Source organism: Carassius carassius, chromosome 24, assembly GCF_963082965.1.
Source record: "Carassius carassius chromosome 24, fCarCar2.1, whole genome shotgun sequence".
In the NCBI taxonomy this organism is placed as follows: domain Eukaryota; kingdom Metazoa; phylum Chordata; class Actinopteri; order Cypriniformes; family Cyprinidae; genus Carassius; species Carassius carassius.
In genome coordinates, this window is record NC_081778.1 from 13,139,043 (window position 1) to 13,427,400 (window position 288,358).

At 39.8% G+C, this 288,358-nt stretch overlaps 2 protein-coding genes and 1 pseudogene across 5 annotated transcripts; 2 read left to right on the top strand and 1 right to left on the bottom strand.

The window, feature by feature from the left end:
- The first annotated feature begins 1,872 nt into the window (after positions 1–1,872).
- On the top strand, positions 1,873–235,339 carry LOC132102859 (FH1/FH2 domain-containing protein 3-like). 2 transcript variants are annotated; one of them, XM_059507550.1, is made up of 26 exons: positions 1,873–2,349; positions 17,835–17,941; positions 50,882–50,946; positions 151,523–151,590; positions 154,539–154,644; positions 190,633–190,727; positions 195,086–195,197; positions 196,158–196,252; positions 196,405–196,548; positions 196,748–196,989; positions 206,227–206,295; positions 209,816–209,932; positions 210,249–210,383; positions 210,882–210,932; positions 212,821–213,011; positions 221,705–222,202; positions 223,136–224,052; positions 226,310–226,468; positions 227,626–227,808; positions 229,052–229,171; positions 230,021–230,182; positions 230,612–230,802; positions 231,090–231,282; positions 233,962–234,142; positions 234,272–234,433; positions 235,206–235,339. In XM_059507550.1, exons 1-26 carry the CDS (start codon positions 2,185–2,187, stop codon positions 235,286–235,288), a joined length of 4,611 nt encoding a protein of 1,536 aa, XP_059363533.1. In that variant the 5' UTR covers positions 1,873–2,184; the 3' UTR covers positions 235,289–235,339. The 2 variants fall into 2 exon arrangements, with proteins under 2 accessions (XP_059363533.1, XP_059363534.1); XM_059507551.1 differs by lacking the exon at positions 206,227–206,295.
- Positions 235,340–241,807: 6,468 nt separating this feature from the next.
- Positions 241,808–250,838, bottom strand: LOC132102849 (retinoic acid receptor RXR-beta-B). 3 transcript variants are annotated; one of them, XR_009423295.1, is made up of 12 exons: positions 250,605–250,760; positions 249,403–249,603; positions 249,157–249,304; positions 248,030–248,209; positions 246,846–246,997; positions 244,143–244,272; positions 243,680–243,812; positions 243,558–243,599; positions 243,325–243,416; positions 242,709–242,814; positions 241,922–242,359; positions 241,808–241,878 (listed from the first exon to the last, which is right to left on the bottom strand). XR_009423295.1 is itself a non-coding variant. In XM_059507535.1 (11 exons), the coding sequence occupies exons 2-11, from the start codon at positions 249,547–249,549 to the stop codon at positions 242,221–242,223; spliced, it is 1,269 nt and encodes a 422-aa protein (XP_059363518.1). In that variant the 5' UTR covers positions 249,550–249,603; positions 250,710–250,838; the 3' UTR covers positions 241,819–242,220. The 3 variants fall into 3 exon arrangements, 2 of the variants coding, with proteins under 2 accessions (XP_059363518.1, XP_059363517.1); XM_059507535.1 differs by having other exon boundaries at positions 241,819–242,359; positions 250,710–250,838; XM_059507534.1 differs by having other exon boundaries at positions 241,819–242,359.
- A 13,977-nt stretch (positions 250,839–264,815) lies between these two features.
- LOC132103768 (uncharacterized) lies at positions 264,816–266,892 on the top strand (annotated as a pseudogene).
- The last annotated feature ends 21,466 nt before the right edge of the window (positions 266,893–288,358 follow it).

Below are 288,358 nucleotides of genomic sequence, written 5' to 3' on the forward strand. Positions count from 1 at the left end.
AAAAAGTTCGCGCGGCCGTCGTCAGCTTTGGAAGTCGCTCAAAAGGCTCTTTCGCGGTTGTGACTTCAGTCGAATTCAGTGAGGCGCGGTGGTTTATGGGATGAGTAGTTCCTTCGCTCGAAATGAAAATATGTACACAGTCTTGTAGCTTTGACTTTTTTTGGATTTTCTCTTAATTTTTTCACTCGAAATGATATGTTGTATGCTTATGAGTTCAGCCGTAGCTGGTTATCCTCAGACATGCTCTAAAACTCTTTAGATACGGATTTTTCCGAAAGTCAATGGGAGAAATGAATGGGAAATTTTCTTCCGGCACCAAAGCTCTCTCGGGCTGTGGGCGGGACTGTGATGCTCTATGTGCGTTAACCATAGACAGTAAAAGAAATGGACACAGCGACGCCATTGGAACTCAATTGAGACAAGTGAAGCCCATTTTTATTCAGATTAATTTTTTTGTATAGTATTTTAAAATGTAACGCCAGTACGCCATATTAAGTTAATTGGCTGCAAGCTTCTCCTCCTGTCTGTACGGTTATTTCTCTACTCTACTATCTTTAGAAATAAATAATGGACAAATGGAGTCTTTAAACGCCTCAGATGTAAAGTTATTTGCTGTCAAAGTGACGCCAAAATGAATGCAAAGTCAATGGGATGCTAACGCAAGTGAAGTTCTGCTACAAGATGGCAGCTCGCTCGACTTCCTTGCCGTCTGGCGTAAACGTTACTCCTCCGAAATGGTGTTACGTCACCATACGGAAGTCGGGGAGCCCCGCCATACACGGAGAGGCCTCTTGAATGACCAGGAAAGTCAAACAATAAATAACATATGGGAAGAAAGAACGCTGGATGGAAAATTTTGTTTACTAGAGTCATCGTGGGCGCGAAATTATATTTGCGAAGGATGAGATTAATGTCTTGCATATCCACCTGGGGTGAAGTCTAAAAGTTGCGTCCTTATTTGACACTGAAACAACATCTTATTTGATTCTAGTAAGCATAATTCATGTTTACTATCAGTGACGATATGCTTACACAGTCCCATTTAGCTCAAGTGAGTGACTAGCGGTACCTAGCGGTGTCTATTGCAAGTTACCATAACTGTGTTGCAGTTTGTTGTGAAATCCTTGCCTTATACGGTTCTATTCTGATAATAATTAATACTACTACTACAACTACTACTAATAATAGGCCTAATAATAATAAATGTAATTACAATTGTTAATTGCATGAAAGTGCTATTGTAGTGTAGCCAAGGCTTACTTCATATTTCATTTATTTATTTATTTTATTTTTTATTTTTTTTTATTATTATTAGGACAAATTTAAGCCTGCTTTGCAGATAGCCTACTAGGTGTATTAGTTTATTAATTATTATTATTAATACAATTTTCAAAACTTTTTGTAATAATATTAAATTAAAATATATATATATTTACAATCACACACACACACACACACACACACACACATATATATATATATATATATATATATATATATAGAGAGAGAGAGAGAGAGAGAGAGAGAGAGAGAGAGAGAGAGAGAGAGAGAGAGAGAGAGAGAGATGAAGGTGTAAATACAAGTATGTGTGTATTTCTGGCTACATATAAATATAGTACACAGATGTAAACACAGACTTTTATTTTTGATGCGATTAATCGATTAATAGTATATTATTTACGTATTAAGTACATAAAAAAAAGGTATACGTCTTCACAAAAGAATAAATAATATGTACACGTTTAGATATTCGTTAAAGCAAAAGCGCCGTGCTCTGAAATATATTTGATCACTAGGTGTCGCCAGAACTCCGGCTCATGACCTCATACCTTTAATGTTGTGACTGGAGGGAGTCCCCCAATCCCGCTCACTTACTGCATCGCTGTAGACATCAGTCAAGGCTGCATATGTCCCGTCCCGTCTGCAGCAGTCTGCCTCGGCACCTTGTCTGCCCGGCATGCCCTTGGATATTACCGGCCCTCCTCTTGCGAGAAGTACTGTGGAAATATAGAAATCACTAAACACTAACAGAGAACATCGCAGTAGGTCCGAGCGTACCTGGATTCTTGACACTTTTACGCTGCGTCTGTCTGATCTAAAGGTTTTTTTGTGGGTCTATAACGTTACTTTTTTTTTTTTTGTTGTCGTACCGACTTTTCCCAAATCGACGTGTATGGATCTACCATGGCTACGTTTGCATGCAGGGTGCAGTTCTTAGATGATACTGATCCATTTAATAGCACGAATTTTCCGGAGCCGACCAGACCCCCACAATTCCCATTCAGAGAGGATATTCCGCTCATCAATCAGATCGCTGGAGTTCACAGACTTCTGAAAGCCCCACACAAGGTATGGCACCCCTAAAGCAAACATAGTTTTATTATCTCTCTTTAAATTATAGTGTTTACCATATTATATATGATGCAGTGCACACATATTTTGTTATTGCAGTGTTTCTGGAGGGCATCATGCAGTTAGGCTATATGGCAAGCCTTTTTAACATTTATGCCATAAATCTTGTTACTAGCATTTACGTTACTAGTAGACTAGCTTTTTTTATTTTATTTTTTTATTACGCGTAAATCAGTGTTAATTTTGACAAGGATTTTTGATTTAGTCTCAGTCTTTATCTTGAGACGAAAATGCTTAATAGTTTTAGTCTAGTTTTAATCAATGAAAAGTCATAGCATTTTTGTCAACTTTCAGTCGTTATTTTTAGTCATTACTTTTAGTCAAGCTGCAGTTACCAACATTATTTGGTACTGATTTTTTTGTATGTCTTCAAACAACAATAGTCATTAATTCTTCTTTCTTTAGACCAAATCAATTAAGATTATAATACATTTGAATTTGGATTAAATTTGAATTGAATTAGGAAAGACTTAAATAAATGATGATATTTTTTATTTTTGGGTGAACTATTTTAGTAGTGAAAAGGGAGCAACTTATAAAATACTATAGTTGTTCATATATGCTATACTTAATATATATATATATATAATTTATAGTTTTTGAAAAAAAAGAAGCAGAATAAGACAATAAGACAAATACGAAAGAGATACAAATTAAACTAATTTCTCAGTAGGTAGGTTTACCTACTGTAGTATACAGTAGGTTTACTTATTTAACATCTTTAGATTTTCCAGGTTTTTTTAATTGAACAGACACTGTATCTATTACACTAGTAAACTGATATAATTTAACTATAGAATAGCTTATTTGACTGAAGAACTGTAAGCAACAATTGTAACTAGTTTGATAAGAAATGTTGGTAGTAGCAATTTGGGTAGATGAAAGTGTCTAAAAATAGGTACCAGTCTATTATTGCTAATAAATAAATAATCTGTTCAAAAAGCACTTGGAATGCACACTTGTTACACATAGCTAAAAAATACTAGTAAGTAGTTACTAGAAAAACTGATATTTGAAGTCTGAAGTACTGATTTTTCAACCACAGATTAAGTTGACAAGAACAGCAAGTAGCCAGAAACTAAAATATAATTACTTTTCACTGCTGGGATAGTGACTAATTGCAAAATAAGTACTAGTGAATAATTGAAATAGACTGGTTACTACCGAATAATCAGTAACACAATTTAGTTTAGTTTAATCGGTTTAGGGACCAATTCTCACTATTGAATAGTTGCTTATTAGCATACATATTACTGCATATTGGCTGTTTATTGGTACTTATAGAGTACATATTAATGCCTTATTCTGCATGACCATATTTTAGATCCCTTATCCCTATCCCATACCTAAACTTAACAACTACCTAACTAACTATTAATAAACAGCAAATTATTGAGTTAATTGAGGCAAAAGACTTAGTTAATAGTGAGAATTGGACCTTAAAATAAAGTGTTACTGAATAATGACTAGGGAAATAGTAAACAAATATACTAGTAACATTTGGTCTAACTAGTGCACTGTAAAAAGTGGTAGTCTGCATTGTTACTTTAGAGGTTTACTTTTATGTTTTTTTTATTTATTTTTTTATTTTTTTACTTTAAAATTACTTAACTTGAATAATACCAGATGATAAAATTTTCTGGTTACTATTTTTCACTGTAATTAGAAATATTTACAAGTAACATAAAATACATAGTATAACATCATTAATGTTAAAATGGCTTGCCATAGTATATATGCAGTGCCATTGCACATTTAGGGAGAAGTGATATGATGTCAGGATACTTTAATATGTCTTGGGCTGCGCTGCACCAAGGTCTGCACGTTCCTGTGCCTATGCTATTGTCTGTTCTTCTAAAGCACACGTTTCCAGACTCAAATAATTAGTTATGCTGTTCTGTTTAAATAAAGTCAATAACAACTATTTTAGCTGCATTGTTTAGAGCAGTCATGGACAATCATTTTTCTGATATTTTAACAGGAAAGACAGGTAACTGGTGTTGATAGTGTAGATATTCACAATATCTCTTCTCACAGTCTGTAACAAACCTTACCTCTAAATTACCCAGCTCTCCTTCATTACAGACATGAACCAAAACAACCAAGGTTATTCTCCAACTATGTAAGATATAATTGTTGTCTTAAACTTGGTTCATTCCCACCACATAAACAGTGTTATCCTTTAAACAGGTTTTATGAGTGCTGTTATTGTGGTCTTAGAGGAATGCACAGCAGCTGAGTGCCATACTTCGGTGGACTGAATGCTCGAACATGCCATGTCTACAGTACATGCTCAGCAATCTACAGCTGTCACTGGCACTGTCAGTGATGACCGTCCAGATAAATGGGTCCTCCAAGGGGCCAAACCGCCCTGTTTGGTGCATAGCTTATTCATTGTTGTTTGTGTAGGAACATTACTGTTCTCTTGTGTATTCAGAGGTAGGCTGTAGTTTCCAAACAGGTGAATGTCAACTCTGTGTTGCCATTAGTTGGTTTGTGATTGTCCACCAGGTAAAAGTTAACGTGGCTCACCCACTACCAGTCATCGTTGGAACTTTTAGTGCATCACAGCTGCTTTATTATGAGTGGACCTTTACTGTGATTTGAAGTACTGACCTTTCCAAAACAAACATCCATGGAATTATTTCTGCAACTCAGATCCCATCATTTAGACGGTCCCTTAAAACCACTTGAATAAATGCTGAAACATTTTCTACAGATGGATAAATAAGTCCAGATGCTCATTAGTTGTTTGACTTTTGTTTTAGAATTGGAATTATGTACTGCTTTATACTTTTGCAATGACCCTAATGACCCAGTGTCTTTATAGACACATTTCCTGTAAAATAACTTTAAGTATTAGTACTTTAATCCAAAAATTGGTCAAAATGTATAAAGAATTAAATACATTTATCTTTCTAAGGTCCAACTGCTGGAAGGGATTCTGAAATCATATAAAAAAAGTTTATAATTCAAACGTGTGGATCAAGGATGAAAAGGGGTTTTCAAGCTTCAATAAATAACAGTGTAAATACTGTTTTAATTCCCCCTTGACATTAGATTGTGTCCTGCTCTTTTTTTTTTTTCTTTTTTTGAGCAAAAAATAATGACTATCATACTTTTTTTTACCATGATTTACAAAAAATAAAAATAAATAAAATAAATAAATAAATTGCAGTGCCCCAAACAAATAATTTTTAATTTTAAATCTTTACCAGTCTTTGCCACTATCCTTCAAACCACTGGGTTTCACCCATTTTAATAATTTAACATATAATAAATTATTTTATATAAGCACAAGCCAGAATAAGTATGCTGTTGCATTTTTACATAAATATTTATGTTACCCTGAATGACGATGGAACATTATTTCACTCATATTTCAACATTTTATTTTCACAAAAGTTATTTGAAACATTAAAATAGACACGTCTCAACTTTGATACATACTGTATGTATTTGACAGTCTTAGTGTCTGAGAGAAATAATAATAATATTGTCTTGAGGTGCGCTGTTTTTGGTGAATTTTTTTTATTGACAAAATCCATTCATTTCAGTAGGGAAGACAGTAGGTGAAAGATTATTCCTAGGCAGATTTTGTAACAAGTTTAAGTTGGTCACATGGTTTTAACCGCATTGACCAACAGAGAGTAGCTTGATATGAAACTTCTGTCACTTCTGTGTAAGATGTGCTTTATTTATTGCTACAATATGGACAGTAGGACTTTTTGGTGACATTTTCTGGTAAAAATACATAAACAAAAACTAACAAAAACATTGTGACTTTTAATCTTGACCACATACTGTCTGCAATTCAGACACTAGATTTCAAAAATCAAATTATCTGTGTGACGAGTGGGGCGGGGCCGAGAGACGTGGGAACAGGAGCGAGGCCAGTGGAGTGACTGGAAATGAGCGGCACCTGCTCGACCCACCGGTCTTGCTCCTGTTCCCACGTCTCTCGGCCCCGCCCCACTCGTCACAATCTGTTTGAACATGCAGCGTTGATGCAGAGGTTTAGCAATCATGTTTTCAGATTTTGTGTCAGAAGTACAGATCTAGAGATCTAAACATGCATAATCAAACTTGGAGTTGATAGCTGTATTTACAAATGACTTTCACGCAAACAGGTCCTATCATGTGAGATCTGGTTCACTTCTGAAGGCGGCACCAGATCTAAAGGATTCTTTCAGTTACCAGTATCAATTATAACTTTAGATAAATTTGGGTATTTACTTTATTGTGATTTCTGAGTTGCTTCTATCCAGCATGGGATGAATCCTCAAGGGAATAATTTCTCTAGTGCATCAGAAGATCCCAGCAAAGCTTTTGACTTCCTCCACACAATTTTCAGTTTAAAACAATCCATTGTTGGCAGCTTAGCAACATGAGATATGATTCAAATTCTCTTTGTGCCAACAGTTTGTTTTCCCCAAATTCACAATTAAGCTGTTGATGGTACCTCAGAGATAATGAGAGCATCAGTGAAGTAAGGAGCTGTATGGTGACCATTGAAAAAGAGAAAGTCAAAAAAAAGAGCAAGAGAGAGAGAGAGTGAGAGAGAGGGAGGAAAGGGGGCCTTGATGAGCTGGCATGTTATTTAACATCAGCACAAGTGAGCCAGTTGGATTCGTTCAGTTGAACACAGTCCATCTTTGTCTGGATTGTTATTTTCATTTACAGCAAGCCTAACAGATGTGACATGCTTTATTGTGTGTCCAGGGTGTCGTACAAAGATGTCGTAACTTTTCTGTCATTAATCAAAAAGTGCTTTAGTAGAGTATTTTAATATTGTCAAACAATTCCATCAAGAACTTGGAACTTGGTCACAACATGGACATATTTGTCTGTTCATGCTTGAATAAAATTAAGAAGAGATCTAATATTTATATATAAGATATACAGACTTGTATTAGCAGCATTATACATAGGATGCAGGGGTTAGTGAAATTGATCTTGGCTGAGAAACATGTGAACCATGGTGTGACAAAAAGTTTCTTATGCTCGTCAAGTCTGCATTTATTCGATCAAAAACACAGAAAAAAAAATATTGTAATATCGTAATATTGTGAATTATTATTGCACTTAAAAATAATGGTTTTCTATTTTAATATACTTTAAACATAGTTTATTTCTGTGATGCAAAGCTTCCAATCCTCAGTGTCACATGATCCTTCAGAAATCATTCTAATATTTTGATTTGTCATCAGTGTTAAGGTGATGATCATTTCAACCAACAGCCAAAAAGCTACATACTTGGACATTGTTTTGGTACGAAGTAACACATTTGTCATTTGTCATGATCGAAACAATTCTAGACAGATAAAATATTCCCACCAATTATTTCTTTAAATTGAATAATTTTTTTTTTTTTTTACTTCAAAATATGATGCATTACAGAATTAAAATTTGCTTTGCCTACGTGGTAAAGATTTTAGGTATTTTTAATGGTTATGTTATTTGACATTAACTTATTTGACATTAATGACTGTAAAAAAGAAATTTGAAGCATTCCCATCTTTATAGTTCATTAATCTCTTTCACACACATGCACAAACACACACTTGCACACACACAAATCTCACTCTTACTCTTGATGCAGTAAGTAACCCTTTACTGAGTTACTTTTTTCGGGAAGCCTTTTCTGTTTGCACATGAGTTTTGCTGAAATTACAGAGTCTGGTAATGAGAAGTTATGCTAAATGTTATAAAATATAGGCTAGCTCTTCACATTTGCGGCTGAACTCTGGATTAGCCTTACACATTGTTATGCAGAGTTGAGGTTTTTGTAGCCCAGTGACTTTTCCTCTGTATTTTTCAGGCACCGTCTGCAGAAAAAAGCTCCACGTTTCTGGTTGGCTTCACACGCCCTTTGAAACACAAATGATTGCCGACGTGGTCACCATTCATGCGACAAACCCTTTTTAACATGTTTGCTAATTGCGCGCTGCACATTTAGAAAGCAACCACAGAGACTGTTATATTTATAAAATGGAAACAAACACGAAAATACTTATTGTTAACACACATCTAGCGGCTGAAGCGTGTCAACCAGTGATTCATTTAGCCGCTGCATATTGTCATGTCATTTATTTATGCCTTTGATGTAGAACGAGACTTTCTGGAACGTGCAGACCACTGTCTGTTTCACAGTTGACAGATTTAATAAAAACAGCTTGGTTAATATGCTACATTGCAGAAAGCAGGATGTTGTTTTGTATTTTATTCACCACGACCTGAGGAGTTCAGGGTGACTGCGGCGACTGAAAAAGAGCAATTTTTCTGAATGAGAAAAGTTTCTTCCCTTCCTTCACTGGCTAAAACTGACCTTGGAGTTGAAATTGAGGATTACATTTTGCGTGTGGATTTGGAGAGCGACGCTAGTTCCCAGTGTGCTCTTATTTTTAGGCCATCCCCATATCTGTGCTCGCTTGCCAGTGCTGTATTCTGTGGTTGGCAGAGGAAGTCCAGGCCTGGCTTTCCATCCCCATGACCACAGGTTCACAGGGTCAGTGGCCGGGTGGGGAACCATCAGTTAAACCATTAATCCAGGAACTCTGCACTCAGATTAACAGCTCTCCAGGACCTGCAGCCTTTGACACCGCTCTAATCATTTGCACTAATGTTGATTCAGGAGCTTGTTTATTTAGGACTACCTGTATATTTTGCATATTCACATATAGTTTCATATATTAGGGTAAATTGTGGGATTTATGTCACCTCAATGTCAAAAAGTGACAGTTTACTTGAATTCAGTGTTTGTAAGTATTCGTGTGTGTAAGTGTGACTGGTTGTGAAGGAGTTTGGGACATGTAGTTGAACAGTCGCTACATCTTACATTTTTGATTTCATTTATCTGGACTTTCTGTGTCAGCTTGATTAATCTAGCTAAATTTAGAGTAAAGTTAGATAAAATCTGAAAAGCACGCCAGCATAAATTATTGATAGCGGGTCTTATTTTGAATATTTGGAAAATTATAAACCAAGCAGTCCATCAGTTTATCTTTTCTTCCCATATATGGCTTAATTTTACACCAAAAGTTTAATGAATTTATGGCCGTCTAGGAGTTTTCTGTAAATTGACTGTTTCATTTCCATTATTATTGGAAAACTTCTTAAAGGGTTAGTTTACCCAAAAATGAAAATTATGTCATTAATGACTCAACCTCATGTCGTTCCAAACCCCTGAGACCTCCGTTCATCTTCGGAACTCAGTTTAAGACAGCGCTCTGAACCGGTTCAAGGAAAAAAAAAAAAAAAAAAAAACGGAAACGAACGAAATTTTGACAGCAGAATTTTGACAGGAACAGAACCAGAAACAGAAACGAAATCAAATTTTACAGTTCTGAACAGAATCAAAAAATTTAAATGGCCATTAACTGGTTAATAACGTTATTTTATCGTTCCATTTAATATTTAAAATTTGCTGTCAACCAATCACGAATTCCAGCAGTACGGCAAATGTGCTGAAGCCAACGAGGGAAATGTCCGCTCAGCTGTGAACTCATCATAGGTAAGTCACAATGGCAATGCACCGCCTTCAGGGCCGGATTAAGACCAAATTAGGCCTGATGACGCAGCGCAAAAAAGGCAAATTTGTTCTCGGCGTTGGTGCATGTGCATTCGACACTTAGCCTTTCCTGCCCAACTGAGGACCGCGGCTCTCTTTTGATTATTCCCAACTTTGAGAATCTCTGCTCACCGATGGCATTGGACATCATCATGCACAGATAGATGCGCAACTCAATTTCGACATTTCGAAACGTCTGAGAAAGATTTAACTATGACAAAAGCTTGTACAAGCTCTGCTGACTTGTTCACAAGTCACCGGTTTCTGAGTGCATGAATGCAGCAAACTGTATCAGCTAATTTTGACCGATTAATAAGCGGTTTAAAAAGTCATTTATTTATTTTCAGTAAACTATCAAAATATAAATGATCAAAATATATAATTATATTACTGTATATATATCTCAAAAAAAGTATGTTTAATATATATATATATATATATATATATATATATATATATATATAAACAAACTTTTTTTTAGAGAGAGAAAAAAAAGATTATTTCATTCAGAAATAGACATAATGCAGACACAAAATGTTTAAAAACATTACAAACTATAATAAACACTGTTAACATAAGCTATTTCTTATAAGCATTTGGAATTCAAATACATCGTGAATACTGAAACATTTGATTTTGTGTTGAATGAGACCCAATGTTGGTTTGAGTTTCGTTTTGGCATAAATTAATTCGTTTTGGTTTGTCGTTAATATGCTATAGCTTCTTATATTTTTAATTCCTGTTCTTTTCTTAATACTGTTTATTTAAATGATTCGTTGTGGAATGAGGGGAAAATAGCCTAGCGGAGCTTCTCAAATTTACCGTAAGCTGAACAATTTTCATTTGCTGTATTAACCTCAAAGTAATTCTTAGAATGAAATTTGGAGTCCGTCTTTCGGACGCAAATACAGCGTTACTTATTATACAGTAACTATTATTCTATATTCTTTGCACTGTGACGTTACTGACTAGGGATGTTAATTTCGTTAATTTTCCTAACCAACAACCGTTAACCGACAAGATTATTTTAAATAATAATAACTGAAAATACAAACGCTATGTAATAAATAACATTTTAGCATCCAGATATGTCGGGAACATGGAAACATTTGGATTCCTGCCAAATGAGAGAGGAAGGCATCAGCTTCACCTTTAATTTGTTTTTGGATTGACGTTTTTATAGCCTATAACTTTAGAGGATTTGCTTTGGAGATAAACTAATAACTGTTTTTATAATGTTTTAAACATTTTACTTTAGACTAGTTACAGGTATTTTAGCCTTCATTATTTCGGAAGTAATAGGGCTAATAAAATGCGATGTGAGCCGTGACTTAAGTTTTTTTTTTTTCACTCTCAAAAAGCAATCTTATACAAGTGTCTTTTTTTTTTTTTTTTTTTTTTTTTTTTACAATGCAGCAAACATTTTTAAATATCTTAAAAATAGTTTGATGTGTTTAAAGTGTTTATAGATTTATTTAATTAATTAAGTATCTTCCATTTGGCCAAAATCTAGAGAAGATGATGCTGTATTAGCTGTGACTAAGCATTAGATCTCAATTTTTTTCATTTTGAGTAAAGAATACACTTTGATTAATTTTCTGTTGTTTTATTCAGCACTCTTCCAGGTCTGTTGTGAGCACGTTCACAACACTGCAGTGGCGCTGCTGACGCGTTATCTTTGTTATTTCGATACCGGTTCCTAACAATACTTTTTTCGATACTATATGTTTTAAAATCCATTTCAACATCAACACAAATACATTAAACATAAAACTATGATTTTTCACCTTAATTTTAAAACAAATTCTGGTAACACTTCACACTCAGGATAACATTATTAATACAACTGGTTGTGCTTTTTGGATAGGGATGAGCCATTAAGGGGCGGACTGGGAACAAAAAGTGGGCCTGGACTTTCTGGCCCACAGCAGCCCACCACACCATAACGCAAACACGCCTGTTTTGATGTCATTTATTAATTTAATATTTAAGTAAACAATTTGGGGATTTTAACCAATAGGGCAACTGATCCTCAGTTTAAAAAAAAAAAAAAAACAGAACAGCAGCTGTTCATTTAGCGGCTCCCAGTGAGCGATACATGCTCATCAAGACACAAACATTCTTCTAGAACTCACACTTTGCATTCAATTAACAGATCCATACGAACCATGCATGAAATAGAAGTTTATAAACTCAAACGATAGCTTTTTGTGCTTTACAGATGAACTTGAAGTCTTTATTCATTCGAGATGTTCAATAATAGATAATCTTTGGCTCGGTAATACAAGTTCATGATCCGATTAGTGAACCGATGATTCTTTTGAGTCAATCTTTTAAAAAAATCATTTATTTTGTTTAACGAAACCAGTGTTTCACAAACTGGATAGATCTGAGGTGCAGGGCTCGTTAGCCCCACGTCCCGGGGCTATTGTGTTTTCCAGTCCGACGGGCTATCGTGAGTGATGTAAAATTCCTAACTTGATTTGCGTTGTTCACTCGCTTGAAGGGGGGAAACGGATCGTAGCTGATCGTTTGCACTTGTTTCTAAATATTGCTGATTCAAGCATTTTAAACAATTCGCGCGCGTTCGGAGCTTGCGCTCACTCATTGAAAGCACGCGCTGCGAGCAGCATTTCAGACAATGCGCATACAGAGAATGAATTCATCTTTCGCGAATCGTAAATTCTGAATGAACACAAACGCACACAATTATTTCAAAATAATTGTCTCTGCAAGTATTCTCGTAAACATTTTAAGTGAACGTATACAGTGGCCTGCTGCTCAGAGAAATTCGCTGTACCGGATAAATCTGTCTCTCTCTCTGTTATTTAGACGACGTGAAAGGGGGCGTGTTTCAAGATACGCAGTGGAGTAGACCAAACTAAACGGGGGGGGGGGGGTCTGGTGGCATTTATTTCCGATGCTTCAACAAATTCTAACTGATCCTCTGATGTCACATGGACTACTTTGAATATGTTTTTATTACCTTTTTGGACATTGACAGTATACCATCTACATTTTCAATGGATGGACAGAAAGCTCTCGGACTAAATCTAAAATATCTTAAACCATGTTCCTAAGATGTCTAGTGAGGTCGTACGGGTTTGGAACGACATGAGGGTGACTCATTAATGACATCATTTTAATTTTTGGGTGAACTAACCCTTTAATGAAAAATAGCAGTTGATGAAAAAAAAGCAAAAACAAAACAAAAAAAGTATGATAATACAGTTTTTTTCATCTCAATATCTGGTTAATAAATAATATATATATATATATATATATATATATATAAACACCAGTGAAGGGTGACTCTTTCCCACTAAATGCCAGCACATTACGGTTAAACCCTCCCCTCACCTTTTCACTGTCTGCTGAAGTCAGATTGATCCTGCAGTACAGCTGACATGAAAGCATATGGAACTGAGCCCACTGCTGGAACTCCAGCGCAGACTGAAGCGAGCGCGCTGGAGGCCGCATCCGTCTGATGGTTATCAGAGTCCCTGCCTCGCTCCCGGCTGGGTGACTAATCTGAAGTACCTGCACGGGGTCTCTTGCAATGAAATATCTGGGTTAACCTGAGAAAGATGGAGCACAGCTGGAGACTGAGAGAAGGAGAAAGAAAGAAAAAAAATGAACCAAACTGTTTTTTTTTCTGACTCATTTACTCTGCCAAGTTCTTAGGAAGCAATCTACGTTCTGCCTCTTGAAGTTGTAAATATATTGCAACTCTTGAGCCAAGACAAGAAAGTTCTGGCTCGAGAATGGAGTGCAACACTTTAGTTTAAGGGTCTAACATAAGGGTCTTATAACAACATAATGGGCTATATATAATGTTTGCCTGAGGATTTATGACCCGCGGTATCAGGTACTTTAATGTTTGCAATGTTTTAAAAGGAAGAGTTTAGTCTTAGATCTAAGTCTGAGTTATTTTAAGTTAACAGAACCTGAAGTTATGGGATGATTTAGGATCAGTTCTTGCCCTTTTAAAGGGTAAGTTCACTTAAAAATGTTAATTTACTCATCCTCTAAAATGTAGAAGAGTTTTAGCTGAAACCATGGTCCTTGGTTATAAAATGCAAGTCAACAGCCGACGGCACTTTAAAAAAAAAAAGCAACACAAGCAAAATAAAATGAATATCCATGGCTTCTTATGATATATTGAGGTCTTATGAAGTGAAATGCCCGAACTATGCAGGGAACTGAAAATTATTTACAACATTATTACCTGTAATCCAGAGCCTCTAGCAAATGGGAAAGACAGATTCTTTTTTCTTTCTGACAGTTTTTTTCAGTGAAGTTAAAATAATTGATTCACCAGTTTATTTACATAATCATGCAATTACACAATGTGTGTACACAGTTATATTATTAAAACACCCAATAATGATGTGGAAGAAAGTCACCTACTTCTTGGATGGCTTAAGGGTGAATAAATTAATAGCAAAAATTCATTTTGGGTGGACTATGTCTTTAAGAAGATTGAAATGAGTTGTCACTTGCCATGACAAACAACAGCATTTTGCAATAGAACATTTTCTCAGTTGCAGTTTTTTTTATTATTATTATTATTATTATTATTATTATTATTATTATTATTATTATTATTATTTTCAACATCTTGCCATAAATAGCACTGTCCACACTGAAATCTCATTGGCCCCAAAATCCTGTTCCACATAATTTTTTATTGAACATTAAAATTAAATATGATTTCATTGACTGTGATTTCGTTTTTTGGTCAATGAGGCCATCCTTAAAAATATTTTGGCTTGCAGTAACAGTAAAAAAGAAAAAAAAAGGGTCGGTAGGTAGGTCTATATATATTTTTTTTTAAATTTCAGTGTAAAAAAAAAAGTACATTTTGCTGATGGTGATTACGTAGGTATGAATTTAAACAAATTAGCATATCGTGACATCACTGACTGGGTCTTCAACCCATGCCTTCGGGCGCATAATTGCAAACCTCATTTTGATGCAGGTTATATAGACCACAAACAAATTGAAATCTTTGTCAAAAACATGTTTATTGCATGAATTTCAGGTGAGAAGAAAATTAATAAAAATTAGGTACTGGTATACTGTTTTACTTGCATCCACCGCTAGGTGTCAATGCAACCTACAAATGAGAGAATGTTTACTTTGCTTTCTTGGGTTGTCAATTTTGTGAAAAAAATCCTGTTTGATTTGAGAGACAAGTGTTCATTGAATCGATTGTAAAATCGATTTTGCATGTCTAAATACGTTTGATACGGCAAATAACACCAAATATAGGTAAATCCATGGACAACAGGCAGGACGAATGTAAAGATTCAATATATTGGTAAAGACCAATATTTCTGATGATTTATTGGTGTGAAGTTTCGTGCACAATGACAAACAGGAGTGCAACATTCTTGAAAAACAATCATCGGAGTGGACTGCTATAATGCAAAACATTTACTGCAGACTTCAACATGGATTTCGTGCAATAGATTTTCGAAATTTTAGACTAGACGGGAGAAGGAATGGGAAAAGATCTGGGCACAGTTTTTCCAGAACTTTCATTCCAAGTTAAAGTGGTGTCGAGCTGTTTTAATTAATTTTTTAGACATGTGTTAAGTTAAAAATTGTTTATCTTTTAAAAACAGGCTTTGAACATTCAGTTCCATTCTGTTTTGCTTGGTTAAGATGTCTTATTTAAACACCTCTAAGAAACACGTCCGAATAAGGTTCAGATGAACGGACGTTCAGCTAGCCTAATTACACATAGCCATTCACACAATTTAGTAAACAGTTGCCTTTAAAAATATAGAATTATGCAATTATATGTGACCCTGGACCACAAAACCAGTCTTATGTCACTGGGGTATATTTTTAGCAATAGCCAAATAAACATTGTATGGGTCAAAATAAAAAAAATTCTACTGTAAATATATCAAAACCTAATTTTTGATTAGTAATATGCATTGCTAAGAATTCAGTCGGAAAACTTCAAATGCGATTTTCTCAGTATTTTGATTTGTTTGCACCCTCAGATTCCAGATTTTCAAATAGTTGTATCTCGGCCAAATATTGTCCGATCCTAACAATCTATACATCAATGGAAAGCTTAAGTTGTAGTAGTTAAAATATATGAGTGATGTTTTGAATATTAAGTATATTGACTCCATCCCAGGACAATTGAAATCTTAAATCTAAAACTGAGACTTGATACATAATTTTTTTTTTCTTCAGCAATTCACTCTAGTTTGCGGCTATTGTCTTCTGTTTTGCATTTTTCTATACACACTTTCTCTAGCTCCTTTGATTGTTAGCTACTGTATATTGACATTTATTCCAGTCAAATACACAAGCGCAGAATAATTGAAAGCTCTGCCAGTGTGAATGACTGAATCCCAAAACACCAGAACAGTTGCCGGAACTCCTTTTCCAGGATTTCTGTGTGGAAGAGGCTTAAGGTTTCTAGCTGCCACACCTAATGGTTTTGACTGGTTTGTAATTCGCAGCAGTCAGTCAGTCAAAGGTGTTGGGAGGTGGAGAAGAGCGGAATAGAAAATGAAACTGAGACAGTGGCTTTATGGAAAACACAGCCCAAAACTGTCCGAATCTTTAAAAACATGTTTCAAAATAATGTTTTTTATTAAATGGTTACACCACAGAGACATTTTAGAGCCATTAACCATATGAAAATGGTGTAAACATTCATGAATACAAAGAATACATTCTAAGAACTCGGATTTCAAGTTTTCTTTATTGTAGATACTCTATTTTGTTATTGACCGAAATATATTTTAATTCTAACTCTTGCACATAATTCTGGGGTAGCTTTATGGTGATTTTAGCTAAACAATTGTCCAAGCATGTGCATTCATAGTGATACAAATTAAAACTACTATGACTCTAAAGATCTTACAGGTGAGGACAAAGACTCTTAGCGAATACCCCTTTGGTATTCTAGACATGCTGGTAACAGTAAACTTTTGGTACCATGCAAGAGGTATATTCTTACCTGTCCCAGGGGCTGGATGTGGGTAGGCAGGGGCTTAAAGGCCTGATCTGGTGTTGGGAGGAGTCAACTGGGAACAGAGCATGTAGTTAGCATGTTTAAAGTTGCGGGTGACCTTGTTCACACATTGATTGACAGTTCTCACACTGCTTCCTGGCATTGGCCCCCTGGGAGGTTTCAAATCCCATGACTGGGCTGTAATTGAGTGTCAACAAACAGGCAGGCCTCCAACAGAGCAGACCTCTGAAGACGGCTGCATATCTCCAAATGGTGTGGATGGGCTTCTCACAACACTTCTATAAATCAGATTCAGTCTGAATGCTTTGAATAAGAGTGCTTTGCCGTCAAAGTTATTACAATTTCTTTTGATTCCTCAGTTGCGATATTGATATGAATCAGACACGTTCTTGAAATTATGTTCTTGCAAAATGTGGCTATCAATGGGGGTAGTATAGAAACATGACAGCATTATGACTTTAAGCACATTTGGGCTTTAAAGACACCCAGTGTCTCACAGTATCTATGTCAATGAGTTGATATTAAAGTGAAATATGAATTAGAGCATGAAAGGACCGCTTGAGTGTGGTATATCAATGTTTATGAAGCTTTGTGATGCTATGAATAATAATAAAAAAGGTGCATTCGTGTAAAGCACATAGTTGACATGTTAAGGCTTAGCTTGATGTCAGCCTGATGTCATGCATATCCATTGCATTGGCATTACTGATGGTTTACTTGAATATGTATTTATGATTGCACTAAGATGTAATGTTTCATACTAATTATTTGTTTTAAGAAGTTACATTCTTGTGATTCTTGTTTCGTATGAATATTTATTTTAATTTTGTTTTGTCCCTCTCTCAGCTCGATGACTGTGCTTTACAGTTGTCTCATAATGGCAGTTATCTGGACTTGGAGTCCACCTTGGCTGAGCAGAGAGATGAACTTGAAGGATTTCAGGAGGATGGAGGGTAAGCAACAGCATCTTCATTTCATTCTCTCATATGACTGTCTTCTTTGGAACAAAAAAACACACAACTTTTTTTATACAACTGTTAATGTCCAAAAATGACATAAAAAAGCACCATAAAAGTAGATTGTCATTAATCTGATTTGTGAACTGAATCAACAAGTGCATTAAAGGGGTCATGAACTGCATTTATTTATCATTTTATACTGTTCTTTGAGGTCTATTTATAATGTTAGCAAGATTTTACATCAAAAAACATCAGAATTTAGAAGTAATAGGCTATTTACTGTCCTGTTTTTGAGCCTCGCTGCAGTACGATCTGCTTTATAAGTGGGGCGCATTCAAGACTCTGAAGTCAATAGCCATTTCTGTGAGTGGCTAACAGTATTGCCTATTAAAGTAATAGAAGGACGTACTCTAATTATGTATCAAAAGATCAAGGGAAATTTTATTTCTTAGTTCATGACCCTTTTAAAAAGAAACTGCTCAAAAGTACGATTTGTTCACTAATCCAGTTGCATTGGCTCTTATGCTCACTATAGAGAGAACATTTTTCAGTGAATACTGACTTAGGGCCATATTTTAACGATCTAAATGCAAAATGTAAAGCGCACGGCGTAGGTGCACTCAGGAAGTGTCCAAATCACTTTTGCTATTTTAACGATGGAAAAACGGTCGGCGCGCCTGGACGCATGATCTAAACGGGTTGTCCCTATTCTCTTAATGAGTAATGGGTGTTTTTTGGGCATAACGTGCAATAAACCAATCAGAGTCTCATCTTCCATTCCCTGCCAGCTGCGCTCATGCCATGACGGATTTGCTATTTACACGGCGGAATTTGGCAAGCGCAAAGACAGAACGCGTCTCCAAGATAAAACGGAGCTGCTCGTGTGCAAGCAAATAGCTAATTCTGATATAAGTGATGACTATCCATTATGACATGTAGGCATTTATATATATATATATATATATATATATACAGTACAGACCAAAAGTTTGGAAATCATTATCACATGATCCTTTAGAAATCATTCTAATATGATGATTCATTATCAAAGTTGGAAACAGTTCTGCTGCTTAATATTTTTTCAGAACATGTGATACTTTTTTAGGATACTTTGATGAATAAAAAGTAAAAAAAAAAAAAAAAAAGCTATGTTTTTAAAATATAAATATTTTGTAATAACAATATACACTACTGGTCAGTAATTTGGGGTCAGTAATTTTTTTTTTGCTTTCTTCTTTTTAAATAAAATCAATACTTTTATTCAGCAAGGATGTGTTAAATTGATAAAAAGTGATAGTAAAGAAAATATATTACTAGAATATATATTATTAGAATTTTTTTTTATTTTGAATAAATGCTGTTCTTTTTAACCTTTTATTCATCAAATATATTAGACAGCAGAACTGTTTCCAACACTCATAATAAATCAGAATATTAGAATGATTTCTAAATGATCATGTGATAGACTGTGACGACTGGGTGAAGGAGGAGCTGGAAGCAAGTGCGAGTTGAACAATGTTTAATGAGACTATGAAGACAATACAAAACTGGAACACAAATAACGCTGGGAGGAAGGTACTGTCCAAGATGGTGGAGAGGAGTGATGAATCCGGAAGGCGGAGGTGAGAAGGCAGCAGGAGAGGGTGGCACAGGAACTGCGGGGAAGCGAGCCGAAGGTAAGTTGTGTTGCTTGATGGTGGTTGCGAAGAGTGGACGGGGTTCCGGGGGAAGACACGGACATCCAACGCAGAAACACACAAGAAGGACACGGGTTACAAACAGGAAACAACGCTCTCACGAACACAAGACGTTAGACAAGCCATTATATAGGGATGAGTAATGAGTGACAGCTGTTGCTGATGACAATTAACGGAGACGCCCACAAACTAATCAGTGCTGACGCGTAACACACAGACTTCACCCACAAAGTGCAAACCCAGAGATCACGGTTTACCAACCGTGACAGTATCCCCCCCCCTCTAAGAACGCCTCCTGGAGTTCCCAGAAGGGCCTACCTGCTGATTGTAATCATCAATAAGGGAGTGATCCAGTATGTCCCTAGCAGGTACCCAACTGCTCTCCTCCGGACTGTAACCTTCCCAGTCCACCAGGTACTGGAATCCTCGTTCCCTCCGTCTTGAGTCCAGAATACGATTAACCGAATAAGTCGGTTCCCGATCTACGAGACGCGGCGGCGGGGGAACCGGGGCAGGCGGATTAATACGTGAATAAAACACGGGTTTAATTTTGGACACATGGAAGGCGGGATGAATCCTCCTGTACGCCGGAGGTAGTTTGAGGCGGACTGTCACCGGACTAATGATTTGATAATGAAATTGAAGCCACACTTTTTGACCCACGACGTAAACGGGAGGCTTTGACCGGTGGCGATCGGCCTTGGCCTTAGTGCACTCCCTCACCCGGAGCAGAGTCTCGCATGCTCTGGTCCAGGTGCAGTGGCACCTCTGGACAAATGCGTGAGCAGAGGGGACCGTGACTTCAGATTCCAGACTAGGAAAAACTGGCGGCTGGTAACCTAAGCTGCACTGAAACGGAGAGAGGCCCGTGGCTGACAATGGTAACGAATTGTGAGCGTACTCCACCATAGAGAGTTGTTGGCTCCAGGAAGAAGGATTTTTGAAGACTAAACATCGCAACTTCCTCTCTAAATCTTGGTTGGCTCGCTCAGACTGCCCGTTACTCTGGGGATGATAACTCGAAGACAGGCTAACCGACGCTCCTAGCAACTTACAAAATTATTTCCAAAATTTGGATATAAATTGGGATCCCCTGACAGACACCACGTCTACCGGGAGGCCATGTAGCCGAAAGACGTGATCTAGGACAGTGACCGCTGTCTCCTTGGCTGTCGGTAATTTTGGGCAAGAGGATGAAATGTGCCACCTTCGAGAACCGGTCCACTACGGTCAAAACGACCATCATGCCATTAGAGGGCGGGAGGGCGGTAACAAAATCTAGTGCGATATGTGACCAGGGTCTCGAACGGACAGACAGCGGTTGAAGGAGCCCATCAGGAGGCTGGTTAGATGACTTACCACTGGCGCAAACCGAGCAAGCCAAAACAAAATTGTGGACATCACGAGCCATAAGTGGCCACCAGAATCGTTGTTTAACTAACCCCTTGGTTCGGCTTATCCCTGGATGACAAGCAACGTTAGAGCAGCGACCCCACCGAATGACTTCCGACCGTAACTCCTCCGGCACAAATAAATGATTCGGTGGGCAACCGGGCGGAGGCGTTACCCCTTCAAAGTCCGTCTCGACTCGACCTCCCATACGAGTGCTGAGACGACTAATTTCTCAGGTAAAATACACTCGGGAGACACCGGGCGGGAGGAGGGATCAAAAAGACGTCACAAAGAATCGGGTTTGACATTTTTGGAACCCGGGGCGGTACGATAGAGTAAAATCAAAACGACCGAAAAAAAGTGCCCACCGAGCCTGCCTGGAATTGAGTCTTTTGGCAGTTCTAATATACTCTAAGTTCTTATGATCGGTCCAAACAATGAAAGGTACCCCTGAACCTTCCAACCAGTGACGCCACTCCTCTAAAGCTAATTTGACGGCCAACAATTCTCTGTTACCAATGTCATAATTGCGTTCAGCAGGAGATAATCGATGGGAGAAAAACGCGCAGGGATGCATCTTATCGTCCGAGGCAGCACGTCGGGAAAGAACTGCTCCTACCCCCACCTCTGATGCGTCGACCTCCACCACGAACTGCCGTGTGGGATCAGGGGCTACAAGGATGGGAGCCAAAACAAAGCGGCTCTTGAGGTTGGTAAATGCAGTTTCGGCTGCATCCGACCACCTGAACGGAGTACTGGGGGAGGTCAAGGCCGTCAGAGGTGAGGCTAGTTGGCTGAAATTGCGAATGAAACTTTGATAGAAATTGGCGAACCCCAGAAACCGCTGTAGGGCCTTACGGGAATCTGGAGATGGCCAATCTATCACAGCCTTAACTTTGTCAGGATCCATACGTATTCCCTCGGACGAGACGATATACCCTAAGAAGGGGACAGACTGTGCATGGAATACGCATTTCTCCGCCTTGACAAAAAGCCCATTCTCAAGTAAACTTTGGAGCACTCATCTGACATGTTGAACGTGTTCCTGGAGAGATGAAGAAAAAATCTGTATGTCTTCCAGGTAAACATATATAAACTGATCTACCATGTCTCTCAAAACGTCATTAACGAGGGCTTGGAAAACCCCTGGCGAGTTGGAGAGCCCGAACGGCATCACCAAGTATTCAAAGTGCCCTCTAGGGGTATTAAAGGCAGTTTTCCATTCATCCCCTTTCCTGATGCGGACCAAATGATAAGTGTTTCTTAAATCCAATTTTGTGAATACGGATGCTCCCTGTAACCTCTCGAAAGCTGAAGACATCAACGGCAAAGGATAGGTGTTCTTTATCGTGATGTTGTTCAGCTCTCGGTAGTCAATACAAGGTCGCAGAGAACCATCCTTCTTACCCACAAAAAAGAATCCCGCCCCCACTGGAGAAGAGGAAGGACGGATGAACCTCGATGCCAAGGAATCAGAAATGTATTTCTTCATGGCCTCCCTCTCCGGAATAGAAAGAGAGTAAAGTTTGCCTTTAGGCGGAGACTTACCTGGCACTAAATCTTTCGCACAGTCGTAGGGACGATGCGTAGGAAGAGAAGCAGCACGGGACATACTGAACACCTCCTTCAGGTCAAAGTACTCTGCGGGCATGTTTGATAACACCATGTTCTCTTTCTGAAAGACAGAAACAGGCACAACAGGACAAGCAGAAACCAGACAAGACTCATGACACATTTCACTCCACAATGTGACAGTGTTGGAACCCCAATCCACTCGTGGATTATGTTTGATTAACCAGGGGTGACCTAAAACAATGGGAGCTACAGAGTCCATGGGGTAAAAGGATATGGTTTCACTGTGGTTGCCTGAGTAGAGTAGAGTGATGGGTTCAGTGTAGTGGGTGACGTGTGGCAGTTCCTGACCATTGAGTGCGGTGACATGGATGGGATGAGGCACAGGAAGGACCGGAATGTTCAAGTGACGTGCAATGAGAGAGTCAATGAAATTACCTTCGGCTCCAGAGTCCAGAAGGGCATGACAGTCGTGAGTGTGATTCTCCCACCGCAGTTTCACCGGAAGGAGAGTCGATGATGTTGTTGAGGACTTCCCGGCGGAGATCCCACCCGATAGTAGCCTCAAATTTACTACCGGGCTGGCTCTTTTACTGGGCAGGAATAGATGGAATGCTCCGAGCCACCGCAATATAAACACAGTCCTTGGGACCTCTGCCGCTCTCTCTCCCTCCGGGACAGCCGAGCTCTACCCACCTGCATGGGTTCGTGATCGTCGACGGGACGGACCATGTTCTCTCAACTCGAGAGGCCCCTTTCCGGAGAGATGGGATGGCATGTAGGACTGACTTGTCTACCCAGGCGGTTAATCCGAGCATCTACCCGAAGGGCCAGGTCGATTAGGCCATTGAGCGTTGGGGGCAGCTCGAGAAGGTAGATCTCATTCTGAACACGGTCGGCCAGCCCATGCAGGAATCGATCCCACTGCGCCGCCTCGTTCCACTGGCACGCGGCCGGCCGCGTCTCGATCGAAGACCCGTTTCATCTCATCGGAGAGGGGGCGTGGAACGAGGCGCAACACGGATGTTGATTTTCCCACACCACCGTCCCCTATAAGGCGGCTCTGCCAGACAGTAAAGTAAGTGCAAACACAACCTTGGACTCCTCTGTCACGAAGGTGCGGGGCTGTAATGCAAAGTGCATGGAACATTTGTTAAGGAAAGTCTTGCAAAAGTTTGGCTCACCGGAATAACTCTCTGGTGCCGGAAGTCGCGGCTCTGACCGGAAGTGGTCCCGGGAGGTCTCATGGGGACGGGCGGCGCAGGCGGTGCGGTGGGAGCAGTGGGAGAGTTGAGTTGGTGAATCTGCTGGGTGGTCCTCTCCTGCTGCTGATCCATGCGGTTGACACTGTGATGAATAAATTCCGATAGTGATGGGGTGCTCGCTGCTTCCATGGTTGGTGAGAGCGTTCTGTGATGACTGGGTGAAGGAGGAGCTGGAAGCAAGTGCGAGTTGAACAATGTTTAATGAGACTATGAAGACAATACTTAAGGAAGGGAGGAAGGTACTGTCCAAGATGGTGGAGAGGAGTGATGAATCCGGAAGGCGGAGGTGAGAAGGCAGCAGGAGAGGGTGGCACAGGAACTGCGGGGAAGCGAGCCGAAGGTAAGTTGTGTTGCTTGATGGTGGTTGCTAAGAGTGGACGGGGTTCTGGGGGAAGACACAGATATCAAACGCAGAAACACACAAGAAAGCAAGACACGGGTTACAAACAGGAAACAACGCTCTCACGAACACAAGACGTTAAACAAGCCATTATATAGGGATGAGTAATGAGTGACAGCTGTTGCTGATGACAATTAACGGAGACGCCCACAAACTAGGCTGGAGTAATGATGCAGAAAATTCAGCTTTGCATCACAGGAATAAATTATTTTTTTAAAGCATATTCAAATAAAAAACTATTATTTTAAGTTGTAATAATATTTCACAATATTATTGTTTTTTCTGTATTTTTGATCAAATAAATGCAGGCTTGATGAGCAGAAGAAACTTCTTTCAAAAACATTAAAAATAGTAATGTTTCCAAACTTTTGGTCTGTACTGTATATATATATATATATTTAGCCTACAAAAACAATCTTATGCATTGCAATGATGTTTGTGTGCTGCTGTGCATCCCTGTGTTTAATAAGCAGCGTGTACGCTCTTTAAATAACAAAGAAAAAACATTGCGCCAGACTTTAGACCAGTTTGAGCTGGTCTATGGCGAAGTCTATTTTCAGCTCCTTAAAATAGTATTGCGTTAGCAACGTGCCTGAACACACCTCTTTTTTTAGACCAGCACGCCCATGGGCGCAAAAATGAGCGCAAATGCATTTGCTGATTAAACGACGTGGCACTGGACGGGAAAATGCGAAGGGTGCCGGACTGAAACTAGCAAACACTCTTGTGCTGCGCCTTGCGTCGCATTGCGCCAGGTGTATTATTGGGCCCTAAAAAAAAATCGTTTTTTTTTTTGTTTTTTTTGCAGCTTAAGAGCTGCCTGATGATTTCATGGTTTTATGTCGTGGGAAGTCGTGGCCTAATGGTTAGAGAGTCGGACTCCCAATCGAAAGGTTGTGAGTTCGAGTCCCGGGCTGGCAGGAAGTGTGGGTGGGGGGAGTGCATGTACAGTTCTCTCTCCACCTTCAATACCACGACTTAGGTGCCCTTGAGCAAGGCATTGAACCCCCAACTGCTCCCCGGGCGCCGCAGCATAAATGGCTGCCCACTGCTCCGGGTGTGTGCTCACAGTGTGTGTGTGTGTTCACTGCTCTGTGTGTGTGCATTTCGGATGGGTTAAATGCAGAGCACAAATTCTGAGTATGGGTCACCATACTTGGCTGAATGTCACGTCACTTTCACTTTCATGTTCTATGAGAAAAATAATAATAAATACAGCAATTTGGTGTGGAAAGACATGAGGGTGAATAAATAGTTATACTGATTTTCACTTTTGGCTAAATTATTCCTGTAATCATTTCCATGTTCGGAATTCCAAACTGTCAAAAACCAAATGAAGACTTCAGATCCTAAAGCCTCCAAGTGCCATCTGCAATTTTCTTCTAAAATTAGCAGCTTTATCAGGCTCCTATCTTTAGGTTCAGTAATTTTTTTATTTAATTTTTTTATTATTTTACGGCAATGTATAGGTTCTTCTTTAGGCCATTAATGTGAATTAACTGAGCACTAATAGTCTGACAAAATGCAAATTTTAGACGAAAGACGGCACTTAAAAGCTTTTGCATCTGAACTGTTCAAATAAACAAGCCACTTAAGCCTCACTCTTTAATAAAGACAAAGTTTAATATTACAGTAATATATGTTTACTTAATACTAATACTTACTTTTTCAGTTTGGATCACTAAGCCTGGATTTCAATTCATTTCTGAAGATAAAATATCTCCATCATTTCTCCTGCTCTCCCTCCATTCACACTCAGAAAATTCTTGCTTTGCTTGTAGATCAGAAGGTCAAATGATGGATAAATTACTCACATCTAACTAAAAACCTTTATTGACTTTGAAGAGGTTAAAATGGTTAGAAGGTAAAGGTTGAAGGCGTTGGCTTGATTCTCAATAGCCTCTGGGGGACTATTTTCTTAATACCCAAATTTCAGTCTGTATTCACATCTTGTTACATTGGAGGCAACTATAAGCACAATCCTGTCAAGTGCATTCCATAAAACATCCATCTAAAGCTATCAGAAAGACCTTAAAATCTCACAGCACATGTTCTTTTATCTTCCGCACATACCACAGACATTATATGACAGGCTTCTATTCAGCCAGCCTTTAAAATACCTGACTGGTTGGCAAAGGCACAGATGATGTCATCCTCTGGTCTTAAGAAAGCTGGCAAGATTCAGAGTTAATTGTCTTGTTGAGCAAAGTCCAAGAGTAGATGCTTCTTTTAAAATTAATAATGGTTTAAAACACTATTCCTAGTGTCCAACACTTTACTTCTTGCAATGTTGTTTCTTGTAATTTTGACTTTGTAACTCACAATGCTACTTTCATATCTCACAGTTGACTTTATTTCCCATAACTGCAACTTTATTTCTTGCAATGTGACTTTATATCTCACAATTGTGACTTTTTCTCGTAATTGTTGGGTTGAGCCAATTTGAGCCAACTTGGGTTGAGCCAATAGATGATTGCTGATAGACATCACGATGTTGCCGCAGCATCGTGACCCCCCCCCCCTTTCTGAATGCACGATCACTTTTTAGTTTCACCATCACTTTCGAGATTCGCGATCGCACTCACTCTATTTATACTATACTATTTATACTAAGATTATATGTATGTCAGTGGTACTGAGGATCTGTAAATCATTCGCTATAGTCATCATTCATTTTGATCTTCATTAACTGTCTACACTGGACACTACAAAGCGACCATTAAAAATATCATTTGAAATTTGTGTCAGCACATCATAAATAGAACGCGGCAGCAATTAATTGTCAGGGAATTGTGGTGTCATGCCACACTGCATCTAGTGTAGACAGCATCACTGATTATACTGAGTTCTATTGACAGATCTATATGAATTAAATTGTAGATCTGTGGTTCTATATTATTTTGTGATGTTGCACCATGCCACGCCGCTTGCATCCGATGTAGACACGTTGTTAGAAATCATTAGTTGTTTTCCCTTATAAGAATTCACGCTTCGGGCACACCCCCTAACCCAGTGGTTCTCAACCTTTTTTTTCCAGTGGGCCGCACTATGGTCCAATACAAGTCTCGCGGGCCGCACGCATATAATTTACATATTACGTCACCAATACAAACCAACCTGATTTATAATATTATAGCCTAAATATTATGATATCTAATCTATTACATTCATTGAAATAAATAAATAATTCTACTCCCCATAAATAAAGCACCTGATGCTGTCGGGAGCTAACCAATTATGTGAGATTCAGCTCGAAAGGAGTAACAGCACAAAGAAGTTGCGATTGTAAAGCCTGTGTTAAACTTTCCGGATGAGCAATCCGGATGCAGACACGGCCAGCGCGGACGCAGACTTCAATTTATACTTCTGAATGCGCAGGCTGATGGTTCGCTCTGCAACAAACATGTTAACAAACAATTGGCCAGAATTATTGCACATCGCTTTCTTTATATTCATTTATTGACGGATTGCACAGGTTCGAGTAGCAATGAGCTTCTTCACACTGCCTGCACATGTGCAATTGTGCTTTTGAAGCTTACTGTCCACACGCACCTGTACGCGCTGTCGTCTGCTCAGAGCCTCAGCACACTCTCCGATGACGATTTTTACATCATGCCTACCTAGCGGTCCATAGCGGAGGCTTTAAGATGCAGTCTGTAAGATGCGCACGGGAGCATGACCCTGACACACAATATTGCAGAAAATGTGTGTTCACAAATGTAGCCTATGTTGATCCAAATATGGAAAGCACTTTCGAATTTAATAATATGAGGTACTCTCCAGAGATGTTTTGCCACATTTCTTCAATTAAGGATTGCTACGTAGTATATGGTGTTATTTGCCTGAAATTCTTCAAGTAAGTTGCGGGGCAAACCGAAAATCCAGCACTTCTCCTTCACTACTGATACTGCGACTATTCTTGTTTGTACGTGTTCATTCGCTGGCATTTTTCACATTTCTTTTTTTCTCCCTTAAAAACGAATTTGTCCATTCTGATGCTCAATTTTACCTTAACTAATGGCTGTTAATGACTATTTGAATTGAATTCTGCCAAAGTGCGTGCTTGTATGTGTTCGTTAAATGCGTAATGTAGTCTGCTCATGTCTGAAAATAATATATGAAAAACTAAATAATTTCACATAAAAACCTTAGGATATAGCTTATATTTCATTAGGAGCCTACATTTTTTAATAAATGTAAAAAATAAAATTAATTGTAAAACTGAAAGTTTTTTTATTTTATTTTTATTCTGCATATGGCGGGCCGCATATGAATTCGTGACGGGCCACATGCGGCCAGCGGGCCGCGGGTTGAGAACCACTGCCCTAACCCCACACCCACTCCAACCCCCTCAGCTCGCCCCCAACCCTGCCAATGTCATCGTCCATTGCGATGTTTCACTGTTGACATCATCCGATGGCAAATTTGTAGACATCACCTGATCTCAAAATGTGAATTTAGATATCGCAGTTGTGATTTTGTTTGTTGAGATTGTGATTTTATAACTCTTAATTATACTTTATTGTAATTGTGAGTTTTCAGTTCAATTCAGTTCAGTTCAAGTTTATTTGTAAAGCACTTTTTATGATACAAATCGGTTCAAAGCAACTTTACAGATAATTAAGTTTCTGCAATGTATTTAGTAGTAGCTTATCAGTGGTGACTGTCAGTTTATATACATATGGCAGAAATTTATGGAACAATCAATTAAAGACGTAATCAAACAGACGATGAACACTATTAACAGCAATTATTATATGGTGCAATCAAACTTATAGCAAAATTTGGTAGTTCTATATGTTGTTTCAGGGTTGGCATCATCTGAGATCCTCTGAGGGGATCATCATCTGTTCATAGGTGTTCTGCAGGAAAAATATATTGAAATCCCTATAGCGGTTATGAATAAAGAGTAGATTTAAATGCTTTTGTTAATTCAACGTGACTAATAAACACATTACTATGACAATATATGGTTTATCTGAGTTCGTATTATTATCATTTTTATTATAATAACGTATATACTAATGCAATGCTAATCGACATATACTTTCAAAGCTTGGAATACTATGAAATATTGAAATATGAAACAGCATTTACTACACAGTGCCGTAGTTCATTAAAAAGCTACGCAAACAGCTTTCATAATAGCAGAACGATTTCTTCGATTTAATAATCGCATCATTAAATCGTCTGCAATTATGAAAGCGATTTGGCATAGCTTGACAGTGAACTATGGCTATGTGTAGTAAATGCTGCTCCATCTGAAAGCACTTGATGGAGATTTACTACTGATTTACAGAATCGGCTTTACTGATGTGCATGACAATCGCATTCGATTAATAGGGCTGCCCTAATTGTCGGGTCTCGGGGCTAATCACCTGTCTTTTTGGTGTGGGTGTGTGTGTGTTGGGATGGTTTGACAGCTCACCGCGTCTGTCTGTTTGTGTTTTCCCCGCCTCCCTTGTTTCCCCGTTGTTAACCGTAATTGCTCGCCACCTGTTCTCTATGTCCTTCTTATTTTTTCCCCTTTATTATTCCCTGTGTTTCTCTGTCTATTGTCAGACTGTTGTTATTCGTACCAATAGCTCCGATCATCTAGCAGCTCTTTGTACTCACCCGGTCGTGTCTTGTCCTCAGGCTCCAGTGTGTTTAGCTGATTTCTCTGCCCTAGTTCTTACAAGCCCAGAGTTTCTAGTAGCATCTGCTGTTCATCCTGTCACTGCGAGTGAAACCTGTGAAACGTGACTCATCTGCTGTTCATCCTGTCACTGCGAGTGAAACCTGCGAAACGTGACTCATCTGCTGTTCATCCTGTCACTGCGAGAGAAACCTGTGAAACGTGACTCATCTGCTGTTCATCCTGTCACTGCGAGTGAAACCTGTGAAACGTGACTCATCTTCTCTGTCTCCGCTTTGTGAATAAAGCCTTGAGTTTACCCGCATCTGAATCCAGCCTGCTTTCCCCTGACAGAACAGTCTGACCATATTATGGATTCAGCGGGATCTGATCCGCTTCGCTCAACAGGGAGTGTTGATCGGGCAGCATGCCACCCAGCTCAACACCACCGCGCTGGATGTGGAAGTTCTCAGTGCCCGAGTCTCCGAACTCCTCACATGGGTGGACGATCTTCAGCGAGAGGCAACGAGCCGGGGGCCCGTTCCTCACACACCGGTATGTCACACGAGTCCGAACCCCATGCCAACAATCCGCCGGTCCACGATGGCGTTCCTAACGCCTGTCAAGCGTTTCTCTCCCAATGCTCGCTGGTGTTTTCTCTGCAGCCCCGGCGTTACGCAAATGAAGAGACCAAGGTGGCTTACGTCCTTACACTCCTCTCGGGCCGTGCCCGCGAATGGGGAATCGCCGTTTGGAGATCGCGGGCTCCCTGTTGTGCCACCTTCGCGGATTTCAGTTTAGAGATGGCCAAATTGTTTGATCGCTCTGCTCAGGGTGACGAGGCGGCGGCCCAGTTATCACGACTGTCTCAGGGGAGGAGCTCCGTCACTGACTATGCTATCCAGTTCCAGACTTTAGCTGCGGCATGCGGCTGGAATGAGAGCGCGCTGCGCGCTCGTTTTCTTGAGGGGTTGGATTTTGCCATTTCGGATGGACTCGCGGCCATAGAGCTCCCGCGGGAATTGGATAGGCTCATTAGTCTCGCGCTCCGCATTGAGGGTCGTCTCAGCCGGCGCCGCAAACAACGGCAAACACCCACCCCGTGGCGCCACCTAGAGTCCTCTTCAGTCAGTTCAGCCAGCCGACAGCCCTTGGAGGAGGAGCCCATGCAGTTGGGTCGTCTACGGCTTACACCACGGCAGAAGCAGGAGCGTCTGTCGTCAGGGGCGTGTCTATACTGCGGCAAGGGAGGCCACTTCGCCCTTCAGTGCCCATTAAAGGGCCAGGGTCCACCAGTGAGGCGGAGAGTCCTGGTGGGCACGGTTCTCAGCTCAAGCTCTCCTGCAACACGCACTCAGCTGCCGTTCCAACTCTCCTTCCAGAGTCATTCTCACACGGGACTCGCCCTTGTGGACTCAGGGGCTGAGGGGAACTTCCTTGATGCTGCCTCTGCTCAACGTTGGAAGATCCCGCTTGTTCCTTTGGTTAGTCCCGTTTCAGCATGGTCATTAGCTGGCCGTTCCCTTACCACCATCACCCACGTCACTCCCAAGATAGACCTCCATATTGCTGGCAGTCATCATGAGCGGATTGAACTGTTTATTATTGATTCCCCTATGGCTCCTTTAGTTCTGGGACACCCATGGTTGCACAAGCACAATCCCCACATTGATTGGGTCAGTAATTCTGTTTTAGCCTGGAGTCAGTCTTGTCACGTGTCATGTTTGGGTGCTGCTTTTTGTCCTGTCTCTGTGTCTTGTGTTCCTCAGGAGGATCCCTCTGACCTGACTGGTGTTCCGGCGGAGTACCATGATCTTCGGGCGGTTTTCAGTAAGGCCTGGGCCACCTCGCTACCTCCGCATCGCCCTTACGACTGTGCCATTGATCTCCTTCCGGGCTCTTCTCCGCCTAAGGGTCGTTTATATTCCCTTTCAGGTCCTGAGAGAGAGGCCATGGACAAGTACATACGTGAGTCACTTCAGGCTGGGCTCATCCGCCATTCCTCCTCTCCCGCTGGTGCAGGGTTTTTCTTTGTTCAGAAGAAGGACGGCTCCCTGCGCCCTTGTATTGATTACAGAGGTTTGAATGACATTACTATCAAGAACAGGTACCCCCTACCTTTAATGTCTTCTGCTTTTGAATTATTACAGGGAGCTCGGGTCTTCACCAAGTTAGACCTGCGCAACGCCTACCACTTGGTGCGCATTCGGGAGGGGGATGAGTGGAAGACGGCATTTAACACCCCTTCGGGACACTACGAGTACTTGGTTCTTCCGTTTGGTCTGACCAATGCTCCAGCCGTTTTCCAGGGACTCGTCAACAGCGTGTTGGGTGACATGATTAATCAATTTCTCTTTGTGTATTTGGATGATATTTTGATTTTTTCTTCTTCTCTCCAATTACACACCCAGCATGTCAGACGGGTTCTCCAGTGGTTACTAGAGAACCAGTTGTTTGTCAAGGCGGAGAAGTGCGAATTCCACGCTGAGTCTGTTATGTTCCTTGGCCATATTATTTCTACGGAGGGGATCAAGCCTGATCCCGCTAAGATTGAAGCTGTTGCCCAGTGGCCGGTCCCTGACTCCCGGAAGGCTCTGCAGCGTTTCCTGGGCTTTGCCAACTTCTACCGGCGTTACATCCGGAATTTTGGTCAGATCGCTGCACCGCTGACAGCCTTAACCTCCACTAAGGTGTCCTTCAGGTGGAACCGGGAAGCGCAGGTAGCCTTTGACATTTTAAAGTCCCGTTTTGTCTCTGCACCTTTTCTGATGGTTCCAGATCCGGAGGCCCAGTTCATTGTCGAGGTTGATGCTTCGGACGTTGGGGTTGGCGCAGTTCTATCTCAGCGTTCCCTCCATGATGGGAAGGTTCATCCTTGTGCATTCTTCTCTCGTCGTCTCAGCCCTGCAGAACGTAACTATGACATCTGCAACAGAGAACTGCTGGCGGTACGATTGGCCTTGGGTGAGTGGCGTCATTGGTTGGAGGGGTCAGCGCAGCCCTTCTTGGTCTGGACGGATCACAAGAACCTAGAGTACATCCGTTCGGCCAAGAGGCTGAGCTCGCGTCAGGCCCGCTGGGCGCTCTTCTTTGCCAGATTCAACTTCACCCTCTCGTACTGGCCGGGATCTAAAAACACCAAGCCTGATGCCCTCTCTCGCCTGTTTGGTGCTCCGGGGGGGGGGGGAGTTTGCGGCCGAGGCCATCCTTCCTGAGGGGGTGGTGGTCGGGGCTCTTTCGTGGGGTATTGAGCAGCGAGTTGAGGAGGCCGGTCGAGGGGTGCAGGTGCCGGGAGAGTGTCCGGCGGGCAGGTTGCCGGTGCCGGCTGCGATGCGCTCTGAGGTCCTTGAGTGGGGTCACTCATCCAGGTTAGTCTGCCATCCAGGTATTCGGAGAACGTTGCCTGCCATCCAACAGCGTTTTTGGTGGCCTACTATGGCCGCAGATGTTAGACAGTTTGTGTTGGCCTGCCCCACATGTGCCCAAAGTAAGCCTGTCAATCGCCCTCCTGATGGTCTACTGCATCCTCTCCCTATCCCTTCCCGTCCTTGGTCACACATTGCCCTTGATTTCGTCTCTGGGCTTCCTCCGTCGAAGGGAAACACTGTAGTTCTCACGGTGGTGGATCGCTTTACCAAAGCGGTTCATTTTAATCCCCTGCCCAAGCTACCCTCCGCCCGGGAGACCGCCCAACTGGTGGTGGATCACGTCTCCCGTCTCCACGGGTTACCGGTGGATGTGGTTTCAGATAGGGGTCCCCAGTTCGTCTCCCGGTTCTGGAGGGAATTTTGTAGACAGATTGGGGCCTCTGCTAGTCTGTCATCTGGTTTTCATCCTCAGACCAATGGGCAGTGTGAGCGGGCCAACCAGGATCTAGGAAGAATGCTCCGCTGTCTAGCATCCAACAATCCGAGTTCCTGGTGTCAGCAGCTCTCCTGGGTAGAATACGCCCATAGCACCCTTCCTGCGGCCGCGTCAGGTATGTCCCCTTTTGAGTGTGCTGTTGGTTATAATCCACCTCTGTTCCCATCACAGGAACCCGACGCAGCGGTTCCATCCGCCCTGGCTTTCGTCCAGCGCTGCCGTCGCACCTGGGAGAGAGTCAGGAGGATTTTGGTCCAAGCCTCTGACAGAACCAAGGCTGCAGCTGATCGTTGCTGGTCCTCTTCTCCTACCTATGTGTGTGGTCAACGGGTTTGGCTCTCTACCAAGGTTCTGCCTCTCCGGGCGCCTTCTCGTAAGCTGGCACCCAGATTCATTGGGCCTTTCCGCATCACCAAGGTGGTTAGTCCGGTGGCGATCAGGCTCAAGCTCCCTCCTACTCTTGGTCGGGTTTACCCGGTGTTTCATGTTTCCAGGGTCAAGCCTGTGTTCTCTTCCCCCCTTAATCCTGCTTGCAGTCGCCCCACCCCCCACCCCCTCGTCTTGTGGATGGATCTCCTTCCTATACGTTTAAGAGATTACTCGATGAGCGGCGCCGCGGCAAGGGGTTTCAGTATCTTGTGGACTGGGAGGGGTATGGTCCAGAAGAGAGGTGTTGGGTGCCGTCCCGGGACATTCTGGACCGCTCGTTGATTGAGGACTTCCGGCGGCATCGAGGTAGGCCCCTTCCTAGAGCGCCAGGTGACGCTCCTGGGAGGGGGTGGTACTGTCGGGTCTCGGAGCTAATCACCTGTCTTTTTGGTGTGGGTGTGTGTGTGTTGGGATGGTTTGACAGCTCACCGCGTCTGCCTGTTTGTGTTTTCCCCGCCTCCCTTGTTTCCCCGTTGTTAACCGTAATTGCTCGCCACCTGTTCTCTATGTCCTTCTAATTTTTTCCCCTTTATTATTCCCTGTGTTTCTCTGTCTATTGTCAGACTGTTGTTATTCGTACCGATAGCTCCGATAATCTAGCAGCTCTTTGTACTCACCCGGTCGTGTCTTGTCCTCAGGCTCCAGTGTGTTTAGCTGATTTCTCTGCCCTAGTTCTTACAAGCCCAGAGTTCCTAGTAGCATCTGCTGTTCATCCTGTCACTGCGTGTGAAACCTGTGAAACGTGACTCATCTGCTGTTCATCCTGTCACTGCGAGTGAAACCTGTGAAACGTGACTCATCTGCTGTTCATCTGCTTTATGCTTTGTGAATAAAGCCTTGAGTTTACCCGCATCTGAATCCAGCCTGCTTTCCCCTGACACTAATGTGTAGGCAGGTTTTGCAAAATTTTATTTCCACTGGATTGGGCATTAAATTCAAAATATAGTTGAAGACATAGCGAGTGAATGGATGTTTTTTGCATGAGTGAAAGGCTGAATGGCCACATCTTTTGGTCTCTGAGAGATGAATGGTTGCGCCAACTGGCATGCTGTTTCTCTCTTCTCGTGTTCATGACCCCCCACCTTCCCCCTCCCAAGAGGGTATCAAGGGTGTGCATTATTAGACCAATGCAGAGTGTCTAGGTTGGCTGTGGAGTGCAGGAATGGAGGACTACATTACTGTTAATAACAGGTAATTCAGCACAGTGGGCTTTTATGGCCTGGATAGGCTGGAGTTCACAGCCCCCTCCATTTACTGCAGTTGTGCTTTATTACGGGGTCTAAAAACCTTGGCCAAAGTACATGATTAAAACCTAACCCATTTCTCCTACTTCTATTTTTTGTGGTTTTCTATCTTGCTACATGTGATGTGTCTGACCTACATTTCGTCAATTGCTGAAAACGCAAAAAAGTAGGCTAATTGGCTCAAGTAATAATTTGAGATCCTTTTGTCGCTGCCTCATTGTTTCTTCTGTATCTTCTTACTGTTTACATTAGGCCTGGAATGAATTATCAAGCTCTTCTTGATTCTCAAAGTATTCATTTTTCCCCCCTTTTTGCATTCAGTTTTTTTTTAACTGAGACCAACAGTTATAAAAACTGAAATAGTACATTTATTATATTGCTTTGATGCACATTGTTGAATAACATCATCATATACAAATGACTCATGTTTTTTATCTCGATGTGGAACCTGGAGGCCTGTGATGGGATTCCAAAGGGACAATAAGAAATGGATATAGATTACAAGTTTCATTCCATAGGTACCTCAGTTATATGAAGTAACTTTGGGCTCTGATTGAGGAATGATCCTCTAATGGCTCATTTTGTAAGGTGGATATCTATATGTCACAGTGGATTAATCATCCTAATCATTACCACACCATGTAGAAAAATCTGTTGGAGCTTGACATAGGACCTCAAATTTAATCTCACATTGTTAGTACGGACCCTCAGCTTTGGCAAACTACCAAAAAAATTTCTCTCTTACACCAGGGCTCAAAAGTAAGGATCGATTTTGTGGACAATTTAGATTTTTACTTGTCTTATTGGCCCCCTAACACAAATTATAACTATATTATAAAATATTTACATGTTACATTTTTCAGAAAAAAACAAAACAAAAAAAAACAACAACAACAACAACTAGACCTACATGTGTGGGGCAGTCATGACCTAATGGTTAGAGAGTTGGACTTGTAATCCGAAGGTTGCAGGTTTGAGTCTCAGGTCTGGCAGGAATTGTTGGTGGAGGGAGTGAATGACCAGCACTCTCTTCCACCTTCAATACCACGATTGAGGTGAGACCCTTGAACAATGCACTGAACCCCCAACTGCTCCCTGGGTGCCACAGCAATATGGCTGCCCACTGCTCCGGGTGTGTGTTCACTACTGTACACTTGGATGGGTTTAATGCAGAGCACAGATTTCGAATATGGGTCACCATACTTGGCCACACTTCACTTCTCTTCACTTCACACGTGTATATCTTTGCCATACAGACATTAAAAATATATCTATAAAAAGTGAAATGTCTACTTTCAAATGAACCAATTCAAATGGAAAACAAATATTCTTAGATTATGTAATCCATATGAAACATGCATACAGGTGCATCCACGGCTGCAGAGATGACGAGTCAGTATCACCGAATTCATCTCTTAAACTGAAAACAAAGAGAGCACTTGTTTATCAGTGAATTATTAAAATGTTAATGCAGTCTCCTTACTGTTTTCCCCTGACACATTCATAATCATAGCTTCTGCAGTGCAGAAGCTTTATGCATGTGGTTGAGTCCCTTATTAGGCTTTGTAGGCTATTTAAGGCTCATTATAATGATTTAAATGGTTTATTATTAAATATTGTGGTAATATATAACACTTACTGGCCAATTTATTAGGTACACCTTACTAGTACCGGGTAGGACCCTCTTTTGCCTTCAGAACTGCCTTAATTCTTCATGGCATAGCTTCAACAAGGTGTTGGAAACATTACTCAGAGATTTTGGTCCATATTGACATGATAGCATCACGCAGTTACTACAGATTTGTCGACTGCATATCCATGAAGCAAATCTCCCATTTTATCACATCCCAAAACTGCTCTATTGGATTGAGATCTGGTGACTGCAGAGGCCATTTGAGAAAAGTGAATTTATTGTCCTGCTCAAGAAACCAGTCTAAGATGATTTGAGCTTTGTGACATGGTGGATTATAAAGCGATGGACATGGTCAGCAACAATACTCAGGTAGGCTGTGGCATTTAAACTATGCTCAATTCGTACTAAGGGGCCCCAAGTGTGACAAGAAAATATCCCCCAGACCAATACACCACCATCGGCAGCCTGAACCGTTGAGGAAGGCAGGATGGATCCATGCTTTCATGTTCTTTACGCAAAATTCTGACCCTACCATCTGAATGTCATAGTAGAAATTGAGACTCATCAGACCAAGCAAAATTTTTCCAATCTTCTATTGTCCAATTTTGGTGAGCCCGTGTAAATTGTAGCCTCCGTTTCCTGTTCTTAGCTAACAGGAGCGGCACCCAGTGTGGTCTTCTGCTGTTGTAGCCCATCTGCTTCAGGGTTCGACATGTTATGCATTCAGAGATGGTATTCTGCATACCTTGGTTGTAACGAGTGGTTATTTGAGTTACTGTTACCTTTCTATTATCTCTAACCAGTCTGCCCATTCTCCTCTGATCTCTGACATCAACAAGGCATTTTCGTCCACACAACTGCCACTCACTGGATATTTTCTCATTTTAGGACCATTCTCTGTAAACCCTAGTGATGATTATGTGTGAAAATCCCTGTAGATCAGCAGTTTTTGAAATACTCGGACCAGCCCGTCTGGCACCAACAACCATTCCACATTAAAAAAAATAACTTAAATCCCCTTTCTTCCCCTATAATGTTGCAACGTTTTTACTTTAAAATTCCATGTTTAATTTAATGTTACTTGCTCTTTCTTTGTAATTATTTGTGAAATTAACTAGCAATTTCTGAGTGAAAATTGTCTAAAGTAAAATGACTAAAACTGGAATAAAAACAATTAATAATAATAAAAATGGGAGAAGCACATAATTACTTAAACTGAAATCAAACCATTATATACTATAGTAGTATATAAACAATACTACAATGTCTACAAGACATAAAAAAGTACAAATTCTGACAGATGACTCAAAACTCTCACATCACTGGCTCACTTTTACTCCCTATTACCTACTATTCTCTCTCTGTTCTCTTTCCCTGTCATCTATATTTTTATTGAACTTGTTTTTTTTTGTTTGTTTTTTTCTGGGCAATGTGCCGGAGGAGCTGTCGTTGAGCTCGGTAAAGCCTCTGGCACTGGAGAAACACCTAGTTCTTTTAATGGGAACACAACTATTTATGCAGATTACATGGATAGAGGGGTAGGAGGCTGCTCAGCTGGGCTGCTGGATTTTATTTTTAAATTTGCTGAAGTAAATGGCAAGCAGAGGAGCTGTGGTTGAAAGTGTGGAAACAGTGAGGTGCCATTCTTGATCTCTGTTTTTAGAGAGTCTTATGAATAGATTGACTGGTGATAGTACTTCAGCGGTTTTTTATATATTTTGGATGCTTCCAGCTAAACACAGTTCTCTTACGAGAGTTCTCTCGTACTGCGTCTTAGCTAAGACGCTACGGGAAAAGTCTCTTTTCACGAAATACTGAAGCAAAAAATTATCCTTAATTTTGAATTTTTGTAAAGTGCATTTGCAGCAGTACACAGCCATAGGCGAGATGGCTTGCTCGCTCATTGGCTGCTCTGCAGCAAGTGCACAGCCTATCGAGCGCAGGCTGATGCAATATCAGACCAATTAGGACACTTCGCGCCCATCACGCCACTTCCCGCCGAAACGGGTGTGGCCCAACCCTATAAAAGGAGCTCGAAAAGGCTGACTCACCTGATTTTTCATCTCTTCAGCGAAGCTCATGCATCGCTGGATCACGGAGGAAGCAAGCGCCGTCTGAGAAGCATCTCAGCGGGACGAGCCATTCTGAAGAGCCATTCTTCCACTGCCGTTCCTGCTGTGCTGTCCGGCGCCTATATCCTTTATATATATATCCTTGTGTGTGTTCGCCCTGTGACGCACACTCATAAAAGAGCTGCGTCTTTTTAGAGATGCCCTCGTGCGGTTCGTGCAGAGCCCCGCTCAGCGAAGGAGATCGTCACGTCATCTGCGTCTCCTGCCTGGGTGAGGACCATGCAGCGCTCGCGCTCGCTGACGGCGGCTGCCCTCACTGCGAGCTAATGCCTATGGTGACTCTGAGGAATCGCCGGGCATTCTTCTCGAAGCCTGCATGATCCGCTGCGCCGCAGCGCCGTAAAAAGCGCCGCTCGCAGCGTCTACCGGAACCGCCTCCAGCTCTGCCGAGCTCGCCGGTTCCCTCTGCTTCACCGGCCTCCCCTGCATCGCTTCCCGATGGTCAGCGTCCGCTGTCTGCCGCCGCGTCATTCGAGGAAGTGGATCTCAGGGCCGCGTCGGAGGAAGAGGACACGTGCTCTCTGCTTGCTTCGGGCAGTGAGGGTTGGGCGAGCTCCGTGGATCTCGCGCCTCCTGCTCAGAGGCCCAGCAGACGAGCGGATATCGATAAAGAGCTGAGGCGAGTGCTCACGCTGGCCGCGGCGAGCCTCGGCCTCGAGTGGTCTGCACCAGCGCCCCCTTCTCGTTCCCGGCTGGATGGTAGCTTTCTCCCGGATGAGCGTTTTTCTCCCAGCTCAAAGCACGCCCCCTTTCTTCCTGAGCTTCACAAAGAAGTGGCGAAAGCTTGGAATGCTCCATTCTCGGCGAGAGTTCGTTCATCTGTTTTACCAGCATTCTCCACACTGGACGATGCTAAAAACAGAGGCTACCTGTCACTTCCGCCGGTGGAACAGGCTATGGCAGCGCACCTTTGCCCGCCCGAGTGCTTCGGATCTCTCCCTCCGCGCTACTAAGTCCGCTGCACAGGGTTATGGCTTCCGCTACGGTGGCTGAGAGGCATTTGTGGCTGACGCTTACTGACATCGCGGAGTCTGAGCGTGCTGCGTTCCTCGACGCGCCGCTGACTCCTGCTGGCCTCTTCGGATCATCTGTCAACGAGTTTGTGGAGAGATTTGCCGAGGACCAGAAAGCGTCACAGGCGTTCAAGCACTTCTTGCCAAAGCGCTCCGGTTCGGCAGCTAGCCGCGCTAGACCGGCCCCACAGAGCTCTCAGTCACGCCCACCGCCTCCAGCTGCGTCATCGCGACAGCGTCAGCAACGCAGCTCGGGACCCCGTTCTCGCTCTTCCAGCCGTCGCCACGCGCCACGGGAGCCGCGGCAGAGGATTACGGTGAAGCCAGAAGCGCCGAAAACATCCTAGCTCTGCTAGGAAAACGCCGGTGTACGAGTTCCGCTGCGGCCGAGCTCTCACCCAAACGCGCCGCTGTTGCAGTTCCAAGAATTGTGACTGTCTCAGCGTCTTCTGCAATGCGCAAGCCTGCACGAGTGCCCGCTTGCCTGCACACAAAATCCGTTATCACGGCTACCCAGATATTTCCCGAAAAGAGTGTTATTTCTGGTGTTCCGGCCACGGCCGATGGTGCTATAAATGTAGTGACGATGCCCACTCCTCAGTGCCCATCTCCACATGTAAGTACAGCCCTGCACACAGGGCTCGCGCCTGTAAGATCGACTCAGATCGGTCACGCGCACCACATAGTAAACGTGCCCACTCCTCAGTGCCCACAAACACTATGTCACACACGGCATGTGGTTTCTGTAAAAACGAAACCCATGCGCGTACGCTCTGCCCAGGCAGACAGCGAGTCAAAAGCAGTAAATGTGCACATTTGCAGCCCACAGTTACTCGCAGACATCACGAGTCCCATGGGACCCGCTCAGCCCTCCCTCGATCGGTTAAGCGCCGGGACGGGGTCGAGGAGGAGCGATCTGCCCACTGTGATCAGCGCGCTCCCCGCCTCAAATGCCACAGGCGTGACGCCCATGTTACAGCACACAGAAGCGCCGCCGTTGCCCAGGCAACAGAGCGCGCTTCGCATTCAGCCCTTAGCCATTCATGCAGATGCATGGTAAGCGCTTACAGGGGTTTCGGATTGGGTGCTAGGCATTATAAAGAGAGGCTACTCGCTACAGTTTTCTCGACGCCCTCCGCGCTTTTTAGCGCGCGTCGAAACCACGGTCAAAACAGAAGTAGCACACCTACTTCGGGCCGAAATATCAAAACTGTTGAGCAAAGAGGCTGTAGAGCCTGTGTCTCAAGTTCAAAGCGAGGGGGGGCTGTACAGCAGATACTTTATGGTGCCCAAGGGAGACGGGGGTCTCAGGCCCATACTGGATCTAAGACAGCTGAACAAGGCATTGGTGAAACGCAGTTTCAGAATGCTTAGGACCAGGAAGCTCCTCGCGCATATTCGCAGAGGAGACTGGTTCATGTCAATAGATCTGAAGGACGCGTATTTTCAAATACAGATAGCGTCAAATCACAGGCGATATTTGAGATTCGCCTTCGAGGGCCAGGCATACCAGTTTACAGTCCTGCCGTTCGGCTTGTCCGTAGCTCCTCGTACGTTTACGAGGTGCATGGACGCAGCGCTCGCTCCTCTCAGACTCAGAGGCATGCGAGTGCTGAACTATTTGGATGACTGGCTAAAACTGGCTCAATCACGAGCGGAGCTCGTGGAGCACAGGACCGTTTTACTCGATCACCTCGAGAGACTCGGTCTCAGTGTCAACTGGGCGAAGAGTTCGCTGAACCCCAGTCAGACGGTACTGTTTTTGGGTTTAGCTCTGGACTCACTTTCCATGACGGTGCGGCTGTCACCACAGCGAGTTCTCTCCGCTGCGGCGTGACTGTTTCGCTTAGAGAATGTCAGAGGATGCTGGGTCTCATGGCCCCAGCATCTCCGGTTCTGCAGCTGGGCCTGCTCCGCATGCGCCCCCTGCAGTTCTGGCTGAAAGCGCGGGTACCGCGCGGAGCGTGGGTATCTGGTCGACTGCGTCTCAAGGTCAATCAAGGCTGCGTTACAGCCCTGAAACCCTGGACAGTAAACGACTGGTACCAATCAGGTGTAAGCCTGGGGACTTCCTCGAAAGTGAAGATGGTGTCGACGGACGCCTCCACTTCGGGATGGGGAGCGCTGCTCGAGGGCAGACCGTCCTTTGGCCTGTGGTCAGAACGGGAAAAGCTCCAACATATCAACTGTCTGGAAATGCTGGCAGTGGAGAACGCGCTGACGCGCTTTTGTCCCCGAATCAAGGGCCACCACGTCTTAGTCCGTTCGGACAACATGTCTGTGGTGACCTACATAAATCGCCAGGGCGGTCTCGGGTCCCGAAACCTGTACAGGCTGACGGAACGCCTCCTGGTTTGGGCTCAGTGCAACTTGCGCTCGCTGAGGGCAGTTCATGTGCCTGGGCTACAGAATCTGGGTCCAGATAAGCTGTCCAGAAACAACATTCCCAGGGGCAAATGGTCTCTACACCCGCAAACAGTCCGGCTGTTGTGGGAGAGATTTGGCAGGGCGGAGGTGGACCTCTTTGCGTCCCACGAAAACGCTCACTGCCCCGCGTTCTTTTCCAAGAACGAAAGCGCACTGTCACGGAGATGGCCGTGCTGCCCGCTTTATGCTTTCCCTCCCGTCTCCCTCCTTCCGCAGGTGATAGAACGGGTGAGAGAAACGAGATGTTCAATACTGCTTGTAGCACCTTTTTGGAAGAACCAACCATGGAGTTGTGGTCCCTCCATGTGTGGGCGCTCAACGGTTACCCGCTGATCTCTCAGTGGGAGTACTAAATACCATCACTCAGGCTAGGGCTCAGTCGGCGCGACGGCTGTATGCCTCGAAGTGGTCGGTGTTCTCCAGCTGGTGTACAGCTGATGTTCACCCCTTAGTTGTGAGGTGACGGAGGTTCTCTCCTTCCTGCAAGAGCTGTTGGATAAGGGCAGAGCCCCATCCACGCTCAAAGTTTATGTGGCGGCCATCGCAGCGTTTTCTGAAACAGCGCTCGGTCAGTCAATAGGAAGGAACGATTTGGTCATCCGCTTCCTTAGAGGAGCTAGGAGGCTGGAATCCTCCCAGACCTCCGTCAGTCCCTATATGGGACCTCGCGACGGTTTTGGAGGCCATGAAGGGTCCCCCTTTTGAGCCCATCCAATCGATTAGCCTCCAGCATCTGTCGTTCAAGACGGTATTCTTGTTGGCTCTTGCTTCAGTGAAGCGTGTGGGTGACCTGCACGCGCTCTCGGTGAGCCAGTCGTGCTTGGAGTTTGGGCCTAATGACTCAAGGGTCATACTCAAACCTAGGCACGGTTATGTGCAAAAGTCCCTCAACACGCCGTTTCGGGCTCAGGTTATTGCCCTGTCTGCCCTGTCGGTGTCAGGAGAGGATGGAGACTCGAGTCTTCTTTGCCCTGTTAGGGTTTTAAGAGCTTATGTGTCTCGCTCCGCTGGCTTTCGACAGACTGAGCAGCTGTTTGTCTCGTTCAATGGACATTCCAAGGGAATGGCTGTTTCGAGACAGACTCTATCCAGAAGGATAGTTGACGCCATAGCGTTAGCTTACGCTTCCAAGGGCCTTCAGTGCCCACTGGGCGTCAGAGCACACTCCACAAGAGGCGCCGCCTCGTCGTGGGCGTGGTCTACTGGGATCTCCTTGCAGGATATATGTATGGTGGCAGGTTGGGCCTCGCCGTCTACATTTATCAGGTTTTATAACCTGGAGGTTCCCGCCTTGCAAGCGAGGCTGCTGTCGGTATAGCCGAATCAGGGCCCTGATGGGAATTCTGAGTTCGTGAGCGTTATGCGCTGCCGACTCTTATATGGGCAGTATTACGTAAGACCCGCATCGCCACATTGGTCAGGCCTTACCTCGACTGTGTGATGATTGTATTGCCGCATCTACGGGTGCTGCTAGATATGGGACGGAGGGCATCCCCCCCTCTCCTGTCCTGGGCTCTCTGTGAGTCCCTTGGATGACTGTGCACTGTAAATCCTGGGCGTTGCTTCAGGTTTATTGGTGTGTGATCCCTGCGCGCACGGCGTTTTACATTGGGTTCCCGTAGCATCTTAGCTAAGATGCAGTACGAGAGAACTCTCGTAAGAGAACGTACTCGGTTACTAACGTAACCTCGGTTCTCTCTAGAAGAGGGAACGAGTACTGCGTTCTCTGCCGTGCGTACAATTCACTCTGGTTCGCTTCGGCGATGAAATAAATCAGGTGAGTCAGCCTTTTTCCAGCTCCTTTTAAAGGGTTGGGCCACACCCGTTTCGGCGGGAAGTGACGTGATGGGCGCGAAGTGTCCTAATTGGTCTGATATTGCATCAGCCTGCGTTTGATAGGCTGTGCACTTGCTGCAGAGCAGCCAATGAGCGAGCGAGCCGTCTCGCCTATGGCTGTGTACTGCTGCAAATGCGCTTTACAAAAATTCAAAATTAAGGATAATTTTTTGCTTCAGTATTTCTTGAAAAGAGACTTTTCCCGTAGCGTCTTAGCTAAGACGCAGTACTCGTTCCCTCTTCTAGAGAGAACCGAGGTTACGTTAGTAACCGAGTAAGTTTATGTGAACAAAATAGCAAATGACAAAATGTGTAACTTCAGCACCACCAGTGGCACAAAATGGAACAGCAGAAATAATTGTTTTCAAACAGGTTTCCTGGCATTAAAACAAAAATATGTTTTTCATGCCCAAAACAAACCAGATCAATGTGAATTGTGAATAAATCATTCAGACAGACTTTATCACTATATGATACATTCTTTTATCTCTGTACATTTTTTTTTTCTTAAACTAATAACTAATAATGGTAAGGTCATTAACTGATTCACCGCAATGGTGAGTTTAGAAATATTCATTCAAAAATTGGACATTGCTACTTCTGCCATGAACTGAAGACCTACAGGTATGTCAAGATTTCAGTTGTATGGACCACAAAATTCACCACATGTTGCTGTTTTGTCCTTTTTGAAGCTCAAAGCTTTACAGTCAATAATTGTAACTGCATGGAGAAAACATGGACAAATGTCTTCAAAATGCTACATTTTGTTTCCATAGAAAGTAAGTAAATGATGTCAATTTTTTTTATTTTTTGTAAACTATTCCCTTTTGTCTTGAGTGTGCCTGGCATGACTCCACAGACCCAGGAGAGACTGCATGGGGCCATGACCAGGGTTTATAGGGCATTTGGGAGTAAATAAAGAAAAGAACGCTGTGCTAGCTCATCTCAGAGGCCCGAGTCTGCTTTAAATGATGACATTCCCCACAGATATTGTAGTAACAAAATTTTGAATAGGTACGTTTGCTAAATTGAACTCTGTTGCAGATTTTTAATGGCAGATTATTAATGCCAAATGAACAAATACCTAACTTATCGACTGGTTTTTGGACTAGCTTTCTGCATCTATTGTTTATGTGCAGCAGTGTTTTATTAGTCGTCTCATGTAACAGAGCTGCTGTTAAAGGTCTTTTCATTCTTGTGAAATTCTAAAGTTGGGATAATTTGTCTTGCATAAGCATTAATGAGGCTGTCTGTGTCTTTTGCTGGTGTTACGTGCCTGATGTTGGAGACACTTTCTCCTTTTAGCCCCAAACAGATCTCAGGTTACAGGGGCTATTATGTTTCACAAAGCTGGGCACGTTTGTCTGGGTAACTCAAATCACTGGGCTGTGAGCTGTGGAAAAAGACTGAGTCATTCGGCTGCAGATCTTCTCTCCAGCGGAGATGCGCTCTGGGAAATGGTGTGGACAGCAGTGCAGGATGATACACACATGTGCTAGACCGTCCACAGCCATGTACTTGCTTGGCAGGCACCCACATGCAGAAATGCTCACAGTATCAAGCCAAGACATACAGCTTCACCCTCAGAATCCAGTTTTCCTGCACTTTTCTCCGTATTGGTCCAGAAATGCAAAAAAATGGAGTATCTCATGCATATTCTTAGGGTGCTTTCACACTTGGTTCACTTGCCTGGTCCGAACCCGAGTTCGGTTGCTCCCCCCTCCCCCTGCCCCCGCTGGACTGTGTTCATATTATAATATTTGAGTCCGAAACCGTGGATCGCTTGCATCATCAAGCAAGCAGCTGTTTACCCCGTTGCTTGGTAACGACAGCGCAGGAGAAGGCGGCAAATACACAACACTCTCTGCACTTTTATGTATTAAGTTTTGAACTGTTCGTTTTGTTTATAAAGCTTCGGTACATAACGGTGCTTGCGTCTGTCTTACGGATGTGCTGAAAATGCTCTAAAGAACATTGGAGGCGAACATAAATGAGATGTACAGCTCTCTGCTTGCAGCGCGTCAGTCACACTCATCAGGAAAGTGAGTGAAACACACACACAAACACACATTTTCATCAAATAATTTGTCATTAAAAGCAGTTCACTTCCGCGATTTGGTACGATTGCGTTCACATAAGCAGCGAACCGTACCAGAGTTCACATGAAGCGTACCCCAGACCACCGTTTTTAAACAGACTCGGGTAAGGTTCGCGGGTGCACATCCGAGTACGGAAGACAGCGTTCACATCATCCAAACGAACTAAACTGTGACGTAAATCGAACCCGGGTGCGCACCAAAAGTGCTAGTGTGAAAGCACCCTTAGACTTGCTGTTTAATTTGATAATGAGCATGTAGGGCACTGTAGAGTACAGTTTTGGTTAGTAGCAAGGCTAATGTTACCAGCGAGGAAAGCACAAGTTCATTATGAAATAGATCCAGTTACTCATTAGCTTCAATGGCAGAAAGATTAAGTTGCAAGTGTTGTCAAGTTGTTTTAGTAAAATTTGCGCTGACAGATGTTGTCTGTTGATTTTTATGTGTCACTGGCCTAGGCCTATGGCCATATTTTATATTTTGAAAATTGCATACTTTGAAATGCTTTGAAAAAATGTCAGGGAAAATAATTAGGAAAATTGTTGACTTTGTTGAATTGTTATCATTCTATTTGGTATTATCTCAAATGGTATTCTATGGCAGTGGTTCCCAAACTTTTCCATTCCACGACCCACCTAGTCAAGTGTAATCTATTTCACGACCCACCAAAATATTTGAGAAAAAAAAAAAAAAAACAACGGTTGACATTAGTTTAAGCCTAATCTTAAACTTAAAACTTTGATGACAAATTAAGTATTTAAGAAAAATAACCATTTTATTTTATAGTACAACTGAACAATTTCACTACGAATATTTAAGTTTTAATTTTTTGTTTACAGACGTTAAAATATGTAGTGTCCATAAAAACGTGAAACAGGGTCACTCCAGTGAACTATAATCTGCGCTGCTGAGTTTTGTTGCAGAAAATGCATTCATGATCCTTCTGTGTGTGTCGGCGAGAACGGAGCACAATCAAACACTTTTTTAGAAAAGTATAAGAAGCCAAGCAGAACTATCTAAAACAGTTTGGAGATTAAAATAATTGTGAAATAGGTAAAAACATTTTAATAAACAGATGTATCTCATTTTAAATAAACAAAAAAAAACAAGAAAAAAAAAAACTGGATGACATTAAGTTCAGGCAGAAATTTATTTTTGCAATGTTTAAATAAATATTCAGCAAGATTTATGAATTTTGGCAATTTTTTCTCTAACCAGAGATACGTCAAGGAAATATTGAAAATTTTCGTACATTTTGTTATGTGGAAATGTTTAAATCTTGTAGTGTTACAATTAACCCTGTGTTTGTGCCCTGCTCACCCTGTACATGTGAAATGCTTTTTACAAACCGTTTCCCAAACGAAAACCGTGCAGAGTTCAAACGGATGATAGAAATGAATGAACATGGCCTACTTGAAACAGTTTTAGTAACATTAGAATTTTTTTTGGTGTATGCAATCTCATGCAGAATATAGTGTATTGAAGTGAGCAAGTTTTTTTATCTTTAATAATGCAGACCGATTGAACCTTTTAATGACATTGCTCTGAGACCTTCACTGTTATTGTCCGCCGGTTCCCGCCTCCTTCCCGAAGGAGTCTGCCACCGAGGATGTTCGAGACGGAGGGCTGGAGTGAGTTTGTCCGTCCCCCTGGCAACTCACTCCAGCCCACCGCCTCAAGCATCCTCCTTCGCCCTGCTCGATTGCACTGCGGATTCACCCCAGTGGCGAGGGATCTTTGGCAGCGCGTCCCTCCTTTCTGCCAGGCTTCGTCACCAGTGTAACACAATAAAAACTTCATAATCACGGGAAGAAGGAGGCGGGAACCGGCGGACAATCTAATGAAGTTTTAATAACTAAATAAAGACAAAACAGCACGACAGCCCCTCGCGGACGACTGTCGCGCACAAAAACCAAAACATAAAATAAAAGCCAGGCCTGGTCCTCTCTCGTCCTTCACTGTCGTTGCTCCTCTTTTGTATCCTTCCGATCTCCCCCGTGGGACGCGAGACCAGCGAGTGGAGCAGGTGTCACTCATTTCCATATCACTCCACCAGCCTCGCTCCGTTCCCATGGCTCTCGGCCCTGCCCCACTCGTCACATTCGTGCAGCCCTAGACTTAACCGTGTGAGTGTGTGTGTCATTGAAATGCATATTTAGCTGCAGCCCAGTGACTTTGTGCCACCCACCTTGTTCCATTCTGTGACCCACAAGTGGGTCGTTTGAAAACAGTTTGAAAACCCCTGTTCTATAGGTTCTTATCAACAGTTTAAAATATACATTTTCATTCTAGTAACTTAAAAAAAAAAACACCTGATTAAATTAAATGTATTGATATATTGATTTTTTCAAATAATTATTTAATTTAAATAAAAGAAAATAACTCTGAAAACTAACTTGATATAAATGTAAATAAAAAATAAAAATAAATAAATAAATAAACTGTGTCCCAGGCAAGCCAGGCAATCTAGAATGTTTCCAATTATTTTGAACTGGATATTGTAGAGGTACCGGATATATGTCTACTCTGGCCTGAACAATACGCTTTGTGCTATATCACTACAATGTATTAAATGAGTAGAAGAGCATTTTGGAGACTGCTGAAGGTATAGTAGGTAGTCAATTACAGATTCATTCTGTGGCATGTTGCCATCCAGAATATCAAACTTTCATTGTATAGCTCACACAATGCTGCATTTGTTCACAGGTCTCAGTGTTGCCGTCCTGCTTTCGGGAAGCAAACCTGCAGTATTATACGCTGTAGGTTTGAGGAAGCTTATCTTCTAGAGGAAAAATATCTTTTCTCCCATCTACACGAGTTTCTGTTGTGTCTGCATTTCTTTACTGTGTTGCTTCTTGTCCACTCCATGTGTTTATCTCATATCTGGTAAATGGAGGCTTCAGCCCATGCCGATGTAACTACATACTCATGTATATAACCATAATCATGTAACTACAGAGTCTTTGCTGATCGGGATTGCGGTTGGTTGACTTGTTCTAAAGATGTATGTTCAGCATCCATCCATCGTCATCGGTCCTCCAACTCAAATGCAGCTGCATATCATTCCATTTTGTATTTACTTTCAGTTATTCATGAGACAGACAGTTCCTCTGTTCATCAGGCCTGATAATCTGTGGAAGAGATGGGGGTTTGGTCTGTGCCCGTCCTCATCCCGTCACTCTTTATACGGATGCCGTGAACTACAGTACATGTCATCCCCACAGCCACCTCTGCTCTAGGGGTCAGGGGAGTCCAGACACTATCTGACCCTTTTTTACCACAACATGGCTCTCTTCACCCAGTGGGTCCAGTTTCTCTCTCCCTTGAGTCTCCTGGCAGTTAGCAGTAAGTCACAGGAAGTCGGCTGGATCTTTAATGTCTTTTGGAGCTCAAGGCCACACATGGTTCTGGTCTCTCAAAACTGTAGAAGCTTAACTCACCCGACCTAAATACACATGAAGAGCAGATGCAACACAGAATGTTCGGTGTAAACAGATGTGCTGTGGAACATTTATTCACTTTCACAAGTGTATATAAATAAGGCAGGGTGCTTTGTGCCATGTTAAAATGCTCTCCTATATATGGAGTTCCAAATGAATGTTTGGGAGAAGCTTGTGTATCTAGTCATCAATCATAACACAAGGCTGTTTAACTTACAGCTGTAATAATCATCTAGAATTTGACTTACGATTTACTGGTTATCAATTAGTTTCTAAACTGTGTTTATGTTTTGTTCCGGTGTTTTTTTTTTTTTTTTTTTTTTTTTACTTTGCATTGCTTTTGCTTTTTGTTTCGTTTTTGTAAAAAATGTAAAAAAAAAAAATTAGTTTATTTTTATATATATAAAATATATATAAAAAACCAGTTATATATATATATATATATATATATATATATATATATATATATATATATATATATATATATATATATTTATATATATCACAACATAAAAGTAACATAATCTGACTACTTTTACCAAATGTTGTGATTATTTTGTCCATGTCACAATTTAATATGAATATATTTTAAACATTGTAATGTGGTTAGATGAATCATGATTTATTTGTTTCTTTGAATATGAATCGTCAGGATTTTTGAGTTTGACAGTAAAAATCACTATGATTTTGACAGTGAAAGAAAAAAAAAGTGCATTGAATTCAAGTATTAGGAAAGAGTAACCATACTTTGGTCCATCGTATGGACATATGGTCCATATCAGATCACATGGTCCAACATAGTTCTGTAAACTTTTTAACATTTGTTCGATTTACTGCATGATGTTCACTTGTTTTTGTGTTTTTTTTTTTTTCTTAGGAGAGGAAAGAAACACAGTATAATTCTGAGAACACAGCTGTCTGTCAGAGTACATGTCTGCATTGGTGAGTAACAAGATGCTGTTTCCCTTTAATTAAACTACAAATGGAGAGAAAAACATTTTGTACTTAATCTTCACCCTTTTAAATATCTGTCTCGGTCAGCAGATTCTGGCTGCGTCAGATTGTTAAGGAATTATTTTCTTATTTGTTGCTTGTTGAATGACGGATGTGTGAATTATACGTACCGAGACCCCTGCTTGATTTTTAAATGTGGTAAATTGTTCCTCTTGCTAATAGGCCCTTACGCCGCAACATGTATGCTCTAGTTTAAATATGTTCCATGCTTGACTTCTCAATCGATATAAAACAGCGAATGCAGCAACTTTATATGGAAGCCTGGGTAGTGCTTTACACACACACACACATACACACACACACACAAGTTGTCCAGCATATCTGAGTTAAAAACTTTAAAATCGAATTATATTTTATGCTTTTTCATTTATAACCTGTGTGATAAGTTTCAAAAACACTCACAAATTTGCCATGGAAACATTTTTTTTGCCAGAATATAAAAAATAGATTTTGACTGTAGAATTCTTGAACTCACATTAACTTTCATTGTTACTGTATACTGTATTTCTTCACAATCTCGTTGTTATCTCATGTGCCTTAACCCTGGTGACAGAATCAGGCTTCATTACCTCCATAAGACTTAATCCCAGATTAACATCTGTGCCACTGTGTGGAAGCAGGACGGCTATGGCTATCTCTGTGTCACGAAGGATTAAGTGTCACAGACAGCACCCACAAAACCCATTAATATATATACTGTGTTGTTTCTCTGGAAGTGCAGTATGCATGTTACTCATTTTAGGGGTTTGTTACCTCTGTGACTCATTGTCTCAGACAGCACACCCACAAAAAATACATTATATGGACCATATTATGCTCAGTGGACATAAAAAATGATTTTATCGGCGTGCTTGGAAGTTGTGTTTACAAGTTACCAGGCTACTACAAATGCTGGGTTTCCATCCAAGTGTGTTTTTGTGAATTGTGGAATTAATATCACAATAAAATTAATTTCTCAGTATCCCATTGTATGCTATTGTTTTATGAATGTGTTTATGAGTTTGATGAGTTATATTAAAAACTGTATAATTTGTATAACTAAGTTAAGTTTTTTTATACAGAAATCTTATATAAATGTATAAAAATACTTTTCAGTGGTTTTCCCAGTGGCGACAAATTGCCTTACTGTTTGTTTTTAGCAGCAGGTTTACTGGAAGTGAGATTTTTATTTATTTATTTATTTATTTATTTATTTATTATACTTCTTGAACATATGGGGTGAAATTAGTTTTTGCAATACACAGATAATTATTATTTTAATTTTTTCCTTAAATTCGTAACTTGGAAACATAACAATTTCCCTGAGGTAATAAAATGTTAAAATTATTAAATTTGCTAAAGGAATATATATATATATATATATATATATATATATATATATATATATATATATATATATATATATATATATATATATATTTTTTTTTTTTTTTTTTTTTTTTTTTTTTTTTTTTGGAAGTACACCCTATCTTTAACATTTTACTTTTAAAGAAAGTTTTGGCCTGGAATAATCCGCAATATGGAGCAGACTTCATGCTGACAGTCAAACGTCTAAGTGATTCACTGCTGTTGTCTAAAGGAACTGGAAGTCAGTGTTAAAGACAAGTGTGTGTCTGTAGCGAGCAGTATAAACTTAGTGGCCAAGCACACGTGGCTCGTACAGTTTTTCCTCTCCAGACTGCAGGGGAAAATATAACCGTCAGCCTGCAAAAGCCATTAAGCTTAGGACTGTCAGGTTTTAATTTGTACGTTTCGTAAAAGTGTTATTTAAGGATATCAGGGACAAAAATTGCCCTACGAAAGAAGTGCAGTTATCTCTCACAGTCAACTCCATTTACTGATCCTGCGTTCCTGGGGGATTGCGGAGCCATTTGGAAACTCCAAAGCTGTTTTGCTAGGGGTATTTTGGTCCAAAAATAAAGTTGCTGAAACTCCTGGCAAGGTCTGGGAATCTGTTGAGAGAGATTTTGCGAACCAGCCCTGCTCAGACACCTGCTCGTGAGTCGTTTTCCCTTTCGTTCGCGTGCAATTTGCGAACCATGAAAGAGGGCAGCAGCTAAACACAAGTACCTCTTGTAACAAACCCTTCCGAGAAGCTTCACCTATAAACAGCTCAGAACATTTGGTTATTGATTTATGTCTTGATAACATACTTTGAGTGACTACGTTGTTTGTCTCTGTGGAATCAATGTTCCGTATCTATGATTTCAACCCGTATGGAAAAGGCAGCTAGATAAGAGAACCACTATGATTTGCAGATGCTGCCTTGCCTCTCTACAGCTTGTTGAATGTTTTTCTGCCATTCTATCCTCTGTCCTGGGACATGTCCTAAACCATGCTGCATTCCTTGTAGCAATGATGAGATCGCTTTTCTGACCAGCTGTGTGCTTGTGTGATTGAAGGCCTATCTGGGTCAAAGGTGGGTCCTGTGTGTGGGAGGTAAGGGGTTGGTAAGACACTCTCTTGCTCTCTAAGCAGATGACCCAAGATGACATATCACATCCTTCAAGTGTCTTCTAAAGTGTTTTTTTTTGTACTGTAATAGTATTTATTCAAATCTTGAATTGGGGTTTTATGTTTTCATTTTTTATTTTATTTATAGTTTGTTTTAGTGATATTATGTGATTTTTGTTTTGTTTGACTTTTTATTTTATTTAGCTTTAATTTATTTCAGTTTATTAATTTTTAGTGCTTTTATGTACCGATTTTATGTCAGTTAGTTGCCAAGGCAACATTTCATATTTTCATATAGTTTATTCTTGTAAAGTTGAATTTAATTGTATTTTATTTTATTTAAACAAATAATTTTCAATGAATGAAAATCAGTAGTTCCTCTTCAGGAACTCGAGCTGCGTCGAACAAGCATGAGCGACTCTGAATATCGTGTGTAATCAGTCCAATGGAAGAGCGTGACGTCACAGGCGGGGTGACGTAAGTGACCAGGAAGCTATAAAAGCACATGCCGCGCAGCTGGCGTCAGCTTTGCGTCTTTCAGCAAGCGCTCATTGTGTGAATGTCACTTGTTTGTCTTGTGAGCCTTATTTACTGTCGTCTGTCCAGTTAGAGCTCCAAGTCATGCCGAAGAGCAAGGCGAAATCTAAGAATAGTGATGGCGATTCCAAATCATGTTATAGGTTGTGTGTTCCTCCCTGCCCGCGATATATAACGGGTGGGGATACACACAGCTTGTGCGTGGTTTGCCTGGGAGCGAAGCACGCTGAGTCGGCTCTCAAGGGGGCTGACTGTCCACACTGTGAGCGTATGTCGGTGCGGCTGCTTCGTTCCCGGAGGGCCCTCTTCGAGGAGGGGGCCTTCGCCAGCGTTCCCCGTGGTGCTGGTCCCGCTTCTGCCGAGGCAGAACGGCGGCTGCACTCGTGGGGTTTGCAAGTGGATTTGGTGGAGGGAATGGAGACGGGCCAGTCCCTATCTCCTTCCACTTCCGCCAGATCCGGCGCCCAATCTCTGGAGTCGGAAGCACGCTCTGCGGTTCCTTCCACCCAGGGAGAGGGATCGACGCTCCGCCTCTCTTCCTCCGAGGAGGTCGGTGTTGAGTCAGTCGGCAGGGATTCGCCACCCCATTCGCCGCAATATGAGGAGCTCTTGGAGGTGGTTACTCGCGCGGTGGCCAAATTAAGCATTGAGTGGCCCGCTGAAAAAACAACCACAGCGAAGCAAGCTCGATGAACGTTTCCTGCGTGCGAGTCAGCCACCTCCCAGCCGGGGCCTTCCATTCTTTCCCGACCTGCATGATGAGATTGCCAGGTCGTGGAAACGCCCATTCTCAGCCCACCTCTACATCCCCTCGTCTGACTACTACGGCAACGTAGTGGGGATGGGAGAGCACGGCTATAAAGCGATGCCCCGGGTGGAACAGACGCGTCGCCCAGAAACAGAGCGTCACTCTCGGCCGAGGTCTTCTAAGCTCAGTCATAGAAGCTAAGAAGTCCTCGGCCAAAAAACCCTGACGCCAAAAGCCCAGGGTTTCAGAGGGTAGTCTCTGCTGGGGTAGAGCGGTACACACCGCAGTACACGGTGCCCGTCTCGCCTCAGCGCCCTCTGGGGGCCGATCTGCCAACCCTGCCAGTGTTCCAGGGCGCAGCGGTCCCCAGCGAGCATCGGTCTCAGTATCTTGGGCGAAGCTTACTAATATCGAGTAATTCCCTTCGGCCTTGCACTCACACCCCGCACGTTCAGAAAATGTGTAGACGCGGCTCTGGTCCCCCTGCGCATGCAGGGCATACACATTCTCAACTATATCGACGATTGGTTGATTTTAGCTCAGTCAGAGCAGGTTGAGGCTCAGCACCGAGATGTCGTTCTCGCACATAAGGGGGAGCTGGGTTTGAGACTGAACGCCAAGAAGAGTGTACTTTCTCCGGTTCAGAGAACCACCTATCTAGGCGTAGTATGGGATTCGACCCGATGCAGGCACGATTGTCCCCTGCTCATATCGAGTCGATCCTCATCTCAGTCGAGAGAGTCAGAGAAGGCCAGTCACTTACTGTCAAACAATTTCAGAGATTGTTGGGTCTGATGGCAGCTGCGTCCAACATGATACCTCTTGGCCTGCTGTACATGACACCCTTACAGTGGTGGCTCAATACCAAGGGATTTTCCCCGAGGGGCAATCTACTTCGCACTATCAAGGTCATGCGGCGCTGCCTCCGTGCCTTAGACATGTGGAAGAAACCTTGGTCCTTGAATCAGGGCCTGGTGCTGGGAGCTCCTTGTCGCCGTGTAATGCTAGCGACGGACGCATCTCTCACCTGCTGGGGTGCAGTCATGAGTGGCCACCCTGCCAGTGGTCTGTGGAGCGGTCGCCATCTAACATGGCATATCAATTGTCTATAAATGCTAGCAGTTTATCGTGCACTGAAGCACTTCCTCCCAGACCTAAGGGGTCACCATGTGTGGGTACGCACCGACAACACATCGGTGGTCTCTTACATCAACCACCAGGGAGGTCTGCGTTCGCGCCCTTTGTACAAGCTGGCGCACCAGATCCTGGTGTAGTCCCAGAGCAAACTCCTCTCATTAAGAGCAGTATATATTCATGGGAAACTAAATATGGGAGCAGACATACTGTCAAGGCAGGGGGCGAGGCCCGTGGAATGGAGGCTTCACCCAGAGGTGGTGAAGCAGATATGGAGAGTGTTTAGCAGGGCTCAAGTAGACCTTTTTGCGACTCAAGAGAGATCACAATGTCCCCTTTGGTTCTCTCTAGTTCATCCAGCTCCTCTGGGACTGGACTCTATGGTACAGACCTGGCTGAGGCTTCGTCTGTACGCCTTTCCCCCTATTGCTCTGCTCCCGGGAGTTCTGGCGAGAGTACGCCGGGACGGGGTCCGTCTGTTATTAGTAGCCCCGTTCTGGCCGGGCCGAGTATGGTTTGCAGACCTAGTCTTGCTCCTCGACAGCTCTCCATGGGAGATACCGATCAGGACAGACCTACTCTCACAGGCGCAGGGCATGGTAATTCACCCTCGCCCGGAGTTGTGGAAGCTATGGGTGTGGCCCCTGAGGGGGCACAACTATTAGCAGCTGGTCTCTCAACCGAGGTTGTTGAGACCCTCCTCCAATCCAGAGCTCCTTCAACAAGGAAACTGTACGCCCTGAGGTGGAAACTCTTCACCTCATGGTGCAGAGACCGCCAGCTAGACCCAGCAAACTGCCCAGTTGGTACAGTTCTGGAGTTCCTACAGGCCAGGCTCTCTGCAGGGTTGACCCACTCCACGATGAAGGTTTACGTGGCGGCCATTGTGGCCTACCACGCCCTTCTCGATGGCCAGTCTTTGGGAAGACACCCCCTAGTTACACGTTTCCTCCGCGGTGCGCTGAGGCTGAGACCTCCTGTACGGTCCCATATTCCCCCGTGGGACTTGGTTGTGGTGTTAGAGGCAATGTGCAAACCCCCGTTTGAACCCACTCAAGATATTTCAGACAGAAATCTTACGCTTAAAACCTCCTTTCTGTTGGCTATCACCTCTCTGCGGAGAGTAGGAGATCTTCAGGCTCTCTCTGTGGCCCCCACTTATCTTGAGTTTGCAACTGGCATGACCAAAGCGTTCATATACAACCCGAATTCCGGAAAAGTTGGGACGTTTTTTAAATTTTAATAAAATGAAAACTAAATGAATTTCAAATCACATGAGCCAATATTTTATTCACAATAGAACATAGATAACGTAGCAAATGTTTAAACTGAGAAATTTTACACTTTTATCCACTTAATTAGCTCATTTAAAATTTAATGCCTGCTACAGGTCTCAAAAAAGTTGGCACAGGGGCAACAAATGGCTAAAAAAGCAAGCAGTTTTGAAAAGATTCAGCTAGGAGAACATCTAGTGATTAATTAAGTTAATTGATATCAGGTCTGTAACATGATTAGCTATTAAAGCTTTGTCTTAGAGAAGCAGAGTCTCTCAGAAGTAAAGATGGGCAGAGGCTCTCCAATCTGTGAAAGACTGCGTAAAAAAATTGTGAAAAACTTTAAAAACAATGTTCCTCAACGTCAAATTGCAAAGGCTTTGCAAATCTCATCATCTAAAGTGCATAACATCATCAAAAGATTCAGAGAAACTGGAGAAATCTCTGTGCGTAAGGGACAAGGCCGGAGACCTTTATTGGATGCCCGTGGTCTTCGGGCTCTCAGACGACACTGCATCACTCATCGGCATGATTGTGTCAATGACATTACTAAATGGGCCCAGGAATACTTTCAGAAACCACTGTCGGTAAACACAACCTGGCGTGCCATCAGCAGATGCCAACTAAAGCTCTATCATGCAAAAAGGAAGCCATATGTGAACATGGTCCAGAAGCGCCGTCGTGTCCTGTGGGCCAAGGCTCATTTAAAATGGACTATTTCAAAGTGGAATAGTGTTTTATGGTCAGACGAGTCCAAATTTGACATTCTTGTTGGAAATCACGGACGCCGTGTCCTCCGTGCTAAAGAGGAGGGAGACCTTCCAGCATGTTATCAGCGTTCAGTTCAAAAGCCAGCATCTCTGATGGTATGGGGGTGCATAAGTGCATACGGTATGGGCAGCTTGCATGTTTTGGAAGGCTCTGTGAATGCTGAAAGGTATATAAAGGTTTTAGAGCAACATATGCTTCCCTCCAAACAACGTCTATTTCAGGGAAGGCCTTGTTTATTTCAGCAGGACAATGCAAAACCACATACTGCAGCTATAACAACAGCATGGCTTCGTCGTAGAAGAGTCCGGGTGCTAACCTGGCCTGCCTGCAGTCCAGATCTTTCACCTATAGAGAACATTTGGCGCATCATTAAACGAAAAATACGTCAAAGATGACCACGAACTCTTCAGCAGCTGGAAATCTATATAAGGCAAGAATGGGACCAAATTCCAACAGCAAAACTCCAGCAACTCATAGCCTCAATGCCCAGACGTCTTCAAACTGTTTTGAAAAGAGAAGGAGATGCTACACCATGGTAAACATGCCCCGTCCCAACTATTTTGAGACCTGTAGCAGAAATCAAAATTGAAATGAGCTCATTTTGTGCATAAAATTGTAAACTTTCTCAGTTTAAACATTTGCTATGTTATCTATGTTCTATTGTGAATAAAATATTGGCTCATGTGATTTGAAAGTCTTTTAGTTTTCATTTTATTAAAATTTAAAAAACGTCCCAACTTTTCCGGAATTCGGGTTGTACCCTCAAGCGGGATATGTTCCAAAGGTTCCCTCTGTTACACCACCACCTGTAATGCTGCAGGCCTTCTGTCCTCCTCCCTTTCGGGAGCCCGACCAAGCGAAGCTAAATTGTATGTGTCCAATTCGAGCGCTGGATGCATACGTCCACAGAGCTGCCCTGTGGAGAAAAACTGACCAATTGCTTTTATGCTACGGTCCCCCTGTGGCGAGTGGGGCGGGGCCGAGGGACGTGGGAACAAGGAGTGAGGCCGGCAATGATTGGGCAAATCAGTGTCACCTGCAGCCCACCGCCAGTCTCGAATCCCACGTAGGAGATAGAAGGATATCAAACTGGAGCGACGACAGTGAAGGATGAGAGAGGACCAGGCCTGGGATTTTAGTTGTGTTTTGGTTTTTATTTGAGCGCACCAGTCGTCCGTGAGGGGCTGGTGCGCTGTTTTGTATTAAAATGTTATTAAACGCCTCCTTCTTCCGGATGAATATTAAGGTTTAATTCGTTACACCCCCCAAGAGGGGTTCTCCTGCTTCTAAGCAGACTATTAGTCGTTGGATAGTCGAGGCTATCAACGCCACCTATGAGTCCTCTGGTCGTCCCCCACTGTCAGGAGCCAAGGCTCACTCCACTCGGGGTATGGTAGCCTCCAAGGCCTTCCTAGCAGGTGTATCCATGCTGGACATCTGCAATGCTGCGGGGTGGTCCACGCCTTCTACGTTTGTTAAATTCTATGGCCTAAACATGCCAGTCACTCCAGGCGCTTCTGTCCTCTCGTCCTAAGCTGTGCTCTTCGGATACACACTAGGCAGGGGATTGGTAGTCTGGCGGCGTTGGTACTCGTTCCCCAAAGCGTTGTTTGACGCAGCTCGAGTTCCTGAAGAGGAACGTCTCTAGGTTACGTATGTAAACCTAGTTCCTCGAGGGAACGAGACGCTGCTTCTCGGAGCCATACCCCCGGCACCCCTGCCGGCGCTTGCTGGTACTCGAAGCTGAGGCCAGCTGCGCGGCACGTGCTTTTATAGCTTCCTGGTCACTTACGTCACCCCGCCTGTGACGTCACGCTCTTCCATTGGACTGATTACACACGATATTCAGAGTCGCTCACGCTAAGCGCGTTCCCCAAATCGTTGTTCGACGCAGCGTCTCGTTCCCCCGAGGAACTAGGGTTACATACGTAACCTAGAGACGTTTCAGTAGTTTTTGTTTCAGTTAACAATAACATCACTAGTTAATATTAATACAAGTATTTTAAACGCTCTGTGGTTTACATTGTTTTTGAATGAGGGAAAGAATCTGTTTCAAAATTCGGTATTTGAATTTGTCAGATGGTTAACTATATATAACATTAATAAGCTTTGTACATAATTATAAACTTTTTTTGGACTATTTATAAATTGATTTGTTGAATTGGTTATTTCATTTTTGGATTTCAATTTGATATTGTTAACACTAGAAGCATATTGCATTCTAAATAAATTAAAATATTAAATTTATCCATGAATTGCTAATCTAAAACATTTATTTTCTGGGAAAAAAATGCAATGTCACCACCCAATAATTATTTGTAACAGTAATTTAATGTATAGAGAGATGCATATACTTCCTATAAACATTGCCCATCTGCAATATCTTCAGTGAGGTCTGGCCGTGCTTTTGATTGCACATTCGGGGCCTTTTATCTTTACTTTGACGAAAGGAATGAATTCAAAACCTCCATGCTGCTGCTATTCATAGCGGGACTTTACACACCACACCATCATAAATCAACTCACCAGAGTGAGCTGTCAACCGACCTAATGACACAAAGCCATGAGAACTATTTTCATGCACTTGTCTGGGCTCATTAGTGAAACCTGTTGCACTTGTGCATGCCTGATTTATATTTTCCATGTCTATGCTAACCACTTCATTAAATGACAGGAGTGTTTGGCTACTGCTGTGCCCAGTATGGTTTCAATGACCTCCATGTTTTGACTGTCCATCATTATTATTATGGGAAGTTACTCGGGTCAACTGTGAAAGCGTGAGTCTAATGGGCTCTAGACCAGGGGTTTTTAAAGGGTTTTGGTGCCAAGGACCCCAAAATATGATAGGTATCCCGTGTGCGGGATCCCATTCTTAAAATGTAATGGCAGTTACACTATAAAAATAAAGTAATATGTGAGAAAGTTATTATGAAGACAACAAAAGTAATTGTTTCCAAAATTAAATAACTGGCGCTTACATTGTCATTCATCTAAAGCAAGCTATGTTAATAAATGAAAATATTTTTAGGCTGAATTTTGAATATGATAAAGTATTATATTAGCATTGATTAAATGAAATAGAATTATAAAATATTCTGAATCTGTATCTTTTTTATGTTATTTATTTTTATTTTTTTAGAGTTTGAAAATATATACTTTTGCACGTGCCTGGTCAAATACTAAAAGTGCGCCAGCGAAATGCAGTCTGCAAAAGTACTAACCAGAAATATATATATTTTTAATTCATAGTCCTGAGAAATCTAACAAATTCCAATTCGAAGAATCAGAAAAAAAAAAAAAAAAAGGAGTAATTTGGTTTCTGACTTCTGGTGTGATGAAAATATGTTCCTGGCTCTCATTATTACTCTTTATATGTAAGCTGGAAGCAGATCTTGTTGAAAAGGTGTCCAGGGTGGTTGTTCTTCCAATTAGTGATTATGTAATAGTCAAATGCTGCTACTACGCTCATCACAGCCATAAATTGATCAGAAAAAAGTTTGCAGTTTGCAGCTTGTAAGCCTGGCATCTGTGGGTCCTTTCCAGTTATTTCTTTATTGTGCCTCATGTTACAATGAGGAATCTTGACATTGATACTTCTGGAGCGGGAAAAGGATGAATTTTGACTGGAATGTATCCTGCAGGCTTAGCCATGGTGGAACGAACACAACTGTAAAGTCTGTCTTTCTAATGAATAAAATCTGAAGCTAGAAAGACAGTCGGCATCTTGTTTATCCATTAAAGAAGATTTGACTTTTTGCCTTTTGCGCCTCTGTAGGGAATTAACTAAATATGAATAACACCCACTGATAATAGTGTTTGTTTGTATCTGTGCACATTGTTTTAGCACAAGGTTCACTAGTAATTATGGCCAAACCAAGATCACTTGGTCACTGAATCCTCTGCAGTGAATGAGTGACATAAGAATGAGAGTCTAAACAGCTGATAAAATCTTTACAGTAATTGTGTTTGTATTGTAAACAATGACAGTTATGTATTTTACACATGACACAGCACTATTCCAGCACATTTAGCATCTGGTTAAACTGGATTGTAGATGGTTAGCGCTTGAAATACTGCGCATAAAAGTGGCTTAGAGTTTCTTTTTCTCTCTTCGCAACTGATGAAAACATTTTATCTACCTTTTATTCAAATTGCAACAATACGATCATCCAAATTTAAACAGGACTTCCTGAATGCGGTGACTTAAAGGCCCAAGTGTTAACATCAGAGGAAGCTGTGTATAAATAAATATAAATGGTGAGTCTTTTAGGCTCTTATATGCAATGCCTGCCATTAAGCGCGTTTGCGGAGAACCTCTGCGGTCAATTGCAGTGAGATTTAGCGGTGTGGTAATGTACACAACATAGCTCATGGTTGCTGCAGCAGTCGTGAAAAGCACCAGTCACCATCAAATGGCTAATTTTCAGATCCCAGAAACTCCCGTGCTCTCTGCGAGTAAACCATGGATTTCTGACAGGGCGTAATTCAGATGCCTTAATCATAGTCATTTAGTCACACAAACATTTGGCTGCAGAGGAGATGCTTTTGTTGGGCAGTTGGAAAGCCTAGGTTCTGGTTGTTTTGCTGCTTGAGCTAATGGTTTATTAAAGTTTGCAGGGTCGGTGTAGGTCTTGACGCTGATTTGCCATAATCATCGTGTCTGGGAGTCGGGGCTCTATAATGTGAAAATGAGGCCAGACTCCTGATTAAACTCAATGATGCTAACGTGTGGTCCCAATAAAACTGCTCTCCATTTATTACCATTAGCCCTCACTGCAAATAAAGCCATAATGATTTTTTTTTTAAAACATCTTAAATAAATCAAAAGTTACAGTATGGTCTCACACATAGTTCTGGGGGCACTGGTAACAAGCACAACCCTAAAAAGCCCCGATTGTGAGGCGACTTGAGCGACAAATTTTCACTAGCAACCCAAACCCCACCCAAGAGTGATATTTAAAAGCACACTGCGGTTATGGCCAAATTATAGACATATAAGTTAATGGAGATTGGAAATTTTGTGAGCTTCCGTTGTAAATCACTGAATCAGGTCTGGATACAAGGTACAGCATGTGGTGGAGTAAGTGCTTCATTAGCCATAGAATGCATCATGCATCATGTATGATACACGCTGTGCTCTCTAAACGTCTGCTGTTTTGACCGCAGATACTTACTGAGTTCAGTTAGGACTTGCTGACATTCAAGAAATGACCCACGAACACCTGAAATCATACCACAGAGTAGCAATCTAACCTACAGTTGAAATGCTCCTGTAGATTTTTGTCTGTTAAATGAGCTGATATGGAAACATCTCCTTCACTTGAACCTTTATCACTTGCAGTTAGTTGTGAATTATGATCCTTTGAAACATCACATGATGAATTTGTCACTTTTGGCCTATTGTTTGGTGCTTTGAAACACTCTCGTAGAAAGAAAAAGATTGTGTATGTGAGTTGTAAATTTTCAGTAATTCCTAATGCGTTTCCAAGCATGTTAGAGCAGGAAAAAGCAGAACAGTCTCAAGCCCTAAACTTTACAGTTCACTGCTCTTGGACCAGTTGTTGTGCTAACTGCTTTTTAAATATGCTGCATTGCTATTTGTCGTTTTCCTTTGCTATTTTACTTTGCATTTTTTTCTTTTCAGAGTTGTCATAAAAGCATGGTTGTGTTGAGACTTGAGTCTGTGTTTTAGATGGTAGATTGAAATTGTGAAAGAACCTGAATGATTTTTCCAGGACTCCAGCAAGTTCCTAGACTTTTTTTGTATTGGAAGTACATGTTATTCCATATTATTTTCCAGTGTTCTCCTCAAAATTATATGCATATATACAGCAAATAGCTGACCACAGTTTAAAATCAGCAAGAAACAGTAGTCACCATGGACAGATGTCTCCTGCGGTCATTATCAGCTATATAAATTCTGTGGTGATGTTTCCACCCGCCAGATGTTCAGCGTGAGAGATAATGAAAGACAATCATGTCCAATCTTTCACAGACTTTCTTTATCGTAGTCAGATTTGCATCTTTGGCATTGTCAAGTGCACACAAGTTAGGAAAAGATACTTCAAGAAAAGAGGGAATACAGAAGCCTCACAATAGTGATGCTTTCTCTGCCTCACCTGGATTTCTGTGTGCTGACAGCCTCAGACTACTAAAAAATATTCACATCCAGACAGCTGAAGTCCTACAGCTGATGAAACAACTCTGACCCAGCTCTGAACTCTCACTGCAGGAACATGAATGAATTGTTTCACAAATTTAAGTAATTTCAAGTAAGTACACATACATCTTTAAAAAACGCATTATCCTTGAATTACTGTTTATTGCTAAATGCTAACTGATAAACATCTTCAAAAGAGCGGATTCTGAATTATGAACCGTGGAAACATCTGCTGAATATCATTCTAGCATCTGACAGGGGACTTTCAGATATGTATTGCAAATGAGTAAATGCTTGACATCTTCCAGATGTAAACACAGCGAATAGACATCTGGGCGCTGTACGTGCGCGATTAGGGTTGATAAAATATATTTTTCACCAAGATGGATGGATGTGCATGTGGAAGTGTGTGAGTGTGCGAGAGAACACAGAAGGGACAGGGTGAATTCAGTTGAACCAGTGTAAACCTGTTTTTTTTTTCAGTCGCAGTCCAGTTTAAGCAGGTGTGAAATGTTGAAACAACGCTGTGTCATGAGTATTGACATTAAGTCATTCTTTTCAGCAGAAAAATAGTTTATATGTAAATTTGGATAAGTATGTGCCAATGGCTGCAAGAGGGGTTTCAGGAAGTCTGTGGCTCAGTGGTAGAGCGTTGCGTTAGAAGCACAAAAGGTTGTGGGTTCAAATCCCAGATATCACACATTTTGATTAAATAAATAAATAAATAAATAAATGTATAGCCTGAATGCACTGTAAGTTGCTTCGGGTAAAAGTTAAATGCATAAATGTAAATGTTTTAGTTTAATTTTACTTTCTAAACACTTAAAATGAACGAAAATAGCTAATTATTTTATTTTATGGAAAGATAAATAGAGAAAAAGATGACAGTGTTAACATAATAGAAAATACATTGTGACCACATATTATTATATATATATTTTGTAATTATATATTGTTTTGTTCACAATATGGGATATATATGAAAATCTTTATATATATATATATATATATATATATATATATATATATATATATATATAGTATAGGTACCCCTTATATTTTCATAATGGAGATCTTCATATCTGGAGGTCTGTGCATCCAAACGTTTGAAACCACTGATTTTAGGGATTCATTCTTGCATTTAAATGTGGATGTCACTCCCAGAATTTTGTACTGTGTTTGTGGCCTACCTGATTAGCATAATTCCTTTAGTGAATTGGTTGCTAAAGCAACCCAAACAGTGCATGCGAATAAACATCACTAAAGCCAGTGCCATTCTTTTTTTTTCTTTTTTTTTTGGTCTATGTGTGTGTTTTTTATTATTACTATATCCTACCTTTTGAAAGTGAATGTCTTTAAAGATTCGCCTGCCTGGTTGATGACCACAGACTTCTAGCCTGAACGTGTGTAACAATGGATGGATTATGTCTTTTCAGAGAGTGCAGACATGGGAAGCAGAGACTTACAAACATTTAAATGATGACAGACACATGACACGGTGTCCAGCCTATCCACACACACACACACACACACACACACAAATACATTTGTCCAGACACATTCACAGCATCTCCACCAAACCATCTGGTTTCTATTGGAACCCCCTCTGCGTCCCTCACTGCTTAAAGAGGAAAAGATTAAAACTGTCTACATGTTCATCTGTGGAGGTATTTTTATCCTAGTGTTCAGCAGTAACCTGACTCTGTTTGTCTCACTGGTCTCTGTCCCATCTCACGTTTTCTCAGCCGTTCTCTTACTCAAGTTCTCACACCAATTTGTTTCTCTGTCTCTCCTTCAGATTCTTGTAGTTTAGACCAGGTAGTTTAGATCCTTTCATTAGACCTCTTAGCCTTCTTAACACTAATTGTCATTCTTATTTGGCCAACCCTGGCCTAAAAAAGACAATGGCGAGAAAAATAGAGCTAGAAGTTCAAGTCTAATTCCCAATTCCAAGAAGGAAGCAGGATATTAAAGGCTCTTGAAAAGGTCAAAAGTGCGTTTTTCCCAGTCTTCACTTGGTGAATGTCCAAATAGATCCTTATAATAGAAGTCTCACTCTGCTTGAATTTCGTCATTATGTAATTTTGAAAGTCTCTGATGTTCAATAAGGCTGCAATGTATTGATAAAAAGTACAGTAAAAAAGTAATATTGTATATAACATTCAGGGTAACACTTTACAATAAGGTCCATTAGTTAACATGAACTAAGCACAAACAATACTTCTGCAACATTTATTTCTCTTTGTTAATGTAAATGTCAACATTATTAAAATTAAAAAAGTTGTATTTGTTAACATCAGGTAATGCACTGTGAACTAACATGAACAATCAATAAATAACTGTATTTTCATCAACTCACATAACAAAGATTTTTAAATACTGACAAATGTATTGCTCATTGTTAGTTGATACATTAACTGATGTTAACAAATGAAACCTTATTGTAAAGTGCTACCACATTCACCAGTCATTACTCTCGTCTTTATTTTCACATGATACTTCAGGAAGCATTTTAACATGCTGATTTTGTACTTTAAGAAATATTTCTTATTTTAATAAATTTTTAGGGTTATTTTCTTTGAATAGCATATTTTCCACTGACTCTTTATGGCAATAAAGATTTTTAATGTTTTTGATGACACAGCAAATGTTTAAATTACTCTTCTGTTCCAGTAAATGATAAATGAACGGCAATTACAGCGATTCCTATCTGGGCTTTCACAGGTGTAGACATCTTGTCGTTGGCTGTTCACCAAGGTAAAATCACCCACTGTAGCATTAGTCTAATTATCCTTACATTCAAAATTGAATTTTCCATGATTATAATCCAAAAACTTGGATTACTCGTGAAGTTTTTCAAAGATTCTCAACCTGCTGAATTAACTTGAACTTATTATTATTTAATTTATTTTTTTGTAGCAATTTATTCCCCCTCTGATGTTTCGAACCTCTTACGGGAAGTCAAATATCCCTTTACATTAATAATGTTGAAATGACTCTGCATTAGAAACTCTACAGCAGCTGGAGAGACTATAATACTGTCATTTGGCCAAAATATGTTGGGACACATTGCTGGTAGTTGCCAAGCATGTGGCCTTCATGTGTGGCAGTTCCCTTACCTTTTTTGTTCTTCAGATGTGTTTAAATGTTCAAAGAAATTCCTGTATTTTTGAATTAATCAACTAACTGCTATATTAGAATTGTTTTGGATGCCATATGTGTGCTGAATATCCAAAGGTTAACCTCACCTGGCATTGGAAGCACAATGGGTTTCTTTAGGAATTGGAGAGTTCTGTTGATTTCCTGTTGATTCATTGTCAAGCCAAAAACTAATTCTCGAAGAAAGATGCACTCTACAAAATGACCCAGGGGACCTGTTACAATAGAAATGGGAAATTCTGATTTAAATATTTATTTAAAATTTAAGTTGCAAACATTATTTTATTGAGTTCAGTTGACGTCCGAATGTTGGTCATTACATTAACTTAATATTGTTTATGTTTAACAAATTTATGTTAAAGGTCCCGTTCTTTGTGATCCCATGTTTTAAACTTTAGTTAGTGTGTAATGTTGTTGTTAGAGTATAAATAATATATGTAAAATTCTTAAGCTCAAAGTTCAATGCCAAGCGAGATATTTTATTTAACAAAATTCACCTACAACGAATGACCCGTTTGGACTACATCCCTCTAGTTCCTGCAGTAATGACGTCACTAAAACAGTTTTTTGACTAACCTCCACCCACTAGTGTTGTCACGATACCAAAATTAATGTTTCGATACCTATACCTAGACAAAAATTGCGATTTCGATACTTTTCCTGAAAAGGGAAAATACACTCTCAAATATCATTGATTTATTTTAAAATTGGAGTGAGCCAAGCATGTAAATCTCGATCAGCAATCAGCAGATTCAAAGCGCAGTTATAGGTGCTGTGCAGATACGCTCGTTTTCATATTTAGCATACAGAACATAACTCCACGTTTAATCCCCGATTAATGTGAATATTATATATGAACTGTCTGACCAAACAATTAAAATGTTCACTATGCAAGAAAACCTTGTGCTTTGTTCATCTGAACAACTTATTTAAACTATTTAATGCGATTATGCACACATTTTAGTAAAGCCAAATCAGTTTAGTAAAGCAACTAATGCAGCCATCTCACTGTAGTGCTTTTTTGCTGCTTGCGTGAGCAGAAAAAACACAGACGTCCATAGGGAGGCACTGGAAGTGTGCGTTGCACACACCAACATGAAATACGTCTCTTACAAATCTGGAACGCAGTCATTCTTTGAAGTATCGATACTAATAAATTTAGGAAACTTGACGTTTTTAATTTCAGAGAATCACGATACTTTTGAAGTATCGGTGCACCATGCAACACTACCGGCCACATGCATACACAAAAAAGGGGGCGTGGTCTTGTTGCGCTCCGACGGAGAAGAGGAAGAGTTGCGTTTGTGTTTGTCGCCATGTCGTCGAAATGCTGTTATTTTCATCTCGGAGTCCAATCACCTTTGTTTGGGCTTTCCAGGGACGCTGCACTTAGAGATCAATGGTTACAATTTATGTTTAACTCAGTTCCCAAAAATTATAATCCACATGTAAAACTATGTGCAGCACATTTTGCTGACGACAGCTTCCTCAATCTCAATCAGTTTAATGCTGGATTCGCACAAAGATTATTCTTGAAAGATGGAGCAGTTCCCTGTATGTCTGGAGAATGCGTTGTTTATGGACCAAAACCGGTAAGTGTATTTTATTATTTAAGTTGGTGCATTTAACAGTTTCTGTAACTTATTACACAAAGGGCAACGCTGTTTAGCTTTGTTAACTAGATGTTAGGGCTGTGCAAAAAATCAAATGCGATTTTCATGCGCATCTCGTCATTGAAAACACTCCTGTGATTATAAGTACATCTCTAGCACGTGCGTTCAGATCAGGATTGCCAGGTTTTCAAAACAAATCCTGCCTACTTGCTTATCAAAACTAGCCCAATCCTCTTTCCAGGAGGGTAACGTGCGCTAAGCTGGTGTCGAATCACAACACAGTAACTATATTTCTGAAGGAGGGACTTCATAGAACAAGGAAGACATCAGCCCGTTTTTAAGACAGTGAAAACAGCGGTATACAGATAGGTGAATTGTGTGAAAAATACTGTGTTGTTTTACATGCGAAACATGAACACATGTTATATTGCACACTGTAAACACAATCAAAGCTTCAAAAAAGCATGAAAAACGGGACCTTTAATTGATTTTTATTATTATTTTTTATTAAGTTGTAGTAATAAAATTGTCTTGTTAACTTTGGAAATTTTAGTTCCCTTTCAGTTGGTCACTCTCGACGTCACATCGGTGACCGACAAATTGGGATATCGCTTCGATAGACCAATCTACATCGAGTGTAAACTACAGTAAATGAGCTAATGCATACTGGCATGCAATTATTGCATCCAACTGCAGCTGATCACAGCGTTGAGTATAAGAAGGCAGCAGGTGCAATGCATAGCAGCTTTTTGCTTCAGAGCCGAGCGACAACATCGTTCTGCTTCATCCAAGTGTCTTCATTGAGCTACTAGTTTAGTGCGCTCTTGGAAGCTTTTGGTGTTGGCGGTACGTCGCTTCAGCAGTGGTCGTTCCTAAATGTATATCTTTGCCTAAATGAATAGTTCATATTTAAACAAATATAAAATAAATTATCTAGCCTAGCTAAAGAAACAAAGAATAATGTATAATCACACTGCTATATTTCAGACTTTCATTTAAAAACTCTCTTTGAAAATTCTGTCTTGGCATGAATAACTTTATAATGACACTATGAATGAACCCAGCTGTATCAATCACTGTATTTATATATAAGCAAAACATGAAGACAGATTGCTTTTTACTAAAACAGAGTGACTTTTTGAGTAATGGCAAAATGCATTTAGCAACATTGTTTTTTTTTACAGTTCTGGTCCTGCTATCAAGACGTGACCCAGAATATTTGACACAAAGCAGGCAGTGGCATAATGCAATGGGCTACACTGTAGCCATTACTCACCTATCGGTTGACCATTTATCAGAATCGGTTGTGTTGAAGGTCAGACTGCTGTTTTTAGGCTTAATGTAATGGGTCTGGGATTACACTTAGAGCTGAAGTGCGTCAGTCACCTCACGTTCTCTTTCTATCTGGGAACAGTTTAAATATAAACTGAAGAATTATTTTGGGAATGTAGTGACAAAGACAAATTAGACGAATCAGTGACATGGCACTTTTTTGTACTTACCATAAAAAAAATAAATAAAATAAAATAAAAAAAAACGTGCATTTATAAATTGTTAACTAAAACCACAAAAAATTTAAAATTGTTTTAGGTAATTGAATTGAAGGTAAAATAAAATAGAAAATTATTTAGAATAATTGTAGATGAAAACTTAAGCGGCAAAAAAAAGAAAGGAAAAAAAACCACACATACTAAAAAACATACTTAAAAAAGTACTAAAATATCTAAAATAAAACAAATGAAATGAAATGACAAAAGCACATAAGATAATTAATAAATTACTAATACTTAAACTAAAATTCAATATGAAAACTGACTATATGAAAATAAAAGCTAATACAACATAATAAATACTACAGAAGTCTCATTTTTGATTTTATGACAAGACAAGGGTAGTTCAAGTGGTAAAATGTCATGTGTAACTTACCAAAAACATAAGGATATGAAAAGATATATTTTTTAAATATATTAATAATAATGATGTGTACACTTGTAGTAATAGTGTAAGTGCAAATTATTATTACTTTTTATTGATGGCTATACCACATGACATATAGAGCATAAAATACAGCTTTATCATATGAAACCAACATGAATACATTTCAAGAACTTGGCTCATTTTAAAGTAGAATATGTAAAGGTTTTTTTCTTTTCTTTAGGTCATGAATGTGTCTGTGAATCAGCACGCCCTTCTGTGACCAAACAAAGGTGTCTTGTATCATGTTCTCATGGCTTTAAGATCCGTAACCTATTGAAGCTGTCACACACAAACTCTCTATCTGCTCTTACTTTTCTGTTTTTGAGTGTGGTACTCAGTCCACATAAAGGTTTTTCCTGTGTAGCAGACCCCTCCTCGTCCCTCCGCTCCTTTTGAAGATTTTCTTGGTGTCACCCAAGTGGCAGAAAATTGAAAACTCTTTGTTAGCTGTCACTAGTGAGAAGAAACGGATGGTGGGTGTAAAAAGACCCTGGCCCTGTGAGAATGTTGGGTAAGAGACACATTTAATCAAACCTGATTCATTTACTTTGTTTTGTGGATCATTGCAGTCATAATGAATGGGGACTTCATAAAGGACACATAGTAAAAGTACAATAAAAGTATTATTGAAGTGATTTTTGCATAAATTCCAAGTCTTCTGAAACCTGATTATCATATCAACCATATCGCGCTGCTTGAGGAAGTCATGATGACCGATTCATAAACAGATTGTTCTTTCAAGACCTATATTTGTTATTGTCTATATTTAGTTTTCAACCAGATTAATGCGTTTTATGTATAAAAGTCTATATATTTGATCCTGTTGGCTATTTAATTGTGCAGGTTAATTTTCTTTATTTTTTTCCCGCTTAGATTACAATTTTTGTCATCTGACACTTATATAAAGTGAATCTAATTATTTAATAACACTGTTAAATGTAATCTTTAACAAATCTCAAAAAAGAATATCCAGTTTTGTAATGTACTACATTATAATTTGTATGTCTCAATTCACTAGTAGCATTAAACGATTGATGTACATTATATTATTATATTGTTAAATAAATTATTTAGACAAAATAGTATGCAATACTTAATATTTGAAATGTATTGGTTAACAGACAAGGATTTCAATATTGTGCTTCCTTAGTTGATAAAAAAAATATCAAACTGATTCTTTCATAATTTGATGATTATCAGAGAATATCAACTCAAACATTGACAAAACTTTATTATGCAGCTTTAGAGGACCTGTAATATAGTGCACAAGTTGTATGGACTAGGTCTATGATACTGTACAGTATATCGCTTTCCTGCATCCTCTTTGTCCTTTTGTGCTTCATGGAAGAAACAGTCAGATTACAGAATTTACATTTTTGGGTGAACTAATCTAACAGATAGAATGACCTGACATAAAAACTTTTAAAAGAGCATGTTTGCGTCCATTTAATAATGACTGAACTGCCAGCATGAATCGGAGATGAAACAGACAGCTGAGGGAAACCATTTCTCATCAGTTTTTTGGTTGTGGCCAAAGATCTGTTGTATTGTTTTATATTGTGGTTGCGGTAAAACAGGATACATTAATACATAAAATGTTTTCCAAGTCGAGTTATAATACAGTTTTTATTCAGTGTAACCATTTTTGTTCTGTTTGTAAAAGTAAACAATGGTAAAAAGGGCAGAATAACTGTTTACTAAAATTGCACACAGTAGCATCATCCTTTTAAACTTTTCCATGCTAGAGTTTGGTATCGAGAGGCATATCCACAAGATGTTCTTTTTTAAACAACAATTCTGGAATACTGACATCCGCATCATATATTTATGGATTTGTGGCTTTTAGGGTATCAAAGCAGAACAACTACAGCTCAGTCGCACAAACATTGTCACTCAGTAGACATTACAGCAGAGATATATAGTCAAACATCAAAAGCAATTGAGCTTCACAGCCTCTGAACAGATGTTCCTTCGTTCTGTTTTACTGAGCCTTGATGTGGCTGTATAAAGACATCTTAAATTAATAGTTCACACAAAAATAAAACTGAAAAAAAAATGTACGTGCTCATGTATTTTTCAAACTTGTATTCTGTTATTTTTTCATGGAACACAAAACATTTTTTTTTTGGATAATATTTGAAGCCTGAAAGAATGTGATTCAGCAGCAATGCATTACAATATTGTGTTACTCCCTAAAAAAGTAACTAATTACATTACTTAGTAACTTTTATGGAAAGTAATGCGTTACGCTACTTTGGCGTTACTTTCACATTAGTTTTTAAATTGATTGTTTTTAATATAAGAAGTTTTATTTATAGCAAATAAAGCCCTTTCATACCAAAAAGTGTAATGAATAAACCTCAGGCTGAAGGAAAAGTAAATTCACAATCACGTCTGTACAGTACACTGTCACAGTGTCTGGGTTGTGTCCCTGGGTTTCCACTAGATGTCCTCCTTTCTCACGGTGTCTGTCACCTTATCACTTCCTGTCTCCTTATTTGGTCACCTTCCTCCTTGTTTAGGTAATTGATTGTTCCCCACCTGTCTCCTGTTTTCCCATCATCCTTTTGTGTATTTATACCTGGTCTGTCTGAGTCTTAGGGACGGAGTCCTTGTTTAATGTAATGTTAATTCATGTCCGTCATCTAGTCGTGCCCTTGCCTTGTCTTCTTGTTTTGTTTTTATGTTTTGGATTCTCTGGTTTTGACCCTGCCTGGACTGTTTACCCTTTGGATTTGCCCTTTAATAAAGTCACATACCTGCACTTGGTTCTATCTCCGTGCCTCATTGGATCCCTGCCGTGACAGAAGGACTCCGTCACACTGAGATCCAGCGGTATGTCTTTTTCCCGTTCCCCAGCAAAGATGGCGGAGCGGAGAGCTAAGTATCTCCGGCTGATCGCCCTCCGCCAAGAGGGCAATGAGGTGGGTGCCCTGGCACAGGTGTTCTGGTCCCTGGCCGAGGGCATGGGCTACAATGATGCGGCCCTCAAGGACTATTTTAATGGCGGGCTGGATGATCCAGTGTCTCAGGAGGAGATGGCGCAGTTAGAGACACTGGAATTCTGGGCATTTGTGCGCTACCTGCAGCATCGGCTTCGGTGGGATGCCCCAGCCACTCCTGTCTCTTCCGCCAAGATGGCCTCTAACCCAGCGCCAATGCCCAAGTCAGTCACTGATCCAGATTCATGGCCCAAGATGGCCGCCAGCCCAGCGCCACAGCACAAGATGGCCGCCAGCTTAGAGCCACAGCACAAGATGGCCACCAGCCCAGCACCACAGCACAAGATGGCCGACTCAACGCCTGAGTCTCCAGACAAGGTGCCACCGACTCGCCATCATAGAGGGCGGAGGAGGAGACAGGCGTCTACCGTTCCTCAAAGCCCGGAGAATGTTGCCGAGCGGACCGCTGCCGTCCAGGAGGACATTCCCGAGGCGGTGCCCGAGACTGTTCCGGAGGCCGAGGCGGTGCCCGAGACTGTTCCGGAGGCCAAGGTGGTGCCCGATGCTGTTCCGGAGGCCGATGCCGTCCAGGAGGACATTCCCGAGGCGGTGCCCGATGCTGTTCCGGAGGCCGAGGCGGTGCCCGATGCTGAGGCGGTGCCCGATGCTGTTCCGGAGGCCGAGGCGGTGCCCGATGCTGTTCCGGAGGCCGATGCCGTCCAGGAGGACATTCCCGAGGCGGTGCCCGATGCTGTTCCGGAGGCCGAGGCGGTGCCCGATGCTGAGGCGGTGCCCGATGCTGTTCCGGAGGCCGAGGCGGTGCCCGATGCTGTTCCGGAGGCCGAGGCGGTGCCCGATGCTGTTCCGGAGGCCGAGGCGGTGCCCGATGCTGTTCCGGAGGCCGAGGCGGTGCCCGATGCTGTTCCGGAGGCCGAGGCGGTGCCGGAGGCCGAGGCGGTGCCCGATGCCGAGGCGGTGCCCGATGCTGTTCCGGAGGCCGAGGCGGTGCCCGATGCTGTTCCGGAGGCCGAGGCGGTGCCCGATGCTGTTCCGGAGGCCGAGGCGGTGCCCGATGCCGAGGCGGTGCCCGATGCTGTTCCGGAGGCCGAGGCGGTGCCCGATGCTGTTCCGGAGGCCGAGGCGGTGCCCGATGCCGAGGCGGTGCCCGATGCTGTTCCGGAGGCCGAGGCGGTGCCCGATGCTGTTCCGGAGGCCGAGGCGGTGCCCGATGCTGTTCCGGAGGCCGAGGCGGTGCCCGATGCCGAGGCGGTGCCCGATGCTGTTCCGGAGGCCGAGGCGGTGCCTGATGCCGAAGCGGTGCCCGATGCTGTTCCGGAGGCCGAGGCGGGGCCCGATGCTGTTCCGGAGGCCGAGGCGGGGCCCGATGCTGTTCCGGAGGCCGAGGCGGTGCCCGATGCTGTTCCGGAGGCCGAGGCGGTGCCCGATGCTGTTCCGGAGGCCGAGGCGGTGCCCGATGCCGAGGCGGTGCCCGATGCTGTTCCGGAGGCCGAGGCGGTGCCCGATGCCGAGGTGGAGGCCATTCCCGATGCGGTGTCCGAGGCCGCTCCCAATGCGGTGCCCGAGACTGCTCCCAAGGCCGTGTCCGAGGCAGTGCCCGAGTCCGTTCCCGAAGCCGAGGCGTCTCAAGTCTCCACAGGCAGTCCAGAGTCGAGTCAGTTTCCAGTTGACCCTCCAGAGGCGAGTCAGGGGCCAGTGAACTCTCCAGAGTCGAGTCAGGTGCCAGTGACCTCTCCAGAGTCAGGGCTAGTCACCGCTGGTCCTCCGGAGTCAGGGCTAGTCACCGCTGGTCCTCCGGAGTCAGGGCCAGTCACCGCTGGTCCTCCGGAGTCAGGGCCAGTCACCGATGACCTTCCGGAGTCAGGGCCAGTCACCGTTGAACTTTCAGAGTCAAGTCAAGTCACTGGGTGGTCTGCTGCTCCGCCCTGTTGGACTCCGGCATCGACCACAGGGGCGTGGTGGTCATCTGCTCCACCCTGGAGGACTCTGGCCTTGACCACAAGGGTGTGGTGGTCTTCTGCTCCGCCCTGGGGGGCTTCCGCTCTGACCACATGGACGTGGTGGTCTTCTGCTCCACCCTGGAGGACTCTGGCCTTGACCACAAGGGTGTGGTGGTCTTCTGCTCCACCCTGGGGGGCTTCCGCTCTGACCACACGGACGTGGTGGTCTTCTGCTCCGCCCTGGGGGGCTTCCGCTCTGACCACACGGACGTGGTGGTCTTCCGTTCCACCCTGGGGGGCGTTTGCCCTGACTACACGGACGTGGTGGTCTTCTGCTCCACCCTGGAGGACTCTGTCCTTGACCACAAGGGTGTGGTGGTCTTCTGCTCCGCCCTGGGGGGCTTCCGCTCTGACCACATGGACGTGGTGGTCTTCTGCTCCGCCCTGGGGGGCTTCCGCTCTGACCACACGGACGTGGTGGTCTTCTGCTCCACCCTGGGGGGCTTCCGTTCTGACCACACGGACGTGGTGGTCTTCCATTCCGCCCTGGGGGGCGTTTGCCCTGACCACACGGACGTGGTGGTCTTCTGCTCCGCCCTGGGGGGCTTCCGCTCCGACCACACGGACATGGTGGTCTTCTGCTCCGCCCTGGGGGGCTTCATGTTGTTTTTTCCTTTTGTTTTTGTGTTAATGTCTGTCTCCTCCCTCCTGGTCTTTCTGTGTTGTGTTACATTCTGGTGCCTGTTCCCCATGTTTTTCTTTTCTGGCCCTCCGTCCCTCCCCCTGAGCCTCCACCTGTCTGCCTCCCTCCTGGTCTGTTTTATGTCTGTCGTGGAGCGTCTGGGAGCCGCTCCGTAGAGGGGGGGTTCTGTCACAGTGTCTGGGTTGTGTCCCTGGGTTTCCACTAGATGTCCTCCTTTCTCACGGTGTCTGTCACCTTATCACTTCCTGTCTCCTTATTTGGTCACCTTCCTCCTTGTTTAGGTAATTGATTGTTCCCCACCTGTCTCCTGTTTTCCCATCATCCTTTTGTGTATTTATACCTGGTCTGTCTGAGTCTTAGGGACGGAGTCCTTGTTTAATGTAATGTTAATTCATGTCCGTCATCTAGTCGTGCCCTTGCCTTGTCTTCTTGTCTTGTTTTTATGTTTTGGATTCTCTGGTTTTGACCCTGCCTGGACTGTTTACCCTTTGGATTTGCCCTTTAATAAAGTCACATACCTGCACTTGGTTCTATCTCCGTGCCTCATTGGATCCCTGCCGTGACATACACAGGAGAAGACGGTTTAACACTTCAGCAATAAATAAAAAAAAAACAATGAAGCACAATTGTTAGTTTATCTAAAGTCATTTTTGCTTATTAGTATGGCTATCCTGGATCATCAAGGGTCAGAAGCAAAGATATTAGTTCATAAAATGGGATTAGATACATTTGTGTTATTTAACATATTTAATTATTGCAGGTTTGCATCATATTCTGAGTTTGCATTTCATTGTTTTCCTTTATTTTGATGAAAACTAAATCATTTTTTATTTTGTTTTTTAATTTCACTAGCATTACTTGTAATGCGTTACCCCAACACTGTTCAGGAGTGGGTCATAAAGCAGGTCTGGGCTGTGTCTGTGTTAAACTAACCTGTGTGTGCTCTGCTTTGTGCTGTGTGTTGCTTTCATACTGCGGGGTGACAGTAATGACCCCCTCACCTCCACCCAAACACACATACTAGACATATGTACAGCCTGTGTAGTGTCAGTCAGAAATGATTTGTCACGTTGGGTTTTTATTTTTCTAGACACACCAAGCTGCTGTGCTCATGTTGGAGACGCAGGTTTGCTTCCAGTCAGAGTCCTGTCCCATTTGCCTTCTCACTCATGATTTCCTTTTTGATCTTCTCTCTTATCTTTTAAAAGGTGCCTATAAGAATCCTTCCACACAAATGTACAAACTATTCTTCATTAGAAAGGAGTATATATCTAATATTGTTTAATGCCAATGTACATTCTCAGTTCTGACTACCCAAACTAAACTATTAACCTTGTTGAGGGTAATTCCTGTGGCATTGAGTTCACCAGCTGAAGATAGTGACTGAATTGCAGTTTCTCAAAAAGGATCTTCCGTCGTTGGCTGCTTGACACCACAACAACTTTAAACTATTCACCGTGAAGAAATCATTAGGCAGAGAATTTACAGTGCTCTTTTCTCAATCTAAACCTCAGTTTTCCAGATCAAAACCTTATGAGCTGTCTCACTTCCTACTGTCTTCTGTGACCATAAGTGCCATAGAACTTCATAAAGAATGCTTGGAATGCTCTTTAACTTCGTGCACAACACAAATACACTGCCCTAGTACCACCCACTTTTTCAGTTTTTTCTATTAATTTCTCTCTTTAGGGATTTTTAAAAAGTCTTCGCTTAAATTTAATATGCCATGAACAAAGACAGTCAGCTGTAAGGACAATCACAACATAACAGACTTTAATTTGACGCAAATACGTATGTGAAAATGGGACAAAATGACTTAACGGCTTTAATAAGGAAAATAAGTACAATGGCAAGCTAATGGCACAATAGGTTTTGGAACATGCATTTAAAAGTGTAATGATAAAATCTTTCTAATCATCGGGAAGAAGGAGGCAGGAACCGGCGGACAATCAAATAACATTTTAATAATACTAAATAAACACAAAACAGCGCACCAGCCCCTCACGGACGACTGGTGCGCTCAAATAAAAACCAAAACACAACTAAAAGCCCAGGCCTGGTCCTCTCTCTTCCTTCACTGTCGTCGCTCCAGTTTTATATCCTTCCATCTCCTATGTGGGACTCGAGACCGGTGGTGGGTCGCAGGTGTCGCTGATTTCCCAATGACTCCACCGGCCTCACTCGTGTTCCCACATCGCTCGGCCCCGCCCCACTCGTCACATACCCCCATCGCCCCTCGCAGGCCGGGGGGTACCCTCGAGACTGCGCTCTAACCCCCCCTCCCCCCCTCCGGGGGGACCGCTCACGGGGACCAGCGGGAACCTGGGGGTAGGACAGACGAGGCGAGAGAAAAGGAGATGGAAGGAGGAGCGACAGAGGGGAGAGAGAGAAAAAAAAAATTCCGGTTCCCCGACGCACTGCTGCTCGGCCCTCCACCAGCTGGGTGATCTCTTCCGCGGTGCCTGGCGGTGGCACTGGACGGCCCTCGGCGGATGGCACGACACTCCTCCCACATCCCTCGGCCCCGCCCCACTCGTCACAGAAAGATTTTCTCAAAAATGATAATTTTGTTTCGTATCTAGAAAAAAAATCTGTGGCAATTAACTGATTAATCATCAGTTTATGCAGTTATATAACCATGATAATTGTTATATGGACTTTGGTTAGCAGCAAACTCATAGAAAAGTTTATATTACATGTGTTATGGTTGAAAAACACTTTAACGTAACGTTTACCTAATGTCAAACAGTTTTGGTCTAGGTCATATCAGTTCACTTAATGTAAAAAAAAAAATAAGAGAGTCCATCTCAACACTCTCTAATAACTCCTGTCGTGACCCTTTACAAAGGTCAGTGCTGTTTTCAGATATGACTCTGTTAGATTTTTCTCTTATCTTGTACTCATAAGGTCTAGAATGTGGGCTCTGATTCAGTGTCAGCTAATGTAGGATCTGCAGGACCTCCTAAAATAGCACATCTGAACCTTTGAGCCATGTGTCTCAGGCCACAGTGTCCATGTTTGAAGACTTGCAGGGAGGCCTGAGTTTTTGTTGGCAGTCAGGTGCTGTGCCGTCGACATGTGGCAGGAGCTGTTTTGACTTTTTCTGTCAGCCTTATACACTGAAGTAATGAATGTGCAAAAATTTGGAATGCTTTTCTTCTAAATTTACTATATGGTGTTCACTTTGAGAACTTCAAATTTCCCATCAACAAAGGGCAGTACTCAGACTAGAGTGGAGACACCAGAAGGTGAATAGGCTACTGTAAAAATTACTATTATTGTAAAAACACTGAAATATTCTTATGAAACTTTGATGTCTAATTTTTACAGTACTCTAGGAACAATTTTACTGGTTATTGGGATTACTGATGTTATCTTTTCTCTCTGTCTCTTTAAATTTCAAAGGACCAGATGAGAAAATCGGGCACACACAGCTGTTGCAAGAGCATTAATATATATAAAGTTATATATATAAAGTTATATATATAAAGTTTAGACACACCTTCTCATTCAAAGAGTTTTCTTTATTTTCATGAGTATGAAAATTGTAGAGTCACACTGAAGGCATCAAGGGCTATTTGACCAAGAAGGAGTGTGATGGGGTGCTGCACCAGATGACCTGGCCTCCACAGTCACCGGACCTGAACCCAATCGAGATGGTTTAGGGGTGAGCTGGACCGCAGACGGAAGGCAAAAGGGCCAACAAGTGCTAAGCATCTCTCGGGGAACTCCTTCAAGACTGTTGGAAGACCATTACAGGTGACTACCTCTTGAAGCTCATCAAGAGAATGTCAAGAGTGTGCAAAGCAGTAATCAAAGCAAAAGGTGGCTACTTTGAAGAACCTAGAATATGACATATTTTCAGTTGTTTCACACTTTTTTTGTTATGTACATAATTCCATATATAATTCCACATGTGTTAATTCATAGTTTTGATGCCTTCAGTGTGACTCTACAATTTCCATAGTCATGAAAATAAAGAATTTTTTCACTCTTTGAATGAGAAGGTGTGTCCAAACTTTTGGTCTGTACTGTATATATATATAGCATAAATGCTAAATAATACTATACATTATTAATTGACAATTATTCTGATTTATTATGTAATTAAAGAAGTAAAAAATATATAAATATATTTTAGTGCTTTGCTTCAGTATTGTATATAGAGATTGCATTACTCTGAATTTAAGCCTAGCATGGATTGGCTGCTCTTTTTGTTGTACAGAAAGAATGGTTTACTACTTGGATTTTTTGCTCTTTGTCAGAAGTCACAGGTGGATCTTCTCTGGATTACAGCCATGATCCTTTAAGGTTGTACCCTTTCACCTCCAAATGCTGCCTGGTGACTGCCTGGTGACAGACTGTGCTGTGAAGAGGATGTGAAACACACACACACACACTCAAGCATAAAACAGCATAAACAATCACAGATGGTGCTGCAAGCCAGTTTGTCATGATCACAGTGAACTAACACCAGAAAGCTAAAGCTATATATGTCCTCTTTTTTCCATTTGTTTACATTGCTAACTAACCGAAATTAGAAATATTATACACAGATACACTGATAATATTGCCTTTTGCAAATATTAAAATAATAATTATAATTATTATTATTAAAATATAAGTTAAGAATACTTTACATTCCTGAAAACACTTCTTGTTGTTTTCTTTTTTCTTAAGATATTTCTCTTTTTATGGATGTCCTAAATGCCAAAAGGTACCTGCATTCACAAACAACTCACATTTAAGCCCCTTTCACACTGTGATTTCGAAAAATACATGGGTAATGTGTCCCGGCAATTGTTCCCGGGTCGCTAGATTTTGCCCCTTTCACACTGCCAATGATTTCCCAGAATATGTGCGTGTGTTCACACACAACCCGTAAAGGTTCTGTAATGACACGTGACATCAGGATGTGACGTATAATGTACGAGTTGAAAATGCTAGGCATGTTAACCTTCCTTTAAACTGGCGAACGATCTCAGCTTCAGCGCGGATAGTGAGGAACTACCTGATCTCTGCTTCATTACAGTTTGCACACATCATTTTGTTCACACAGAGCTTGTTGTGGGACTGAACCCGGCAATGTTACTAGGTCCCCAAGCCGGGATCGATCCCTGAATCAATCCCGGGATGTGTTTGTGTTCACACAGAAGATAATCTGCCAATTTTCCAGTGTCCAACGTGCAGTGTGAAAGGGGCTTTACACTTTTTCAAAGAGGCAAAACATACACAAATGTAGAGACACACACACGCAGACACACACACCGTTTCTCTCTCCAGGGGTCCTGGAACAGGTCCGTGTGTGTTTGAAGGCTTTCTTAGATCATAGTGAAAGTGGGATGGGGGTGTTGTGCTGATGAGAGAGATTTGCTGTGCGGTGTGGTCTCTGTGAGAGCTGGGTGCTCCTCCATTGTCCCATTGACCACCAGAGGGACGTGCTCTCATTCCATACCGACCCCACCGAACCCCCTCAGACCAGCTCTGAGGGATGGGGGTGGACCCTTCCTGTCAACCCTGTCCTGATTGATGGCCCTAAGAAACAATCTCATGTCCCGTGAACACTGTAAGCTTTTTCTTTTTCCTTCTCTTCCTCTTGCTCGTGTGCTCTCTCACTTTTTCTGAAGGAGACCTCGACTCTATGAATAGAGTTTATCATGTTAAAGAGCTTTGAGAATGTCCCACAAAGCTCATGGCTGAAAAGAGATGCAGACGGGCCGCTGTGATTCTTGGCCACCGCTCATGACATCGGTGCCTGTGCAGGGGATGCAGATGAAAAGAAGTCTGGATTATTTTTGGACATCTGCTGAAATGTGAGCAGTTCACATTCTAAATTGAAAATATGGACTGTAATTTTAGCGTGCCATTTACAGCGGCTCTTTAAATTCAGACTCAACATGGCTGTTGATTAGTGCAGCTGATGTGGTTCCTATTAAGAGAAGATGCTCAAAGTTGCTAGCTCAGAGCAAATGCCTAACAGTGGTATTTGCAGCATAAAAGTCTTTGGATTTGTTCACGTAGTCAGATTGAACAGGTGTGACTCTCAAATTGTCCTGTTCATACCGTCAATTCACCCTTCTCTTTTTGCAACAGCAATTAATTAATTAACTGCATTTGCATTTACATTTATTTAATACAATGTTATTCATTTTTAACATTTAAAAATACATTAAAATGCATATTCATGCATATAGATTGAATACACCTCTTCCATGATAACCATTCTTAATTTATTCTTTAAAAAAATATCTATTTTGAGATATTTGAAGGGCATAAAGTATAAAATATAGATAGATAGATAGATAGATAGATAGATAGATAGATAGATATTATATATTATAATTATAATAAATATGCATACATACACTTCAGAAATATGTAACAACATTTAAGGAAGTCTCATCAGTTATTGTATCCGACTGTCACTCTTAGTAATCAAACTGTGTGAATCTAACTATATTCAGCCCTCTACAACAGAACTGACATCTGAATTCTGCTACTGTGTGAACGTAGTCTTTGATTTAAGCTTATTTTTCTGGTACAGGTTCTTCAGAAAACACCTTTCTTTATTTATAAGTGAGACTTCTTTTTGTGAATGGCTGGAATCTCAAGATCTCAAGATTTCTGTGGTACAGCGGCCAAAGCTTGTAAAGCAGAATTCGATTTCACATGTTTTTCAGAAAGTTCCTGACCTTGAAGAATGATTTTTCATCTGTTGTCTGTCTGACTCACACTGGTGACATTTTATAGCTTAACTTTTACAATTACTTGGCGACCCTGTAGCTCTCAAAACCAATTTTCATGTCCCCTGTCTTTCCCAACAACCTCCTGAGAGAAAGGATGGGCTTTCAGGAAGCAAGAACCTAAATGAAAGCACGAGGAATGTTCTCTAGCATGGGGGTCATGCGGTGTACGATCCTGCATACTTCCACAGCAGATTTCTCATTACATTTCTGAGTACTGCGCCTGCCTAGTTTTGTTTCCTGAAAATCTCAATTTTCCTTCTAAAGTAAACCTGGATGGTGATCTTTCTCAGACCTACTGCTTTTTAGACTTTGTTCATCTGGAATTCAGCTCTTCGTAAAGACTGAGGAGGAAATTCTTGGGAATGTTGCTCCAATTTCCTTGATATACAGTTCTGGAGCGTTTGAGTGGGAGCCACATTGTTGATTTACTAAAAAAAAAACAAAATAAAAAAACTAATCAACATATACCGTGTGGGTTCAATGAAACTACTTGAAGTGCTTATTTAAGCTTTTTTTCTTGCATACACAGTCCACAATCTCTGTTCACCTCCTGAATCAGTGCAGCCAGAACAGGGTTGTATTTTAGGCAGCACATAAAGTCCATTCTGCAGGCGTCTCGTATATTAAACACCACTGATCTCAGACCTGCAGGGTTGTGAGGTTTGGCCACTTGAGGGCTGCTCTGGAGGGCCTCAGCCTGGCGGTGAGATCCGGGGTGTTATCTTTGGAAAGTGTTGACAAGACTGAACCTCAGGAGCAGAGCGAAGTGTGTCTGTTCAGGAGACACACAGAGTTAGTATTACAGACAAGCTATCTGAGCACCAACACGGTGAATAGTGAGAGACAGAGAGAAAGGGGCACAGAGAGCCACCAGGGAAAAGAGAAGATAGATAAAAAGTAGATAAACAGACTGTAGTCAGACTATACCAAGCAAAGGAATTCTGTACTTTTAACTTAATGAACTCTGACAAGGCAGTTAACATAAAAATATTTAATTCTGCCCATTGTTCCAAAGCAATATTCTGTATCTGTACGTAGCTCTTGCCATAAAATTATACTTCTTAGCTTTTCTTCTTTAAAAAAAATAAATAAATAAATTTTCATCATAAAGAATCATATATAACATATATATATATATATATATATATATATATATATATATATATATTGCCATAAACTATTATATATATGAACAAAAACAACAACAGCAAAAAAACTAAAGCTTAAATGTAGGCCATGTTCTAAAGAATAAAATTATTCTCTTCTACATTTTTTTCTTATCTTTGAACTTAAAATTAACAAAAAAATCTTAAAACTTATCGCAAATAACCTCTTAAGTTTAGAATAGCCTCGAACCCGTCTTAAATACGTCAAAAAAGGTAGAATTTTTTATGAATTTATGGTACATTTTGATGAAGATAAATGTCTTTAAACTAACACACACACACACACACACACACACACACATAAAAAAGTTAAGAAAGTGACTGATTTACTAGTGTAAAGTATTGAATTTGTTGTATTCAACAATATAACAGCCTTGTATTCAGATGCTTAAATTTTTTTCTTAAGAACATCTACATTAAATATTTAAGAACATAAAGACGTAAATGTTTTTCAAAAAAATTGCTCTTAGCAATGTCTTTATTAAGTTCTAATAATTTATAAAAGGAACTTAACTGTAAACAATGTAAATATATTGCACCAATCATACAGACTACTATTACAGTGTGTTTTTGTCTTTCTTTAAGCTTGGCATTTAAACTTTTTAAGAATTGGAGTAATATAAAATTGGAGTAAATTATAGCCAAATATTTATTTTGGTTAAACTTTTCTTTAAAACCATTGATTCACAGTTATGATTTCTTACATTTATTTCTATCCTAATTCTCCATTGTTCAAAATCCACAGTGTGTTTAGTCTGCCTCTCACAGCCAGCTGGTTTAATCTGGTACCAGAGTATAAATGTTTTATCATTACTGGAGTTAATCCAGACTACAAACATAAAGACATCTTTTGTTTCTGCTTCTCACACCTTGTTGGTACAACAGATCACTTAACCAAACAGACATCTCCCAGCACTCAGAGCTTTTCTCACATGAACATAAACTGTTTGCTATTGAGTCTGGTTTTTAACAAAGAGCGAGAGAGACAAGAAAAAAAAGGAGAGAAGAAGAGGAAGTGAGCGCCCTCCATGTGGTGATGTGGGAGCTGAATGCAACCCAAGAGCCTGCAGTGAAGGCCTCATTCTCTCAATGCAGGAATTCATTCCTTTTATCCTCATCTGTGTGTCGTTCTTTATTACACCAGTTATCCGGCCCAAGGACCCCAAGGATTTGGATGCCCGATAGATAGTTTTTATGGTTTTTGCAGGTTGTGTGGTGCATGACAAATTAGCACTTGGGTGAAGTGGAAAACTGTATGGCCATCCGTTTCTTTGAAACAGCAAGACAGAGGGTTCCGGCAACGTAAAGCAGTGTTCGGTCGAGGGGAAGTCTCTCAGCTTGACCAGATTTTGTACAGAATACAAGCTTGTCTTTGCAGCTTGAAGGTTTTAAAAGGGATAGTACACCCAAAAATGAACATTCTGACATTATTTACTCATCGTCATCTTGTGTGAAACAAGAAAGACAGATATTTAGAAGAATGTTTTTATCCGGACAATGAAACTCTATGGGGTCCAATCGATGTTGACATTTTTTCTGAAACACTGAAACATTTTTCAAAATGTCTTCTTATGTGGTTTATGGAAGAAATAAAGTCATACAGGTTTGGAAATGTGAAGTGAGTTAGTAAACAATGAAGAAAAAGTTGGCTGAACTATACCTTTTTTAGCGCTTGCAAACTGCTAAACAGTCTCCGCTGAAAAAGCACCATTGATGTTTGCTGACAATATGATTCAGAATTTCAAAGTGAATTTTATTTAGTTTTTTCTCAGTACTTGCGTATTTATTTTTAGCTGTGTTGAGTCTGTTGCCCAGTGTCCTGAGATGCTCAGAAATGGGAGGTGTTTACTTCTCGTGCTTCCAAGACTCGTAAACTCCTTGCAGGAATGTGAATACTTTTGTTATATCCACTTTAAAAAAGGCACTTTTGACTGACTCATTTTCTTGCTGGCAAAAACTATTTCCTAAAGCCTGTACAGAAGATTTTGTCCTAATTTTTGAAAATATTATCCAGATAGTTATTCTTTTTAGCACCAAAAAGCCAAAACACTGAAGGAACTAAAGACGGCATGCTTGTAAGAAATGGTATATTTTTAAACTAATTCAAAACAGCTGTTCTGCGCTTTACATCAGCCACATGCGGCTTAATATATTTAGCAGAAGCTACTGTACTTACACTCTCAATTAAATTTAGCTCGACTCATCTTCCCCTGGCTTCTATTAGCGTGGTAAAAGTAATGGATAGGGTTTATTTTTCTGTCTAACCCAATTTTATCTTGTGCATAGTTAGCCAGGAAGGTCTACTGACACAAATTTCATTCATTTGTGTCACTGGTGGATTCAGGTTGCAGGTATAAATGTATGTAGTTCCTTCCATAATCTATTCTGGATCCCTTAGATCCCAATGCCAGATGGTTCAGTGGCCTACTCAGGTTTTTCTATTTGGTTAAAATAGTCTGGATCCATGTGTGCACTGTGCAACAAGTAGAACAAGTGTAAATTCATTTTGACCTATGCATTATAAACTTACACATGTACATTTATAAAAATACAATGCAATGCATCAGTATGGAATAAACATCTGGGAAGCAGATATATCTATTCTGCCTCATATGTTATTACTAAAAAGTCTGGAGGCTTAGGGACCAAACATTCTACAGTATATTAGTTCATCCAAATTTTGTAATAGTTCACCCAACAATGTGGATTCTGTCATCATTTAATACCCCTTATGTTATTCCAGACCTGAATGACTTTTTCTTCTATAGAACACAAAACGAGCAATGCTATTTTAATAAAGAATTTGTATCATTTACTATTATAGTATGTACTGTATTAATATTTTGATTTGGCTTATATTTTTATATTCTGTTTTCCTTTCAATTAAGTCTATAGTTTAGTATTCTTGTGCATTTGTCTTTTTTTTACATTTCTATTTAGCTTTAATTTATTTCACTTTTAGTTTTAGTAATTTTCTTATTTTTAATAGACATTTTTCATGTAGTAATTAATTAATTAATTTTATTTTATTACAATTAATGAAAATACATTTTAATAGTTTTAGCTAAAACACTAAAATTGAGAATTGTTAAAAATAAATAAATAAAATAAATACTTGTCACTGTTTATATATACCTTTTTTCTTTCTTTCTTCCTTACTTTTTTTTTTGGCAAAACTGGCTTTTATTGGAAGCAGCATAGAATGATAGTGTGAACTACTCACCCATTGTTTGGAAAAAACAACCAAATGTTTCACACGTAGTGCACACAAACAGCAGTTTCCATTCAGTAAATCTGACTGAATCCAGATGATTTCAGCAGTTTATAGCAGCATTTCAGGAGTTTGGCTTCCGTTCCATGATCATTTGGAGTTAAATGTGTTTAACAACGTTCGTAGATCAAGAAAGAGGCGGGAACATTACGCAATTACACATCACATGGCAAACATTTAAACATAAAACATTAATAAACAAATTAACAATCACAAAATGAAAGTAAAAGCGGCAGCCCCTCACGAATGACTGCGGCATAAAACATAACAAAACTACAACATAAGATCACTTCGCAGGCCAGGGGGTACCCACGAGACTGCATTCTACTTCCCCCCGGGGGCCTCACCATGGTGCCCGCAGCACCTGGGGTAAGGACAGATGAGGTGAGAGAAAATGAGATAGAAGAAGTGGAGAGACAGAGACGAGTGAGGGGAGAGAAGAAAAAATAATAAATAAAAATGATCGGGCCAGTTCCCGGACACACTGCCCCTTGGTCCTCAACCAGCTGAGAGGTTTCAGCTTCTTCCTGCTGCCCAATCTCCTCAGCACCGCGATCCCCCTCAGCAGCGAGGGCTCTTCTGCTTCTTCGTCCCTCCTTCTTCACGGGTTTTGGCACCAATGTAACAGTATTCGTAGATCAGGAAGAAGGAGGCGGGACCCGGTGAATATTTAAACACAATTTTAATATCCAAATAAACAAACAGAAAATAAAAGTAAAAAGTGGCAGTCTCTCACGGACAACTTAATAAAACGTCTATGTTACATATGTAACCCTCGTTCCCTGAAGGAGGGAACGGTGACGTTACGTCAGAAAGAGACTGACGAATGGGGTCTGCAACATCAAACGTGACCAACTGAAAGGGAACAACAACATATATAGTCCAAACCTGTTCCTCTCTCATCGCTACTTGCTCCGCTCCTACGTATCTCGGCCCCGCCCCACTCGTCACAATAACAAAACAACAACATGAAATCCAGCCGTGGGGGCTGTTTCATAAAAGACGGCAAGAAAAGTTGGGATTATAGTCCAAAACCTGACTTGAAATAACCTAACAAATCAATTGGGACTATTGCGACATAAACGACAATTTAATTCACGCAATCTCACTAATTCGATCCAGATTCTTTGAGTCAGGATAGTTTGACGTGCGCGCTTATTCTTAAGCAGCACTTAATGTCGATCATGGATCAAATCAATCCTCCATGGCAAAAGTGAATATTTGTGCTGTTTAATGCATTTGAGATGATGTGTTTTCCATAACTGACATGTTGCAGGTATTTTTTTTTAATCTGTAAATGTTAGAAAGTCATTCAGATATATCCATTTTGCTGTCAGGAGTGGATGAGGCTTATGCGAGAGAACGAACACTGCTGCACGCATGTGCATTAAACAGATGGAACGCAATAGAATAATGGCGCAATAATTCTAAGGTAAAATATGCATTCTGATAAATGATTTGTTGTTGGACATTAAATGTGAATTTGAATTCACTGGTTTTAACTTTTAATTAAGTGTTTTAAATGATTTAATTCTTTAAAGAGCAATTTTAGGTGGTAATGTTTTAATGTTATACTAATAACCATAAAAGGGACAGCTGTCATAAAACCTGAGAGAAAAGTTGCATGGCTAGAAACTGCTGATCAACTGAAAGGGCAAGTAGCAACTATGTTAAAATGTTTACATATATCTAAAAAAAAAAAAAGGTCATCAAAGGTTAGTTTCCCAGCATAAGTTGCCACAGTGACTGAGCTTGAGCTATGGTAAATTAGCCTTATGAAACCAAATCAAGTGAAAATAAGTCAGACTAACTGAAATAAACCTGGCTTATTCGGTAAATTTATTTTATGAAACAGCCCCCTGGTCCTCTCTCGTCTTGCACTGTCGTTGCTCCTCCTTTTTTCCTTCCGGAGCTCCTCAAAGGGACACGAGACCGGTAAGTGGCGCAGGTGTATCTCATTATTTACTCCACCGGCCTCGCTCAGCTCCCACGGCTCTCAGCCCTCATAACAATGTGGTTCTCCTCTTAACTGTAATAAGATTTCATAATGATCAAGTTTGTCATCTTTCCCAGTGACCTACTCCTGATAATCATCTTATACATTTTGGCAGCGAATAAAAGAAAAACATAATGTAATAACCTAGAAATCACTTTCTATTTGGTTTGGAAGAACATGAGGGTGAGTAAATGTTAAAGAACATTTACATTTTATGGTGAACTTTTGTGTCAAGTTTATATTCTGTTGTGTTTTGGTTTCTCTGCTTTCCAGTTTGCTTGTGTTCCCTAATTTGTTTCTATGGTTTTTGATTTGTTAATTAGTTCCACACGCCTGTTCTGTTTTTTCTTAATTACCCTGTTCTGCTATTTAAACCCTATCTGTTCATCAGTTCATCATCTGCTATTATTTGGATTAACATTGCTGAGCACTTGATACTGTTTGTTTGTGTGTATATTCTCCTGGATTTATAATTAAAAACTCCTTTTGGACTTTACTCCTTCGTCGTGCACTTGATTACTCAGCCAACGCCTAACATTTGTTTTGTGGTTGTTTCCCATTAACTATGGTGTCACAGTGAGCCACAATTGTGGAAAAGTTGCCTATACAGCATTTGGAGTAAAATGCTTGTTTTGCGTAGAGATCAGACTGGGTCCTTACTACCAGAAGCATGTTCACATCACAGGTTCTAAAGTTTGACACAGATGAGATTCATGAATGCTCTACATCTTAAAATGTTTGGAATAAATCGAGGAAAATGCAGAAAAAGGAAATAAATGTCTGAGTAGGACCTGAGACATTTTGACAGGGCAGTGTCATAGCAGCCCAGAACAAGTGCTTAACTCATCAGCCCATGTTTTGCTTAAGCCTCCCACTTTGGTAATGGGTCATACTTTGATTTTCCGCTTCATCTGTTTTCTCACTCAAGCTGTCAGAGTGATTTTTACGTTCTGTTGATCTGCTAAAGAGCCACGATCGATGTTGATCAGTTGTACAGGCTGGATGTACAAAAAAGAAAAGGATTTTTCTTGCTTATGATGGAAATTAATGGATCTGTCTGAATTTGAAAGCTTTCATTTACCATCCTAGACCTTTAATCACTATGCTACACCACCCCTAAGCCAATATACTACTTTATTTCTTTGAATCTGTTGATTTGGTATCTTATGATCTTAAAGCTTTTTTTATATTAGTTGTCGTATGTTTATCACTTCAGTTCAGCTATGAAATCAAGGGTCTAAAAGTGTAATGCTATTGCTTTTTGAAAATAATGTACCACCTGCACTATTTTTTTTTCTGTTTCTCGTATTGCACAGAATTTGTACCTCGGACATTTGTTTTTCACAATTCAGCATTGAGGCAAGAAAAAGGGGCAAAACCTTAGTGGTTGAGGTACATTCTCAGTTTTTTTGCGCTTTGTCACTTTCTTGAACCCAGTTAAAACTTTCCAGTTGACAGAGGTTTCATTTTCACATTTGCAAGTGTGAAGTTTACAACAGGCATTGTAGAATGGCATCAGTATGCTGGCAGGAGCTCCATGCAGATCCTCTGCTCCTGAAGTGTTTAGAGTGGTCTGGCACGAGGGACAGAGAGGAAACCTCAAACTTTCAACAAAAACCTTGATCAAAGCCGCTCTGCCAGGGTCTCCATTGTGTAACCATTGAATGGAAGGATGAAAATATTATCTGACACTGTCAACAATCCTGGAAATCTCCAGATGAGTCTACAGGGATATCTTATTGCCCGCCCCGTCCTCCAGGGGACCAATCGCCTCTGATTAAGCAGTTAGTAAGAGTTGTTGATCCATTTGGCGTCAGGTGTCACGGGTCACAGTCTGAAGATGGAGGTATCAATATGAGTGTGAACACATTAGCCTCGTTTTTCTTATCTGTGGACACAACTTGTGAAATGAAGACCAGATGGAGGTAGATGATGTTGATCAAAGGTTTTGAAAATGTTTCCTCATTTTGTCATGGTGCTAGGTCATCTGACATGATGAAATCTTTGACGATGGAATGCAAGTATCCTTGTTTTGTGGTCTTGCTTCATCCATAAATCCTTTTCGAGAGCTTTGTGTTCTTCCTCAGAGGCTAACATCATGCTGAAAAAAACAGCTTATACCAGCCTATTACAAGAAAACCAACATTCCCAAACTGACTAAATCACATACATTCGCACTAACAGAAGACCTTGTTTTGTGGGAAACCCAGTCGTTTTGAATTAATACATAAGTGCCTTGCAAAAGAAGTCATGCAGAGCCCGTGTATAAACTATGTGAAAAGATAAATGGATGTCATTCAAGCTGTTTATTGAACTTTTTTTAGCCTCGTCTGTCACCATCATGGCAACCATTTTGTTCAGCCTGAAGACTGTTTTGAGAATCTTCCCAATCCAATCGGTCATTTCCAATCATGATGATCTAATATTTACATTTGTGTTTTAAATATTTATTGCATTTGTGATTTGTATATTTCTATATACCTTATGTAAAGAAAAACATATTCGACACCCTATTGTAATATATGATATGTAATTATGCTAAATTAAATTACACTGCCTACGTAATTAGATGAAGTGGATAAAATGGCTCTTTAGTCTTCAGTTTGTCATTCTAAACAAACAAGGCTTCTTCACCTCCCAGTGAGCCTGACCATGTTTGTTTTACTCATTAACTCCTCTCTTCCGTCTTCCCCACAGTGGAATCATATGCAAATCATGATACATTATTTAACGACCACTGTACTCTGTGCAGAAACAACTCACATCACATAGGTTTCTAATTGTGGAGTTTACTCTGGCCCTGCCAATTGAGCCTCTTTTGTGTTTTAATCATGTAAAATCAGGGGGGTGTTGAGAGGGCAGCACTGTAAATCCTGCGGCTCTCAGAGGAAGATTGTTCCCTTCTGTGGCCCTTATGTATTCCAGCTGCATAGATGCACTAGTGTAACTCCAGAGAATCATGAGTTGTAGTAGTAATCTCATGCCTCGCAATCTCATGGTAACGCTGATGTTTCAGTCTTTGAACATTGAATTTGATATTTGTTTTTCAGCTAATTGATTGGGCATGGTTATTGATTTTCTTTTGATGTTCTTAATGTTTCTGGAGAAGAAAGAAAATTACAATTAAAAAAATGCTGAAATTAATTAATTAATTTAATTACTTATTTTTCAATTTAATGTCAAATACGTTCGTTCTTATTTTTTGTCATTTTTGAAGTTTTATCTGAATCAAAATAAAAATAAAAACAGAAATTAATAGAGACAATAATTATAATCAAATTGTGTAATTGTTCGTTTGAAATTTTTTTATACCTTATGATTTTAAAGATTTCAAAGTCAAACATATGAAAACAAGAGAAAGAGTAATGATGAGAAAATAATCAGGACAATCAAATAGTTTTTTGATTAATTGTATTTTTTAATATTTAATGAAAATAAAAGATTAATCTAATAAAAAAATATATATTTAAAATGAAGGAAGGCCAAATAAAGTTATTTTGCTTTCGCCTAGATACACACAGCATCTCCCTGATATGACTGCTTCAACACTAACTGTGGTCACTGAAACTATGCCTTCTTTCTTTGCATGAACATTTGGGCGGTATTACGCAAATATTTTCACATAGTGACGTAGACATGTGGGGCATGTTTGAATGAACCATTTTTTTTGGGGTGGCAGAGTCTTAACTTTGATAAAGAATATCTCTTTGGATTTGAGACTTTAGTCTTCGCAACTTTACAGATCTTCTTTATGCACCAAGAGCTTGTAACACTCCAAAGAGAAAGGAGAAATTGAAATTGCATCATATGACCCCTTTAAACATTTTAAGGAAATAAAAAGTCCCTTAAAGTCCCTTTGAAGTTACTGGCAAAGAAAAATCGAAATCAAAAATATAAAAATCAATACTATCAAATATTTCATGTTCTATTTTCTTTCTTTCTTGTTTTCTTTCTTTCTTTTTATTTTTAGATGCTTTTATCCTTATTAGGACAGGACTGGACAGTATAGAGCTGTACATTTAAATTTAAATTTTATTTTTAAAGGGAAAAATGATTTCTTATCACACATTTTGTTATTAATGTCAAATGCTGGACATCCAATAAAACATTAGTTCTTAATGTAGACCACTAACTGTATTGCTAGCTGAGAATCACAAGCTAGTGGATCAATTGTACATATAGATCTCTGATGTGGATGTGTTTTCTGTCACTAAGGCATTAAATGCACTCTGAAACGGTGCTATTACAACCAGGATTGAGTCTTTGATTTAGTAGCTGGAAGAAAAACTCCTACCAGCAGAGCTAAATGATCGAAATCTGGAGGACCGTCTAGTCCAGGTGGGCTCAGTTTCACACTCACTATGTCTCCTGTTAAGTTTTGCAGCATTTAATCATTTACGGTACATGAATCGTGTGATGCGCTTCCCAACGTTTTGGTCTGGTCTAAATGCTTTAAACTGCAACATGCTTAACTTGCTTTTTTCATAATAAAATAGTGCTAATGCTAATGCTAGCTAGTCTCACATCTCTTCGTTTTTCTCTGGTAGCGCATGATTTCATGTTCTCAGTAGTTGTGTTTGTGAGTAAAATGTCCTGCTGAACTCGTGTGTCCTGTAGAGTTCAGTATTGAGGTTGGCTGGCTGCAGTTTTGACATTGTGATGTGATTGAGCTTAACCACTAGCAGGTGGGCTGAAAAACTAGAAGCATGAATGACACAAGGTGGTGGCGTGTGAAGGGGCCTCTGGTGGGAAGTGAGGCCAGTGTGTGTGTGGATAGTGTAAAAACATAGAAGAATAAACATGTGTGAAGTTAGCATTTAACTAGTTCGAAGTGAGATTGTGCAGGATGTTTACTAGCCAGGTGTTTACATTCTATTTTATCAAAGCCAAGGATAAATTGTTAAGAATACACAACAATTTCTAAGCTAGCTAGGTCTCAAAAGGTTAAACAAGCATAAGGTAGCCACATCAAAGGTACATATAGGCAAGGTGAGTCAAAAGTAAAAAACAACAAGGATAGAGAAATTTCAAATGGGTACTTTTGTGTGCAATGAAGGTAGGCATGGAGACCGGAGGTGGCTGATCAAAGCGGCCGGTTTGGGGGTGCACAGCTTGATTAAGGGTGGAAAGTAAAGTTGGGGGGCTAGGCCATTTAAGGCTTCATAGACCAGCTACAGTGTCTGGAATTGAATTATACCAGATACTGGCAGCCAGTAACAGGACCTGAGCAGATGTGTAACCTGAGAATATTTCCAGAGGTTAAAGGCAAGTCGAGCGGCAGCGTTCTGGATGCACTCAAGGGTATTATGTGCTGGTAACCTAGAAAGGAGGGAATCGCAGTACTCATAATGTGATTATTTGTTCATTGCTAGGCATTTTTGGAAAAAAAATATACATGAAATCAAAATAAATATACCCTATTTACTTCATTATTGTGCTTGTCATTTCAAAGAAAAATGTCTTTGTTTGAAGAGACTTTGTTTTTATTTCAAATGTTTGATTGAAATATAAGAACTTGCTCCACCACTGAAACGACTTTTCATTCTGGGTGATGTCATCAAGGACAACTCCTCCTGTACATATAGAAACCACGCCCAGCTAGCTATGATTATCCCTTCTGGTACAGTATGAAATGTCTACTTTTCACAATCCAATACATTTTAAGTTAATTAATCAAACCTGTTTGGAAATTAAATGTGCGGTGAGTGGCAATAAAAAGTTACTGCTCCATCACATTTGAAAATAACGTACCACCTACACTACACTATAACCCAAATCAACAGCAATAACAAAAGATATAAACACATTAGCTGAAGAAACCATGCCATTTTAGCTTGATTCAACAAATCTTTGATCACTTTAATTGTACGGTAATTCTATGGTAAAAGTATTTTAAATAACTGACCCATAATCATAATTTGGGTGAAAAGGAATGAAAGCTATAGGCATTTTACAGCCTTTAGTGTTCATTTCAACTGGAAACTGCAATGAATTAGTACAGTTTGCAAAAATAGACGCACATTTTTCCAATGAGCCTAGGTTGCCTGTTGAAAATTCACATTATGGAAGCAAAATGGGTTGCAGATGCTGTTTCATGCTGTTTTTAAATAGATTTCTTATTGGTAGCATTATCAAAATTAGCCAAAATATTTAATAAAAAACACACAAGGGACTTCAAATCCTGCATAACTTTGCAAAACTTTCTAGTGACTTGTGTGGGCACAGATTCCATGTGTGGGACAAGTAATTGCTAGCACACTTGATTATTGGACTCAATCAATCCAAACACAATAGTAGTTTGGCATGATTTACCATAAATACAGATTTGAACAAATTTAAAGTTCTACGTTGCAAATGTTGAATGCAACAAGTGATATATTGTGATGTGAGAACTTTATTTGTTGTGTGAGTTGTATGAGCATAACTGGACAATTTTTATTCATCATCTCCTCAAGGGTTTGCAATCTCTCTTTGCTGCTATGTGATGGATTAATTTGTTTGATACTCAAGAATGTGGCCAAAAATAATGTTTGTTTGCATTTGATAATACACCAAGGCATCAGGAAGGCCACAGCAGATTCCTTGCGACGCTGTGAAATTCTTTGTGATTATCAAAGTCATACAAAACACGTACTGCATATTGTTATAACCTCTTTCTTTGTATTTCATTTTTTGTTCAGTGCTACCCCATGCAGATGTACAGTTGTGTGTGATAACTTCTTACAGGAATAACTACATAATCTCAGCTAGTTATCAGTTAACACATCAACACAAAACTCTTACTACAGGGATAGAGATCGTTAATTATCGCACTGAGGGTTTTTACGAAGCCAGGTCAAATTAATTTTTTTAACCAAGTATTTTTCTGTCTAAACAAATTTGAAACAAAACCCTTCTAAACACTCATAAATTAACTTTACTTCATAATAAAAATGTATTATATTACAACCCGAATTCCGGAAAAGTTGGGACGTTTTTTAAATTTTAATAAAATGAAAACTAAAAGACTTTCAAATCACATGAGCCAATATTTTATTCACAATAGAACATAGATAACATAGCAAATGTTTAAACTGAGAAAGTTTACAATTTTATGCACAAAATTAGCTCATTTCAATTTTGATTTCTGCTACAGGTCTCAAAATAGTTGGGACGGGGCATGTTTACCATGGTGTAGCATCTTCTTTTCTTTTCAAAACAGTTTGAAGACGTCTGGGCATTGAGGCTATGAGTTGCTGGAGTTTTGCTGTTGGAATTTGGTCCCATTCTTGCCTTATATAGATTTCCAGCTGCTGAAGAGTTCGTGGTCGTCTTTGACGTATTTTTCGTTTAATGATGCGCCAAATGTTCTCTATAGGTGAAAGATCTGGACTGCAGGCAGGCCAGGTTAGCACCCGGACTCTTCTACGACGAAGCCATGCTGTTGTTATAGCTGCAGTATGTGGTTTTGCATTGTCCTGCTGAAATAAACAAGGCCTTCCCTGAAATAGACGTTGTTTGGAGGGAAGCATATGTTGCTCTAAAACCTTTATATACCTTTCAGCATTCACAGAGCCTTCCAAAACATGCAAGCTGCCCATATGCACTTATGCACCCCCATACCATCAGAGATGCTAACTTTTGAACTGAACGCTGATAACATGCTGGAAGGTCTCCCTCCTCTTTAGCCCGGAGGACACGGCGTCCGTGATTTCCAACAAGAATGTCAAATTTGGACTCGTCTGACCATAAAACACTATTCCACTTTGAAATAGTCCATTTTAAATGAGCCTTGGCCCACAGGACACGATGGCACTTCTGGACCATGTTCACATATGGCTTCCTTTTTGCATGATAGAGCTTTAGTTGGCATCTGCTGTTGGCACGGCGGATTGTGTTTACCGACAGTGGTTTCTGAAAGTATTCCTGGGCCCATTTAGTAATTTCATTGACACAATCATGCCGATGAGTGATGCAGTGTCGTCTGAGAGCCCGAAGACCACGGGCATCCAATAAAGGTCTCCGGCCTTGTCCCTTACGCACAGAGATTTCTCCAGTTTCTCTGAATCTTTTGATGATGTTATGCACTGTAGATGATGAGATTTGCAAAGCCTTTGCAATTTGACGTTGAGGAACATTGTTTTTAAAGTTTTCCACAATTTTTTTACGCAGTCTTTCACAGATTGGAGAGCCTCTGCCCATCTTTACTTCTGAGAGACTCTGCTTCTCCAAGACAAAGCTTTTATAGCTAATCACGTTACAGACCTGATATCAATTAACTTAATTAATCACTAGATCACTGAAATCACTGCCCCCGTGCCAACTTTTTTGAGACCTGTAGCAGGCATTAAATTTTAAATGAGCTAATTAAGTGGATAAAAGTGTAAAACTTCTCAGTTTAAACCTTTGCTACGTTATCTATGTTCTATTGTGAATAAAATATTGGCTCATGTGATTTGAAATTCCTTTAGTTTTCATTTTATTAAAATTTAAAAAACGTCCCAACTTTTCCCGAATTCGAGTTGTATATTATATTATATTATATTATATTATATTATATTATATTATATTAATTATATTAATTATATTATATTATATTATATTATATTATATTATATTATATTATATTATATTATATTATATTAAATTATTTTATATTATATTATATTATTCATTTTATGCAGTTTATCTTCCACATATACGAGTGTGAAATTAGTATTTTTTGATGGCAAGCTGTACCTTAAGGCCGGTGACAGACTGGATGCATGGCGTAAGCATCTCAGCTGCGTGGCGTGTCCGTTTTTAATTCGGCTCTCATGTTAACAGGTTAGAGCTTGCAGACTGCCTGCGTGAGACGAGTGCATGCTAGAAATAGAACAGACGCCTATTTTTCACACGACACGCAAGCATGTTGGAAGCGTTTCCAGGCAAAATAGAATAGGAAAATATGTTTATACGTCATTTTGTACACAAATACATATTAATTAATGACATTTTGATGTTTGAAAGTCTATAGGTTGACTTAAATTCAGATATAAATGTAATTTAAAAAATAAATAAATAATTATCGATTTTCAAATATTGCACCTGTCAAACATAGTCTATTTTGCCGTCAATACTGTTGACGGTGTCCTTTATCAGTATGCTTTATATTTATGCTCAACATGAAGTATAGATATTGTTGTCGTGAAGACAAGAGCCTTGTCTGTCGGCAGTCTCCCTCTATGTCACCTACAGCAGCAGCAGCGTGCCAGCGCCGCGTCAGGCACGATTCTGGTGTGTAAAGACAAAGAAAACGCGATGCAGCCGCCACGCAGCAGAAACGTACGCTCACGCCACGCAGCCAGTGTGTCGACGGCCTAAATAATCTTTCAGCACTTCTTATCTGCCACTGAATCAGCTCTATGTAGTGACACACAGAGGCCAACAAGGGAAGTTATTTATCTCCAACATTACAAGAGGCTTTGCCTTTAATGATGGAGGTACTGTGCATTTCCTATACATCTGTGTCTGTCTCTTTCATCTTTCTAAGCTCAGTAATTGTGTGAACATACCAGGGCTCGGCTCTTTGCTAGATTTTGCCCCTTTCACACTGCCAGTGATTACCCAGATTATGTGCGTGCCTTCACACACAACCCGTAAAGGTCCCGTAAAGACACGTGACATCAGGATGTTACATGTATTGTCGAAAATGCTAGGCATTTTAACTTTTACTTAGACTGGCAAACGATCTCAGCGTCAGTGCAGAAAGTGAGGAACTAACTGATCTCTGCTTCATTACATTTTGCACATACAGTGGCATGCGAAAGTTTGGGAACCCCAGAAATGTGAATAATTTTAACAAAATAAGAGAGATCATACTAAATCCATGTCATTTTTTTATTTAGTACTGTCCTGAGTAAGATATTGTACATAAAAGATGTTTACATTTAGTCCACAACACAAAAATAATTGCTGAAATTATTAAAATAACCCCATTCAAAAGTTTGGGAACCCTTGGTTCTTAATACTGTGTGCTGTTAACTGGATGATCCACGACTGTCTTTCTGTTTTGTGATGGTTGTGCATGATTCCCTTGTTTGTTCTGAACAGTTAACCGAGAACTTTTCTTCAGAAAAATCCTTCAGGTCCTGCAGATTCTTCAGTTTTCCAGCTTCTTTTGCATATTTGAACCCTTTCCAGCAGTGACTGTATGATTTTGAGATACACCTTTTCACACTGAGGTCAATTGAGGCACTCAAACACAACTATTAAAAAAGGTTAAAACGTTCACTGATGCTCCAAAGGGAAACAAGATGCATTAAGAGTTTGGGGTGAAATCTTTTGAACACGATGAATAACTTTTTCTTATTTTGTTGAAATATATATATTTTTTCCATTTAGTTCTGAAGAATGTTTCCCAGAACTCAAATTAAGTACAATTTACCTTGATCTTCAAATTCCAAAAGTTTTCTTAGCTCTTAATGCAGCTCTTAATGCATTTTGTTTCCTTCTGGAGCATCAGTGAATGTTTGAACCTTTTTTAATAGTTGTGTTTGAGTCCCTCAATTGTCTTCAGTGTAGAAAAACATGGATCTCAAAATCATACAGTCACTGCTGGAAAGGGTTCAAATATGCAAAGATGCTGGAAAACGTCTCGGTTAAGTCTGTAACCTCGGTTCCCCGATAAGGGAACGAGACGATGCGTTGATAACGCTTTGGGAACGCATTCTGCGTGAGTGCGTCTGGAGCATCCATGTCAACTAGTCCAATGGCGAGAGTGAGCATCAGGAGTGACGTCACGACCAGGAATTGATAAAAACCCCAACCGGAGCAACCGGTGTTAGCTTCGACAGTGCCGAAGCAAGTCGATCACAGGAACGAAGGAAGTATGGCAGGGAGACGCATCGTCTCGTTCCCTTCTCGGGGAACCGAGGTTACAGACGTAACCGAGACGTTCCCCATCGAGGGAGAGACGATGCGTCGATAACGCTTTGGGAACGAGAATACCCAAACCGCCATATAACAAGTGCCTGAGTGTCAGCCAGAAAAAACCAACGGCTCAAGAATTAAAAACCTGAGACCCGGGAGTAGCATCCAGGTCTAGGCTATAAAACCTGACGAATGTGAGTGGCGAGGACCAGCCTGCCGCATCGCAAACATCCTGAAGAGAGGCCCCAGATAATAAGGCTCTAGAGGCCGCCATACTCCTAGTAGAATGAGCTCTGACCCCCAAAGGGCACGGTAGGTCAGAAGACTCATAGGCAAGAAGGATAGCCCCAACTATCCACTTACTAAGTGTCTGTTTAGTGGCAGGAAGACCTATCTTAGGTGACCCGAAACAAACAAACAGCTGATCGGATTTCCGAAAAGAAGAAGTCCGATGAACATAAGTGTCCAATGCTCGCACCGGGCACCAGAGGTTAGACTTTTCCTGGTCCGATGATGCAAACGGGGGAGGACAGAAAGCCTGCAGAACAATAGGTCTTGGAACAATGGTCGGTACCTTAGGGACGTATCCCTGCTTAGGGTAGAGAAATGCTTTGACCATCCCAGGTGCAAATTCAAGGCAGGTGGGAGAAACCGAGAGAGCCTGAAGGTCTCCGACTCTTTTTAGGGACGAAATAGCAAGGAGAAAGGTAGTCTTAAACGAAAGAAACTTCTCAGATACAGAATCTAGGGGTTCAAAAGGAGCCCTAGAAAGGCCTTCTAAAACTATAGCCAGGTCCCAGGCCGGCACTCTAGTACGAGTTGCAGGTCTCAGCCTCAAGGTGCCATGAAGGAAACGAGAGATAAGAGGGTCACGACCCAGAGATGCACCACCCACTGGGGCGTGGAAAGCCGAAATGGCCGCCACGTAAACTTTTAAGGTGGATGGACACAGACCAGAAGTGAAGCGGTCCTGTAAAAACTCAAGAACTGAGCCAACAGAGCAGTGGACGGGGTCACACTGATGTTGGTAACACCAAGAAGAAAAAACATTCCATTTGAGTCTATAAAGTTTCCTCGTAGCTGGAGCTCTGGAGCTAAGAATGGTCTCCACAACCTCAGTTGAGAGACCACTCTCTATGAGTTGCGCCCCCTCAGAGGCCACACCCAAAGCTTCCAAATCTCTGGCCGGGGGTGAAATATAGTGCCCCCGGCCTGAGATAGAAGGTCTTTCCTGATCGGGATCTCCAAGGGAGGACCGTCGAGGAGATGAATCAGGTCCGCAAACCAGATTCGGCTCGGCCAGTGTGGAGCTATGAGAAGTAGACTTACTCCGTCCTGGCGGACTCTCTCCAGAACTCCTGGGAGCAGAGCAACAGGGGGAAAGGCGTACAGACGTAGCCTCGGCCACGTCTGTACCATAGCGTCCAACCCCAGGGGGGCTGGATGAGTAAGGGAGAACCATAGTGGACAGTGCGTCGTGTACTGAGACGCAAACAGATCCACTTCTGCTTGGCCATAAGATTCCCATATGAGCTCCACCACCTCGGGGTGAAGCCTCCATTCCCCTGACCTCAGCACCTGCCTCGACAGGGTGTCTGCTCCAATATTCTGAGTCCCTGGTATATACATTGCCCTCAGAGAGCATAACTTCCCCAGGGACCACAGAAGGATCTGGTGCGCTAATTTGCTGAGTGGCTGCGAGCGCAGACCCCCCTGACGGTTGATGTAAGAGACCACCGATGTATTGTCTGTGCGGACCAGCACATGATGGTCCCTCAGGTCTGGCATTAAGTGCCTCAAAGCTTTGAAGACCGCCATCATCTCCAGGCAGTTGATGTGCCAAGAGTGATGATGGCTCTCCCACAGACCCTGAGCTGAGCGGCCTTCCATTACCGCTCCCCAGCCGGTAAGGGAAGCATCTGTCGAGATGGCAACCCGATGACAAAGAGCTCCCAATACCGGACCCTGGGACAGGAACCAGTGTTCTCTCCATATGACCAAGGCGCGGAGACACCGCCGCGTGATCTTGATCGTACGAAGTGGGTTTCCCCTCGGGGAGAACCCTCTGGTCCTGAGCCACCACTGTAAAGGTCTCATGCCCAGCAGGCCAAAGGGGATCACATTGGATGCTGCTGCCATGAGACCCAACAATCTCTCAAACTGTTTTACAGTGCGTGACTGGCCTAGCTTTAGCTCTGATGTGGCTGTGAGGATGTTGGCTACACGAGCGGGCGAAAGAGCGGCTCGCATCGTGACCGAATCCCATACCACCCCAAGAAAAGTGTTCCTCTGTAATGGAGATAGCACACTCTTCTTGGTATTGAGCCTCAAACCCAACTTCTGCATATGAGCGAGGACGACATCTCGATGCCGAACCGCCAACTGTTCTGATTCCGCTAAAATCAACCAGTCGTCCAAGTAATTCAGAATATGTATGCCCTGCAGCCTGAGCGGGGCCAGAGCTGCATCTACGCATTTCGTGAATGTGCGGGGTGAGAGAGCTAGACCGAAGGGAAGTACCTGATACTGGTATTCTTTGCCCCCGAAAGAAAACCTTAGGAACTTCCTGTGCTGAGGGAGGATGGAGATATGGAAGTACGCATCTTTTAGGTCTATCTTGACGAACCAGTCCTCGGATCTGATTTGAGTCACGATCTGTTTGAGTGTCATCATCTTGAATTTTAATTTCTGAACTGTACGATTCAACAGACGAAGATCTAAAATGGGACGCAGCCCTCCATCCTTTTTTGGAACAATGAAATAACGGCTGTAAAAACCCGATGCCCTGTCGGGAGGATACACCTGCTCTATAGCATTTTTCGCTAAAAGAGATTTCACTTCTTGCTCCATGACCAGAGCCTGCTCGGGATGCACTACTGTGAGCAACACCCCATTGTAGCGAGGGGGACGAGAACCGAACTGGATTCTGTAACCCTTCTCTACTATCTGCAGGACCCATTGAGATATAATCGGCAGACTTTTCCATTCTGTCAGACATTCTACTAAGGGAACCAGCCTCTCGAGGCTGGCCTCTGGTGTAATTTGAACAGCTAGTGCGGGGACCTGAAGCCGAAACGCAGGAACCACCGGAGCTAACTGCTCTTGAACCCCCCTCAGAGGGAGGGAGCCCGACGCAGCGTCTGAGAGACACAGCGCCAGAGACCCGCTGGAGACCGCTGCGCCCCGAGGCACCAAGGGTGGCGGGGTTGGCAGGACGGCCCCGTTGAGCACCGAGACCGGACGGGCACCGTATACTGAGGTGTACACCGCACCGTCTCGGTTGGGGCTGCCCTCACAGGTCTGACCCATTTGGCGTCAGGACCTTTTCTTCTGAGCCGAAGCTTTCTTAGCGAGAAGAACGGTCCTCAGATCCGGCTTCTGCTTAGATTGCTTTGGCTGTGAGTGCTATTTATTTTCTTGAAATCTTTCAACCACTTCATTCACAGCATCACCAAACAGACCTTCATGAGAAATGGGAGTGTCTAAAAGAAAAGATCTATCTTTATCTTTAATATCTGAAAGATTAAGCCAAAGGTGTCTTTCTGTAGAAACCAAAGCAGCCATAGATCTACCAATAGCACGTGCTGTTTCTTTAGTCGCCCTGAGAGATAAATCCGTAGCCCGACGAAGTTCGCGAATTTCGTCACGGCTGACTCCCTCACTGTTATCTAACTCCCCCAGCAGCTCAGCCTGATAAGCCTGAAGCAAAACCATCGAGTGAAGGCAAGCTCCAGCCTGACCTGCTGCTGTGTCTGAACCATGGGAAAGATAGCTCGCGAGCGTCTGTTCCGCCCGGGGCATCGCTTCATAACCATTTTCTTTCAGCCCTCTTATATCAGAATAAATGCGCACTTGAGGGCTGAAAAGACGTGATGAATATGGCTTATTCCACGATCTAGACAGCTCACTGTGAAGATCAGGGAAAAAAGGGAGACCCCGTGATGTAGGAGATGTTTTAGAAGACAGAAAACGCTCGTCTAATTTGCTTTTAGGACGAGCGCTCTGTTTATCAGATGGCCAAGATATATGTAACTTATCTACAGCTCGTGTTAATACATCAACCAACTCTTCATATGCTGGGGAAAGAGATGGCGAATCCTCTTCCCCCCTGATTGTGTCACCTTCACTGCCCGTTACATCTAACTCCTCGGAGCTAGAGCAACGAAGCAATGAGCTCTCCCCCCGGGCGGAAGAAGCCGCGGGGCGGGCTTCCGACACCGGAGTTTGAGCTATGGATCTCCCAGGTAAGGGAGGAGAAAGAGCCCTCGGACCCGTCTCCAACCCCGCTGAGAGATCCATTTGCGAACCCCAGGAATGCATTCTCCGTTCTGCCTCGGCAGAAGCGGGTCCTGCACCCTGAGGAGCACGAGGCTCGCCGCTCTTCTCATCAAAGAGTGACAAGCGGGAGCGGAGCATGCGAAGCGAAAGCTTCTCACAATGCGGGCAATCAGTCTCCACGAAGGCTGATAACGCATGCTCCACTCCCAAACAAACTACACAAAGCTCGTGTGTATCCCCACCCGTTAAATAACGCGGGCAGGGAGAAACACACTGTTTGAATAGTTGTTTCGCCATGATATATACACTTTGAACAAGACAACAGTAAATATGACAGACAGGTTTGACACAGATTGCTTGCTGAGGCACAGAAAGCTAACACCGGTTGCTCCGGTTGGGGTTTTTATCAATTCCTGGTCGTGACGTCACTCCTGACGCTCACTCTTGCCATTGGACTAGTTGACATGGATGCTTCAGACGCACTCACGCAGAATGCGTTCCCAAATCGTTATCGACGCATCGTCTCTCCCTCGATGGGGAACTAAAGAATCTGCAGGACCTTAAAGATTTTTCAGAAGAACAGTTCTCAGTTTAACCCCTGATAGCACACATACATCTCGGAGATGTCTATTTGACGTGTGCATTTACATCTGCAAGACGTATTTTTTAGAGTGTTTGCTCATCTGCAATACCTCTATAGGAAATTTCCTTTTAGATGTCAAATAGATGTCTATTAGATGTCTTTAAGAAGTTTATGATTTGGAATGTATGCAAAACTGACATCTAAAGAAGACATCTGTCAGACGTTTGTAGTCAGTAGATGCTTTCCAGACATCTTGCAGACGTATGTTCAGAACAAACAAGGGACCAGAGGTGGGTAGAGTACCCAAAAACTGTACTCAAGTAAAAGTAAAAGTACTTCTAGAAATATTTACTCAAGTAAAAGTAAAAGTACTAGTCTTGAATAGTTACTTGAGTAAGAGTAAAAGAGTATCGGATAAAAAAATCTACTCAAGTAGTTAGTTACTAGTTACTTTGGGTCATATATACTGAGCCTATTTTTATTTAGATATATAGATAAAATGTATGTAATGTATGTGTGCGTGTATAAATGTATATATTTCATCAGCCTTTACTCCAATTTATGTAATTTATTATAAAACCCTGTCTGTTTACTTAAGTAACAGATATAGGTGTCATGCCATAACATATTTTTTAATACGACTGTCTTTATATTAAATGTGAATTTAACATTGAAAGTTAATGTGATATAAATATCGCTACTAATCTTTCATTGTTCAGAAAGAGAGCAAATAACATTTACATTATTAAAGATAATTTTTACTGACAGTCTAGATTTCAATCACTCTCAGAAACTCCCATTAAAATCACTGAAACTGTTAATACTGTGAAATCAATATCTTAATTAAAGATTCGTACACACATCTGCACTTTGTTGTTTCTGACGAGAGAATTCGCCAGAAAGAGGTATTCAGTCAGGAGCGAGTGAAGGAAGCACCGGCATTTTAGCGATGACTCATCGGAACACCTCTGATTGGCCAATGCTTTAATAAGCTCAAAAGAATCATGTGTGATTTGTTATAATGGGCAGCGCTGTATAAACGCATCTATCTCTGGCTCAGCGCCAGCAAGCAATCACAGATCTGAATTTAGCAGCTGATAATATGACTCGCTGAACGTACTTGCACCAGTGTGATTGTATTAAAATTAATAAAATCTTAATCGGCTATTTTTTGTCTTTTGGAAGCTGCATTCAACTTGACTCCCCTCTGTTATAAGCCACACACGTACAACAAACTAATGTCACAGTGGTATCGTGTACTGTAATCGAATGTAGCCCAAGTTATTACCTGTTAAACAGTAGACAGCACATGCGGTGTTAATCTAATAAGGATCTCCATCGCTAGCAAATAATAACCTTTGCAGATTTCAATTCAGTGCAGTTCCAGCCACGTTTTCAACGCTCTTTCTGTTCTGAAACGTTACAACTCCGAGTGAACCACTTCAGACGCTCAGCGCGTGCGGCAGGGAACTGAAGGACTCATTCAAACTGATTCATGAACCAATTCACTCGTTTGCCAATTGGTTTGATCAAGCCTTTGAACAGAATTGACTCAAAAGAATGAATCATTCACGAATGGGCATCGCTCATTGCCCAGAGAAAAGTAGACGGCGCATTTGGAATAAACTGAAGCATTATAACATTTATTGCATTAAGATAAAGTAACGAGAGAAGCGTCGCTCACAGTAACGAAGTAAAAGTACAGATTTTTCCCCAAAAATTTACTCAAGTAAGAGTATAAAGTACCCATCTTTAAATATACTCCGAAAAGTATTCGTTACCCCAAAAAATTACTCAAGTAAATGTAACGGAGTAAATGTAACTCGTTACTACCCACCTCTGCAAGGGACTCATGCACAACCATCACAAAACAGAAAGACAGTCGTGGATCATCCAGGTAACAGCACACAGTATTAAGAACTAAGGGTTATTATCAGTATCAATATCAGCATTTTTTTGTCTTGTGGAATATATGCAAACATCTTTTATGTAAAATGTCTTACTCAGGACAGTATTAAAAAAAAAAAAAAATGCTGTATGATCTCTCTTTATTTTTTGAAAATTATTCACATTTTCACAGAATCTGCAAGGGGTTCCTAAACTTCCGCATGCCACTGTATTTTTTTTTTTTTTTTTCACGAATGCTGATCTGCCTTCAAAACACCTGGTAAAAGAGTTGCGCGGTAACATGCATCATCACTACGACACACCCTTTAGGGCATTAGTTCTGGGTTTTGTTTACACAGAGCTCGTTCCAGGACTGAACCCAGCAATGTTACTAGTGTAACGAACGCACACACAAACAGAGAGATCCAGTTGCAGTGTTTTAATAGGGGGAATCCAAAAATCTAAATCCAAACAGGCAAAAGGTCAATAACAGAAAGGCAGGGGGACATAAACCAAGGACTCCTTGAAACTGATAGAAATGAACAGGGTATATATGGACAGGAGAAAACGATGAAAGTGGGAACAGCTGAGTGCAATTAACAGGTGTGCAATTACCAGTGATGAATTGGACAAACGATTGTGGGAAATGTAGTACTTGCAATGGGTTGACAATAAGGGGAAGTGAGAGAGTAGTGGACACCCAGGGATACACAGACCAGACACTGTGACAACTAGGTCCCCAACCCGGGATCGATCCCGGAATCATTCCCGGGATGTGTTTGCATTCACACAGAAGGCGACCTGGCAATGTTCTGGCAATTTTCCGGGTCAAACGTGCAGTGTGAAAGGGGCTTATGTCAACATAGATCATCATTTTATCTGTAATACTTCAGCCAAATGTCTGTGGTCGAGATAGATCTTTTGAAAATCAATTTGTTGTAAATGTGAATTTTGTAAGGTAAAGCATATCTAATGGCCTTGGATATTACCATTCCAGCCCATAATGACACAGACAGAGAAAAAAGAATGGAAAAGAGCTGTCAAACCATAGCCAAAATTAAATAGAATGACCTTAAAATGGCTAAAAAGGAGAGTCGGTGTGTTTTGCTAGTCCTGGCTTGTTTTCTACGTTCCTAATGTTCTTTTATCTTTTCATATTTCACTTTTATCATCTAGGCACACAAAAGTTTTTCTTTTTCCTTTTTGCCCAAAGACGGTTATCTTTTCAGGAAAATGAGGTCTAATTCCAGGCAGTTTGTTCATTTCTGCCTTTTAAAGAAATTAAGGGGATTCATGATAAAAGCTTTTCATCATTCATCATCTGAGCAGTAAAGTTTTGTCATTATCACCATACCTTGTAATACCATACTCCTCTAGAGATAAAGGTATAGTTGGTATAGAAAAGAATCACCCCTCCTTTTAAATAATCACATTTTGTTGCTTTGCAACCTGAAATGAAGAAGGACATATTTTTTGTTTTAGCCATCTGTATTTACTCAGTGCAACTTGTAACAGCCAGGTGAAAGATATAACACACTTTAAAAAAGATTCTGAGGCCACATGGAAAAGTGTGTTATGTCAGATGAGTCAAAAATTTAATTATTTGTCCTCAACACCAAACTATATGTGCATCAGAAATCCAGTACAGCTCACCATTCAAATATCAGCATTCCTACAGTAAAGCATGGAGGTGGTAATAACTTATGGGTGTGTTTCTCTGCAGTAGGGACTGGAGCAGTTGTCAGGATAGAAAGAAAAATGGATGGGGCAAAATACCTTCAAATTCTTGAGAACAATCTGCTGCCCTCTACAAGAAAGTTGTCAATGGGTAGAAGGTTTACCTTCCAACATGACAGGGACCCAAAGCACACAGCAAAACTAGGCACACAGTGGTTGAAGGAGAAAAACTATTTTTGCTGGTCCTTGCATAGCCCAGTCGGAGCCCAGACTTAAACCCTATTGAAAATCTGTAGAATGCCTCGAAGACTGCAGTCCACAAACGGTCGCCATCAAATATAACTGAATTTGAGCAGTTCTGCAAAATAGTGTGTTGGCAAAATACCCTCAAATTCTAGATGTGCAAAGCTAATAGAGACAAAACAGACTAAAGGCTGTAATTAAAACAAAATGGGGTTAAACAAAATACTGACACAAGGCGTGTGATCCTTTTTCCATCTCAGTGATCCTGGTGTTGTACCTTTTTCACTTGGATGTTGCAAGTAAACACAGCCGGATAAAAGACTGTATCTGTCTTCATTTCTGGCAGCAAAGCAACATAATGTGATTATTTTAAAGTTGGGTGAATCTTTTCTATACCTGCTGTAACATCAAGTAAATATCGTTGGTTTTATGCCACATTAACTTGTTGGCCAGATGATTTGCACAATAAGGTGACAAACTGAAATTAGAATTTTCAACATTTTCTGTATTTTTTAATCTGTGACTCATATTTTATACAAAATACAATTTAAATAAATATACAATTATTTTAAATGTACATGCATTTTCTTAAATATTATATAGATTTAAAATGTGAAATATATTGATTATTCATGCTATTGCTTCCAACAAACACATGTAAACAACATTGATCAAATAAAAACTAAATAACAATACAACAAATTACATTTAATTAAAAAAAAAAAAAAAACTAAGTGTATCTAAAGTATGTACACAAGTCAGAAAAATGTATCATTTTTTATTAATTATTATTATTATTATTATTATTATTATTATTATTATTATTATTATTATTATTATTATTATTATTTTAATGACCCAGTCACAAAGGGGAAAAAATCAGATGACTAACTTGTAGGTCTTAGCAGTTAATGCAAAAGGACCCTGGTCTTTTATGCAATAAAGTGAAAGTGAAAGTAAACGTGACATACAGCCAAGTATGGTGACCCATACTCAGAATTCATGCTCTGCATTTAACCCATTCAAAGTGCACACACACACAGCAGTGAACACACACCCGGAGCAGTAAAGAACATGTACATGTTTTATTGGCTTACCAACACTCTAGTCAAACTCTTTCAAACTATTTTACACTTACCATGGTGGTCATGCTAATAGGCTTATGGTGATATTTAAGCTTGTTATCCCGGTTTGTGAGTTTTGTGGCCTACCCGGGTGGAGTGGGGGCGGTTTGTTTTGGAATGGAAAGCTTTGGCGAAGAGGTGGGAAGGGCAGATCCGCCGCAGGATGGCTTGCCCTGTTTCCTCTAATGTTTGGCACTTTTATGAGAGAGAATTTCTTCCCTGAGATTCAGGCGATCTACAGAGGATTGTGCGATGGTGGGGTGTGTGCTCTGTAAGATCTGTCTTCATAAATGTACACATTAGTGATTGTTGGGCCTGCCCCCCAGCCTTAGATACAGCAACCGAAGCTCAGGCCAGAAACTTGCATATGCCATCATAATGGATGCCTCTGGTATTCTCCTTGTGTGGTGCGGAAGGAGGAAATTCACGCTGCACTTTTGTTTTGCCCATAAATCTCTGCAGTGATACAATACTCTATGCGGTCAGCACATACTAATCATCATCCATCTCTCTCCCTCTTTAGCTTTTTGTGATTATCCTCAGAAAAAAAAGCTGAACTCTTAGCAAGGTCTTAATGATTCCTTAATGTTCGGAAAGTAGTAATAGTCGGTGGAGCATGAAGCTCATCTTTCCCCACCTTGACGCTGTTGTGTGTCAACTCCCAGCGAGGTCTGTTGGTAATCATATTCTTTACAGTCTTCTTCATTTAAGTTTATATGCTGTTGAAAGTCAGGTAGGTTATGCTTTCCACAACCAAGGCATTTTATATCTTATTTTTAAACATGTATTTTTCATCACCATTTATGTTTCTAGTTTGATATTTGAGTCAGTTAAAACAGAAATGTATTGTAGTTAAAGAAACCAGTCACTCATTAAATCAGATTGTTTAAATGTTTTCGAAAGATTTTCATGCTCACCAAGGCTTTATTTATATTTATATTATGTATATTGTTATATATATATATATATATATATATATATATATATATATATATATATATATATATATATATATATATATATATATATGTGTGTACACAAAAGGCCTACTTCTCTCAAATATAGTTCACAAATCTGTCTAAATCTGTGTTAGTGAGCACTTCTCCTTTGCCGAGATAATCCATTCACCTCACAGGTGTGACATATCAAGATGCTGATTAGACATATATAAACAGACTGACCCCATACTTTTGAACTGTTTGTTAGTTGCACTAAAAGCTACTAAAAAAAGGTAAACATAAAGAAGACCTTAAGCAGGTTGGCAGCAGCAGATTACAGATAAATGATCCAAGATGGCGCCGCACATGGCTGCTTCAGTGCTTGGCTCTCCAGTGTTTGTACTGTTTTTGTTCGTTTTTCCTGTTTTTTGTTTAACAAACACGATCAGTTTCACCAGGGATGAACTGCTGAACATTCGGCAGAACACACCACATGATATTTTTCCGGATTTCTATTATACAGACGTTTTACTGAACATTGTTATCGGAGGAGCAGCGGCGCTGATCAAGCGCTTCAGGACGCGCAGACGGGGAAAGCGAGCGGGAGCACTCGTCAGACTCAGGAAGCGCGGATTTCGAACGCTGTTGCCTAGCATCCATCTCGCAAATCTCCGCTCTCTACCCAACAAAACGGATGAACTCCTTCTGCTTTCTCGGACAAATAAGGATTTCTCTCACTCTGCTGCTCTGTGTTTCACGGAAACCTGGCTGAACGACGCCATACCGGACAGCGCGCTCCATCTGCCGGGCTTTCAGCTGTTCAGAGCGGATCGCGACGCAGAATCAACAGGGAAATCGCGCGGCGGCGGGACATGCTTTTACATCAATGAACGGTGGTGTACAGATGTAACTGTATTAAAGAAGATGTGCTGTCCTGATCTAGAAATGCAGTTTGTCAACTGCAAGCCGTTCTATTCGCCGCGGGAGTTTCACTCGTTCATTCTGGTTAGTGTTTACATCCCTCCTCAAGCGCATGTGAGCTCAGCTTTACAGAAACTCGCTGATCAGATCACAGACACAGAACAACAACACCCGGACTCTGTTTTAATCATTCTTGGGGACTTTAATAAAGCCAATCTCTCCCGTGAACTGCCAAAATACAGACAGCATGTTACCTGTCCCACCAGAGACAGTAATATACTGGATCACTGTTACACCACAATAAAGGATGCATATCACTCTGTTCCACGAGCAGCTTTGGGACGTTCTGATCACTGCCTGGTTCATCTCATACCGACCTACAAGCAGAAACTTAAATCTGCTAAACCTGTAGTAAAGACTGTGAAGAGATGGACCAGCGAAACAGAGCAGGATTTACAATCTTGTTTTGACATCACAGACTGGAGCGTTTTTGAAGCTGCTACCACCGATCTGGACGAACTCACAGAGACTGTAACATCCTATATTAGTTTCTGTGAGGATATATGCATTCCTACCAGGACTTATTTAACATTCAACAATGATAAGCCATGGTTTACAGTAAAACTCAGACACCTTCGTCAGGCCAAAGAGGATGCCTACAGAAATGGGGACAGGGTCTTGTACAATCAGGCCAGGAACACACTGAACAAAGAGATTAGAGCGGCTAAAAAGACCTATGCTAAAAAGTTGGAAGACCAGTTTACTTCCAACGACTCTACTTCAGTTTGGAGAGGACTGAGAGCCATCACAAACTACAAGACACCATCCCCTTGCACTGAGGCTAATCAACGACTTGCTAACGACCTGAATGAGTTTTATTGTAGATTTGAAACCCCCAACACCCACTCTGACCATCTCCCTACACAACCATTAACACCTCCTGCAATCCCCCTCTCCATACCTCCTGCTCTTCAAATCTGTGTAGATGATGTGCGCCAGGTCTTCAAGAAAAACAAAAGAAGAAAAGCACCAGGCCCAGATGGCGTTACACCAGCCTGCCTGAAAATCTGTGCTGACCAGCTGGCCCCCATCTTTTCACAGATCTTCAACAGATCTCTGGAGTTGTGTGAAGTGCCTTCCTGCTTCAAACGCTCCACCATAATCCCCATTCCAAAGAAACCCAAGATAACAGGACTTAACGACTACAGACCTGTGGCTCTAACGTCTGTCGTCATGAAGTCGTTTGAAAAACTGGTTCTGGCTTATCTGAAGGACATCACTGGACCCTTACTGGACCCCCTGCAGTTTGCGTACCGAGCAAACAGGTCCGTGGATGATGCAATCAACATGGCATTGCACTTCATCCTGCAACATCTGGACAAAACAGGGACTTATGTGAGGATCCTGTTTGTGGACTTTAGTTCGGCTTTCAACACCATCATCCCAACAACCCTCCAGACCAAATTGACCCAGCTCTCTGTTCCTAGCTCTATCTGTCAGTGGATCACCAGCTTTCTGACAGATAGGCAACAGTTAGTGAGACTGGGGAAATTCATGTCAAACAGCTGCTCCACCAACACTGGTGCCCCTCAGGGATGTGTTCTCTCCCCTCTGCTCTTCTCCCTGTACACCAACGACTGCACCTCTAAAGACCCCTCTGTCAAGCTCCTGAAGTTTGCAGACGACACTACAGTCATCGGCCTCATCCAGGACGGTGACGAGTCTGCTTACAGACAGGAGGTTGAGCAGCTGGCTGTCTGGTGCAGTCTTAACAACCTGGAGCTGAACACGCTCAAAACAGTGGAGATGACTGTGGACTTTAGGAGAAACCCCCCTGCACTTTCCCCACTCACCATCATGAACAGCACTGTGGCTGCAGTGGAGTCATTCAGATTCCTGGGAACCACCATCTCTCAGGACCTGAAGTGGGACAATCACATTGACTCCATTGTGAAAAAAGCCCAACAAAGGTTGTACTTCCTTCGCCAGCTGAGGAAGTTTAACCTGCCACAGGAGCTGCTGAAACAGTTCTACTCAGCCGTCATTGAGTCAGTTCTGTGTACTTCAATTACTGTCTGGTTTGGTTCAGCTACAAAATCAGATATCAGAAGACTACAGAGAACTGTTCGGACTGCTGAAAGGATTATTGGTGCTCCTCTGCCCACCCTCCAAGAACTGTACACATCCAGAGTGAGGAAAAGGACTCAGAAAATCACTCTGGATCCCTCACATCCAAGTCACCCCATCTTTGAACTTTTGCCATCTGGCCGGCGCCTCAGAGCCGCAAATACAAGAACAGCAAGGCACAAGAATAGTTTCTTCCCCCAGGCAATCTACCTCATGAACAGTTAAATGTTTCCCACTTAAACTTATGCTTATGCAAAAATGTGCAATATCCTTATATTTATTTGTTACCCCTCCATCCTAGAACATTCCTGCATCTCACTCAATCCTATTCCATTATCATCTATAGCACAATTGTTTATACACTTATTTATTTGCCAATTTGTAATTCTCCTGTAAATTTTTTTTTTTTTTTTTTTTTGTCTGTGTGTTGTTGTCTCTGTTTACTGGAAGCTTATGTCACTAAAACAAATTCCTTGTATGCGCAAGCATACTTGGCAATAAAGCTCTTTCTGATTCTGATTCTGATTCTGATAAATTCACATAAAATACTAATAATAAATTAACTTATATAACAAAGTTGAAAACAATGACAAATGGCAACATTAAACTAAATATTTCGCTGCCAAATAAACTGCAAGGGACTTCTGTTCAGCCACTCATATGAATCAAATTTTTAATGGGTTCATAAACAAAGTTTCTAAACAAACCAATTAATTACAATGAATCAAACTTCCCAATTTGCTTCCCAAGTGCTTGTCGATTTTTCACGTTTGGTTAGTACACAGTGTTACACAAGATCAACATCCTTGTTGGTCCTGGAATAACATACATATTGACCAATCGGTGGCCTCAAACTATTTAGGGTTAAAGCCAGTAACAACATTTTTATCAACCAGAGGTTGGCCTCTCTACTATAAGGTGTAGATTTATGGCAAGGGTTTGGTTAAGGATAGTGCTACATTGGCTGATTGGCTAATTCAGTTGTGTTCAATGATGCTATTGGCAGGACAAGTCCTGTTTAGGTAACCTGTTCTGTTAAGATTTTCCTGAAAAGGACCAAAAGCAGTTGAATTTGCTGAAGTCTGAGCTAATCTGAGGTGTTTAAGATACTGACCATAAATGGAAGACCGATATACCACTATAAATAATACACTTTGAGTTTGTTTAAAGGAATAGTCCTCATAAAAAAATATAATCATATCATTGTTTACATTCTATACTCTTTTGTCATGTTTGAATTGAGCAAATAATGACAGAATTTTCATTTTTTATTATCTCTTTCTCTGAGCATATTCAGCATAATGTCTCCTTTAAATACTCAGTATAATTATATAATATAGAATAATAATATAAGACATATTTCAAGTGTTATTATTCTAAAAATAAAAGTAATGATAACTCTAAGAGGGAACACTATTTTACGCATAGAGGTTAGCATTAAGACAAGTTTGTATTTGTTGAAAAATAACTTTTCCCTTGGGACCTGTTCATGAGAGGAGTGGACCAAGTTAAGTACACAGTGATTTGTTTTCATTTGTTTGACTGAGATGACTACTAATTAGGTATATTTTGCCATGTGAGGTCATTTCTTACCAAGCTATGCTGAGAAATCCAGATTGTTATTGAAAGATCTACGAGGAAACTTTATGTTGGAAGAACATTACTGGAAAGGGAGAGGAGGGAAAGGCCAAAGCCGACACAAAGAAGTCCCTCTTGAGTAAACAGGAGCATTGGAATTAATCAAAGAGCCTTTCTTTCTTTTTTTACATGTGAAATTGGCTGAAAAACTTGATCAATTCTAATTTGAGAGTTTACATGGAGGAAAACATTTAAAAAAAGAGCAGAACATGCAGATTTTTGAGGTTTGTTTCTTTCTATCTCTCATCGTAGGAACACATAAGCAAAATGCTGTTTTCCCACAGCCTGTTCATGGATTTACTGCAAATTTAAGCATTACTTTTTGTAGAGGATGAAAATATTGTGCAGCAAAACAGCAAAAGAAAGAATAAAGGGTTTATTTTATTCATTTTCTTTTGCTTATGCCATTTAATTGATTTACTTATTATTATTATTATTATTATTATTATTTTAAGTTTCCCTTTTATGCCATTTTAGGGTTCCTATTGTTTTAGGAGTCTCCTACAGTAAGTTTACATGCATGCAAGGTAAAAAAAAAATAAAAAATAAAAATTTCTTTCATTTTCTACAAACCCTATTCCAAAAAAGTTGGGACACTGTACAATTTGGGAATAAAAAAGGAATGGAATAATTTACAAATCTCATAAACTTATATTTTATTTACAGTAGAATATAAATAACATATCAAATGATGAAAGTGAGACATTATGAAATTTCATGCCAAATATTGGCTCATTTTGGATCTCATGAGAGCTACACATTCCAAAAAAGTTAGGAAAGGTAGCAATAAGAGGCCGGAAAAGTTAAATGTACATAAAAGGAACAGATGGAGGACCAATTTGCAACTTATTAGGTCAAATGGCAACATTATTGGGTATAAAAAGAGCCTATCAGAGTGGCAGTGTCTCTCAGAAGTCAAGATGGGCAGAGGATCAGCAATTCCCCCAATGCTGCGGCGAAAAATAGTGGACCGATATCAGAAAGGAGTTTCTCAGAGAAAAATTGCAAAGAGTTTGAAGTTATCATCATCTACACCAAGGCTCATTTAAAATTGACTGTGGCAAAGTGGAAAACTATTCTGTGGTCAGACAAATCAAAATTTGAAGTTCTTTTTGGAAAACTGGGAGGCCATGTCATCCGGACTAAAGAGGACAAGGACAACTCAAGTTGTTATCAGCCCTCAGTTCAGAAGCCTGCATCTCTGATGGTATGGGGTTGCATGAGTGTGAGTGGCATGGGCAGCTTACACATCTGGAATGGCACCATCAATGCTGAAAGGTATATCCAAGTTCTAGAATGACACATGCTCCCATCCATACGTCGTCTTTTTCAGGGAAGACCTTGCATTTTTCAACATGACAATGCCAGACCACATACTGCATCAATTACAACATCATGGCTGCGTAGAAGAAGGATCTGGGTACTGAAATGGCCAGCCTGCAGTCCAGATCTTTCACCCATAGAAAACATTTGGCGCATCATAAAGTGGAAGATGTGACAAAGAAAACCTAAGACAGTTGAGCAACTAGAAGCCTGTATTAGACAAGAATGGGACAACATTCCTATTCCTAAACTTGATTAACTTGTCTCCTCAGTCCCCAGACGTTTGCAAACTGTTATAAAAAGAAGAGGGGATGCCACACAGTGGTAAACATGGCCTTGTCCCAACTTTTTTGAGATGTGTTGATGACAAGAAATTTAAAATCAACTTATTTTTCACTTAAAATTAGGGGTGCTCCGATCATGACCGGCCGATCGTTGCGCATCTCGTCAGTAAAGCCAGTTGTCTAATCAGCGGTAAATTCCATCAGGTGGGTGATTTCACACAGAGCAGCTGTTACTACACAGAGCCATTGTTAACTGAGAAGCTGTGCAAATCCACGTTCATTTTCAGCATTTATTTGCCCATCTGTGTGAAATCACGCACCTGAGGGAATTTACCGCTGATTAGAGAACCGGCTTTACTGACAAGATTAATGATCGGCCGATCGTGATCAGAGAACCCCTACTTAAAATGATAAATTTTCTCATTTTAAAGATTTGATAGGTCATCTATGTTGTATTCTGAATAAAATATTGACATTTGAAACTTCCACATCATTGCATTCTGTTTTTATTCACAATTTGTACAGTGTCCCAACTTTTTTGGAATCGGGTTTGTAAAAATATGCATTTAATATCACCAAATTTTTCAGTGATTCTCAAACAATCTGTTGTAAAGCAGTTCAAAGATTCAGAATCTCCTTTTCATGAGCCTACTCTGCTCTGATTGGTCAGATGGCCCGGTATGTTGTGATTGGTCTACAGTGTACAGTGCTTGCCAGGAACAATTTCCGTAGCTTCATATTTCGAACACTCTATAGAAAATATGAACATCAGTTATTAATCATACTTACAGGTTGTGATTCATTGGAGCCAGCTGGTCCAAATAAACTGGGTACTTAGCCATCTTTCATCTTTCAGAGATTAGAGAAGCAGTCGTCAGGAAAATTATGCATATGTGGGTGGGGTCAAGTTTTTTGCGGCCGGCCAGCGTAGAATTTAGGCGGGAATTATGCAAATGTGTTACCCAGTGACATGTATGTTTCACGCTATTGGGATTCGAATACTAACAGCTCGTTTAGGCTGTACAGAGTCTATTATTTATTTTGGGAGACAATACATTTATTTATTGTGCACTTCTGGCTTCATAGCTTTGCAGATCGTTTACATTCACATAAAGCTACAGTAAATTACACACAGCATGAAAGGCAATATTGGAAATGGCATAATAGGGCCACTAGCACATAAATTGTGTTAGGTTGGTTCAACTTAATTTACTAAGTAACTGTAACTATGTTACTGTAATGGAATTATTTAACTGAATAAAACAAACAAAAGACATCTTACTATATTGCAATTCAAAGTGATTACCTTCAGCAATGTTCCATGAGGTGGGCTTGACAAGATTATTATTTTTCTCAAAATATATCAAACCCGTGAGACTTGAATAAAACACAATTTAACTTTAATGTATTTGTTTTAGTTAAGTTGTTTCACCTAAAATGTTTACATTCATAAAAGTCCAAATACTTTTTACATGTTAAAGGCATGGCTCTTCTAAAAATGAAAATTCTTCTTAATTTATTTTACCTTGGGTATTTTCAAATCTGTAAGACTTTCTTTATTCACAGAAGAAGAAGATATTTTGAAGAATGTTTCAGCTTTTTGTCCATACAGAGAAAGTAACTGGTGTCAATTGACTTTCAATGCATGGACAAATATAGAAGTTTTTAGTTGTATTTCAGAAGAAATTACATGAAGGTGATTAAACAATCAATTGTAGTTGCATCTGATCAAATTCTTATTCTTCATTCTTATTCTTTAGCTTGGGTTAAAGTAATTAATTTTACTTTGTTGGAACAGCAGCTACGCTAATTATGTCTCTATTTGTCTCTCTGTTTTGCCACGGGATGTAACTAGGATATACACAAGCTCCAAGAGATGATGCCAACCCCTCAGAGGACCTCAGATGATGCTAACCCTGAATCAACAAACAGAACTAACAAATATTGCTACAAGTGTGATTGCATCATATAATAATTGCTGTTAATGATGTTCATCGTCTGGTTGACTACGTCTTGTATACATTTTTCTGAAAAATCCTGTCATATGCACACAAACTGACAGTCACCACTTATAAGCTACTACTAAATATTGTAGAAACTTAATTTTCTGTAAAGTTGCTTTGTAATGATTTGTATCGTAAAAAGCGCTATATAAATAAATTTAGGTGATTTGGGTGAACTATCCCTTTGAGTGTATGCAATGATATACCATGAATGGTAATTCATAGAGTGCCCTTTGTGCATACAAATGTGAAAGCTTTAAATTACTTGTCCAGATATTTATCCACTTCACTAGAACAGTCAGAGAAAAGATAATATGTGCTTGCTGCTCTGCAGTCTTGTATGTCATGTACACATGTAATAGGGCTTTGATGGATACTCTTCATCACCGCTGGTCTGGTGGTTTGGGTTTGGAGATCTCTCCTGGGCCTGTGTTTATTCAGCTTTAACCCAAATAAACCCAGAGTAGCAGATCTGTACTGGGACACAGGATGCAGACCTCAGCCCTCTCAACCATCCTACCCAGCTGGGTCAAAACCTTCTCTTTTCATCTCAGTGCCTTTTGTCCCTCTATCCAAAACAATCTCCTAATCCATTAGCACTTCAGGCCCTTGGTACAATTTGCCAAAGTGGTTTTACAGTTTAGGTTGAAAGGACAGAAAGGATAAATGTTAAATGCCTGAAATAAGGTCATGTGGTTAAAACACAATCTCAAGATATTTTCACATGAAAACACACCAGTAATTCCCCAATCGTGATTTTTCAAGTTTTTACGTGTCTTGAAAAAGGCGATTGCTAACAAGCGGCTAAAGTGGCCTACAGTGGCTGCTGACATTAAGCAGATGTGTAAAGAGTACTTGAAAACCATATTTGAGTAAAAGCACAGATACAGTAGGTGGCCAACCATAGTGTGCTTTCTACCGCTGCAAGCGCTGCCGCAAGCGCCGCCGCAAGCGCCGCCGCATCTCCAAAGTGCATTTGTAGCTTTTGACTGCGGAGTGGAGCTTTAACAACAAGTTATCAAACAAACACATCAAAGCACATTTTCGCAAATAGCTGTCAGCCTAGCCTTGGTGTGTAACATTTGATGGCTGCAGTCGGAGAAAATTAAAGATAAACACTGTAGTTAAAATATTTAATATTCACATATTTTTGGTCACACAGCAAAGGCGTAATTGCAAACTAAACTAAACTTTTATTGCAACTTAACCTTTCCAAATTTTAGATTTGAAAAAGATTGAAAGTGTTGCCTGAAACTTAGTGGTGCCTAACTATAGTAAAAATCCTTTTGACTCATCATCGAGGTGATGCTACAGTAACTTACTACAAAAAAGTGTCACTGCTGCAGCACTCAGTTGAGCCCTGTTACAAAACCTAGTCATCTTGTTAACTTCCTAAACCCCATGAAACCTCATCAGTGACCGAGTTGAAACATTTTACTTTAGCCAAATCTTCAAGCATCACACCAGTGGCTCTGATCAAACAAGGTGACTCAACTAGTAATTGATTTCAATGGAGTTTAAGGTTAGCATGTTGCTATGCTAAAATCATGTTACTTTTTTATCAGTATCTTGCAGTAATGAACGAGTGCAATTGTTTATAATCAGCATTGTTCTCCTATTGTCGCCTATTACATTGTTATTTTACTGAAATTGTCACAAGGTCTTCTGGCATTGGCTTAGTTTTAAAGGATACTTGAGTAAGTACCTTAGAATTTGACAAAAATGTGGTATCCTGGAGGCTAGTTACGTATTTTTTTGTAACAGCCCGCACTTCAGGAACATGTCTGTTATATCTTAAAATGCTGCCTCCACAGGTAGCTCACTTTTTTTTGGAGCGTAGAAGAATATGATCGTTGAAGGAATTCTCTGTGAAAATAAGCAATGGCTTCTTAGTGCAAGAAGTTTGATTATGAATTCTGAAAGATATTTTTGGTCTAAAAACTGACATTATGCATATTTTCAGCTGAGGAGGATATTGTTTTAAGTAAAAAGATAATCTCAGGGTTCAGAAAGAAATTTCTTTTAGGCAAGAGAAAATATCTTTGAGAGGTGAATGGGTTTTATCCTTGGTAGGATTCTTTCGTGTCTTCTGGGTTAATTTTCTCAGCTTTATCCATCATGATTAGATTCATTCCTTTCCACTATTTTCCCATCAGCCCACCTCTCTCTCTCTCTCTCTCTCTCTCTCAGCCAGTCTGAGAATGTACTGTACTAATACAGGAGACTTGTTTAGATTCTCTCTGTCTATGAGAAACAGCCCATCATTTCTGGAGTGTTGCTTTTTCAACATAAATGTTGTAGTTAAGTCTGTAGTGGGTGATTGCTGGCAGGAACATAGGCTCCTTGGCAAATGGGCTTGGTAAGTATTTTTTTATTTATTTATTTTTTAGATGAGAAAACATAGTAAGTATAGTGAGTGAGTAGAACAGGACTAGTTAGCTTCAGTGATAAACAGTGATTTTGTTTCAGTGATTGATCTATGATTATTTCATACAGGATTATTATTATTATTTATTTTTTTATTTGATGTTTCCTTTTATTAAATTTCCTCTATATACTGTTGTGTGTTCCTGTAGGTACAGTGATTGCAATTCAGTATATAAAATTTAGGGCTGTGAATCAATCATGCAATAATTAACTGCACAGTTTTTTCTTTTTCTTTTTTCTTTTTTATTGATCACATTAGTGCAATTATCACAGTATCAAAGTTATAGCAAAAATATTAAATGAATGCTCAACACAAGAAACATTACTTAAATGCTCAATGCATTAAACATGTTAAATAGTAATGCAGAATCTTTAAATTAATATTTAACAGATACTTTGCATTAATTTTAATGCAATAAACAGTCCACATTAACCACAAAAATGTAGAAATTTTTCCAGCTCGGCCTCATGGGAGCAGCCATGTTGAAGTCACGTGACTTGACAAAAACTGCTCATTTTGAGTAGGTGATATATATTTTGACAATTTCACTAAGAAAATATGATTCTTGATTGACTTTGAAACATCAGAATATACAATGGCATCAGAAAACTGCTTTTCGCATGCTGCATCCACACCACTAGGTATGATAACGACCATATCAGCTAGTGCATTTACCAATTGATTTAGTCATTTCAGATTAAGCATAAATTTATAAACTTGATTAATCTGTTCACACCCAAGAGTAGGCTCAGTGTGTTGTTTAAAAAGTATTTAACTTGGTTAAACAATCAGTATGAATAATCAGTACTAACAGGAAGAGTTGGTTTACTCCTGTGTTTGTTACATACACCTTGTGATGCACTCTTGGACACATCATCAGTGATAGTACCTGGGGTCATAAGGGGTTTCGGGTCTTTCAACTTCAGACCCCCTCACCCAGGCGACCCGACTGGGAGTGATCAGTTCCCGGCCTGCGTCCAAGAAGCATTCGCCCACTGTTTGTCCCTCCTGATCCACAGCCATCGTGAGGCTTTTTCTGCAGCCTCTGATGCTGCACTGATGGCTCTTCTCTTGCGCGCTCCTGTGATTCCCAGGAGGTTGTAGGCCCTGCAGAGTGACCTTCCTGCAAAGCCACTTCCCCCAACCTCGATGGGCAAGCACTGTGCACGCCACCCCCATCTCTGACACTCCTCCACCAGCTCCGCATATTTCTCCCTTTTCCTTTCCCTGGGGGTATTTTCCTCGGGGACTCTCCATAGCTTCGTAGCATAATGTCTATTCTATTTTATCATTTCCAGGAAAAAATAACATAGTCACTTAACAGTTAAGTGCTTGTGGGGTATGGAGCCATACGCATCGGCTAAGTCCAGCCATAGTACAGCCAGGTTTCCTTTCCCTTCACGAGTCTCTCTAATCAGTTGTGTTACCACTCCACTGTGTTCAAGGCACCCGGGAACCCCTGGGATCCCTCCCTTTTGCACAGAAGGGTCGATGTACTGGTTCTTTAGGAGAGAGTCTGACAGCCGTTGGGAAAGGATACTGAAGAATATCTTCCCTTCTACGTTGAACAGCGATATGGTCCTAAACTGTTCTATGGTGGTTGACTTTTCCTTCGGAACCCACACCCTTTCTGCAGATTTCCATTGTTGGGCACCTTTCCCTCTCCTCCAGATGACCCTCAGAGAGGCAAGAGCTTGGGGCACCTCTTATACATCAAATATGGTACACCATTAGGTCCTGGTGCTAAGCTGGTTCTGGCAGCTTTAACCACAGTTTAAATTTCTTTCCAACAGGGCACTTTGATGTTGAAGTCAATGGTTGGTGTAGGTGGATTAATGAGGTGTCTGCATTCACCAAGGTCCTCTTCCCGGGCCACATCTCTATAGGTGTCATGCAAATAGGCATCTATCTCCTCATATGAGCAAGTCAGTTGGCCATTGCGCTTCTGGCCTAGCAGCTGCTTGGTAAACCTGAAGGGGTTAACAAGTAAGGCAACTCGTTTTTTGACTCTCTCCTTAGCCTGCCTCCTATGCCACTCTGCTCGGCGGAGGGTCAGCAGCTTCTTTCTGAGGATGCCCCAAAGTTCTGCCAGCCCTGGCTTCATATCCTCGGTTGCCCCCTTGAACTGCCTCTTCAAGAGTCAGAGTTCCTGTCTCAGCTGTGCAATCTTCTCTGCCCCGCGGTTCTTGGATTACTGGTTTGTAGCTTCTCTACCAAGCCAAACCTTTCGGTGGCAATGCTGGCTATCATGGTTGTCATTGTTTGTAGTTTCCTGTCTGCAATTCCCTTCATCGTAGCTTCCAGGATACCATCCACATCATCATCAAATTGCTGCCACTCCCTCCCTTTGCTGGCTGGAGGCCACTTAACCCGCCGTTGGTGTTGTGGGATGCCTGGTGCTTGGGCTCCGGGAACATGGAAGTTCTGAGCACTGTGAGGTGACTCCGGGCTCGGCTCCTCCTGCGTCTCACCAAGGTCCTCTGGAGTGTGCAGGTTCTGTGCACTTCGGGATGGCTCCCGGCATAGTTCCTCCTGCATCACAACGAGGTAGTTCCTTGAGCGCTGCTCTGGCTGCACTTTCACCAAACATCCCATCTTGGTCTGGTGGATCTTCAGACCTCGTGGGTTTTTGCAGCTCTTTCCACATACACAGATAGTGTTCATCGTCGATTGTCCGTTCAGGTGGTTCGTTGCCTGATTTACCGTCCATTTGGGGTGCTCATCCATGGGGGTATTTTCCTCTGGGACTCTTCGTAGCTTCGTAGCATAATGTCTATTATATTTTATCATTTCCAGGAAAAAATAACATAGTCACTTAACAGTTAAGTGAATGAATATCAAATACAAAGTTATTTAACAAGCATGCAATTGATGCAATGAACCTGATAGTTCCTTCCCATGAGAGTTGTTCTCAGTTGTACTGAAGAGTGTGAGTACACGATACAGACTGGCATACTGGGGGCCCTATCATACACCAGGTGCAATGCGACGCAAGGCACAGCGCAAGCGTGTTTATTAGTTTCAGTCCAGCACGGTCGCATTTTCCCGTCCAGCGCCACGCCGTTTAATTAGCAAATGCATTTGCGCCCATTTGTGCGCCCATTTGTGTGCCCATGGGCGTGCTGGTCTAAAAAAGAGGTGTGTTCAGGTGCATTGCTGGCGCATTGCTATTTTAAGGAGCTGAAAATAGACTGTGCCATAGACCAATTCAAACCTGGTCTAAAGTCAGTGGTGCAATATTGTTTTGTTATTTAAAGAGCCCATTGGTAGAAAATGCACCTCTGGGCGGGTCCACAGTGCACGTTGACTTTGCTTATTAAACACAGGGATGCACATCACACAAACATGCCAAATATTAAAAACAAAAGGATTACAGTGTAAAAGAATATTATTGTGTAGGCTACATAAATATAAAAATTTAATGATGGATAGTCATTGCGTGTATTAGAATTAGGCTACCTATTTGCAATTCAGCCTATAACTACTTAATATGAATGAAATTCTACTTCATCCCATGCCGCCTTCACCTCGGGAAGCTTTGGTGGATTCCTGCTTGTCCCCCGGAAATGATCTCCTTGCGCGCTTTAACTTTGCACACGAGCAGATCGGTTTCTTCGCTTGAGAAGTATTCAGCTTTTCCGCCAACAAGTTCCGCCATGTAAATAGCGATCCGCCATGGCGCGAATGCATCTCGCTGTTAAAGGGAATGAGAGATGACACTCTGATTGGTTTATAGAACGTTACGTCCATTACTTATTAAGAGAATAGAGACAACCCATTCCAGAAATGCGCCCCGGTGTACGGACCGTTTTTCTGTCGTTAAAATAGCAAAAGTGGATTTGGACACGCCCTGAGTGCACCTGCGGCGTGCGCTTTAGATCGTTAAAATAGGGCCGTGGAATCTGTTCCTAATGGGAAAACTGTCTTCAGAAAGACAAAGGCCCATTGAGTGTTGGCCGAGTGTCTTGGCTTAGAGTGGATTATATCCATTTTAGTGACATCACGAAATAAAGGAGGCTATTCCGCAAGCAAAGCTCCTCTGAATGGCACTGTTATCAGCACCTCAATAAGCAGTTTGGCTCAGACCAGGGGGGTTGAGGTTCCCTGAGGATTGCTGAAACACCTTCTCTTTTGCTGTATTATGTCAAAGAGGAAATTGTTTACTGTTGTTTATAGCAACGTTTTTCAGCCTAATTGGCTGTCAAAAACTTGTAAAGGCCTTTGGCATTAATAGATGCCAGTTGGCTGTGTACCACTAATAAAATCACCCTCTTCTCAAATGGCTCTGAATAGGCCTGATAATATTCCTTGCTTGAATTCATTGGGAGTTGCTTGTCAAAGCTGTTGGTGGAGGAGTTTTAGAAGCCTATAGATTATCTCACCTCATTGACTCCCAAAAGACATGTGGCCTTAGAGGAGGGATTGATGAGGTGTTTTAAGATATATAAATGACAGCTGTGTGCCATGACTTTTATTCATAAATTCATTATTTGTATTTATTATCAAGATGTATTAATTTGTTTTAGTTTATTTATTTGTTGTGTAATATTTTATTTATAATTGAATTTAATTTCAATTACACATAACTGTACAAAAGTTTGGGGTTGGGAAGATTTTCTTATGTTTTTGAAAGAAGACTGCAAGGCTGCAATTATTTGATCAGAAATACAGTAAAAAACAAAAATAAAAAAAAAATAAAATAAAAACTTATATTTGTGAAATGTGAATATATATATATATATATATATATATATATATATATATATATATATATATATATATATATATATATATATATATATATATATATATATATTCTATTTCATTACATTTTAAAATGTAATTTATTCATGTGATTGCAAAGCTAAATTTTCAGCTGCCATTATGCCTTTACTCCAGTTGTGATACTCCAGTGATACTTTTTGCAGGATTCTTTGATGATGCAAAGTTAGAAAGAACTGCATTCACTTTAAATATTTATTTTTTATTTTTTTGTAATAATGTAAACTGTCACTTTACTGTTACTTGATCAATTGAATACATGCCTGCTAAATAAATGTATCAATTTCTATTTACTTTTTATTATAAAAAATACTGACCTAAAAACTGATTATACAAACTTTGTATATTATATTATATTATATTATATTATATTATATTATATTATATTATATTATATTATATTATATTATATTATATTATATATTCTTAGTTGGCCAGTAACTAGTTACTTTAATAATATAACTTTTTGCAATAAATAGTAGTTTAACTAATTACTAACAAGATTTCAGTGATAATATTATAGTTACCATCCATAAAACAGCTTGTTACTTAATTACTTTTTATGCCTCAACCCCTACTGATTTGAAATCCAACAATCCAATAATTCCTAGATTTATTTTCATAATTTTCATGACTCGCACAGACACAAGAAATCACCAGTGCATCAGGAAAGCTTGGAATATGGAAAAGCTTACATTAAGGAGATGGAAATATTTCCATTAAACTGATTTTGTCAGGAGAAAAGGTGATCTAAATACAGATGTTTAAGTTGTGGCATTACATTACTTTACTTTACCACCCACATCCCTGTGATCCCAATATACGTTGTAAATTATATTACTATAATTAAAATTGTAAAACTTTTTTTATTTTATTTTTATTTGGGTAACAGAGATTGGGTAACTAATTAGCTTCAAGCTACACATGGCAGTTAATACAACACTTTTTTTCACCATTAATCACCATTTAGTAGTGTTTGTAAAAAATTCTGACAGCAATTCAATGAAGATTTTGGTCAAATGATGAGGCAGAAATATATTGTTAGTAACATTTTCTTCAAATAGAGACATTTCCAAACTCGAAAGTCATTTGCATTTGTAAATACATTTGGAATGCAATTAATACACGATTATTACTGTCTTTTCCCTCCGCAATCTGTATGATCCGTCGTTTCCTCATTTGTGACAGATTTATTTAGAATTTTGCTTAATTTGCTGCATGGCTGTTAATCCAGCCTGGGAACTGGAAAGGCAGTTAGTCATGTGTGCCCCTGTGTCCTCACAGGCCTTTCAGCAGCTCTGGCTAAAGGACTCCATAGTATTGATAGTCCCCTTGCTTTGTGTCAGTACAGGCTCACGGCCAAGCCTTTGTCTCAAGACAGATGCAGTTGAAAATAGTAAAATAATAAATAGTTGACGAGCAGCATGGTTCATGCTTATTTATTAACAATTAGATGCTCCAAAAAAGCTCTGTTCTTTGGGCCTTGTGTTTGTGATGTTCGCCAAGAGTTGCAAGGATGTGGGAAAAGAGTGTTATAATTAGTCTGAAAAAAAAAAAGTTCTAAATTATTTTGCAGTTTACCCTCATTCGTTTTCTGCTTTTTAGTTGCATTTAATATATTTAAAGGAAATGTTTAGTGGCTTTGACAGTGTTGGGCAAGCTACCTGGAAAAAGTAGTAAGCTAAGCTAACAGTTGTTCTTCATTAAATGAAGCTTCAATACACTAAAGCTGCAACCCTGGGAAATGTAGCAAGCTAAGCTACCGCAACATGGCAAAAGTAGTTTACAACATCTAAGCTATTAAAAAAAGTGATCTCTCAGTGATCAATAAAAATGTCAGCCAAACAGAAAGACAGGCATAATCAATTTGACATCAAAAATCAGTACCAAGTACAGGGCTGGATTTACCTCACATTGTGACATATGCAAAATATATATTTTTTATTTTCTGTTGGCCGGAAACGACCTATTGGTAGTAAGTATTGTGGCTTTATTGTAGGCTATACAGATACATTTATATAAATGGTAATGCTTCACAATAAGGTTCATTAGTTAACATTAGTTAACTAGTGAAGTTAATATGAACTAATACTTCTGCAGCATGTATTAATGTTAATTTTAGCATTTACTAATGCATTATTAAAATCATAATGCATTAGTAAATTAGTTGTGTTTGTTAACATTAGTTAATGCACTGTAAACAAACATAACCTACCAATGAACCATTGTATTTTCATTAACTAACATTAACAAAGATTAATACTGTAATAAACTAATTGTTCATTGTATGCTCATGTTAGTTAATACATTAGCTAACATTAGCTAATTAAATCATATTGTATAGAGTTATCTTATAGGCTTACAGATAGGCTGTCATTATATTATTAACAACAAAATCAAGTTTAAATACGAAGTTTTCTACCTGGTCTCATGGCAAATATGTACCTGACGGGATGTTTTTGCGAGACGCAAAATACGTACCAATAAGTACATATCACTGCAGTTTCCAAAAGAAATGAACACTAGAGGCAGTAAAACTCAGACACCTTTTATTTCTTTTCACACAAATTTACAGTGTTTCGATTAATATAGTATTTTTTTAAAGACACAATTACTTCAAGGATATTATGTTAGGGCTTCAAAACAATATTAATATGCTGGGAGATTTGAAAACACATATCCAGCTTCATATCAATGGGTTTTCAGAGGTGGTAGGTTTGTTCAGTAGTATGGAGGCGGACTTCAGCCGTGGAGCTCCGGTTTGAATCTCGTGTAACCGCGGTTTGACAAAGCAGTTCAAATCTACATTAAAGGAAGTTGAAATGGCCCGGTTGGATCAATAACACTATTGGTTAGGTTTAGGGTTGGGTTTGGTGTAGTGCATATTTCCAACCTGAAGGAGCATTAACTTTTATCGATAGTCCCCAGATATTTTAAAATTCGGAACCGCCGCAATACGTACCAGAAGCAACGTAATAAAAACACAGCAATATTTACCTAAATAAACCTAATAAAAATGTGCCAGGGTTCATGTATTAAAACCGTGTTTTAGTGCCACTCATTGGACATTTTTCTTTGAAACTGCTGCAAAACGTTCAGTAAGGTATGTAAAACCGGTGTTGCAGAAACGTACCCAGAGGTACATATTTGCCATTAAACTGGGTGGGAAGTTTTTGACCAGGGAATGCTTTTTCCCGACATGACCGCCACATCAAAGGCAGGACATGCATCGCATTTAGGTTTTCATGAACTCGCAGGTTATACAGTTTTCTTTCACTATGTGGGCACTTTTTTTCTGTTATTTGGCTTAAATATCATATTATAAAATATTCAACTCTTTGCACAAGCTATTTGGCTGTGACTCTACAACAAATGTTGGACTGAGACACTCTTCACCGCTCCTCAAATACCAAAAACATTTTTTTAGCCTTTATAAATACAGTGTTTCTTCAGTAAAGAAAACATCTCAGGTTACTTGTGTAACCATGATTCCCTGGGTAGGGAAACGAGTAAATACTCAAGTATCTCTCTGATCTGGACGCAAGCGCTGACGCCTTGTCCGGATCACATCCCTTAGGCCTTGCCTACCTTCCTTTAACCCGTGATTCCTTCAAACCCCTACCCGCAGGTGGGGGAGGAGCGCAAGTCTTATACTTTAGCCTTCTGTGCCCATCTCTGATTCTCAGGCCGAGATGGACCAGGACCCCTCTGATGTTCGGGCTCAGACCTGGACCTTCATGGAATGAAGGATTTGAAGGCAGCTGAGTGCATATTCTCCTCTCTGAAGTTCTCGACCACCTCATCTACGGAAGTACAGAAAAGTTTGGAAGGCGAAACATGAAGAAAGCCTTTTTCTTTTTTCCCGATATCTGCAAGGTTCATCTACAAATGCCTGTCCGTTACTACCATAGCCGCCATAGACCTGCCCGTGATGGAGGCGGCCTGGTAGCATGGAGAGCGAGATCTGTGGTGCAGCACAGTTCAGCTACCTCATCGCGAGAAAGGCCCTCGCCTTTTTCTAGGTCTATCAGTAGATCAGCCTGATATGCCTGGAGCACCGCCATCGTGTGCAATGAAGCCGCAGCCTGACCTGCTGCTGCATATGCCCTGCCATTTATGAGAGATGGGGGATTAGATGGCAATGAGGGGGTATTAAGACAGGACGTCTCACCCATTGAGAGAGAGCTAGCCAGCACCTCTTCTACCGGGGGCATCCTCTTGTAGCCTTTTTCACGCCTCAGCTTCTTCACCATCCTCAGACATCTCCTGCTTTTCCTGTGCCGAACCCAGCAGAGCACTGTCCCTCGGACCAGACGATGTTAAGGAAACAAGAGCAGAGCTTTGTCACTGGAAAACGCTAACAAGGCATGCAAATTGCCCCCTCAAGGACATTGTGTGTGTACCCTTCGCTCAACTAAAAAAGGCAGAGACCGTGTGTCATCAGTTGTCAAATAACGATGACATGAATGCACATATCCTCTAAACATTTTGTTATTGCTCACCATGATAGGATAAAGTTCGCTCTTACCACATTCAAAATACATTCTTCAAACAAAAAGTCAAGTGAAGATGAAGAAGATGATGACATGTTCTCCCGGACGTGTTCTCTTGGTGTTTTTCAAGGTATGCTTCAGACACAGGTCACAATGAGGTGTTCCCCATAGCAACCCCTAGAGGATGCAGTTCGAAGTTCCCTTGAAAGGGAACGCTGTGCTTTTTCAGTTAACAGTTCTTTATTTAGCTTCAGACTTCAAACTAGCTGAGATCCTCCAAAAAGCACACAGCACTTCATTCACGAGAGAGGTGGGAGGAATAATGAGCTTTGACTGACAGTTTGAGAAGCGTCACTTACTGATCCAGGATCAGTGATCCTTAGCAGTTATATTTGCAATTTGAGCTTGGGCTTCAGAAATGCTTTGGAAAATGTTGCTTTTGTTCATGCTACCATGCTACTTGATCAAAAACAGAGCTTCACTACTGAAAAGCTATTTTATTCAGAAAACAGCAAAGCTACCTCCACGCTACTGAGAAATGTAGTCAAACTAGTAGCGTCACTACTTGTAGCAATGCTACTGACCGTGACTGGGCGTTGATTAGAACTGTTTCACCCTTTAAGCTAAATCATGGAATTTATGAGACTAGTTAATTCTTTTTATATACTTTAGACACCTAGAACAGATCTGCGTTTATGCATCGATCACCTTTAGGTGTAAAGCGTTAATATAGGTAACTTGTCCTAGACATACTGTAGGCTCAGTGGTCAGTCATATGCTATATTCGACAACCAGGATCAGAGAATGAAAGTCATTGGAGTCAATTCCCTTTTGATTCAAATCGATTCTCGATTCTCAATGCCTTGGAATTGAGAAATTAATTATTAATTTTTAAATGATTCAAAATCCTATTTTGAGTGTTTGTTCTGAGGAACAGCACATGAACTTTATCTTTCCTGGACTGTCATCAGTCTATCAATTTCTTTTGTTCACAGATCTTATCTCATTCACATTATTCCATTTCCAATTCTAGTTTGCTTTCTGACAGGTGAAAGTTCTCTCGCTGATTGAACAATAGCAGGGAACTCTGGGAGTTTTTGTGGCTACTGCACATGCTCAACGGCGTATGCCCATTCGCAAGAAGCCATGGTCTTCAAATATGTGTCTTTGTTTACTCCTCTGCGGATTCCCAATAGAAACGGGGAACCTCTTATGGCCTGAGCTGCAGATGTACCCCGTTTATGACCGTGTTTGATCCCAGAGTCCCATCATAAAGGATCTGCATTCTTGCTTAAAACCCCTGCCCATATTACAGAGTTACTGTCCTGTATTTATCTATATAAAACAGAGACTGTTCGTGTGATTTATGGCAGGACTGCTTTTGATGAGGGGGTGAGTTGGGTCTTGTTGCTTTGCAGAAAGAAATAGACAGTGCAAAATATGTTTTTAATCAGCGGTTGACTTGAGAAACCCTGCAGAAGAATGAATGAATTCTCCAAATCGGACTTTTCCTGTCTTCCATAGTGCAGATCTGTATCAGTGAACAGGAGATGCTGGATGAATCAGTGAATCCTTCAGGTGGAATGCATTATTTTGAGGAGATGTGCATGCTGACACAATGTGGGTCTCTTATAGGAAAAGATCACGTTGGATAAACTGTTTCCTCAAATAGCTTGGTCCATTGAAACAGTGTTGTACAGTTATGAGCAGAAATCTAAATGTATAAGTGAACAGAAGAAGAAGAAACAAACTAATTGCAGTCTAATTATGGTTGGGTTTCTCTTTTCATACTTTTTTGATTTATAAATATACTTAGAACAACAGAATCCATTTGCACAAGAAGGGCGGCAGTTGCTCAGTGGTTCATGTAGGTTGTCTACAGACCGGAAGGTTGGTGGTTCAATCCCACGCTCCACCTGACGAAGTGTCGAGGAGTCCTTGAGCAAGACATCTAACCCCAACTGCTCCTGACGAGCTGGATGGTGCCTTGCATGGCTGACATCGCCGTCGGTGAGTGAATGGGTGATTTGTAAATTTGTAAAGCGCTTTGGATGACCATGGGGTCTGTTGAAAGCGCTATATAAATGCAATCCATGAACCAATACATGCATTTTGTTTTCAGTACTAGCATGAAGTTTATTGCACATTTATTATGGCAAATTATTATTTGTCTTCACAATATACATTTTTAATAACAAATGTGAGCAAAACTGTCATATTGCAGCCTTGTATGCAAACAGATGTGTAACAACTAATATAAAATTGTTCAGAGCAACGCTGGTTGTAATGGCCCTGTGTCAGTAGATCTGTTTGTACAAAGGATTGTTGAAGCTTATCAGAACTATTTTCCTCTTGGATGAACTTATGTTCCATTATGACATCTTCTAGGAAAAGAGGGAATCGGTTCCTTGAGTGAAAGTTCCAGATAAGTCAACCAGAAATTGTAGACCTGTATTTTGGTTCAGATCTGCAGCGTTTTGACAGTTACGTACTGGAAAACTGGAGCAAACTTTTGGATGATTCTCCAGTATTACCAGGTGTCTTAAATACACTACTCTCTTGGCTTGTGTGTATATATATATATATATATGTGTGTGTGTGTGTGTGTGTGTGTGTGTGTGTGTGTGTGTGTGTGTGTGTGTGTGTGTGTGTGTGTGTGTGTGTGTGTGTAAATTCCCCATCTGTTTTCCGATACAAATCTTGGAAAGTGTTTATCTCCATTTTGACCAATTTCCTGATGTTGTGCTGGCTTAAAACTAATTCCTTTAAACTCTAAGAAACCACCACACTGCAAGTAACATTCAGTGACAGAAACCTGTCCATCAAATATGCTTTTTTAAACATGGCTGATCAAACGACAGAGAGCGAAAACAGGTTGATGTTACTTTGACAGCTCGACGACCCAAACTCAGGGCCTCTCTATGATTAATCCCCATTTTGTGGCTGCGAGCACCTGCTTTTTTGGGGGGACAGCGGTGCTTTACGAGACTCCAGCTATGAAAATAAGTGCATGCAGGAGTGGGCCATGCACCGCAGGGCTTTGAAATGCAATTAAGTACTTACAGCATCTGTTACTGCAACAAGAGTGCTACAGCTTTTGAGGACGACTGAGGAGCTGCCAAAGGTTCTTACTGACTGGATGCGCTCCAGACGTTTGATGCAGCAGCCTGTGGATCTGTTGTTCTTGAATGACACTCTTAAATATACACTATAACTAAAGTCTATACCCCGTGCGTGTGCTTCAATATCCTGGTACATGTTTACGGGGAAGAAAATCTAATGTGGTTATTTATGTATGTATGTGGTATTTATGTATGTATGCTTTGCCTCTCATTGCTTCTGTGGGTTTGTGTATTACAATATTGGTGACATATCAGAGGGCCCTGTTTTATGGTGAAATTTGTATCTTTCCATTATGTATGGCCATATACAGTACAGTACCGTTCAAAATGTTATGATTGGTAGATTTAAAAAAAAAAATTTTTTTAAACAACTTGTCTTATGCTCACCAAGGCTGCATTTATTTGATGAATATATATATAAATATATATATATATATATATATATATATATATATATATATATATATATATATATATATATATATATTGCAAGTGATATTTTTGTATATTATATAGTTTAGTATATTTTCTGATTTAATACATGTTAATGTGTAATTTATTTATCTGATGGCAAAGCTGAATTTTCAACAGCCATTGTTATAGTCTTTAGTGTCATGAGATCTTTTAGAAATGGTTCTAAATGTTGATTTAAAGACATTTTTTAATCAATATCAGTGTTGAAATTAGTTGTGTTGCTTAATATATTTGTGGAAACCATGATATATATTTATATCAGGATCCTTTGATGAATAGATAGTTAACATGAATAGCATTTATTTTTTTATTAGAAATGTCTGCACTGTCACTTTTGATCAGTTTAATGGATTAATAAACTTGTTTATTTAGTTTAATTAAATTAAAGACAGTTCATAACATGTATAACATAACAGCAATTAAATTAAACTAAATTAAATTACATAATATTCACTAAATTCAAAAGTGAACATTAAAGAAAAAAAAAATATTGATTGCATTTGTAACAAAAACTCCTTTATTTTGTTCTGTAATCTAATTATTGTATTAGCCCCCAAATGTTCCTAAATTATGACCAAATGTCAATCTGGTTCTCACACAAAGCTATTGATCGGCTTCAGAAGAACTGGACTATAGAGTGTTGCTACATTTACTGTATGGCACTTTTATGGTGTTTTGTGTTCTTTTTGAAGCTCCAAAGCTCCAGGCTCCAGGATGTCAGACTGTACCTTATCACATGTCTTGGTGGGATCCTTTGAGTATGTCCTTTTTATCAGTAGCAGCTCTGTCTTTGACCTAGTAACAATAACGATTGCACTCTCCTCTCCCCTGTTTAAGTACTCCCTCTATTTTACTTGTAATAGAGGGGTTTTCGCATTCTGATGGGAACCTAGCAAAGATATGCCAAACAACCATGATCCCAGGGTAAGACATCAGAAGGTGATCAGCTCTAGTTTATTCAGCAGGGGTTTTGTGTTCCACAGTCCTCGTTGGCATACAGAGGAGTAAAAGAGAAAGCTTTTGTACATGAGTGCAGTTGAGTCAGCATATATCCGCGTGGAGCATTTGTGTTGTAACTGCATCCTACAGCGGAGTCCTTCAGTGTCTGGAGATCATAAAACAGACTCTCCAGATTCCAAAGCAAGAATTGGATTTGGTTCCAAATTCACAAGTGATCTTTGTTCATTGGAATGAGACACTCTGGGATATTGAAGATTGTGTTAAAAAATAAAAATAAATAAAATTGATAAAAAATCTTTTCTATTTGAGAAAGCTTTCAGACTTGTATTGATTAAAACAATACATTCACAAATAAATGACCTGAATCATTCAAAAAGACTCTAATAAAGACAAATAATTCATTAAATTAACTCATACAATCCAATTAATTACACTATAGATAATTATTACAGTATGTAATTATTAGTATAATTATAGTATAAGAATAATTTCTCATCACCCACCCCTACCATATATGCATCAAAGATTGTCAGCTGTTTTTATGAATTATTGCACACTGTGAATATTTTTTACAAATCCTCAGATTCCACCTAGTATGCCAACACATGACTCCTAATTGCTTGCATTTTTCTTAATGTGGTTTCAAGTCTTTATCCACCCTGTTTTAAATGTTTTATGAGTTGTTTTCAAATTCACGCTTTATTTAAATTCAGGCGTGGTGGCGTTTTGATCATGAATCCTTCACAAAGCCTTCTGTTCATAGTCAAAAATTTCCCAGAAAAATAGAAAGCCTTTCTTGTCAGCCCTTTGCTGATGAATTACGAACTGAAGGATAGTTGTCTCATTTTGTTACCTATTTTCTCTTGTTTTCTGGCAGAAAGAGAGCATGACCTTCTGGGTAGGTGATGGCACACGGCTTGTGGAAGTCATGGCCGTTTGGGCTGTTCTCTGCCTGTGTGGCCCATGCAAGGCTAAAACTAATCAAACACCAACTATCAGACTTCCATCTGGCTCTTATCAAAGCACCATTCATCTGAAAAACTTCAAGTGGCAGGAACAAATTAATTAAAATGATGTTGGGCTTCCATACATACTGTGTCAAAGAGCTGGCTAGTTAACATCGGATACAAACACAAAAATTTCCCTTTATAATCCACTCGTACACATACACAGCTGTTTAATTCCCTTGCTGCTCCACCCAGTAAATCCTCTCCAGTTTTGGTTTACAGCGCTTTTGAGTGATCTCATCATTACCTGCATTTTTGCCTAATGTTTCCCACCTGCCTGTGTTTATCTGTGTTTTCTGACCAATCACCCACTCCATGTTTGGACCGACTGAAAGGATGAAAGCAGAGAAGCCATTTTTTTGTGCCACACACTCATATTGTGGAGGTTTTCACTGTAATTACTTCTCTACATAAATGAAGAACAGAGTGAAGGAGGTGGAGGGAGAGAAAATAAGTGCTTTAAACTTGTCGTTTAAAGTTGTAACGGAACTAGTAACGGAAGTAGGGCCAGAACTTTTCCTCCATGTTTTTAAGGAAATTCAAGAGGAATGGATTATGGGGGGGGGGGGGGGTTATTAAACAAAAATGGTAGGCTGGGGACTTGGTTCTGTGCATCATTTTTTTGGAATGGATGGAACTTAAAATGGACTTATTATGCCCCCTTTCACAAGATGTAAAATAAGTCTCTGATGTCCCCAGAGTGTGAAGTTTTAACTCAAAATACTTGTTAAATAGCTTGTTAAAATTGCCACTTTTAGGTTATGAGCCAAAATGCATATTTTCTGTGTCTTCCCCTTTAAATGCAAATGAGCTGGTGCTCCAGGGAAGAGTGCGGAGCTTTAAGAGCTCAAGCACCTGACAATACCGGTCCTAGCCTGTGCGAATAAACACTCCACTATTAGTACAAGCCTGTTATCTTAACAGAAAACGTCTCGGTTAAGTATGGTAACCCTCGTTCCCTGAAGGAGGGAACAGAGAAGCCACGTCGGTGACTGACGAATATGGGATATCGCTTCGATAGACCAATCTATGGAGCCAATGCACATTGGCATGCAATTATTGCATCCAGCTGCCGCTGATCACTGTGTGAGTATAAGAAGGCAGCAGGTGCAATGCATACCAGGTTTTCGCTAAGGAGCCGAGCCGGGGACCCGGCAGCTCAGCGGCGGTACAGCAACCATGGCGACGGTACGGGACGCCATGTCGGTGTATGTGACGAATATGGGATCCCTATCAAAGCGCCATGGCTGCTGCTCCTTCCAGTGCCCTGTGCGAGCCGCCTGCTGCCCTATTAGGTGTAGGCCGGGGCTCAGAACAAGTAGCTCCACTCACCGTTGTCAAAGCACTACAGTGAGACTGGATAACACTGGGAAAACATACGCCTTCCGCTTGGAACCGGGACGCTGCGGAACCCCCATCCTTCCCGAAGGAGGTCTCGGAGGCAAATACACATATAGCATCCGTTTAGTCTGCCAGGGAAACACGGGCTCTAAGGCTATACCGTGGACTATAGGTCTCAATATGGAACCCACCCTTCCATGGTTCTCACGGATTCATCATGAAGGCCTGGCGCCAGATGTTCCGCCGCGTCCGGCTGTTTAGGGTGATGGAGGATCTCAACAGGGTCTACAGTACGGACACTCTGGAGTAGTTTAAGCAAGCCGACACTAACCAGGGCCTCTCAGTGCCGCCACTACTCGTTTGAGGTGAGAACACAGGAGGATACCGACTCTACACGAAGGCTATAGAACCTAGCGAACGTGTTAGGGGTCGCCCAACCCGCAGCTCTACAAATATCTGTCAGCGAGGCGCCACCAGCCAGCGCCCAGGAGGATGCAACACTTCTAGTTGAGTGAGCTCGCAACCTGAACGGGCAGGGCACACCCTGAGCCTGATAAGCCAGGGTTATGGCATCCATAATTCAGTGGGCCATCCTCTGCTTAGAGACGGCACTCCCCTTCTGCCGGCCCCCATAACAGACAAAGAGCTGGTCTGAGGTCCTGAAGCTTTGTGTCCGGTGTGCTCGGACGGGACAAAGCACAGCCAGGGCTGGCTCTGCCTCCTCCAGGGGCAGCGCTTGCAGGTTCACCACTTGGTCTTTGAAGGATGTAGTGGGAACCTTGGGCACGTAGCCAGGCAGGGGCCTCAGGATTACCTGAGAGTCAGCCGGCCCAAACTCTAGGCACGAATCGTCGACCCAAAATGCATGCAGGTCCCCTACCCTCTTGATGGAGGCCAGTGCAAGCAGGAGCAGAGTTTTCAATGAAAGAAACTTTAACTCAAATGAATGCAAAGGCTTGAATGGGCCCTGCTGTAGTGATTTAAGCACTAGAGTCAGGTCCCAGGTCCCTCTTTTAGAGAAATTTGCTCTTTAGGAAATGCTCTTTTAGTGCTGGGGCACACAGGGGAATTGGCCGCTTGCAACACGACAGGGGCAGTGCAACCTGAAGTGTGCAATCCACTCGACACAGGAACGACCGCCGCTGAAGCACTGTCTCGCCAACACATGAAGCTTCAGAGAGCGTGCTGAACTCGTAGTCCACAGCAGACACAGTTGAGCAGAGCGATACTAACGCTCGGCTCCGAAGCGAAAAGCTGGTATGCATTGCACCTGCTGCCTTTTTATACTCACGCAGTGATCAGCGGCAGCTGGATGCAATAATTGCATGCCAATGTGCATTGGCTCGTTTAGTTTACACTCGAAGTAGATTGGTCTATCGAAGCAATATCCCATATTCGTCGGTCACCGACGTGGGCGTCGAGAGTGACCGACTGAAAGGGAATGCACTCGGTTTAAAAGTCAGTCATCTGATTGTACTGTGCATAAAAAATGCACTTTATGAATTACACAGACGGGAGCCCGATAAAAAAAATAACTCATGGTGCCATTGCATGCTATTACAAACTTTATAAGCCCCACTTGTGATTATGAGCTTGACTAATTCCAGCGGTCGTCTTCACGTTGCTTTCATATGCAATTTTAACTCCCACTTTCCTATTCACGATCATTCTGGCAGCACGTGAAGGCAGCATCAGTTCTAGCTCTACCAACATTAGCCTTACAGAGTGCCAAGAAGGTCTTTCAGAAAGGCATTCTGGAAAACTAATGTGTGATACTTACTTCTTCTGGAGGTGTAGCTGGTTCACAAACAGTTGGAACTGCTCTAAACTGCTTTACTCTGACCCTCGTTCACAAAGCAGTCCGGTGTAAATGATTCGCACAGAAATAAACAAAATTAATCCACCTCATCTTCAGGGTTTCAGATTTCAGGAGTAAATGGACATGTGGATTCATACATCCAGCTACAGAACACCTAAAGCGCTTGGGAGAGATTCTCATCAGTGGAGCAATGGTGGATCGTGTTCAACTTGCTGTGAACTGTCAACTTTCATGGGTGAGGCCTGTAGCTAATGTAACATCACATTAGCAGCAATGCTGAAAACAGGTAGTTAGGAGACTCCATGTCCATGTCCATCCCTTTATGACTACAGTGTACCCATCTTCTGATGGCTACTTCCAGCAGGATAATGCACCTTGTCACAAAGCTCAAATCTTCTCAGACTGGTTTCTTGAACATGACAATGAGTTCACTTTACTCAGATGGCCTCTGCAGTCACCAGATCTCAATCCAATAGAGCAGTTTTGGGATGTGGTGGAACAGGAGATTTGCATCATGGATATGCAGCCAACAAAACTGCAGCAACTGCGTGATGCTATCAAGCAATATGGACCAAAATCTATGAGGAATGTTCCTAACATCTTGTTGAATCTATATCATGAAGAATTAAGGCAGTACTGAAGGCAAAAGGGGGTCCAATCTGATACTAGCAAGATGTACCTAATAAAGTGGCCAGTGAGTGTAATTCTGTCATTATTTACTAATCCCCTTGTCGTTCCAAACCCCTATGACGTTCTTTCTTTTATAAAACTGCTCTTTTCCACGTGAATGCAAAGTCTGGAGCTGTCAAGCTTTAAAAAGAATGCAAAAGCACCAAATAAAAGTGGTCCATACAACTCAAATGCAGTATTTCTAGTCTTCTGAAATCATACAGTAACTTGACTTAAGAAACAAACTGACATTTAAGACATTCACTGATAATAAGCTGTTAACAGTCCATTAAAACCAAATCGGTAATCATGTGAATCATTTGTGAATGAATCAGTCAAACTGGATTCTTGAACTAGATCAGTATTGACAGAAACAATCTGACTCAAAAGAATGATTCTTTTACAACATGTTGCCATTCTTGAACAAGTTCTGACAATGAAAATGTTCAACAAATGTTTGAAGATTTATCTCTAGAGTGTGTCTGTGTGTTTTCAAATTTTCCCATTCAGATCCCACTTTAACGCTTGCCCACAGCCCCCTACAGCAACTGAGAGGCAGCAAAATTACTGCGCATACTTTTATTGCAGGATAATTATTATTATTATCATCAGACAGAGGCGTTCCCACACAGGTTTTAGAGGAGACATGACCTTGAACCTCAGAAAGTGCTGAAAAGGTTTTAAAGTTGTAAATGCTGATTCATGTTTTCATCCTTGTATTCCCTCTCTTTAGTTTTCTAAGGGCCACTCAAGGGCAGCAGGTGCATTTGGTATGATAATATTTGAACAGCAATGCCTCAGGCCACATGTAACTCAAACACACTTTCACTCTTAAAGGGTTCACCCCAAAATAAAAATGTGTTCATCCTCGTGTATCATGTCCAAATCTGTATGACTTCTACATAACACACAAAAAAAGTTGATCTAAAAAAAAGAATATTGGCCCTCATTTTCATTGAATGGAAAAATATCAGATATTCAGTTATTTTCTTTTTTGTTAAACAATGAATCTTCTTTTAAGTGTTTAATGTGAGTTGGCAAATTATGCATTATCAAATCGTTAGATTTTGGTTATAGTAGTGCCATATTCAGTTTTTTACAGGAATGTACACGATGCTGTGAGGAATTAAGTACAGTCTTCAATGGCTTGTACTGTTGTAAACAACATAGCAGTTGTTCAGCTAATGACATATCTTTCCAAATCACTTTCACTAGACTAAAACAACATTTAAAAAAGTTTTGAAAGTTGTGATTTTTGCAAATTACATGTGTCTGTGCCTGTACAGCAACAGTTACTTCTGTTGCATAATTATCACAGGTATTAATTTAACATCGTCCCTTGGTGTGATCAAATGAATGGAAATGTTTACAGAAATACAGCTTAGAGTAGATAAGTGGATGGCACTGTGAATATTTTTTTTATTTTATTTTGTAGTTATGTTACATGTTTCTGCATGAATACCACAAAATGTTAAAAATATATCTATATCACCATTATATCTGCTTATAAGATAATAATTGCGAGGGTAATATTTATAAATGAGTTTAAAATGAATTTGAATGAATGAGATTCAGGAAAGTTTATCAGTGGATATGTATTTCTGATATGCACCTATTTTATTTTATTTTTAAATGTATTAATTTAGTATCCAAATCCCTTTTTTAGGATTACTGTATATACACCATAAACATGTACATCTCTTTCCTTTCTTTCTCTGTCTCACACTCTCTGACTGGCTCCTTTCTTTCTCTTTCTCTTTCTCTTTCTCTGTCCATTATTATTAATCCTGAATGTGATGAGACAGAGGACAGTACTGAGGGCACTTATCCCTGCCAGCTTGTATGGAACTAATCAGAGCTGAAATCTTTCTCATTAAAGGAGGGCCTCACTTTCCCTCTGCTGCGTGTGTGTGTGTGTGTGTATCAGTCTGCAGATATGCATGGCTTAATGACAGGCGGAAATAACTCTGTGACAGGTTTATTGGAGAAAGCCTGAATTACAGCAGACTGTCTGACCCAACATATAGAGAGATCACGCAAACCCGGTAGCAAAATTACTGAGCCGGTCTCTCACACACATTCCAAAAGAAGTATTCATTGCATGATAAAACAAGATCCATATTGTGATTGTGGTTTTATGACTACGGAGAGATCGAGTGTGTCTGTCACTGTCATAATTACGAGACTCATCCAGAAACCTCAGAGAGGAACTGGAGATTAGCTGAATCCGCGCGTGTCTGATTGCGGATCCCTGAAGCTCTCTGTCTCTGTTGGACTGTGTGGCAGTAAGAGGGTCCATGAGAAATGATCCCACGTTCACCCTCCTCTTCATTGCCCTTCATCCTCCAGAGATCACAGAGCTCTGCTGCCAGCCTGCCAGTTTACAGGCATAAAGCAAGACGATGGAGGTCTGGGGTGAGTGTTGAGTGGTTAAGGGGAGGAATTCTGGGTAACGTGAGAGACGGTGATTATGTATGGAATGCCGAAGCTGCCAATTTTAAAAATAAATAAATACATAAATAAATATACAAATAAATGCAAATAACAATAAATAAATACATAAATATATAAATAAATATACATAGAAAAGAAAAAAAAAACGAAAATAAATAATTATTTATACATTTATTTCCATATTTATGTATATATTTATTTTTTTCCATATTTATTTATTTATTCTTTTATTTATTTATACATTTATTCATTTCTACATTTATTTATTTATACATGTATTTATTTTTACATTTATTTATTTATACATTTATTTATTTATTCATTTATTTCTTCCTACATTTCTTCCTGCGTAGGGTAATAGGAGGGCGTGGTTTACCTCAGACATAGCAATCGAGCTCAGAGTAAGCGAAGGGTTGAGGCCACAGTGGCGAAATACAATTAGTATAGCTCACTGACGTTGATATGGTCTGTGACTGCGAGGTATATGGTCAAAATCCTAAATCTTACTGTGTGACATGGATAGGCTACTCTTTATTCCGGACATGGCCGTAGAACATCGTTTGGTCTGGATTTGTAAAATGTCCTGGGCTAACAAACATGAAACAGGGACTCTGCAGTGCTTAATTTGTAAATTGCGAGGTCCCGGAACAAAGCAGGGTAACGGATGCCGGATGCATGTGATTACAGGAGGGAGAGGTGATGGAGCACTCGCGCAATCACATTGGTCAGCAGTTTAAGTGATTGACTGCATGCATCAGTTGCTTTTAGGGTCTGTATGTTCATGAATAACATGGACATGCCATGCAATTTTAAAACAACAATTTCCAGGCCTAAAAACGTTTTGAAAATTATTTTACAAATCTCTGTATAATAGAGTCCTAAATTTCGGTGGGGGAGTGTGTAGCTATGTCGCATGGTTTTAATAATTCTCGCAGCTTTCAAGTTTATAATGAGGAAAATTCCTGCATTTATTCAACATAACTTGTAGGTTTGAATAATAAAATTAATACACGCAAAATTTAAGATTAAATAATTAATTCAAAACCAGTCTTCAAATCCATGAACTCTCTCGCGCGCTTCTCATCAGCGCATCTCGTCTGCACAGTGACCTGCAGCACGCGCCAACACAAGACTTCACTCACATCTCGGGACAGCTGACAGAACAGTCACTTGACTAATCGGGTCATTGTTGCATTGTCACAAAAATGTATAATTTACACACATTTTTAAGCATTTTAAGCCATATGGTATTCGCGCGCTCCGAAGGCTGTATTATGTGCCCCTCACAGTCACATCCAAAGTTCACGCGTATAAAGCCGCCTCGCGAGTAGCCTATTATATGAGTTATTTTTCGTAGTTTGTTGAGCTTAAGCAATCAAATACACACAATATGATGTCTGATGTCACAATTTCATGGCACACTCTACTTAAACACATGGGGAAAAAAATAAAGAAAAGGGGAAAAAAATCAATAATTAAACAACACTGCGTCATCAGTGTTGGTATTGTATCGGACACTTGCACTTAACATGAGGCTATATGAAAAAGAAGCTCAAATGGAGTAAACAGGTTTTTGCTGGCGAATGAGGAGATCTGTGTTTTGTCTGTCAACAGAACGCGCGCATATGAGGCAAGTGCATCTCATTATACGCTTTCATCAACTCTTACAGTTTATATAACGTTTATTGTTGCTATATGGGCGATTTGTTTTTCTTGTTGTTTAATTCACTTGGCCAAAATCTCATGATATAAACGATTAAGCGCTTATGCACAGGACATTTAAAACATACAAAAGTAGGCTATATTGGCTTGCGAAAAACCAGTCTTCAAACACACAAAAACATTAGCCTTTACAGACATAGTGTTTGAGTAAATAAAATAAATAATAATAACGAATTATAATAGAGATATGAATTTTTGATAGTTTTTCACGGCACATCTGCCTATTCTCTGTCTGTCATATGGAAACGCTGCCCCTGGAGGAGGGGGATCCACCAAAATGAGGTGCCGGATCGGATTTCGGAGGTGCCGGATCCGGCGTGTTGCGGCACAAATTAAGCCCTGGGACTCTGAGACTGAAGTGCTTGATATTTTCCATTTTTCGGTCAGAACTCACGGAAAGGAAGCAGGGCAGATTTAGGCTACAGTGAAGTCGACGGAAGCATATTGACCAATGCTTTTAAAAAATTTTTTTATTCTTTTAAGCAGTGGTATTCTTCAGCCTACCTCCATAAACTCCAGGGGCAACCTTATTAAATGTATGAACGTCACGTTAATCCACATCGATAAATTCAGTTAGAGGATAAGAATGTAGGGCAGTTAGCCTACCACTAAAATCCAACCAGAGCTTCATCAGAGCCATCAATACAGAAGAGATCTTAATGCATTTACACAGCAATTAGCCTACAAGTGCATATAAATATTATGAGGTGTTTTACATTTTGAAGACATAAATATGCCATGATGGAATCAATTAAGTGATAGACCTACATTTAATATGAAACTAAAACAGACACCAGGTGGCAGAAAGACACTGTCTTAATGCGTGCGTTCAATCCACTCATTTGATTCCTTAAAATACACTGAATCAAAAACAACTCGACGTGTTGAAACGGATCAGCTTTGGATTTGTTTCTGATCATTTCTATTTAGGCCTATGCGTTATTTAAATAATAATAATAAATAAATGACCAAATGTTCAAAAAGTTGGCAGAGAGGGGTCATGTTCAGGGAAACAACATAATTGTTGATAGACTATTTTTCGGGGACAAGAGTTTAATGCGCAAACCTGGGTGACCATATAGTAACTATTCAGAAATGGAAATTACGAATGCATTAATATTTTGTTTTGAATTTAAGAAAAGTCGATTGAATATTTACAGGTTTGTATCTTGTTATTATTTTCAGAATAGTAAAGTCTTTGTAACCAACCATAGTGATCAAATATTGAAGCTATTTATTGTAAAATTTTGTAAAAATTTCTGTAGGCCAAAAACTGCCAAAAACATAACTAAACAATAGCTAGTAGCCTACATAACTTTTTAATTTGTATTATTATTATTATTCTTTCTTCTTATTATTATTAATATTATTATTAGGCTATTGTTATCATCATCATCATCAGCTGGCAAACCATTATGGAGTCTATTTAAAGGGAATGATTGTGGCGGGGAGTTTGGTCAAACTATGGCAGCAACAATAAACGTTATATAACCTGTAAGAGTTGATGAAAGCGTATAATGCGATGCACTTGCCTCAGATGCGTGCGTTCTGTTGACAGAGAAAACACAGATCTCCTCATTCGCCAGCAAAAACCTGTTTACTCCATTTGCTCTTGTTTTTCATATACCCTCATGTTAAGTGCAAGTGTCCGATACAATACCAAAACTGATGACGCAGTGTTGTTTAATTATTGATTTTTTTCCCCTTTTCTTTATTTTTTTCCCCATGTGTTTAAGTAGAGTGTGCCATGAAATTGTTTTGTTTGTCAACACCCACAACAGACATCATATTGTGTGTATTTGATTGCTTAAGCTCAACAAACTACGAAAAATAACTCATATAATAGGCTACTCGCGAGGCGGCTTTATGGTGAACTTTGGATGTGACTAAGGTGAACTTTGGATGTGACTGTGAGGGGCACATAATACAGCCTTCGGAGCGCGCGAGTACCATATGGCTTAAAATGCTTAAAAATGTGTGCAAATTATACATTTTTGTGACAATGCAACAATGACCCGATTAGTCAAGTGACTGTTCTGTCAGCTGTCCCGAGATGCGAGTGAAGCCTTGTGTCGGCGCGTGCTGCAGGTCACTGTGCAGACGAGATGCGCTAATGAGAAGCGTGCGAGAGAGTTCATGGATTCGAAGACTGATTTCGAATGAATTATTTAATCTTAAATTTTGCGTGGATTAATTTTATTATTCAAACCTACAAGCTATGTTGAATAAATGCAGGAATTTTCCTCATTATAAACTTGAAAGCTGCGAGAATTATTAAAACCATGCGACATAGCTACACAGTCCCCCACCGAAATTTAGGACTTTATTATACAGGGATTTGTAAAATAAAATTCCACAACTTTTTCAAACATTTTTAGGCCTGGAAATTGTTGTTTTAAAATTGCATGGCATTTCCATGTTATTCATGAACATACAGACCCTAAAAGCAACTGATGCATGCAGTCAATCACTTAAACTGCTGACCAATGTGATTGCGCGAGTGCTCCGTCACCTCTCCCTCCTGTAATCACATGCATCCGGCATCCGTTACCCCGCTTTGTTCCGGGACCTCGCAATTTACAAATTAAGCACTGCAGAGTCCGCGTTTTATGTTTGTTAGCCCAGGACATTTTACAAATCCAGAACAAACGATGTTCTACGGCCATGTCCGGAATAAAGAGTAGCCTATCCATGTCACACAGTAAGATTTAGGATTTTGACCATATACCTCGCAGTCACAGACTGTATCAACGTCAGTGAGCTATACTAATTGTATTTCGCCACACAATAGGCGTCAATGTGGCCTCAACCCTTCGCCTTCGCTTACTCTGAGCTCGATTGCTATGTCTGAGGTAAACCACGCCCTCCTCATTACCCTACGCAGGAAGAAATGTAGGAAGAAATAGATGTATAAATAAATAAATGTATAAATAAATAAATGTAAAAATAAATAAATGTATAAATAAATAAATGTTGAAATGAATAAATGTATAAATAAATAAAAGAATAAATAAATAAATATGGAAAAAAATAAATATATACATAAATATGGAAATAAATGTATAAATAATTATTTATTTTCGGTTTTTTTGCTTTTCTATGTATATTTATTTATATATGTATTCTTATTTACATGTATTTGTATATTTATTTATGTATTTATTTATTTTTAAAATTGGCAGCTTTGGCATTCCATAATTATGTAGGTGGTACAATGGTGAGATAATAGAACAAGAGTAGTTTACAAACAGTTTAATTACCGAATAAATGCCTCTAATGAAACAATTTTTTATTGAATCAAAAGCATACAGCTTGACCAATCTAACCTGATTCCGATTCTAATGACTCTTATGAGCCCGGTCTTTTTAGTGAATCAAGAACATTCAGCATGACTAATGTAGCCTGATTCTTATGAGTCGGTTCTCTTTATTGAATCAAAACCATACAGCATGACCAATATAGCCTGATTCCTAAACAATAGACTTGGTTCTTTTTAGTGAATCATAAAACATTCAGTACTACGTGTGTACTCTTAATCATGAACAGATGACTTTTATGAACCAGCTCTTTTTAATGTTTGTTTATTTTAATGTTATCTCTCTGTAAGAAACATTCAGTTATGGCATCCACCAGCAAGGTAAAACTGTGTCATGCTAATCAGTCAGTCCTTGATTCATTTTGCAAATCATGAACAAATCACTGTTTTGGGACAGTTCTTTTGACGAATCGTTCAAAATGACTGACTCAGACCAGACATTGACATGTATTTCAGATGATGTACAAGAAACAACAAACTCTGGTCAGTAAACTTGAAAATGCTAGTGTTGTTGAAATCCAGTTCGGTGGAACAGAGAGCTAGAGAGAGAAAATGCAGACTCTTGACTGAGTACTGAACACTGAGTTCTGAATGAGAAAATGGTTCATGAAAAAAAACAAAAAAAAACAAAGCGAAGGCCAAATGTGGATGTCCATGAGTAAAGGAAGCAGTACTTTTTGTCTGGTATCCTCTATTCCAGCAGCATTAGATGAATGCCAGAGAGAGAAAGAGAGGATAGGATGAATGGAAGCTTCAACCGTGATGGTTTTGAGGTTCTTGAAAATAGGAGATGGAGGAGTTGTAGAGTCCAATGTTGCTTGAACAGAATGTGATTGTATTGTTGTTTGTGTTGATTCTGAGAGTAATTTTGCAAGACATGGTGTTAAAGGTGAGGAAGAGAACAAATTACCACCAGATCTAAAGATCATTTCTGAAGTCTTTCAGCCTGTATGACAAAAAAACATGTAAAATATAAGTTCAGCATTTTTGATCCTCTGTAAAGTGTGACAACTATGTCTCGTGTGCTATAATTGTTTAATTTAAGTATCCTGAATTGCCCAAAATTTGACAACAATGAACAATGAATTGAACAATGACAGACAGGAGGAGTATAGTTCACACAAAATTAGAAATTTGCTGAAAACTATCCAAGATGTACAGTTTGTTTTTTCATTGCACTCTTCATCTTTAATAACTAAAGAGGGTCAGAACTTTGTGCAGCACCCATGTGACTTTCTGTTGGAAATGAAAGATGGTTTGTCATCTGTTGCTTGTTTTAAACCATAAAAGTGTTCTTAGTTTAGAGCGGTGGTTCTCAGTCCCAGTCTTTGTGATCCCTGCTCTGCATAGTTTGCATGTCTTCCTTATTTAACACACCTGATTCAGATAACCAGCTCATGAGAAGAGAGCTCCATGCATGAACTGTGTTCCGACTGACCTACACAGTGTTTCTTTGCTCCCTACAGGAAATCCGTTCAGAACATTTAATTCAATGATTTGCACTATGCCTCGGCCTGCAGCATCTTCACACACACACACACACACACAACTTACTAGAGAAGTGTGACATAATATACCTATGTAAATAAATACAACTTTAATTCACGTCGAGATCTAACGAGGGCTGGAATTTAGAACCACTGGGTTAGAGAGAGGTCAAAATGATCTTGCAAAATTCAATTATGGCTTTTGTTGCAAGAATCGTTGATTATAAGTATACTACACTAGAAAGAAAATAAAGCATGGTCTCTTTAAAACAATTACATTACTAATAGGTTTCATTTAATGTTAATCTTGTAAATTTTAGTTTGACAAATCTTTTTTTCCTGGAATGTTTTTGACAAGTTTTAAAGAGGCGTGTTCATCCTAAATAATTGCTTTGTTCTCCAAAAGCTGAGTCTGAAGTGTGCAGGTGTGCCAGAGGTCTTTTCTCCCTAGAGATGGCTTTGATTTATATTTTGAGAAAAGCCAGATTAAAGTTCTGACACATTGGTTGAAAAGTAAGATGGCTGGCTTTGGTTCAGGCGGTTCTTCTCTTTGCTCCACATGATTTGTTGAGCCCCACAACAGAAACATATGCCTGAGGTAAATCACAGTGGTGTGGTCCTGTCAAACCCAACAAAAAGCCCTGTCGTTCCTGTATATGAAAACAAGCTCTGGAAATATGTGCCGGCCAATTATAAAGCTGAACCGGAAGAAAAATTCTGAAATACTTAAGAATATTAATAAAAAGGGTGAATATGGTGCTCCTGTATGGAGTATTGTATTTCTGTAATTATTTGCAATAAAACCTGTTAGCAGTTTAATCTCTTTCCTTTATTAGCATTTGGGGATTTGGAGAATTAAATTAGAGGAAATGATTTCCACACTAGGACCAGAATTCAATCAATGTCAGTCAAATTGCCAGTTGGCCAGTAACTTTTTTTAGGAGCTCCAGGTAACATGGGTTAAAAAATAATAACCTGACCATCACTGAAGATACAAGATGACTGGGCATCTAAATGCATGTCTAAAAACTTTTTTGGCTAAATTTCTAGAAAATGTTCTAGTTCATTTTAATGCAACTTTCCAGTGTAAATTTTGCCTATTTTTTTCTAAGATTCCTAAAATATTATTTAAACAGAGCGCGATGTGGATGTACATCTTGTATATGTAATATCAGAAACTGTGTTTGGTAAAGATGGTTCACTATAATATATCATAATGACATATAATATTGGTAGATGTGCCAAAACATGTTCAGACCCTCTTTACATTGTTGATGACATTACTTAATGAAATTATTTATTTAATAGTATACTATTGTTCCTTGTCACGTGTATAAAAATGTACACATCCAAAAGCTTGCATACACACACACACACACACACACAGTCTGACATTCACAAACACACACTCAGCAGTAGGCAAGATTAAATTGGACCCTCAGGCTGCCAATATTGAGGTCGGAATGTTAAGGAGAGTTCTCTATGGGGACACATTGAAAAAGAGAAATTGAAAGAGAGCGCAGCATGTTGTGAGTTTCGGCATGTGGTTCCATATATAGCTCCTCAGAGCAATCGATAAAGAGATAATCAAGGATACTGAGGGAGAGACAGAGAGAGAGAGATGCATGAGTCAGAGGCTGAGTCTGTCTTTAGCTTTTGCACTATGCACATAGACATTACTTTGCTCAACTCTGCCACACGCTGGAATTCTGAAGTACTGCAGTTTGAACAGTAAATGCTATAAAAGAAGCAGAGTTCTTTACCTGGGCACCAAAGTGCTTGAGTTACGGAGCATATGTCCCTTCAATATATCAAAAAGGCTCCATCTAAACCTGTAAATAATTAATTAGAAAGTAAAACACATGAAGATCAACTAAAATATATTTTCCCTGTTTTCTCCTGCAGAAAAGCTCTACAATTCGACCGGACGTGAGCTGCGAAGAGCACTGTTCTCTCTCAAGCAGATCTTTCAGGTAAGCTTTCCCACTTCGACTTAGTATTAGTGCAGAGCACCTGCTAATGTCTTTTTGGTCACCAGTACATGTGTGTGTGTCTGTGTTTTCATGCATGTTTTAGCTGTACGGCTATGCTGGAATTTCTCTCACTGCACAGAAATGGCCAGATACCAAAGCTGGAGTCTCCATCATTGATTGATTTTAAAGCTGTGCTGGAAGCTACTGTTTTTCCTCTAGAGGAACCATGTCTGACCACCGCATTTTGTGTGTGTGTGTGAGAGAGAGAGATATTAAATGACTCTCCACTAAAGTTGAAGTATTTTTAATGGCAAAAGCCCCTGAAACTTTCACACCTGTCAACAAGTGTGTAATTTAAACCTGCCAAAGGCTATGCATATACACACAAATACCCTGGAGCAGAAACAAACACAAATGCTAGCTTTGTCAAAGCACATGCAAGACTATTTGCTGGGAAAGCTACTGACCTGTAGCTTGTCAGACTGCAAACGACTCATAATCCAAAGTAGTTAAACAACAGTGACGCCAAATCTATGTCTTTTCCAATGTAGTAAACTTGTTTGGTAGCTCACCCGGTACAGCATTGCAATTGGCATGCAGAGAGCTTGGGTACAAACACCATGTAACACAAGTCACAATAAAGCCTCAAAAGCTTTATGTGCTGTGTTATTTTCAAAATTATTGGAGCATTAACACATTTAGCACACTCATCGGACAATTCATTTGCAAATTACAGCGAGGTGACGCCACATGCACATTTTTCCAATGAGCTTGGGTTTATTGTGACACACTGCGCTCTCTTCCACCCTCAATACCCATGACTGAAGTGCCCTTGAGCAAGGCACTGAACCCCCAGTTGCCCCCCTGGGTGCTGGATATATAGCTGCCCACTGCTCCGGGTGTGTGTTCACGGTGTGTTTGCTTCTCACTGCTGTGTGTGTGCACTTGGGTGGGTTAAATGCAGAGCATCAATTACGAATATGGGTTACCATACTTGGCAAATGTCACGACTTTCACTTTCACTTTAAAGATATAAAGTTGCTATATTTAGATTATGAGTGATATAAAGTCACAATTACGAGAAATAGTCACACATACATGAAACAAAGTAAAAAATAAATAAATAAATAAAGTGACAGTCCAAATATAAAGTCAGAGCTGTGAGATACAAAGCTGCAATAGCGAAATCTAAAATCATAGTTATGAGACATGAAGTTGCAGTTGTGAGATATTGTGACTTTGTGAAAGATAAAGTTGAACTGTGAGATAACAATTCACAATTACAAAAAGGCACAATTACAATAAGCAAAGTTAAAAATTGTGAGACATATAGTAATGTCAGTTTGTGAGATATACATAGTTGCAGTTGTGAGAACTAAAATCACAATTCTGATTCAAAAAGCCACATATTTTAAGTATGTGTAAATAGCAGTATGATGCAGCTATTGTTGGGAAAAAAAGTTTGCTACTGTAAAAGCTACAATGTTTTGAAAACAGCTGCTAAATAATTTAGATAAGTTAGTAGCAGTGCTGCTTTTAGTTAGTTTCTCCCACAACACTGACACACACACACACACACACACACACACAGCCAGGCCTGGGACAGAATTCCAACTCAGCAGTTCCAGTTATTGAAACTGATCTCATAATCCTCCTAATCTCCTTGCATTTTAATCTAAGACATATGAATCACTTGCAAACAATATGTATGAGCAGTCATCTGATTTATCACTCGACTCAGGAAGAAAAATGGCAAGAATTGCATTCTTCATGCTGTGTTGCATTTTAAGTATATTTTGCATGTGCAGTAAAATGAATTTCTCCAGACATAGGCATATTGTGTCATTATAGACTGGCTGTGCCAATATAATTTCCACAAATCCAACCCCGCTAATCATTTTCAGATCAGCCAATAGGGTGTGTCCATGTGAATCCCAAAGCAGAAGAAATAAGATGTAGCCCGGTTCACTTCCACACATGACACACAGGGTGGAGGAAGGATGCATGCTGTAATCACAGAATTAGTGAAGTGTGCCCAGCCGTGGGCCTGTGTGTGTGTGAGAGTGCCATAAATCAAGCGGAGACACGTACTGCTCCTCACATCTCTTCTACAGTGTGTTTAATGGGCTCTTTACTGCTGGGAAGCAGTCGATCAGCACTTAGCAACCCAAATTTACTCAAGCCCAAACACAAAGGGTTTCCATGGGCTGGAAGTGAAAAGGATTTAAAACTGTATGTGCTCAGTGAGGGAGATCTGGAGGAACTCTACAGGGACGAGTCCAAGACAGCTCTATAAAACAACACTCTGTAGAAGTGCATTTAAATATCTCTCCAGCTTAGTTTAAAAATAAATCATAAAGTAGCTTTTATCAAATATAGTAATTATATGAAATATACTATACATATAAAAAATAATATATTTATTTTAATTTTAGAATTTGATTACATTTAATAGACAAATTTTTAAGTGTAAATAAAATGTAATAGATTTAAACTTTTTTTTTTTTGACCTTTCAGTCATTCATCAAATCATATTGGGATACTTTCAGATTATTTTAAGAAGATCCCAGCACCTGGTGGACAGAGAGATTGCAGAACAATGCAACATGTGTTGTTGTAGGAGTGGGAGCGTAGAGAAATTGCTGACAGAATGTTTGACAGGAATTCATAAGCTTCAGATTGGGCCATGTCAGTTTGAAATCAAGCCTGTATCTGAAAACACTACTAGACCTTTCTGCAGCTCTCACCTTGAAAGTGTTTTGCAATCAAACAAAACATCTGTGGTTGAATTGTGGAGTTTGAATTTCTTAATGGTTAATTGATGGTAGAATGTTTAATAAATTGAGATTTTTTTCCCCACTACCTGTGTTGTGTTTGTGTAGATTCTGTGTTTCTTCTGAATATTTTGTTCATACATTAAATTTCTGTTGCTTGTGTTTCTCTTCCAGGATGATAAAGATTTGGTGCATGAGTTTGTGATAGCTGAAGGACTCACATGTCTTATTAAAGTGGGAGCTGATGCTGACCAAAACTACCAGAACTACATCCTCAGAGGTAACACACTACCAAACATGACATATGTGGAATGTACAGTATGTGATTCAATTTTTTAAACAACTACCAAACATATAAAACAAGTACTTTGGATGTTCAAAATCTTTTTTTTTTCTTTCTTTCTTTTTTTTAAATAAATTAATAAGAAAAAAAAACACCATTCCCACAAAAAAATATTAAGCAGCACAAGTGTTTTCAACATCAAAAATGATGAAGAAATGTTTCTTGAGCAGCAAATCAGCATATTATAATGATTTCTGAAAGATCATGTGACACTGAAGACTGGAGTAATGACTGATGAAAATTCATCACAAGAATAAATTACATTATAATATATATTAAAATAGAAAAGAGTTATATCACAATATTATTGTTTTAATCAAATAAATACAGCCTTAATGAACATTGATGAACACAAGACACTTTCAAAGACATTCAAAATTATAAATTTGTACTGTTAAATGACAGTGAAGATGAACTGCTGAATCTGCTGATTTGATACTTATTCATGGAAATGAATCAAACTAACCAACGCTTTGATCTGTCTTAACACTCCCATACTAGTGAGACGCAACCAGGAAATTATTCTGCAAAAAAACTGCATAAAAAATCATTTTAATATTATATTATTAAAGAATTAGTTATATTGCCCCAAATTAATTTATAGCACAGAATTTTAAGTATAGAACAGGAGAAAAAAAGTAGATTTAAAATTATAATTGTAAAGGTTTTCAAATATATGTTATGAATCAGTGCTGCCTGAAGTCTTCTTTGTAACTGACTCTTCGTTTTTTAATTAAACCACATTAATATTGTAACTCCCTGTGATGTCACCTCAAACCACAAACAATATACAACAATACCAAACACCTACAGTATACATCCAAACCGCAGTTTAAGGAGTTAAATTACTACAACACAATACATCTTAAAGTTGGGCACCAAACATTTTCCACCCAGCATTAGTAATTGGTAATAAAGCATCAGAATGTCTTCTTTTCCTCAGAGGGAGGGGCGGCAGGGGGGTTGTTGAAATTCGGTTTATGATCTCCAACATCCTGCCAGGTCTTTTTATTGAGGGCTTAAGCATGTTGGCCCTGCCCTCTCACAGTTTGCTGTGAAATGTGGTTGACCTCTCGGGGAGGATTTCTGGCCCCCTTTAGACCTTCCCATTGGCCTGCAACCTCATCCCCAGGAAGAGGAAGCTCTTAGCGGCCTGTTAACATGCCTGACCTTTAACCTTGCATGCATGGGGAGAATAAATTAGCCAGAGCAACCAGGAGCAACACATTTGTTAATGGCAGTTATTGGGGTCAATGAACAGTGTGTGTGATGGTGCTTTTCTGTGCTTGTTTTGTTTGCGAATGTGCACACGAGTGGTTACATCTGGGCATCTGAATTGTATTTGTGTGGAATACTTGTATGTTTAAGCTTGAGGGTATCAGCTTCCCTTTTTAAAAGCTTGTTTATGCAAGTGGGTGGCGGGGCGTCTGTGTGTATACAAATACACAAAAGCAGAACATTACATTAGAGACGTATGACATACTGTATTTACTGTATGCATTGTTAGGAGAAATCTAGTGCAAGCTGCTGTGGCCTGTTATTATTTGTTATTGTTAAATTACCTGTTATTATTACTTCACTTTCAGCTGTAACTGTTTATCAGTACAGGAAAAAACAATCACAGAATCTTGACTATATAAAGGGTCTATGGCTAGTTGCATGTTGTGTATTTATGGGATTGATGGGATGTATGGTTGCCCGACAGTTATTCAAAATGTCAGCTCTACTATGCCATTTGATTTAAAGACTTAACATTTCACATGCACATCTCTTTCCTCGTGGGTAAGAAATGTGCCTCAATGACCTATAAGTTTCACTTTTTTAAGTATTTTTTATTTTTATCAAGAGATCAATTTTTTTAGAAATGTCATTGTTAGTGATTTTTGTAAGTGCAAAATTAAAATAGATTTGTTGAGTTTCTATGTGTATATGTATATATTTATTTTCATGACTATGAAAATTGTAGAGTCACACTGAAAGCATCTAGGGCTATTTGACCAAGAAGGAGAGTGATGGGGTGCTGCGCCAGATGACCTGGCCTCCACAGTCACCGGATCTGAACCCAATCGAGATGGTTTAGGGGTGAGCTGGACCGCAGACAGAAGGCAAAAGGGCCAACAAGTACAGACCAAAAGTTTGGACACACCTTCTCATTCAAAGAGTTTTCTTTATTTTCATGACTATGAAAATTGTAGATTCACACTGAAGGCATCAAAACTATGAATTAACACATGTGGAATTATATATGGAATTATATACATAACAAAAAGTGTGAAACACCTGAAAATATGTCATATTGTAGGTTCTTCAACGTAGCCACCTTTTGCTTTGATTACTGCTTTGCACACTCTTGGCATTCTCTTGATGAGCTTCAAGAGGTAGTCACCTGAAATGGTCTTCCAACAGTCTTGAAGGAGTTCCCCCGAGAGATGCTTAGCACTTGCTGGCCCTTTTGCCTTCTGTCTGCGGTCCAGCTCACCCCTAAACCATCTCGATTGGGTTCAGGTCCGGTGACTGTGGACTGGTGTCTGTATATATATATAAACTGCAGTTTCAAGGACATAAATGATTTTACAAATGGCTGTTACTTATAAGTAATGAACAAATAAATCAGTAAATCAATTTCATTATTTATGTGTATTATATGTAACACGGTATACAGTTCAAAAGTTTGGGGTCTGTAAGATTTTTTTTTTTTTTTTTTTTGAAAAAAGCCTTTCAGGCTCACCAAGGCTTAATTTTATCTTATCAGAAATATAGGAAACACGGTTATATTTCGAAATGTTATTGTGATTTTAAATAACTGTTTTCTATTTTAAAAATATTTTAATATTGTAATTCAATTCTGTGATGGCAAAGCGGAATTTTCTTTACTCCAGTCCTCAGTGTCACATGATCCTTCAGAAATTATTGAAGTATGATAATTTGGTGCTCAATAAACATTTCTTACCCATTATTAATGTCAAGCTGCTTGATATTTTTGTGGAAACCATGATACTTTTTTCAGGATTCTTTGATGAACAGAAATCTCAAAAGAACAGTATTTATTTGAAATAGGAATCTTCTGTGACATTGTAAATGTGCTATCTTGCTGAATAAAACAAGAGTAGCGTTAGTTCTGGCAGGTCACGTGAGTCAAGCTTGCATAAGCTGACTCTCAGCTAACCCACATCTACCTATAAGAATTCAACGCCTGTCACAACATTCTTATATAAGGTGTATTCAGTATTATTCTGCAGCTGTATTACTTGTTCATGAGCAAATTACCCTCCTTCATCCCTAGCTCCACCTTTCATCACTTGGCTTTCCGATATTCTGTTTTCTCAAATCAGACTTATTTTATCTTGAATAATGTTGTTACACTAATATGTCATTAAGAACATAATATCTGATACCTTTGGTTCTGTTCTGTTTACCCTATGAGGGTTATTGCTGTTTTTTCCCAGAACATAATCATACCGCCAATCCAAACTGTATGCTAAGTGTCAATCATTTTGATGTTAGTGGTCCTGATGGAAAAGTATTCTCTTTTTACTTTTTTTTTTTTTTTTTACTTTTTTCAGAAATAGAAAGATTTTTGATCCCTAACTTTTAAATGAATGATTATGTTTTTTGTTTGTTTGATTAGAAAGCTACATGAATTCAGTCTTTTATGCTCTGTAGGAGAGCTCAAAGTGTTTTTTTTTACTCGGTGCTGCTTGTTTATAGTCAAAGCGGTTGGATTTACAGGATCAGGAAATGACGACAGACACCTAAACACTAAATCCGCATGTTGATACTTACTGGTAGTCTTTACGATTTACAGCCTGTCCACAATGACAGCGGCTTTCTGTAACACAAAACAAAGCTACACATTACTCCCCATAGTATAATATTTAATCTCTAGCCCAAAATGGAAATACATTTTTGTGCATTCGAAGGACTGACTGGTACAGCAGTTATGCTAGACTTTCCCAACAGCACGTCAAAGTATATTTTTCAATGTGAAAGATCTTCAGAAGTTTTATAGAGTGAAATAGGCAGTAACAATGTGGCTATTCCTTTTCAGACTTCTACATTTTATTTTATTTCCTAGTTTCCACACCCATATGATTCATGCTGCTGCTATGCTTTCATGGACTCTCAGTAAGTCTCAGCACACCTTTGGGTAACAGCATGCCATAATTATCTTAAACTGAGCCTGGTTACTTCTCTAGAGGATTGTCGTGCATCCTTATATTTACAGGTAAATTAGTTTCAATGTAAAACACACTTTTGAAATGAAGTTGCATTGTCCTGGTGGGACCTGATTTCAGTGTGTTTACTTACAATCAGTGCTTGTGCCCTGGTTATAGGTTTGTACCCACATTGACACAAACAACCCAGTTGATTAAGATGCCAAATGCCAAACTCACATCTGGGACAGAGCGAAACTGAAAGAGAATGAGAGATATAGCAAGAGAGATCAAGAAGATGATGATGATGACAAGCTGTCTAAATGATAGCTTCAATCCATTCCCGCTCATTTGTTATTTGTTTACTTCATTTTTCTCTGTTTTTGGTGTTTTTGTGAGAGTTGGTTGTGTGTTTGGAATGGATTGGTCTTGCTGTGGGAGAGAGCTGCTGTTGTAGCCTCTCTCTCTGCAGCATGGCTGTAACCTGGCTCAAAGATGACCTAGTTTCTCATGACCAGAAGAAGAAAACTTTTCCTTCTTTTGGGAACATGCACACATGTAAACTGGGTTCAAAAAGTCCGCAACCACATTGAGAATGTGTAACTTCTTTTTTCATTTAAACCAAGAAATAGCCATAAGATTGTGTAGGCTGAATGTTTTTATAACCTAGTGGTGTGGAAGTGTGGAACTTTTTTTTTTCTTGTTACTGATGCCATTGTAAAAATGCACTATTCACAGTCAACCATTATTAATTTGTCCTATAAGCAAAAGCACATAATAATATTAAGAATAAAGCAAACATAATAATATTAAGCATAAAGCAAGTTTCTAAATGGTCACGTGATTTCTAAATGGCTGCCCCATGTGGCAACTTAGTCCACAAAAAATAAAACAGATAATACTCATATCATATCATATCATATCATATCATATCATATCATATCATATCATATCATATCATATCATATCATACAGTAATTATGTGTTATATTCACAGTTGTAGCTAGAAAGGATACAGCTACAGGAAAGCAACACTAAATACTTTTTTTCTACCTATTAGATTGCGTTTTATTAGTCTAAACCTGCCCTTACAGTAATGCAGATACATTTAATATTGTTGTTCAGCATGAGAAAAAGGACACAATACTGATGTGCACATGTAAACCCTGGTAGGAAAATCTGATGGGACACTTATTGTTTGTCTTGTGTCTCCTAGAAGTGTATTCCAACCTTATATATTATTTTATAATACATTTATTATTGGTATATTTTATTGGTTCATGCATTCACTGGAAATCAAAACAATGACTTTGGTTTTTTTTACGCCATTCTGTACTTTGTAAGCACAAATGCAGCACATTGACACATTTAAACATGCATTTGTCTATGCAGATCCACATCTTGTCTTGAAGGAATATGACATATCACGGTGAGATAAGGCTGCTCTTCTGCTGGGCCGCTCTTGTTGGCTGCATTAAGCACCTGGGGGATCATTGATAGGATTACTAGAGTCCTGAGATTTCAGCACCATCACTCCAAGCCAAGAGCATGAAAACACATGAAGAAGTTGGGTCAGTGCCACAGCATAAATCTGGGTTTACACCTTTCCTCTTAACACACTCTATGTTCTGTCCAAGACATTTGCACGCTTATGATCCTATTTTGTTCTATCAGTGAAAATGAAGGCTATGAGGCAGCTGAATACATTCAGCTATGTAGATCGACATGACAGACTGAATGTAAAATGCTAACCAGGTATTTACAGTTCGATCCAATAAAACCACATAGAACATATTTAAACTAATAAGAAAATATAAAGCAAATATATACAAGTATATACAGGAAATAATTTAATATTTTTATTCAGAAATCAAACTAATCACAAATGGCAGTAAAGACTTATATATATAATATATTACGATTTCCACAAAAATATGTACTGTAGGGCACAACTGTTATGTAGAGCATACACTTGATGTACGTCTCACAAAACGTTCAGAAATGTCAGTGTCTATAAGAGAAGAGTAGACATATGGATACATTTGTAAAAGTGTGATAATACAATAGAGAGACAATACAATTCAGTCCGTTTTTCTGAGCACACACAACAGAATCACGAACACAGAAAAGGCCTCTCTGTCAGTGAATTAAGTACTTAATTTAGTATTTCATTAAAAAGAGGACCATGTTCTTGTTTCTTTATGAGAAGTGGTTTTATTTAATTTTAATATAAAGGCATGTTGTGTCACAGCAGTTAAATCTGTGTCTATATTGCATATTCAAACCTTAATATCATTCATATTGATAGATGTTTACATGAACACATAATGAGTTTGGAAATTAGCAAAATGCTTAATAAATGCATTACACTATTACTAAACCCATTAGATGAATTTGTAACACTTTATTTTAGGGTCAACTAGTTGCTTATAAGCATGCATATTACTAGAATATTAGCCATTTATTAGTACAAATTAAGCATATATTAATTCCTTCTCCTACATGTTACGGATCACCCGGGAAGCTGAGGAGGTAACAGATGAAGATGTTTATTTTATAAGACACAAGCAGAGGAGCAGGAAGTGAGGAGTGAGAAGGAGTTTGGATCCGTGCAGGTAAGGCTGTGACTTCTTGAAGGGACGGGGAACCACACACACGCACACTTCGGGGAACTGGATTCGTAGGAGAAAATCTTCTGGAGAGAGTAGAAGAGGAGTTAGTCCTTATAGTAAGCATACAGGAATGATCTTGTCGCGAACGTGACCGGACAATGACTGAGTGCGTGTGTGTGGCTTTTGTAGTGCAGCGCTGATGAGTGGGTGATGAGGAGCAGGTGGAGGCGATCTAATATTCAGGTGAGGGTGTGCGCTGAGATTGTGTGGAGGTGGAATCTGGGGTGTTTGTAACAGTACCCCCCTCCCCAGGGCCCGCTCCTGAGGGCCGGGGACCCCAACGACGTGGTGGGCGTCCTCTTCCCCTGGGAGCTGGTCGATTGGGATGAATGGAATGGAAGGTATCTAGTAAGGCGGGATCCAAGATGTCATTGCGTGGGACCCAGGAATGTTCCTCTGGACCGTATCCTTCCCAGTCCACTAGATATTCCAGCTGCCCACCACGCCGCCGGGAGTCCAGGATGTCCTTGACTGTATAAGCTGCGCCGTCATCTTTGCTCCCATCTCGCCAGGTTCTGTGGAGGGAGAAACAGAAGAATGGTGAGGTTTAAGGAGTGACACATGGAATGTGGGGTGAATCCGGTACTCAGGAGGAAGCTGGAGTTTATACATGACCGGATTTATCTGCTGGGTGATGGTGAATGGGCCAATGAATCTGGGTCTGAGCTTGCGGCAGGGTAGACGCAGGCGGATGTCCCAGGTGGACAGCCAGACCTTCTGACCGGGCTGGTAGTGGGGAGCCTCGGACTGGCGAAGGTCGGCTGTCATCCTGCGTCTGCGAAGTGCCCGCTGAAGTTGGTGATGAGCCGCGTCCCAGACCCTCTCGCTCTCCCGGAACCAGTAGTCGACGGCAGGGACATCCGAGGGCTCTCCAGACCAGGGGAACAGAGGTGGTTGGTAGCCAAGTACGCACTGGAAGGGGGTGAGTCCAGTGGTGGGTTGACGGAGGGAGTTTTGTGCGTACTCGGCCCACCCCAGGAATTGGTTCCAGGAGTTCTGGTGGCCGTGGCAGAAGGTACGGAGGAAGCGTCCGATCTCCTGGACATTTCTCTCTGTCTGCCCATTTAACTGGGGGTGATAGCCAGAGGACAGGCTGATGGCCACACCTAGGAGGGAATGGAATGCTCTCCACACCCGGGAGATGAACTGGGGGCCTCGATCTGACACGATATCTTCTGGGATGCCGAAGTACCTGAAGACATGTTTGAACATCAATTCAGCCGTTTCCATGGCTGTAGGTAGGGCCCTTAGAGGAAGAAGATGACAGGATTTAGAAAATCTATCCACTATAACCAATATACAGGTATTATTGTCAGAGGGTGGAAGGTCCGTTATAAAATCCATCCCTAGGTGTGACCACGGGCGGTTAGGGACGGGCAGAGGAAGGAGTTTGCCTGATGGTAGGTGGCGAGGGCTCTTGGACATGGCGCAGCTGGTACATCCACTCACGTACCTTCTGACAACCTAGGCCATGTTGGGCCACCAGAAGCGTTCCCGTAGCAATGAGAGGGTTTCATTGACCCCCGGGTGACCAGTGCCAAGTGATGTATGTGTAGAGTGGATGAGTGGGGTGCGCCGTGTCCTGTGGATGTAAAGGTGACCCGGTGGGCAACCCGGCGGGGTATTATTATGAGGTTTGGCTTGAGGAAGAGTCTTGGCTGACCAAGTGATTGGAGCGACAATGATCTCGTCCAGGAGGATGGGTTCAGGATCTTCTGTTTTCTCTTCGGGAGCATAACATCTAGACAGAGCATCGGCCTTAACGTTCTTTACCCCTGGGCGGTAAGATATGGTAAACTGGAAGAGGGTGAAGAATAACGCCCAGCGGGCCTGTCTGGGGTTGAGTCTCTTAGCTGCTCGAAGATATTCAAGGTTCTTGTGGTCAGTTAGTACTTGAAATGGGTGTTTGGCTCCCTCTAGCCAATGCCTCCATTCCTCCAGGGCAAGTTTAATGGCTAGCAATTCCCGATTCCCGATGTCGTAGTTTACCTCCACCGGGTTGAGTTTCCGGGAGAAGAAGGCACATGGATGGAGGCGACTGGGACTCCCCTGCTGCTGGGAAAGGACCGCTCCCACTCCGGTGGTTGAGGCGTCCACTTCCACCACGAAAGGTTGATCGGGGTCCGGGTGTACTAGGAGTGGGGCGGTCGTAAAGACTTGTTTGAGGGCTTGGAAGGCTTCTGTGGCTGTTTGAGTCCAGGAGAGAGATTTGGGCTTTTGGCGGAGAAAGTTGGTAAGAGGGCTGGTGTTAGAACTGAAATTGTGTATGAATCGTCTATAGAAATTTGCAAAGCCCAGGAATCGTTGCAGCTCCTTGATTGTGGTAGGAATGGGCCAGTCCCTGACTGCGCTCACCTTCCCCTCGTCCATCCGGATGCCACTGCGGTCAATGGTGTATCCAAGGAACTGCACTGAGGGCTGATGGAAGGAACATTTCTCGGCTTTGAGATAGAGCTGGTAGTCCCTCAGGCGTTGCAGGACTTCCGCAACGTGGCGCTGATGTTCTGCCAAGCTCCGGGAGTAGATCAATATGTCATCATTGTACACTAGGACGGACTTGTGGAGGAAATCCCGGAGCACCTCATGAATGAAATCCTGGAATACTGAGGGGGCGTTAACAAGTCCATACGGCATAACACAGTACTCATAGTGGCCAGTAGGGGTGATGAAGGCGGTCTTCCACTCGTCCCCCTCACGTATCCGGATGAGGTTTTACGCGCTGCGGAGGTCCAACTTGGTGAACACAGTGGCACCACGGAGATGTTCCAGGGCCGCAGGGACGAGGGGAAGTTGGTACCGGAATTTAAGAGTGATTTTATTGAAAGCTCTGTAATCTATGCATGGTCTCAAACCTCCATCCTTTTTAGCCACAAAGAAGAAGCTGGAAGCAGCAGGGGAGGTTGATGGACGGATATACCCTTGGGCCAGCGCCTCCTTGATGTAGTCCTCTATGGCCTTCTCCTCGGGAACGTATAGGGGTGGTTTGAGACTGTTAGTGGTTCAGGGGGGTGCTCAACAGGAATGGGACAGCCGGAGATGCATGATTGGAAACAGGCTTCGCCCCACTTCAGGATCTCGCCGGTTCTCCAGGAAATCACGGGGTTGTGCTGCTCCAACCATGGGCGCCCTAAGATAATGTCAGCGGTGGATTCCTCCAGAACCAGCAGATGGATCTCCTCATGGTGCAGAAGTCCAGTTCTGAGGGAGATGGGACCAACACAATGACGTACGTACTTCTTGCTTAACGGCCTGCTGGTGATTGTGTGGATGTGGTAGGCAGACGGCGTAGCCATAGTGGGGAGTTTGAGCTGACGACAGAGGGCGCCTGAGATGAAGTTGCCGGCTGACCCAGAATCGAGGAGGGCGGAAACTGGAAGACATACATCAGCGGCAGTAAGTGTTACAACAGTGGTGAGTGGTCTCATTTGATATCTTGAAGGGAGAATGGCACTCACCATGGGACGAGGAGGACAGACGGGGCACACTGCTATAGTATGCCCCGGGGCTGCACAGTAGAGGCATAGATTCTGGGCCAACCGTCTTTGACGTTCCACCATCGTGAGGCGGTAGGAATCCACAATCATGGGTTTGCTGGCTGGTTCTGGGGAGCTGACGTTATCTGGTCGGCAGAGCGGAGTGGAGGAATGCGCCTGGCCCTGGTGCTCTTCTAAGCACCACTGCATACGAGTGGCGAAAGCGAATGGATAACTGGATGAATCTCTCGAGGCCGATGGAATCCTCGTATGCAGCGAGATGCAACCGCACTCGGGGTTCCAGTCCTTGACGATAGGTCGTCAGCAAGGCCTGTTCGTTCCATCCACTGGAGGCCGCCAGAGTCCTAAACTGCAAGGCATATTCATTGACAGACATTTTCCCTTGTTTTAAATTATACAGCTTCTCACCAATCGAAGAGTCCCAAGCAGGTCTGCCGAAAACTTCACCGAAATGGTCGATGAAGCTAGAATAAGACTGGATAAATGGGTTATTTTGAGTCCAGAGTGAATCTACCCACAGTAATGCTTTGCCTTGCAATAGGGAAAAGATAAAGGCTACCTTAGAGCGGTCCGTTGGATACATGTGCGGTTGCATCTCCAGGACCAGTGAACACTGGAGGAGAAATCCGCTGCATTCCTCCGCCGAACCAGAGTAGGGCGCCGGCCTGGCCATGGGACTGGCGTGCACGGCAGGTGAGGAAGTGGTGACAGGGTCGGCGGAAGTGCTCGCTGGTGGAGGAGATGCTGGGACTGCCATGAGTGTTCGACGGAGTGCATCTACCCGATCTTGGAATGGGTCTGTGAGGCTCATGCTTGTGCCTGTCGGTCTTGGTCCGGTCATCTGTTACGGATCACCCGGGAAGCTGAGGAGGTAACAGATGAAGATGTTTATTTTATAAGACACAAGCAGAGGAGCAGGAAGTGAGGAGTGAGAAGGAGTTTGGATCCGTGCAGGTAAGGCTGTGATTTCTTGGCGTGTTTGTAACACTACATGACCTTATTCTACAGTACATCCCTAATCCTACCCAATACCCAAATTTAACAACTGACTTACTAGGTATTAATTAGCATTATTAATTAGCAAATTAGGAATTTATTGAGGGAAAAGTCATAGTTAATAGTATATAAGTGTTCCCTATTCTAAAGTGTTACCGATTAATCTTATAATATTTAGTCGACTAAGACTAGAACTAAAACGATTCATATGACTAATATATATATATATACTACATGGCAATTTAGTCAAAAGACTATAACTAAGACTTAATCAAAATTTGCTGTCAAAATTAACACTGGCTCCCACAGCATGTGAATGTCTTTACTGTTGTGCACTTAATTAAACTGTGATTCACAATAATATGCATATTATATTTAATTTTATAGCATGTCTGTCACTATTTTATTTCACTGTTTGATCATGGGTATGAAGTGTCAGAACTTTTGGTTGCCATTTAAAATCCCTGCTAAAACTCTAGTGTCCCTCTGTGAGCTAAGTTTGGCCCTGTGATTAGGGCCCCTCACACATGCACCTTGGGGCAAGAGGCCTCTCAGTGGCTGCTGTCCTTTCCTAGACCTGAGCCAGTTCTGCCCTCAAATCACCATCTTTGTGGTTAACAGATAGATGTGCTATTAAAATGTTTTTAAGTGTCCATGTAAAAGCTTTTCTTGTAAAAAAATGTGTGATAATCAATAAAGAGCCTTATGTAACAAAGTTTTAGTTAACAATTTAGTTTTAATTAACAATGACCAAACCAAACACTAAACACCAAAGAACACTGAACCAAACCAGACCAGTGCTTGTGACATGCCGGTTAGCACACTAAAATAACGCAGGCTGCCTTGTAACCTGAACATGGCTGAGAGAGACAGAGATGAATCAGGCAATGACACTTGGTAATTTTTAAACCTTGTGAGGGCCAGAGAACTGATCCCTTATCAGCCCTTAGTCTCCCTCACCCTGTCCAGCTATCACAGAGGTGTTTATGGAAAAGAGATTCATGCTGATGATATTTGTGTATGGTGTATTGTTTGAAAGATGGCACAGCACGATTAGGTAGCTACATTTCAACCTTACATTTTATTTGTGTTTGCATAGGACAGTGAGTGTATTTCACACAATATGATGGATATCTATGTATCTGCCCAAGGTTCGCACTACTCCCTTCCCAGGACCAAGTGGTGAGCCTGCGAGCATTGCCCCTGGAGGAGATCTTGAGACCTTACTAGACCTTGGCATTGCTGTGTCTTATAAGAGCCCTGCTCATATACTGTATATGGACCACATCCGGCGCTTCAGAAGCTCCGAGCAGCTCTTTGTCTGCTACAGAGGCCAACAGAAGGGGAAGGCTGTCTCCAAGCAGAGGTTGGTCCACTGGATAGTGGATGCCATCACCTCGGCGTACCAATCCTAAGGCGAGCTGTGCCCCAGCCACCAGGAGTGTAGCCTCCTCCTGGGCAGAACTGTGGGCTGGGTGACACCTAACATCTTTGCAAAGTTTTACACTCTTCCCATAGAGCCAGTTTCTTCCTATGTGTTGGGTAATAGGTAGGTTGTGGTAAAGAACTGGCTTGTTGTCACGTTTGCTGTGCCATTCACCCTAACAAGGAGATGCAAGCACCTTTCTCTCTACCAGTAGAGTTCTTTGGATAGCGAACCCTGGTCGAGCATCCTCCAGCACCCTCGGCAGTCAGACTCGGTTGAGGTGTATTACGCCAGGCCCTGTATTTGTGTTAGCATGCCTGGGGATTCAATAGCCCCTGTTCTGTTATAGGTGTCCCATATGTGTGATTCCCTGTGGGTAATCCCAGATGTGAATTTTTCCATGGTAAGGTTTCCCTCACGGTAAACCTGTGTTTTCCCCTGGATAGATTTCACTCTGTCCGTCTCTGTTAGTAGTTGATTCATCCCTACTTCCAGGTAGGACCTACCTCAGAGACCTATTCCATATGTAGTTTTGCCCACCTTAGGTCAGTCAATATTAGTGTCTACACATATCACCTTGCTATGGGTATGATGTGGTCTCCTTAGCGGCCTTATCCCTTGGACCTAGGCATGCTTCCCCAATGTTTTCATCTAGCCTTGCTGAAAAAAATATAGTAGTAGAAAAATATCTGAAGCAAGACTTTTTCCAAAACTGGTCAGTGAATTTGGCCTGTTTAATACTACTCATAAGTGATTGAGGACCCCCAAGTAAGACATATAATGTTGTTTAATATAATGTATAATGTTTGATCATTTCATAATTTAAACACACAAAAATACAGTTAAAATGTGTATAATTAAATAAACACACAGCAACAAAATGTTATTCTTCCGACAAGCAATGTTCTTAGACAACACAGCGTGAGTATTTTAAAAATGGCTTTGAATTAGGGCTGCACTATTAATCGCATGTGATTGTCATGCGTGTATCGTCAGAAAAGCTGGTTCTGTGATTAGTAGCAAATGTCCATCACCTGCTTTCAAATGGAGCAGCACTTACTACACAGAGCCCTAGTTCAGTTCATCATAATCGCAAATGAATCGCATTCGGTTATGAAGTGATATTGCATAGCTTTTCAGCAAACTACGGCTCTGTGTAGTAAATGATGCTCCACTTGAAAGCAGGTGATCGACATCTACTTCTAATCACAGAACTGGCTTTATGATGAGACACACATGAAAGTTGCATGCGATTAATCATGCAGCCCTACTTTGAATGCAACTTAGCAAATCATAATCAAGAAATGGAACTATACATTTAGTAATATACCTTAGTTTTAATTGGCCCATTCATTAAAGGGATAGTTCACCCAAAAAGGAAATTTTGCTGTTAATTTACTCACCCTCATGTCATCCAAGATGTAGAACAGTAAAGATGATTTTTAGCTGAAATATTGGTCCTCGGTGAGTCATTAAATTCAAGTCAGTGAGTACTGTCACTCAGAGAATTTAAAAAGCAACACAAAACTTATACCTGTGGATCAATATATTAAGGTCATATGATGCATTTAATCAATCTGTGCAAGAAACTGAAGATTATTTACAATAATATTACTTTAATCCGTAGCCTCAAAGCAGACAATTCGGTTACTTAGTTATTTTTAGTGAACTGGATAATTTTTTGAACCATTGTCTCTATTGGCATGTACAAATAATGTATGGTTAACCAGCAAAGTGGAGGTTTTTCTCATGCTGTTGTCTAGACGGTGTTCCAGGAGGGAATCTTCAGAACTGGCAAGACTGAGCAACAGAACGTGGCACTATGTTCTCATAATGATTTCCCAGGAGAAGAAGAGCACATACTTTCCACATACACTCACCTACAGCCTTCAAGAACTTACCATTTTTTCCTTTGAATCAAACACAGATTTCTCTTTAGAACACATTTTGAGAATCTTCCTATAATTTCATAGTCACTTGTATCAGTTTCCTTTTCCATACTCTAGTGTCTATGTACAGAGATAGACAATTTTTTATGTAATGCTTTAAGTATCAGATGGAGGCTTTCCCAGTTCTTGCTGGAGATGACAAACATTTTCTTGAGAAATGAAGACCTCATGAGGTCAATGCCATTATATGAGAGGGGATCCTAAATAGTGAAGTCCAGCCCTTGCAACAGGCCTCCTCTGAGCCGCTCTGAAGGGTTTCCCCCTCTCTCCAAGACTTAGAATCACACAGCCAAAGCACAGACGAAACGAGACCTGTTGGCCAGCAGCCAAACACAGCAAACCACTACAGAACATGTGACTTAATGGTTTCAAGGTTCAGATCGCGTTTCAAACACTTCGTAAAGGAAAAGTTCACCAGAAATGAAAATTTTTTCATATACTCACCCTCATGTCTTTTCGCACCTGTTTGATTATCCTTCTTCCGTGGAAAACACACACAATCACTCACACAAAAAAAATTATTAATGCATTGAGTTTTTTTTTTGTTTGTTTTTTGTTTTTTTATTGCAATTACAAAAAAAAAGTGAAGTGGAGCTTTAGAGACAGTGCATTTACTTACAAAATTTTGGTGACAGAAATCGTATGAGGTGAGAGGGTCACAAATCAAACTGATTTTACTCACTGATGAATCAATGACTGCATGATCCAATCCTTATTAAATCTTGAAAGTTGCAGGCGTTTTTCATACTGGTACAGCATGATGCTAGCAACAGCATGATCATGGGTTTGATTTTCAGGGATTTTATTCATTCAAAGTCAGTAATACTGTCATTATTACAATTTAAAATGTATGTTTTAATTATGAATCTTGAAAACTACAGTCCACTTTCACTGTAATTGCATATTAAAAAATATGACCAGTAGATTCTTCAAAAAGCCTTTTAATTCCTTTAAAATCCTGAAAACTGTCTTTCCAAAGGGTTCAAAGTATCCTTTCTTGTCTTACCGAAACATAAACCTTAAAAAAAAAACATCCTGGGTTTTTTCTTTTCACTTTTGGTCAGCCATTTGTGGTTGATATGGCGTAAGCGTGAATCAATAGGAAAATATCCAGAGCATCAAAGCAGAAACAGTCTTTAGTCATTAAAGACTTCCACCGTGTGTATATTTTTGTGATGAATAACATGGGTCAAGTTCATTTCTGTATAGTGTTTACCAGAAGTCCCTTCTATTTTTACCATTAGACTTAATTACATATAACCTCTTGCCAAGCAAAAAAGCTGAAAAGAGTAACAACAAAAAAGACTTCCTCTCTTATCCTTTTGTTTTCTTTCAACAAGAGTTTGTTCTAATCATCCCATGAAGCCATTAACTTCCTGATTTGATTAAAGAGAGCGTGGTGATTGGAAACATACATCAGGAACAGGAGGGCATATGACACTTTCTGAACTGTGTGTGGCAGCAGTGGTTTTGTTAGCATCTGTTGGAGTCTGCTTACTCTGTCAGGGAAACTGTGGATGGCTGCAGCTGAGTCAGTGTGACTTTAGATCCACAGCCTCCATCGTGGCTATGAAGTTTAGCTTCAGTTCGGCTCCACCTGACTGACCTATATTCAGAAGGACCTGATCCATACCACATGCCTGAAAGTTTCCTTAACATTGCAAGACACAATGATAGCATATGTGCTAAATTTTCCTTAACATCAGGCCCACACAGAATCGACGGACACAGAATCAATTTTATTATTCTGCTGTTTAATACATTTTACCATTGTTTTTCAATAATTGAGCTCAAAGAATTAAACTCTGCAGAATTTGGCTGTGCCAACTTAATAATAATACAGAAAACTATTTGTGGTGATTGATAATTTCAGCTTGCTAGTTTAGTCGTCTGAGGAAACCAAAATACTTCCATTTGCATGCTCTTCAATACAGATTTTAATCTCCTGGCTGGCTGCAACATGCAAGAAAACATGAAGTGAAGCTCCTTTTCAACAGATGTTATTCTGTTTTCTCCCTCAGCAGCTGCTTGAGCCAGATGTATAACAGTTTTTGAGCCAGCGATTCATAGCAGCCCATTGGAGATTCCCTTGTATATTTTAGCTCAGAGGTTTTGATCAGTACATAATCTGTGACCCAGTAGCAATGGCTAAACATTGTCTTGTACTGGTTGAGCAAAAAACGGTATTGTTGGTGGTTTTCTGCTACCTTTTTTTAAGGGTCAGACTTTTGGTCTGAATATGTTAATTAAGGGTGACCTTATGTCCTCTTTTTCCTGGACTTGTCCTTTCTGGGAATTCTAAATTGCATAACATGTTGCCATTTTGGCTTTGTTTTTCTCTTTTATTCATACTTAACGAATGGAGGTAATGACTGAAATATATATATATATATATGAAGAGTTTGATTCCAAAACAGGACAAACGCCTTTTTTTCTTTTCAAAATTGCATTTCCATCAAAATAAGTATTGTATCTGGGCCCGGTTCCCCAAAACATGCTTATCGCTAAGTAGTTCTTAACCTATTCCTTAACCTCTCTCTTAACATCATGGCACGATTCCTGACACGTTCGTACGCTAAGCATATCTTCTGTAAGTCACACTTTCGTAAGGTTGGTCTGGACCATTCGTAAGCTCTCTCTTAGCGTTGTTTGAGCTCAAGACTCTAGTCACCGCCACTGTGCAGTCTTTAGAAATCAGCGCAGCGCAGTACAAATCAAACTATGGTATGTTTTCAATGTTGTGGCTCAACAATGATTTTATGTTATGGACATTTTAAGACTCATAATAAAATATGTTCGCAATGGATACAGGCCTATTTATGAAGTTGACTTTATCTGGTCAGAACTAATATGGTGGTAATTAGCCTAGGCTATTTTGTAATGTAATTAAAGTGTTGAAATTGGCAATCACTTTTGATAATTAAAATCTGGCAAACAATTTGGCTATAAATGGCTAAGATCTATAAATGGGTAAGCATGGTGGTGTCCAGTAAGCGACCAACTATGGCAGCAATCCAACGTGTCCTTAATTGAATCAAAGACAGAGCCGGACGCGGAGCTGTTTAGTCCATGTACATTTTTTTATTCAGCAAAACTTAAGCCCTTTCGACATTTTGCCTGACGTGGCTATATTAAAAAAAATTTGCCTCCTAAGACAACTCATTATGGAGCTGCTGGACCTTCTCAGACCTGCGCTTGCCAGGCTAACGCGGCGGAATTTTGCTTTAAGCCCTGAAGTCCAGCTGCTTGCAGCGCTAAGGTTTTTTTTTTTTTTTTTTTGCTACAGGGAGCTTCATCGAGGTCGTAGGAGAGGGCTACGGCCTAATCAAGACCTCGGTGTGGAGGTGCGTCCAGACTGTCACCAACGCCCTTCTGCGCCATGCCGGGCATTAAATCCTGGTGGATGGCACACTCATCACTATAGCTAATGCATCAGTGTTTGATCAGGCGTACATATCGCGAAAGGGATACGCGGCCATAAATATGCAGGTTATAGTGGACCATAGGGGTGTGATCTCTGACCTGGTGGCAAGGTCCAGCAAAACTTCAAGTTCCTCTGACGAGAAGCTTGGTGCCCTTTTTTACGTTGCTTCCCCAGCATATTCTGTGTCTAACTCTCTCTCTCTCTGTTCATTGTAGATAGGTTGCTTTTTATTGAAAACTAACCAATGGCAATCAATATCACATTAAACGGAAGTAACTGCAGCTGCTTGCCAATCAATTCTGATTGTAAAGTACCTTACCATTACAAATATAAAAGTGTATTATATAATTTTTAGAAGTCGAAGAAACGGCACAAGTGGCATAACGGAATAAGGAGGGTGGATGATTAGCGAGGGATACCCGGTTCGTCTAACCGTCACAACATATCGTGTGAACATATTACTGACCATTTGATAATTTAATTTATAGTCTATATTTTACTGATAACTTAAACTATGTTAAAATAAATGTTACTGTAATAATTTGATGAATGTTTCATTTGCATAGAACGTGTTGTCTTTCTTAACGCTGTATTGCACGCTCGCGTGAAGTGGAAAATTGTTTCACGAGCAATCTATGCCAACTAATTCAGCACCTTCACTCGGGACAGCGCTCTTGTAACGTCGGACGTAAGAGGCAGCGTGCTAAGAAGCTTTCTAAGGGATACTTCGGGGAACACACTTAAGAACATAAACAACTTTGGTATGATATATCTTTCGAGGTCTTCTTAGCGCGCTAAGAGTGAGCGTTATTGGGGAACCGGGCCCTGGTCGGTATTGAAAAGTTCATTGTAAATTTTTCACAAAATGTGACATCCGCTGAATTATTCTGTCATATTTTCTCCCTTTCTTTCTTTCTAAACTGCAACAAACGACAGTCTCCCTTCTTTGCAGAATGCAATATATCCGCTCTACCAATCACAGTGCGCCATTCCACGCACTCTAATGGCGGTGCTTTGAATACACCCGGCATCCTAGTTTTCCTCTTCTACTTTGTACTATGTGATCAACAAACAAACTTAGCGCTCCACAATGAATCGCATGTGATTGTCATGTGCATCTCGTTAGTAAAGCAGGTTTTGTGATTAATAGTAAATATCTATCACGTGCTTTCAGATGGAGCCGTAGATCACTGACAAGCGATGCAATATCGCATTCATAATTGCAGATGAGTCACATTCGATTATGAACGAGATATTGTGTAGCTTGTCAGTGTAAGTGTTTTTATTAATGCCATTTATGTTTTTTGATAATACAGCACATGGCACTAGTCAACTAAATGAATGTAATATTGCAAAGATGAATGCACTTTTGGAAGTTGAATGTAAGGGAAATGTCAATTTGAAATTTTTGTGGTCTAATGTGATATTGTTGTTGTTCTTTTTCATAATGAAATTTTCTTTTATTGCTGTAATTAATTTATAGCATTAACAAAATGACCCGTTGAATTCATTTTGGGAGCATTGACAGATTGAATATATTTTTGGTCCAGTGCCTGTAAGATTAGTACTGACCAAGTTCAGAGGCCGTCATATGTCAATTAACCATGTTGTGTATTTTCAACAGTTTTAATATGAAAAATAACTTTTATATTGATTTAATGGATTTATTGCAAAAATAAATGTGTCGGATTTATTACATTTTGGGGGAAAAAAATATTTTTTTTAATAAATCTTTGAAAATCTAAATCTGGATTTGAATTTTTAATGATATTATAACCTAAATATGCTACGTGAAAGTTTAAAACAGGAAATAGTGGGAAACATTTTATTTTGAAAAATGCAATATGAATTTAAAACTACAGTCCCACTGAGATGTGGAATATAAAGTGCATGTTTGGTTGTAGATGGGTAACAAATCCAGAATGTCCATATTGTAATCAACAAGTTCCAAGACACAGTGTAAATAAAACATTTATTGTGCCTGTAGAAAGCACAAAAATTGTAAATAGTCCCATGAGTGTCAGTTTGAATGATTATAATTAAACGGGAGCATTCTAATATTGTCACATTGTTCACTTTTAGTGTATATTTTTTCAAGGATTTGAATAACAGTTTTGTTTTCCATGCTGATGTTTTTCACGCTTCAGTTCACAAGTTTGTAATTCTGACAGTTATTTCTACCTGTTTTTGACTGACAGGATATATTCCCCCCGATCATTGGTGGGTTTTGATCGGCTTATGCATTGCTAGACAACACACATCACAATGCAATACACATGAACACAATACAGTATAGTGTGCTGCATAGATTTAGACCATAGTTTTCACCATGTGCAGGTGTTAAAGCAGAAGAATGTGTGGTGTTTCCTGCCCTCTGATTATTTGCACCATAAGGACTTGGCTACATTGAAAACACACTAACACTTTGGCCTTAGTCAGATGTCTAACATTTCTCATCTTCCCCACTGTAGGCCATTGATATAAGGTCTCAGAGGTGTAGTAATGCGTACATGTCACTACTTTGAAGAAAATAATTTGAACCTTGACCTCACACATTTACACACATATGTTTGCACATATGCATCCTGGACTACGATTATACATTTGTGTGTGTGGGCATAAATCCCAAAGAGAGCAATTGGCTCTGGCCCAAAACATGAAGTCAGCCACTGTATGGAAGATCAATCTATCGTTGGAATGATTCAGGGCGAGAATATAAAGCTGGATTTATGGCTGCAAACCGTTAAGGGTTGTCCATGTTAGCGCTGACCTATATCACTAATGACTAATAGTCACTGCAACCTTTCCCCTAGTGCAATTTCATCATATGGCGTGCGACGGACAGCATCGTAAGCATTCTCTGTAGTGTTGTAACGATTCACCACGGCTCATCTTTCAGCAGTTTAATGCTCCTGTGGATCTCCAGCATTTTGTGTTTACTTGGAATCGCAACAAATTGCTTTCTGCTGATTGCTTTGTTTTTCCATTTTATTTATCGCGCCAAAGCATAATCTTCCATAAAACATTCCACTAATTATGGCTCTTGTTTCTTGACCACTTCTCAAAAAAATCACTAGAGTACGGAACACCAGGGGTCAAAGCGAAAAGTATACTGTGTGTTTATAACAAATTTTAAATGTTTACTGAGCAGTCAAAAAATATTTAATATGAAATATTTTGTCCAATTGCCATTTGATCATTTTAATTTAATTTCAACTTTTTAACTTAAACGCAAATGTATCTCTCAGTTGACTTATTTCTTGTAATTGCAACTTATTTCTTATAAGTTCTTATAATTATATATCCTATAATTGTGAGGAACACAACTGGACACAGATGCAGGTTATAGTGCGAGACCAATTTATTCAAAAAAGTCAAAAGAAAAGCTCCCTCCAATGAACAAAAACAGGCCGGGAAATGAGAAGAGAATGAGAGAAACGGTCCACCACCATAAGAATGACGGTGTTACCCTTAGATTCCGGAAGGCCAGTGACAAAATCAAGGGCCAAATGTGACCAGGGGCGAGAAGGGATGGGCAACGGGTGGAGCAGACCAACGGGAGACGCATTGGAAGTCTTGTTCTGAGCGCACACCGAGCAGGCAGCCACGAACTGCCTGACATCCTTGGCCATGGATGGCCACCAGAATCGCTGGCGGATGGCAGCCAGCGACCTCCGGACTCCTGTATGACAAACCAGCCTGGACGAGTGACCCCACTGGATGACTTCAGAGCGCAACTTGGTGGGAACAAACAGATTACCCGCTGGACCCCCCTTCGGCACAGGCCCCTTAAGTAGGGCCTCCTCTACTCGTCTCTCGATGTCCCAAGAGAGGGATGCCACCACCAACCCCTTGGGCAAGATGGTGTCTGCTGACTCCTCCCTCCCAGGAGCCTCGAAGAGACGAGAAAGAGCATCGGGCTTAACATTTTTGGACCCGGGCCTGTAAGACAGCGTGAAATTGAACCGGCCGAAGAAGAGGGCCCAGCGAGCCTGTCGGGAGCTCAGCCTCCTGGCCGAACGGATATACTCGAGGTTTTTGTGATCCGTCCAGACCAGGAAGGGCAGAGCTGCGCCCTACAACCAGTGACGCCACTCCCCCAAAGCCAGCCTGACCGACAACAACTCCTGATTACCTATGTTGTAATTCCGTTCTGGGGGACTCAGACGGTGGGAGAGGAAGGCACAGGGATGCACCTTTCCGTCCTCGTGCGACCGCTGAGATAGGAACGCGCCCACTCCGACATCGGAGGCATCCACCTCAACAATGAATTGACGTTCAAGGTCTGGAATAGACAAGACAGGAGCAGAGATAAAACGGGACTTTAATTTATCAAAGGCCTCCTGTGCCCCAGTATTCCACTTGAACGGTACCTTGGGAGAGGTGAGTGCCGTTAAAGGTGCAGCAATCTGACCAAAGTTCCGGATGAACCGCCGATAGAAGTTGGCAAACCCCAGGAATCGCTGCAGAGCTTTAAGAGAGTCAGGAGCTGGCCACTCGGCAACGGCCCTTACCTTACAGGGGTCCGCTTTGATCTCCCCCGCGGAAACAACGAACCCCGGAACCGACTGGGCATGGAAGACGCACTTCTCCGCCTTAACATAGAGCTGGTTCAAGATATCATCAAGATACACGAAGACGAAGCGACACACCATGTCTCTCAACACGTCCTTAACCAGGGCCTGGAAGACAGCTGGGGCATTGGTCAGACCAAATGGTAGGACCCGGTACTCAAAGTGTCCCGTGGGTGTGTTGAAAGCTGTCTTCCACTCATCCCCCTCACGAATTAGGTGATAGGCATTCCGAAGGTCTAGCTTGGTGAAGACCTTGGCTCCCTGCAATTGCTCAAAGGCAGACGACATAAGAGGCAAGGGGTACCTGTTTTTAATAGTGATGTCATTCAGGCCTCGATAATCTATACAAGGACGCAAGGAGCCGTCCTTCTTCTTGACAAAGAAGAACCCAGCACCTGCAGGAGATGAAGAGGGTCGGATGAGACCGGCTTTGAGCGATTCATTAATATATTTGTCCATGGCCTCTCTTTCAGGACCTGAAAGGGAAAACAAGTGACCCTTGGGCGGAGAAGTGCCTGGGAGGAGCTCAATGGCACAATCATAAGGGCGATGTGGAGGTAAGGAGGTGGCCCGGGACTTACTAAACACCTGGCACAGGTCGTGGTACTCCACTGGGACCCCCTTCAAATCAGCAGCCTCCACCTGCAAGACAGGACACACAGACACAGGGAAAGAGGCAGCACCCAAACAAGATGCAAGACAAAACTTACTCCAAGACAAGACAGAGTTGCTGGACCAATCCACGTGAGGGCCATGTTGCACCAACCACGGGTGCCCCAGAACTATGGGAGCACTCGGGGATTCAAGAAGGTACAGCGTGGTCACCTCACGGTGATTGCCCGAGACTATAAGATTTACAGGAGGAGTAGCATAGGAGACAGTGGTGATCAAAGTGCCATTCAATGAACGGGCAGGAATAGGTTCGGAAAGAGGAATTGCAGGAATCCCCCAGCGGGTGGCTAGAGAGAGGTCCATAAAGTTGCCCTCAGCTCCTGAGTCAACCAGTGCAGTACAGGAGTTAAGGACATCACCAAACTGAATGGAGACAGGAAGGAGAGTGCGAGAGGAGGGGGGTGCAATAAAGGGGTAGCGCTCACCAGGATCCCCCTCTTTACTGGTGAGCCTTGACTTTTAGCGGACAGCCTGCTGCGAAGTGACCTGATTTGCCGCAATACAGACATAGCCCTAGGGCGAGGCGTTGCTGCTTCTGTTGAGGCTCAGTGGTTTCTGTGGGGGAAACAGATGACGACTCCTCAGTCCTCCAGGGTGCACGAACTGCCAGGCGTTGACGACGGCGGCGAAGGCGACCCTCGATCCGCAACGCCATGTTAACAAGATCGTCAAAATCACGTGGCAGGTCCTGAGTGGCCAGCTCATCCTGGATGTCATCCTCTAGCCCAACACGAAACATAGCTCGACAGGCCTCCTCATTCCAATCGCAGGTAGCTGCCAGAGTCTTGAAATGAATTGCATAGTCTGTTACGGAGCGACCCGCCTGACGGAGCCGTGCTAGCTGGTCAGCCGCTTCCTGACCTCTGGCAGAGCGGTCGAATAGCCTCTCCATCTCCTGGCGGAACTCTTTAAAAGAAGCACAACATGGAGCTTTAGTCTTCCAGACGGAGGTTCCCCAGTCTCTAGCCTTGCCGGTTAGAAGAGTCAATACAAAAGCCACTTTGGACATCTCAAGTGCGTATGTGCGTGGCTGCAAGGCAAACACCACAGAACACTGGGACAAGAAGGCCCGGCAGGAATTGGGGTCCCCATCATAGGGTGGTGAGTTATTGCATCGGGGCTCAGGCTCATGGCGAGGAAGATGGTGAATGGCACCACCCTGAGCAGCCTCTCGTTGCAGTTCTTGGATGCGGTTGGTCAGCTCAGCCACTTGGTTGGCTAGAAACTCCACCTCCCTTGTGGTGTTCGTCAGTCTGGCTTCGTGCTGGCCCAAAAGAACACCCTGCTGGGTGACTGCGGTTCTGACAGGATCTGCACCTGCTGTGTCCATCTTGGCCAGATCGTTCTGTCAGGAAAAAGGTCCAACAGAAAAATAAGAGACTTCAGTGTCCTTGCAAAAATGCCCGGCAGGGGGCGCCCAACGGCGCGGCCGCGTAGAGAGCGGTGAGGGGAGGAAGCCACGAGAGAGCCAGTGACGGAGCAAACAAAACTCTTCAGAAGAATGCCGGTGCCCAGTCTAGGAAATGAGGGAGGGGAAAAAATAGAAAAAACTAAACAAAACCAGTAGCAGCAAACAATGGCACGACAGAACAAGGCTTGACAGGATCAGACAGGAAGACTACACTGGGACTATTGACGAACAACGATCTGGCACCGATAGGCGCGGCAGACGAGAATAAATAGAGCAAGAGATGAACAGACATTGAATTCAGGTGAGCGGAGTCAAACAATTAGAAGCGGAAACCGTAGTGATGAGGGGGAGGGAGGAACGCCACAGATAGGTGCAAGACGAACGATCAAAACCAAAACAAAACACCATGTGCACATGAGATGCAGACATATACAGAAACACACGCACACACCGAAGAACGGGGTGATCAGACAGCGGACATGACAATAATTGCATCTTTATTTATTGAAATTTGCTTAATATATCCACCACAATTTTATTTCTTGCAATTGTGACTTAATTTTTCATGATTAATGCTTTATTTCTTGTAAAATTCAACTTTACATCTCAGCTGTGACTTTTTTTCTCAGAATTGTGACTTTATTTCTTATAAAATTCAAATTTACATATCAGCTCTGACTTTATTTCTCACACCTGTGCCTTTATTTCCTGTAACTGTTACTTTATTTCTCATAACTGCTACTTTGTTTCTCAACTCTCAATCTCAACTACGACTGTAAAAATTGTGACTTTATCTCATAATTGCTACTTTATTCATCATAAAATTCAACTTTACATCTCAGCTAAGACTTTATTTCTCATAATTGAGACATTATTTTTTTGCAGTTGCTAAATTCTCAAAAAACTTTGTCTCGACTGCAACAATTTCTCACAAATTGCAGCTTTATATCTCGACTGTAACTTTACTGTATAATTCATAATTGTGGCCTTTTTTGTTTTAAGACATGTTGTTTACATCATACACTCTACACAAGTGTGCGTAAATTCAAATCAGAGGATTGGAGAACTTGAGTCTGGATCAACTGACAGCGGTGAGGGGAGGAAGCCACGAGAGAGCCAGTGATGGAGCAAACAAAACTCTTCAGAAGAATGCCGGTGCCCAGTCTAGGAAATGAGGGAGGGGAAAAAATAGAAAAAACAAAACAAAACAGTAGCAGCAAACAATGGCACGACAGAACAAGGCTTGACAGGATCAGACAGGAAGACTACACTGGGACTATTGACGAACAACGATCTGGCACCGATAGGCGCGGCAGACGAGAATAAATAGAGCAAGAGATGAACAGACATTGAATTCAGGTGAGCGGAGTCAAACAATTAGAAGCGGAAACCGTAGTGATGAGGGGGAGGGAGGAACGCCACAGATAGGTGCAAGACGAACGATCAAAACCAAAACAAAACACCATGTGCACATGAGATGCAGACATATACAGAAACACACGCACACACCGAAGAACGGGGTGATCAGACAGCAGACATGACAATAATTGCATCTTTATTTATTGAAATTTGCTTAATATATCCACCACAATTTTATTTCTTGCAATTGTGACTTAATTTTTCATGATTACTGCTTTATTTCTTGTAAAATTCAACTTTACATCTCAGCTGTGACTTTTTTTCTCAGAATTGTGACTTTATTTCTTATAAAATTCAAATTTACATCTCAGCTGTGACTTTATTTCTCACACCTGTGCCTTTATTTCCTGTAACTGTTACTTTATTTCTCATAACTGCTACTTTGTTTCTCAACTCTCAATCTCAACTACGACTGTCAAAATTGTGACTTTATCTCATAATTGCTACTTTATTCATCATAAAATTCAACTTTACATCTCAGCTAAGACTTTATTTCTCATAATTGAGACATTATTTTTTTGCAGTTGCTAAATTCTCAAAAAACTTTGTCTCGACTGCAACAATTTCTCACAAATTGCAGCTTTATATCTCGACTGTAACTTTACTGTATAATTCATAATTGTGGCCTTTTTTGTTTTAAGACATGTTGTTTACATCATACACTCTACACAGGTGTGCGTAAATTCAAATCAGAGGATTGGAGAACTTGAGTCTGGATCAACTGACAGTTTACTTATATATGACAGTTTACTTATATATACCCCCTTGATTTACCAACTAAATGTGACCCGGCAGAGGTGGTTCCACAGTAACAGGACATATGTGCTTTGCACAGAGTTTGGCTGATTGTGTAATGATTGAGCTCCTACTGAATTTACAACATCCAGAATCTGCTCTTAATGGAAATGTAATGGGCACCGGTAATAAAGCTGTCTCATTAGAAAAAAGGAAGGTTAAATCAAAACCCAATAAGACAACAAGGGAAGTCAGAATAAATCAAAGCTTAAAGGAAAATGGTCTTCATCATCAGTTTACCCCAAAAGCATCACCAGGCTGTCATGTTCGGTGGGAGAAAGCACCCACATTGTTTCTCTGTGGAAACATTTGAAGAGTGTTTCTCCTTTGCGGTTTAACAAAAGAAATATACCTGACTTTAACAGCACCAATAACTGCGCCAGACCTTCGCTGGATTAATAAATGTGTTGAGTGCAGTAAAAGTTCCCTTGCATGTTGTGGAGAGCAGGACCTTGATAGAAGGTCTGCAGGCCTATGAAAATAAATGAAGCACATTGACAGACGGGCCCAAATTTTGGCTGACCCAGACCTAGGGGAAATTCGAAATGTAAATGAAACAAATGAGGGGTGCAGAAGAAAATACCATGAGGAGTTAAAAAGAGAAAACAGAATGTTGCCAAGTTCTTGCCACTGCACTTGAAATCTAGAATGGGGTGCTGGTAGATAATGCTTAGGAATATGGACAGAGAGAATAAAAGCCTTGAGAAACAGACAGGGGATCTCCAATGGAGCTGACCATGATTGTGGAATTAAAGATGGTTTAAGAAAGGCAGATTTTAACCTCTACTTTCACCAATCCACAATAATCACTTTACACCAGTGGTTAAATACCTGCACCCTTCGGAGCTGTGAAACAGCAACCTGACAGCGCCCACACCTTGAGGCAGCATCCCACTAGTTGACAATTCAATTTTGGCAGGGAATGTCACACCTACTATCTGTTTTTACAGAAATCTGTTCCTCTTCCATTGAAGGTCTGTCATACTCACCTGTTAGTGTCTTTTTTATTATTTGTCTTCTACGTGCATTTGTAGCTCAGCCATTGACAAAAAAATTAAATAAAAAATTATCGTCTCTCTTTTCGATATATTTTCCATAAAAGAAAAAAGTCCAAGCATTTCATGCACTAGCCTACCCTTCGGAAGTAAAAAAAAAAAAAGTTAATTTGATAGAAAATCTGTGTCACATAAATAAAAAAAAAAAAAACTTTTGAGTAGTGTTGTATATCCTTCATGAATACTGGCAGTCCCATAATGCATTGGTACTAGCTACATTTTTTTATTTATTTTTTTAATCCAAGATGGCAGATGATGTTGCCATGTTTATTCAATTCTGGTTCCACTATTTTAGCCAGTTTTCAGTAAGGAATAATTGACGACAGGCCTTGAATTATTCAAACAATTATTTTTTTTAATATATCAACGACGGGAGTCAATTATTCTGCTTATATTATGGTAACCACACCTAAAGAAATCGATCAGATTATATATTTAAAGTGAATCATCCATTTTTTGTACTTAAGTCGCTGTTGTGAGTAAAATTATTTCCTCCGCATCTCATCCAATGCCTCTTTTTCTAGTTCCAAAAAGTAATTTTAAAGCTGGTAATGGAGGCTTGAGCCCTTGATAGCATTCTAATGCAGTTATTAATGAAGTTATTAGAAAGAGAGAGAGAGAGACAGACACACAGAAAAAGGGAGAGAGCTTGTGTGAATAAGGCTAACTCTGTCATGATTTGTTAGTCTTGTGTGCTGTATGCTAATTTCCGTTACTATGCGAAGTGATATGGAACTGTAATGCAGTCAATAGAGCGGCCTAGAGCTATGTTCGCTGTGCGTTTCTCGGAAAATAATTGCACATTTTAGAAAGTTCGTCAGCCAATAGTATAATTTATGATAATGATATATTTTTATTTATTTATGTTATTTTAGGCCAATTGACAGCATTTGTGGTATAATGTTGATTATTATAAGCAGTAATTTTACTTGACACACACAAAAAAATGTGTTATCCTGTCTTCAAAGTTCAAAAATCTAAAATCATGTTCACACGTGATTTTGCGTTTTGTGGCTCTACTGCTGAAATAGCGAGTAACTTCCATTGTAAGTTGCTTCAATGTTACCCTTTTTTTTTAAGATATATTTTCAAGAAGAGGGAAAGTCCTAATTCATTTTGCAGTAACCAACATTATGGTGTCGATTGAGCTTAAATTGTGAAATGCTGTCTGTCCAACAAATGGAAAACAAGCAACATGTTTTACAGTTACATTTAGTGACAATAGCAGTGCAGAAGTTATACGCTTTACCTTTAACTGTCCCATCCAAACATATCTTTTAGATGCAAATCAGCTCGGTTTAGCTCCCATTAGACCCAGCTTTAATCTCCCGTGCTCTCATTCTGAGCCGGTGTGCTGGAGTGATTCTGTCAAGAGATTTCTGGAATGTTCTGGTCCATGAAGCATATGAAGAGCAGCTCATTATATCTCTCACTTGTCTTTCAGCAGCTCTCTCACTGAATACCCTGACTGTCTGTCTGCAGGGTCGATCAGGCCTTTACAAACAATCTGTGATGTGCTTCGTTACAAATGTGTATGTGTGCTTCTCTGACAGGATGGAGAATGTTGCAGCACCATTTGAAGGAAAGACTGTGCAGGGTCTTACTACACTTTCGTGTATTTTATGTCCCCATGAATCAATACTGCACTGATTTTATCATCTTCTATGCTACATGGTTTTGATACACAGCTCAAGCACCAAATGCAACCAAAAATCAACATTGGCAGGTATGTGAAACAATCCTCGGCAACACAATATATTTTAGCACAATTATCAAATTACAAAGACTGCATTGTTATTATATAAATATGTGCAGCACTATGATTCTTTGCAATTAAAAGATGCAATATGCTTCAAACATTTTGTAATAAGTTTGTAAAATATATTATTATTGTAATTGTACTGTCGTTAAATAATAATAATAATAGATGTGTCATAGAACCAAAGAATAATTAACAACTTTTGAAATAAAGGTAGCATATATATACAGTACAGACCAAAAGTTTGGACACACCTTCTCATTCAAAGAGTTTTCTTCATTTTCATGACTATGAAAATTGTAGAGTCACACTGAAGGCATCAAGTGCTATTTGACCAAGAAGGAGAGTGATGGGGTGCTGCGCCAGATGACCTGGCCTCCACAGTCACCGGACCTGAACCCAATCGAGATGGTTTAGGGGTGAGCTGGACCACAGACAGAAGGCAAAAGGGCCAACAAGTGCTAAGCATCTCTCGGGGAACTCCTTCAAGACTGTTGGAAGACCATTTCAGGTGACTACCTCTTGAAGCTCATCAAGAGAATGCCAAGAGTGTGCAAAGCAGTAATCAAAGCAAAAGGTGGCTACTTTGAAGAACCTACAATATGACATATTTTCAGTTGTTTCACACGTTTTTGTTATGTATATAATTCCATATATAATTTCACATGTGTTAATTCATAGTTTTGATGCCTTCAGTGTGAATCTACAATTTTCATAGTCATGAAAATGAAGAAAACTCTTTGAATGAGAAGGTGTGTCCAAACTTTTGGTCTGTACTGTATATATATATATATATATTTTTTTTTTTTTTTTTTTTTTTTTTTTTTGGGTAGTTTTGATTATTAGTTTATACATGTACTTATTCTTTTTGACATAAGATACAATTTATTGTGGTAAATATTTTCTTTTTAATGTGTAAAACCATTAAATTAGTTAGTTGTGGAAGTGACATCATTTCTTTGGAGGGAAAGCACCTCTCAGGACTTCATCTGAAGACTTTGAAAAAGCAATCTATTGAAACTCCTTCTAAATTTTCATTCCGAGCTATTAATGAGCTTTTCTAGCTTAAAATGTTCACTCTGTTAAGGTCTACCCTGTTACACAGTGCAAAAAATGTCATGTAACACAGGGTGGACAAATATCATAGACCACATGTGAAATACTTGGTCAGGATTATTATGTTCTGATAGCCTGAGCTTGACCAGTGGGTTTCCTAAGGACAGACGTTTTCTTCCTCTGATAAGACAAAATATTATATATATATATATATATATATATATATATATATATATATATATATATATATATATATATATATTCGCTTTTTTTCAGCAAACCTGCTCAGTCCAAAATTCACCAAACTGTAGGAATGATGCTGCATGTCATTCAGGTAGTCTTGCAACTGTGTGAGTAGAAAAAAACACATGTGGAATGTTGTCACTGACATGTTTTGAGTAATTAGCCTTGATTTATAAAAGATGAAGAGTCAGCCCAGCAGTCAGCCACACACACCAGACTGCTGCACCTGGAAAACTTGGCCTGCGTGTGGTGCATTTATAACTCCTCATTCTCCCATGTGGAGACCAGTAGACAGAGTTCAGCCTGGTCACCGCTCTGCCCTCCTACGGTCTCTCTCTCTCTCTCTCTCTCTCTCTCTCTCTCTCTCTCTCGCTGTGGGAATCTGTCAGCATTTATCCTGCAGGCTCTGCTCCAGCTAAGAGGAATCGTTTCAGGTACTATCCGGAGCTGTAAGGTTTAGCAGTGTTGCTAAATGGGTCTTAGTGTCACAATTGGGTCAGGAGATATAAATGATCTTTTTCAGTTGTCATTAATGCCAGACCTAAACAAAACCCTTTTTTTAGCTTTGTATTAACTGAGACAGAGACAGTATGATGAGGAGCAGATGGGCCACTCGTAGACAAATTTTTAAATATATAAGTCTTGCATTTGAGCCTGTCATCTTTTGGGGCAATACTTATTTAATTCTGTAATATTTATTGATTCTGTAATATATATATATATATATATATATATATATATATATATATATATATATATATATATATATATATATATATATATATATTTGTATTAAATTAACATAATTTAAATTTAATATAATACAAATACTATTTAATAAAATCTATGAAATATATTACATAAATGTCAACACTTTAGTATATAGAACAACTCTCACTATTAACTTGTTAATTAGCATGCATATTACTAGTATATTGGCAGTTAATTAGTACTTATAAAGCTCATTATTGTGCATGACCACATTCTGCAATCTTAATCCTACCCAATACCTAAATTTAAAAACTGCCTTACTAACTATTGATATGCCGTGATTAGAAGTTTATTGAGGCAAAAGTCATAGTTAGTAGTTAGTTAATAGTGAGAACTGGACTTTAAAATAAAGTGCGATAATTTTTTTTTTTCCTCCCTAATATTTTTTGTTATTATAAAGAAAATTTCTGAAAACATTTTAAGTAAATTAATAATATTTTAAGCACTTTTCTTAAAATATTAATCAATTGAATATTTATATTTATATTATTATTTTTTCCTGACATGGCACAGGATTAGTGCAGATTGTGGCACAACAGTGCAGAGCCTTTAAATAAATACATTTATATTGTTATCTAAATATTTATTTATTTAATGGTTATGATGTGCACACTTAATTTCATTCAGTGTGTAAGGAAATTAAATTTTAACTTTTTCTTCTCTTTGCCTCTAGTCTGTCTTAGACACTCTGCCTTGTCATTAACTCATTGAATTGGGTAGTATTTTAAGTTAAGCAAGTATTTTAATTGCTGATTTGATTGCTTATTTGAAATTGTACAAAATTAAATGCAGAGTGTGTGTATTGATGAACATGTGGAGACAGTTTGAACTCGATATTAAAGCCTGTGTCCATGTATACACATGTAGTCAGGCTTTAGGTATGCTATTTATCAAACGACCTCATTGTGTGAGTCCAGTAGAGCTAATCTTTCTTTCAACAATCTGGCTTGAAGAGAGTGTGTCAATCTCAGGACAAAATTTTTTTTGACCTCTATCTATCTATCTATCTATCTATCTATCTATCTATCTATCTATCTATCTATCTATCTATCTATCTATCTATCTATCTATCTATCTATCTATCTATCTATCTATCTATCTATCTATCTATCTATCTATCTATCTATCTATCTATCTATCTATCTATCTGTCTGTCTGTCTATCTATCTATCTATCTATCTATCTATCAAGCCAGCCATTTTTCATAGAGTGCATGTATGAGTACAGATTTGCCAGAAAGCCCTTCAGTGGAGCCAGAAATCTTTCTTCAGCTGAACTGCAGCTCAGAAAGTCACATTGACCTTCACCCCTTGTTGCTTGAGTCTTTGTCAGAACTCTTGGTTTTATTTCTTCCTCAGTCTTTTCTGTCAAATGGAAACTCTGTGATTTTAGTGGCCTCCCATGGAGTTCCCTGAGCTCTTGTTATGACCTGTTTTATGTGTCCTGCTACAAATGGAAGTCGTGTTACACTTGGGTGGATCTGCCTGCTCAAATGTTTTCCCCACTGCACTGCCACACAGGCTGAGATTTCAGGCTTCAAGAGCAATATATGTGCATGTGAAGCTGTTTGTTATGAACTGCCTTTCCCTTTTAAAGTTTGGAAATCTTAATCGTGATGTGCATTCAAGTCAATTTGGTGATGCAGAGGTAATGTCACTTGGTCAAGATAGAAAGCATTTTTAGCACTAGTGTAATGAAATGAAGAGCAAAAATTGTATGTATTTTGTCACCTAATAAAGTTAATTGAATAATCACAGTTTTTCATCAACAGCTCATAAATTGTATAGAACCTAAGCTTTACAGTCAACATATACCATTTCAACTTATAATTAATATCAATCTTTCATTCTCTCAGTCAGGTTTTAAAGAACACCTCAGAGGAATAAACTGGAGATTTCAGACAGATTTCAGTGCATTTGATTTCATGACATTTGAATGTTTGTTTTTTTTATCTTATCTGCCATATCTCTTTAAATAATCTGTTAAATAACTGCAAATTGCGACTTCAAGTAATAACATTATGTGAAGAGAACTGTTTCAAATGTTTCTACAGCACATTCACTGTGAAAGTCTGAACTCTTAGATTCTATCCACATTTTAATTACTAGTGCTAGTGATGGCTAATACTTAAATTATAATGACTATAATTTAGTAGCATTAATTAAAAATGTCTGTATTCAGGAATGAGGGTTAACAAACAGTGTAATCGGCATCAAAACTATGAATTAACACATGTGGAATTATATATGGAATTATATACATAACAAAAAGTGTGAAACACCTGAAAATATGTCATATTGTAGGTTCTTCAAAGTAGCCACCTTTTGCTTTGATTACTGCTTTGCACACTCTTGGCATTCTCTTGATGAGCTTCAAGAGGTAGTCACCTGAAATGGTCTTCCAACAGTCTTGAAGGAGTTCCCCGAGAGATGCTTAGCACTTGTTGGCTCTTTTGCCTTCCGTCTGCGGTCCAGCTCACCCCTAAACCATCTCGATTGGGTTCAGGTCCGGTGACTGTGGAGGCCAGGTCATCTGGTGCAGCACCCCATCACTCTCCTTCTTGGTCAAATAGCCCTAGATTCCTTCAGTGTGAATCTACAATTTTCATAGTCATGACAATAAAGAAAACTCTTTGAATGAGAAGGTGTGTCCAAACTTTTGGTCTGTACTGTATATATATATATATATATATATATATATATATATATATATATATATATATATAATAATTGGTCGGCGATGTTTGTTTCCACCATCATTATTTAGTTCTAGAACACTTATGTTGTAATTTAATGCAACTTGATTGCATTAACCAATAAATGTGGTTTTGTGTTGGTGTGCTTGTATATTTCTGTGTTTGTGTCGAGTCGCAAAGTGTAATACTTCCGTTGTTTATTTGAGAATGGTTCACCTGTTACAGCTTATATCTTCCAGGGAGCCTGTGAGTTAATGTGTGTGTTTGTGTGTGGGGGGGGGGGGGGTACAATAATTCTTTGCAGCAGAGATGTGATTCACACAGCCAGATGGATCTCATTGACACTATTCACTTTGATCAGAGTGAAATCCTGCTCTTCTCATATAGAGGACTGTGTCTGTTTGTACTCTGATTACTTTAAACTTTGGACACATATGTGAGGGTTCATTGGTGTGTGAAGCATTTCCTTTACAACTCAGGCTCTGTCACGACACTTCCCTCACCAGAAGACGTCCCCTGAGTTGCTAAGGAGAGCCAATGATATTTATGAAGACAATGGAAACACTGACCACACTGCTGTATCACATGCAAAGACACACACATGCTTCATGCACATCAGTCGAACAAGACAATGTTGCTTCTTTGTTGTGTGTCAATAAAAATCGATCATTTTCAAAGCACACAATTTTGCTCATTGAGTATTAAATACTACAATCTTGAAGAACTTACACTTTCTGAATGGTCTAAAAGGTGAGGTGGGCCGGAGGTTGAATTCATAATCCTGTTCATATCTATTCAGGTTCAAATACGAAATGAAATGAAGTTTTAATTCAGCTCCAGAAGATGGACTGGATTTACTTGGATTCAAAGCAGTGAACTATTTATTGTGTTCCTGTGGCTCAAACATAACATGACACTAGCAACGCCAAGTTCATGGGTTCAAGTTCAATTCCCAAGGAATGCATGAGCTGATAAGATGTATGTCTTGAATGCAATGTGGATAAAGGCATCTGCCAAATTCAAACATGTTCATATATTTAACTTTATAAAAACACCTGCAACAAATGAATGAAAAAAAATATTTTATTTTTTTATTAAAATAATATTAATTTATTTTATTAAACAATAATTTGAAATTATATGGGGTATTGAACACTAGATACCAAGCTATAACAAATGACTAGAATAGTAAAGAGTGTTTGTAGTAGACTTGTCAGACTTTGACTAATTAGCATCATCCAGAACATCCAAGTAATCCAAACACCCTAGAAACTGCAGCGACATAAACATATTTATATGTCTCTCTCTCTCTCTCTCTCTCTCTCTCTCTCTCTCTCTCTCTCTCTCTCTCTCTCTTCAGCTCTTGGGCAGATCATGCTGTATGTGGATGGAATGAATGGGCTTATCGGACACAATGAAGCTGTACAGTGGCTTTATACACTGGTTGGATCAAAGGTAAAGGACATTTCACTAGGTGAATGTATGTGTATGTGTACCATTTTGTGGTTCTTTTTGCTTCCTAAGGTATCAAGTCCTACATGATATGTCAGTACCATATTGGTTATCGGTTATTTATATTATATCAGCTGATATTAAATATTTAATTGTGCTCACTTAAAGGGATACTCCACCCCAGAATGAATATTTTGTCATTAATCACTTACCCCTATGTCGATCCAAACCCATAAAAGCTTTGTACATCTGCAGAACACAATTTAAGATATTTTGGATGAAAACTGGGAGGATTGTGACTGTCCCACTGATGGCAGATGGACTATTCTGATGACATCTTTCATACTTTTCTGGACTTTGTCACTGTAACTTACTTGGCAGTCTATGGGACAGTAAAAAGCCTCCCTATTTTCATCCAAAATATCTTCAATTGTGTTCTGAAGAAGAAAGAAACTTTTACGGGTTTGGAACGACATGGGGGTAGGTGATTAAGTAGCCCTTTTAAGTTAATATTTAAATTAACTAAGAATTTAATAACACTGTTAAGTGTAATTTTTAAGCAAATCTCAAAAGGAATATCCATTTTTCATGTAGATTATCATGTTGTGATTTATTTAATACAGTTGATTTTAGTTTTTAGTGTTAATTTAGACAAAATAGTCTTGAAGCAAATGTAGATGAGAAACTGTTGCTTTGAAAATCTAGGCCTATTATTTTGTTCAGGGGTAATGAATTCAGTAAGGCCTGAATGGTGCTTTTTCTTGTATTTATGTTCTTTTTAGCCAATGTTTGCAAATGTTTTAAGTTAGGGCAGTTTCCAGGTGTGCCAACTTGTACAATACTCATAGGGTGATGTAGTTTTGCACGCAGTGTTCATGACTGAGTTTCCTGTTTTTTCCCTGTATTTATGTTTTTTTAAGCCAATGTTTGTAAAGCATGCTTTAACTCAGTAGGGCAGCTTCCAGGTGTGCCAGCACACAGAGTGTGGCACGGTTTCACACAACACAATCCAGTGTTCTGGACTGATTTCCTTTCTCAATCCTGTCCAGCCATCTAGTGGCAATATGAGCAAGTATGATGACAACACATGGATGTGTGTGCTAGAGTTTGGATGAGAATGGATGTTTGTGAACACCACATCAACAGATATCTTTATGGAGTTCTGTGCTGGACGAGGCAGTGTTTAAATGCATTTCCTCTTCTCTCTTTGTTATATGGTACCTATGAAACACACAGGATGGTTTGACAGCTCTTACTATATTAAACACAAATCTGGTTCTACTCCAGTTTCTCCACTCAATACACACCTTTATATTCCTGATCCTGTATTTTTTGCTCCTCTTTTCCTTTTATTTCCTTTCCTTTCAAACTGTATATGCTTTAAGAAGAAAAACTATACGGTAATAACACCTGTTTTTAGAAAATTTGTTTTAAATTGAGTTTAATTTTATCAATTATGTCATTATATATGTCATTAACAATTTTTTATTTATTTTTTATAATGAACCTCAAATTTGTGTTAGATTTGTGCTTAAAAAACACACACACACACACACACGTTTGTTTTTGTGAAAAGTGGGGACATCCCATAGGCGTAATTGTTTTTATATTGTACAAACTGTATATTCTATCGCCCTTCACCAACCCTACACATAACCCTAACCCTCACAGGAAACTTTGTGCATTTTTACTTTCTCAAAAAAAAACTCATTCTGTATGATTTATAACAGTATTATTATTATGTCCATATTTGTTTTTTTCCTGTTCATGTCCATATTTAGTTATATTGATTCCAGCTAGGTTTAATTAGTTACTGTGTATTTAACGAGTGTTCTGCCCCTTGTTCGCTATTAAATGTAATTTTGTGTTCTCTGTGATTTCCTGTGTTCCTGCTTTGAGTTCATTAAAGGGGTCATATGATGCTTTTTTAAAGATCATTATGTTGACATGCTTTCATGTTCAAAACACTCATTATTTTTAAAATATTGTACATTATTGTAGGTCCTCTATGCCCCGCCTCTCTCAAACGCATAATTTTATACAAAGTCCCTCCTTCTTGACGAGTGCATTCTGCTCTGTGTAGTGTAAATGTAATGTAATCTTCTTCTTTCAAAATAAATTTAATGATAGTTAATAATGTCCCCTACCATCAGTTCAAGCCCGGAAGGGCAACAGAGTGGCGTGAAAGACACAATGTTGAAGCTTGTATATGTTTGCAGTACACAAGCCACGGATGGTTAAGATAGCTGGCTCCACTGTGTGACCCTGTCTTCTCTCTCTCTCTCTCTCTCTCTCTCTCTCTCTCTCTCTCTCTCTCTCTCTCTCTTTCTCTCTCACACACACAAGTGCACACGCATGCACACACACACGTGATGCACAAAACTCTGCATTGAAACATTGGATTGCAAGAACTTAAACTAATAACAAAACATACTCCCTGTAGTGAAGCCACGCCTTCTTTCTTTGCCTTAACATTTGTGCGGCATTACGCAAATATTTCCACATAGTGACGTAGACTTGTGTTGGCGTGTTTGAATGAGCTGTTTTAGGGGGGTGTGGCAAAGTCTTAACTTTGATAAAGAATATCTCTTTGGATTTGAGACTTTAGTCTTTGCAACTTTACAGATCTTCTTAATGAACCAAGAGCTTGTAACACTCCAAAGAGAAAGGAACATTTTTTATTGCATCATATGACCCCTTTTAATACTTTGGAATTTACTTTACTACACTACTTTACTACACTATTCTCTTCTCCTCGCTCTTTCGTTCCCGTGCTCCCTGTGTGAATTGTGACAGAACAGCAGATTAAAACAGTAAGCGGCGCCCCTTCTCCCGTGTTTTTGTTTTAGTTTTGAATAGACTTTTGTTTTTCCGTTGTTCTCCCCATGGTATGAGGTCTGCCCTGCTGTCAAGCTCTGCCGGCCGCTCCAAAGTCAAGCCCACCGGAGCAAAGAGCTCACTCCAGTGTCGACTCCAGCCCCAGAGCTCACTTTTGTGTTGGCTCCAGCCCCAGAGCTCGCTCCAGTGTTGGCTCCAGCCCCAGAGCTCGCTCCAGTGTCGGCTCCAGCCCCAGAGCTCACTCCGGTGTCGACTCCAGCCCCAGAGCTCACTTTTGTGGCAGCTCCAGCCCCAGAGCTCGCTCCAGTGTCGGCTCCAGCCCCAGAGCTCACTTTTGTGTCGGCTCCAGCCCCAGAGCTCGCTCCAGTGTCGACTCCAGCCCCAGAGCTCGCTCCAGTGTCGGCTCCAGCCCCAGAGCTCGCTCCAGTGTCAGCTCCAGCCCCAGAGCTCGCTCCAGTGTCGGCTCCAGCCCCAGAGCTCGCTCCAGTGCCGGCTCCAGCCCCAGAGCTCGCTCTAGTGAGGGCTGCTGTTCATGTGTCTAGTCCAGTGAGGGCTCCTGTTCCCGAGTTCAAACGCGTCGTTTTCTACAAAGACCCTCATTTTGACAAGCACAGTCCAAGGACTGGACTGTCTGCTCTGCCATGGCACCCCGAACGGGTATCACCCCCTCCCCGTTGGATATTGTGTGGCGTGAGGACGCGTCTTCTGGGTAGGGGGAGTAATGTCAGACTCTGTCCCATGTCTCGTGTTGTGTTCTCCTCTCCCACGTGACCCGGTATTATTATTATGCCCATATTTGTATGTATTTAATTATATTGGTCCAAGCTGGGTTTAATTAGTTACTGTATATTTTAAGTGTGTTTTGCCCCTTGTTTACCATCCGCTGTTGTTTTTCATTTTGTGTTCTCTGTGATTTCCTGTGTTCCTGTTTTCCCCGCTTTGAGTTCATTAAATACTTTGGTATTTATTTTATTCCTCGTCTGCTTGCTCCTTCGTTCCAGTGCTCCCTGTGTTAATCGTGAAATGACTAAATGTGTTTTGTTTTGTTTGCAGTGAGTTTCAATGACACTACTGTTTAATTGATGTTTAGAGGAAATGGGTTCACATAATGGGCATAAAGCGGCACAAAATACAGTACAAAATAAAAATATTGTAAGTAAGGAAAAATTAAGATGTATAGAGGGCAAAAAAAAACAGAAGAAAAGAGAACAGAAAAAAGGGTTGCAACACATGCTACTTGCCGTACATTTAAAATATCTTCTCCTCTTGCCAGTGTGCAGTCATGTGTCAGAGGCTGTTATCAATATCCCCCATAGTACCCCATTCAGGAAACTGTATCAAGATATTCTCTGGGCTTTTACACCCTTTAAATATACAGTTAATTTAGTCTAGACAATGTAAGATATTATGTGAGCTGCAAAATGTCATATCATTGGATGTAAAGACAAATGTTAAGATTAGTGTTTTTTTAAATTGTTGTATAAAGATAAATAGTGTTTCTTTATGTGTGTACATGTGTGCAGTTCCGGTTGGTTGTTAAAACTGCTCTGAAGCTGCTGCTGGTTTTTGTGGAATACACTGAGTCCAATGCACCTCTACTCATCCAGGCTGTCAACACCGTGGACACCAAGCAAGGTAATGTATACACATTACAAAACCAAACACACACACACTTATGAAAGATAAAATACAAATAGGTGAAATACTCTTGGAAAGTTGTCGCAGTGTCTCTGGAAATCAAATTTTGATTCTAAGTCTCTGTATTTGAGTCCAAGCTGAGCTCTGGATGTTACAGTGTGTGTGTGTGGGGGGGGGGTGGGTGGGGGCTGAGACAAACTCTCTCCTCTGGTGAGGCTTGGTTACCTAGAAGAGAGAAAGCAACTATAGTGAAGATGATAGTTAACAAACTGTTCTTGACTTTTTCTAAGATATTTTAAGGTAATTGCTCATATTATCAGCGCCTGTATTGGCAGTGAACTAAATATGATCACCAGCAGATTAAATCAAGATGAATGGTCTGAGCTCATGGAAAAAAGTGTTGATAGGACCAGAATTAAAAGGTTTAATACTGTTTTAATACTGTTACATAAGAAGAGAGACTGCTGTCTCTGGTCTCCCAGTGAGAGACAGACAGGCTGGCAGATGAAGCAGAACGTCTCCTGCTATTAATCTATATAACAGACATTTTCTCCTCTGACGTTGAACCAGCCATGCTTAACCGATTTACTTCAAATACCATTAGAAGTGGATTAAACCGCAGTTCATTTTAATTTAGTGAATTCAATTCAACATGACAACCATCATGTAAAGATTTTTTTTTCTTGATGCTCATTTTTTTTTCGGGTACTATTAATTTATTTAGAAATACATTTAAAATATATTTATTTCTGAAAGATTTTTACAAATTTTGACAGTCTATTATTTCTTCTAATATATTTTATCAAAACGGTTTGAACATTACAAAACATTATGGTCCAATTCATAAACTAATAATTAATGATATTTATACATATTTTCATACACTTTTTACCTTGAAAAATTGACACTCTTATTTATGATTGACCCTCATTGACACTTTTGGTTGTGTATTTCCAGGCTGTAAGCCCTGGTCCAATGCCATGGAGATCCTAGATGAGAAAGATGGAATGGACACTGAGCTGTTGGTTTATGCCATGACCCTTATTAACAAGGTACCAGGACATTATTATGGTTCAGAAATGTCAAACACTTTTTTGTACACTCTCAGTTACATGGAGTTATATATGAATTTACTCTAAAAAATAAAATAAAAATGCATATTATACTTCTATTATATTGTCATATATCTGTGGTATTTCTGCAGACATTGGCTGGGCTTCCTGACCAGGACACGTTCTATGATGTGGTTGACAGTCTGGAGGAGCAGGGCATGGAGGCCGTGGCCAAGAGACATGTAAACAGGAAGGGCACAGATTTGGACCTAGTGGAACAGTTCAATATCTATGAGGTTAGCTTGTGCTAAGTTTGCTCTTCAGTTACAAACTGTCTGAATGATCTTGTCCAAAACTGATGATACTGAGGTTTTAATTCACACCAGGTCCAATGCAAGTGAACAATATGAAATTTATTTATTAATTTTTTTTTACTTTAACATTAATGTGATATTTGTTATTTGCTGTTAGTCTAATAATCATGTTTATCCATAGTCAACACTTCGTCATGAAGATGGTGATGATGAGACACAGCCTCCTCCATCCGGACACAAAAGTCGGCGTCGGGCCAGCCTAGGGGACACTCCTGAGAGACGGGGTGTAGAACGTCGCCGCAGCCGAAGACACTCGCTCCAAAATGGGAAAGGCCACACTTCTGCTCCTTCTTCCCCGTGCCACAGCCACACACCCAACATCCTGCCCCTCAATGGCCAGAGGGTTGACGATATCAGTGAAAGGTGAGAAAAGAGAAAAAGACAGAAGTTGACTTGAATAAATTATATTTATTTTTTTATTTATTTTTTTATAAATAGTTTTTTACTATTTTAAATTTTAAACAATTTTAAAATTTTAAATTTTAAATTTTAACAATTTTAAACAATTGACATAAATATTTTATTTTACTTAAATAGTTTTTACTGGACAACTAAACAATATACAGATTATGAAAATGTGAAAACAATAATATGACACATTCAATTGTTGTCTTGTGAAATCTATGAAAAAGTGAATGTGAAAATCCTCCTTAAATTTTTTTTTTTTTTGCCCTCTCTGACCACATATATTAATTTTTAGCAACAAAAAACTATGTGTAGTTCAGCATGTAGTGATTTTTAAAGAACAGGAAGCAGTTTTATATCGGGTGTTCTATTGTGTTACTTTTGAAATGAGAGTTTTAAGTCCCAGAAGAAGATGGAGAATTTTATAATGCTCCGAGGGAGAGACAAGGACCACTTGCTAGTCTATAGACATTCAAATTAATCATATGCACACGAGGGAGGTAGTGGGAACTGAGGCTGAGAGGAAATAGGACGTTACTGAAATATGGAGTTTCGAGTCATGCAAAATTCTCAGGGGCGTTAGCACTACATGAAGTACTCTTGTCCTTGCATATTTTGTTGTAAACTATAATCATACACCGAATCTGTATCCTTTGAATGTTTCAAAGGACAAAAGTGAAGGCATAGATATTCAAACTGGGAATCACAGTAGTATATCAGACATCAAAAAAGCTTTATATGGTTTTTCTCTCATCCAGCGAGTCATTTGTAAGAAGGGACATGTTAAGGTCAAGTCAGGCAGTGGAGAGAGAGAGAACAAACCAGCTCAGTAGATCTGTATTGTGTTGGATGTATTCTGTGTCTCAAAGCAGATCTTACTATAGATGATATTGAATTACGGTGCCCTCAAAAATTTATTTGCCAGTGTGTGAAATTGATCATTGCATTTGAGTAATAGAACTCACTGTGTGTCCTGTAATTGAGCGTGGAGATCTAATTAAGTTCTCCAGTCTTTCTTTTAGCATCATAAAATCTTTGTGAGAATAAAATATATAAGTGGAAATACACACACACACACACACACACACATATATATATATATATATATATATATATACAACCCGAATTCCGGAAAAGTTGGGACGTTTTTTAAATTTTAATAAAATGAAAACTAAAAGACTTTCAAATCACATGAGCCAATATTTTATTCACAATAGAACATAGATAACATAGCAAATGTTTAAACTGAGAAAGGTTACAATTTTATGCACAAAATGAGCTCATTTCAATTTTTATTTCTGCTACAGGTCTCAAAATAGTTGGGACGGGGCATGTTCACCATGGTGTAGCATCTCCTTTTCTTTTCAAAACAGTTTGAAGACGTCTGGGCATTGAGGCTATGAGTTGCTGGAGTTTTGCTGTTGGAATTTGGTCCCATTCTTGCCTTTTATAGATTTCCAGCTGCTGAAGAGTTCGTGGTTGTCTTTGACGTATTTTTCGTTTAATGATGCGCCAAATGTTAACTTAAATTAACTTAATTAATCACTAGATGTTCTCCCAGCTGAATATATATATATCATGGTTTTTACAAAAATATTAACCACATTCATTTTCAAAATTTATATTAATAAGAAATGTTTCCCGAGCACCAATTCAGCATATTAAAATAGTTTCTCAAGAAGCATGTGACATTTGCCATCACAGAAATAAATTAATTATATATATATATATGTGTGTGTGTGTGTGTGTGTGTGTGTGTGTGTGTGTGTGTGTGTGTGTGTGTGTGTGTGTATTTCCACTTATATATTTTATTCTGACATGACATGAGATATATATATATATATAACATGAGAAAGCATAAGAGACTACTAAAAGAGCCCACAATCTTTAACAATACATGCAATACAAATAACAAATAAAATAATTTTGATTTATAATATCTGTCATGATGTTTGTTTTATTGGCCATAGTACTAAATATATTATCAACCAAGATCTGTAAACTGTAACTACTAACAAAATGATTTACTGTGAACTTGTGCCTGTCTGAAAGCTGCTCAGTTCCTGTGGGCAGATACTGGTCAGAGAACAAGAATACTCCTGTCACTATCTCATGTCACTTTCCTCCTTTTGTTGAGTTATACAGACTTCTTGTGCTTTTGATTATTGATGACAGGATCTGCTGTTTGTGATGGGCTTCATGGGTTATTCTTCTTTTAACGGTTTGGTTGACAAATAGCTGAATTTATCTCAGTCAGACATCTGATTCTGACGTCTGATAGCGGACCCATCACAGGAAATTAGAAGGATTTCATGTCTTTCATGAACCTTTCATGTCTTTTTAGTGGCAGTCTGGCACCATAAATTCAATTCAAATAACTGGCCTCAACTCCATATTAAACAACAATAATAAACAAAAAATGTAACTTAGAATGTACAGTACAGTAGGTAACATTTAATTAATCAATATTTCCTAAATATGAAAAACTACAAAATAAAAGTAAAGGATTTGTGTCTTTAACTACAGTTCCCTGAGTAGGGAACGAGACACTGCGTCCTCTAGGGGGCGCTTTGGGGAACACCTCGTCGTGACCCGTGTCTGAAGTATACATTGAAAAAACACCAACCTGTTGGCCGGCAACAGCCTCCGACGTCACTACCGGCGCGACTAAAAATCAGCACCGGGAGAGCACGTCATTATCTTCTTCGTCTGAAGCTTGCGTCCGAAGCATGGCAGGGAGCTAGAGGATGCAGTGTCTCGTTCCCTACTCCGGGAAATATGGTTACATACGTAACCTGAGACAGTTCCCTTTCGAGGGAACTTCGAACTGCGTCCTCTAGGGGGCGCTTTGGGGAATAGTATACCCACGCCGCCATGCTGAGGGGAGTGCAGGCCAGAATCATGGCGAGCACTAAGTACCAACTCTACCATTTCCATGGGAGTTGCCCCTGGGACATTTAGACGGCTGTATGTGACAGTACCCCTTACGGCCAAAAAGCCTAAGCTACATACCCAACTTAATTGTTTGGTCCTCGGCCCAAGGTAGAGCTGAAGGCTTGGAATCAGGAAAGATTCCTTTAAAGGGATACGGCTAAGAACCTAGCATTTGTATCAAAGTCTTGCCTGTCACACAGGGGCTACCACTAGCTTACGCATAAGCTTGCTGAAAGAGCTGTCTCAACAGTTCTCTAGTAGCAACACCCTGTTTAGATGGGTATCCGAGGATACATAGGTGGAGTGGCGCCCAAGATGAACGGGGCTTTTACCAACTCAAGAAAGGGCACGAAGCAACCGCGCGAAGACCTCAACATATAGGATATTAGAAAGAACACAGAATACTAACTTAAGTGTGCGAACTTACCACAGTGTGGATTTCAGAAAGTGTGCAAAGACTTCACATGCACACTTACCATAGCATGGATTTTCAAATACTGTTCCAAGGAGGGGCTCTCATGGCACTCTGATAGAGCAGCTCATAGATGGAATAGTGTATCTCAAAACAGTATGATTGAGAGTCATCAACTCGATCTATGGAAACAATACTGGAGCGCTCTGGGGAAAAAACAGAGAACTCAGTCTCATATGAGAGGAGAACTCCGGGCTCAGAGTAGCGCGCTCATAGGCGACCCTTTTTTGGAAAAAGGGGAGCGCTGCTAAATTACCACGAGAATCACCCAAATAGCCCCTCATGTTGAGGGAAGCGATGCTAGAGGAGTATAAACAAATACACACTGGCTGAATGGAGCCCAAGGAACCAAGGTCTAATCATCTCAAGAAAGGGAATGAAGCGGAGCGCGTAACCCTTATCGTACAAGATTTCAGAAAGTTTGCAGAGTCTTGCGTGCAAACTTACCACTTGTGGGTTTTTAGAAAGTGTGCAAAGTGTTCACGTGCACACTGACCACCATGTGGTTTTGAGAAAGTACACAAAGCTTAGCGTGTGTACCTAAAGGTTCCTAAGCATCGCAGAGGTGCTGAATCTCACAGGAGAGGCAAGCTCAATTTTACAAACCTCGGGCAAGGGGAGCATCACCTGAGGCAGTATATACAAAACGACTTCTGTAACTGCCACCTCCACTTCCCGGTAGATGCGACAGCACCCCTAAGCGGCCAGGAGACCCCTCGGGTTGACCTGGCTGGACATCCATGAAATTCCCTGCAGTGCTGTGCCAGGCCTGATGATCAAGGAGGCTCCCTCAGAAACCTGTGATCTCAGCCGCCTAATACCGGAACATGAAGCCGGATGGCTGCTGCTGGCAAATGTTTAGTAAACACTGTAACTGAGCACTGCAAAGGAAACTCACAGAGTTTATTAGTAGACACGTAACCACCAGCAATTAAATACACATAAGTATATACAGAGAGGGTTACATTTACTCACCCACCCTCCTGCGCCGGAGCCCCGCTCAAGGGGCGCCTCCTTTTAGTCTGGACCATCAGTCAGGTGGTTGCTATGAACATAGAACCATAAAAACATTATAGGTCCAGCATAGGAGACTGTTACGCGAGAGGTTTCCACCTAACCTCGATCAGGTGGAGAGCTGGTGGTTACAGGGGAATTAGGAAGGGGAGGAAAAAAGCAGAAGTTAACCCTCTGAAGTCGATTAACGCATATACATGTGATGCGGCTATTTTCTCCTGATAACCTCTTAAACTCTAGAGGGTTAAAAATCCCCAAAGGGAATGAGTAGATACCTCGGTATCACTCTGATTCGGACGAGAACGCTGCCTCTTCTAGATCATACCCCTTAGGTTCTGCTTACCTCCTCGTGACCCACGATTCCTCTAAGCCCTGCCCGCAGGTGGGGGAGGAGCGCGAGTTGCGACACTAGCCTTCTGTGCCCGTCTTTGATCCTCAGATCGAGACAGGCCAGGACCCCTATGTTGTTCGGGCTCAGACCTGGACCTTCATGGAACGAAGGATCTGAAAGCAGCAGAGTGCGCCTTCTTCTCCCTGAACTTCTCAAATCGCCGTCTCAACGGAAATACCGAAAAGTTCAGAAGGCGAAACCTGAGCATCGAGCAGAAAGTATTTTCTTTCCTCCCGATGTCTGCCATGTTCATCCACAGATGTCTCTCGGCTGCCACCATGGCCACCATAGTCCTGCCCATGGCAGAGGCGGCCTGCTTGGTAGCACGGAGAGAGATCCGTGGTGCGGCGCAGCTCAGCTACCTGATCAGAAAAAGGCCCCTGTCTCTATCCAGGTCTCTTAGCAGATCAGTCTGATATGCTTGAAGCACCAGCATTTTGCTGTAATAAAGCCATAGCCTGACCTGCTACTGCGTATGCCTTGCCATTTAAGCGAGATGATTTTCTGAAGGGGCTTAGATGGCAAGGAGGGAGATTAAGAAAGGATGTTTCCCCTGCAGAAAGAAAAAAATTTTCACAGATAAAAATTATTTATAAATTATTTATAAAATTTTTAGCTCTTTCTACAGGGGGCATTCCCTCATAGCCGCTTTTGCACATCACCTCGATGTCGGCAGATTACTTTCATGCCGAAATCGATGGATGCGAGAAGAAAACGGCATCTTTCATCCCTTTTTAATCTCTGTATGGAGATCATGCACAAATGAAAGGCTCACCTGAGCTGGAGTGCTATGTTCAAAAGGTAATTTTCGCTCAATAACCTCTACCAGCTCTACATACGCAGGGCAGGAGAATTGAGAAGGCTCAGCCTCAGCTGCTTCACCATCGTCAAATATCTCCTGCTTTTCCTGGGTAAAAACCCAGCAGAGCACTAACCTCAGTATCAGAAAGTGTTAAAGATATAACATCATCCTCCCGAGGGTCTCTCTCGTCCGCCGCCCTATCTTTTTTTTTTACGAGCGCGAAAGGGAAAGTCCCTCTTTAAACCATTCAGATAGATCCATCTGTATTCTCACAAGCTCATTTTCTTCTACGCCTCAGCGTGGACAGATCCTGAACCGCGGCAATCAGATGGCTGCCTTTCTTTCAGAAGAGAAACGAACGAGAGCGGAGCTTTTTCCATTGAAAAAAACGCTCACAATGCACGCAGATTGCCTCCTCAAAGACATCGCGTGCGTGCTCTTAACCCAAACAAATGACGCAAAGATTGCATGTGTCATCGGGTGTCAAATAACGCCGACACGGATGCACATATCGTCTAAACGCTTGCTAGTTGTCGCCATGATAAACAGAGAAAGACCGCCCTTACCGGTTCTTTCAGATGCACGCTTCAAACAAAACAGTCAGTGAAGATGAAGAAGATAATGACGTGCTCTCCCGGTGCTGATTTATAGTCGCGCCGGTAGTGACGTTGGAGGATGTCGCCGGCCAACAAGTGGGTTTTTTATCAATGTATGCTTCAGACACGGACGAGGTGTTCCCCAAAGCGCCCCCTAGAGGACGCAGTTCGAAGTTCCCTCGAAAGGGAACAGTTTTGATCATGTAAACACATTTACATGATCATATGATTTGTCTTATTAAGCATAACCGGTTTACAAATGTGCATGTAAATGCACTCATTATATGCTTTTGATTAATTACAAAGAATCAGCTCATAAAAGTCACTCTTTCAGTGATCAGACTATACTGGTCATGTTGTCTATTTTGGGCTATAGATTCATGCTTGCTTTCATGTGCTATCAAAAACTTCTGACGTCTTAATTACAAGTTTTTCACGTTCAAGTGCTTTTGTCAGAAAGAATAGGAAACATAGAGGACAGCAAGTTCATTCTTGCCTATTTTTTTCCTTATTATTATTTTTATTTATTTTTTATAAAATCCAAAACTGATAGAAAATATTTAGTTAATACCCACCAAATTTTGAAGTATAGCATCCCGTTTTCTGGCAAATAGAGAAACATTAGCTGCATTCACAGCTGACTACAAGAGAGGATAAATGTGTGACGAGTGGGGCGGGGCCGAGGGACATGGGAGCGAGGCCGGGGGAGTGATTGGAGATGAACTGCACCTGTTCGTCCCACCGGTCTCGAGGCCCATGGAGGAGATGGAAGGATATAAAACTGGAGCGACGACAGTGAAGGACGAGAGAAGCCCAGGCCTGGTCCTCTCTCGGGGAGTACCCCCCGGCCTGCGAGGGGCGATGGGGGTATGTGACGAGTGGGGCGGGGCCGAGGGACATGGGAGCGAGGCCGGGGGAGTGATTGGAGATGAACTGCACCTGTTCGACCCACCGGTCTCGAGGCCCATGGAGGAGATGGAAGGATATAAAACTGGAGCGACGACAGTGAAGGACGAGAGAGGACCAGGCCTGGGCTTTTAGTTGTGTTTTGGTTTTTATTTTATGCGCACCAGTCGTCCGTGAGGGAGCGGAGGAGTCGGCGCCGTTCGCCAGGGGGCCGGAGCCTGCTGCCTCCGTGAAGGTATCCGGAGGAGCAGGGAACGGGGGACTCCTGCCGGCTGCCCAAAACCGGAGGAGCCGTCGCCGTCCACCGGGCGGCGGAGGAGTGTCGTGCCGTCCGCCGAGGGCCGTCCAGTGCCACCGCCAGGCACCGCGGAGGAGATCACCCAGCTGGTGGAGGGCCGAGCAGCGGTGCGTCTGGGAACCGGAATTTTTTTTTTTTTTTTTTTCCTCTCTCCCCTCTCTCGTCTCTGTCGCTCCTCCTTCCATCTCCTTTTCTCTCGCCTCGCCTGTCCTACCCCCAGGTTCCCGCAGGTCCCCGGGAGCGGCCCCCCCGGAGGGAGGGGGGGGGGGGAGTAGAGCGCAGTCTCGGGAGTACCCCCCGGCCTGCGAGGGGCGATGGGGGTATGTGACGAGTGGGGCGGGGCCGAGGGACATGGGAGCGAGGCCGGGGGAGTGATTGGAGATGAACTGCACCTGTTCGTCCCACCGGTCTCGAGGCCCATGGAGGAGATGGAAGGATATAAAACTGGAGCGACGACAGTGAAGGACGAGAGAGGACCAGGCCTGGGCTTTTAGTTGTGTTGTGGTTTTTATTTTATGCGCACCAGTCGTCCGTGAGGGGCTGGTGCGCTGTTTTGTGTTTATTTTGTTATTAAAATGTTTTTGATTGTCCGCCGGTTCCCGCCTCCTTCTTCCGGATGAATATGAAGGTTGATATCGTTACAAAATGTTACTTGTAGAATCTAGATAATCAGCTTGCTGATTTTTCCATAAACTTGATAATTTCCATAATAATAATGGCTATATTCATTGTGTAAAATAGATACAATATGTGTTTTACTTAACTGTAATGGCAAGAGAAAGCAATATAGATACAGTATGAGGGGAAAAAGGGGGAAAAATATCTTGAGTTGCGCAGTCATGAATACGAATTGAGAGGCAAGGAAGAGGCTAGGAAACTTGTATTTATGATTATTCTGAGCGTACTTTAAAGGCAGCATCATTCGCAATGGTTTCCTACATATTGTACTGGTGTGACATTAAAGGAAAATGCCACCTTTTTTCCATATTCCACTATGTTCTTCCCTCAAATCATGACGAGTTGATACATACCTCTCCTGTCTCAGAGCGTGCGCTCAATCACAGCTTTTAGCTTAGCACCATTCATTCCTTAGGATCCACACAAATACTTCCATGTTTTCCCTATTTAAAGACCGTTACAGGACTTGTAACTATAATGTATGGCGGAAGAGCACTTCACAGCACTTCGACCTCGGTGCAGTAGTATCATCACTCCTGAAAACTCCTCACGTTGGTTGTATTGACGAAAGTTAGAGGGAGAGGGGGAGTTTTGAAGTGTGCCGAGGTCGAAGTGCTGTGAAGTACTCTAACGCCATACATTATAGTTATCATTTTTATCCGCTTAGAAAATCGCCACATTTTATTTTGTGTAACCATACAGTACTTACTCGTGTAACTACTCATGTAACCGTCATTAAATAGGAAAAACATGGAAGTGTTTGGTGGCTTCTAAATTCATCCCTGTTTAGATCCTAAGGAATGAATGGTGCTAAGCTAAACGCTAGCATAGTGGCGCCGCGCGCTACAGTGGGAGAGGTACATATCAACTCATCTAAGTTGAGGGATGAACATAGTGGAATATGGAAAAACGGTGGTGATTTCCTTTAACTTTGACCAAATAACATAACATGACTTTTCATAAAGGTTTTGTATTGTGATCACCTCTGTTATATTGTTTGCCGTCAAAGCATGTGGTTCTTGTCCTCTCCTTTCATTTCTGCTCTTCCTTTCCTTCTTTTGTTCATCCCTCTTTACAACCCTCAATCCCTTCTTTACACCAAAGAGATGAGGAAGAGGAGGAGAAGAATGAGGAGCTTCAGAAAACAGAGCTCTATAGACAGGCATCCGAAAGGTATTTCAGCAGGATCGGATTTCAGTCTTAGAGCTAGATGCCAGATTGTAGTTTCTTATCCATTTTTTGATGCTGTCTCTTTCTCCGACTTGACTAACATAAATGTTTCCCAACATTTCATAGTGTTCACCATCATTTACTAGATCTTCTGCTTTTATTCTGTTGTTCGTAGCTGGAGGCCATCAACAGTAGATGAAGCTTCTAGCTTGTGTTTGCCTTTAAAGTGCATGGTCAACTTCATTCCTAATGCCGCTTATACAGACAATTAGGAAAACCTCCAGGACAGGTCTGGGGTTAAGGTTATCCGCAAGGCCCCAGTGTCCTCCTCTCCTTTTACCTCCAGATTTTGGCCCCCCGATATCACCCAGACTTTCTTCTTGGGCTTCGGTCAGGTCCTTGGGGGCCCTCCCATTCCGGGTTTCTTCTGTCACCTCCTCAGCCTCCACCTCCCCAAGCGAAGTCCCCCTGTCCCCTGTCCTTCCACTGCTCTCTTCCACCCTTCTTCCTACTTGCCCAGTGGATTTGGATGAGGTGTCTATGGGCACTCCGCAGGGTCGAGACCCAGCAAAGCACTGCAGGTAGTGCAGATAGATGCAGTAGATTCTCGCCACTCACAGAACAATTTCCATGCGTGTGCAGGTGGGCTCTGTTCCAAATTAGTAAGCTGCCTAAGTAGACAGCTTAGTTATGGATCATAGGCAATGATTCTGTGTTCCTGACACAAAAGATGATTTGTTATCAATGTAATGAGCTATGAAACTCTATTGGAATCAGGTGTGTGAAGTGTAGTTCACTTGAGGAGTGCTGCTTGTTGGGTGTGTGTGAGTGTCTGGGGTTGGTGCCTATGTAAAGTATTTCAAGTCAAGTTCTATTAGCCACCTATTTAGACAGTAAAGTTTGGAATAGAGCCATTTAAAGTTGTATGTCAAATCCAGAGAATGACTTTCATTCCCACATACTGTATGTCAAGCTATGAGATCCCTGATAAATGATCGTAGGAAACCCATGTCTGATTTTATTAATTCAACTCTCACAAACACTATGACCACAGTATTCATGGAACTTTCATCCTCTAGTAGGAAGGAAGTGTGGCATGGGATTCGCATGATCTCTTGATCTCCTGTGAATGGCGAGGGTGTATTGTTTTGTCTGTTCCATCAAGCCCACCTCTGAAAAGAGTCAGACCCTCACCCGGTGGATCATCACCCAATCCCTTTATACCCGTTTCAAAGAGAACACTGTAAAACGTCCTGTATCTTCCAAAAATTGGACCCTCATAAAAATTGCTACGCTTGCTGTGTCTTAACTTATGGTCATATGCAATATGTGGCTTATTCTGTTTTATATGTCAAATCCTCAGACCAATAAAAGAAGAAATGGATAACAGTATGATCAGAGCCTGATAAATCATTATACTCTATGGGCTTTATGTTGCTTCCTTAATATGTGATATTATAAACAAAAAGACTTTTTCCCTTGAACCAGCCACTGTAGTGCAAGACACTCCCCAAAGGATGCTAACTTTTACTGAAATTTACAGCTCATCTGCCTTTCATTGTTGCATTGTACCACTACAGAGCCAGGAGAAGGCTGTAAATTAAGTCATATATAAAAGGGCAATTGTATTTCACCCTGGACAGTGCCTGAAGGGCCCACATTTCATGAGAATAAAGCTGAAAATGCTTTGCAATGTCATGTGCATGTTTGCTTGACATTAAGACTGTGGCAGCTTGAGGAACCCATCTGGATTATAAAGTGGATCAAAGACAGTTCTTTTTTTAGTCAGCTGACTCTATGCAAACGTGGACTCTATAATATTTAAAAACCTAAGTCTGAAGTCTTAAGCTAAATACAAAGTACACTATTAAAATCAACATGACATCGAAATTTTCTCTTCAGGGAAAACTGGGCAACTATTGATGACACAGACAACTTAACTGCCACAGATTGAAATGGCAAGCAAGGAGTCAAGATTTGATTGGTTAGCATGGTCCAGTTTGCCCCTGCTGGTAGGTGTTGTAACTACACCAAAAAAGCATATAAACTTGCCATGTATTCTGTCGTTTTTTTCTTGCAAAAGGTGCTAATATATTGTAGTGGATTTTAAACCACTGACATATTCTTATTAGTATTATTATTGTTGGGCTCTTAAATGTGAAAATTATTTTTATTTCCCCTTCTGCTGTCCTTGCTGACTATTTTTTTTATTATTATTAATAAACATATAGTGCTTTGATTCACTTTCTATCACTGTACTCGTCTCTCGACTGCACTTGTCCCTCGGTCCCCTTTTTCTGTACCTGCTGTCAGTCAGACTAATCTTTTATGTAATTATGTGTCGATTACTAACTTCTTTTCATTTTCTGTCTCTTCTGTGCAGTTTGTCAGATGTTAGATACTCAAACACATCATGTGGTTCATGTGGCAGGTAAGGGTACAAGTTGGAAATAAAGTAAGTTTGTGAACTTTGGTGCAGAGTTTAAAAGGAAAAGGTCATGTGGGTTCAAGTCTGGCTTGTGTCATTTTCTAACTTCTTCATCCCATCTTTTCTTGATCGTCTCTTGGTGTCTAAATAAAAAAAATATTTGAAATATTGTATTATAATATATATTATAATATTAACATATTTTAAGTAATCAATTACAAGAACAAATTAAATATGTTAGTGAATTTAATTTAATTTAATTTAATTTAATTTAATTTAATTTAATTTAATTTAATTTAATTTAATTTAATTTAATTTACAATTTATTGAAGCCATTTACTGTGGTTAAACTTCTATAGAGCAGGTTTTCATTTGGCAAGCCAAAAGTATTCAGAACACTTTAATGTGTGTTGGTGCTGGAACTATTTGGAATTTCAAACAGTGTCTGTTTGTTTCATTGGTAGAAAGCCAGGATTCATTCCCAGCTCTAAGTTCTTACTCTGATAATATGTGTAATGAATCACGGCAGACTCAAACATAGAGGCAAGAGTAGGGAGCAAATGACAGCATGTCACTGACCTCTTTTAATGAAGATGTGGGAATGCACAGAGAAACAATCCCCTGCGTGTCTTGAATCATATCTTCTGATGCAAGGTCATATCGCGTACATCTGCAGTCAGTGATCTGAACTGGTAAGCTGTTTTATTTGGGGAGAAGAGTTTATTTTGTCACTCATTCATGTGAAAGCTGGATTTAGCAGAGCACCTGTGTGTGTCTGTGTGTCCTTGGCTGTTTGGGAAGTCAAGTGAGGCTTCACATTGACCTCTTCAAAATGTCTGTTACGGTCCTGATGGAGGAAATACATGACATCATTTGGAATCAGAACTTCACCCCCACTTTGGCTGTGTGTACGTACTATCTGATGATAAGTGTGATAAATGAAGTGAATGGAAAAGATGGCCATTAGTTCTCTTGGATAAATTCGACATTTTAGCCTCATGTTGTTAAGAGAAAACTTCAGGACAAAAAATCCTACAGATCAAATTGGCTATATGGCTGAACTTTTAATTAAATTCTCTTTTGTCCTTCCTTTAGCAATGGCTACGCAGGTACGTATCCTGGCAGGTCATCTGGGGTGTCCAGTGCCCCCTCCACACCCTATAACCGCTTCGGCCCCTCAGGAGGAACACCTGCAGACAGTAAGCCCGACAGGTAAGCATCTGTTCTTCTTCGATGTGTATATGACTCTGTTCTGCATAGGGGTCTTCAAATGTAACAGTGCTGAGGCTAAAATGTTTTATATGATATGATTATAAAAATAACATCAGGGAATATTCAAAAAAATATTTGAAAGCTGCTCTCTACTATGATTGGATAACCTCCTCATATCAGCATTACATTGTCGTTCATCAGGGCGATGTTAAAGCAGTATATTTAACTCATCAAATGCCCAAGAGTATAATTCTTGCTATATTGCTGTATTGTTGTTCTGAAATTCTGTTACTCTTTGGTTTCTCTGGTCCTCCAGGTCTACTCTTGGTGGATTGTTAACCTCCTCCTACAGGCAGCACCAGGAGTCTCTCAATGCTGAACGTGAGCGGAGGCGCCTGGAGAGAGAGGAGAGACTTCAGCGCATTGAAAGAGAGGAGAGAAGCCGTTTCAAGTTTGTGGACTTTCTCACCATTTCATTTTGATGTAGTGTGTTTTCACCCAGGGCTACATTATTTAATGAATATGACAAAAACATCAGCACTTCCAACGTCATCTAGTATTTCACATGTTGGAGATGGCCATGAGAAACATTCTGTCCAGCAGTCCTACATCCAAATTTTATCAGAGATCTAGGAGTTTTCCTAACTGGACAAGTTATTGCTTCTTATTATGGTCATTTAAAGGAAAACAGCATTCAGACCAGACAGTGAATAATCAGGGTGGGCTGCAGGAAGCCAAATGCTTATTCTCTCTGTATGCTTGTCAGTCCACATACCAAGTCTTTTAGTCAGCCTCTACTGTTGTGTAAAAATAATTCAGAACACCAACTTGAATGGTTACTACTTGACGAACAATAAACATTATAGCTCCAAATGTCTTTGGTAGACATATAAAAGGCATTCTTTTTCACTTTTTACATGTGTGCTCATGTTGATTCTCTTTATTGCAGTCGGCATTATGAGGACAAGAGAGAAGAGGTCAGACAAGCTCGAGAAGAAAGGTACATTCCAGAATGACTTTCACTATTAGAGCATAATATAATATAATATAATATAATATAATATAATATAATATAATATAATATAATATAATATAATATAATATAATATAATATAATATAATATAATATAATATAATATAATATAAAAGTTTAGGGTAAATAATATTTCAAGTTTTATGTTGTTGTTTTTTTACAGTTAAAAACAGTAAAACGGTAAAATATTATTAGAATTCAGAATAATAATTTTAGAATAAAAATAATAATTAAATTTTTCAGCAGATATTATTCCAGTCTGATTCTTCGAATATCATTATAATATGCTGATTTGCTGCTCAAAAACATTTATTATTATTATCAATACAATTTTTTAATTTTTCAGGTTGTTTTAATAAATAGAAAGGATCCTTATGTTTCTGACACTGTAATAATGGACAGAAAATATTTCTGCTTTCTTTATAATTAATTATATTAAACATTTATTGCTCATACAGTATCACAGATTATTTTTATCAGCCCAATGCAGTTATGTCTTAAAGCTTTGAGCCGTGTTTAATATCAATTATCAGCACAACGATAGTAATACACCTGGAAAACATTTATTAGACTGTGCAGCAGATGGGAAGTGTGTCAGCGCCTGCTGCAGGTGATATGTGCGTCAGGGCCCCTTTATGCCTGCTGTAGATTAAGACCTTGAAAGACAACAGGACAAGGTGTGTAATTGACTTTAGACATGGGCTTTTTGCATTTACAGTAAATGTTAAAAACATGCTTCCTGGCAAGTGAAGCGGCTCAATGTCTTTGCATTTATTCAAGATCTTATCGAAAATCACGGTCTTCCAATCTTTTTTTCTTCAATTTGATGTGAACCTTATAGTGTAATGTATTGATGTTATGGAATTAAAGGATAAGCTAACTTCAGGTGATAGAAAGGAAATGTATAGTTATGAAGCATCTGGTTCTTGATTTTAGTAAAAATTTTATATTAAAACTGGGTCATATTTTTAGGGTTGATGAAACAGGAGGACATCATCTGTCTTGACACCTGTTAAGGGAGAGTTATAGAAAACATAATGGGAGGATTTGGTGTAGAAGTGAATTTGGAAGTGAAGTTTGTTTATGCACACACTAGAAATCAATATTCTCTTGCATGCTGAATGCACTGAAAGTGTCTCTGTTTTATTCATCAGTCCACAAGCTGTTTCAGGCATTCAACCTTCAGAATAGCAAACATTGTGATTTGTATATAAAGCAACCTATAGTACATAAGTACAAGTACAGTTCCCCTGCCCAAAAGTGACGTGACATTCAGCCAAGTATGGTGACCCATACTCAGAATTCGTGCTCTGCATTTAACCCATCCGAAATGCACACACACAGAGCAGTGAACACACACAGACTGTGAACACACACCCAGAGCAGTGGGCAGCCATTTATGCTGCAGCACCCGGGGAGCAGTTGGGGGTTCGATGCCTTGCTCAAGAGCACCTAAGTCGTGGTATTGAGGGTGGAGAGAGCACTGTACATGCACTCCCCCCACCCACAATTCCTGCCGGCCCGAGACTCAAACTCACAACCCTTCGATTGCAAGTCCGACTCTCTAACCATTAGGCTACGACTTCCCGACTTCCCAAATATTATCAGGACAGTTGTATTACCTTTTATGTCCCCAAAATATACCAAAATGAATTTTAATTCAGAATTTAAAAACATACTCATCATAAAAGAGGTTTATTCAAGTAATTTTATGGATATGTTACATTTTTACAATAAGAACAACATTGTTACAGTACATATTCTTTTTGAATTCAGACATGAAAATAAGCATTGCGTAATTGCCCTGATATATAATGTTTTTAGTGACTTTTATTGTTTTATTTGATGTGTGCAGATATAAGCAATTGGAGCAGCTGGCAGCAGAGGAAAACAAAAGGGAACGGCCAAGATCGACAACACGGGGGCGAACAGAAATCACCCTCAGCCTGAGTTCACGAACCTCCAGCAGTTCATTGTCTCGTTCTGCCACCCCTTTGACTGCCGAGGCTCAAGAGGATAAATGCTCTGTTCTAAATCCAACACGAGGTGAGAATCCTCTGTAATATGTACAGTAATATAGTGTGGCATTTCTGGAAAAAAATCTGGTCTATATTTTTCCTCCAAAGTGTGGAATCGAGCCGTTACCACACAATTGTTTTGTAAAGAAAACAATGTAAAGCCACTGGGGCAGTCAGCCATTAGGAAAAAAGTTTTTGGGTTTATTGGCCTCAAATATTAACCACCATTTCAGAAATTGGGTCAGTGGTCATCCACATCTGAATCTAAGGGTCTGTAGTTGGTATGAACGGGCTGAACGACTGGAGCCTGGTCAATCATTCAGTCTCACTGTGGAGTTTATGACTGGCTTAAGAAGATGATTAATTTTTTTTAGTTGCACGTTAGTCTTGATTTTAGTTTTCTGTGTGCATTCCCATTCATCTCAGTGGCAGCTCCTAGGAAGTGTACAATTTGAATTGTGTAAAGGGAAAAATATAAGTCCTTTTCATTTTTTTTAAGTAATAATAACAAAAAATGAAATTTGCATAATTTACTTATTGCTTTTATTCAAACCCATAACTCAAACCCAAATTCAAACCCATGAATTTGAATGAATTACGATCTTCTGTTGAACACAAAAGAAGATATTTTGAAGAATGTTTTAACTGTTCTCTATAACAACATTAGACCCTATTGACTTTTATTGAGTGGACAAAATAATAATAATAATAATAATAAGCTTATAGAAATCATACAGATTTGTACTGACATAAGGATCAATAAATGATGACAGAATTGTAATTTTTGGTGAACTATACCGTGGGTGGAGCTAAAGAGTGACAAACACTTGAGCGCCAAATGCCAACAATACCGACATTTGATGCCGATTCACTTACTGTCTGCAGTTCTGAATCATGACCGGGATCTTTTATAGCTTGGACCACTCCATCTTTCAGTTTAAAATGATGTGCAAATTCAGCGTCGAACTTGGCCTTGTTTATTAAACGTTCATCAACAAACACACTTGTGAAACTGCATTGCTGCCCTGGAAAATCAAACTGTATCCACTGTTTACATAGTGCTGGATTCTCTAGGAAGCTGAACAAAGTTATCATTCCCTTACAACCAAAAACACTTCTCTGAAGACATTCTTCCCGAGCAAGTCTCGAGCAAGAAATACTCCATATTTCTTAGAATTGGCCACTGGCAAAATATATGTAATTCAATATGTAAATATGTGTGATATGCCTGATTTGTCAATTAAAACGTTTTTTATAAAATTAGGACACTTAAAAATAAATTAGTTTAAAAGTAAAGTAGTTATTTTCCATGGAGATTTGGGGTGGTTAAAGGCACTGGTTTGTAACTCTACCAGTTGTAATGGACTTCTGTGTTTTGTTTCTGTTTCTTTTCTCCTGCCCTGTTTAGTTCTGTTCTGATTTGATTAATTGCAGCTTTCCCTCATTAGCCCCATTTTATATATATATATATATATATATATATATATATATATATATATATATATATATATATATATATATATATATATATATATATATATATATATATATATATACACACTCACCTAAAGGATTATTAGGAACATCTGTTCAATTTCTCATTAATGCATTTATCTAATCAACCAATCACATGGCAGTTGCTTTAATGCATTTAGGGATGTGGTCCTGGTCAAGACAATCTCCTGAACTCCAAACTGGATGTCAGAATGGGAAAGAAAGGTGATTTAAGCAATTTTGAGCGTGGCATTGTTGTTGGTGCCAGACGTAACGGTCTAAGTATTTCACAATCTGCTCAGTTACTGGGATTTTCACACACAACCATTTCTAGGGTTTACAAAGAGTGGTGTGAAAAGGGAAAAACATCCAGTATGCGGCAGTCCTGTGGGCGAGAATGTCTTGTTGATGCTAGAGGTCAGAGGAGAATTGGCCAACTGATTCAAGCTGATCGAAGAGAAACTTTGACTGAAATAACCACTCGTTACAACCGAGGTATCCAGCAAAGCATTTATGAAGCCACAACACGCACAACCTTGAGGCGGATGGGCTACAACAGCAGAAGACCCCACTGGGTACCACTCATCTCCACTACAAATAGGAAAAAGAGGCTACAATTTGCACGAGCTCACCAAAATTGGACAGTTGAAGACTGGAAAAATGTTGCCAGGTCTGATGAGTCTCGATTTCTGTTTAGACATTCAGATGGTAGAGTCCGAATTTGGTGTAAACAGAATGAGAACATGGATCCATCATGCCTTGTTACCACTGTGCAGGCTGGTATTGGTGGTGTAATGGTGTGGGGGATGTTTCTTGGCACACTTTAGGCCCCTTAGTGCCAATTGGGCATCGTTTAAATGCCACGGCCTACCTGAGCATTGTTTCTGACCATGTCCATCCCTTTATGACCACCATGTACTCATCCTCTGATGGCTACTTCCAGCAGGATAATGCACCATGACACAAAGCTAGAATCATTTCAAATTGGTTTCTTGAACATGACAATGAGTTCACTGTACTAAAATCGCCCCCACAGTCACCAGATCTCAACCCAATAGAGCATCTTTGGGATATGTTGGAACGAGAGCTTCGTGCCCTGGATGTGCATCCCACAAATCTCCATCAACTGCAAGATGCTATCCTATCAATATGGGCCAACATTTCTAAAGAATGCTTTCAGCACCTTGTTGAATCAATGCCACATAGAATTAAGGCAGTTCTGTAGGTGAAAGGGGGTCAAACACAGCATTAGTATGGTGTTCCTAATAATCCTTTAGGTGAGTGTATATATATATATATATATATATATATATATATATATATATATATATACATATATATATATATATATATATATATATATATATATACATATATATATATATATATATATATATATATATATATATATATATATAGTCAGAGATATCAACATAAGTAGATTTCTCTGTCGATAATCAAGACGATATTAGGCAAATTTTCCTATTAATGTATTAGAATTTAATAATAATAACTATTCATTTTATTTTTATTAGGCGGCTTATTATAATTCGGCTATCAAACTGCCCAGCTATTTCACTTCAGCACCGCATTTCACACACACACACAGCGCGCGTGCGAGCACAGGAGGATTAGAGCCTGTAGTCCCTAACCCTAACCCTAACTTGTTAAATCCATGAAATGAAAGAGATAGAAAACGAGGAGTTGGTGTCCCACACATTTAATGGCTGGTACACGACAACACGCTCTTCTCATACATGAGAGATTAACTCTTTCTTGGCGTTACAAATTAAGTAAAGACAAAATAATAACAAGGCAGCAGAGCGAACTTATCATCCATAGTGAATCTCACGTAGTTCTTCTCTTAAAGACTGAACTTATAACACTCACTTTGTGGTGATGGCGTAAAGGACTACGTGAGAACCACTATGGATGATAAGTTCGCTCTGCCGCCTTGTTATTATTTTCATGCACTCCACACTATAATGTGATGCATGCAAAATACATATTTTCGGCCATTACAAAGTCTTCTTCCACAAACAGACCTACATTGTCTGCAGATATAAGGTATTTCATTGCACTTTAACAAGTAATCTGAATGGCCTATATATGTGCAATATTTTAAACAAGCCCTCACTAGCTGAGTTTAATGCCACAGTTATGTTAGAATGCATCTCATTCATGTTTCTGTGGCGGTGCGTCGGTCTCATGGGGCGCACGGTCCGGAACGCTGTATGACTGATACAGCAGTTCAATTTAACTTTACTCCAAATATATCAACTTACCCGTTTTAAATACTTTATATTTAACGTGTTCGTTTATGTCCAATATTAGTGTTAAACTGCTGGACTTTAAATTAAATCTACTATTGATTTTCACCATTGACTGATAACTTCCATGCGCAGATGTAGCAGATTTGTCACAGGACGTGCAATATGACAGTTGCGTCTGACTATATATGAACTAGCTGTTTTAAATACAGTATTTTTATATTTAACGTTAGTTTATCAGTATGTTTTAAAGTATATATTTTTGATTATTGGTGATTCCATAGGCTCTCTCTCACGCACCTGGTTTAAAACAACAAATAGTTATGCTATGAAAAGAACAAAGAGTCTCTCTCTTGCTCCACCCAGGCACGATAATATTGTGTATCGTCGATCTCACAGGCTCATGATATGATGATTTGAAAAATGACCATATCGCCCAACACTAGTGTATATGACTTTTTTTTATTTCATACGAATCATGCCCCACCCATAAAACATTAAATTTAAACATTTTTTAATGAATTCAATACTCACCAAGTATAATGGAAAACTCCAACAGATGTCCCAAAATGTCCAAATGTCCCAATACAAAAATTTTGTTTTGAGATGAGTTTGTCAACTCTACTTCATTAAAATATCTTAAATCATACTCACTTGGCAGTTGCTTGGACAGAGCTCTGATAATGGTGCAGGCAGGAAATGTGTCTCCTGCTAAAAATAAGACATGCCCTCAACAAGAAGTTCAGGCCTGACCCAGCCACTCCAGACACTAAAAAGGACTTCTTCTCAACATAAAAACATAACAGGGACTTTCATTGTCAACTGCAAACACCAACCAATCCATTGAAAATGGCATATAGTCCTCAAAACGGAGCCTTTTTTACTTTCAAACTTAAAAGGATGGAGGTCTAGGTAAGAAGCTATTCACTAGAACTAAGGTTTAGAAGAATTAGCCTTATTAAGTATCAGCCATTTTAGGACCCTGCTTTTTGCAATAAAAATTCATTCACATTGTTTCTAGATTATTGCATTTTAAATAAAAGAAAAATTTACTTTTCACAAGAAAAAGAAAACTTTTTTTGATTCTGACACAAAATTACCTGCTAAGATTAATTGACTAATCATATCAGCAGCACATGTGAAAAAGTGTGAATGAGTACTAGTCAGGTTAATCACTATCATACTAATTGGATTGTAAGAGCAGACTGCTTGCTATAAAATGAGGAAAGAAGCGCTTCCAATCATTGTGTTCTTGTTAGCAATGGCTACCTCTAAAGAAACGTCCAGCCATCATCGCTTTGCATCAAAATGGCCTCACATGCAAGAAATATTGCTACAAAGAATATTGCACCTGAGTAAAACATTTACCAGATCACCAAGAACTTCAAGGAGTGAGGTTTGACAGCAGTGAAGAACTCAGGAAGTCCTAGAGTGTCCATCAAGTGCCAGTGCTCTGAGCCCCAAAAACACTTCCATGAATAAAGAATGGTATCAAAACGTCCTGTAAGAGTGACTTCTCCCACCGATCCATGAGCAATTTGGTGATGATCCATGCATTTTCCAGCATGATGGAGCACCATGTCACAACGCAAACATGATAAAGAAGTGGCTCGAAGATCATTACATTGAAATGTTGGATCCATGGCCAGACAACTCCCCGGATCTCAGTCCCATAGTGAACCTGTGCCCAGTCCTCAAAAGGCGAGTGGACTACTAAGGCAAGAATGGATCGCCATCAGTCAGGATTTGGCCCAGTATCTAATGTCCAGCATGCCAGAGCGAATTGCAGAGGTTATGAAGAACAAGGTTCAACAATGTAAATATTGACTTTTTTTTTGTTTGCCAGTAAAAGCCTTCAAAACGTATAATGTGTATCATTGTTTATCAGTATACCATAAATAAAAAAAATAAAAAAAATAAAAATAAAAAAATATATATATATATATATATATATATATATATATATATATATATATATATATATATATACAAATACTGAAGCAGCAAACTTTGCAAAACACAAACTTTATGTCACTGCCAAAACTTTTAGCCATGACTGTAGAAAAGAATCATCCTCCTTTAAAACAAACAAATTTTGTTCCTTTGTAGTCTGAATTTAATACAAACACAGGTTTTTTGGGGGGGGTTGTTTGTTTTTCTTTTTTTCTTTTTTTTGCCATCTGTATTTATTCAGTGCAAATTATAACAGCCAAGTGAAAGATATAACCAACATATCGGGGGAAAAATGACTTGTAACTCAATCAGATGTAGCTAATCACCTTCTCAATGGCACTCAAAGCAATTTGACTTTCAACTGTGACTAGCTGTGGTCATTTTGATTAGAATGTAATTATTTGGCCTCAACACCAGATGATGTGTATGGTGAAAATTCAATACTATCCAAATAATACCATTCCTTAGGGTGACCATATGAGCCATTTTCCCAGGACGCGTCCTTGCCAGGATTTCTATATTGCCTAAAACATCCAAAGTAGTTTGCCCAATAACATGCAGGTATGGTACATAATCAACCAATCGTGGCGTGTGAGAAGGTGAGATCTACAGAGAACGATCAGAGCAATGCAAATACACGTACATGTTAGGTGTTTGTTCATTCATTCAACTTGAAGCATCGCTGTGCACCGATCATTGTATGACACCAAAGTACCAAGAGAGTGATTTTAATGCATAAGGAACCATCTCCTCTGCTCTCTATAGCTCTTATGAATGTCATACATTGATAGATCTGCACAGCACAAACAGCCAAAATCTGGATATTTTAGGCAAAATAAAAATCCTGGCAAGGACGCGTACTGGGAAAATGACTCAGATGGTCACCATACCATTCCTATACAGGAAAGCATGTAGGTGTTAATATCATGTTATGGGGGTGTTTCTCTGCAGCTGGGACTGAAACATTTGTCAGGATATAAGGACAAATGGATGAGACAAAAAAAAACTCAAATTCTTGAACTTGCTGCCCTTTACCAGAAAGTTTTAAATGGGAAGAAGGTTTAACTTCCAACATGAAAATGAACCAAAGCACACAGCAAAACTGAGCACACAGTGGTTGAATGAGAAAAATGTGAATGTCCTTGCATAGCCCAATCAGAGCCCAGACTTAAACCCCATTGAAAATATGTGGAATGACTTGACGGCTGCAGTGCACAAATGGTCACCATCAAATTTAACTTAAACTGAGCAGTTCTGCAAAGAAGAGTTGGCAAATATTGCAAAGTCTAGATTTGGAAAGTTAGTAACCCCAAATCCCAACAGACTAAGGGCTGTAATTAAAGCAAAATGGGGTTCAACAAAATACTGACACAAGGGGGTGATCCTTTTTCCAACTCACTGATTCTGTTTATTTATTTATTTTCTGACATGTATCTCTCACTAGGATTTTGTAAGTTGCACAGAGTAAATACAACTGGATAAAACAAAAAACTGTGTCCATCTTCATTTCAGGCTGCAAAGCAACAAAATGTGACTCTATATCCACTGTATTTACATAATTTAAGTGTAATATATTGTATGCTATATACTATTTATATAATATATCCATATAATTTTTGCTACTGTTAACAGTTCTCAGGCATTCAGCTTTTGTAATTTGCCTTTGTATTCAAAAAAGCGGTTGATGATAAGGTTGTGTGGAATTTTGTTTTGTTATTCCCCATGCTCCTGCAGGTTCACATTTCCTGTATTTATTTGCATTTCTGAACGTGGAGGAGTAGATGTGGTAATTTTATGTGTGTTACCGTAAAACAGATACTGGGAGAGGGGGATGTGGATGTGCAGACTGCACGTGAGGGATGAGGGGTGCATGCATTGTATACATGCAAAGTTTCTGAACTGCATCACTTCCTGAATCAGAGTTTTTTATCTTGTTTTTCAGTAAAAATATCTAAATATCTTGAAAACTATTTTTACATCTTCAAACTATGTTTACTTGGGACGGATGAACTTGTGGCTCAGTTGGACACATGTGGTATAAAAAATGGAAGACTTTTGAGTTTTATTAACAGCGCCATCTTGGATATAACTTTGGTAACTGTCACTGTGGTTACTGGTAAGGAATACGGGCTTGACTCCTGTTGCACATTCATACAGACAGTATTTGAGACACTACTGTGAGTTGCTGTGTGAATGGGACATTTCGAGACTCACACCTGTAAGTAAATGTGGTTGTCAATCCCAAAAACTGACAGTGTGAATGTTGCCACAGTGAGATGCTCAGAGATGCACAGTAGTTGATTCTGCTTTGTTTTCTTGATAAATTATTAATAGAGTTGTGTCTAAATGTCATTATTAACCACTTATTAATTGAACTTTTGGTAAAACTTTGGATTGAACCCTAGCCTATACCCAAACATAACTACTACAAAATCTACCTCACTTACACTTAATAATTAGCAAATTGAAAGTTTATTGAGGGAAAAAGTAGTCAATATGTCTTACCTAATCGAAAGTGTTCCCAATTGTTTTGTTTTTTTTGTGACACATTCATTGATTAATTTTGCTTGTGTGAAATTGCACATATATTTATGACTCATCCTGCACTTCATTGATTGTTATCCAATCAGATGCTCTCTATAACAAGAATACCACTCCCAGTAATAACACTTCACAAGCAAGTAAGCTCATGGTTTTGACATAACTAACACCTATTGGCAATTTAAAAATGGGGATGAACCTCCTATATGCCCCACACAAATGTCCTGTTTCAAAAGGATACATGTCAACACAGAACCGAAAAGTGCAATTTCATGTGGTCTTTATATCAGGACATGGTTAGTATAACTTGTAAGGCTTTTGGTATCATGAGTTTATCATTTTTATTTGACGGAAGATTCATTGTCACAAGTTTACTTTAAGGGCCTTGTTTCAAAATTAGTTCCATGGAAGTTGGGCTTCCTATCTGGAATGGGTACCAAGCCAATTTTTTTTTCCTCCTCAGGAACTGAGTCTGAGGCAAGCCGTCCAGTGCAGGCAGCAGTTGTGTGGCCTTTCTCAGAGCCTCCCTCTGCCTCAGTGCCTGTGCTGGTCTCGCCCTCCAAACCAGAGGAGGAGCAGAGACCGGTGGAAACGTCAGACATCACACTCTCTCTGTCTCCAGCAAACTTTGAGCTAGTGAGACCTGAAACAGAGGAGAAAGCTGAGGATGATGAAGCTGAAGACTGTGAGGAAATGGTGTTGAGTGGAATGGAAGATGATAAGAAAGAAAAACCAGAAGGAAACTTTGAGGAAGATACTAATGGAACAGGTACAGAGGAGTGTGTGAGAGAGCAGATGTTAGAGAGGGATGTAGAGGAGAGTGCCATCCTGAGTGAGAAGGAAAGGCAGAATGAGGAGCTGAATGAGAAAGATAACTGCTCTGCCTCCAGCATATCCTCAGCCAGCAGCACTCTGGAGAGAGAAGAACGGGAGGAGAAACATGTCAGTGACAATGACTCAGGTAAGAACAACACATACACAAGTCGAATTCTGTGAATGAGTGCAACACAGAGGGTCTGACATGCACGACAAGATCCATAGTAAACATTTATCTCCTGCCAAGCATTTCTTATCAACCATGAAACTTTATTTTAAATTATTATTAGTGTTAGTACAAATAGTAGTATTTGGTCCCCCAAAAGACATTCTAATGACCTTTTCTACTAACCCTAACCTAACAGTCTACTAATACTCTAATGAGAGGTAGTTAACAAGTAGTTGCATATTAATCAGAGTTAGTTGATGTCTACATCTAAAATGGCACCTGCACAAAATGCAGACCAATAGTGACTTTGTTCCTCATGTTTTTGATTTAGTGCCTTGATATTTTGTGAGGATTATTTTACATATGTGGAAAATTGAGTTTTGTGGGAAAATCATCCTAGATAAACCTGTGATGGTAAAAACAATGTTGTAAAAGTTAGAATAGTCGCAGATGATTTATTTAGTACATGTCTTTTATTTGAATCATGCACATAACTTGCATCTGCAAGAATCAGACAGACAGAGTTATTAGAATTTGATTTAAATGATGTATTATGTTGCAGTTCAAAATAAATGTACCAGCCAGCTGGCATTTTCACTCATATTGGTTTGCCAAGCATCAAATTATATATATATATATATCTATAAATATTATAACAACAGTTTCATGGTCAGAAATAAATATTTATGGATATTTTTTCTTTCTTTCTAGTTTGAGGTTATTTTCCCAGTTTACCCACCATTGTCAGGTGTGACAAAAAGTTTTAGATTTTTTGTTGAAAATGAATTTCAGTTTCAGAATATCTGTTTATCAGTGCCAAGTTACTACATAAAAATAGACATGTTTTTTGAAGATGCACTCTTAAAATCATACATATTGTTCAAACTTGATCTGAATTTGTTCTCTTAGGCCAGTGGGGAGACTGTATGAATACAGTGGATGTGAACGGTCAGTGCAACAAAGTTCTTAACAGCAAACGCTTCATGCTGGACATGCTGTATGCTCAAAACAAAAATGGAGAGGAAGATGAGAAAGAAAAGGAGAATGAGAATGAGAAAGGGTGTACAGTGCAGGACTCCTCTGTGACCAGCCTCGCTAGTCGCATCTGCACTCTGGAGGCACGTCAGCAAGCTTGTGAGGACAACATGACGATATTAGAAGTGAATCATCTGGATAACCAAGGGAGCGTAATGGCTGTGGCCGAGAAATTTGGAGGTTTGGTTAAAGGACTGGTATTGCCTCATGAGGTGAAGCATTCTGGGAAAGAAAAGCAGCATTCAAAGGAAAAACCTCTGCCGGCTCCTTCACCAACAGCCCCTAAAAAGGAGTCAGACCACATATGGGACCAGCTAATGGCCACACCACGGGAGCTACGCATTAAAGAGCTGGACTTTACAGACTTGGGTGAGGAGGATGATGTGGACATTTTGGATGTCAGTAACGTGATCGGGTCAAGTGACCTCACGCTACCTCCTCACCCGTCGCCCTTCTTTCCTAGCCTTCCGCCCCCGCCACCTTTATTTGGATGCCCTCCACCTCCCCCTATCCCTTGCATGATGATGCCCCCTCCACCACCTTTTTTGGCTTCAGTACCATCACCACATCTCGTATCTCCTCAACTTAGTCGAGGAGAATCCCCGCTCTTCCAGAAGAAGAAGAAGACCATCCGGTTGTTTTGGAATGAGGTCAGACCTATAGACTGGCAGTACAGCAATCACAAGAGATGCAGGGAGTCACTGTGGTCCAATCTTGATCCGGTCAAACTGGACACAGCCAAGTTGGAAAACCTCTTTGAGACAAAGTCCAAGGAGCTGCCAGTTACAAAGGTACTGTTAAATTATTTTTGGTGTGGAAAAACTTGGAATCACTATTTATTGGAAAAATATTGTATCAACTTAACAATAAAAGTTGTTTTGTGCTTACATTAAACATAATATTACAAGTTTTATGACCTTAAAAATAAAATGTTTCAGTAACTCAATAATCCTGCATTTTCAGTTAACCTGAGCACTTATAGATTAAAGTATGTAGTTAACTAAGTTTATATAACTTGTTTATCAGTTCATTGAGAAAACTGAAAAGGTTATAAAGTTAGTTTTGTGCACCAAAGCAAGCTTTATATACTTACCATGGAAGAAACTTCACAAAAGACTAATCACACTAGTGGTGACTTTACAACAAAATATGATCAAAAACACTACATGAAGTTGAGCATGCTCAATAGCCTGTTAGTTGGTCCCTCACCACCAAATTTGATATTGTTTGATAAATTTTTGCTGTTTAATATTTTAAATAACTCTTTAATAACTCCTTAATTTTAAAATAATAATTGACCTAAAATGCACTAATTAAATTGTCAACTTTTTTTTCCTACAGTACAACAGTTTCATTAAGATGGAAAAAAAAGTATTTTTATTGCTGTACTTTGGTTTTACCTGGCTTTTATCAGCACATGTGACAAACTATAGCTGCTAGGAAGTTACTTTAATCTTTTCTGGGCCTTTCTTCTGTATCACACGGTATGAATTCTGACATCTTCTATTGTCCATGTGTGGCCTAGCACAGCTCTTTCTTATGACATGATCACACATGTTTAAAAAAGAGCTGCTGAATGTCAGTCAGAATGGTAATAGGTTGGTTGATTGGCTATGATGGATTCCTTTTATAACCTAAAAGCTTTATCAAGGTGCTTTCTGGGTTCCATAAATCCTTCTGTCACTCAAAACAATGTCAAGTCACAAGTCAGAGCTTGGCTGAAACATTCTAACCTAATCAATACCTGTTACAAGGATCTCCACGTTTTTTGTGTGCTATACTCTGAAACATTAACTGCACTGTCATTCCAGGTTGTATACCAAAATTAATTTTATTTTTTCATGTAAATTATTTTTCATGTACAGAGATAAATCTTGATAGAATGAACGCTGATATTCACCACAGCACAGGTTTTAATAGCTGAAGATGAATTGAGATTTAATTGATTTATCATATTGTTTGGCTTGTTCACTATTAAGATGGTGTCTCAAAAATGTGGCCTGCATGGGGTTTCCTCACCTCTCTACTCCGAGCAACCTTTTCCAGCTGTTTTTCATTTTCAACCCATTCTCCCTCCCTTTTCCCTCAGAGCCCCTCCTCTTCCTCTGTTTGGCAGCAGACAGAGTCCCATCATGGCTCTGCTCCTCCAGAAATATTCTCCATCAAAGTCCTAAAATAGCCCTCAGGTGCTTGCGTGCCTTTTCAGCAGAGTAAAGATTAAACATATGCCAGCTTTGTGTTCATATCTCCGGAAGCCATTTTTAGGGTAATTATCCACATTAAAGAAATGGCTTTCCTGCTCAGTTTAGTGGTCGGTGTGAGAGTAAGAACAGGCTGAAGGATCCTTATTTCATATTAGGTGTGGGAAAATAGATGTGTATGGTCATATGTCTTTTTCACGATTCTTTGAATAAAAAAGATATATTTGAAACAGATTTAATTTTTTTTTTTTTTTTTTTTGGAACACTGTAAAAGTCTTTGTCACCTTTGATCCATTTAATGCATCCTTTTTGAAAATGTTGAAGCCAATTTTCAAATAGACATTATCTTTATTAATAAACCCCATATTTGAAGTTTAAAGAACTATATTCTTGCCTAAAAAATGACATTCCGTGACACAACAGCAATATTGTTTGGAAGATTTTGTCAACAAGAGAACATTAACTTTTATTAAATGGTATTTATAATGTATATAAAATGTTAGACATGAAATTAGGAATCTGGACCATAAAATGTTATACTTCAAAACATATGAATTTGAGACCTGGTATAAAAACAAAACTTTCAAGATTTTCCTGTGGTGTGTGTGTGTGTGTTTGAACTGTTTGACCTTTTGAGAATACAGACTAAACTAGTGAGAGTATATAAACATGTTTTAAAAATCCACAGGGCAGAAAAACCCATAGTCATAGTAACAGGGTTTTTTTCTTTTTTGTTGTTGTTGTTTTTTTGAGGGTACTGAAGCTAATCAGCAGATCCTGACATCTAAGCCCTTAAGTACAGTCATTATGAATAACTCTGACGATCTGTTTATATATCTGATTTCAGAAAACAGCTGCAGATGGGAAGCGTCAGGAGATCATCGTTCTGGATTCCAAAAGAAGTAACGCCATCAACATTGGCCTGACAGTTCTGCCACCTCCTCGTACCATCAAAACAGCCATCCTCAACTTTGATGAGTATGCCTTGAGCAAAGAGGGCATAGAGGTAATGCTGCACCAGTTTAAAATTGCATTCCGTTTTGCAAATTATGCCAAATCATCCGCAAGTAATGAAGCAAATTCGACACAATGAAATTATTAAGAAAAGCTACAATAAAACTCAATACATACATTTCAGTCATAAAACTAGTACAATGCTTGGTTACACTTTAATCATGAGAATGCCAGACAGGTTACCATGAACAAAACACATCTTTACTTAATACCAACCTTGTTTTGAGTCCACGTGAGTCACAAATTGCTTGAACCCCTCTACAGTTCGCTTTCACTCTCTCTTTCTCTCTCTTTCTCTCGTTTTCATCAGTCATTCAGGCATTTATGATCTTTCCCAGACTGCTACATGAAAGCATATTTTTACCAAAATACATGGCTCTCTACAACTGTGTTCAACAAGACAGAGACATACTGACTGTAGTGAAGTTAGCAAAACGAAAGTATCAAGTCAAAGCTTGTGTCTAAAATAACTCAACCTCTTAGCCCTGAAAGCATCTACATTTACTTTGGATTTTTGCAAAACCAATAGATTTTACCCTTAAAACTAGTGTTTAGCAGGTTGGTTTGGCCGGCGACTCTACATATTATGTGGATTTCCTGCAAAACTGAAGCATTTTTGCCAGCAGTCATATGATCCATCTCAAAGATTAAAGATTAGCCAAATGCTTTATTTAGGCTGTTACAGCCCATGATACAGATCTGAGGTAAATATCTCAATATCAACATGTGAATAATGGAGCTCCCATTTTCTCATAAAATCTGTAATTTTTTATCTTTCGTCATGGGAAAAATGGATTAGAGTGTTTCTGTCCACCCTTTATGTCTGCAGAGAGTTATGTTTTCACTGACAACCTCAATTTATGCTTCTCAAGATTTTATCAAAAATGTTGTTCTGGTCAGGAGAAATTACCTTTTTTATTCAATTATTCAATTATGCAACAGCAGGATATGCCCATAGCAGATGAAATAGCAGTGAAATAGTCATCATATCCCACATTTTTGAGTAATGCCCTGTCTTCCCAGGTGTTGTTATTCATCAGCGCTCAGATGATTGATGTAAAAAATGCCTTTCTAGGGGTGAATCCCCATATATAATGGTTTTTGACAGTGATACTAACACTCCCTTCTGGGTCTCATGCTATTTCGTAGAAAATCCTGACAATGATTCCTACGGAGGAGGAGACGCAGAAAATTCAGGAGGCCCAGCTGGTGAACCCTGTCACTCCACTAGGCAGTGCAGAGCAGTTCCTCCTCATTCTGTCCTCCATCAGTGAACTGTCTGCCCGCTTGCAGCTCTGGGCCTTTAAGATGGATTATGACACTCTAGAGAAGGTCGGCCTCATGTTCTATTACCCCACTTATACAAATTAAATGACATCATGGTGGTTTGGGGTCAGTTGTTTTTGACCTCTTCTTTTTCTAAAATGTCAGCAGGGGCTTTAACTAGTGGTTTGTGGCCCAAAATTGGGGTGGAAGGTCTGGTCTGGTCTGACAGAGTAATGGATAGCAGGGAAAAATCTATGCTAAATGTAACCAATAAAGTGCAAATAACTCATGTAAAATTTGGATACAGCCTGTATACAGCCATATACAGTTTGCTTGACATGTACTTAATTCAAAAACCATGAACCAAACACACACAGGGTAAATGAGAATATTTTTTTCTGTAATAGTTAAAGTTAAATGATTTAATAAATTATTGGCAAGGAACATGAAATTAAAGAAATGTAAAAGAAAAAGTTGGTTGAGGTTATTTATGGTAATATTAATATCTATTTTAATACAATAAAAACTATAATAATGTGTTACAATTTAAATTGAAATTATTTAAATATACATATTTTTTTTATATAAATACAATTTATTCCTGATGGTAAAGCTGAATTTTCATCAGTTTCAGGGTCACCTGATCATTCAGAAATCATTCTAATATACTGATTTGCTGCTCATGAAACATTTCTTATTATTTGAAATGTTGAAAACAGTTGTGCTTGTTAATATTCCTCTGGAAACTATTACATTTTTTTAGGATTCTTTGATGAATAACAGCAAAAGAACAGTATTTGAAATGTGGAATGTGTGTGTGTGTGTGTGTGTGTGTGTGTGTGTGTGTGTGTGTGTGTGTGTGTGTGTGTGTGTGAACACACACACACATATATAGTATTTATTTTACATTAAAATTAAATTTTATTTTAAATTATACATGTCTTTACTGTCACTTTTAATCAATTTAATGTGTTCTTGTTGAATAAAAGTAGTAATTTCTTTAAAAAAAGTCTTGCTGTTCCATACATTTTTAATTTAATTTATATAAATCTGTATAAATATATTAGCATTAATATGAAAACATACATTTTAGTGTAGTGGTGGTTGTTAGAACAATTTTAGGACTTTTGGAGTTTCTCTGTTATGATGAACAATTTGGTGCTGTGTTCAGACAGTAATTTTAAATGTAGAACCAAATCCACCGGTCTACAAAATTCTTTCCTATTTTTAACCCAGTCTTCTCTCTCTCTCTCTCTCTCTCTCTCTCTCTCTCTCTCACTCTCTCTCTCTCTCTCTCGCTCTCTCTCAGGAGGTAGCAGAGCCACTACAGGACCTGAAGGAGGGCATGGACCAATTAGAAAAGAATAAGACCCTGCGCTACATCCTTTCAACTCTGTTAGCTATTGGCAACTTTCTCAATGGGACCAATGTAAGTGCCGGCGAATTCTGCAGCTCTTCTTTCAACCACTAATCTCTCCATCTCCATCTGTCTTTCTTTCTGTCTGTCTGCCGTACTCGCTTAGATCTTAATAACATTAAAAAGGCTGATGGAGATAAACCTGATAAGGTGGTGAGTTTGGCATGAAGTTTCTTATGTTACTGTAAACCATGGAGCATGGGCAGCAGAACAAAGCCAGCGAGATTCATGTCACATCCGTGGGGATTTCTCCATTCCCAGCTCTGTCGTGCCTCACAGACTTGCAGACGGGATTGAGATTCTGTTAATCATATGTTAATGAAGCATTGGTCAGAATCATAGACTCTGCACATGTTCAAAGCGCTTTTATCTTACTGCAACTGATGCTAATCAACTAAACTACATCAGAATCATGTCAAAATGAGGCCTTTTTTAGAAAATGATTTGATGATGGAAAGATCCAGAGTGGCGTGTGATTTTCCACATCAGAGCTCATTTCATCTCCACACATATACACGTTCAGATTGATCTGATATAAAATGTCCCTGCTTTTCCAGCACACATTACACATTTCTTTCTTTTTGTTCCTTTTTTATCCTTTCATCCTCACCAACTGTGGCATATTTCCTGCCTATATTTGTATACAATGTTAATTTTTCAAATTGCCCAAAGTCACATAATGTACACAGCAAGTAAATATTTTGCCTCTAATACATATATATATAGGTTTTTGCTGAAAAACATTAAACATATATATATGGTTTGCTAATAACAAATAAGCAATACGTGATCATATTCAATGTGTGGGTTTATTAAGCACATTTGACATGGTCTTTTTTATTTCTGTAATTGTGTTTTCAGGCTAAAGGCTTTGAGCTGAGTTATCTAGAGAAAGTTCCTGAAGTGAAGGACACCGTTCAAAAGCAGTCTCTGCTGCATCACGTCTGCTCCCTCGTCGTGGAGAAGTTTCCAGAGAGTTCAGACCTCTACTCTGAGATTGGAGCCATTACTCGCTCTGCTAAGGTAAGCAGAACTATCATAGCACTTTTACAGCACTTACACCACTGATTTTTGTCGACTTCGAGCATCTTGTGCTTAAGTGGAAACAAGAACACCTGACCTTTTGTACAAAAATTTCACAAATTTGATTAGTGACCTATAAATAGTGCAGAATATTATCTCGTCTTTATAACATTTCTTTGTTTGAAGTATTTCAAACACTAAAACTTTGTTTGTTCTAGATTTAAATTAGATTTAAATTCCAGTATTCAATATCGTCTCAGAAGTTTTGGACCCCAGTGTACAAACAATGACAGTGTGCCATGTACAAAGGAAGAAATCAAGGCTTCACAATTCCATGTGATGTTGCTAAAAGTGATGCATAGCTTTTGAAGTGAATAGACCAATCATGAGATGCCTTTGTTGATCACCGGTTGTCTTTGTCTTCTTCAGGTTGACTTCGACCAGCTGCAGGATAACCTATGTCAGATGGAACACCGCTGCAAAGCATCCTGGGACCACCTGAAAATAATCGCCAAACATGAAATGAAACCAGCCCTTAAGCAGCGCATGTCAGACTTCCTTAAAGACTGTGCAGAAAGAATTATCATCCTTAAAATTGTGCATCGCCGCATCATAAACAGGTGCCTTACAAATAGTTGAGCACATTAAGACTGTTTGCACACATGAAATTGAGAATGAAAAAAAACCAAACATTTAATCTGGTTGATAGTTCAGACTAGTTTTTTTTTCTTTTTTTCTAAACATATTTGAATGTGGTTTGGATGTAGTTTGCAAAAATGTGGATTGAATTTCCTTTTTTTTTGTTCTGATGATGTATACGCCAAAAGCATCAGCATCGTTTTGCTCTGTGTGAACCAAGATGTTTGAAGCTCGGTTAAAGCGATGTCCCTGTGTGTCTGATCTACAGGTTTCACTCATTCCTGCTGTTCCTGGGCCACCCGCCGTACGCGATACGAGAGGTGAGCATCCACCGCTTCAGTAAGATTCTGAGTGAATTTGCTCTTGAGTACCGCACCACCAGAGAGCGAGTGCTTCAGCAGAAACAGAAACGAGCCAATCACCGCGAGAGGAACAAGACGCGGGGCAAAATGATCACAGAGGTGAGTCTGGACAAGTGTAGTACAAGCTTACTACAAGGATCAATTTAAAGGCATATCTCAACCAAAAATGTCAATTCTGTCTTCTTTGACTTACCGTTGTGACGTTCCAGACCTGTATGAATTTCTTTCTTCTGTTGAACACGAATGAAGATATTTTAAAGAATGTTGGAAACCAGCTATTTTTACATTATATTTACATTACAGTCTTTTTATATTAATCTAGATTGATTTTAATCTATAAAATGCATTTTCAACTTTTTAAGTTGCATAAATCAGTTTTACCTAGATTAATAATTTACCTTTTGTTAATAAGGTGAACATATTCCATTGCATCTTCTCCTAATTTAATTTATTTCCGCAAATAACGCCATTGACACAACAGATGACAGTGGATGATTCAAAAGCCAGACCATTAAAAGAAAATAGGATATAAAATAACTCTGCCTTTATTCTCCTGCTTCAACTAATATGTGACTCTGGTCTTAAGTCGCTTGGGTATATTTTTAGCAATAGCCAAAAATCATTAGGATATTAAGTAAAGATCACGTTCCATGAAGTTATTAAGTAAATTTCCTTCCGTAAATATATCAAAACCTAATTTCTGATTAGTAATATGCATTGCTAAGAACTTCATTTGGACTAATTTAAAGGTGAATTTCTCAGTATTTAGATTTGTTTGCACACAGAATCCAGATTTTCAAATAGTTGTATCTCAGCCAAACATTAACCTCAATTTAAAAAAACTGACACTTATGACTGGTTTTGTGGTCCAGGGTCAAATATCTTCTTTGTTTGGGGTCTCAAAAGTTTGACCCACATAGCAAATCTCAGATTTAAAAATCCCATGTACAGAAAAGAACCCTCAGCTCTTGTGTGCTTGTTTTCACTCTGATTTCTCTCAGACTAAGGTTCTTCATTTCTGTGCTTCATCTTTGCACCACAAGAGGGAGTCATTATGCTTTCAGATGTTTCCAGTGTCTCATTCACACTCTGTCTACTTGAGACCAATGAAGACTGATTCTTATCTCGTGTATGTTCCATTTTCCTTAGTCTGCCTCAGGGTGCTCAGAATAGCCACAAAACACGCTCACCACTTGCATTACAATAATTAAACATTGTAAACCAAGCAGTCTGTTGTCAAGGGTGTTGCAGCTCTGGACTTGCCCTGGGTATTTGTTACTCCAGGAGGCCAATTTAATGGCTCTCATGGGGGATGTCATAGCCAGGATAGTCCTTCATGGCATGTTATGCTTGGCTAAGGTCTTCCTCAGTCTAAGAGGGATGTCTAATTCGATCTCTGTGTGAAAATCTAAACCTTTGGATGTCCCTGTAGGAGTGGTGAATGTAAGCACTGGCTCTGTAGAGGTAGAGCTGAGGTAAAGGAGGAAGTTCAGTTACGCGTGTTGCTGCAAACCAGTCAGCCCAAGTGGATTATGTAGAGATGAGATGTGTTATATTTCAGAAACCTAGGGATTTTTTTTTTTTTTAAGCATATGCAATAATGGTCAATCTCACTAAAATGTGCATAGGTCATTTTATAACACAAGCAAAAGAGTTAAGATTTTGCATAAAGTAAATTTCATGTTTTGCATTGTGACATTGTTTATTTGCAGTTAGGGGGCAAATATGCTTTTAATGCACTTTTGTCATTTCCATTTTTTAAAGGTGATTCTTGTTAAATTATTGTTTTACGGTAATTTGGAATATCCTTTTTTATTTTTTTTTTTACCAGAAAAAAAAACAGGTCACATTTTATCCCAAAAATATCACATTTTAACCCCATCCCCCCTCCAAAAAAAAATGTATTCAGTGTGAAAATTTGTTTTTTTATTTTATGGTCATTAGAGTTGGTGACAATTTATCATAATTTTTCTTATTTTTATGTTTTTATATTGTAATATATTGCAAGATCTGGCCATATTATTGACAGGTTTAAAAAATTAATTAATTAAATAAAAACCCTAAAGAGCTGCCTCAAGTGCTCTAGAATGAATTTCAGGGTGGTATGTTTTGGAATATGTTTTGAAACCTTTAAGAATCCTGAAATGCCAAATCAAATACCAAAAAAGTTTTTTCAACCCGTTTCCTGCTCATCTTTTCTGCCATGTGACTTCTATAATTTCTTCTCTGTAGAGTGATGAAGAAGAGGATGATGAGGTATGCGTGTATCTGTGTGCTTTTCTGCACTTGTGCATGGATGGGTTTCAGAGTTTTTTTTTGTTTTGTTTTTTTCCTGTGATTTTACTGACCTGTAATGTCTAGCATGTATTACCAGAACATATGCAAGTTTGTACTGTACCTAGAGGACTCAGGGATCAATATTTTTATTGTTTCTTATCGTATGCAACTATTGTGGCTCTCCATGTGGATTTGAACAGAAGATAAGAGCATGTTTAACTACTGTAGACGTAACATGATGTTGAACAAAATCATCAATACAGAATCTTCACTCGAGTCTTGATGCATTAATAAGCGACTAATGTGTGAATAATTTACTAAACCAGTATGGATAGACATGTTTTGGGGTGATAGTGAGTATAACAGTGAATCATATATTTGAATCATATTTATATAAAACACACATTTGTCTGAAGTGAATCTAAATGCGGAAGATATGGAAAACAGTAATGATTGATACAATCAGTGATGAATTGATTTCTGTATTATTTCTCTCCTCAGAGTGGGAAGTTTGCAGGAACTCCTCTGGAGGGTCAGGAGTGTCAGCCGCAGGGTTTGGGCTACACGGAGGACGCAGCTGAACATGAGCAGATGACTGCTGTGCTTCGTACCAGCCTGCAGGGCGGCGATAGTCCATCCTCTGTCCTCCCCGGCCTCCGCACACGGACTCGAGCCACTCGAGGTATATTCATATCTTTAGAGCCATAGATAATGCTGATTTGCAGTAGCTATAGGAGTCCTTAAAAGTCTGAATTCGACCCAATAAAAAAAAACAATTGAAAGCAGTTCTCTCCTCGTGTCTCGTTTCCAGGCCATACAGCACTTTTGTCTGCTGCAAATGAAGACACTTCTAATTGCACAAATGATCCAGCGGATGAGATCATGGAACGGATTGTGAAATCAGCCACTCAGGTCCCCAGTCAGCGCACACAGCCCCGCGAGAGGAGACGCTCCAGAGCCAACCGCAAATCCTGTGAGTCTGCGAGAACTCGTGCTGAAAGGCTCATCCCTATGCCCTAAGGCATTCAAAGAGTTTACCCTCAAGAGCAGAAATATTGTGAAATGTTATTACAGTTTAAAATGACTGTTTTCTAATTTATTATACTTTAAATGTAATTTAGTCCTGTGATGTACAGCTGAATTTTCAGCAGCCATTACGCCAGTCTTCAGTGTCACATGATCCTTCAGAGATCATTGTGACATGCTGATTTGGTGCTCAAGAAACATTTCTATGTATTATCAATGTTGAAAACAGTTATTGCGCTATAATATCTTGCACCGTGAGAACGGTGACACTTTTTTTTTTTTGATTTTTGGAAAATAGAAATGTCTTCACTGTCACTTTTGATCAATTTTATTTTACCTTGCTGAATAAAAACAAATGAGTGTATATATATACTATAGTAATGAATCATTTTTTTGAATGTTTTGTAAATAATTGCAGTTGAAAACCTATTTAGATATGTTTTAAATTAAAATTTAAACAATAATTACACTTAAAACAAAAAAATTTTAACACATTAATTCTTTTTTTTTTTATCATCCTTGTTTTGATAATTGATGATGATATGTGGTGATTTATTGATAATATGGTATTAGTTTGAATAGTGTTTACTATTATTTTAAATAATCCTAGGGGGTTTAAATAATTAAAATTCTGTATCTCATCTCTCTGTAATATGTTTGTATCATGCGTTTCTCAACAGCGCTTCGCTCTTTCATTCATTCCCTTGTTTTCTCAACAGTGAGAAGAACACTGAAGAATGGTCTTACGCCGGAGGAGGCGCAGGCGCTGGGGTTGGCCAGCAGCTCTGAGATTCAAGTGTGAGACAGCAGCCGCTCAGGGTCTCTAAACACACATGAGCTGGAGAAGGTCACTTATGGAAGTAAAATAATGACTTATGTCTTTGAAACAAAAAAGCATGCTGAATAGCACTATCTGAAAAAATAATGCATTGAATTAACAGTACTTGCATTTTAATGCCTTGTATTTCCAGGGCTTGCATCTTTAGGTCCTGAAATTTAATAAAGTTGTTCGTTTAAGCTGTGAATAATTTAATTAAAAATATTTCACACACCTTTTCATAATTAAAAAATAAATAATTCATATTCACTTCCAAAATATTCAATCGGTTAAAAAATACGATTTATAATATTCGACAGGCAAATTTCGGTCCATTTTATTTCACTTCAGATGTAAAATATGAACGAACGTTCAAGGTTTCATGCGGTTTCCCTCAGAAATCTGTTAAAGAAAAGAAAACACATTACGTGGCTGAGCGCACTAACAGTGACAGCGATTAAAAGACAAAACTCACATCTTACTGATGATGCAAACTATATACAGACAGATGAGGATATGAATGCAAGTTACGGAACAAGAAAAACTGCATGTTAGTTAGTCATACTGACTAAATATATATGGCCAATAACTTATTTCTTTTTATATAGACACTACACAAATATTTGTTTATATTCCAGTCAGTGGAATTGTCAGATGGTCCCTTGGGTGCGGTAGCACGTCAATAATTTCTTCAGTTTAAATTTTCAGAATTAATATACCTAGATTGTTTTTAACTCATTTTTTTGTTAATATAAATTGGTCGCATATTGTTAAAACTAATCATGATTGATATCTTTGTGGGACTGTCGACTTTATAGATCAGTGGTAATGGAAATCAATTATAAAGAAAATGCAGCGCATTTGATTCTTTTTTACCCCATTTGCTTGCCTGTATATAGTTTGCATAATCATCAATAAAATGTATTCTGAGATCTGAGGTCTTATATCACAGTATTAATTGATTGAGAAGCGTTACTCGTCATTGGGGAATCCTGGAGTGTGACGTGAGGGGATCCCCAGTATTACAGCACAGCGACGCACAAGCCATGACACAAAGTTACGGAAACTAAACAACCGAAAGCAATACATGTCTTCCTTAGATGTAATGTTAGTTCTGTACTTCAGCGTTGGGTAAAACACCATTATAATCTCCTTTGAATGCTGCTTACTTGGTAACAGCAAAGATGTTGAAATAAACATACGCACAATCAGCTATTCCACATGCCCCGATAATCAAAACTTCTGTTTAGCGCTTGCTTAATTTCTGCAGATCAGTTTTTGTAACTGTATTACTTAATCCATCTGTTACTTTGGTCTTATTTAACAGCCGCTTGCACCACCTGCTGGTGAGCGACTGACAGCGGATGGAGATCATTCCTCTACTGCTCTACTGCTATTCCTGCAGCTCCTGGATGTGAAAGGGCGAATTATCTGCCGAATTTTAACCACTGAATTTGTGGAAGCGAATTTGGAAAGTGAAATAACATGGACCGAAATATGCCTGTCGAATATTATACATCGTATTTTTTAACCGATTGAATATTTTGGAAGTGAATTCTGGAACGTGAATATGAATTATTGATTTTTTTAATTATGAAAAGGTGTGTGAAATATTTTGAATTGAAATATTCACAGCTTAAATGAACAACTATATAAAATTTCAGGACCTAACAATGCAAGCCCTGGAAATTCAAGGCATTAAAATGCAAGTACTGCAAATGCAATGCATTATTTTTCAGTTAGTGCTATTCAGCATGCTTTTTTGTTTCAAAGACATAAGTCATTATTTTACTTCCATAGTCACTGTAACTTGGTTTGCTTGAATCTGGAGCAGGTGCATGTTTCTGCATTGGAACGGTTATTGGCGTGGACAATTTGTATTCTTACAGGTGAAAGGGATTATAATCACTAACCCATTATACTTTACTTATCCTGGAACATGTAGTCAGACCTTACTCCATTTACTAGCTTATGTATTTTGTCCCAAGAGGATCATTGAAACTACTCAGGTGCATGTTCACTGTTCCTGCAGATTGTTGATGATATCCCAAACATCCGTTTGATTGCATTTTTGGAAGCGAACAAGCACAATGTCCTAGTGCACAACATTTACAGATACACGCGCACACACACACACAGCCTGCAGAATGCTGATTGTCCAGTTCTCCAGTACAGAGACCATTGTCCCTCTCTTACCGCTGTGGCCTTCAGAATGATCCCAAAGAACTGTGTTTGAAGATGACTGGATGCCCTCCCACCATTTTTGTTTTTTACTGGCTGTTTTGTTGAATATTGAGTAGCAGCACCTTTAGCGTTCCTATCTTGTGTAAATCAGCAGCGATTCTTCTCTGGTTTACTGCTATGGTAAAATTTGTTTTCTGTTTGTTTTATCTGTTTTAAAAAAGAAGGGCTTCTTACGTCAGGGAGAAGAAAAAAAAACGTAAAACCATTTTCTTTCATTTCTACTGAACCTTGAAGTCTCCTTTTGCGATGTAAACCTGTTTAGCTTGGATAAAGATGATCAAATCACTTTGCACACAAATGAAAACAAACTAGGAAGTCGTCTTTCTCTTTTTCCCTCCAGCTGTGTCATTTCCTCATATATAATCTCTATAGTAATACACTCATTTCATACCTTGCAACATGCAAAATTAGACAATTGTCTGTTTAAATGAAAGAACTTCTATCCGTATTTGTTTTTTTATTATTATTTCTATGAGTGCCTTGCAGAAATGTTTTTTGTGAGAATCTTATTATTTGGCCAGGAAAGGAAGGAAGAAAGAAACATTCAGATTTTAGGGAATTTCAAAGGATATAGTTGACCCAAAAATGTCGATTTTGTCATTATTTCCTCTACAGTATTCTTAACCCATCTGGATAAATTGGATATTTTGATCAAGTTGTGAGTTAGAAGTTAGCTTTCTAGTCATCAGTGAATAAAAACTAGTTCCGTTTGTCAAGTCACATGGATTACTTGTTTTGGTGCTTTTTCTGAATAATTGGTTACAGTACATGGATGTATGGAAAAGAGCTGCATGACGATTCTTCAAAAAGAATTAAACCAATTTTCATGAAAAAAAAAAAAGAACGTCAACACAGCCTTTTCATTTCCCCCCTTTGTGGTACCAATCAACCAAGGTGTTTTTTTTTTTTTTTTTTTTTTTTTTTACAAATTACCAGATACACATCCATTGTCAATGTTAGTAGTACCATTCAGCACCTTATCATGTGTAGCATGCAATTTCGAAAGGAATTGGAAAATTTTATATTTTAGACGTTTTTTTTCCACCTTTTTCCCTCAGATTTTTATTCTGAGTATCATGTGGATAAGAGATTAGATACATGTAAAGTAGAAGCTTGACATGATGCTGTAAAATTGTGTAAATGTCACTTAAACATTTTATTTTTTTGTTGTGTTTTGTTTTGTCATGTTTTGTTGGTATTTTGTATAGTATAGTGTATCATAGGTCAAAAGCAGTGTTTTTTTGTGCAAATCCTAATTTAAGAGAAAATAAGCCATGAATGGTTCAAACAATAACAAATGTGTCAGCAGGCGATGTCATTAAGTGGATGGAGCATGTGATGTCCCGATATCCTGTGAACGTAGCTTTTGTTTCATGTGTTTACGCAGCACAGACTTGAAACAATGTGATGGACCCATCAGCCCTGCTCAAATGGCCTTTGATATTATTGCACTCACATACAGAGTTCCACCCATTGCTTCAAGTGCCATAAAACATTGGTTTTGAATAAAAGATGAGGAATGTGAAAATCTGACTTCTAAATTCCAAAAGGAAAAGCATTTTCTGTACATTGCAATAAAACGCTTTTACAGCAACATCCAGCACACAGAGTTGGCCTGTTTCTTTCTTAGTAACGGTATAATTGTTTTCATTTGAAAACGTGAAGCTATTGAACCAAATTGTTTTTTTTGTTGTTGTTGTTTTTTTTATTGCTAGATAAACTGACCACAAATCTAAGTCTGTTTGCTCAAGTAAATGTGAGAAACATTTTAAACGATGTCACGTTGTACTATATAAAGGCACACCTGGATGATATAAATTGTGATTGCAAGTCAAATTGGGTGATATAAAGTCACAACAAAAGAAAAGTATAGAAAAGTACAAATTGAGCAGTATAGCACATGCAATTCACACACAAACTCTCCAAGAACAGAGTTGTTAGACATATCACCACCTTTATTTAGGGTCATGTACAGCAGATGGTTCTTTTGCAGTGTCACAGAGCTCCTCTAAAACGAGCTGTGACAACATCGAAACTGATGGAATTTCATTACAATCATAATTGTATGACAATTTTAGTGCAACAACAGACATGTAACATGCCTAATGCAGTAAAGATGTTGGTTGTACAAGACCATACAAAAACAACCTTGTGTGTTTGTTTGTTTGTTTGTTTGTTTGTTAGATATATCTATGGCAAAAGTGAGCTTGCATTTGTCCTCAAATTTTTCAGCAAGAACAGAAAGATGCCAAGGAAAAGCAAAAAAAAAAAAAAAAAAAAGTGTATATGTATATATATATATAGATATATCAATGGTAGGTCAAAAAGAAACGAAAAACCAAATAAGCTTAGATCACAGAAAGGAAATAAAAGACAAAATCCAAAGTCTAGGATTCTTGGTAAAATCCAGTGCAAACTATGTCTTTTCTGCAAGTTGTATGCCAACTACAAACTAAAGAAAGTGATAAAAGCAAGAGAATATATATTGATTCCTAGCCTTTCTATGTCTACACGATAGCTACACAATGTCCCTGAACAATAGGGTCTGCACAGTACTAGAAGAAATTAATTGTAGAAATTTCAAGTTGGAAGGTTTTCCAAATAGAAACAGCAAGTGCACACCAAATGAACTCTCATTCTGCTCTGATTTAGTATCTCTATAAAGCTGAAGGCAGCTGTACTTCTCCTTTTTGCAGTTTTACATGTGCACTTTTTAGGGCTGTAATATCAAATGTCGATTCCGAAGCACCAAAAGTATATATTTTTTTCTTCTTAAATCTGACAATGGTTAAAAAAAAAGGAATGACATTTTTTTTTGTGTGTATAGTGCAGTTTACTTGAGGAATTATCACTCTAACACAGTTACCTGATGTGTGATAGGAGAAGAAAGTGTATTATTAACTGACAGTTAACAAGTAAAACCAATGCAGGTTTAAGACAATTTCAGCCTAGGACACATCAGGCAAAACAAAAAGAACGAAAGAAAATCGACCTGCTTCGTACAATAACTGCTGTTGACATAAACAGAAATTTATCTTTTTGTTTGTCCTTTTTTCTGCAAACGTAAAAAAAAAAAAATCATATATCAAGCATATGTTGTTTAGGCACTCATGATAGGATAATAAAGTGAGTGCATGAGATAATAAAAAGAGTGCTTGCGTTTCCCTCACATCCACCTCTGGATTTAGGCTTAACATTGCACAATATCATGTAAATTGCTTTTTTGGAGAGAATACATCTAGTCTTTTCTGGTTTGCATCATTTCAAGCTTCATTGCATATAGATTCCTCCGCCAGATTTCTCACACTAGCAAAGTAAATGTCAATTTAAATCTATAATACCGAATTAATTCATTTATCCACCCACTTGACCAGTCCTTACAGGTCGGGGCAAAATAAATTAGGAAGAAAGCACTCAAACTTAAGAGATGGTGAAGCACACTTACATATGATTAAAGCTTATCATCCACAGTGTTTTAAAAGCCTCAAATGGTTCTATCGAAACATAAACCCCACTTATCTAAACCAGTCAGGTAACTGGAGCTTCCATATTTAAAAACTTTAAGTTTTAAACTTGTTATACAATACTGTGCAAAAGTCTTAGCCCACTAGTATTTACACCAACAAAAAAAATGGTTTTACGTCAGTTATTTCTATCTTTTGCTGTAGTGTGACATTAGTAAATATTAGTTTACATTTACAAACTCTATTTTTGCCATTAAATGTAATAATCCAGTGAGATTTTTGTGTGCACAAGGAGTCTTGACAACAGCCAGTGCTGCACACAGATCTGATCTCACCATCATCCGTCTGGAGTAACATGAAGAAACTGAACAAACTGAGACAGACTAAATCCAGAAGAACTATGGCAATGTGGCAAAGAAACCTACCTGCAAAGCTACCTGAAAAACAATGCACAAGTGCACCTAGGACAAAAGCCTAGTGTTTTTTTAACGCATTCTGTGTTCACACCAAATGTTGATTTATTTTAGTTAAAGTTAATGAATAAAATTGTAATTAATTAATTAAAAGTTAAAGTTAATTAATAAAATCCATTTATGGCATTTTTTGACGGCATCCTCGATTTACAGAATTTTTACGCAAGTGCCTAAAACTTCGCAGAGTACTGTAGCTTTGCAGGTTTCTTGAAACGTTTTGTAGACATTGCCACAGTTCTTTCTCAGTTTGTTCTGTTTCTTCTCGTTATTGCAGACAGACTGGATGATGGTTAGATCAGATCTCTGTGTGCAGAGATCTGACTCTGTGTGTCCCACTGGATTATTACAATTAATGGCAAAGATAATGTTTGGAAATGTAAACTGACATTTACTACTGACACACTACAGCAAAACATAAAAAATAACTCACTTAAAACCATTTTTTGTTGGTGAAAATACTAGTGGCCTAAGACTTTTGCACGGTACTGTACACATATAGCTTACTGTTCAAATGTAGCACCAACAATTTTTCATGGCAAGTTTTGGGTCTCTAGACTCTATGGTGCACTTAAGAGATAATCAAGAGAAAAAGACAAGAAATATCGGAACTAAAAAAATACCCCAAGACCAGAGGCTGACCAATCGCTGTAATTCCCCTGGGAAGAAAAAGTGCAGTCACAGTTATCTCCAGGACCTAGGGTAGAAAACCCTGTTTCACAATCTTCCTCTGACGCGGCTAGTGGGGCGACTCCAGCATCTCCATTAGGAAAGTGTCAATGGGGGTGTCTCCAATCAGTTTAAAGAAGAAAAGGTGCTCCAGACACTTAAGGCCAATGGAACGCAATGCAGGAAGTCGGAGGAGGAGCTTGGCAAACCTGTGAGTAAGCAAGCCGATTTGTTTATTGATTTTTTCTGTGACGCAAACGCGACTGCTTAAGACTTTTATGAATGATTGTGAACTAGGCTTTAGAGTTACACATACAAAAGTGTCAGTAAATCAGAAAAGAGATCATTTATATGTAGTAGATTTAAAGTCACAACACAAGATTGATTCTGAGGGTCAGCGAGACAGTGGACAAAGAATTCATCTTGCCTGTTAGCATAATGTATTTGCATGCACAACATACATTTCAGCATCTGCTTAAACTGGATTGTGGGAGCTGGGCGAATAAAACTGAAATACTATAGGTATTTAGGGAATTCATCTCTGTACAGAATATTCACCTCCCCTGCTGATCTGGGTATTTCTGTTTGCAATAGGCCTCCAGGGACGCGTACACTTTCTCTCGGAGAAGCTCCACCTCACTGCTGCTAGTCAGACCTTTGGCATCTAAGAAATATTGGAAATATTTAGCACAAACATACACCATTCTTTGATGTCAAAGGAGTGTATAACATATATGCTACCAAAATGCCAATGAAAGTGTTTACATACACAGTGAGTTTAAAGTAATGGGCAAATTTTTGTCTGGTTTTACCTAAATTGTTAAATGACCTTTACCTGATAATAAAACTGTTTAACCTTTTTTGTGCTTACAATGAATGTCAGTTGGAGCCATAACAACATTGGACCCCACTCACTTTCACTGAATTGGCAAAAAAAAAATTGTAAAAAAAAAAAAAAAAAAAAAAGGTTATATTGCTTCTGTTTTACGCAGAGTAAAGCAAGTCAAAAATGTTTGGAACAGCATAAGGGTGAGTAAATTATACATTTTTCTTTTTTAGTTTAAACTATCCACTGAATAATTACAATCAATCAATCAATAAAAAGAATCAAAATCAAAGAAACAAGTCAAATGCAGAAACCCCATTACTGACTTTAGACTTAAACAATGCTCACCTGGGTTAAACAGAACTATGGCACGCAGGCAGCCAAGTTCAGTTTTGTCCATTTGCATATCACGCATCTTACAGACCAGCTCAGTCAGCACCCTGCAGAGGTGTAAAGAATAAGACTAGTAACCATTCTGAATCTGCAAATGAGGTCTCAATCCCCCCCACGAAAGTACTGGGCTTCTATACCAAATAACATCCCCACAGGTATGAAGTAAACACAAATAAAGCAGGTATTACCTGTCAAATAAGGCTCCCACCTCTGCACTCTGTGCACTTTCCCTGTACAGAAATTATGAACATGTTAAGCCTCTAACATACCTATATTATTAAAAAGTGGTAAACATAGAGTTCAGTGTGACCTGTCAAAAAAGGCCTCCACGCCCAAGTTGTGAGTGCTCTCTCTGGGCACATGTAAACCTGTGGCCAACAGAATCTCATCCTTCACGCTGATGGAGCGATGAGAAAAGGCAGCGATCAAGAGCTCATTCCATCCTGTTATAAAAATATAACAAACTTATAGTATAATGTTTTCGTGTACATTAATCTTTTGGCCACTGAATCACATTGTTGTTTTAACTTCAATGTCTTGTGCCATAAGTGCTGCATTTTAAGACACTTCTCTGTTCTTTTCTATTCGACTGTACTCCATCTAGCTGTTTTTTAAAAGGCAAAAACATCCTGTTTATACTTTGATATATACATATATTTTAGAAAAAAAACAATTCGATTAGCAAGGCCACTAAAAAAAGGTTGACGAGATTAAATCTTCAGTACACAAAGAGACAGCAGCAAAGTGAGTGTGAGAATGTCAGGTGCTCGTACCAGCCCTGAGCAGAATGACTTGGTCATCCAGGGGCAGCTCAGAGAAGTGAGGGATTCTCTTGGCCCACTCCACCAGAGTGAAGAGCTGTTTGTCTGCAGCCTGACAGATGTTAGTGACTGGATCATTGGGCTGGCGAACAGAGAAGTCACAGAGTCAGTGGAGGAGAGAGTTAAGGGCAAATGCCTCTGGCACTTCTGAACAACATAAAGAGAATTTGTGAACTGATAAACGTCTGAGTGCTTTATTCTTTTTCAATCTGTCTGTGGGGATATTCAACTCCAAACACTGAGAATTCAAAAGATCCTAATCTCTACACCAGCTCTGGGAATACCAGCATTTAAAGAATTTTAAATAAGGGCTGTTTTTCACCCAACAGGAAACTGACTTTGCCAGGCAACAGTAGGCAACAATCAATGCTTGGCATAACTTTGCAAAAGAACTGCGTACAACCTTTTAACCAACCTCTGCAACTTCTATTTCAAGACAACTGCTAACTATGATCATGTTTACATAAATGGCAATATTCTGATAACTCCCAAATATTAGCTTACTGAAAAAAAAACATTTATATCAGATTATACACAAGTCAATAACCCAATAAGGCAAAAGTAAAGCATGTTAAAAATCAGGTTATACTCCGGTAGTATATAAATATATTTTATTTTTTTATGCAGGTTGCGATGTAAAAATTAAGCAATAACAACCCCAGAGTATTCCAAATTGCTCTCGGGAAACAAGAAACTTGTATGAACTTGTGCAGTTTCTGTGGATTCAGCACTTTGACTGTTCCACTTCGCCTGCATGAGATGAGATCTCATTTTTATTTTTTCTTGGGTCGAGAAATAATTGCATTTCATGAAGAGAAATATTGAAATCTAAAGTTTTCAACATTGAATCGTCAAATAAATTTAATTCATATGTGATTATAATAGTTTTGCTTGGAAAATAAGCACACATAGAGACTTGTGGGACTGGTAGAGATGTACGGAAATAAACATTTAAATGAAGAATTCCAATTTTTGGAAACACTTAGCAAAAAAAATATTTTAAAAAAGTAGAAACGCATTAATATTATTATAATATCATATTTTTGATTACATTGTTAATTTGTTAATGTTTAACATTTAAAAATATATATATATTCTATACAGTCATGGCCAAAAGTTTTGGCAGTGAAATAAGTTTGTTACTTAAGATGGTGTTCATTCACATTGTTTCTAGATTATTGTGTGGAGTGATCAGATGCTTTTTAATAAATGGCTAAAAACTTCATTGGCCAAAACATACACTTTTCACACACAAAAAAAATAAAATAAAATTGACTGACACAAAATGACATGCTAGCATTAACCGACTAATGAATAAACATACGAAAATATCATCAACACATATGAAAGTATGAATGAGTACTACTTTGGTAAAATCACTATCATAGTAATTAGATTGTAAGAGCAGACTGCTTGCTATAAAAGGAGGGAAGAAGCACTTCCAATCATTGTGTTCTTGTTAGCAATGGTTACCTCTAAAGAAACATGTGCAGCCATCATTGCTTTGCATCAAAATGGCCTCACATGCGAGGAAATTACTAAAAAAAAGATTACACCTGAAAAAAACATTTACCGGATCACCAAGAACTTCAAGGAGAGAGGTTTGACTGCAGTGAAGAAGTCTTCAGGATGTCCCAGAGTGCAAGTGCCAGGACCGTCTACCCCAGAGGAGTCAGCTACAGAATCGTGCCACCAGCAGTGCAGAGCTTGCTCAGGAATGACAGCAGGTTGGTGTGAGAGCATCTGCACGCACAGTGAGGCCAAGACTTTTGGACAACGGCCTGGTGTCAAGAAGGGCAGCAAAACTGTTTGGGACTTCTGGAAAATTGATTGTTCAGAGAAGAAAAGGTGAACGCTACCATGAGTCCTGTGACATGAAGCAACAGTGAAGCATCCTGAAACCATCCATTCACGGGGTTGCCTTTCAACCAAGGGAGTGGGCTCTCTCATAATTCTGCCCAAAAACACTGCCATGAATAAAGAATGGTGTCAAAACGTCCTGCAAGAGCGACTTCTTCCAATGATCCATGAGCAATTTGGTGATGATCCGTGCATTCAGAGCACCAAGCAATAGTGATAAAGAAGAGGCTCGAAGATCATTATGTTGAAATTTTGGATCAGTGGCCAGGCAACTCCCTGGATCTCAGAGAGAACCTGTGCCCAGTCCTCCAAAGGTGAGTGGACAAGCAGAAGCCCATAAATTGTGTTTAACTCTGAGAATTAATAAAGCAAGAATGGATCGCCATCAGTCAGGATTTGGCCCAAATGCTAATATCCAGCATGCCTGAACGAATTGCAGAGGATATGAAGAACAAGGGTCAACACTGTAAATATTGACTCATACATTTTTGCCAATAAAAGCCTTTAAAACTTATGATATGCTTATCATTATCAGTATACCACAGACACAAGTCGAAAAATAATCTACAAATACTGAAGCAGCAAATTTTGCAAAACACAAAATTTATGTCACTGCCAAAACTATTGGCCATTACAGTATACCGAAACTGTACAGACCTAAATCCAATGCAAGATTATACTTTTTTTCCCAGAATGTTTCCAGGTTGCTTATATATATATATATATATATTATTTGTAGACTTTCAAAACAAAAAGTGCAATATGCAGCCATGAGTAGCATGTAAATATACTAACTGAACCAGTGGCATCAGAGTGCAAGTCTGATCTGTGCTCTACAGCTGTCTCGGCCTCCAGGATCTTTTCCACAGGCATCTCCTCATTGGCTGAACTGCTGCATTCATAGTCTCCATCCCGTTCCTTATTCTTCTGACGCTCATCCTGAACAGCTGGGGGAAGATAAAAGAGGGTAAACTTATAAATGTCAAGAAATCAGCCCGGCCATCAGTAACACTGTTTCTATTGGTCCATGATCTGGCCTGGAAACCAAAAGCTGCAATTCATATACAATCACTATTGTGTCATTGAGCAAGTCCCTTATCAGCAGAGTGCTGCTATGAAAATCCATTATGGAGAATCCCTAATGGCTGACCATTGGTTTAAGTAGCGTATATTGTTTTTTTTGTCCTTTTACGTATGTACTAAACAGTCACTTATTCAACACATGAACCTTTAGTCCAGGGGTGCCCAAACTCTGCCCTGGAGGGCCGGTGTCCTGCAGAGTTTAGATCCATCCCAAATTAGACACACCTGAACCAGTTAATCAAGTTCTTGGTAGGTACACTAGAAACCTCCAGGCAGGTGTGTTGAGGCAGGTTGAAGCTAAACTCTGCAGGACATCAGCCCTCCAGAACCGAGTTTGGGCATTAGTCCATATAACACAGCAATAGTTCTCAGCTCTTCAGATAATTAATGAACCACACAAATGATTCAGTGAGGCATTGAATGCAAATATTCAAGAACCATTAATGGAACCAGATACCAAAATCATCAATATCATAAGAGGTTCTCAAATCCCGACCCTAGTTTTGTCCTGCTGGTTGTTTTTCACCCACATAAAACACGCTTTCATTCAGCTGTCATGAGCTGGAGACTAATAGGCTATTTGTTCTTACATTGTTTAACTAAACCCAATCAATCCACCTGTCATAGCAGCTACATATAATCATTGTGCGCCTCCTAACACTATGTATGACTGACACCATCTTCTCATATGAAAACAATGCAGAATTTCCATGACATAATGCTGATCTACCATTAAACCCATTCAAACACCAGCTGGATTACATAATGCTACTACAGTGTCTTTCACCTGACACCATTCTCTACCTACAGTACCTGTATTTTACTGACCATACAGCTTGTGTTTTACTTCATACTATAGATGACATATCTTTAGTGGAAGGCTGACAGGTACCCACCCTCTCTTTTCATTCCTGTGGCCAGGCACTTCTGATAGCGGCAGTACTGGCAGCGATTGCGCTGACGTTTATCGACCAGACACTCCTTGTTGTCCCTGCAGGTATAGCTCAGGTCCTTCCTGACTGTGCGCTTGAAGAAACCCTTACAGCCTTCACAGCTGTGCACGCCATAATGCTTCCCTGCACACACAAATTATGTTCACATTACCTTTGAGCTGCAAAGAAATGTCATTTTTCAAAACATTCAATGTAAACAACATCCCCAGTATAATGATGCTACTAGGGTCAATGACACAAGATTGCTCACAATAATATTATTAATTCATAATAAATAAAGGCAAATCTAGTTTAAAACACATTATACATTCTTCACATTCTTAGAAATGTATTAATTCATTTAGTTTCGGATAGCTATGAAAAACTTTCATACCATTTTCAAGTTTCAACTTGATGACTAAAAATGTCATGTGGTGTAAGTAAAAACTATTGACTTGTTTAGTGTCGCGTGACTCGCGTCATAGCTGTCTGGGTGAAGTCGGCGTGGGGGGAAAACAGTCCTTTCCCCTCATTGGAAAAGCATGGTTTAGACTCAGAATGACCTACATAAAATAATTTCTGCCACTCGACAGCGCAACATACGAATAAAAACTGAGCAGTATTGGGTCAGACTGTCCGTACGGTATCTGTGCCTGAACAAACGACCCAACGGAATGGACAAAAAGTGTCGTTTCCAGACATTTTCTGTTACCTAATGGAGCAAGAGGCCGCTTACTAAAAGCCTATATGAGAACGAGACGGCACACAGATTTTTTCATCAAGAGCCCTAGTGGACAAACTTCTTTGTGACCAAAAAGTATTGTAATAATGCAATATAAAAAATTTCTCCAGCTGAAATACTGAAACGTTGTCAAAGAACTTTACTATGACCAGTTTATCTCCTGAGTACATGATCCCCTGAATAGCATCCAGTGTTCTGAAGATCTTTACACTCAAATTACATTTAAAAACTGAAACAGTTTTGTTTTTTCCACTAATTGAAAACTTTCATTTTGTTTGGGGAAAAAAAAATGAATTGGGTGTATCACTAATAAAAAGGCAATACGGATGCTCAATATTCTAGTACACACCCGATGAACGGTCTCCACAAATGGCACACATGCGTTTCTGGGACAGCATTGGTCCCGAGCCACTGACAGTCTTCAAGCCAAATGGGGGTTTCACATCATCAGAGCTGCTGACAGCATGTAACCCAGACACAGACATTGAGGAGTTCATCTGCATGAGATAAATAGAATAGAAGTCATAAGAAAAACAAAATCATCAGGCACACAGTAAAAAATTAAAAGACCACAAGAACATATCATGTCGCTCACTTGAGAGATGCTGATGGGTCCATAGCCAACAGATGGTGTGCCGGGAATGCCAGGAGAGCCGATGGACGAGCTGACGGCTGACAGTGGCGAATCTACGGAGCTGACAGGGCTACTGACGGCAGAAGTGGAGGGCGTTATGGAGTTCATAGATACGCACTGGACTGGCCAATAGAGAAGAGACTGTTGATCATTGATAATTCACTGAAATATAGATTAAAAGAGAAATGTAGACACAAAGAGGGATTCAGACACGATACACTGACTGTGATTAATGATATATCCAAGAATATTACAGAAATCTTTCAAGTCCCAAGATGATAATTTCAGTGAAAAATGGAAAATAAGGCAAAGCAGGCTCCAAACTCACAAGATTCACATTTTTAAATGTGTTTAATCTTGAGTATCTCAGAAAATATGTTAAAAATGTTGCAATGTGTACATTAGGAAAGAAAATGGGGCGTTTTGCCTGCTGTTTACTGCTCTGCTAATTCTGCTGCAGATTTGGCCGATTTTTAAGGATGTGTATCAAAAACTCAACTATTGCCTACCTAGACAGCATATTGGGGACTCGCGTGAGCGTGTTTTAACGTTTTAATATCGGTCCATTGTGACCTACAATGAAGTCTAGGTGGGTACCTATATCTTACTATGTTCGAAACTTCGAACATGCCCATATCGCCCAAAATGCTGCCTAAGTAGGCAGCTTACTTGGTTTTCGGACGCAGTCCAAATCTGTTCCTTATAATCACCCCACCATCAGCGCTAATGTCTGCCAACTCCGTATGAAATTGATAATGAGATGCAAAAAATCTGTGCTAAAAGCGCATTTTAACATGATAACGAACGTTATTTTGATGCTCCTGGCAGCGATTGGATTATTTTTTATTTAGAACGCAGCGTGGAGCCCAGCTAATATGCTAACGACGGCTAACGGACTGTTTATGATTAAAAGAAAACCATTTGATCCACCCCTTTCACATTTAATACCCCGTTTAAAGCACACAAATGACTCCATGTACGTATAATTATTATTTTGTGCGGCATACAAACACTTGTATGCTAAAACACAAATGGAAAAACGTAACAATACGGCCAGCCGTGTTAGCTTAGCTTAGCCAGGCTCGTCCAAGTGTTTGTTTGTTTTTTCGTCATTTTTAAACAAGTTTGAAGAGTTTATATGAGCATATCGACTCCGGTCTCACCCATCAAACGTCGAATCCTCCACAGCAACAATTCTTGTCCTTTAAACCATCGTTTAATCTATATTTTACCGTTTACGCCATAAATGTTTGCATCCATACAAATACCTTGTTAGTCAAGCCTCCTAGTGGATACTCCGAGTCTGTTCCATAAGAAATATATGCAAGCAAATAAATAAGCAAACAATTAAATAAATATATACACGCACAAAAGCACTACGTGTTCTTTTGGTTATTAAAATGTGTTATTTAGTTTGAAAGCATTGGAATAGCCACATCAGCATTATTTAAGATTAAACAAATAAGATTGGCTATTATTTAATGAATGTATCATAGAGAACTGAAGATATACTATACATTCCAAATCAGAATAAATCACATAAAGTATGTCAAGTTAGCCCTCTGTGGTATAAATCTAAATGTTTTCTAATTATATATATATATATATATATATATATATATATATATATATATATATATATATATATATATATATATATATATATATATATATATATATCTTCAGGTCTCTATGCATTAATTATGTATATAATAATTTATATATAAACAGAACAAAAGTAATTTTATGAAATACACATTTTCTGTAGCTGGCACTACTGTTCAGCACTGGCAGGCAGTATAATTACCTTTATGCATGTGTTGTGTAGCAGTGCCAAAGAATATAAGCCATAGTCTTTGTGTAAGTCAGGCATTTGGGTCTGTGACTATTGGCATTAGCAGAGATGCTCTAATGATAACTGCACAAGTAAGAATCTAGTTGACTTTCACTTGTTGTTATCATAATTGATATGGATGTCCAAGATTAAACAATATTGGGTGACCATACTGTACGTCCATGTTCCCCAGACATGTCCCCCTTTTTTACCTAAAAAAATGCATCTGGCTGGGATTTCTTAATTGCCCAAAATGTCCGGGATTCGTCTTTTTTCTTAATCCCGCTCCCACTGAATTTCTGACCATTGCCGCCTGCTCCCGCAACATGTGTTACGCGATCTGTTGAACAGCCAGAAACTCAAGCATGGTCTTGTCAGTCATCTCTCCTTATTGTTGCCCTGTGATCAGTCAAATCTGACTCCTGCAGCGCTTGTTGGATACAGGGTTGCCAAGTCCACGTTTCTTTACACAAAATTGGGCTACTTTTAAACTGTTGCCATGGGTTTATTTTCCCAAGTTAGTTAAAGGTTTGAAAGATTGCATGAATTACATTTGAATGAAATGCTTGTATTGAAACATTTTGCATACCTAAAGCTTTCATGGACTTTTACATTAACCGTTCCCTCCTGGTGGAATGACCTGCCCAACTCAATCCAAGCAGCTGAGTCCTTAATATTTTTAAGAAATCGCTTAATTTGACCCTTTAACATTTGCACTCTCTATTCTATTTTTATTCTAACTACTTGTTTTATTTATAAAGAAAGAAGAGCCTCTTAACACTAGCATTCTCTATTCTTTCTACTTATTTTCTGTTTATTTATTATAAATAATGACCTTCTTACACTCACATTTCTCTCACCAGCCTCTGTTTATCCGAGAGCTTGAAGTGGAGAGGGTGAGCATACCTGGGGGTCCACATCAATGAGGACTTCACCTGGACACTCAACACCACCCAACTGGTAAAGAAAGCACAACAGCGGCTGTACTTCCTGAGGAGGCTAAGAAAGTTTGGCATGTCACCTAAAATCCTCAACAACTTGTGTAACTGAGAGCGTCTTGACCAACATTTTATGATTTCGATCTGGTAAAAAGGACGACACAAATTATTAATGCTTTCAGTTGAAAAGGGACTGAAGCTTTTCAAAAGCTATTTTCCACAGGTATGCATGTTTTCAAGTGTTTGTAGTGGTTAGCATACCATGAATAACAGTCAATGTGCTGATAATTTTCTTTATAAATAAATCCATTATTATTATTATTATTATTATTATTATTATTATTATTATTATTATTTTGCTCTTCTCAGGGCTTTTGTTCTTCACTTCAAGCCAAAAATCTCAATAGTAACACTTCATAAATATCAGAAAGAACTGGACTGAGGCTCAGAGATTCTTTCATGAAATGTACACTGACCCATGCAACTGTGAATAATGAAGATGTGATGAACAGCTTGTTTAAAACCAAAGCTGATGATTCATTTGGTGTATAAATTGGACTTTATAGAGGTGAAGTGTTCAGATGGCACCAGACCCTGCCATACAGTTTCTACAATGAAAGGACACTTGAAAACTGGAAAAATAACCAACCAGATACAAATACTAATGAGAGCTGTGCCTCAGTGGACAAAAATGGTTCAATGATAGTTGTGACATACAAAGGCAATTTGTATGCATTAAATGGTAAGATTTTATGTTGTACAATTGACTGTTCATTGTATTTGTCACTATACATAGTTTTACAGCATTACATTCCCACTGTTTTTATTTATTACAACATATACAATAGTGATCCAGTTTCATAAACTTATTTTCATAAACATATTAGCGGCAATTAATTATCTTTTGCTTGTCATTTGTCTGTAGCAACAGCAATCCTAATTGAGGCGAAAAAAATCCTGCAGGGAGGCCCAAGAATATTGTACAACTCTTCACACACATTCTATAAGGAAGGGTCAGAGTTGTGAAGATCAATTTGCAGCTTTAGTAAAGTTAACAAAATCAAACAGGCAATAATCAGTCAGCGGCGTCAGGAACAACAGACACAATCCAGAGGAGCAAACCGTAACAGAGCAAGGGTCAAGGCAGGCGGCAGACAGGGAATAGTGAGTAGAATCCAACAGTGTGGTCACAAGGGCAGGCAGCAGAGAATCACATGATAACAAACAGTCCAGGGTCATACACAAGAGATCAAACTAACAGGAAAAAATGCTTAGAAATGTAGCCAGGGCAATACTGTAATGACTGGGTGAAGGAGTGGCAGGAAGCAAGTGCGAGATTAATGATATTTAATGAAGACAAGGTCATAGGCATACATAGCATGTCTACATAGCATAGGTCATAAACATGAAACAACGCTCTCACGAACACAAGACACTAGACAAGCCAATATATAGGGATGAGTAATGAGTGACAGCTGTTGCTGATGACAATTAACGGAGACGCCCACAAACTAATCAGTGCTGACGCGTAACACACAGACTTCACCCACAAAGTGCAAAACCCAGAGATCACGGTTTACCAACCGTGACAAGTGATAGAGAGTTGGACCTGTAACCCAAAGGTTCGATTCTCTGTGCTGGCAGGAGTTGTAGGTGGGAGGGAGTGAATGAACAGCACTCTCTTCCCCCATCAATACCCATGGCTCAAGTGTCTTTGAGCAAGTCACTGAACCAGTGTAACGAATGCACACACAAAACGAGAGATCCAATTGCAGTGTTTTAATGGGGTAATCCAAAATCAAATCCAAAACAGACAGAAGGTCAAAAACAATGAAAGCAGTCCAAAAAACAAGAAACATGAAAAACACATGTTTTTCAAGGGAACAAGGGAAAACAAGGACTCCATGAAACAGATAGAAACAGACCGGTTTATATAGACAGGTGAAAACGATGAAAGTGGAGACAGCTGAGTGCAATGAACAGGTGTGCAATTAACAGTGATGAAAGGGACAAAGGCTTTGTGGGAAATGTAGTGCCTGCAGTGGGGTGACTATTGGGAAGTGAGACCACTAGTGGACACCCAGGAAAACACAGACCAGACACTGTGACAACCAGTTGCTCCCTGGGTGCTGGATATATAGCTGCCCACTGCTCCGGGTGTGTGTTCACTTCTCACTGCTGTGTGTGTATGCACTTGGATGGGTTAAATGCAGAGCACCAATTCCATACCATACTTGGCAAATCTCACGACTTTCACTTTCAAAGGCTTAAGCTATGTCAAAAAAAAAACTTCCTATCCACTATATAGTGCACTATATTTGGTGTCAGCCATTTTGTTGTGATGTCAGTATTCTGAGTGAACAACTTCATTCCCTACATTAGTACACTACTTTTTACCCACAATTCATTCTCATTTCGAGTGTAAAATTGATTTACACTCTAGGTGAAGCCCTATTTTCCACAATCCAATGCGGAGAACTGACAGGCCGGAAGCGAGACCCTTACCAAAAAGTCGTATACTTAAGAATACTTTATGTAGCAAGTACAAAAATGTCAGTGTTCTAGATGTATACTTGTAAGTGTACTGTTTCAATACTCCTTGGGACTAAATTGGCCAACATTCTAGAATATAAAAGTATACTTTTAAGTATACTTTAAGTTTAACAGTAGCAAACTTTGAGTACACAACTAATTTACCTCTATGTTTGTAGTTTGTACTGCAAATATACTAAAAGTGAACTTATATTTACAGTATACTTATAGTTTAATAATTAAATACTTTGTACACTTTGAAGTATAGTCTCAGTAAACTACAAGTTTATTAGTTTTATACTGCAAGTATACTCATAAGTTTTCTTTAAGTGAACTTTACATCATAAAAGTTTCATAAAAAAAATAATAATAATAAAATAAAACTGAAAAAAGACTATGATTGGATTCAAAATGATAATCAAAATGTAGATGGAGTCGATCAACACCCCGAAGCTTGCTGGTAATTACCTTTTCATTGGTGGACATTTTATTTCATAACATTACAGTTTTGATGCTTTTTCATGTCAGATAATCGTGTTAGATTGCACGTTTTAGTATCCGTTGATTCTTTTATTCTTCCTCACTTGTTTTTTTTTTTTTGGAAATTCTGTGCAGAAGATGTGTACTAGTGCCCTCTTCCGTATAATATAATATAATGAAAACACAGATTCTAGGAGTATAGCTCAAATATATTTAGACATTTTGTAAATATAAGTCAAATATACTTAAATGTCATTTATGAGGAGTACATAAAGGCCATTTATGAGAGGTACATAAAAAGTAAACTAAAAGCATACTTTCCTATTTTTACACACTTTTAGCACACTTGAATAAACTTTTTTTGCGTTAGGTAATGAGAGATGCCATTTACATCTGTATTATTTCTGCTATAACGGTTATTTCATATAATTATTTATATTAAAATGTTATGTAGGAAATAACTTTTATTTATTCTATTTGTTTTATTTTATAGTTAATTTACTGAGGTGGCATCGTTCTTAACTTACAAAAATTATGATAATTTGGTATGCGATTTAAAAATGTAAAATTAACGATCGCTTGAGGGCAATTAAAAGTAAAAAATACATAAAATTATGAAGTTGTTAATGTCTGTTTAGTATTTTGAAATAAATCAACGTTTTGATGTCATATCTAATTATATGACCAGCACCTCTACATATAAAACTACTTTAATGTTTATTTTAAAACTTGTTTTATTATATTTCAATGTATGCTATAATTTTATCAAGTAAGTAACCTTTACCTACTGTAGGAAAATAGCTGTGCTGTTTTAATGTTGCAAAAATTCATCACTTATGAAACAAACTCAATTTTAGCTGTAAAGCAGCTCTACAGACGACAGTAGTGTCTCGGTCACCGTACATTTTTCAGCTCAAGTCAGTTTGATAATAGTGTCATGTTGCAAAGTTCAATCAATTGGTCTATGAAATCAATTAGGCCTATGAAACTGTGTTCAAGTCAGCTGCAGCTCCACAATAGACTAGTGTTATAATTCAGCTCAATTAGATTAGTTTTGATTCATCCATAATGGTGTTTATATTTATTTATCTAAATAAAGCTGTGACCTATTGCTGAAAGCACCATGTGTACCTGGTCTCTATTCACAGTGAGGAAAAGGCCAGTGAGAAAAGCCATCCATACCTCCACTTCTCATGTATGGCTGGGTCTTCGTTACACCTGCACCTTCAACTTCTGGTTCTGGATAAAGAACAGAGAAGCAGGCTGCTACCAGAACTGGGCACCTGGCTGTGGGCCAAATGGTTATGAGGACTGTGGGCTGTCAGGAGCTATAGGGTCCACTGAGGGGCACTGTTGGGTCGGGAGGCCAGAGAATGAAAGGCTCAGTTTCATCTGCCAGTAACATACAGATGAGTTCTAGCCACAAAAGTGGAGAGAGTGAATGACTGAGATCAGGTATCAGGTACTGAATGTGATGTATATGACACCTGCCATCAATTAGTAGGAAAGTAACAGTAGAAGACACTTTACAGTAATAAAACTTGGTTGTATTGACATAGCTTGGTATAAATTGGTTTTCATTTTATTTTTTTCTGATTAGTTGGTGGAGTTCATCCAGTCAGAGACCTATACGACTGTTTACTTAATATAATTAACCAATATAAATATAATATCTTAAATCTTAAATATAAAACCTTAAAGACAAAGTCCTGTATCATAGTCATAGTAAATCTCTCTTGAGGTTGTGTTGTCATGCAAATCGCGTAAAGACTGTTGGTAAAAGATGTATTTTTGGACCAATTTTTATTATGAAAAGTGCTTTCCCAATACAATAATATTATTAATAATTGTTTTGAATTGATAAAATCAATTAGAAATATGAGCTTCTAGACCTAGACTAAAAATGTCTGATTATATTTGAATTTGCCTTGGCCATAAATAGTTGCAAAAGAGCAATTTTGTGGAGCTTCAAGACAGTTATTGGTGAAAGAGGGAGACAGAAATAGAAAGTTTTTTTGTTTGTATGTTTTTTGTTGTTGCAGTTTTTTTTTTTTTTTGGTAATGTGGCTTAATCATCATCTTAACATCTTGTTCAGTTCATCCCTCTGCCCATGCCTAAGCTTTTGGTTGATCTCAACTAGGGATGCACCAATTCCACTTTTTCCAGTACTCGCTCGATACTGATACGTTTATTTTTGGTACTTGCCGATACCGATATTTTTATTGCATTTGTAATATTGGCTACAGAAACCAAAAGAGTATGTATAATGCTAGCTGGTTAACTTAATTTATAAAATAGATACAGTCAAACCCAAATTTATTTAGACACCTTCAATGTTTCACATTATCACAGTTTATTCTCTATAGTTTAGAAGATGGTGATGTAATATGACTTATAGTTAAACTGTGTCAGAACAATTGATCTTGATAATGTTAGATAACTTTAATAGAAAAGTATGTAATGGATTACAATCAACCAAAAATTATTCAGCCAGCTGTTAGTATGACAGTATTTACACAACTATCAATACTTAGTCGGGCAAACCTTAGCCTTAATGACTGCCTGTAGTCTCCTGGCCATGCTGTCTTTCAGGTTCATGCAAACATGAACTTCAGGGTTTTTTTTTTTTCAGACATGGTCTGAATAACCTTTGGTCCCAAATTTTGTATCCGTTTTACTGGTAGTCCACTCTTTGAAGAATGTTGGGGTATAATTTTTCACAGTTTACTTTATTTTGCTATCCTCATTTACACAAATTAACTATAGTGTCCTGCACCCACTAGTAAAAAAAATAAAACTTGACAAGCTCGCGCATTTTCGCCGCTGCGCGCTCAATTTCGCACACGTCAACTATATAGGCATTAAAGGTGCCATCTGTCATGTCTGGCAAAAAAATCAAGTCATACTCCACATTCCATACCAGATGGGGGCAGTATGCCTCAATAAAGTGAATTGGTCTACTCTAGAGTAACAAACGAGAAACGGCATAGTCTCTATGCTCCGCCCCTACCTTCACAACAACCCTAGAGCATAGCCGAAGCCTATAAGACAGCGGTTCTCAATTGCAGTCCTCGCGCCCCACTGCTCTGCACATTTTGAACGTTTCTCTTAGCGCTTCAGACATTTGTTCTATTTGAACATTAGTGCCCTGCGAAGTGGACATCACAGGATATTCAGCCATGATTCCAGTTCGAAGCGAACGTAGCTATATGTTCCAATCAAAGTGCATTGAAGTGTGCAAGACGTGAATTTAAATTGTATTGATTTACAGAGGTATATGATGTCACAGTTGTCCATGTTTAAAGACGCTGCACAGCACAAATCAGTGAATGAATGTTTCGATGTGAGGTAAACTTCAACAGATATCCCCTGCTCAGGGAGTAGGGAGCAATGAACAATTGGAACACAGTTCATGCACGGAGTTCATTTCTAACGAGCTGATTATCTGAATCAGGTGTGTTAACAAAGAGAAACGTGCAAAATATGCAGAGCAGTGGGGCGCTAGGACTGGAAATGAGAACCGCTGCTATAAGAGGACATTTTGCCTCCAGAGGAACGTTGGGTGATGTCAAGTGATTTTGAAACATGACATCTTCAAGCTATTCCCCTTTACCTTTACCAGTGAATATGTTCCTATTCGTTTTGTTCATATTACATTTTGAGGTGTATATACACATTATTTGAATTAAATTAATTTGACAGACAGCATTCTGTCAACATCATTGGTCAACATCAGACAGCTGATGTTGACCAAGCTAGCGCCAACCAACGTAACCAGAGCTGCCAACTCTCAAGCATTCACCGTGAGACACACGCAATGGACTCTTTTCACACGCTTTCACGCCACACATCAATTTTCTCACATACAGAAAAACCACGAAGCAAAGAGGACATGGAGACCAACAGACTAGACAAAGCAGGTTAGTTATGATATAAAAAATGGGTAAGTTATAGCTAGCTAATTATCAAACGCAGCTACGGTTAGCCATCGCTAACATTAACATGTTTATAGAACAGCCTTCGATACATTTCTATGTTATAACTTCCCGAAAAAAAATACACGAACATATAAAACAAACTTCTAGCGAAATACTAACAGCATCTAACTTACCAATCCAAAAGAAATGTTGCAAGTTTGGTGTCAAACCTCATTTCTTTCAGGTCCATCAGTTGTCTCCAGCAATTGAAAGCAGTGCCGATGTTTACTCTGGTTCGGCTCCTTTTCTTATCAGATTTGATTTGTGATTCCGAGTGCGGTTGTTTCCCTGTAGCGGGTGGTGGTCTCTTGCCAAGGGCTTCAACCATCCTTCCGCTCTCTTCCCTGAACTGAAATGAAGTAGTGGGCTATACTTTCCTCACGATTGACATCAGGTATAAGAACGCCCACAAGCCGTGCGAGTTATTCGTGTATTGCAGGTTGGCTGGTGGTTATGTTGCCGGCATACCGCCTCCCATGGCCGAAACTGGTATTACGACACCTGTCGGGCCGGGGCTAGTAATGCTAATGCTAATTAAGGTTGATATCTCTGCCGCACTATAACTTGACATTTTTTTAATGACATCATCCCCCTTATTTCTTCTCATTCTTTTGATGTGTGTAGGTCATTTTTTGAATATTTTTACATCAATTTTTGCACATGGCACCTTTAATACTGAATGTTTAACATTATATTGATTGCATAGATATCCTACATAGAAAACCTTAATCTCTAATAACTCCATTCTTCTGTCTGTTGTTCTGTTGTCTGTGTTTCAATGTCTAAAAATGACACTTATCACATGCTGTGTGGTATCGGCATTTGGTATCGGGGCATTTTAAGGTACGAGCAGGCCTACGAGTGCGAGTGTGAAGGAAAACAAAACCAGAGAAAATAGATTAATATCAATTAGAGAAAGGAAAACAGAAACAAAATTAATGAAAGATTAGAAAATGAGATGAAGCGAATTAATAAACCTAAAGAACAAAAAGTTTTAAAAAAAAGTCCTGACACTCTGACCAACAGGTTATCAGAAAAGAGACACTTTTTTAGTCTATTGGTAACACTTTACAATAAGGTTCCATTAGTTAACATTGGTTAATGCATTAACTAACAAAAAGCAATACATTTGTTAAGTCAAGTCAAGTCACTTTTATTGTCACATCACCACAGCACATCTGCCTTGGTGAGTGAAATTCTTTTGAGCTTGCTCCAGAAATTGCAGAAACAATGGACATATAACATACAGACTTCAACAGGTGAAAATGTGCAATATGCACACACATATAGTCAGTACACACAGTGTACTATTAGACATACTTACAGTTAGCACTACACATTATAGGCAATATGTACATAGATACAGTTAGCACTGCACATTATACACTATACACAGAATGTACACATTCTACATTATGTAAACATTGTATATATATATGTATATATATATATATATATATATATATATATATATATATATATATATATATATATATATATATATATACATAAACATATGCTTAGGTGCAACAGAGTGTACGTGAACTGGATACAGAAATGTCATGGATGTGAATTGGATGGTTTCCACCGGTAATGGGTAGGTTATTGTATTAATGCAGTGTTTATGTATTGTCCAGTGTTGAACTGTTGGAGTTAAAGTGCAGTGTGTGCCATGTAGGGTGCTGTAAGGTTAATTAGTTCTGAATGTTCATTAGTCTGATTGCCTGAGGGAAAAAGCTATCCCTCAGTCGGCTAGTGGGGATCGGATGCTGCGGACTCGGAGACGTCTTCCTGAGGGCAGTAGAGAGAGCAGTCTGTGGGACGGGTGGCTGGAGTCACTGATGATGACTTTCCTTATAAACCTCCTGGTGTAGATGTCCTGGAGGGAGGGAAGCTCACCTCCAACAATGTGGCTGGCAGTTTGCATGACCATCTTCAGAGCTTTATGGTTGCCAGCGGTGCTGTTTCCAAACCAGAAAGTGATGCAGCCCGTCAGGATGCTCTAGTGCAGGTGTAAAGTTCGCTTGTTCATAACATCTCTGTTTATAACACAACTGTTCATTCATAGTTTTTAGGTCCATTAAATAATATTAACAGATTTTAATAATGTATTAGTAAATTATGAAATTAACATTTACTAATAAATTCTTTAGAATTATTTTTCATTTTTGGTCCATGTGTGAACTAATATAGTTAACTAATGTTAATAAATGGAACCATATTGTAAAGGGTTACTGATTTATTTAAGATTAAATAATGGTAAATTATTAGGAAGAAGCAAAATTGTGAAAGCAGAAGAGATTATTATATGTAATTAAAATCAATTATGATGATACACTATATTGACAACCTAACTATTACACAAACAGTGACTTTAATGACACTGCATCTGTTTCACAACAAAGTAGAGTACAGTGGGCAGGGCAATTGGCTTCTTATAGAGCCATTCACTGTAATAGACTGTGGCCTGTCAGCATTCTTAAACTGCAGCCAAGGTGATACCTCAACTCCAGAACTACCCGCTTGATAGAGGAATAGATTGTACTACATGTTTTTTTGATTATTTTCTTATTATCTTGCCCTCTAACAAGTAACTATGCTTCCTAACCACAGATTGAGAGCTATTTTACCACCACATAATTTTTTTTATAATATTTGCTAATTTTTACTGTGGTTTCGCTGATGTGGATAATGAAGAGACTTGTCACCATAGTCAGCTAAAAATGGTTTTGGGAAAATACCCCTGAACTGTGAATCTGAAGTGACAGCTGTGACACTGTCTCAAGTTTTCTCTTGAGAAAGCAATCTTGTTCCAATTAAGTAAAGTTACTGTACTGTGTTCTCTAAGATGCACCTATGTCAGTAGATACTTTTACTTATACAGCCTTTTCATTTGGAAATAAATTATTCAAACTGAAAAAAAAAAAAACAGTTTTTACATGCTGAAATGCTACAGTGCTTGGGGCTGATGTGTGCACTGACTGGATACATGGGGTTTCTTGCTTTTTTAATGATGAACATACAAGCGATCCCCTTACCTTCTTTCATTTAAAATTATTTTGCCCGTTAATTTAGGCTTTAATTAGTAAACAACAAGCACACAAATGTTTGTGCCATGCTGGTTATCAAGCAGTCTAAATGCCCTTTCCTGCATCCAAAAACAAAGGCACCTGTGGGTTAGAGTCAGAAGCAAGCATTGGTGGGACAGTGTTGTCCTATACTATACACTACTACAACACTATCTGTGTTTACATGTCTTATTTAATGATTAGAAAATGTTTAAACCAAACCTTACCACACAAATTAAAGTTAAACCAGATTTGGACTTTATTAATTGAGCATCGCGTTAGTTCAGTCAGGTCACGTTAGTAATGCTTGCATCAGCTGACAGTCAGCTGTTCCTGACGTGTACCAATCCAGTCTTGACACCTATCACCTGTGGTCTATTTAAATTCCCATTCTTCAGCGTCTCTTCCATCGCATCGCTGCTTGCAATTAACTCCCTCCTCCAACCCCAACTCCACAAACTGAACCTGTAATTCGATCTAACTTTGTTCTTTCTTTACAGTCTCTTCATTGGAAGCAGTCTCTATCACATTTTGTTTACAACTCATGTAATTGAGAATTGTAATTATGCTTATAATGGTTCTGTTCTGTACCCCAGGGGGGTTTGTCTTGCTGCTCTCCCCGCTATGTCCAAGCATGGCTGCATGGACAGGCGTGTGGAGCGTTGCCCAGAACATAACCATACCGCCAACACTAACTGTATGCAATATAATTGTTATAAAATATACTAACTATAAACCAATAGTAAGCAAATGATTTGTAAATACTTTATTACTGTATACTTATTATAAAGTGTTACTATTGTAACCAATTCTTGAAATGTTATTTTTCATTCTAGCAGTTATAGCGGAAACAGATATTTGTGCAACATGAAAGCATTGTTCTGACAAACACAAAAATCTCTATTTCAGATAAAACACAAAATAATGTTCTCCAAATATAGCACAATTACTAGTATATATATCCAATGACAATTGACTGGCAAACTCTTGCATGATTGCAAACACAACTATGTTGATAGGAGAAAAAAGAAAACACAGACAATATATTGTGTCCATTAGAATTAGTATTCCACTAGGATTCTGTCTATTAGCATTCTTTAAGTTAAGAGGCTAAATTAGTTTTCTATATAGGTGTAACGATAAAACCTTTCATATTCATCCGGAAGAAAGAGGCGGGAACCGGCGGACAATCAAATAACATTTAATTATTCAAAATAAACACAAAACAGCGCACCAGCCCCTCACGGACGACTGGTGCGCACAAAATAAAAACCAAAACACAACTAAAAGCCCAGGCCTGGCCCTCTCTCGTCCTTCACTGTCGTCACTCCAGTTTTATATCCTTCCATCTCCTCCGTGGGCCTCGAGACCGGTGGGTCGAACAGGTGTAGCTCATCTCCAATCACTCCACCGGCCTCGCTCCCATGTCCCTCGGCCCCGCCCCACTCGCCACATACCCCTCGCACCCGCCCATTGCCCCTCGCAGGCCGGGGGGTACTCCCGAGACTGCGCTCTACTCCCCCCCCTCCCTCCGGGGGGGGACCGCTCACGGGGACCTGCGGGAACCTGGGGGTAGGACAGGCGAGGCGAGAGAAAAGGAGATGGAAGGAGACGAGAGAGGGGAGAGAGGAGAAAAAAAAAAATCCGGTTCCCAGACGCACCGCTGCTCGGCCCTCCACCAGCTGGGTGATCTCCTCCGCGGTGCCTGGCGGTGGCACTGGACGGCCCTCGGCGGACGGCACGACACTCCTCCGCCGCCCCGGTGGACGGCGACGGCTCCTCCGGTTTTGGGCCGCCGGCAGGAGTCCCCCGTTCCCTGCTCCTCCCCGTTCCGGCGGATGGCAGCAGGCTCCGGCCACCTGGCGAATGGCGCAGACTCCTCCGCTCCCTCACGGACGGCAGCCGCCCCTCCCTATCGTGGGCGGCCGGTAGCGAGCTCGCCCGTCCCCGGCAACTCGCTCCAGCCCACCGCCTCGAGCGTCCATGGCAGCACACTCCTCGCCTGCTCGTTGGCACCGCGGATTCACCACAGCGGTGAGGGATCTTCAGCAGCGCGTCCCTCCTTCTCCCGGGCTTCGGCACCACTGTAACGATAAAACCTTTCATATTCATCCGGAAGAAGGAGGCGGGAACCGGCGGACAATCAAATAACATTTAATTATTCAAAATAAACACAAAACAGCGCACCAGCCCCTCACGGACGACTGGTGCGCACAAAATAAAAACCAAAACACAACTAAAAGCCCAGGCCTGGTCCTCTCTCGTCCTTCACTGTCGTCGCTCCAGTTTTATATCCTTCCATCTCCTCCGTGGGCCTCGAGACTGGTGGGTCGAACAGGTGTAGCTCATCTCCAATCACTCCACCGGCCTCGCTCCCATGTCCCTCGGCCCCGCCCCACTCGCCACAATAGGCATCTAACGTATAAGCCAAATAAGAGTTGTGATGAATGCTGTCAAATGTGCAATACAAACTACAATACAAAAGTCCTTACAGGACTTTTACTTTCAAATTTAATCTTTGTTCTGAGCAGGAACAGGAAAATCATGGATTCTGCAATCTCAAAAGCTACTCAAAAATTACAACTGCTGAGGACATGAGGAACCAAACCAAACTCATGATGCATCCTCATGCCAACTGGGAAGAGTATCTGACTCCAGCACCTCTTTTCATAGCCATCCTGGGAGAGCTAGTTTTCATCTCTTCCTCAACAGATTTCTCAATCAATAAAAATCCTCCTAAAGGTGGTTTTAAATTCATCAGATATCCTGATTCCTTTCGCGCTTGCCTCATGCAAGTGTGCAACTCTGGTTGGTGGGCATTTAATGAGGCCCATACAAATATGGATCAGATTCGCCTCCATACTGCCCAAGTTCCAAATTACATGAAGACAGCTGTGAAGATTCTGTTCCAAGGCAATGATGAAGTTGTTCAAGCACATCTTCCTGATCAGCTAGACAATATCAGAGTAATTGCAGATGATTGTCTTAAGTTGTCTGATGTCGCTAAAATGCGTTTCACTGATGTCATTAATATCATCCAAGAGCTGCTCGAAGCATGTACAAATGCAGAGCACTTTTATGGGGAAGAGTTGGCAGCAATCAAGAAGAAATTAGAAGAGAGCAAACTGAGGGAGCAGTCAGCTCACGAGATCAAAAAAAGGACTGAGAAGGCAGTGAGTGCCATAGAGAAGGAACTGGATCAGGCTAATGTGAGCTACAGGAAAGCTCTGGATTCTCTCCCTAATGGATGGGAAATGATTGGAATGGATTTTGTGAGTGGAATAACACAGAGCGTTACAGGCCTGATTAATGGAGTGACATCTATTGTTACTCAGCCAATGAATTTGATACCTTCTGCAAAAACACCGGTATCTGATGCTATGGGACGCATTAAAGATCAAGGAAAGTCTAGTGATTTGGTAGCTGAAATAAACATGTATAGTAAGTCGGCTGAAATTTTAAATTGTGCTCAGACTATCCAGCAAATATTGAATGTCAATAGTAAGGATGATGACATTGACTGGACAAAATTGTATGATCAAAAGCACAAAACTACAAACACGGATTTCATAGCAAAACAGTTTGAAAGAATCAATGAAACTTTAAAGAATATCTCTGCCTGCACAGCAAAGACACAAGCTGAGAAGTTATGCAAAGATGGCACAGAAATATGCTACCAGCTTGCAAAATATGCACCTGATGGCAAATGTGACAAAGTCAAAAGTACTGAGATAATAAAAGAGGTCTTGGGTCTGATCAAGTCAGCTCATATTTTTGATTGCAAAAGTAAAGACATCACAAATTCTCCAGCTATTTCTCCTAAGCCACCAATGATGTATAAAGAAGAAAACAAGTCTCAGAATCTGAGTGCCTCTCAGAAGGCCACAGAGAATGCACGATTCAAGATAGAACAGAGCCGAGCTCAGCTGAACAAGACAAGAGAGACCTATGAAAAGTGTGTGGAGAACCTAGAGAAGAACCAGAAGGAACTAACAGACATCCTGGTTACTATGAGAAATTGTGAACTGAAAGAGATCGACTTTAAAACTACCATAAAGATGTTGATCAAAGGAATGGATGCCATGGGGAGAGTGAAGGAGCAGTGGGAGAAGATGGTTCACTTCTTTCAGATGGTTTCCAACATTGTGAAAACTAGCCTGAGCAAAACTCTCAAAAACTTTGTCTCCACATCAGAGAAAACACAAGCTCTCTCCTACAATGCAAAACTTTTCTCAAAAGATCTGCTCTACACCCAAGCTTTCCAAGGCTGTAATATCGCTAGTCTGGTCCATATGATCTCTGGAACATACACAGATGTTTCCAGCAAGTACCTGATGGACCGTGTTAGTTCACTGGGCAAACTGATGGCCATGGATAAAAGTAAACCAGAATTTGAGCATGAACGCTGCTCCAGAGACGCTGTGATGAGGCACAGAAAGGGATTATAAGCCTTGTACAGAAGAATAAAGAGGAGTATGTCCAGAAGAGCACTGCAAGACTAAAAAGGATTGATCAAGAATTCCTTGCCGTTCTACCTGCTGCTCCTCCAGAACAAACCAAGAGTATTCAAGAGGTTGTTCAAGCTGTATTCAATGAGGAAGAAGCAAAAGACTACATCTGAGTGTATGTACTGAAGAATTGTTTTTCTAGATGATAATATAGTTCAGATTGAAACTTAGTTTTTCTTTAACATATAGTCATGATAGGTCATTTTTGACAATCACATTTAGAAATATTTTATTATATAATATTATTTGACATTGTTTCTAAATGACATGTCTTAAAGGGATACTCCATCCCAAAATGAACATTTTGTCATTGTCGTTCCAAACCCATAAAACCTTTTTTCATCTTCCGAACACAATTTTAGAAATTTTAGGTGAAAATCGGTAGGCTTGAGACTGTCCCATAGACTGCCAAGAAAAATGTCAAGGTCGTCAAGGCTTCATGTACAAAAAGTATTCTCGTCGCTTCATAACGTTACTGTTGAACCACTGATGGCAGATGGACTATTCTGCAATGCTTTTCATACTTTCCTGGACCTTTACACTGTTATTTACTTGGCAGTCTATGGGACAGTCACAAGCCTCCCTGTTTTCATCCAAAATATCTTAAATTGTGTTCCCAAGATGAACAAAGCTTTTACGGGTTTGGAACAACGTGGGGGTAAGTGATTAATGACAAAATGTTCATTTTGCGGTGGATTAACACTTAATATTTTAATTTGACGTCTGTGTGATAGCTTTGTCTGTAAAATTGTTTAGGATTTCCGGATTTTAATAACTGTGTATCTCTATTGCTTTTTAGAAAATATGAAACAAGACAAAAGTCTTTTCTTTCAATCGGAACAACCATTCCTGTCATCGCTCAACATCTGCATTTTTATTTTAATTTTTTCAAATTAAGTGTGATATATTGTAGAACAAATTTTTGAGTTTTTGCAGTTTAGTGGAATTTTACTTATGGATTGTTTGCTTATGGATTTCTGTTTCGGTTTTAGTTATACCTCTGTTTACTTTTCCATTAAGATTGTATTTCTGTTTAGGCATGTACTCTGTGAACATTTTACTGGAGAGCACAATTATTACTTTAGTTCTGGTTTAAGTTTATTTGTTCTTATATTGTCTTTTGCTTCTTGATTTTAATTATATATCATGAATTCTGCTTCCCAGTTTGTGCTTCTTTCTAATAACTTGCCTTGATTTAATATAAATAAATCGGTAACGCCTAACATGCTAACATATGGAGCCTAAAGAGTCTCAATAAAGATAAAAGCACACACTACATTCACATATGCACACATAGGATTCATACACAGGATACACAAATGCGCACAAAATTCACAAATGCACACACAAAATTTAAATAGCACAGAAGATTCACAAATGCATACAAAATTCAGAAATGCACACACAATTCAGAAATGCAAACAACATTTACAAATGGGCTCAAGATTCACAAATGCACAGGACAAGATTCAGAAATGTATTTCTGATGCACACACACATATATCTTGATTTCCAAACTGCTTGCGGTCTGTGAACTTCACTGCATTTGTGTGTGAATTATGAGACTCCCCTGACTTGGCTCGACACACAAATGCCTTTTTTTAAACAAGGAATGATCTGCAACCAATCAGATATCTCCCTTGTTTTAGCCAATCACAAAAATGCACCCCACGTGGGGGATTGTTTACTTATAAGCCAATCAACAAACGACTCACTTTCCTCAGCGAACAACTATGAAGATAAAATTATGCCATAATGAATTGCAAGCGCAAGGTAAAATTTGTGAAAGTGTAAATAAGATTGCAAGCGTAAATCAAATTTGCATGCGCAAGATAAGATTTGTAAAGGTGTAAGTCGACTTTCAAGTGTAAGAAAAAAATATTTGCAGCATTTTAGTGTTATTCGTAAGTGTAATTCATGTATTGTGAAACTGCAGCTTCATGCTAACGCAAAATAATAAGGATCTGCATTCTTCTGACTTCCATTTTTCCGCGTGTACACTTTTGGCACTGTTTCAGCGCACAGATGCGGCCAAAAGTACTGCAGGTCTGTGAACATCAATTTGCAAGCGAAAGCAACAAAGTCAAGAACTGCAAAACAGATTAATTGCGTAAAATCAAACTTTGTTTAAAAAATAAACTGCTGCAAACGTCTAAATTACTTGTTGGGTGCGTAGGATAAACGCTCCCGAAATAACCTGGTTTGCACAGTTCGTCTTTCTGCGCTTACAGTTTTGGCACGATTCTATCACTGACTTAGCTTTGCAAGCGTGAAAGAGGAGGGCGGGTCCACCTTCTTCATGTAGCCAATCAAATGAGCTTCTTGCTGACTCTCGATTTACTCTTATCTGATTGGTTCAATTATCGCGCCAGTCACCAGAAGAGAAACAAACTCCTTCGTGAGTGACTTTCTGACTTGGCTCAGCATCTTCCTCGCCGCCGTTATGGTACTTTTAACGCACACACAAATATATAATAATAAACAATTGTTGTAGGCCTATATTAAAATAATTTATAAGTTGTGTAGGCTACTATTAAGCCGACTCCCGCCTCCCGTGTGTTAATACTGCATACTATGACATTCTCGGTGTTAAGAAAAACAGATTCGGCTGGTTTGGCATTTTCATTGAAAGGATGTAGGTCTATATGTTAAGCATCAGCTCAAAATTATGTATATGTTAGGCATCAGCTCAAAGGTCTAAGCATATTAAATGGTATCTGCTTTGAGCTGATGCTAAACTATATAATTAATACATTTTATAGCAAATCTATAATGTGCATGTTGCTAATTGTTATACTGCTGTCTAAATCGTAGGAACTACTAATGAATGCTGTGATGGATAGACTTCACACACGACTGACCCATCTGCTTAATCGGCCACCAGTTGATTTAGATTTTTTGGAGTTTACCTGTTCACAGGAGCTAGTTTTTTTAAGTGCAGTTTCAAGCCAGGAGGATGCAGGATTTCTACATGCTGTAATGAATGGACTTAGAGAGGTTGTGCAGGTGATTGGTGAGATCAACGACAATCACGTGTACAACATTCTAGATTTTGAATCTGGCAAGCTTGGGCGACCAAGAATAGTTTTGTCAGAGGACCGTATTGAGGAACTTATAGCCATGTCTCTACCAGTCCCATGTGTAGCAAAATTGCTGGGAGTGAGCACAAGAACCATACGCCGGAGAATGTCAGAAATAGGATTGTCAGTGAGAGACACATACAGTAGGGTTCAGGATGAAGAGCTAGACACATTAGTCACAGCAGTAAAATCCAGACATCCATATGCTGGATATAGGATGGTGAAGGGTTTGCTGCAGGCTGAGGGTCACAGAGTGCAGTGGGAAAGGATTCGGGCCTCCATGCACAGGGTTGACAGTGCAGGCATCCTCTCCAGGCTGACACAGTTGGGATGTGTGGTTCGGCGAACATACTCTGTGCCTAGCCCAGGAGCACTGATGCACATTGATACAAATCATAAGCTCATTCGGTATGTATATACTCATCCTAAATTAGTCAAGGAAATGTTATTAGCTGAACCTTTTTATTTTTTATTTTTCTCCAAAACAGCTACAACATTGTGATCTTCGGGGGCATTGATGGTTTCTCTAGAAAGGTATTTAAATGTGAACAAAGGGCTATTCTGCACGGAAGTCAACTAATTATTACTACCAAACTTGCAACCATTGCTCGAGATCTATAACATGTATATTGCATATTGATGTCTGAATCACATATTGTAAAAAAATGTTTACACAGATCATGTACCTTGGTGTTGCAACCAACAATCTGGCTTCAACAACCCTTTACTACTTCCAGTGCTCAATTGAGAGATTCGGTCTTCCACTCAGGTAAATGTTGGATTTGATTCAATTTGCATTTGGTCTAAACCAGGGGTATTAACGCCTGGTCCAGTCCATTGTCCTGCATTAGCTTGTTTAAGTGCATTTGGTTAAAATTTTAAGTTAAACTTATTTGCAAAGAATGTAATGCATACAGTATTTAACATTTTATTCAAAGTAAAATGTTGTATAGTGTAAACCAATGTTGGTAACACTTTATAATAATGTTCAGTTGTAAGCCATTTATAACTGGTTAGTTAATGAACTTATCATTTACAAAACATTCATAAATAATTAGCAAGTGATATACTAACATTTTATGTATGTTTTATAAATTCTGTTACAAATCATTTACAAGTGATTAGTAAATGATTAACAAATCATTTATGAAACATGACTGCATTCATAAATTATTAATAAGTGATATGTTCATTATTTTATGTATGTTTTGTAGATTCAGTTATAAGTAATTTACAATTGATTAGTTAATGATTACTGTAACTAATCATTTACAAAACATGACTATGTGTTTCATAAATAAATAATACATTAAGTTACATTTATTTGTATGTTTTGCTCACATCAGATTGACTGGTTAAAGACTCATGTGTTTCAGAGAAGACAGCTGTCTATACCCTCACCAATCAGCACTTACACTGCAGTAGCCTACACACTGCAGTGTTCAACACCTGCTATAGATGTGTAAACACATGAATAAGTCATTTACAACACTTTCTGCATCCCCTAATCTAAAGTGTAAACCATTCATCACTTCTAAATGTGTTACACATCATTCATAGATAAGATCCACAGATCTTATGCCTTATTGATTCTTTAAAGGAACCGTATGTAAGATTGTGGCCAAAACTGGTACTGCAATCACTTTCAAAACATCAACATCAGTTGAGGGCTGCAACTTTTAAATGACGATATCCTGGCCGGACTACTGTTGTCAGTCATATAAGTATTTGAAATTAACACGATTTATTAATGTCTAGTGACATATCAGGGCAATTTAATGATTAATTTAAATACATTTCTTACATACAGTTCCTTTAAGTGTAAATCTACGAATGATGTGTAAGACAATTACAAGTGATGATTAGTTTACATGTATGTGTATATAAGCCATTGACAACACTTTTTGCACCCTCTAATAATTGCTACATATATACACAAAAAAACTATTTATTAAATATTTATGAAAAGCATATTCATGTTTTGTAAATTATTAGTTATTATTTTACTAATCACTTGTAATGACTTGTAACAGTTTACAAAATATACATAAAATATTAGTATATCACTTTCTAATCATTTATGAATGTTTTCTAAATGATTAGTTCATCATTAACTAACCACTTAAAAATGACTTACAACTGAATGTTATTATAAAGTGTTTTCCAAATTTTGTGAGATAGTTATTTTTAAGATGTGCTATCTAAATATTTGTTTAGGGTCAGGGGAGATCAAGGGGTTGAAAATGTAGAAGTGGCCCGTATGATGTTTTCAGTTCGAGGTACAGGAAGAAGCAGCTTCATTGCGGGGAAGAGTGTCCACAATCAAAGGTTGTACTGTTGTTATACCTATTTCAAATGTTAATTCAAAAAACAATAATGTCAATATTGTAACATAAAATTTATACATTAACAGAATAGAGAGGCTTTGGAGAGATGTCTGGGTTGCAGCCACAAACATCTACTACAATGTGCTTCATCAACTGGAGGAAGAAGGACAGCTGGATATCTCTAACCGTATGCATCTCTTCTGTTGCCACTACGTGTTTGTTCCACGACTTCAAAATCATCTGGACACTTTCCGTGATGGATGGGACAATCATCCCCTAAGTACAGAAGGAAATCTGACTCCAAATCAGTTGTGGGAGATGGGAGGACATAATTTGTGTCTTCCTGAAAATGATGAGGTGCCAATGTTTTATGATTGTATGTCTGGACATTCCATAGGCGTTAATGGTTTTTATACTGTACAAACCGTATATTCTATCCCCTTACACTGCCCCTATCCCTAAACCTACTCATCACAGGAAACATTCTGCATTTTTACATTTAAAAAAAAACCACTGCTTAGTATGTTTTTAAAGCCATTTGAAAAATGAGGACCCTCAAAATGTCCTCATAAATCACGTATTTTCCCGAGTGTCCTCATTTGCAGGTGTGTTATCATAAAAATGTCCTCAGTTGTCATGAAAACAAGTACACACACACACACACACATGTCTATATATATATATATATATATATATATATATATATATATATATATATATATATACATACACACACAAAAACCTTTCAGTGTGTGAGGGTGTGAAGACCTTCTTAAAAAACTTTCACAGTTTAAGACAAATCAGGGACTAAGGCAGAACTATCACAAGAGATATAGTCACATTGACCATCCATCCATTGTTTCTTATTCTCAAAGTAATATTAAGCTTTAAGGGAAGGCATTATTTTCTGAAAGTTCACCAAAATAAAATATGTTTTGTCTCATTCATATAGGGCATCAACATTCCCTTGATTGACTGGGAAAGCAGTGGCCTCCCTGAAGAGCCTGAATCTGGAATCCAGGTACCAGAAATAGAGTGCCCGCTAACTGCAGAGGCATATGGGGAACTTAGGGTTGCAATGGACCCAATGGGGCCATCTGAGTGTTTTGGCCGTGATATTTATATTTCAGTTGTACAGTATGTGCAACAACATTTCAATGTGTATATGTAAAGAATTACAGTTCCAGACAAAGTCTGGTAAAATTAAGTGCTGAAGTGAAGTGGTCAGTGAAATTGTTGGTATTTGACATCTGTGTAATGTCTGAATACACTGTTAATAAAAAATTTTTTTTTGAAAAGTCTTTGAATTTAGAATTTTTTATTTACTTTTTATTTTCAGTTGTAACTCTTTTCTAAATAATGAATTGAACATTCATCATAACATTGACAGAATCACAGATTTTTTTAATGCCATTTATGATTATTTTTATTATTAATGATCTTTTAGAGGTTCTTTTAAGATCAGTCTTTGAACTGAACAGTTTGTTTTTGAATAACATTTTGGTACATTATAGATGTAACTTATCCCAAGTCATGAGATATGAATCACTTCAATTACATCATAACACTGACAAGAATGTTGAACTCGGAAAACAGCTGGATTAGGAAATGTACAGTATTTTACAACGTATGCCATTTAACAATAGTAATTGTTTTCTGAACTTTCGATTATCAGGTGGTGATGTGTTTTCTGTAGAACAATATTTTAACTCAATCTAGTGCATAGTTCGACTAATAAGCAAACTTATGCCAATTCAACCACACCTTTACACTAACCCAAATCCAGTGTCACATGTTGCAATACAGGCCTCCAGATCCATAGAAAACTCATTAAATGTACTGTAGTGACCAGGTAAACGTAGGATTTGGAAACATGTTGATGATCTTGGATGATTAGAACGGATCACTTCAACCTTCATGCCACATGAGGGAAGCTCCCATCCGACCCAGAACTTCACAAGTTGTTGAAGTGTACCTGCACTTGCTTCGAAGCAATAGTAATAATAATATATATTAGTAAATGCATTTGTTACATTTAAAAAAATGTCTTGATTCAACTCAGTCTCAGAATATCTATCATACCAATTTCAATGAAACGACGTAGGTACTCTGCAATGCGACATTTAATGTGAAGTGGGTATGTATCCTCATCGTCATCTTCCTCCTCCTCAGCAGGCCATACAATATTATCCAGGATAGTCTTTATTTAATTAAGAATAAACTGAAGAATTATAGATTCAACCAAAATATTTGAATGTAATCCTGTCCAATACTACATAAAATTCATGTTATAATACCTGAGCACAGCATGCAATGTCTGAGTGTCTGGGGAACATCAAAGGGACAGCATCTGGACGTTCTTGCAGCAGTGACCAAACGTTTGTGTCTTTCAAACCACGTCTGAATTGTTTGATCTGACGAATGGTCCTTCCAAGAACCTATACAACAGAATACAGACCAAATATTTAATTATAGTTTGACTGCTTTTAATTGTGGAGCAAAACAGATGTAGGTAAGATTAAAATATAAAATTACAGCATGATGCAGAAGTCGGTTGAACAGCCAATGTCTATTGTCATTTGTGACACCAGGGAGGTCCCAAGATAGAGCCAAGTCTAGGATGGCTTTCTTGTCTTGATCTGAAATTTTAGCATCTCCCTCAAGCTGTAGGAAACGTTTTCATTGTGAAATTTCAAATATAATTTTAATTGTACAGGTGATTGATAAGTGGTTTAAAATCAAACATTTGCATACCAACTGTATAGTTTCACGATGATCTAGGTCTGGGCAGTCTTGTAGCTGAATAGTGGCTGTTTCAGTTGGTCTTCCTAGTAAAACATGTATTACAGCAGGACTAATCCCTGGTAAACAAGGGCCACCATGGATGAAGGAGTGGCCAACCATCCTCCCAGCCATTAGGAAAAGGTCACTCTCCACTAGAATTTGGGATGTGGAGGGTACAAGATGATCGGGCTCACCCTCAAATAACAAAGTTGTTCCTGTGTTCCCTACAAAATAGATTTGTGAAAGAAAACTTTTGGCCAATAAATTACTACAGTTAAAATTTCAATTCATAAATATTTACTTAGTTATGTTATACAAAATGGCTACAGTAAAGCATTCACATTGGTCTATTATCTTTTTTTGTGTGCAAGTCAATAAACAAGGTCATTGGAATCAACAGTTAACTCTTACCTAAATTGATCATGAAGCCATTTGTCAGTTTTAAAACTGCCGTACTGAGAATATGACGATTCACCCCCTCACCAGTGGCGGCATCACCTGTTAAAGATGACATTAAATAATTAGTTCTCCCAAAATAGTAAAATCTGCATTTTACATTGTAGATGAACTAACCTTTTTTACTAGGTAACAACTTTTCAGAGAACATACCAGACATTTGTTTACTATTTATGGTAATACATTATCAGTGTACTTTTTATAAATCATGATATTGAGAAAATATTACCTCTGAGGATACAGGAAAATGGCCTAGCCCAGTTGATATTTGGTCGCTTGTAGAAAGAAATTATCTCTCTATCCTGCTCCTCTAGGTCGTCCCTGAGATCTAACATGAAACGCAAGGGTTGTCCCTGTTCTTCAGTACTCAGTAGTTGTTTTCTGTACACATCTGCAGCCATTTTTGGCTCAGTAATCTTCTTCCAATCTGAAGTTATAAGAAAAACTAATTTTGTTTACTGTTTTCAACTTAATGTTTTAACCTATTTAAAACTCAATGTCAATGTCAACCATTATTCTTATTGCATCCACTCAACCTTCTCTTTCAAGAGATGTTCTGGCTACAGCATCCTCATCGCCCCTTCTGCTGGATGGTCCGGCTACAGCATCCTCGCCACCTACTCTCCTGTTGGATGGTCCGGCTACAGCATCCTCGCCACCTACTCTCCTGTTGGGTGGTCCGGCTACCTCTTGCTGTTCAGATGCAGCATCCTCTCCACTTTCACTGCTGTGAGGTGGTCCAGTTACAGCATCATTTGTCCACTCTGAAGAGTTCTCCATTTCTCTAGAGCAACTTGCGGAATAAAACAACAACATGTCATCTATGATGATACAAATATTTAAAAAATTAACCCATCTATGTGTAAACTGTACTTTAACATACTTTTCTACACAGAGACTAGCGTGGAATTCAATCATGTCTTCTGGAAAATAACTTCCACAGACTGGACATTGTTCCTATAAGTAGCAGAACAAATGTTTTAAAATGTGTTCAAAGTAATAACATTAATATTTATACTTGAAGAAGTTTTTTTTTTTTTTTTTACAGACCATGCTAGGTTTGATCTTTTTTTCCTCACTGACATAAATTATGTCCTCATCTGGACTTTCTTCCTGTTACAGAAAAAAAAAAATCTTACTGGGAAATCAAACATTACACATCTACAGTATAGTAGTAAAATAAACTATGATATATCTGTAAACTTTACACAAACTTACTGATGCATTTTCTGAGTCTAGTGCACAATTGTCAATGTGCAGAGCCAAAACTTGAAGTGGCATGGTGACTCCACACTTTTTGCAAACAGATTTGGGCATCTTCTCAAATTCTGCTGAATGTGGGGATAATGGTGTACTGTCTATTGTATCTTGCAGTGGAACTATGTATAGTGTGATCTTTCCATTGCTAGAAGCCACTTTTAAACATTTGGTTGTATAGCCTTCAGACTCGGGTGGCACCACAGTCAACTTTCTTTGTCCGCATCCACCTTGTTATTAAGTACAAGACATGGACCTGATTAGTAATATTTTGAAGTGGAACATTATTAAACATAGAATACATACACTGTAAAAAGGCTTACAACTTTCTGCATGTGTTAAAATATTCCTGCATTATAATATGCTGAATAAAAGATAAACATACTATAGTAATTACTATTGATAGTGCTGTGGAACTTAGCCTCTGTATTTTCTTATAGAATCAAACAACAATCCCCATACCTGCAGCTTTATAGCAAAGCCAACCGCCAGCTAGTTGTTTCATTTTATGGTACTCGTCTTCGAGGATACTGACAATCTTAATCAAGAATCAGAAGGAGTAAGAATGAAGAACAGTCACCAAAAGATTGTATTAAATAAAGTGAAAACTGAGCACATATGCCGAAGTGAGTACACTACCTCTTTGTGAGTAGCATTTTCTGGCAATGACACTACCCTTCGTCCAAGGCCTGCCTGAAGCAACCTAAGCTCTTCTGCCCCCTTAGGAGTTCTGTCAGTATGCTCTGGGAGCAGAAAGAATTGTATGGAGAACGTCCGTATGGATTTGGTTACTTGAAAACGGCGTTTTCCTTGTTTTTTTAAAAACAGTCCAGGAAATGATCTGTCAAAAAAGAAACAGTTGAGGGTGAGGAAAAAAGAAAAAGTCGGAAACACCTCTGAGCTGATTGGTCAAAAGATTCTATTATAAGAAAGATCTGTGAAATACATTTTCAGACATACAGCTGGCATCTCAGTTTTATGGACTGCACCAATAAAGTCTGATCTTCGGTATCTGGAACTTTTGGAGGTTTTTTTGGAGAGACAATTTTTTTTTTTTTCACAACATGGCTATAACAAACATTTATTTTGTGTTCCAAATAACAGTGAGTGAATAATGACAGATTTTGCATTACTGTTAATGGTTTTAAAAGTAAAAACTAACCTTTGCATTTCATTGTTGACAGTGGGTGCTGGAGTAGGCCTATTTGTCCCTGTATTAGGAGATCCACTAGGTTTTCCGGAGACAGATGTGACCCCTGTATGTATAAGACCAGGAGCTCCACTTCTAATCGATCCTGGCCGGGAAGGGGTAGGGGTGGCTGCGGGGGTGGGGGTGGGGTTGTGGCGTGCTTCCTCCACACAGTCCAACAAATTTTTAAGAGCATTTTGTAACCTATCTTGCCGGGCCTGCTCCTGAAAAGTAATTAGAGTGGTAGCTGCACTACTACAGTACTCAACCTGCCTTTCTTATTACCTCACACATAATCATAACAGCAGGATCTAAACAACTAACAATGCATACTTTGATAGGGAATATTGCTTTGGGATTGTTGGGATGAGCACTGCATGATATACTGAGAACTAGCTCAATCTGCTGCAGAAAGAATAACGTTAGTAGAATAAATGAGCAATGGACACACACTGTGTTTAAATTATAGATTTGGATATCAGCTCAAAGCTCTAAGCAGATTATATGATATACACCATATAATATGCTTAGACCTTTGAGCTGATGCTTAACATATACATCCTTTCAATGAAAATGCCAAACCAGCCGAATCTGTTTTTCTTAACACCGAGAATGTCATAGTATGCAGTATTAACACACGGGAGGCGGAAGTCGGCTTAATAGTATCCTACACAACTTATAAATTATTTAAATATAGGCCTACAACAATTGTTTATTATTATATATTTGTGTGTGCGTTAAAAGTACCATAACGGCGGCGAGGAAGATGCTGAGCCAAGTCAGAAAGTCACTCACGAAGGAGTTTGTTTCTCTTCTGGTGACTGGCGCGATAATTGAACCAATCAGATAAGAGTAAATCGAGAGTCAGCAAGAAGCTCATTTGATTGGCTACATGAAGAAGGTGGACCCGCCCTCCTCTTTCACGCTTGCAAAGCTAAGTCAGTGATAGAATCGTGCCAAAACTGTAAGCGCAGAAAGACGAACTGTGCAAACCAGGTTATTTCGGGAGCGTTTATCCTACGCACCCAACAAGTAATTTAGACGTTTGCAGCAGTTTATTTTTTAAACAAAGTTTGATTTTACGCAATTAATCTGTTTTGCAGTTCTTGACTCTGTTGCTTTCGCTTGCAAATTGATGTTCACAGACCTGCAGTACTTTTGGCCGCATCTGTGCGCTGAAACAGTGCCAAAAGTGTACACGCGGAAAAATGGAAGTCAGAAGAATGCAGATCCTTATTATTTTGCGTTAGCATGAAGCTGCAGTTTCACAATACATGAATTACACTTACGAATAACACTAAAATGCTGCAAATATTTTTTTCTTACACTTGAAAGTCGACTTACACCTTTACAAATCTTATCTTGCGCATGCAAATTTGATTTACGCTTGCAATCTTATTTACACTTTCACAAATTTTACCTTGCGCTTGCAATTCATTATGGCATAATTTTATCTTCATAACAACTCACTTTCCTCACGCAGCGAACGACTCACTTTCCTCAGCGAACGATTCACTTTCCTCACGCAGCGAATGACTCACTTTCCTCAGTGAACGATTCACTTTCCTCACGCAGCGAACGACTCACTTTACTCAGCGAACGACTCACTTACCTCACGCAGCCGGCGACCCACTTTGCGCAGCCGGACACCCACTTTGCGCAGCAGGAGACTGACTTTCCGCAGCCGGAGAGTCACTTTCCTCTCGCAGCGAACGATTCACTTTCCTCACGAGTCATGCAGCGAATGACTCACTTTCCTCTCGCAGCGAACGACTCATTTTCCTCACGCAGCGAACGATTCACTTTCCTCACGAGTCACGCAGCGAACGACTCACTTTCCTCATGCAGAGAGCAACTCACTTTCCTCAGCGAACGATTCACTTTCCTCACACAGCGATCAACTCACTTTCCTAAGCGAACGACTCACTTTCCTCACGCAGCCGGAGACCCACTTTTCACAGTCGGAGAGTCACTTTCCTCTCGCAGCGGACCACTGACTCTCTCTTCATGGTGGGACCGAATATTATAATTAAAGTGACTTCTATATTGCATCCAAAAGATTATTAAGATATATTTAAATATTCAAAAAAGTGTAATTTTTTTTTTTTACTTTCATTAAAATATTTCAATAAAATAATTGCCTATTGCAAATTTATGAATCCATGGTTAACTTTTTTTCTGCAGTCACTGGGCTATATGTATTGAGACATTTTTAAATTTATATTTTGTAAAAAATAATAAAAAATAAACCTGAATTGTAATCTAAACATCTGTATTTTCATACAATTTCATAAATAAGTAGGCTATAATATGCCCCACAGGCATATCACGCTGTGTGAACGCGTTCATGTGATTGGCTTATAAGTAAACAATCCCCCACATGGAGTGCGTTCTTGTGATTGGCTAAAAGAAGCGAGATATCTGATTGGTTGCAGATCATTCCCTGTTTAAAAAAAGGCATTTGTGTGTCGAGCCAAGTCAGGGGAGTCTCAAAATTCACACACAAATGCAGTGAAGTTCACAGACCGCAAGCAGTTTGTAAATCAAGATATATGTGTGTGTGCATCAGAAATACATTTCTGAATCTTGTCCTGTGCATTTGTGAATCTTAAGTGTATTTGTAAATTGTGTTTGCATTTCTGAATTGTGTGTGTATTTCTGAATTTTGTGTGCATTTCTGAATTTTGTATGCATTTGTGAATCTTCTTGGCTTTTTAAATTTTGTATTTGCATTTGTAAATTTTGTGCGCATTTGTGTATCCTGTGTTTGTATTTATGAATCATGTGTGTGCATGTATGAATCCTGTGTGTGCATATGTGGATGTAGATGTAGTGTGTGCATTTATCTTTATTGCGACTCTTTTGGCTCCATACTAACATGAACTAATAATTAAAAATATTTGGTAACACTTTATTTTGATGCTCCCTTTATAACTTTGTACCTACAAGTCTACTAACTAACCTTAGAGCATTAGTAGACTTTATACTTAATATCTGCATAACTCTTTATTGTAATGGTCTCCCAACAGACAAGCTGTAAGGAATTCTGCACAAGTACATATCATTTTATTAACCCAACCCTACCAGTCTACTACTAGTCTACTAACACTCTAATGAAAGTTAGTAGACAATCTAGGTGCATGATTACCTATAATCAACAGAATGTGTCAAAAGGACCATCAAAATAAAGTGAAAACAACTTTTACTAATACATTATAAAATTAATGTTGTACATTTTAATATTATTAAAATTACAAAATACGAAAAGTATTTCAATTGATTGTATTAATTATTGCTAACAATCGCAGGCATATAGTGATGAAAATACATTACTATAAATCAAGAACTTAGGCATGGACAGAAAGATTAGCTGAACAGTATTTTAAAATGATTCAGCCGCATTAACCACATTACCAAATAATAATAATAATAATAATTAATTGTCCTTCTTTAGTAACCTACAGAAACCTGTTTTTTATAAATATGTTTTTGTAATTCAAATATATTTCTTAAGCACCTTTCACAATAAATATTGTTCCAAAAAATGTATTTAAATATTTTTTTACCAATAGTCTTCATTTTAACTGGCATGATAACACAACCTCAGGAGAGATGTATTACCACTATGATGCGTGACTGTCTTTAAGATATTATATTTGAGATTTTAAGATATTTAAGATATTATGTTCATGGTGGTATAATTATATTACTAAATTCTGAAGCTCCTCACTGTGAATGTTGACCAGTTCCATATGGTGCTTTCGGCAGTAAATCACAGCTTCAGTCCATGTAATGTTCTCATGGTCCAAAATCAGGTTATCTTTGGACCAATTATACTGAATATACAGTAAGGACTTCGCAAGTACATGTGAGACACACAACTATTTGTTATATTTAACAAATAATATCTAATGCCCTATGGACCTTTCCCCCAAAATGCAACTAACATCTCAAAAAGGCAGAACAGGCCTCTGGTCCCATAGCAACCAAAGGCACACTATCTGATAATGCTAGTTTTATGGCTCCCAGGAATGCAGCAAAGCAACACTTAACTCAAGTCTCTCAAAAACAGATAACACATAATGCCCATAAAAAGGGACTCTTCACTAATAAGTTCATAAGAAAACCTCTCTTTGAATGAACAAACATATAATTTAGGTGACTGCGTATATTATTGCTGTTCTACTAGATTGTCTGTTGAATTTCACTGTTTTATGCATGATTATGATAGAACCACTCGTTCATGTAATTTTACCCATAAGTAATTTTACCATGTTTATTATCTATGAATTCAACTTCTGATTATCTAAACGAGAGTGTATATTATATGTTGGTACATAAGCAACATATTAGTATTCAAAGAATCTTGAAGATTGTTCTTTTAAACCCCCACGTGAGTTCCATTTTCCAAATTGCCATGATTTCACACAAAGGGTTGTAGGGGAGGGGGACTGAAGGTCAGAGTTCAGTGGTGCATGGGGCAAAGAGGGGACTGGGGGGCAAGGTATGGAGTTCAGCTTCTTGACTGACTGATGAAAGAAGCTGCACTTCAGTCTGATGGTCCTGGCCTGGAGACTTTGCAGTCTCCTCCCTGATGGCAGGGAGGGTGGTTGGGTGGGATCACCTGCAATGCAGAGGGCTTTGCGGGTGAGACATGTTCCATAAATGTCCTGCAGGGAGAGGAGAGAGACACCAACAATCTTCTCAGCTTCTCTCACTATGCATTGAAGTTACTTGTGGCAGGACGCATTGCAGGCGCCATACCACACAGTTATGTAGCTCATCAGAATGCTCTCAATGGTGCTTCTGTAGAAGGTGCACATAATGGGGGACAGGGCTCTGGCTCTTCTCAGTTTGTGGAAGAAGTAGAGACTCTGCTGTACTTTCTTGGCCAGTGCTGTGGTATTGTCAGTCCAGGAGAGGTCCTTTATGATCTGCTCACTCTCTACACAGTCGCCCCATTGACGGTCAGAGGGGCATGTTGAGTGTGCACTCTCCTAAAGTCAACAAAAAACTCCTTCATCTTCTCCACATTCAGAGAGAGATTTTGTCACTGCACCACCCAGCCAGGTGGCTCACCTCGATCCTGTAGTTTTTCTCAACTCTGTTGCTAATGAGACCCACCATAGTCATATCATCCGCAAACTTTATGAAGAGGTTGGAGTTTTGTGACGATTTGCAGTCGTGGGTCAGCAGAGTGAAGAGGAGGGGACTCAGCACACATCCTTTGGGAGCCCCAGTGTTCAGTGTGATGGTGCTGGATGTGTTGCTGCCAACCCATTCTGCCAGAGGAGTTCAAGTCAGATAGTCCAACAGCCAGTTGCACAGCGAAGTGTTGAGACCCTGCTGGACCAGTTTGTGGATGAACTGTTGAGAGATGATTGTGTTGAATTCTGAACCGAAGTCTATGAACAGCATTCAGAGGTATGAGTATTGTTTTGTCCAGATGTGTGAGTGCTGAGTGGAGGGCAGTGGCAATGGCAAAATCAATCGAGTGGTTGGACTGATATGCAAACTGGAAGGGGTCCAGGGAGGGGGGAGGGCAGACTTGATGTGGTGCATGACTAGCTGTTCAAAACACTTCATGAGAATAGGAGTAAGTGCAACTGGATGGTAGTCATTGATGCTGGATGGAGATGGCTTCTTTGGGACTGGAATGATAGTGGTAGCTTGGAAGCATGTGGGAACAACAGCCCACATGTTTGAACAAGTTTGCATCTTGATTGTTACAGGCAAGCACGTACAGCATTAGAAAAAATGAAAGCTAATCAGGTAGATAAAACCTGGTTTGAGGAAGGATTAGAAAAAAAGAGGAGGAAAGATAGCGATATTGTAGCACAAGTACAAGCTATGGAAGAAGAAATGGAAGAGAAAATTAGAGAATCAGGGAAAAAGATACAAGAGGTAAATAAGTTGGAGAGAGGAAAGAGTAAGTTATTCTATGGTAGTGAGGATGAGAATCAGGCAGAGGAGTTATTTGATAACGGTAAATGGGAACAGGGCAGAGAAAAAGGGTCACTTAGACCACTGGCCGCACAGCTCCCAATTTTAATCAAGGGTGAGCAGGGACAGTATGTCCCCTGGGCTTCACAGGACCTTGAGGGTCTTGTCACTCGCCTTCCTGATATAAATGAGGGTGCGGGCAAATTTATTCGAATGTTTGAGGACGAAACAACAGGAAAGCTATTGTCAGTAGGTGATGTCAAAGCTCTACTGGCTAGAATTATTGGAGGGACAAAGATGGATGAAATTCTTCTTACAACGACTCTAAACAGAGCAGTGAACTCTCATATTATGGATGGGATTGTTTTTGATGTATTCCGCCCAGCAGTATGGCAGGCATTGCGTGCGGAGTATCCGATCAGACTGAATCCTAAATCACTGAAGGGAGAAGAAATCGGGGATGCAGAGAATCCAACCACATATGTACAGAAACAGTTGAAAAGGTGGAAACAAGAAACTGAGGGGGATCCCGAGGGAGACCCATTAATGGCAACATTGTTTAGGCAAGCTGTGATTGATGCTATGCCGCCAGCAGTAAAAAGCAAGCTGGAGGATGTGGTTGGTTTAACTTCTAAAACACACAAAGAGTTTTGCGACCATGTGTCTCATGCAGTGGAACAACACAGAAAAAATGAACAAAAACTCAAAAGTCAAGAGAAAGAGTTACAACGTAAACTAACTCAATTACAGCTTGAAGAATTCACAAAGAAAAATAAGAAAAATATTCAAGCTTCAGTAACCAATGCAGCAGCCGAACAAATGACTATAATGCCTCCAGTAATTGCTCCACAACCAACTCTTCAGTCAAGCCCACTTACAGCAGTCCCTCCAAATGAACACTTGAACTCTGTGCCTATAATAAATGTTTATACTCAACAGCCAGGACAGATGGGATGGAGAAAAATACAACAGCAAGGCCAAAGAGGCAGAGGCAGAGGCAGAAGCATGCCTGCAAGTCTGTGCTGGGGCTGTGGACAGCCCGGGCATAATAAAGCTGACTGTCCAACTCGTCAATGGTCACAGCAACCTCAAGGTGGAAGGGAGGTGAGCTGGCAACAGCCTAGTCAGGGTCCAGTGCAGGGTCCAGTAAACCCTTGGGGAGGTCCCAATCCAGGCTATTAGGGGTGCCCAGAGAATCCTAAAGGGGAGAGTCAGCTTCCAATTTTATCAACAAAAGCTGATCAAGAGCCTATTATGCAGATTAAAATAGAGGGAAAAGATGCTCCGATGATGATTGATACGGGCGCAAATCTAACTTGCATTAATTTGAAATATGCTTCACATCTCCCCATGTCTGGAAAATTTGCAAAGACGATAGGATTCTCGGGAAAAATGCAATTGATACCCATAACAGCTCCAGTGTGTCTACAAACAAAAGATCAAAGTATAACAATGCCCATTCTGGTATCAAATCAAACTCCTATTAATTTGTTAGGAAGAGATGCATTATGTAAATTAGGACTACAAATTTGGTGTTCTCCAGAAGGAATATATATTAATGCAATAGGAACAGAAACACAAATGATGGTTGCAGAGCCAAAAGCAAATGTTTATTGGATAGGACAGATAGAACAAGATGTGAGACAGACAGTCAATAAATGGGGAAAGTTTATTGAAGCACAGATACCTGAAGCACAGCTATCAAAGTCTGAATTTCATTGCACAATGATGTATGATCAAGAAAGGGATGAAAAAATAGAACAGAAATGGCAAAAAGAAACAAAAGGACAGCGGATTGAGATAGTCTCCCAGTACATCATCATAGGTAAACAGGGAGCAGCTTTAAACATACCAGAAGGTGAATTTGTCAAAAAATGGTTCAATGTAAATAACTCTGTACCGCATATTACAGTATATGTAGGAAAAAGTTGGGAAGCAAAAGATTTAGGACCAATGATGAAAAGGGCCGAACAAAGCAAATGGGAATCAACAGAAAACCCATTAATTTTTCATTCAGCTGACAAAAATTACATCAAAATTTTGTGTGCAACCAGTTTGCTGGGAATTCCACAGGAAGTAGTTATCAGCCAAAAAAAAGAGACACAGATGACTACAGCATCTGAGTTAATAAACACAACTGAGACTGAATTATTTAAGGAAATGGAGTGTCAGGTACCAACTGAACTATGGTCTCAGCATGACACAGATATTGGATTAATAAAATCAGCAAATCCAGTAAGAGTTCAACTTAAGCCAAATGCACGTCTACCTAGAAAAGCACAATATCCTTTACGGGCAGATGCTGAAGCAGGAATAAAAGACACAATTGAAGGCTTAGTGAAGGCAGGAGTATTGATAGAAACTACTAGTTACTGTAACACTCCAATTATGCCTGTAATCAAATCAGACAAAAACAGATGGCGACTTGTTCATGATTTACGAACAATAAATGAAATAACGGAAGATATGCCAGCTGAGGTACCAAACCCGCACACTTTACTGACAAATGTCCCTCCTGATGCCAAATACTTTACTGTAATTGATCTTTGCTCTGCCTTTGCATTTACATTTGGAAATAAACAATACACATATTCTAGAATTCCTCAGGGATATAAACATTCACCACATATATTCAACAAGATTCTTAAGGCTGATTCAGAAGACCTCGTAATAGACGGTACACTATTACAATACATGGATGATTTAATTATCTGTTCTACCACACTAGAACAATGTCACAAAGATTCAATTAAGGTGTTGACAAAATTAGCACAAGGAGGACACAAGGTGTCTAAAAACAAATTGCAATATTGCCAGCCTCAAGTGGAATACTTGGGAAGATTAATTGCATTTGGCACACGAGCTATAGCTCCAGCTCAGTTAGAAGGTATAAGTAAAACACCGTTACCTCAGACAGTAGGACAAATGATGACTTTTTTAGGAATGACTGGCTTTAGTGCAGACTGGATAGAAGACTATGCAGTAAAGACAGGGCCTTTGAGAGAAATGATGAAACAAGCAGGATTACAACATTTAAGCAATCCATTAAAATGGAACACAGATGCCTTACTAGCATTTGAAGCAATAAAAAAAGAATTACAACAGGCCCCTGCCCTGGGAATGGCAGAATATGATAAAATTTTTCATCTATATGTGGCAAATAGAGTTGATGGTTATGCATCAGCTGTATTGATGCAAGAGACCTGCAGTGGAAGGAAAAAACAGCCTATAGCGTACTACAGCACAAAGTTAGACAATGTAGCCCAGGGATACCCACCATGTTACCAACAGGATTTAGCTGCAGTGTATTATGCTTATGAAAAAGCATCCACAATAACTATGGGGTACCCAGTGACTATATATACCCATCACAAAGTTGTGGAATTAATAGAACAAGGGAAATTTGTTCTGACACAAGCTCGAATTCTAGTCTACTCCTCATTACTCACATATCCAGATGTTATCATTAAAAGATGCCAAACAGTTAATCCAGCTGAATTAATTCCTTTGGCTTTTGAAGGAGAGCCTCATGAGTGTGTGAATGAGTCCTTGGCATTTACTAGATTACGACCAGATCTTGAATCAACACCTATTTCTGAAGCAGAAGTTACTTACTTCGTAGATGGTTCTAGCTTTAGGGATCACGAAGGAAATCATACAGGATATTCAGTAGTGAAGGAAAACAAAAAAGAATATGAATCTGTAATATCACAACATTGTGTACAGCCATGCTCTGCTCAATTAGCAGAATTAAAAGCTCTCACAACTGCATGTCAGTTAGCAAAAGGACAAACTGCTAACATTTTTACAGATTCAGCGTATGCTCATGGTGTATGTCATCTATTCGGAGCAGTGTGGAAACAAAGAGGTTTCAAAAAGAGTGATGCGACTCCCATCCAACATAGTGAACAAATAGGGCAATTGATTTCTGCTATGATGCTACCAAAACGACTAGCAATAATCAAATGTCAAGCACACAAGAAGGGAAATGACTATGTCATTAAAGGAAACAATGCAGCAGATTTAGAAGCTAAAAAAGCTTCAGGGTGTCAGGTAGCAGTATTAGCACCTGTTGTACTTATCGAACCTCATCCTCAATTGGATGACATTATTTGAATTCAACAACAAGCAGGCCCCTATGAACAATCAATGTGGCATCAAAGGGGAGCTAAAAAAGACTCACAGGACATCTGGCGTACACATGAAGGACACATTGTTGCACCTACTTCACTGTTGAATATTCTTATTACAGATGCACATGGTTTTGACCATTGTGCAAGGGGAGAAGTGGTAAGAAAAATTAAACAGCAAGGATATTGGTCTCCTTATTTATATGCAATGGTAGATGAATTTTTGTCCACATGTGAAGTATGTGCTAAATACAATGTAAGAAAAGGCACAGTGACACCAATAGGTCATATTCCAACACCTGAAGGCCCCTTTAAACATCTTGTATGCGATTATGTGGATATGATAAAGCGTGTACAAGGCAAAAGATACATGCTGGTTATCATAGACAGGTTTAGCAGATGGGTGGAGGCAG

Bases quoted from the DNA above. Each gene is read 5' to 3' on its own strand.
- LOC132102859 (XM_059507550.1), top strand. From the start codon at position 2,185: ATGGCTACGTTTGCATGCAGGGTGCAGTTCTTAGATGATACTGATCCA. The intron at 50,947-151,522 runs GTGAGTAACAAG...TTTCTCCTGCAG, and splicing joins CAGAGTACATGTCTGCATTG to AAAAGCTCTACAATTCGACC. The intron at 213,012-221,704 runs GTGAGAATCCTC...TTTCCTCCTCAG, and splicing joins TGTTCTAAATCCAACACGAG to GAACTGAGTCTGAGGCAAGC.
- LOC132102849 (XM_059507535.1), bottom strand. From the start codon at position 249,549: ATGAACTCCATAACGCCCTCCACTTCTGCCGTCAGTAGCCCTGTCAGC. The intron at 243,813-244,142 runs GTACGAGCACCT...TTTTTATAACAG, and splicing joins AGTCATTCTGCTCAGGGCTG to GATGGAATGAGCTCTTGATC. The intron at 242,360-242,708 runs GTGAATATTCTG...GCTTACTCACAG, and splicing joins TACCCAGATCAGCAGGGGAG to GTTTGCCAAGCTCCTCCTCC.